Source organism: Coregonus lavaretus (genome assembly GCF_964263955.1).
Source record: "Coregonus lavaretus genome assembly, chromosome: 23".
In the NCBI taxonomy this organism is placed as follows: domain Eukaryota; kingdom Metazoa; phylum Chordata; class Actinopteri; order Salmoniformes; family Salmonidae; genus Coregonus; species Coregonus lavaretus.
This window is the reverse complement of record NC_140010.1, coordinates 10,368,150-10,591,605: the sequence shown is the minus strand read 5'-3', so window position 1 is coordinate 10,591,605 and position 223,456 is coordinate 10,368,150. Positions and strand designations below refer to the sequence as shown.

Here is a 223,456-nt window from a genome sequence, read left to right as displayed (position 1 = left end):
ACACACAACTAATCTTCTCCTTTCCCCCTTCTGATAACCAGGTGGCGAATCGCATCTCTGCATGTCTGGCAGACATATCAGTATGGATGACGGATCACCACCTCAAGCTGAACCTTGGCAAGACGGAGCTGCTCTTCCTCCCGGGGAAGGACTGCCTGTTCCATGATCTCGCCATCACGGTTGACAACTCCGTTGTGTCCTCCTCCCAGAGTGCGAAGAGCCTTGGCGTGACCCTGGACAACACCCTGTCGTTCTCCGCTAACATCAAGGCGGTGACCCGATCCTGTAGGTTCATGCTCTACAACATTCTGAGAGTACAACCCTGCCTTACACAGGAAGCGGCACAGGTCCTACTCCAGGCACTTGTCATCTCCCGTCTGGATTACTGCAACTCGCTGTTGGCTGGGCTCCCTGCCTGTGCCATTAAACCCCTACAACTCATCCAGAATGCCGCAGCCCGTCTGGTGTTCAACCTTCCCAAGTTCTCTCACGTCACCCCACTCCTCCGCACACCCCACTGGCTTCCAGTTGAAGCTCGCATCTGCTACAAGACCATGGTGCTTGCCTACGGAGCTGTGAGGGGAACGGCACCTCCGTACCTTCAGGCTCTGATCAGTCCCTACACCCAAACGAGGGCATTGCGTTCATCCAACTCTGGCCTGCTGGCTCCCCTACCTCTGCGGAAGCATAGTTCCCGCTCAGCCCAGTCAAAACTGTTCGCTGCTCTGGCACCCCAATGGTGGAACAAGCTCCCTCACGACGCCAGGACAGCGGAGTCACTCACCACCTTCCGGAGACATTTGAAACCCCACCTCTTTAAGGAATACCTGGGATAGGATAAAGTCATCCTTCTACCCCCCCCCCCCCTTACCCCCAAAAAAATATACATTGTAAAGTGGTTATCCCACTGGCTATAAGGTGAATGCACCTATTTGTAAGTCGCTCTGGATAAGAGCGTCTGCTAAATGACGTAAATGTAAATGTAAATGTATAAATAACTGTAGTCATCAAAAGTAGCACAGATCTCGAACATATCACTCACTCTACTACATCATCCATCTTGAACTATAAATTGTACCTTCCTGTATTATACTTATGCTAAAATGTTTATTCTATTCTTCTGAGCCATTTACTTTATGTTCGTATTCTTATATTTTCTTGTTTCTTATTGTTGTTGCATTATCGACAAGGAACCTGCTAGTAAGCATTTTGTTGGACAGTGTTTACCATGTGTATCCCGTACATAGGACTAATAAAGCTTGAAACTAGAATCATCCTCCCTCTCCAAGTTAATTTATTAAAGGTAGACTAAGCGAAATGACGTTGCCACGGGCAGCACCGCAGAAATTGAGATGAGCGAGATGCAAGACATCGCTCTCACACAGTCACACACAGTATCTGCGCATGTACACGGGTTTGCTTTACACTGTTCACAGCGTGGTAGCCACAGGACCAAAACAGCGGAAATGTACCCACTATGCTGTTTACTTTCTGCATCTATGTCATATCGCTGAGTGTACCGTTAACAGAAGATATGGTATATTACCTATAAAAAATATATAAGGGAACATTTATATGACCGCCTTTCAAATATGAGCCCCTTATTTACCACTTTCTTGCATACATATCAGTGGATAACTAGCAAACTGGGAGGGGTGGGGGCAGAGGGATGTTGTTAAACCATGGGGGCTGTTTGCATTTCAAATTAGGGAGGTGTTAAACAATGGAAATGTTAATGAATTTCATTCACACAGACACCTGTATTTTAGATACCGGGTCTGTGGAAATGCAGGAATCATGACTAGGTCTTTAGGTGGGGTTTAATATACCATGTTGTTGTTTTTTACCCCCTATCCTTTTCAGATATACAAAGAAACAGACAACAAGAAGCAGGCTGGTAAAGTAGTGGGATTTTGAATTGCTTTGTGGAGCTGGCGAAAGGTACATTGCATTTACATTATACTACAGCATGTACATGGTCATGCACCATTGGTCATACACTCAGTGGCCAGTTTATTGACGAAAATGGTTCGCTCCTACAGACAGTGTGGCCATGGCTTGCTATATAAATCAGGCAGACAAGCATCTAGGCATTCAGTTACTGTTCGATTGAACATTAGAATGGGCAAAACGAGTGACCTGAGCAACTTTGACCGTGGTATGATCATCGGGCCAGGGGCGCTGGTCCCAGCATCTGAGAAAGGCTGGCCTCCTGGGATTTTCACGCGCGACAGTGTCTAGGGTTTACTGAGAATGGTGCGACAAACCAAAAACATCCAATCAGCAGCAGTCCTGTGGGTGAAAACGGCTAGTTGATGAGAGGTCGAATGAGAATGTCAATATGCAAGCTAACAGGCGGGCCACAGACGGGCAAATAACGGCACAGTACAACAGTGGTGTGCAGAACGGTATCTCGGAACGCCCAACTCGTCAGTCCTTGTCACGGATGGGCTATTGCAGCAGACGACCACACCGGGTTCCACTCCTATCAGCTAAAAACTTAAAGAAGTGGCTCCAGTGGGCATGCGATCACCAACACTGGACAATCTAGGAGTGGAAAAACGTTGCCTGGTCCGACGAATCCTGGTTCCTGTTGCGTTATGCTGATGGGAGAGTTAGGGTTTGACCCCATCTTGCCTGTTGTCAACGGTACAGGTTGGTGGCGGGGGTGTAATGGTGTGGAGAATGTTTTCCTGGCACACATTATGTCCCTTGATACCAATTGAGCAATGTTTCCATGCCCCGAAGAATTCAGGCTGTTCTGGAGGCAAAGGGGGGGTCTGACCCGGTACTAGATGTACCTAATAAGCTGGCCACTGAGTGTATTTCTGCAGTTAATTATAAAGCCTTATTTAACAACAAAACAGGCTGAATATCCTTTTGAAGATTTGTTTGTTTTAGATCTGGGCTCTCACCTTAACTGTTTTGATTTGCAGATGTTTTTCAAAGTTGTCCTCCTGAGTGGTGCAGTGGTCTAAGGCACTGCTAGCTGTGCCACTAGAGATCCTGGTTCAAATCCAGGCTCTGTCGTAGCCGGCCGCGACCGGGAGACCCATGGGGTGGTGCACAATTGGCCCAGGGTAGGGGAGGGAATGGCCGGCAGGGATGTAGCTCAGTTGGTAGAGCATGGCATTTGTAATGCCAGGGTTGTGGGTTCGATTCCAGTATAAAAATATTAAAATGTATGCACTCACTAACTGTAAGTCGCTCTGGATAAGAGCGTCTGCTAAATGACTAAAATGTAAATGAATATGTGTTTGCATTCTGTTTCTGATTTGAAGATAACCTGATGTTGCTGTCAGGAAAAGTGTTGATGACCTGTGACCTGGCTACGGGATACAAGATGTTGAGACGGTAAGGAGATAATCTATTTGCACGCTGAACTGAAATGTACAGTTGAAGTCGGAAGTTTACATACACTTAGGTTGGAGTCATTAAAACTCGTTTTTCAACCACTCCACACATTTCTTGTTAACAAACTATCGTTTTGACAAGTCGGTTAGGACATCTACTTTGTGCATGACACAAGTAATTTTTCCAACAATTGTTTACAGACAGATTATTTCACTTATAATTCACTGTATCACAATTCCAGTGGGTCAGAAGTTTACATACACTAAGTTGACTGTGCCTTTTAAACAGCTTGGAAAATTCCAGAAAATGATGTCATAGCTTTAGAAGCTTCTGATAGGCTCATTTACATAATTTGAATCAATTGGAGGTGTACCTGTGAATGTATTTCAAGGCCTACCTTCAAACTCAGTGCCTCTTTGCTTGACATCATGGGAAAATCAAAAGAAATCAGACTCAGAAAAAAAATTGTAGACCTCCACAAGTCTGGTTCATCTTTGGGAGCAATGTCCAAACGCCTGAAGGTACCACGTTCATCTGTACAAACAATAGTACGCAAGTATAAACACCATGGGAACACGCAGCCGTCATACCGCTCAGGAAGGAGACACGTTCTGTCTCCTAGAGATGAACGTACTTTGGTCTGAAAAGTGTAAATCAATCACAGAACAACAGCAAAGGACCTTGTGAAGATGCTGGAGGAAACAGTTACAAAAGTATCTATATCCACAGTAAAATGAGTCCTGTATCGACATAACCTGAAAGGCCGCTCAGCAAGGAAGAAGCCACTGCTCCAAAACAGCCATACATTTAGGAGAAATGTCCTCTGGTCTGATGAAACAAAAATAGAACTGTTTGGCCAAAATGACCGTTGTTATGTTTGGAGGAAAAAGGGGGTTGCTTGCAAGCCGAAGAACACCATCCCAACCGTGAAGCACGGGGGTGGCAGCATCATGCTGTGGGGGTGCTTTGCTGCAGGAGGGACTGGTGCACTTCACAAAATAGATGGCATCATGAGGAAGGAAATTATGTGGATATATTGAAGCAACATCTCAAGACACCAGTCAGGAAGTTAAAGCTTGGTCGCTAATGGGTCTTTCAAATGGATAATGACCCCAAGCATACTTCCAAAGTTGTGGCAAAATGGCTTAAGGACAACAAAGTCAAGGTATTGGAGTGGCCATCACAAAGCCCTGACCTCAATCCTATAGAAAATGTGTGGGCAGAACTGAAAAAGCGTGTGCGAGCAAAGAGGTCTACAGACCTGACTCAGTTAAACCAACTCTGTCAGAAGGATTGGGCCAAAATTATTGTGGGAAGCTTGTGGAAGGCTACCCGAAACGTTTGACACAAGTTAGACAATTTAAAGGCAATGCTACCAAATACTAATTGAGTGTATGTAAACTTCTGACCCACTGGGAATGTGATGAAAGAAATAAAAGCTGAAATAAATAAATCCCAGACATTTCACATTCTTAAAATAAAGTGGTGATCCTAACTGACCTAAGACAGGGAATTCTTTACTAGGATTAAATGTCAGGAATTGTGAATGTATTTGGCTAAGGTGTATGTAAACTTCCGACTTCAACTGTACATAGGCCTATACACCAACGTCTCTAACTTACTCTCTCTTTATTTTCAGGTTGCAGTGTGACAGACCACACCTCCTTCATATTCCTCCTGACCCAGGTCCCATATCTTTCCTGGCTTTCCTCGATGGTACCATCATTTTTCCGGGTTCCTCGGTTTGTTCTTACCCTCACCAACGGACGCTTCAAAACTCCTCAAACTCCTCAGTGACACATGGATTACTGCAGTGGCAGTAATGTACATTACATGGTATTCCTATACATTATAATTCTGTGTTTATATGCCTATGGAGGATCTGCACCATTGTTCTTTATTGAGGATTATGAGTTTTACCAATTATAAGCTTGCATATGATTAACCTTGCCAAACTACTGCCTCAGATTTACAAAAGTTGGGAGATGCTACCACGTCTAAACACAAAATGACTGATAAGGTAAACTGAATTCAAAGGAGCATTGTATGAAGAGACATGCCAGCTGTGATTTTTAGCTGCATGTAAAAACCTTAACCAAATGTGAATGTATTTTGTAATACTGATAAATTCTCTACATTCCTATACCATTTAGCACTAATTTGTGTGTAGCAGGGTAATTTGTATTGCATGAGTTTACTTTAGGCTCTTGTTGTGCACTGTTGACTCATCCAACACACAGTTTTTCTTTTTTATTAATAGCCTAATCAGAGAAAAAGAGGAGAAGCAAGAGGTTTTACTCAGCCCAAAATCTGTCCATGAAAATAAGGCTGGGGACTTTAATGGAGGGAAACTTAAATCTGTTTTACCTCATTTCTATCAGCATGTTAAATGTGCAACCAGAGGGGAAAAAAACTCTAGACCACCTTTACTCCACACACAAAGACGCGTACAAAGCTCTCCCTCGCACTCCATTTGGAAAATCTGACCATAATTCTATCCTCCTGATTCCTGCTTACAAGCAAAAACTAAAGCAGGAAGCACTAGTGACTCGGTCAATAAAAAAGTGGTCAGATGAAGCAGATGCTAAGCTACAGGACTGTTTTGCTAGCACAGACTGGAATATGTTCCGGGATACTTCCGATGGCATTAAGGAGTACACATCAGTCAATGGCTTCATCAATACGTGCATCGATGACGTCATCCCCACAGTGACTGTACGTACATGCCCCAACCAGAAGCCATGGATTACAGGCAACATCCGCACTGAGCTAAAGGGTAGAGCTGCCGCTTTCAAGGAGCGGGACTCTAACCCAGAAGCTTATGAGAAATCCTGCTATGCCCTCCGATGAACCAGCAAACAGGCAAAGCGTCAATACAGGACTAAGATCGAATCGTACTATACTGGCTCCGATGCTCGTCGGATGTGGCAGGGTTTGCAAACTATTACAGACTACAAAGGGAAGCACAGCCGCGAGCTGCCCAGTGACACGAGCCTACCAGACGAGCTAAATTACTTCTATGCTCGCTTCGAGGTAAGTAACACTGAAACATGCATGAGAGCATCAGCTGTTCCAGACGACTGTTTGATCACGCTCTCCTTTGCCAATGTGAGTAAGACCTTTAAACAGGTCAACGTTCACAAGGCCGCAGGGCCAGACGGATTACCAGGACGTGTACTCCGAGCATGCGCTGACCAACTGGCAAGTGTCTTCACTGACATTTTCAAACTCTCCCTGTCTGAGTCTGTAATACCAACATGTTTCAAGCAGACCACCATAGTCCCTGTGCCCAAGAACACTAAGGTAACCTGCCTAAATGACTACCAACCTATAGCACTCACGTCTGTAGCCATGAAGTGCTTTGAAAGGCTGGTCATGGCTCACATCAACACCATTATCCCAGAAACCCTAGACCCACTCCAATTTGAATATCGCCCCAACAGATCCACAGATGACGCAATCTCTATTGCACTCCACACTGCCCTTTCACACCTGGACAAAAGAAATACACTGCTCAAAAAAATTAAGGGAACACTAAAATAACATATCCTAGATCTGAATGAATGAAATAATCTTATTAAATACTTTTTTCTTTACATAGTTGAATGTGCTGACAACAAAATCACACAAAAATTATCAATGGAAATCAAATTTATCAACCCATGGAGGTCTGGATTTGGAGTCACCCTCAAAATTAAAGTGGAAAACCACACTCCAGGCTGATCCAACTTTGATGTCATGTCCTTAAAACAAGTCAAAATGAGGCTCAGTAGTGTGTGTGACCTCCACGTGCCTGTATGACCTCCCTACAACGCCTGGGCATGCTCCTGATGAGGTGGCGGATGGTCTCCTGAGGGATCTCCTCCCAGACCTGGACTAAAGTATCCGCCAACTCCTGGACAGTCTGTGGTGCAACGTGGCGTTGGTGGATGGAGCGAGACATGATGTCCCAGATGTACTCAATTGGATTCAGGTCTGGGGAACGGGCAGGCCAGTCCATAGCATCAATGCCTTCCTCTTGCAGGAACTGCTGACACACTCCAGCCACATGAGGTCTAGCATTGTCTTGCATTAGGAGGAACCCAGGGCCAACCGCACCAGCATATGGTCTCACAAGGGGTCTGAGGATCTCATCTCGGTACCTAATGGCAGTCAGGCTACCTCTGGCGAGCACATGGAGGGCAGTGCGGCCCCCCAAATAAATGCCACCCCACACCATGACTGACCCACCGCCATACCGGTCATGCTGGAGGATGTTGCAGGCAGCAGAACGTTCTCCACGGCGTCTCCAGACTCTGTCACGTCTGTCACGTGCTCAGTGTGAACCTGCTTTCATCTGTGAAGAGCACAGGGCGCCAGTGGCGAATTTTCCAATCTTGGTGTTCTCTGGCAAATGCCAAACGTCCTGCACAGTGTTGGGCTGTAAGCACAACCCCCACCTGTGGACGTCGGGCCCTCATACCACCCTCATGGAGTCTGTTTCTGACGTTTGAGCAGACACATGCACATTTGTGGCCTGCTGGAGGTCATTTTGCAGGGCTCTGGCAGTGCTCCTCCTGCTCCTCCTTGCACAAAGGCGGAGGTAGCAGTCCTGCTGCTGGGTTGTTTAGCCCTTCTACGGCCTCCTCCACGTCTCCTGATGTACTGGCCTGTCTCCTGGTAGCGCCTCCATCCTCTCGACACTACGCTGACAGACACAGCAAACCTTCTTGCCACAGCTCGCATCGATGTGCCATCCTGGATGAGCTGCACTTCCTGAGCCACTTGTGTGGGTTGTAGACTCCGTCTCATGCTACCACTAGAGTGAAAGCACCGCCAGCATTCAAAAGTGACCAAAACATCAGCCAGGAAGCATAGGAACTGAGAAGTGGTCTGTGGTCACCACCTGCAAAACAAGTCCTTTATTGGGGGTGTCTTGCTAATTGCCTATAATTTCCACCTGTTGTCTATTCCATTTGCGCAACAGCATGTGAAATTTATTGTCAATCAGTGTTGCTTCCTAAGTGGACAGTTTGATTTCACAGAAGTGTAATTGACTTGGAGTTACATTGTGTTGTTTAAGTGTTCCCTTTATTTTTTTGAGCAGTGTACTTATGTGAGAATGCTATTCATTGACTACAGCTCAGCGTTCAACACCATAGTGCCCTCAAAGCTCATCACTAAGCTAAGGACTGTTAAGTTAAGTTGTGTCAATTCAAATCTGGTATTAGGAACAAAAGAGGTCAATACACGTCTTCTAAAATAGACTAGTATTTTAATTAATGCAAACCACTTCAATGGTAAATATGATGTTCGTATATACGGGTCCACTGAAATACCACGCAGGGCACTCAGAGAACTAAGCCATTGTTATGAGTTCTTCTTAAAATACTCTGACAGAGATAGTTCCCGCTCCCTGCTGGCCAATCAGAGTAGAGACTGAGCGTGGTTTAGACTTACTCAGCCAATCCGTTGGCGCACAGGCTGGTCCCAGCCCCTTGGCGCTCCACTGTTGCACACTGTTGCCAGGCATCTAGTTGTTTTGCAACTTATCCAGAAAGTCAGCACTTTTTTGCAGTACCCATGTCCTTGGATGGTTCACAGATCACAATAGAGGCAGTGTTCGGGTATTGTGAGACACAAGTTCTTATCTCCCCCTACTCCTTAAAACAGCTCCTCACATTAATCACAGCTTGCTATGTGAAATAATTCATATCAGTACAGTACAAACCTAATCATTAATGCATTCTTTCTAAGCTAGTCATCACATGTAGTTAAAAGAAAATAGATCCCCACAATCCCCCTTTTCACACCCACTGGGTGTGAACCCAAAATAAGAAAACACAGGGTGTCACTCATTAAAATACAATACAAACAAAAAGAATCACACTTTTATTAATAGGCAATAATGATAATAAAAAATAAAAACCCTCAGTCCTTCCATCTACACCCAACTGTTACTAGGTTGGCTACCAGCCACCCAGGAACTTCAAACCTTCACATAAGGAAAGACAAACATTCGCAATGGTTAACTTGATTAATAAAGCATAAAACACAGGATTAATAGAACACAAAACACAAGATTATTAAAACATAAAACACAAACAGGGAAGTACATTTTGGCCCCCTTTAGACACCCTCTAGGGTGTCACTCCACCAAGCCTGGTAGGTCATATCCTTCATTCCTTAGGTCGGAGTCCGGGATTGGGCCGTATCTCACCATCTGTTGGGAAACCGCCTTCTCCATCTCCTTTCTCACCAACCCTCAGACACAGGGAATAAGACAACATCCACAAAGAACAAGTATACCAATAGAAGCTATAACTTCACCCAGAATAGTTATAACAATAGTTTTCCATTTACCAAATATGTTATCAAACCAACCGTTTAGGGAACTATCAATACCATAGTTCTCAGCCAGTTCGTTCGCTAGCGTGGTGAGTCCCTGAAGCGCTTTGGTCACGGACCCGTCCGGTGCTGTATTGTTTGGGGATGAAAGTACAGCACATAGATCCAAACAGAACACAAACTCCGCCCCGCTCAGCCAAAAGCATATCTAAAGCTATTCTATTCTGCCATGTCATTAAGCTAGTTGCCGCTGTCTGCTCAGCTAATCCCTTTATTGCATCACGAGTGTGGTTTATAAATCTTTGCTGGTTATAGTAAATATAATTTATCCAATCTACGTTTTTATTAATTGTTGACCACCAGAAAATACTTGATTCAAACCCAGCTGCGATCTGACATTCATTCTCATAAGAAATCATATATACCCCAAACTCAGCCAAAACCTAAAAAACTCCATAAAATTCACTGTCTGTATTCAAGACCTATCACCCTTGACCTGCTGAAACCCCCCCAAAATTGAAACAACAAGGCTTTATAAACATCATACTAGGTGTGTTGTTTTTTGTTTTTGTTTGTTTGATTACCCTAACTCTGCTACATGTGATCTCATCTCAAATGATCCATTATCAATTATTTGATCAACCCCCTAGGAAAATCTGTCTCCCCTTCTATTGTTCCTGTCCCCCCTGTAAATGTAATATTTCAGTTTGTAGCCAATACAATCACGGTTACATCAAATGTTCCCTCAGTTAATGGTATTTTCTCCCTAATATATATTCATACTCTTCTGCTTGCCTTTCCTCTACTATCCTTCTATCATTACTGGATCAATGATAATAACTGTAATAACTATCAATAATAATTGTAATAACCATTTCACATTAAATTGTACCTTTTTCTGATAATGTTATAATTGTAGCCTATTCCATGACTTTAGTTTAAAATATAAGTTTGTTTATAACAAATCCAGAACCCACCACAGGCTGGCGCTATTCCCCCAGCACAACAGCCAATGCCACTTGCATCCCCTGTTCCCCGTAACGAAAATAAATTATAGTTCTAAAATTTACCAACTATTTGTATTTTCCCGCTAACCCATTTCAGTTCGCTATTCAATTTATTTAAACTGTTCTCTCTGATTAGGCCCTAATTAATAAAACAAATACTTGCTATCGTTGATAAGCATACATTTAATGATGTTCCTAACATTTGAACTATCTCTCACCCCTCCCCTTGCTCCTTTCTATCCAACGGGGAAGGGGCGGGGACCTAGTAACATATTTTCATAGACCTTTCTAGAATACTTCTACTTAAGGACCTGTTGGACCTTCCCAACAGGCCTGCTTCCAGTTTTTCTTCTTTAGGGACTGGATGCTCACCAGTCACCTGGTCAGATAGAGTGGGTCACCTTCTCCTTTAGTTCACCTGTGGGGCACAAAACCTCTGACATACGGGTGTGGTTAATAAACTATCTTCACACATACATGTTCAGCTCTCAATTTCTATTGTTGTTGTTTTTTTTTTGTTTTTTTTTTAAAGTATTTTGTCCTCTCCTTCGTATATATTTATTATTTAATCCTACCATCCCCCTTTTGACACATGATTTGCCCATGTGTCAATATTACCACCTACCTAAACAATCACTTAGGTAATATTGGTAAATCATTATCCAATTGCCATCCCTCCACTCTCTCTTCTGTTATTTGATGGTTCAAATCATATATATTATTACCAAATTATAATCTTCTTCACACTTTTCACAGTATTATAAATTACCCTCAACTTAGTAAAATAAACTATCTTAAAGTCCTCCTCTCATGCCTTTAGAATGTACTAGTGTGGATGATTAATTAACACCAGAAAGTTAAAACAGAGTTCAGAGGCCATTGAAATCACTCAACGAACTGTTCCATCCCATAGTATACTAAACATTACCATTATTCTAAATATTTCATAAATGTTAGTTATCCCAAGTGTTCATTAAGTCCTCATGACATTCATTCTCATAAGAAATCATATATACCCCAAACTCAGCCAAAACCTAAAAAACTCCATAAAATTCACTGTCTGTATTCAAGACCTATCACCCTTGACCTGCTGAAACCCCCCCAAAATTGAAACAACAAGGCTTTATAAACATCATACTAGGTGTGTTGTTTTTTGTTTTTGTTTGTTTGATTACCCTAACTCTGCTACATGTGATCTCATCTCAAATGATCCATTATCAATTATTTGATCAACCCCCTAGGAAAATCTGTCTCCCCTTCTATTGTTCCTGTCCCCCCTGTAAATGTAATATTTCAGTTTGTAGCCAATACAATCACGGTTACATCAAATGTTCCCTCAGTTAATGGTATTTTCTCCCTAATATATATTCATACTCTTCTGCTTTCCCTAAATGAGATGTAATCCCTTGCCTTTCCTCTACTATCCTTCTATCATTACTGGATCAATGATAATAACTGTAATAACTATCAATAATAATTGTAATAACCATTTCACATTAAATTGTACCTTTTTCTGATAATGTTATAATTGTAGCCTATTCCATGACTTTAGTTTAAAATATAAATGTGTTTATAACAAATCCAGAACCCACCACAGGCTGGCGCTATTCCCCCAGCACAACAGCCAATGCCACTTGCATCCCCTGTTCCCCGTAACGAAAATAAATTATAGTTCTAAAATTTACCAACTATTTGTATTTTCCCGCTAACCCATTTCAGTTGTCGCACAACCAGCCACGTCATCACTCTCCGTCTAGCCAGCCCTCTAATCTCAACCCCAATCGCTCCCATAAATCGCTCTGGACAAGAGCGTCTGCCAAATTACCAAAAATGCAAATGTAAATATTCTCTACTTTCTCACCCATGATGTACGTCTACGTTCGGGTGAGCAAGTTCATACGTATATATCGTCAGAAACCCACAGGCACCTCTCAAACAATCGCTTCGTGGTGTTTTTAGCCAATTCTCAATCGACACAAATCACCCCCCTTTTCTCTCCTGACTCTTCAAACGCCACACTCTCGCTGTCTCCAGCCCCTCCCCTCCTGTGTCCAGACGGAACAGGCTTGGTCTGTTTTTCGTTTTAGCGTTTCCAATATTCTGCCGTTATTTAAAGTACTTTAGTCTATTTATTTAAATCAAATTATTCCCACCTAATTAGTTAAAGTCGGTGCATATTTATATTTCAACGATAAACCAAATTATTTCAGTCTAATTATTTAACCAATATTTTGCAGGGTCAAACATCAACCGTTACAGTTCAATTATATCAGTTCAAACGTTTCAGTTTAGTCATACTAATTATTCATTATTTTACCTTTACATTATCAAATTCAACCTCGCCTACTATTTTTCTCCCTATCTAAAAATAAAAATACTCAGCTGAACCTAGCCGCACCCCTAAGTTACGGACCTTGCCAGTCGCCAGTATTTTCTAAAATTTCCCGAACCCAGCCGTACCGTCGAATTTACAGACCTTTCTTCGAACCTAGTCGTACTGACGTAGTTACGAACCTTGCCGATAGCAATTACTTAAGTCAATTATTCCCTGTATCTTCGAACCTAGCCGTATTCTCGCAGTTACGGACCTTGCCGATAGATGTCAGTATTGTCTCCGAACCTAGCCGTACTCCACAGTTACGGACCTTGCCGGTAGAACAAATACTCTCTGGTACCATGGTTTAACATCACATTCACCAAAGGTTTGCATGTCACAATATTGTGCTTATCTACTCATAATAGTTTCATAATTTAGTTCACTTACATCAGACAGGTGTTTCACAAAATTAATTTGGATAAAGCCAATGTGCAGAACTTTAGTTATATAACAATAGGTGTCTGCTTACCTTTTTTTTAGTAGTCCGGACTCTTTGTGAAACACACCGTTCAATGACAGAGATGTCCAATGGGCCGGACAATACCCAGCGAAGTCCCTTCTACCAGATCACAGTCGGTGGTCACCAATTGTTAAGTTCCGTCAATTCAAATCTGGTATTAGGAACAAAAGAGGTCAATACACGTCTTTTAAAATAGACTAGTATTTTAATTAATGCAAACCACTTCAATGGTAAATATGATGTTCGTATATACGGGTCCACTGAAATACCACGCAGGGCACTCAGAGAACTAAGCCATTGTTATGAGTTCTTTTTAAAATACTCTGACAGAGATAGTTCCCGCTCCCTGCTGGCCAATCAGAGTAGAGACTGAGCGTGGTTTAGACTTACTCAGCCAATCCGTTGGCGCACAGGCTGGGACTAAACACCTCCCCCTGCAACTGGATTCTGGACTTCCTGACGGGCCGCCCCCAGGTGGTAAGGGTAGGTAACAACACATCCGCCACGCTGATCCTCAACACGGGGGCCCCTCAGGGTTGCATGCTCAGTCCCCTCATGTACTCCCTGTTCACTCATGACTGCATGGTCAGGCACGACTCCAACACCATCATTAAGTTTGCAGATGACACAACAGTGGTTGGCCTGATCACCGACAACGACGAGACAGCCTATTGGGAGGAGGTCAGAGACCTGGCCGTGTGGTGCCAGGACAACAACCTCTCCCTCAATGTGATCAAGACAAAGGAGATGATTGTGGACTACAGGAAAAAGAAGAGGACCGAGCACGCCCCCATTCTCATCGACGGGGCTGTAGTGGAGCAGGTTGAGAACTTCAAGTTCCTTGGTGTCCACATCACCAACAAACTAACATTGTCCCAGCACACCAAGACAGTCGTGAAGAGGGCACGACAAAACCTATTCCCCCTAAGGAGACTGAAAAGATTTGGCATAGGTCCTCAGATCCTCAAAAGGTTCTACAGCTGCACCATCGAGAGCATCCTGGCTGGTTGCATCACTGCCTGGTATGGCAACTGCTCGGCCTCCGACCGCAAGGCACTACAGAGGGTAGTGTGTACGGCCCAGTACATCACTGGGGCCAAGCTTCCTGCCATCCAGGACCTCTATACCAGGTGGTGTCAGAGGAAGGCCTTAAAAATTGACAGACTCCAGCCACCCTAGTCATAGACTGTTCTCTCTGCTACCACACGGCAAGTCTAGGTCCAAGAGGCTTCTAAACAGCTTCTACCCCCAAGCCATAAGACTCCTGAACATCTAATCAAATGGCTACCCAGACTATTTGCATTGTCCCCCCACCCCTCTTTTATGCTGCTGCTACTCTGTTTATTATATATGCATAGTCACTTTAATAACTCTACCTACATATACATATTACCTCGACTAACCAATGCCCCCGCACATTGACTCGGTACCGGTACCCCCTGTATATAGCCTCGCTATTGTTATTTTTACTGCTGCTCTTTAATTATTTGTTACTTTATTTCATATTATTTTATATAGAATTTTTTTGTTTTGGTATTCTTTCTTAAAACTGCATTGTTGGTTAAGGGCTTGTAAGTAAGCCTTTCACTGTAAGGTCTACATCTGTTGTATTCGGCGCATGTGACAAATAAAATTTGATTTGATGAGGTGAGGAATTTTTGTATGGATATCAATGAGTGTTGAATTTGGTCAACCAAAAATGGAATTGCTAATTTACTATGTCAGGCTTATTTGATCAAATAGAAGTTTGGAAATGGTTAGGTTGTTATTAATGTACTGATGTAAGTGGACGCACATGACAACTTAGAAAAAAACAAATATATATCAGAGTTGTGCCTGTTGTCATGGAGATAGGGGAGTCATCATGGATATAGCCAGATGTTTACGTTGCGGAACGGTTTGTACTGAACGACGTGATTCCCCAATACGTTCTTGAACAGGCTTTGAGGTATGTTTGGTGGGTGTGGTGAGGTGTGGCTTGAAGTAACATATTTAAAGGGAAGTGGCCATTCTGACAGCATTTCACAACCCAACCCAACCCCTCCCCGTTTTTCAACTGGTTCAGTACAGCACCGTTTCCGTTCAATTGAATGTTCCAGAGCGTAAAAACTTACTGAACGCAGCCCCGCTTTAGCATGGACATTGCCGTCGAGGGCGTACACAATTTTAATGTAGTAAACTAGGTGGGGATTACTATGAGTTGGGAGCAATCAGCAAATGAAGACAATTGACTAATCCTCAATTGCACTGCCCATGCGGTCACAGGCTATAATGGCACAGATATAAAGATGAGTCAACGATCTCTATGGCCTGTTGTTCACACGCATATCTGCCCTCTCATTGGCTAGAATGGTCCCACCTGATCTCGCCTCCTCCCGCCTGCTTTCGAGGACATGTACTTCCATTGTTAGAGCGGTCACTTGACTATCTTGTTAATATAATAGACCCTCTTTGGCCTAATGCGCTCACTGGAGTCTGAACGTCCTCTTTAAAAAATATATAATAAATTAACAACCTTACAAACATGGCGATTGTGGTTCTTATAAGTGTGGCTTGGAGGAGTTATTTTGCCAACAAAGTCCCTATTACTGGCACCTCCTTCCTCCAATCCATGTCTTGCTTTGCATTGAATGACACACCCTCTCTACCGTCACTCATGAGATGGGGGGGTGCTGTGAGTTCCTGGTCCTCCTAGCCTCGATTTGGCCGGACACGACACACTTTCGGATTTACAGAACAAAAGCAACAACGGACCGAGGGGGGTAGGTACAGTAAGGAAACAATTTCAAACAATGAACAAATCGATTATTCAATTATAAAGGCTTATCATATCAAGTATCAGTTTGGGTCTCAACTTGAGACATCAACAAAGTTCTAGAATTGTTTCAAATGTTATCCGAAACGAGAACCCGTTTGAGGATCGACGGATAAATAAAGCGACAGGGTCAGACAAACGGTATTGTTCCCCCGTGTTGTTCTCTCCAACTTCAGCCATTAACAAAAGAGAAGATTGGGATATTTTGTTTTCACTTTATCCAACCCCAGAGAAGAAGGGGTGAAATACATGATTCCGGTAAGTTTTTATATTTGTTATTACTGAAGCGTGTCCGTGTGAGTGCGCTTGTGCAGTCTGACCATTTTCGCTAGTACGCCACAAAGGATCAAGACATCGGAAGGGTAGGCCTATTGTCATGGCACTGCTCCAACCTATGAGTTGTTAAATATTGTATGCTGTCTTGATGTTACATTTGTAACAATGTCAATATATGAGGCCTGGTTATTGTTAGCAAAGCGCCGGATATCTTTCTGTCGTCGGCAATATAAAATGTTTTGACGGGCTACTAGTTTGTTCGCTCCCTGGTTGGCCCAATATTTTTTTTGGAAATGAACAAATTACTTCCGAGAACCAAAGAGTGCCAACAGAACGCAGCAGGATACATTTAGTTAGCTAATCACTTGAGTTCTGAGACTAGATATCCCAGCCCCTGACCGTCAGGCTCGTAAATTGGATCTAATTTATCATACTCGACTGCCAGTTTCTTTTCGTGTTAGTTTCGGTTTAGTACGCTATCACAGGGTTTCCCAAACGCGGACCTGGGGCCTCCCAGGGGTGTACTGATTTGTTTTTTGCCTTAACACTACACAGCTGATTCAAATGATCACCTCATCAAGCTTTGATTATTTAAATCAGCTGTGTAGTGTTAGGGCAAAAACTAAAACGTGCAACCTTGGGAGGCCCCAGGACTGAGTTTGAGAAACCCTGTGCTGTGGTAATCATCATGTGAACTCCTAGCTGGAAGGCCGCAGCGTGTGCATGATTTGGCCCTGCACACTTATTCATTTGTCATCATACACACCTAATTCAGCTAACGAAGGTTCGGTATTGGTCATCGAAGTAAGTTTAATCGGGTGTTACAGTACCAGTCTGGGACATGCACACTGCGGCCCACCAGGACCAGGGTAAAAAGACCACTTGAATATGGGCACTTGGATTAAATCCCATTTTTGTGTATTTGTCAGGGGGATATTACTTTAAATATACACCTGTTGCATGTCATAATTTGCTCTGTGAATTGACAATGAACTTGTTATGATTTTGGTCAGATAAGGACAGAGGTTGCACATAAATTCCTTCAAAAAGCCGGTCTCAAGTTGGCCTTTGACTTTATATAAATGTCTCTGCCATAGCAGTTTAAAAATAATAATAATGCAGGTTATTATAAAACACTTTCCTATATAAATATGACCATGTTTTATTTATGTATATATTTTATCACGTATGAATCGCCTACACATTGAATATGTCAATTGCTCAATCTCTTTCCATAGGTGATTCTGCTGTGCCTCACTGCCTCTGTCAGCAGGGGTCAAACTTGATTCTGAGGACAGACGACTTGAAGTGAAACAAGGACGACGGAACAAAGCCAGTGCTGGAAACTGGTAAGAGAAGCGCCTGTGGCGGATTTCTCACAGCCCCCCTTTCCCTGAGACCCCCTGACACCACACCCTCACAAAACAAAAGTCAATCACCACACTTTGGTTCCAAGGGGGAGGGGCACACAATCTGGACAGAGGGTATACGACCAGTTTCATGGTGAGACTTTGAGAAGGGAGTGTGACTTAGAAGGGGGAGGGGAAACAGCTGTCAGATCTTTGACTTTGGGAATAGAAAGTCCTCGTCTAGATACTTTCATCCACTGACTGTGTGACTCATATACCACTCCTTTGACACATTTTGCCCTAAAGCACATGACACCATTATAGTGACTAGACATTGGCAACCTCCAGTGCGATTTCTTAAATTTATTTTATACTGGTATAGTACATTTAAGCACACACTGTATTTGATATCTTAAATCTTATCTCTACCAGACTGGAGTGACGGGCGGTGACATCACTGATGGCAACACACGTTGACTGTAACACAAGAATAGGACTGGAGGTAAACATGAAGGAGTCATCCCTGTGTGATGTCACAAGGACAGAGCGCGAAGGAAAGCATGCCTCCCCGCATTCCTCCAAGACTTCACACCACCAGATCACCAATGGAAAGAGCAAGCTATCCTCTGACCCCAGTGCAACAGACAGTGATGTAAGCGAGGGCAGAGATGGGGGTGTTAGTTTCAGCACCAACCATAACTCTGTGGTGTGCCTGCCTTTGGTCTCTGAGGGACTGAAGCTAGTATGGACACAGTCAGATCAGACACGTGAGCTTGACACCATCTCAGAGCTGGTCCAGGCATTCAATGTGTTCCCATACCCAACATCTCGTGAGGTGAATGCCTTGGCACGGCTCTGTGCCCTGCCTCTGGACAAAGTCAAGGTCTGGTTCATGGTGCAGAGAATCAAATACGGCATCAGCTGGGCCTCAGAGGAGATTGAGGAGACGCGTCGCAAGCTGGCCGGACCTGAGCGGACTAACGACAATGCAAATGAGAAGGAGATAAAAATGAGGAATACGAGGAATGGGTGTGGGGCAATATCTGTGGAGGCAGAGGATGATGATCCAATGAATAATGGTCTTCACTCCTCCCTGCTTCACCCAAGAAAACGAGCCAGACGTGAGAGCCCAGAACCCTGCAAACCAGCCGCCACCGTCCAACATTTCAGTTCCTCTCTCCCACCCCCTCAGGATTCATACTACTACCGCCCTCCTGTGGACATGCCAGCAACTACCGCAACTGATGCTTCCTTGAGCCTCTCTGAGACCTCACTTGGCTCTCCACAGCAACGCGGACGCTACAAAAAGACCAAAGCCCAACTTGCAGTCCTTCGCAGCAGCTTCCTGCGGGAAAACTGGCCCGCAGAGACGGAGCTCCGACGCCTGCAGGAGGAAACCGGCCTGAGCCGCAATGACATCCGCAAGTGGTTCAGCGACAGCCGGTACCAGCTTAGAAATGGGCGTGGACTGCTTGGAACATCCATGGTCTATCCTCAGTTGACCACAGGAGACTCAAAGAACGAGTCTCAGCAACTTCGACCTCTTCCACTCGTAGCTCACAGGCCTCGGGATCAAGAAAATGGTGTTGAAGTGCAGGGAGGGGCTCAAGGGAAGGGAGCTCGCAGCAACGGGGTGAAAGATTCACACTTCTTCCAGAACTTCCTGTCAAACAGCCTGGAGGCCTTTGGGGAGGGAGCAGTGGGAGTGGAGGCGGAGGAGGACGAGGTTGCGGAGGAAGCCTCTGTTCACACTGAGACTGTTAAGGAAGAGAACGAGGCGGTGGTGAAACATGAAGAAAAGCCCCTACACTTGATTAGGGGCAGTAAGGACCCAGAGATTAAACAACCACCATCAGCCGTTACCATCTCTGCTTCCTCCTCCCCCTCGCATTCTACCACCCCTCCACCTTCGACTGCTAATAAGCGTAGTTCTACTAGCACCAGCACGGTGCAGAGGTCTGCTCGCTCAGCCAAAGCCTCACTGACAGCCCTGTCTCTCTCCAGTCCTCCCTCATCCTCGTCTCCTCTTCTTACACCCGCTGGCCGACCACGGAAGACCAAGGAACAACTGGACATACTAAAGGAGCACTTCTTGCGGTGCCAGTGGCCTAAGAGTGAGGACTACACCCAGCTGGTAGAGCTCACAGGCTTGCCACGTGCAGACGTCAGCCAGTGGTTTGGGGATACGCGCTATGCTGTTAAAAATGGTCAGCTACGCTGGGTGCAGGGGGTCCGTGAGCAATTCCGTGAGCAATTCCTGGCTGAACTAGCCACACAGCAAAATGGCAGTGGTGGAAACGGTTCCAGTGGGACCACTCGGGTTACGGGTAGCCGCAAACGAAAGTCTCAAGTGAATGGCGCAACAGCACCAACGTCCACTGCAGATTCCCCGGACATCAATCCGCTGGAGGTTTACCATCGCTTGACAGGGGTTCTTCATGAGAAAGACCTTGATGCCCTTTGCAAAAAGTCACGAATGAGCTACCAGAAGGTGCGGGACTGGTTTGCATCTCAGGAGAGCAAGGTAATTGACCCAGAGCCCAATGTTACTGATTGAGATGAGGAACTTGTGGGCTGGTAAGGGTTGTAAATTAGCAGTATGTCTTTCTCTTTTACAGAGGACAAGGCTGATCATGTCTTACCCAGAATTTCTCATCAATTTGACAAACTTTTCATATTGAATTACTTTGCTTTAATGTGAGCAGGTGTGACTCTTAAATGCTTAGTCTTCCTAGTATCAGCACAGATTTTGCGACTGTGCTGAATTATTGCTGCATTCTGTCTTTAAAAAAAAATATGTTTGGACTTTAAATCCTGATGGTGCTGCCTACTGTAGACAGGGCAGTACCTATTACACTGGTTCAACCCCCCCCCCCCCCCCCCCCCCCTGTTTCCTTGTTTTGTTTGTGTTATATAATTTGTAGTCCAGTATTGTAGCAACATATATTATTAACTGGATAAAAAGTATGTATTGGTTGGAGCTCCTTAGGTACTGTAGTGTAGTTCTGTATTTTTCAGAAGTGAAACTGCACTGGGAAAACATTTATGAATCTTAGGGTAAAGACACTGATTAATCACTTAAAGTAGTACTCTTTCCTTTACAACCTCCAATTCCTTTTCACGAGAAGCAAACTGGCCATTCACTTGTAATCCTTCTGAATAGACATGTTGCACTTGCATTTTTGAGCACTGACATTTTAGCTGTGATAATGTTCATTAAATGCATTCCTTTTCAGAAAAATTGAATTCCTATTAAAATTATGTTATGCAGTTTGAACTGACCTGCAATGTTTTAAAGTGAAGTTCAATGGCCACGAAGACCAAGTTCAAACCATATTTTGGATAAACTGAAGTACTCTCTTTGGTCCTGTATAATGCTCACATCTCTCAATTTATTCTGTTTAGCTGTGAAGGGCTGCAATGTAGGCTTATTTTATCTTTGAGTTTTCCGTTTATTTCACCTAGGCCATGCCCCAGATTGGTGGGGACCGTATTCTTCCTATAGCAAGCATTTGTGTGAGGGGATGGTTAGGGTGACAGAAGTCACTGGAATTGTGTAATCAAACCAAATTCAGTTCAGCAGAGAAGGGACTGAGGCATAGAAGTAATAGATTCTTAGTCCACTTTAATCCAAAGCAATAAGTAGTGTTTCGTGCAGGCCATTTTCTATGCCTTCCGAGAGGAAAACAACACGTATTAAATTAATCCAGGTATACCAGTAAAAGTATTTAAGCAACATTTTCTACAGTGTAATTTTTTTTCTATTAGCTATGATAACATTACAAAGGAAGTACAAGAATACTGTAGAGGCCTGAAGGAGAAATGTTTGTCTTAACACTATTCTCAGTTGCAGATCCCTTTAATTGCAGTTGTAAACAGTTTTTCAATTTTCTACTTAACTGGACACATGGCACTCATTTCATAAATTAAAGAGATTCTCCGGTACTTTTGTATACTTTTTATCTAGGAGTTGCGAAAGTAGCACTCACAAGCCAAAAGTGGTCCCTGAAAATTGCGTACTACATCACATATGTGCAGATATGTGCACCACCTCATTGCGCTCTCTGCTTTGTCCACTGAGTCGTTGGGCCCGCCTTGCAACCTCATTGGATAATGCTGGGCAGGCCTCTTGCTAGCTTCCACTCAATGCAAGGGCTAGAACTCAAATTGCTAAGGGGCTGGCCCATGTGGGGTGAAATGTAGGGAAAATGGCACTGCACAGCTTCAAGAAAAGCATCTTTCAAACTAGGGATTTCGTGGCTAATTGAGTTAAAGACCGTAATTCTGCTCATAGATTATGCATGTGTGAACTACACTTTTGACACATCAGCCCAAAGTGGGAGGTTTACATTTGTTTTAAAAAAATACTTTAGTTGCCAATGTACCGGAGCATGTCTTTAATGTTGTATTATATGTTCAATTTAACATTTGCACAACTGCATCACTGGAAACTAGTAAAAACAAAACAAAAACGTTGCGTGTGTATCCCATTGTTTTCTTGTTTGTGTTAACTGCTTCCCCACACTTTCTGAGATCTGGGTCAGCTGTTCATCTCAGATTCTGCAGAAAAAATGGGGTCTTTGCCATTTAATCTCCAGTCACTTTAGGAGCTACTTAATTAAAAACCTACATTCAACTGGATCTCAATTTTGTCACTGGAATTAAGTCAGTGTGAGACATAGCATGAAAAAGTAACCTACCGGTTTACTGGCCATTTCTGAAAGTCCTTGGCGAGTGCAGTGATGACCCAGTCAAGAACTGGAAAATGTTAGGAGTCAGATTCTCAGACCTGAGATTTGGAGAGAGAGGTCTGCTCATTTAGCTTTGGGCCTCTTTACACTAAACTACTTTGACGACACATATTAGTCCCAGGAACGATACTTTTGTAGTGTAAAGAGACAGATCTAGATTCAGATCTCTGTTTGGTTGGCTCAACTCCTCTGTCCTCTAGTAAACAATAAATTTAGCTAGGCATATTTATAGATAAAAGGATAAGTAGCATATCGTTTTCAAATGCTTTTTTTCCGAGTAAACGTCAGCTGATTCAAAGGGGGTGTGGTGAATCTCAACTCTTCCGCCAAGGATTCAGGTAGGGTATTCGTGCTTCCTAGATCTGAGGAGGCGAGGACACTCCTCCATTCGCTTACTAATTATACTGAACAAAAATATAAATGCAACATGCAACAATTTCAAATATTTTACTGAGTTACAGTTCATATAAGGAAATCAGTCAATTTAAATAAATCAGGCCCTAATCTATGGTTTTCACATGACTGGGAATACTGATAAGCATCTGTTGGTCACAGATCACTTTTTTTTTAAGTAGGGGCGCGGATCAGAAAACCAGTCAGTATCTAGTGTGACCACCATTTGCCTCATACAGCGCGACATCTCCTGTGCATAGAGTTGATAAGGCTGTTGATTGGGCCCTTTTGAATTTTCTCCCACTCTTCAATAGCCGTGCGAAGTTGCTGAAACTGGAACACGCTGTCGTATGCGTCGATCCAGAGCATCCCAAACATGCTCAATGGGTGACATGTCTAGTGAGTATGCAGGCCATGGAAGAACTGGGACATTTTCAGCACCCAGGAATTGTGTACATATCCTTGCAACATGGGGCAGTGCATTATCATGCTGAAACATGAGGTGATGGCGGCAGATGAATGGCACGACAATGGGCCTCAGGATCTTGTCACGGTACAGTTGAAACTGGGATTAATCCGCAAAGAGCACATTTCTCCAGCGTGCCAGTGTCCATCGAAGGTGAGCATTTGCCCACTGAAGTCGGTTTCGACGCCGAACTGCAGTCAGGTCGAGACCCTGGTGAGGACGACGAGCACGCAGATGAGCTTCCCGAGACGTTTCTGACAGTTTGTGCAGAAGCTCTTCTGTTGCGCAAACCCACAGTTTCATCAGCTGCCCGGGTGGCTGGTCTCAGACGATCACGCAGGTGAAGAAGCCGGATATGGAGGTCCTGGGCTGGCGTAGTTACACGTGGTCTGCGGTTGTGATGCTGGTTGGACGTACTGCCAAATTCTCTAAAACGACAACGGAGGCGGCTTATGGTAGAGAAATTACCATTCAATTCTCTGGCACCAGCTCTGGTGGACATTCCTGCAGTCAGCATGGCAATGGCACGCTCCATCAACTTCAGACATCTGTGGCATTGTGTGACAAAACTGCATATTTTAGAATGGCCTTTTTTTGTTCCCGGCACTGTGTAATGATCATGCTGTTTAATCAGCTTCTTGATATGCCACACCTGTCCGGTGGATGGATTATCTTGGCAAAGTAGAAATGCTCATTAACAGGGATGTAAACAAATTTGTGCACAACATTTGAGAGAAATAAGCTTTTTGCAGCTCAGGAAACATGGGACCAACACTTTTTACATGTTGATTTTATATTTTTGTTCAGTGTAATTGACACTCAACCAATTATCAGTTTCCGGGTCATGGAGGAGCGAGGACGGAGGATCGAGGAGAGGACTGTCTGTCCAAATGGGAATCTCCCACTCTACATGTCCCTGCAAGAATTACCTTAATACCAGTAGACAGCATTTTTCCTCTGTTAACCACATTGAAAATTAAAGGCTTAAAATATTAACACATTTGTGATTCATTGCATTAACCAAGAGTGCAACATACTGGTTTAGATGAGAAGCTCCTGTATAGTTTGATGTGCGTTCCTTATTGTTTGTCTATATACTATGGTATTTACGGTATGCTAATAGGTGCACACACATGCATGAAGCAGGAAATCTGATGTTGAAGAGAGATCTTAATACACATTTTACTAATGTAAATCTACCCTTACTACTACTTTCAATGATGCACCATGGAAATCAACTGATATTCATCAATTCTTACCGGGTGGGAGTGCTAATAATGGTGGGAGTCCCTATGACAGGAGAGAAAAAAACAAAAAACATTTCAGTTTGATGTTCAAAGTGATTTACAGAAAAATAGTTGTGTTGCTTGAATGAACTACCATTGTATGCTAAGACAATTCTATGCCAATCTTTTACCATCTGTTTGTGGATTGTTGATATATTTGTGACGTCTTTCAAAAATGTTTGGCATGAAAATACGCCAATCATTTTTTTCATTAGATCAAGTGAATCTGTTGTGTGCCACTCACTGAAGCCACCACGCTCGTGCAGAGAGCTCAGGCTGGAGATTGATGTGGCAGAACCAGGCGGAGTCTGAGAGTGGGAGCAGGAGAGAAACAGAGACCATAAGAAAATACACTTACTGGAGGAAAGAGTTACTCAGTCTGCTACAGTTAAGACAGAGAAGGGATATGAAACATGCTATAGCAAAGAAGGAACGCAAACTCACTGCGAGGGTGAGCCTAGGGTTTCTATCTCTGAACCTCTCCTGGGTTTCAGCAAAGCCTTGGTGGCTGAAACACAATTATTGACAGGTGAAAATATCTCTGAATTGAATACATTTAGACAATATAGGACATTGTGTTTGAAAGACTGTTGTGAAAGACAGTCAGTATGATGTGTGTACGCATACATGCCTGTCTGTGCAACCACATTCATAAATCTCCTACCTAACAGGACGTGAGCGAGGGGTGACTGTAAGGACAGATAAGGAAAGTTACACACCATTGCTCATCTGAGGTTTAAAATGGAATGGAATTTCTCCTATTGCGGATACATTTAAATGGTATTGTCATGTTAATAAATAAAAAATGCACCAATTTGTAAGTCGCTCTGGATAAGAGCGTCTGCTAAATGACGAAAATGTTAATGTAAATGTTAAGATCTCTGAAATGCCTCTGACCACAAACCATCAGCGTTCATCTTTACCTGGGGAGGTAACAGCCACTGGGAGAGACATCCTTTGGGCACTGCTACGGAAACATCAGTTGTCAGTAAACACTTTCAGCTTATGAGATAAGGACAGCATTTGAAAATATTTTTCTCAGATGTGATAAATAGTAGAGACTTATACCCATTTGTTTGAAAGTGTCCAGGTGATGCCTGTGAAAAGAGAGGAAAGTCTAAAATGACTATTGTGACAGCAATAGCGTACTTGATTAATCAAATTCAAAAGACAGTTTTTGCCAATGCTCAAAGACATTCGGTGCTAGACACACTGAAAATCTTACCCTCCTCTGAGAGAGAGGTTTCTTCAACTCAGCATTCTCTCTTTTCAGCTCTAAAACTTGCCTGCATAAAGGTTATGTGAGAGAAAGAAATGTCACTGTAATAGATTGAAGTAAGACAGAAGAAGAATAATAGTAACATACTATCAGTTGTTGTTACTGAACCTGTAACACTGATCTGTGACATCCTTCAGTCTCCTCTCCAGCTCCATAGATTTGTTTTTAAAGTAGACAATGACCCTTTCCTTCTGCCTTCGCTGGAATAGAGTAATCTGACAGGCAGAGATATAATTGTACAAATAGGTGCTGAGCTAGTAGGCACGTAATAAACATTTGCGTGAAACTTTCACACTGCTTTTGCCCTTTTATATCAAATACACCTAACACAAAATGCAAAACAGAGTTGAACCTGTGCTATGTGCTCCAGACGAGACTGAATGAGCTTCACAGGGTCTTTGAAGAACACCTGCTCCTGAGGCTTCATCTGCCAATACAGGAAGAGTGAGGTAGGGAGAAGAAAATGTTATAAGTATACGCTTGATTTAACAGGTAGGCTACATGTTGCTGTTGATGAATCAGTGACAGTCATTGAATTGAAATAATTAATAACACACCAACCTGATCTGAGATGGCCAGGTAATTGCAGCTGGCTCCACACACAGTGCATTGTTCTGAGGGAAAAGAAAGGGCAACATTTCGAGACAACAACACAACAGTATGAAATAGTAAGCACAGATCCGGGACCATAGGATGGGTGTGGGCGGGAGACAGGGAAATGAGAACTGTCATACTTTTACTAGGGTTGATGCACCCTTCACAGCAGATGTGACCACAGCTGGAGACAGCAAAGTTCTGGCCCTCTCTTCGGAAGCAGCTGTTACAGTGAAACCAGTCCATCCCAATGCCTTGTTCTTGACTAGCTCTTGAATCTAGGCACAAAAGCGTGGAGAGCAAGGTTAGAATTCAGGATGGCTGGATTCCATCATTATAATTAGTTATGTTCAAGCATTTTAACCCGGTTTATTGTCTCAAGTGTGCGTCTCAAGTGGACTTTTGTGTCGCTAGCAAATTAGCTAGATATGATCAATAACCGGTTTGAGCCATAGTGTGAGTCTGACTTTCCAGTAATGCTAGCTTGGCTAGATAGCAAACCAGCTAGCTAGCGTAAGGTTGTAAAGTGATGCAGGGAATAGAAAAACACGTCAGACACACTCAAATATGAAATATGATTTATTCCAATGTTGCAAAAAACGTTGTTGGCTACCTTAGTTTCGAAATGTAGGCCTTAGTTGACCATCGACGTGAAGATGAGGTGCTGAAAAGTCTGCTTATTTCTTTTTTTTTACTAGCTCCTAGTCCTGCACTGAAGCGTACCTGGTACGGTTGAATGTGCGCGCGACGTTGATTGGCCGAGTCCTCCATAGCGCGCTAAATTAGTAGGTGTATGGTTGGTTGCCCCAATTTCTTCCCTTCACCTAATACGGTAACGGTGCGGAGAGAATTTCCAGTGAATAAAATGTCCTGGTCTCCTGCTAAGATATGTCTATGATGATAACTATATGGTTTATAAAATATTAAAGGTGTATTCCATTGTCAATATTGTATGACAAGGCAGCAAAAACAGGTGCGCAACAGGTGCACTTGTCACAACATTATCAATACCCTGGACATTGTTTGCTCAATTTCACCTCGGATTTCCAAAATATCCAAGCCTAAGCAGGAAACATCACTAAACTAAGAACAGTGACTAATCATTAATCCTGTTGATATTTTACTAGATCCTTTCTTACTTTCACATTTGTGTAGGCCTGCAGTGCATTGGTAAAGTATTCAGACCCTGTCACTTTTTCCACATTACAGCCTTATTCTAAAATTGATTAAATAGTTTTTCCCCCTCATCAATCTACACACAATACCCCAATGACAAAGCAAAAACAGGTTTTTAGAAAATTTTGCAAACGTATACAAAAATAAAATAACATAAATACATTCAATCTTGTTTTCTCATGGTTTGAGAGTCCTTTAGTTGCCTTTTGGCAAACTCCAAGCACGCTGTCGTGTGCCTTTTACTGAGGAGTGGCTTTCGTCTGGCCACTCTACCGCAAAGGCCTGATTGGTGGAGTTATCCCATCTCCACAGAGGAACTCTGGAGCTCTGTCAGAGTGACTATGGGTTCTTGGTCATCTCCCTGACCAAGGCCCTTCTCCTCCGATTGCTCAGTTTGGCCGGGCGGCCAGCTCTAGGAAGAGTTTTGGTGGTTCCAAACTTCTTCCATTTAACCCTCCCGTTGTCCTAGGGTCAAAATGACCCGCCACTGTGTTGAACCAACTTTATTTAATTTTTATATTTTTTGGATCATTTGTGAGAAATAGGCAGTGATACTTTCTTTAAAGTCTCACTGCCTCCTTCTCACAAATGATCCCAAAAATATAAAAATTAAATAAAGTTGGTTCAACACAGTGGCGGGTCATTTTGACCCTAGGACAACGGGAGGGTTAAGAATGATGGAGACCACTGTGTTCTTGGGGACCTTCAATGCTGCAAAAATGATAAACACCTGTTTTCGCTTTGTCATGGGGTATTGTGTGTTAAATCCATTTTAGAATAAGGCTGTAACAAAATGTGGAAAAGTGAAGGGGTCTGAATACTTTCTGAATGCACTGTATAAAAGGAGTGCCATCACTCAAAAAGTTAAGTGGGGAGGTTATATATAGGCCTACTATAGTATGGAGACCACCGTAGCTCTGCTGGTACTGTGCTGCTGTCTGTCAGTGGCAGACAAAGTGAATGATATCACCTAGCAGCAGCCTGTGCCTGACATATGGAATGAGCTGAGATGAGACATGTTGGTAGAACAAAACGTAACTGAAATACACCAAAATGGAACTTGCTGAAGTGGAAGCCAGCCTGAAACCAGGTGGCAGACCTGATCAGACAGAATGAATGTAGGGGATCTCACAGCTGCTGAGCTACATGCCTGCACACTGCATTACGACTAAAGACTGTGAGATTGGTTTTGCTTGCGCGTTTAAGCACAAGCTGTTGAACTGAAAGCCATTGCGGCCAGACTGCAGGCAAGTGAACACCTAGTGGAAGAACTGGAGAGATAATAGGCAGAATCTCCAGCACACCCAAAACCGATTAGTGAAGGCGCAGGAGGCAAAATGCCTCACACTTCCAGTAAGATGCAAATGTATTTTAATAGTAACTGAACTTTCATGTAGTAGACCATCAGAACAATAGCGGGACAGAAGGCATAAGTTTGTTCCATTTTTGCTTCTCGTCTCTATTGCGCGAGAGCATGGGTTCCTTATACTAACGCCTAATTATTTTCTGTTGTAGTGGAAATACAGCTAGTATGTAATTCTGTCAGATCGTATGACATCTTGTGGCCTTTTTGGGTACCACAGGCATCCAATTATCACTGGCTCTTGCCTTCGGTCCCACTATGTGGAGATATGCTCTGATGGTCAACAGCTCAGCTACTGTTAAATATGTTCATCTGACTGGAAGTGAAACCTAGCCGGTTCAAAATAACTTCTGAAAGTAAGGCGTGAACACATGTTGGCAACACTTGCAACCATTAGGCCTGCACTGATCAGAAACGTTTGGTTTTTACACATTGGCTATTGTAATAACCACATCTAAATACAGGCAGTGACGAGTCTAATTCAGAGTCGCTAGCATTGGTTATGAAGCACCCATCTTGGCTGTCTTAGAAACAGCCAAAATGTAGCATCTAGGAATGAATACCAAAATGTTGGAGACCAAAGAATACTTATCCAATGCAGTGGTGCTACAACTGGAAGTAGATTTAGTGTCCATGCGTCTTGAAGCAATCCATCAGGTCAGAGATCATGTAGACAATCGTAACATTCAGTGGATTTCTGCGCTCCTAGTAAGCATAGTTGAACCATCTAGACAAACTATGAGCACTTACACAATTGTGTAATAAAAGGCATCAAACCATTTACTTGCATCACATCCTTCCAATCACCTTAGCACAATGACCTGCTTGCGAAGAGAAGTTAAACCTGACTGTAGCATGTGAGATTGAATGCGCTTGACCTTATGTTCTTGTGAGATACAATTTAGATGACTAGTGAGAATAAATCCAAGAGGAAGTCAGGACACGCCATAGTAAAGTAATATCTATTTTTATTATTTCAAATCAAGTGGACAGCAGCCATTCCAGAGTCAGGGCATGCATGGCTGCCCATCTTCCAGGAATCCCAGCTGGACTCAGGCTAACCCTGAAACAAAAAGTAAAGTTAAGCTAACAGGTCAATGAAACAGAACTTTGAAATGCTCATTTGGGGGTGTAAAAAAACCAAACCTGGTTAACATTCAGGCCGGTGAATTATCAGTGGTTGTAAGTGGTCCAAGGACTGCATTTTGAGTTTGCCCAAGTTTACCTAAAAGATAGTTTAAACATTGAAACTGGTGGATGGACACGTCAAAAGAAATAAAGCATCCCATTCTAGTGCCCTGGGAAAATAAGTAAATTCAACTGGAGTGGTGTGCAAAAAGGGTGTAATACCTGATGGTATTCCCCTTCTCTTCTGGGACTTGCAGCTGGAGTCACAGCAGCTACAGAGGTTACTATGGGAGGGGTCATCAAGGAGCTCCCAACTGAAGAAAAAAGTAGTCAAAACATGAATTTCTCATGGCACTGTTCCCTCCAAATGAGATACTTTTGGCAAGTTCAAGTAGTACCTCCTTCCAGAAAAAGTAGTTTAATTGAATAGGTGTAAACAATATTTTGTACCCATGCCCTTTCACATAGTGGCAGGCCTTCCTGCTGGTGTCAAGGCCACTGGGGTCCCAGGCCAAAAGCTTGCAATGTATATAGACCTGAGAAGAGATTAGGTATATTAGCTCTCATATTTCAGCAGTGCCAAAATGTAAATCACAGATAAGTACACCCACTTCCTCGCCAACGGTGAACTTGAAGGCTTTCAGAGACAGACGGATTTCAGAGGTTTCTCGTCTTGGTTCAAACTTTGCGTTTGAAGTCATGCTATCCACAAGACATCTGATGGCAACAAAAAAATTGACAGTCAGGAATGGTTCACCAAATGAATCCACACCTACTTGGAGCAAAAGCCCTAATAGCATCCAGTTGTATAACCCAGTGGTACATACCCCTTGGTGATGATGGGGTACACTGGGCCTGCTGGCTGCAGCTCTGGCATTGTGGTCGCAACACACTCCTCTAAGAGAAGCAGCAAAGGCTGATGGTCCTTCTGCTCCACTGCTGCCAAGATATGGATGGAGGAGCCAAGGGGGTATTCCCTAGACAGATGTGGTCCAGAGAAGTCATCTGCAGGATACACATATGGGCAGTCTTAAATCTGTAGGAGTTCAATTGTTTACTTCAAGGTTACAAGTAGTCTCAAACCTACCCGTCATAAGTCCCATGTGGTAGACCAGATCTCCTTGACCATATGTATGAAACAGTACTACATCAAATATGGGAGGCGCCCAGTCTGCGGGCCTACAGTACAGACAAAAGGAAATAATTTAGACATGTAGCCGAGGGTCAATGTTCAGGGTTGGACTGGTTCTTGTCCAGCATTAGCACATGATGCAACAGAAAGGGTATTATTTAGGGGGTATAAAACAGCCACATCTCACCTTTCATAGGCACAAACCACTGGGTAAGACTGAAAGACAGACTTCAGGTGAGCTTTGGGAGCAGACATAGAGGTCAGCTCATTCATGTACATCAGTGTGTCCCCAGTCACCTGTAGTGAGAAAGGAGGGGGTTCAACAACCCTACATCTGACAACCAAATACACGTCGGTACAACCTTTGCTAAAGCCTACCATTCTCCTGAAGTTACAGTCACTGAGTTCCACTTGGAACATGGCCTCCCCAGCAGAAACACTGGAGGGATAACAGTCTCCCAGACGGAGGAGTGAGGCATCCATTTGTGACCTGGCTGCCCTCCATCTCAAGGTCACTGAATCAGGGCCACAGTCTACCTCCATATCTGCCAGGAGATAAAAATTTAAATTTAAAAAAAGTATAAAATACAAAAGAACATCTTCTGCTGCTTTGCCATCAAAGTTTTTGTGCTAGTACTGGTCACGTTCCAAACACAATAGGCCTACATGAAAGACAGTGATAATACAAGTTACCTTCTTGTGCCACATTGGCAGCAACAGCCATGCATAGGAGAACCGCACTGTGCCAAAAGGAAGCCATCATGATTGAATACCAATGTTCAGTTGGTGATGCCTATAAAACCTGTCAGCAAGCAATCAAGTTAACCACTGCCATACGTGTGTTTTCCTATGTTAACAACCTCCAGCTGCAGGCGATCAATCACTGATCTGGAAATCATTAGTATGAACTCATTCCAGTCTTGCAATTAATTATCAGATACTTATGCTGCGTTCGTAACCAAGTGGGAGGTGGGAATTTACCAGTTGTGAAGTCGTAAATACTAGTTGGATGTATTCACGTGCTTTAAACTCGTTAAGAAATGCCGATTGGCTAATGGCCAACAAGCTGTGTAAAGAATATACTAAAAGTACAGCTACCACGCTTGTAAACAAACTATAGTGTTCAAAAACCATATTAATAGATTGCTTTTTATAAATAATGTTTTGTTGTTGCATTTCACTGAAGAAAAGGCCCGTCATCAAGGTAATTTTCTTAGTAGATGACATCAGAGGTCAGCAAGTGGGAGCTCAGGATGATAGACAAGTTTCCCACTAGTAATTACCAGTTGTAGTGACGTTCAAGTGGATTTTTCCCAGTCATATATGGTAGATTTCCACTTGGTTAGGAACACAGCATTACGTCACCATCCCCTGCTCAGACATTACATGCATCAACCAATGAGTGCGTCAGGCACCAAATTGCTATAACATGTGGTTAGCTGATACTTAAAATACACTGCTCAAAAACATAAAGGGAACACTTAAACAACACAATGTAACTCCAAGTCAATCACACTTCTGTGAAATCAAACTGTCCACTTAGGAAGCAACACTGATTGACAATACATTTCACATGCTGTTGTGCAAATGGAATAGACAACAGGTGGAAATTATAGGCAATTAGCAAGACACCCCCCAATAAAGGACTGGTTTTGCAGGTGGTGACCACAGACCACTTCTCAGTTCCTATGCTTCCTGGCTGATGTTTTGGTCACTTTTGAATGCTGGCGGTGCTTTCACTCTAGTGGTAGCATGAGACGGAGTCTACAACCCACACAAGTGGCTCAGGTAGTGCAGCTCATCCAGGATGGCACATCAATGCGAGCTGTGGCAAGAAGGTTTGCTGTGTCTGTCTGCGTAGTGTCCAGAGCATGGAGGCGCTACCAGGAGACAGGCCAGTACATCAGGCGACGTGGAGGAGGCCGTAGGAGGGCAACAACCCAGCAGCAGGACCGCTACCTCCGCCTTTGTGCAAGGAGGAGCAGGAGGAGCACTGCCAGAGCCCTGGAAAATGACCTCCAGCAGGCCACAAATGTGCATGTGTCTGCTCAAACGGTCAGAAACAGACTCCATGAGGGCGCGACGTCCACAGGTGGGGGTTGTGCTTACAGCCCAACACCGTGCAGGACGTTTGGCATTTGCCAGAGAACACCAAGATTGGCAAATTCGCCACTGGCGCCCTGTGCTCTTCACAGGTGAAAGCAGGTTCACACTGAGCACATGTGACAGAGTCTGGAGACGCCGTGGAGAACGTTCTGCTGCCTGCAACATCCTCCAGCATGACCGGTTTGGCGGTGGGTCAGTCATGGTGTGGGGTGGCATTTCTTTGGGGGGCCGCACAGCCCTCCATGTGCTCGCCAGAGGTAGCCTGACTGCCATTAGGTACCGAGATGAGATCCTCAGACCCCTTGTGAGACCATATGCTGGTGCGGTTGGCCCTGTGTTCCTCCTAATGCAAGACAATGCTAGACCTCATGTGGCTGGAGTGTGTCAGCAGTTCCTGCAAGAGGAAGGCATTGATGCTATGGACTGGCCCGCCTGTTCCCCAGACCTGAATCCAATTGAGCACATCTGGGACATCATGTCTCGTTCCATCCACCAACGCCACGTTGCACCACAGACTGTCCAGGAGTTGGCGGATGCTTTAGTCCAGGTCTGGGAGGAGATCCCTCAGGAGACCATCCGCCACCTCATCAGGAGCATTCCCAGGCGTTGTAGGGAGGTCATACAGGCACGTGGAGGCCACACACACTACTGAGCCTCATTTTGACTTGTTTTAAGGACATTACATCAAAGTTGGTTCAGCCTGTAGTGTGGTTTTCCACTTTAATATTGAGGGTGACTCCAAATCCAGACCTCCATGGGTTGATAAATTTGATTTCCATTGATAATTTTTGTGTGATTTTGTCAGCACATTCAACTATGTAAAGAAAAAAGTATTTAATAAGATTATTTCATTCAGATCTAGGATGTGTTGTTTAAGTGTTCCCTTTATTTTTTTGAGCAGTGTACTTATCCAGGCTTTGTAAAATCTGACATGCATCACCAAAGCCTGGTCAGAGGAATACACCGTTAATTTTGAGCCAATAAAAGTGATTGCGGTTTCTACGGCTGCGTTTACACAAGCGTCCCAATTCTGATATTTGCTCAATTATTGGCAAAATAGCTGATCTGATTGGTCAAAAGACCAGAATTGGGCTGCCTACAACTGTAGAAATGGCAGATATAGCATACATTTTCTGAAGATTGAAATTTTTATCCGTTCGACATGGGTCGATTTTTATTTTGTCAAACTTTCTTGCATGATGGAAACTTTTTCGAATAAACAATTGCCAAATAATTTTGAAGGTAGAATGTCTTCACGTAACTATAAAGTTCCACTCCACATTTAATTGTAAATGCCTACTTGCAGAATAATTTCTCAACTATAAAAATGTTTTCTTTGCCGGACAAGGATTGTCCAGACTTCGCCTTGCTTTTCTGGTTGGCTGGATGCAAGTTTCACCAGCCAGTTATTTCAGATCTACAGAAGCGCTATTATAATATGGCATGAGTCAATTATTGCATTCTGTCCATGCTGGCTTTCGCGGCCTACCTGAGACATGAAATAGGTGATAGTGCATACAGGCTGTCGCAAATTTATGAATGCGCATTTTTCTTAAATGGGTAAGAAACACTTCAACCACATTTTTGACACTAGGTTTTAGCGATTTTGTTGTGACGTTATATACACGACACAATATTTAAGTGAAAATGCACGGTAGCAGGCAATTCAATTGTCGGGTCAATTTTTGCCAACTTTCTAAATGTCGACAAAAAAACATCACTGGACAAGTAATGGCATGGAAGGAAGAAAGCAATACTATATTTCCAGAGTATTTGAGCAGGTACAGAAAGAGTAAAAGGGGACTTCGAGTATTTGATGTAAGCCTATTTGGAATTGGAACATTCCCATTTCTTATTAAAATTTGTGTTGCAAATTCAACATCAAATCAACTGGGATATAGGGTACTATCACAGGCACTTGTCATCTCCCGTCTGGATTACTGCAACTCGCTGTTGGCTGGGCTCCCTGCCTGTGCCATTAAACTCCTACAAAATTGTAAAGTGGTTATCCCACTGGCTATAGGGTGAATGCACCAATTTGTAAGTCGCTCTGGATAAGAGCGTCTGCTAAATGACGTAAATGTAAAATGGGGGGAGACGCCCCCTGGGGTAAGATGTGCCCTCCCTGTAATTCCCACAAAAAACACGGTCACAATAAAAAGTTCCTCTGGCTGCCACTAGTCTTGAACTACAAATCCTGTGTCAACATTTTAGAAGTCACTCCATCAAAACAGAGTTAGTGATCTAATTGTCATTTAGTAAAAATTGTAAATATAATCCAATGATCAACTGCAGCCATGTCTGTATTGTTACCTAAGCAAGGCCATCATCCACCTACAATCTCTAAACGTTGCTTGTGTGTAAATTTGATCTTGGGGTCTTAACCCCGTCGGCCTACTGCTGAAAAATTATAGCCCCCCCAAAATAAATCAGATTCACTTACGACAATCTTTTGAATAGCTTTACCATTGCATGAACACCTGTTGTGACTATCAATATTAGCAAACTATTTATGCCAAGAGAAGAAAGCGTTACAGTTCAAGTGTAAACAGGACACTGGGTAGGCCAGAACATGAAGTAGTCACAAAACACTGAGCGCTCACATGCCATAACTTACATTGTTCATCATAAGAGACATGGTGATACAGTAAGAATCAAACAGCTTCTTACAACCAGATGGTCACCTCTTGGCTAGTTTGTGTGGATACCTGCGCTGCACTCCTGGATTTACGGTACAGCTCATCAGGAGCATAGCATTTTTGACAACCACCAGAGACAAAAACCATTGTGAAGTACTCCATTTATTGAAAAACGCTGAAGTCAAAGGACTTCATATCCATATGGGGTTGTAGTTTCTACCACTTCTCCAAATGTACTGGAAAGGGCTGCACCCTTCCGGCCTCCTACAACAGGCAGATGGCAGTGAGACAGAAACCCCTGTAACAGGTTGAAGAATTGTTAGTCACATGCAGCTCATTGCCATTGGGGATGTTACAGTAAAATACCTCCCAATAACCAGAACACACCTGACAAGCGAAGTGTTCCAGACCATTACACCATCCAGTCAACTGTGGATACAGAACACAATGAGGACAGATTAGTAGGTTACAGGTTCAAGTTAATTTGGCATCAAAGCTGATACACTTTGCTTTTAAATTGTAAACTATAGTCTTGAAGGCCAAAAAAATAAAAATCACCAACCTTGGTCTACAGTAGGATACTTTATGGATTCACTGGAGATCTGGGTTTCAGAGTGTCCCACTATTGTGAGCGGTCCAAGGACAGCGTTTTGAACCAAGCCCTGGGGTTCTGAAGAGAAAAGTTACTTCAAGCTGCATTCCCATAAGAAACTCAAGAATGATCAGCTCAAATTAATATGGAACTTGACAGTTTATTCAGGCTTGAAATGAAGTGCCTCAAAATACCTGAATGCAAGCCCCTCTTCAACCGAGGCTTGCAACTGGATTCACAGCACTTGCAGAGGACACTTTGAGACGGGTCATCCAGCAGCTCCCATCTACAAATAAAAAGAACAAGGTTACAGAGCTGTTGCACTGGCACTACCGTCATTATGGCCCAATGTTAAAGAATGTGACCAATAAACTGTAATACTAACCCTCCAGTCTCTTTAATGTAGTGGCAAGCCTTCTTTTCTTTATCAAGAACCTCAGGGTCCCATGCAACAAGCTTGCAATGGATATATACCTGGGGTGAAGTAAGAGAACAGTCAAGACCTACAGTATGAACAACCCAGTCATACCGAGAACTTGTGGGCCACTCACTTCCTCGCCGAGGGCAAACTTGAAGGACTGCAGGTAAAGCAGGATAGCAGACGAGTGGTACCTAGGCAGGAACCTGGAGTTCCCAGTCTTCCCATCTGCAAGGCAACTGAAAATGCATTGTGAAATGAGCAGACAAACAGAACTTCAATCCAGCAAATAATCACACCAGACAAGCCAACATTCTCAATATGTTGTTGGGATGAATCTGTCCCCTACATCAGCGTTTTCCCAACTCAGTCGCCCCTCCCTCCCCTGGGTGCAAGTTTTGGTTTTTGCCCTAGCACTACACAGCAGCTTAAAATAAGCAACACTTGATGAGTTGGTTATTTGAGTCAGCTGTGTAGTGCTAGGCGGTCAAAAACCGAAACATGCACATTACCAGGTCTGGTACATACCCCTTGTTGGTGATTATTGGGTACACCAGACTCTCAGACTGCAGTTCTGGTGTAGTGGCCGCCACACACTCCTCCATGAGCAGCAGCAAGGGCTGATGGTCCTTCTGGTCCACTGCTGCCCAGATGGGGATGAAAGAGCCCAGGGGGAACAGGCTGGTCTTGGCCAGACCAGTAAGGTCTTCTACATGCAACAGAGAGGGGGCGCAATACATATGTACCATACATCCACAGGTTTCAACTCACGTCAGGCAGTGTCCTCTGCTAGGCATTTATTTACCAGGTAAGTTGATTGAACATATTCTCTAACAATGATATTGTAGGAGTCACTCACCATTGAGGAGTGCCATGTGGAAAACCAATCCTCCATGACCCTCAGCACTACCAGAGGCAGGGATAAGGAATTGGGGAATCCATCCCTCAGGTCTACATACAGGGGGAATGTATGGTTTAATCATTACAGTTAAGGTGACAAAGGCTTAGGAAGATTTGATTCCAACACCATTGCTACGCTGCACCCAATAGAGCCCTCAACTCAGTTCCACTACATTTTATTATTGTGCCCCTCTAGTCAGGGACTGATTTAGACCTGGGACACCAGGTGTATGCAATTAATGATCAAGTAGAACAGAACCAGCAGGCGCCAGACCACTTAGGGTATGAGTTGAGTACCCCTGGCATAGATGGTTACCTTGTGTAAACACACTTAATGTGGTGACTAATAGCAGCAGGTTTGGGCTTTCGGTCAGGTCTGTAAGTCAGGTTGGTTGAGTAGATGTGTTTTTTGCCAGTCACCTGGGGAATGGAAGGAGACTCATTAGTCTTCGCAGGATCCAAAATAGTATACATTGGGTCAAGAGTTAGACATTACCCGTTTCTTGATTGCACAGCCATTGAGGTTGTAGTGGAATGTCGCTTCCCCTTCTCCAGTGGGAAGAACAGAAAATTTGGATGGAACGCAGTGTCCAAGGAAGAGACGGGCAGCATTCTCAACCAACTCTGGACTGACCTTCCATGTCACTTTAATGGAGCGTTTCTCACAATCCACACTAAAATCTAAAAATTTAATTTGACAATATCATCACTCCCATCTCAATAGCCAACATCAACACAACTTGGTTAGTCTGTTAGGTTGTCAGCATGAGATAAGTAGCCAATTGAAGTTTACATGGTCTCAGCGCTATATAATGTGTTCATTATTAGACTTACCGTCGTTGGCAGCCCTTGCTGCTACAACAGCCAAAACGATTGCACATTGCCACAGGAGAGACATGACTGAATGATCTAGGAGTGGCTGAAACTAGAAATATTTATGGACCAATTGATTCTAATTATCTTAATGCTGAACATCTGTGAGAGTTCAAGAAGTGATAATTATAGACCTAAAAACTTAACAACATCATCAGTTTTTGTATTTCTTGGTCAAAAAACATCCTTGAATTTTTACGGTTTTAAAAGTTACATTTGTAATAGTCACATCTTTTCCCCAGAAAGTAATTATTTGCGAAGCGGAACCAATGTCTCACAAAACACGATGGACGGACGGAATAGTGACTTACACAGGAAGTAAAGTTGAATCAAATGGTTGAAGAATCTTTGGTTTGCTCAATTTGGCAACAATACCACACTAAATGTGGATGAGTTTTTTTTTTTATCGATTTAAAACGTATTTTATGCGACAGTCAAAATGCTGATCAAGGTTAAGGTAAGACCAGCCATTTAATCGGTGGCCAAGCCCGCTAGTTTACAGACTGAATGATCATCTCATCGCCGATCTAGCTATCTGCCGTAGCTAAATATATTAATTGATTTAAAAAGCGCTATATAGTGGACATCGCTGCAGGCCATTGGCATTGAAACAGTCATCCCCATATAGAATGTAGAGTTCGCTAACGTGAACTATACGGAACAAAAAATATAAACGCCACATGCAATAATTAACGATTTTTATGAGTTACAGTTCATATAAGGAAATCAGTCAATTTATTTAATTTCATTAGGCCCCAATCTATGGATTCACATGACTGGGCAGGGGCGTAGCCATGGGTGGACATAGGCAGGCCCACCCACTGGGGAACCATGTCCATCCACTTGGGAGCCAGGCCCAGCCAATCAGAATGAGTTTTCCCCCACAAAAGGGCTTTATTACAGACAGAAATACTCCTCAGTTTCATCAGCTGTCATGGTGGCTGGTTTCAGACGATCCCTCAGGTGAAGAAGCCGGATGTGGAGGTCCTGGGCTGGCGTGGTTACACGTGGTCTGCGGTTGTGAGGCCGGTTGGACATACTAACAAATTCTCTAAAACGACAGCTCTGGTGGACATTCCTGCAGTCAGCATGGCAATTGCGCGCTCCCTAAAAACTTGACACATCTGTGGCATTGTGTTGTGTGACAAAACTGTACATTTTAGAGCTACATTTTATTGTCCACAGCACAAGGTGTCAAGTGGATGGATTGTCTTGGAAAAGGAGAAATGCTCACTAACGGATGTAAACAGATTTGTGCAAGTAATTTGAGAGAAATAAGCTTTTTGTGCATATGGAACATTTCGGGGATCTGTTATATCAGCTCATAAAACATGAGACCAACAATTTACATGTTGCGTTTTATATATTTTTGTTCAGTATAACTAATTAACGTTAGGTAGCTAACTAACTATATGCTAGCTAGGTGTTACTACCTAACTAAATTAAATTATATGGCCATCGTCCTATGGTTGAGCTGCTTTGCTCACCCCAGTCTACATCAAAATCTAGACAGGATACAAGGCCTCACTCAGTACAATAAACAGGTGCTGTAGAACCATAGCCATTATCCACTAACATAGACCTAACCTTATAAGATGTTGCTGTTTATTGCAATATGGTATTTTATGCTCTAAAATGAACAATTATTTTACTGTTACAGACTCTCACTGGCAAAGAAATAGAGATCGACATTGAGCCCACAGACAAGGTATGAAACATCTACATTACTCTGAAGGTTGATATTAATCTCATGCGTTTGCTTTCCATGTGTAATATTTTGATTACTCATGTCAGCATACATTGCTGGGGAGTCATGTCTAGATGTTCTATACCATTTGGCCATCAGATTTGCCACCAATGCTCCTTATAGGACACATCACTGCACTCTATACTCCTCTGTAAACTGGTCATCTCTGTATACCTGTCGCAAGACCCACTGGTTGATGCTTATTTATAAAACCCTCTTAGGCCTCACTCCCCCCTATCTGAGATACCTACTGCAGCCCTCATCCTCCACATACAACACCCATTCTGCCAGTCACATTCTGTTAAAGGTCCCCAAAACACACACATCCCTGTGTCGCTCCTCTTTTCAGTTCACTGCAGCTAGTGACTGGAACGAGCTGCAAAAAACACTCAAACTGGACAGATTTATCTCCATCTCTTCATTCAAAGACACTCTTACTGACAGTTGTGGCTGCTTCGCGTGATGTATTGTTGTCTCTACCTTCTTGCCCTTTGTGCTATTGTCTGTGCCCAATAATGTTTGTACCATGTTGTGCTGCTGCCATGTTGTGTTGCTACAATGTTGTTGTTATGTCATGTTGCTACCATGCTGTGTTGTTGTCTTAGGTCTCTCTTTATGTAGTGTTGTGGTGTCTCTCTTGTCGTGATGTGTGTTTTGGCCTATATTTCGTAATTGTTTTATCCCCCGTCCCCGCAGGAGGCCTTTTGCCTTTTGGTAGGCCGTCATTGTAAATAAGAATTTGTTCTTAACTGACTTGCCTAGTTAAATAAAGGTTACATAAAAATAAAATAAATAAATATCCCAGTAATGACATTTAGCTTATGTGCTCTCTTGTACACATATGAAGGTGGAGAGAATTAAAGAAAGAGGGGATTCCACCTCAACAAAGACTAATCTACAGTGGAAAACAGATGTAAGTAATCAACCCTTCCGTCACAATCTTGTCATGAAACATCTGCTCCATTTAATCAAGTGGCGGCATTAAATCTTGGATGTAACACTTGTTTTATCTGCTCCCATCCCTCTCAGGAACGATGAGAAGACCGCTGCAGACTACAAGATCCAGGGAGGCTCAGTTCTGAATCTGGTCCTAGCGCTAAGAGGAGGGCTAGTCTGCCACTGTCCCAGCATATACCTCATCTTCTAGTGGGCAGTGGGGCCGGCCTTGTGCCAACCCACAAGTTTCTGTCATCGTCACTCACACCATGTTGCAACACAGAGCAGCAAATTGCCAGAATGGTGTGACACTAAAATCCTTATGTCTCCTGGGCCTAAGCAAACAAAGGACTTTCTGCTATGTAATTCTTCTGTGTAGATTGTTTTTGTAACCACCTCTGCTTTATGTTCCAACAGTGTAAGTGGGACACACAGTGCGAGAGTGAGTTTGGACACTGGTATTTTGCTTGTGATTAAAAGATCAAGTTGACTGTTTTTGTTTTGAAGTACATGGCTGCTATTGTATGAGTGTGTGATTTAGCAGTGCATTGTAAAACTACTTTCCATATATAGGCAGTTATAGGAATTCTAAACTCATTGAGGTTTGATAACCTTTAATTGGAAATAACACATGCAAATTCGCCACTGGCGCCCTGTGCTTGAGCACATCTGGGACATCATGTCTCGCTCCATCCACCAACGCCACGTTGCACCACAGACTGTCCAGGAGTTGGCGGATGCTTTAGTCCAGGTCTGGGAGGAGATCCCTCAGGAGACCATCCGCCACCTCATCAGGAGCATTCCCAGGCGTTGTAGGGAGGTCATACAGGCACGTGGAGGCCACACACTACTGAGCCTCATTTTGACTTGTTTTAAGGACATTACATCAAAGTTGGATCAGCCTGTAGTGTGGTTTTCCACTTTAATTTTGAGGGTGACTCCAAATCCAGACCTCCATGGGTTGATAAATTTGATTTCCATTGATAATTTTTGTGTGATTTTGTTGTCAGCACATTCAACTATGTAAAGAAAAAAGTATTTAATAAGATTATTTCATTCATTCAGATCTAGGATGTGTTGTTTAAGTGTTCCCTTTATTTTTTTGAGCAGTGTACTTATCCAGGCTTTGTAAAATCTGGCATGCATCACCAAAGCCTGGTCAGAGGAATACACCGTTAATCTTGAGCCAATAAAAGTGATTGCGGTTTCTACGGCTGCGTTTACACAAGCGTCCCAATTCTGATATTTGCTCAATTATTGGCAAAAGAGCTGATCTGATTGGTCAAAAGACCAGAATTGGGCTGCCTACAACTGTAGAAATGGCAGATATAGCATACATTTTCTGTTGATCGAAATTTTTATCCGTTCGACATGGGTCGATTTTTATTTTGTCAAACTTTCTTGCATGATGGAAACTGTTTTTCGAATAAACGATTGCCAAATAATTTTGAAGGTAGAATGTCTTCACGTAACTATAAAGTTCCACTCCACATTTAATTGTAAATGCCTACTTGCAAAATAATTTCTCAACTATAAAAATGTTTTCTTTGCCGGACAAGGATTGTCCAGACTTCGCCTTGCTTTTCTGGTTGGCTGGATGCAAGTTTCACCAGCCAGTTATTTCAGATCTACAGAAGCGCTATTATAATATGGCATGAGTCAATTATTGCATTCTGTCCATGCTGGCTTTCGCGGCCTACCTGAGACATGAAATAGGTGATAGTGCATACAGGCTGTCGCAAATTTATGAATGCGCATTTTTCTTAAATGGGTAAGAAACACTTCAACCACATTTTTGACACTAGGTTTTAGCGATTTTGTTGTGACGTTATACACACGACACAATATTTAAGTGAAAATGCATGGTAGCAGGCAATTCAATTGTCGGGTCAATTTTTGCCAACTTTCTAAATGTCGACAAAAAAACATCACTGGACAAGTAATGGCATGGAAGGAAGAAAGCAATACTGCATTTCCAGAGTATTTGAGCAGGTACAGAAAGAGTAAAGGGGACTTCGAGTATTTGAGGTAAGCCTATTTGGAATTGGAACATTCCCATTTCTTATTAAAATTTGTGTTGCAAATTCAACATCAAATCAACTGGGATATAGGCTACTATCACTAGGTCAGCATCCCAGATTCGCCTCTTCACTGTTGATGTTGAGACTGGTGAGACTATATTTTACCTGACAATTATCTCGGGTGCTATCCCTAGGGTCTGGAAGGCTGCCCATGTTCTTCCTCTCTACAAAGGTGGTGACCACTCTGACATGAATAATTATCACCCTATCGCTAAACTGTCTAGCCTAGCAAACTTTTTTTAATCTTGAAGCAATACTCAGCTTAGATTTTTTCTAGCTTCAAAATGTATTCTAAGTGTCCATCAGTCTGGTTTCAGGCCAGGTCATAGCACTATATCTGCTGCTTTGGTGATAAAATACATTTTAAATTGCATGGACAAAAGGTGGCATTGTGCTGCCCTTTTTTTAGACCTGTTGAAGGCTTTCAACACTGTTGACCATTCAATATTAATTCGTAGACTGTCTGAAATTGGCCTGGGTCAGGCAGCCTTCATCTGGTAGGAAAACTACCTGACAGACCGGAGACAATGTGTTTCTTCTGATAGTGTGAAGTCAGACTTCCTTGATATTACTAAGGTTGTCCCACAGGGGTTGATTTTGGGCCCTGTAGTTTTTACTGTCTATATAAACAACATTGGTTTGTTCGTAGGAAATTGTAACCTCCACTTGTATGCAGATGATACTGTTTTGTATTGTGTTGCCCCTTCTGTTGACAAGGCTCTCTCGGCGCTACAATCTGAATTTGTTTTGCTTTGATGAAAGCCCTTGTTGAACTAAAATTGGTACTTAATGCAGGTAAAACTAAGTATATGTTTAAAAAGCTTTCAAATGTATCTGATGATTTATGCATTTGTACATTGGATTGGTTGTGTCCCCAATTATACATGTCTGGGTATCTGGATTGCCGAGAAGCTGTCTTTCAGAAAGCATGTTGATGAATTAGTTAAGAATTGAAATGGGCTTCCTTTATAAGAATACGGCATGCCTTTCATTAAATAGCAGAAAGAAAATAATTCACTAGACATTCATACTGGTTATAAATTATAGTGATATTGTTTATATGAATGCAGCTGCCACTGTATTGAAGCCTTTGGACGCAGTTTATCATATAACACTACGCTTTATTACGGGCGACAGGTTCAGTACACATCATTGCTTTCTGTATCAGAAAGTAGGCTGGCCCTCTTTGAAGTCTCCTAGATCAATACATTGCACTCTTTTTGTTTATAAAGCCCTCTTGCATAAACTTCTGCTCTACCTTGCTTCATTGTTAACACTACAGACGCACGAGTTAACAGACCCGGTCTCAGGGATGGCTAACTCTGGAGATCCCTTCGATCTCCACTGAATTAGGTAAATCAGATTTTAGTTTTATGGCACCTTGTGGAATAATCTTCAAAGCAATCTAAAATGGGAAGGCTTGATGCCTCTAGGGAAATTCAGATGGCTTATTGAGGATTTTTTTACTGAAGAATGTGTTTGTTTGATATGATTGTGTTTTGCTTTTTGTGTATTCATGTATATTATTATTATGCATATATATATATATATATATATATATATATTGTGTATATTGATGTGTATAGTGTATATTGATGTGTATGTTTGATTCAAGGCTCATCTGTAAAAGAGACCTTGGGTCTCAGCATGACGCCCTGTCAAAATAAAGGTTAAATAAAAATATTACAAATATTGTATTGAAGGGCATCATCTCAGCTCATATCCATCTTAGCCAACATTTACAGCATGGGGTTTTTGCCTCGGCTTCACACCGGAGAGAGAGTGAAAGTGAAATGGAGCCAGAGACCAAGCATAGACGGGGTATTTGGAGTATTCTCAGTATCCCGCACTGCAGACATGGGGGCAGGGCATAGTGCGCGGTGCAAGAGAGAAAGAAGAGTCATCCTTAGGAAATGGCACCGGTCCAAAGATGGAGCCTGTCACTTGGCGTCCACCTCCTTCTTTTCTCCTTTTCTCTCTCTCTCCTCGCTTTGCTTCCTGTGACCCTATCGGATTTGTTTTGTGATGTCAGCGATTTATCGACCTTGGTGTTGTCATGCCCTTGTCCACGAGGGAGAGGGAGCAGAATGATACAGCAGATTTACATTCTGTCTGTGTGAAGAATACAATGGTTAGGAAAGGGCAAAAGGGGCCACGTTTTTCACAAAATGCTCTGACATGCTGAGAGACTGAACTGCCTCACCAAAAAGGATAGTCACTGTCCTGCTGTGGGCCTTACCACAATATACAGGCATAGGGTCATAGAGATCACATTACACTAAACAAAAATAAACGCAACATGCAACAATTTAAAAAAATGTACTGAGTTACAACTCATATAAGGAAATCAGTCAATAGAAATTAATTATTTCTTCAGCCATGGATAGGCCTGGGAGGGCATAGGCCCACCCACTGGGGAGCCAGGCCCAGCCAATTAGTTTTTCCCCACAAAAGGGCTTTATTAGACAGAAATACTCCTCAGCACCCCCGCCTCAGACAATCCTGCAGGTGAAGAAGCCGGATGTGGAGATCCTGGGGTGGCGTGGTTACACGTGGTCTGCGGTTGTTCTCTAAAACTACGTTGGAGGCGACTTATGTAGAGAAATTAACATTCAATTCTCTGGCAACAGCTCTGGTGGACATTCCTGCAGTCAGAATGACAATTGCACGCCCCCTCAAAACTTGAGACATCTGTGGCATTGTGTTGTGTGACAAAACTGCACATTTTAGATTGGCCTTTTAGTGTCCCCTGCACAAGGTGCACCTGTGTAATGATCATGCTGTTTAATCAGCTTCTTGATATGCCATACCTGTCAGGTGGATGGATTATCTTGGCAAAGGAAAAATGCTCACTAACAGGGATGTAAACAAATGTGTGCTCAAAATTTGAGAGAAATAAGCTTTTTGTGGGTATGGAAGATTTCTGGGATCTTTTATTTCAGCTCATGAAACATGGGACCAACACTTTACATGTTGTGTTTATATTTTTGTTCAGTATAAATTACTAGAAGCTATTCTAATACCTAATTCTATGCATAGGGTAATATTAGGGTAATAGTACAGCATGAATACGTACACTGAGTATGCCAAACATTAGGAACACCTGAGTTGCACCCCCACCCATTCTTGATACACACGGGAAACTGTTGAGCGTGAAAAAGCTGTCATGGAAAGAGCATGTGTTCTTAATATTTGGTATACTCTGTGTATTTCAGTTCAGAGCTGTAGTCTTCTGAAATAATTTTATGATGAGTTTATATATACAGTGTTGATACTGTATTCACTCACCTGCATACTTTTCACACAAAAAAAAAATCAATAAAGACCCCTGCGGGCGAACAACGTCACACAACGTTGAATGTACATTTGATTGGTCCCCTGTAGCTCAGTTGGTAGAGCATGGCGCTTGCAACGCCAGGGTTGTGGGTTCGTTTCCCACGGGGGGGCCAGTATGAAAATGTAAGCACTCACTAACTGTAAGTCGCTCTGGATAAGAGCGTCTGCTAAATGACTAAAATGTAAAATGTAAATATCATAGGCACTTGTCATCTCCCGTCTGGATTACTGCAACTCGCTGTTGGCTGGGCTCCCTGCCTGTGCCATTAAACCCCTACAACTCATCCAGAATGCTGCAGCCCGTCTGGTGTTCAACCTTCCCAAGTTCTCTCACGTCACCCCGCTCCTCCGCACACTCCACTGGCTTCCAGTTGAAGCTCGCATCTGTTACAAGACCATGGTGCTTGCCTATGGAGCTGTGAGGGGAACGGCACCTCCGTACCTTCAGGCTCTGATCAGTCCCTACACCCAAACGAGGGCATTGCGTTCATCCACCTCTGGCCTGCTGGCTCCCCTTCCTCTGCGGAAGCATAGTTCCCGCTCAGTCCAGTCAAAACTGTTCGCTGCTCTGGCACCCCAATGGTGGAACAAGCTCCCTCACGACGCCAGGACAGCGGAGTCACTCACCACCTTCCGGAGACATTTGAAACCCCACCTCTTTAAGGAATACCTGGGATAGGATAAAGTAATCCTTCTACCCCCCCAAAAAAAAAAAAAAAAAATTGTAAAGTGGTTATCCCACTGGCTATAGGGTGAATGCACCAATTTGTAAGTCGCTCTGGATAAGAGCGTCTGCTAAATGACGTAAATGTAAAATGGGGCGAGACGCCCCCTGGGGTAAGATGTGCCCTCCCTGTAATTCCCACAAAAAACACGGTCACAATAAAAAGTTCCTCTGGCTGCCACTAGCCTTGAACTACAAATCCTGTGTCAACATTTTAGAAGTCACTCCATCAAAACAGAGTTAGTGATCTAATTGTCATTTAGTAAAAATTGTAAATATAATCCAATGATCAACTGCAGCCATGTCTGTATTGTTACCTAAGCAAGGCCATCATCCACCTACAATCTCTAAACGTTGCTTGTGTGTAAATTTGATCTTGGGGTCTTAACCCCGTCGGCCTACTGCTGAAAAATTATAGCCCCCCCAAAATAAATCAGATTCACTTACGACAATCTTTTGAATAGCTTTACCATTGCATGAACACCTGTTGTGACTATCAATATTAGCAAACTATTTATGCCAAGAGAAGAAAGCGTTACAGTTCAAGTGTAAACAGGACACTGGGTAGTCCAGAACATGAAGTAGTCACAAAACACTGAGCGCTCACATGCCATAACTTACATTGTTCATCATAAGAGACATGGTGATACAGTAAGAATCAAACAGCTTCTTACAACCAGATGGTCACCTCTTGGCTAGTTTGTGTGGATACCTGCGCTGCACTCCTGGATTTACGGTACAGCTCATCAGGAGCATAGCATTTTTGACAACCACCAGAGACAAAAACCATTGTGAAGTACTCCATTTATTGAAAAACGCTGAAGTCAAAGGACTTCATATCCATATGGGGGTTGTAGTTTCTACCACTTCTCCAAATGTACTGGAAAGGGCTGCACCCTTCCGGCCTCCTACAACAGGCAGATGGCAGTGAGACAGAAACCCCTGTAACAGGTTGAAGAATTGTTAGTCACATGCAGCTCATTGCCATTGGGGATGTTACAGTAAAATGCCTCCCAATAACCAGAACACACCTGACAAGCGAAGTGTTCCAGACCATTACACCATCCAGTCAACTGTGGATACAGAACACAATGAGGACAGATTAGTAGGTTACAGGTTCAAGTTAATTTGGCATCAAAGCTGATACACTTTGCTTTTAAATTGTAAACTATAGTCTTGAAGGCCAAAAAAATAAAAATCACCAACCTTGGTCTACAGTAGGATACTTTATGGATTCACTGGGGATCTGGGTTTCAGAGTGTCCCACTATTGTGAGCGGTCCAAGGACAGCGTTTTGAACCAAGCCCTGGGGTTCTGAAGAGAAAAGTTACTTCAAGCTGCATTCCCATAAGAAACTCAAGAATGATCAGCTCAAATTAATATGGAACTTGACAGTTTATTCAGGCTTGAAATGAAGTGCCTCAAAATACCTGAATGCAAGCCCCTCTTCAACCGAGGCTTGCAACTGGATTCACAGCACTTGCAGAGGACACTTTGAGACGGGTCATCCAGCAGCTCCCATCTACAAATAAAAAGAACAAGGTTACAGAGCTGTTGCACTGGCACTACCGTCATTATGGCCCAATGTTAAAGAATGTGACCAAAACTGTAATACTAACCCTCCAGTCTCTTTAATGTAGTGGCAAGCCTTCTTTTCTTTATCAAGAACCTCAGGGTCCCATGCAACAAGCTTGCAATGGATATATACCTGGGGTGAAGTAAGAGAACAGTCAAGACCTACAGTATGAACAACCCAGTCATACCGAGAACTTGTGGGCCACTCACTTCCTCGCCGAGGGCAAACTTGAAGGACTGCAGGTAAAGCAGGATAGCAGACGAGTGGTACCTAGGCAGGAACCTGGAGTTCCCAGTCTTCCCATCTGCAAGGCAACTGAAAATGCATTGTGCAATGAGCAGACAAACAGAACTTCAATCCAGCAAATAATCACACCAGACAAGCCAACATTCTCAATATGTTGTTGGGATGAATCTGTCCCCTACATCAGCGTTTTCCCAACTCAGTCGCCCCTCCCTCCCCTGGGTGCAAGTTTTGGTTTTTGCCCTAGCACTACACAGCAGCTTAAAATAAGCAACACTTGATGAGTTGGTTATTTGAGTCAGCTGTGTAGTGCTAGGCGGTCAAAAACCGAAACATGCACATTACCAGGTCTGGTACATACCCCTTGTTGGTGATTATTGGGTACACCAGACTCTCAGACTGCAGTTCTGGTGTAGTGGCCGCCACACACTCCTCCATGAGCAGCAGCAAGGGCTGATGGTCCTTCTGGTCCACTGCTGCCCAGATGGGGATGAAAGAGCCCAGGGGGAACAGGCTGGTCTTGGCCAGACCAGTAAGGTCTTCTACATGCAACAGAGAGGGGGTGCAATACATATGTACCATACATCCACAGGTTTCAACTCACGTCAGGCAGTGTCCTCTGCTAGGCATTTATTTACCAGGTAAGTTGATTGAACATATTCTCTAACAATGATATTGTAGGAGTCACTCACCATTGAGGAGTGCCATATGGAAAACCAATCCTCCATGACCCTCAGCACTACCAGAGGCAGGGATAAGGAATTGGGGAATCCATCCCTCAGGTCTACATACAGGGGGAATGTATGGTTTAATCATTACAGTTAAGGTGACAAAGGCTTAGGAAGATTTGATTCCAACACCATTGCTACGCTGCGCCACACCAACACTGCACCCAATAGAGCCCTCAACTCAGTTCCACTACATTTTATTATTGTGCCCCTCTAGTCAGGGACTGATTTAGACCTGGGACACCAGGTGTATGCAATTAATGATCAAGTAGAACAGAACCAGCAGGCGCCAGACCACTTAGGGTATGAGTTGAGTACCCCTGGCATAGATGGTTACCTTGTGTAAACACACTTAATGTGGTGACTAATAGCAGCAGGTTTGGGCTTTCGGTCAGGTCTGTAAGTCAGGTTGGTTGAGTAGATGTGTTTTTTGCCAGTCACCTGGGGAATGGAAGGAGACTCATTAGTCTTCGCAGGATCCAAAATAGTATACATTGGGTCAAGAGTTAGACATTACCCGTTTCTTGATTGCACAGCCATTGAGGTTGTAGTGGAATGTCGCTTCCCCTTCTCCAGTGGGAAGAACAGAAAATTTGGATGGAACGCAGTGTCCAAGGAAGAGACGGGCAGCATTCTCAACCAACTCTGGACTGACCTTCCATGTCACTTTAATGGAGCGTTTCTCACAATCCACACTAAAATCTAAAAATTTAATTTGACAATATCATCACTCCCATCTCAATAGCCAACATCAACACAACTTGGTTAGTCTGTTAGGTTGTCAGCATGAGATAAGTAGCCAATTGAAGTTTACATGGTCTCAGCGCTATATAATGTGTTCATTATTAGACTTACCGTCGTTGGCAGCCCTTGCTGCTACAACAGCCAAAACGATTGCACATTGCCACAGGAGAGACATGACTGAATGATCTAGGAGTGGCTGAAACTAGAAATATTTATGGACCAATTGATTCTAATTATCTTAATGCTGAACATCTGTGAGAGTTCAAGAAGTGATAATTATAGACCTAAAAACTTAACAACATCATCAGTTTTTGTATTTCTTGGTCAAAAAACATCCTTGAATTTTTACGGTTTTAAAAGTTACATTTGTAATAGTCACATCTTTTCCCCAGAAAGTAATTATTTGCGAAGCGGAACCAATGTCTCACAAAACACGATGGACGGACGGAATAGTGACTTACACAGGAAGTAAAGTTGAATCAAATGGTTGAAGAATCTTTGGTTTGCTCAATTTGGCAACAATACCACACTAAATGTGGATGAGTTTTTTTTTTTATCGATTTAAAACGTATTTTATGCGACAGTCAAAATGCTGATCAAGGTTAAGGTAAGACCAGCCATTTAATCGGTGGCCAAGCCCGCTAGTTTACAGACTGAATGATCATCTCATCGCCGATCTAGCTATCTGCCGTAGCTAAATATATTAATTGATTTAAAAAGCGCTATATAGTGGACATCGCTGCAGGCCATTGGCATTGAAACAGTCATCCCCATATAGAATGTAGAGTTCGCTAACGTGAACTATACGGAACAAAAAATATAAACGCCACATGCAATAATTAACGATTTTTATGAGTTACAGTTCATATAAGGAAATCAGTCAATTTATTTAATTTCATTAGGCCCCAATCTATGGATTCACATGACTGGGCAGGGGCGTAGCCATGGGTGGACATAGGCAGGCCCACCCACTGGGGAACCATGTCCATCCACTTGGGAGCCAGGCCCAGCCAATCAGAATGAGTTTTCCCCCACAAAAGGGCTTTATTACAGACAGAAATACTCCTCAGTTTCATCAGCTGTCATGGTGGCTGGTTTCAGACGATCCCTCAGGTGAAGAAGCCGGATGTGGAGGTCCTGGGCTGGCGTGGTTACACGTGGTCTGCGGTTGTGAGGCCGGTTGGACATACTAACAAATTCTCTAAAACGACAGCTCTGGTGGACATTCCTGCAGTCAGCATGGCAATTGCGCGCTCCCTAAAAACTTGACACATCTGTGGCATTGTGTTGTGTGACAAAACTGTACATTTTAGAGCTACATTTTATTGTCCACAGCACAAGGTGTCAAGTGGATGGATTGTCTTGGAAAAGGAGAAATGCTCACTAACGGATGTAAACAGATTTGTGCAAGTAATTTGAGAGAAATAAGCTTTTTGTGCATATGGAACATTTCGGGGATCTGTTATATCAGCTCATAAAACATGAGACCAACAATTTACATGTTGCGTTTTATATATTTTTGTTCAGTATAACTAATTAACGTTAGGTAGCTAACTAACTATATGCTAGCTAGGTGTTACTACCTAACTAAATTAAATTATATGGCCATCGTCCTATGGTTGAGCTGCTTTGCTCACCCCAGTCTACATCAAAATCTAGACAGGATACAAGGCCTCACTCAGTACAATAAACAGGTGCTGTAGAACCATAGCCATTATCCACTAACATAGACCTAACCTTATAAGATGTTGCTGTTTATTGCAATATGGTATTTTATGCTCTAAAATGAACAATTATTTTACTGTTACAGACTCTCACTGGCAAAGAAATAGAGATCGACATTGAGCCCACAGACAAGGTATGAAACATCTACATTACTCTGAAGGTTGATATTAATCTCATGCGTTTGCTTTCCATGTGTAATATTTTGATTACTCATGTCAGCATACATTGCTGGGGAGTGGGGAGTCATGTCTAGATGTTCTATACCATTTGGCCATCAGATTTGCCACCAATGCTCCTTATAGGACACATCACTGCACTCTATACTCCTCTGTAAACTGGTCATCTCTGTATACCTGTTGCAAGACCCACTGGTTGATGCTTTTTATAAAACCCTCTTAGGCCTCACTCCCCCCTATCTGAGATACAGTGGGGGAAAAAAGTATTTAGTCAGCCACCAATTGTGCAAGTTCTCCCACTTAAAAAGATGAGAGAGGCCTGTAATTTTCATCATAGGTACACGTCAACTATGACAGACAAATTGAGGAAAAAAAATCCAGAAAATCCCATTGTAGGGTTTTTTATGAATTTATTTGCAAATTATGGTGGAAAATAAGTATTTGGTCACCTACAAACAAGCAAGATTTCTGGCTCTCACAGACCTGTAACTTCTTCTTTCAGAGGCTCCTCTGTCCTCCACTCGTTACCTGTATTAATGGCACCTGTTTGAACTTGTTATCAGTATAAAATACACCTGTCCACAACCTCAAACAGTCACACTCCAAACTTCACAATGGCCAAGACCAAAGAGCTGTCAAAGGACACCAAAAACAAAATTGTAGACCTGCACCAGGCTGGGAAGACTGAATCTGCAATAGGTAAGCAGCTTGGTTTGAAGAAATCAACTGTGGGAGCAATTATTAGGAAATGGAAGACATACAAGACCACTGATAATCTCCCTCGATCTGGGGCTCCACGCAAGATCTCACCCCGTGGGGTCAAAATGATCACAAGAACGGTGAGCAAAAATCCCATAACCACACGGGGGGACCTAGTGAATGACCTGCAGAGAGCTGGGACCAAAGTAACAAAGCCAACCATCAGTAACACACTACGCCGCCAGGGACTCAAATCCTAGTTGCATCCAAAGAACACCATACCTACTGTGAAGCATGGGGTTGGAAACATCATGCTTTGGGGCTGTTTTTCTGCAAAGGGACCAGGACGACTGATCCGTGTAAAGGAAAGAATGAATGGGGCCATGTATTGTGAGATTTTGAGTGAAACCCTCCTTCCATCAGCAAGGGCATTGAAGATGAAACGTGGCTGGGTCTTTCAGCATGACAATGATCCCAAACACACCGCCCGGGCAACGAAGGAGTGGCTTCGTAAGAAGCATTTCAAGGTCCTGGAGTGGCCTAGCCAGTCTCCAGATCTCAACCCCATAGAAAATCTTTGGAGGGAGTTGAAAGTCTGTGTTGCCCAGCGACAGCCCCAAAACATCACTGCTCTAGAGGAGATCTGCATGGATGAATGGGCCAAAATACCAGCAACAGTGTGTGAAAACCTTGTGAAGACTTACAGAAAACGTTTGACCTGTGTCATTGCCAACAAAGGGTATATAACAAAGTATTGAGAAACTTTTGTTATTGACCAAATACTTATTTTCCACCATCATATGCCAATAAATTCATAAAAAATCCTACAATGTGATTTTCTGGAAAAAAAATGTCTCATTTTGTCTGTCATAGTTGACTTGTACCTATGATGAAAATTACAGGCCTCTCTCATCTTTTTAAGTGGGAGAACTTGCACAATTGGTGGCTGACTAAATACTTTTTTTCCCCACTGTACCTACTGCAGCCCTCATCCTCCACATACAACACCCATTCTGCCAGTCACATTCTGTTAAAGGTCCCCAAAACACACACATCCCTGTGTCGCTCCTCTTTTCAGTTCACTGCAGCTAGTGACTGGAACGAGCTGCAAAAAACACTCAAACTGGACAGATTTATCTCCATCTCTTCATTCAAAGACACTCTTACTGACAGTTGTGGCTGCTTCGCGTGATGTATTGTTGTCTCTACCTTCTTGCCCTTTGTGCTATTGTCTGTGCCCAATAATGTTTGTACCATGTTGTGCTGCTGCCATGTTGTGTTGCTACCATGTTGTTGTTATGTCGTGTTGCTACCATGCTGTGTTGTTGTCTTAGGTCTCTCTTTATGTAGTGTTGTGGTGTCTCTCTTGTCGTGATGTGTGTTTTGGCCTATATTTCGTAATTGTTTTATCCCCCGTCCCCGCAGGAGGCCTTTTGCCTTTTGGTAGGCCGTCATTGTAAATAAGAATTTGTTCTTAACTGACTTGCCTAGTTAAATAAAGGTTACATAAAAATAAAATAAATAAATATCCCAGTAATGACATTTAGCTTATGTGCTCTCTTGTACACATATGAAGGTGGAGAGAATTAAAGAAAGAGTGGAGGAGAAAGAGGGGATTCCACCTCAACAACAAAGACTAATCTACAGTGGAAAACAGATGTAAGTAATCAACCCTTCCGTCACAATCTTGTCATGAAACATCTGCTCCATTTAATCAAGTGGCGGCATTACATCTTGGATGTAACACTTGTTTTATCTGCTCCCATCCTTCTCAGGAACGATGAGAAGACCGCTGCAGACTACAAGATCCAGGGAGGCTCAGTTCTGCATCTGGTCCTAGCGCTAAGAGGAGGGCTAGTCTGCCACTGTCCCAGCATATACCTCATCTTCTAGTGGGCAGTGGGGCCGGCCTTGTGCCAACACACAAGTTTCTGTCATCGTCACTCACACCATGTTGCAACACAGAGCAGCAAATTGCCAGAATGGTGTGGCACTAAAATCCTTATGCCTCCTGGGCCTAAGCAAACAAAGGACTTTCTGCTATGTAATTCTTCTGTGTAGATTGTTTTTGTAACCACCTCTGCTTTATGTTCCAACAGTGTAAGTGGGACACACAGTGCGAGAGTGAGTTTGGACACTGGTATTTTGCTTGTGATTAAAAGATCAAGTTGACTGTTTTTGTTTTGAAGTACGTGGCTGTATGGCTGCTATTGTATGAGTGTGTGATTTAGCAGTGCATTGTAAAACTACTTTCCATATATAGGCAGTTATAGGAATTCTAAACTCATTGAGGTTTGATAACCTTTAATTGGAAATAACACATGGGAGTCGAAGACAATGCACACAACAAACCAAATTCTCTTTCCTGGTCTCCATTTCTCCCTCTGGTTCCTTGAGTAGTGGTCTGAAGGATGGATGTTTTGCTCTAATTGCACTGAATCCCATTTTCAAGAGTACCATTGTTAATATACACAAACCAGTCAATGTTCTATCAATGCAAGTTATTTTAAAATACAATTGAGTGGGCAGCCAGTAATATGGCCCAGATGTTTGGAATATTGGAAAGTTACCACATTTATTTTCTATTACTACTTTTGTAATCTTGTGGAGGCACTTCTCAAATATGCATCAGCACATGTGTGTATCAATTATTTGGTATTGCAACAAGATTTGCAATCTCATACAACCCAAGACTATCTAGTGTTAAGATCATGAGTCACCCATTGTTTGTTTTTTTAGCTGAAAGAGTTTGGGTGTTTCCCCTAGATTTACTTTCCCTGGGCATAATAACTCAATAAGCTAAAGCTAGGGGAAACACTGGTCAGGACTACCTACTGGCACTGATGCTTCACAAAGACACAGCGATCTGGGGGAGTTACATACCATTCACAGACAAAACAGCAACTCTCACCTCAACATAAAGTCAATATACACATACACCATAATACCTCAGCTCTAACAGGGGGTTCTGAGTGACAGGCACAGGGGAAGAGAGAAGCAGATGGTAAAGAGAGGTAGGGAGAAGCGCACACCAATGGAAGGCATGGAAGTATAGATAAGGCGTAGTGTTAGGGGATGCTGATCATGTGGCTCAGATAGACCAGAGAGAATTGTAACAGTGAGCCACACCAGTAGGTAGGTCAGTGGTCCTGGAGTGAAAGAAAAATTGTCAAGCTTTTACTAGTTTACAAGGTTGCATGAGCCAAGACTTCAAGCTACTCTCTTAAAATGTATCACGACAGACCCCTTTCATGTGGACAGTCATGATCTTCTGATTGGAGTCCCATTGGCTCAGGCAGACAACTGCATATTACTGTTGTTGATTGGGACACAGATGATGACCTGTAACTCTGGAAATATACACCGAAGCTAGTACCATGTTCAGTAGTGTCATTAATACCGCTACTTATCCTATGGGAAATCTAATACCAGTAGTCCGAACAGGAGCTGAAAAGGTAGAATGGTGACAATGGCTTTTAGGGTGACGTCTCTTGAGAGTTCATCTACATGAATCCCTGTCAAACTGTAGGGGGACAGTTTCCACAGTTCACGAGGGTCATTTAGAAAAATAACAGAATTAAGTGTCATTTGAAAAACATCAGCTTGGATTGACAGAGCATCAGGTTGTAGTGTAGAATAGTTGATTGACAGAGAGGATCCCCTCTGTATGATTGACAGGCAGCTGTTAGGTAGAATGGATCCCCACTCCTGGGCCTGGTCGGCTGTCGATCCTTCCATGTACATTGTCTGTGTTGATGAACAGGTTGATTGCAGCGGTCATTACCAGGCGGGGCTGGGGAAGGAGTCGATCTGCACCATGTCCTGGCAGACAGAGCCCTGGCTGGTGTAGCACACACGAACCCTAATCTTCAGACTCACCTGGGGGGGGGAAGTGAATGTTTAGTCCATTGTGGGTGTGCCTATGAGTGTGTGGTGACCATGAACTGACTGAATGAAGACCCACCTTGTTTGGGTTGTTGAGGAGCACAGTCTGGGTCACCTGACCTAAGCCATGTGCAGGGATGACGTCACCACTCGGAGCCTTCATCTGTAACTGGACGCTCTGAGGTGGATGGGAGTGCGAGACAAAGATCATGAACAGCCTATAACTAGGGCCCAGAGTTCTTCCTGGTCCGGTTACATGGTCTAAAGGACCCTACTCATGACATACAAGCTTGGAATACCAAATACAAAGGTAGTCTGACAAAGAGAGGGGGAAGCAGACCTTGGGTACTGCTGCTTGCAGGGTGAGGCCAGTGATGTCCCCATCAGTGGAGTTGGTGGCAGTGAGGGTAACGGTCATCCCTGTGTCTGTCTGTCTGTCAGTCTGTAGTTTCAGAGTCACACCGTTCTTCTCATACACTGTAACACTAGGTGGTGCTATGGAAACACAAATAAAAAATCTGTCACTGGGAATCATGGAATTCAACATCAAAAACAGATTATCATTTAATTACATTATGAAGATGTACTGTATATTTTGTATAAAGCTACAGATGTGTTCATTCCAAAACAGTTGATATTTGACTCCATCTCGCCCTCCATCTATCTCTTTGCGACCCCCTGCTCTGCCCATTGCCCTCTTTCACTCTCCCGCTCTCCCTTTCTCAGCTGTTGTGTGTCTCACCAGGTGTGACATCCAGGCCTCCCAGCAGGTCCAGTAGGTCTCCCCCAGCCGTGCTGCTAGCAGGGCCGGGTGCTGTGCTGGACAGGGACGGGCTGGGCTGGAGAGGCTCCCCAGAACCACCCAGCAGGTCCAACAGATCACACACCTTGACAAGGGGAAATGATGGTAAAGATTCCACAATGTGTAACATTCGAGAAGTTTAGCTTGAGAAAGTGCACACACAGTATACAATATTAGGTCAGTTCTATTCTTCATATCCAGATAGCTGAAATACCAAAGTGTATTGCAGTCATTTTCATCACTTACCTGATTAGAAGGTTCCTGGGACAATACTATTTCCTGTGTCAGTTTGGTTGGCTCCAACTCTTTGATAGTTGTTGATTCTCCATTGGTATGTCCCGGGGAGCTTTTGTCAATCACCGGCATTCTCTCCAGCACTGCAGCCCTGCGAGCACAGAGAGCTCTCTTAGCAGTGTATTGGGGTGGGATATCGTGGCTACCATGATAAAAAGCACCACTCACTGGCACTGTACTCATACATAAATATAATACTAAACTCAGCAAAAAAACAAACGTCCTCTGACTGTCAACTGCGTTTATTTTCAGCAAACTTAACATGTGTAAATATTTGTTTGAACATAACACGATTCAACAACTGAGACATAAACTGAACAAGTTCCACAGACATGTGACTAACAGAAATTGAATAATGTGTCCCTGATTAAAGGGGGGGTCAAAATCAAAAGTAACAGTCAGTATCTGGTGTGGCCACCAGCTGCATTAAGTACTGCAGTGCATCTCCTCCTCATGGACTGCACCAGATTTGCCAGTTCTTGCTGTGAGATGTTACCCCACTCTTCCACCAAGGCACCTGCAAGTTCCCTGACATTTCTAGGGGGAATGGTCCTAGCCCTCACCCTCCGATCCAACAGGTCCCAGACGTGCTCAATGGGATTGAGATCCGGGCTCTTCGCTTGCCATGGCAGAACACTGACATTCCTGTCTTGCAGGAAATCAATCACAGAACGAGCAGAATGGCTGGTGGCATTGTCATGCTGGAGGGTCATGTCAGGATGAGCCTGCAGGAAGGGTACCACATGAGGGTGGAGGATGTCTTCCCTGTAACGCACAGCGTTCAGATTGCCTGCAATAACAAGCTCAGTCCGATGACGCTGTGACACACCGCCCCAGACCATGACGGACCCTCCACCTCCAAATCGATCCCGCTCCAGAGTACAGGCCTAGGTGTAACGCTCATTCCTTCGACGATAAACGTGAATCTGACCATCACCCCCGGTGAGACAAAACCGTGACTCGTCAGTGAAGAGCACTTTTTGCCAGCAACGGTGGGTTTGTGCCCATAGGCGATGTTGTTGCCGGTGATGTCTGGTGAGGACCTGCCTTACAACAGGCCTACAAGCCCTCAGTCCAGCCTCTCTCAGCCTATTGCGGACAGTCTGAGCACTGATGGAGGGATTGTGCATTCCTGGTGTAACCTGGGCAGTTGTTGTTGCCATCCTGTATCTGTACCGCAGGTGTCCGTCCTGTCTCCCTGTAGTGCTGTCTTAGGCGTCTCACAGTACGGACATTGCAATTTATTGCCCTGGCCACATCTGCAGTCCTCATGCCTCCTTGCAGCATGCCTAAGGCACGTTCACGCAGATGAGCAGGGACCCTGGGCATCTTTCTTTTGGTGTTTTTCAGAGTCAGTAGAAAGGCCTCTTTAGTGTCCTAAGTTTTCATAAATGTGACCTTAATTGCCTTCTGTCGGTAAGCTGTTAGTGTCTTAACGACCGTTCCACAGGTGCAAGTTCATTAATTGTTTATGGTTCATTGAATAAGCATGGGAAACAGTGTTTAAACCCTTTACAATGAAGATCTGTGAAGATATTTGGATTTCTACTAATTATCTTTGAAAGACAGGGTCCTGAAAAAGGGACGTTTCTTTTTTTGCTGAGTTTATATGTATGATTGGCTAACATTGGAAATAGTATACGTATATTATTGGTTGTACCTCATGTGGTCGTATTTCTTGAATAGAGCGTTATATTCCACTGCCCTCTGCTGGAGTTCCACGTCGATGCAGCTGCCGTAGATGCTGACGATGCTCCTAATACGACTGCCAGAGAGGTACAGGGGAGAGAAAAACAGCAGGAAGCAAGAGCTATTTTAGTATTCTCTGGATCAGCAATGTAGAGAGTCAAGTCAAGTCCCAAGGCCCCATGCAGTGGGCAAAACTGACACAGCAGTTTTCAGTAGTTGCTGTATAGTGGTTCTAGCAGTGTACCGAGGAGTGTGTGCGAAAACTATGCTTACTCCACGTTATGTGTTATGCGTGTGCTGAGTTTCATGGTTGCCGTGAGAGCGAAGCCCCTGGTTGCCGGTGACGACATATGTGACTGTAGAACTGTTTCCAAGGCGTCCAGGACATCATCCTCTGTCACCTAAGTGCAGGACAGAAAACAACAACTACTGCCTCGGTTTTATGACAATTACTACTGTATTGTCAATTGGTATTAACCATGACTGTGTTACAACAACCAAAGCATGTACCTGAACAGGTTCTGTCTCCTCACACTCTCCTCTCAGAAGCAGGTCTCCATACTCCCCAATACACCAGCATGCCACCTGTACCAGGGATTGCTGAACACACACAAACAAACGTTGCACAGTTCCACAGCTGATAATCGAGTATAACCAGGGCCTTGAGGATTTCCTGACCAATAACACAAACACATTCATCCTAAAGCCATACCACTGAGATGTCTGTAATCAGGGCTCTGTACAGCTTGTGGACCGTGTAGCAGTGTAGTTCTGTTGCTGTTGTAATGAGCTGGATCAGGTTGGGCACCGTCTCATCCCTCACGTCACCCCCTGCCTGAAAGAGATGGTACTACAGTCAAACACAGGACTGCCTAGTAGAGGGCTTCACGGATCCACCTGTACCCGAATACCTGAGACCCGATCCGGGACCTGAGCGGGTCCGTATCCAGAATTCTAAATAATGTCACGGGTCTGGGTTGGATCTGACTGTCACGGGTCTCGGGTATGTGTAATTTTAACTGACTTGTCCGGAAGGACCCGTACAGATCCGAACGCGACTGCTGCAGTAGAGAGAGAAATTCTATAATTTATGCTGCTGCTCTTGCTTTTTACAGAGGCGCGTGTAGCTTGTTGTTGGCCAATCATAAGTCATCAAAGCGCCAACAGGCTTCAGTCATAGAGCCTCCATGTGTGGCAAAAGTGAGGAGATATCTAATCAATGGAAGATGGAAATAAATGACAGAATTGAAAGTTAAAGGAGAAGGACAGGCTACAAAGAGCCAACAGGTAGGCTGCTACTTAATATTCTGAATGGAGTTGTTGTTATTTGTAGCCAACTGTGTAGGGTGAGAAAGCACATGCAGACTCAATTACTCTAGCTAGCTTGCTTAACTAGCTTCTCCCGGTTTGATGCAGTCAAGACAGGTACGACGTAATCATACTGGATGATAAATAACCTAGCTATGGCAGCTATCTACTATAGCACGAGTCGACTTGATTGGTTGCCATCTCTCCCTCCTTCGACTTGGTTGGTTGCAGTCTCTCATCTCTCCCTAACTCCACCTCCTCCCAGTGTCACTCGCTCACACTCAGATTACAAACACTGCACAGTCCCTGCTAGAGCAGCACCTCTCTCTCCCTCTATCAGCTCTGGTTAATAAAGTATCTTATAATGTTCACTCACTCGGATCGGTCTGGATCCGACCAAATTAACTAGTTGTCCTCGGGTCCGTTCGGAACGGGTCTCTATATTTTAAAATTGTATTTATGTATATCAGGTCCGTGTGGGAAAGCCCCAGGTCCATTTCGAAACGGGTCCTACTTTCTTGACCCCTGAAGAACTCTACTGTCTAGACTAGAGTCAAACAGTGGCAATGTGGGGCGGCCTAGTTTCTACCCAGACGGCTTGAGGTATAGGCTAGTGGGGTGGTAAAAGTGTGATACATCATGGGGGTATTTACAATAGCTAGTCATAGTTAAAACAAGTTGTAGAGTAGCGGCTCTGAACCCAGGTGATTGTGGTGCAGTACAGTGTCAGTATTTACCGTGGTGAGGACATGCAGGATGGTGTCAATGTGCCAGCGCTGAGAGGGAGCATACCTGACAGAGACACAGAGACAGACTTAGTGGTCAGTGTTGCGGCTCAGACACAGATACAGACAGACAGTCACAGAGACTGACACACAGGGAGGGCAGGCTACTGGCTAGGCCTGTGTGTGTTTTGTGGTAGAACAGCCAGATAGCTGAGAGACATACAGACACTAAGAGCAAGACAGAAACACAGTAGCACATCACACAAAGAGACAGGGAAACATTCATATAGACAAAGACACAAAATGAGACATCCCAGCACACAGAAACCACAAAAAGAGACTTGGTGGCATAGAGATTTTTAAAGCCCATAGGCAGGCGAGGTCCAGCCCAGTACCTCTCTGCAGCGTTGAAGATGCCTGAGGTGGTGTGTGCTCGGAGCTCTGGGGGACAGCTGGAGAGGAAGAGGAGAAGCTCCTTCATCAGAGAGCGGATGTTGACAGCTGAAACCAGGGCCAGAGAAAGCTCCAACGCCCGGCTGAGGGATAAACATCAATAATATAACTACATACTGTTTGTTGTTCTCTGCATTACCAGACCTCCTTCCATCCTAGCTCATGAATAGGAGGCACATGGCTAGCTGGTAAGACAGGTTCAGAAATCACAACAGTACCGTTTGACAGAAGCATCCTGGTCCTTCAGGCAGTCCACTATGGTCCCCCTGTGACGCTGCACTGCATTGTGGTCCGTCTGAACAATCTTCTGAAGGGAAGTCATGGAGATGTACCTGTGCATGAATAAAAAGAAACAGACATTCAGACAAGTTATATTTGTGTGAGGGCTGTGAATTTATCAACACAATTGGTGCACGCATACATTTAATGGAACATATACTCTGCTCAACCAAGCAACATACGTTATTTTCTTCTACAACTATCATTTCCAAGATCTCCCATCTCATGTACAGTTGAAGTCGGAAGTTTACATACACCTTAGCCAAATACATTTAAACTCAGTTTTTCACAATCCCTGACATTTAATCCTAGTAAAAATGCCCTGTCTTAGTCAGTTAGGATCACCACTTTATTTTAAGAATGTGAAATGTCAGAATAATAGTAGAGAGAATGATTTATTTCAGCTTTTATTTCTTTCATCACATTACCAGTGGGTCAGAAGTTTACATACACTCAATTAGTATTTGGTAGCATTGCCTTTAAATTGTTTAACTTATGTCAAACGTGTCGGGTAGCCTTCCACAAGCTTCCCACAATAAGTTGGGTGAATTTTGGCCCATTCCTCCTGACAGAGCTGGTGTAACTGAGTCAGGTTTGTAGGCCTCCTTGCTCACACACGCTTTTTCAGTTCTGGCCACACATTTTCTATAGGATTGAGGTCAGGGCTTTGTGATGGCCATTCCAATACCTTGACTTTGTTGTCCTTAAGCCATTTCGCCACAACTTTGGAAGTATGCTTGTCCATTTGGAAGACCCATTTGCAACCAAGCTTTAAGTTCCTGATTGATGTCTTGAGATGTTGCTTCAATATATCCACATAATTTTCCTTCCTCATGATGCCATCTATTTTGTGAAGTGCACCAGTCCCTCCTGCAGCAAAGCACCCCCACAGCATGATGCTGCCACCCCCGTGCTTCACGGTTGGGATGATGTTCTTCGGCTTGCAAGCGTTCCCCTTTTTCCTCCAAACATAACGATGGTCATTATGGCCAAACAGTTCTATTCTTGTTTCATTAGACCAGAGGACATTTCTCAAAAACAGTACGATCTTTGTCCCCATGTGCAGTTGCAAACCGTAGTCTGGCTTTTTTATGGCGGTTTTGGAGCAGTGGCTTCTTCCTTGCTGAGCGGCCTTTCAGGTTATGGAAGGATGAACCAGACTTGGAGGTCTACAATTTTTTTTCTGAGGTCTTGGCTGATTTCTTTTGATTTTCCCATGATGTCAAGCAAAGAGGCACTGAGTTTGAAGGTAGGCCTTGAAATACATCCACAGGTACACCTCCAGTTGACTCAAATGATGTCAATTAGCCTATCAGAAGCTTCTAAAGCCATGACATCATTTTCTGGAATTTTCCAAGCTGTTTAAAAGGCACTGTCAACTTAGTGACCCACTGGAATTGTATACAGTGAATTATAAGTGAAATAATCTGTCTGTAAACAATTGTTGGAAAATTTACTTGTGTCATGCACAAAGTAGATGTCCTAACCGACTTGCCAAAACTATAGTTTGTTAACAAGACATTTGTGGAGTGGTTGAAAAACAAGTTTTAATGACTACAACCTAAGTGTACATCTCATTCCAAAATCATGGGCATTAATATGGAGTCGGTCCCCCCTTTGCTGCTATAACAGCCTCCACTCTTCTGGGAAGGCTTTCCACTAGATGTTGGAACATTGCTGCGGGGACTTGCTTCCATTCAGCCACAAGAGCATTAGTGCAGTCGGGCATTGATGTTGGGCGATTAGGCCTGGCTCGCAGTCAGCATTCCAATTCATCCCAAAGGTGTTCGATGGGGTTGAGGTCAGGGCTCTGTGTAGGCTAGTCAAGTTCTTCCACACCGATCTCGACAAACCATTTCTGTATGGACTTCACTTTGTGCACGGGGGCATTGTCATGCTGAAACAGGAAAGGGCCTTCCCCAAACTGTTGCCACAAAGTTGGAAGCACAGAATCATCTAGGAATGTCATTGTATGCTGTAGAGTTAAGATTTCCCTTCACTGGAACTAAGGGTCCTAGCCCGAACCACGGAAAACAGCCCCAGACAATTATTCCTCCTCCACCAAACTTTACAGTTGACACTTTGCATTGGGGCAGGTAGCGTTCTCCTGGCATCCGCCAAACCCAGATTTGTCCGTCGGCCTGCCAGATGGTGAAGCATGATTAATCACTCCAGAGAACGCGTTTCCACTGCTCCAGAGTCCAATGGCGGCAAGCTTTACACCACTCCAGCCGACGCTTGGCATTGCGCATGGTGATCTTAGGCTTGTATGCGGCTGCTCGGCCATGGAAACCCATTTCATGAAGCTCCTGCCAAACAGTTCTTGTGCTGACGTTGCTTCCAGAGGCAGTTTGGAAATCGGTAGTGAGTGTTGCAACCGAGGACAGACGATTTTTACGTGCTACGCACTTCAGCACTCGGCGGTCCCATTCTGTGAGCTTGTGTGGCCTACCACGTCGTGGCTGAGCCATTATTGCTCCTAGACATTTCCACTTCACAATAACAGCACTTACAGTTGACCGGGGAAGCTCTAGCAGGGCAGAAATTTTACGAACTGACTTGTTGGAAAGGTGGCATCCTATGATGGTGCCACGTTGAAAGCCACTGAGCTCTTCAGTACGGCCATTCTACTGCCAATGTTTGTCTATGGAGATTGCATCGCTGTGTGCTCGATTTTATACACCTGTCAGCAACAGTGTGGCTGAAATAGCCGAATCCACAAATTTGAACGGGTGTCCACATACTTTTGTATATAAAGTGTATCTGGTGAAATTATATGACTGCATTCTGAGAGAATGATCCTATCTGCTCTGAGCCAGTCTAGCAGCTCTTCAGCAGCCGTCACACTACCACAGGGACAGGAGGTTAACCCTGGGACCAGAACAAAATAGCCTGCTGGGCCAGACAGACCCTACTGGGACAATCCCAACAGAAAGTATGCCTCAGAACAAACAGATAAAAAGGAAACTGATACGTGAACGTAGCCCACGACGTACAGAGAGCCCACAACCCGGTCTGTCATTGTAAGGCCTCTAGCTAAATAATCACAGGAATAGACATTGCTGACCGTGTTTAGACTGATCAGAATCCAGACATTTGTCTGCCTCAGGCAACAATAAGCTTCTAGGCAATGGGCTAGAAACCATGAAAAAGAACCAGATGAGATCAAAGGAAGAGAGAGAGGGAAGGAGGGAGAGTGAGGGGAGACTAACCGGATGTTCCTATCATTGTTCAGAAGAAATCTCCCCAGGATGTTCACAGCCAGGACCTGTCACACACAAAAAACACATATTAGATACTGTTGTACAGAAATGTTAGCTACATTAGCCTCTATCACTTGTAGCACATTCAATAGATGTAAAATGTACAAAAACAAGAAATTACTTGACGCTATCATACGTGGCACTAACCCTCAAGCCACTTTCTGATTTGATGTCCATGACAGTGAGAACAGTTTCATACAAAACAGCACTGCCTGCAGTCTTGCTGCTGTCTGTGTTCGTAGCCACCTGAAGGTCAATAATACATAAGCTGTGATCAAAATCTAAATAGTTCATACAACAACAACCCTGCATGACTATTTACTGATTCAAATACTGTACCTGGGCCAGCAGGTCATTCATGGCATCACTGGCTGTATCATTATTGCGCCCCAAGATCCTCAGTAACCTAAGAATGCGCACCTAATGATGGAGAAAGAAGGAAGAGAGAGTAACATGTAGGTTCCTCCCCAATTTCAATCTTGTCTTATCGCCTCCCCAACAGGCTCGGGAGGCGGAGATCGGGTCATGTGTCCTCCGAAACATGACCCGCCAAATCGCGCTTCTTAACACCCGCCAGCTTAACCCGGAAGCCAACCGCACCAATGTGTCGGAGGAAACACTGTTCAACTGACGACCGAGGTCAGCCTGCAGGCGCCCTGCTCGCCACAAGGAGTCGCTAGAGCGCGATGAGCCAAGTAAAGACCCCCGGCCAAACCCTCCCCTAACCCGGACGACGCTGGGCCAATTGTGCACCACCCTATGAGACTCCCGATCACGGCTGGTTGTGGTACAGCCCGGGATCGAACCGGGGTCTGTAGTGACGCCTCTAGCACTGCGATGCAGTGCCTTAGACCGCTGCGCCACTCAGGAGGCCCCACAAATTGCTTGTTTTTACCCCGACTCCAATTCACCTGGTAAAATAAATCATTCAAAACACTGACCTGCAGGAATGGGTCACTGATCCCAGCCACGTTGTGTTCTGGAGAGTAACCCGACATCACCAGGCCTTTCATCATCTGGACCAGCTCCGGCACCGCCTGGACCAAACACACACAGGGCAGGAGTCAGGCTCACAGACCATCTAGGGTTGTGGGAGAATGTGTTCTGTTTTTGGCATTGGATGTTACAGTGTTAAACTAAATATATACATTTCAAGGGACTGAAATGTAATGTATCATGTTAGTGGATGTACTGGAATGGAGTGGGATGAGGTGGGTGTGTGTCTTACCTTACGAAACTGCTCTAGAGTGTCTGGGTTGCGCTCACACAGCTCAGTGATCAGAACCACAGCTCCATGTAACACCCCTGCAATCGGACCAAACCATTAGGACAGGGGAATAATTGCCACACTGACACCATTTACTATACTATAACATGCATAATAACAGCTCACAGTCAAAATGTATGACTACGTACTGTCCTCAAATGTAAGACTGTGAAACAGGTAGAGACGGACAGCTTGGCACAAAGGAGCAGACAGTGAACAGCTGTTTTGATTTTGTTTTTTTAAACAGATAGCTGGTAATAAAATACAAAAATGGATAGATGAAAGTGACTCACCATGGTTCTTTTCAGAGAGCAGGGATCGAGCTGCAGGGGTGAACAGCTCTCCTAGCTCTGGTACTTTTCTCACGATGTGTACTGCACAAAGAGCAGCCTGAAATGTCAATGTCATCACGATCAGCTTCATAACAAAAATAACCTTCAACATCAGTGCACATGATTGTTTACGTCAGTCTGTTGCAATGCAGTGTTTGACAGTAGTGATCAAGATGGATTGGTTTGTGTTTCTGCATTACCAAGCTCAGCCATGATGGAAGGAGTGGTGGTGTGTGTGTGTGTGGGGGGCTACACACAGTGCTCACCTTCTTCTTGATGTAGGAGTTCGAGGCTCTGAGGAGACGGTCGATCTCTGGGGCTAGGTCTCGACACATCTCAGCTGAGCCCATACAGGCCAGAGTACACAGAGCCAGAGACTGGACATATTGACTGCTGTGGGACAGGTCACTGAAACACACACAGGGAGAGAAGGATGGGGGTTTAATGTCAATTTCTCAATTGCTTTGTGCTCAAGTAGAGGCTACTAGACCACTAGTTCAATGTTTAACTAATGACTACATTGATCGTACACAGCCTAGACATGATTATGGAACTCTAGACAGATCCAGTTCCAGATGATTATCAGAGTTCCGTTTGTCTGACTGCGTCAGAGTTCTGTCTGTCTTATATTTCCAATTTCATTGTAAAATGTCAGATAAAAATTGTCCTTACTTCTTGATGGAGTTAGTGATGAGCAGGCTGGCATCCTGTTTCTCGTCTAGAAGCATCATGGCACCCAGGTACCCAACACGTTTCTCATTGTACCGAGGGCTTGCAATCAGACGCACACACTCCATCTGAGACCAGATAGGGGGTCGGAGAATTGATAGGATACAAATATACCAACTCTACAGAGTCATCCCCTGACATCTGTTATGTATACTGAACAAAAATATAAACGCAACATGTAAAGTGTTGGTCCCATGTTTCATGAGCTTAAATAAAAGATCCCCGACATTTTCCATATGCACAAAAAGCTTTTCTCTCAAATGTTGTGCAGAAATGTGGTTACATCCCTGTTAGTGAGCATGTATCCTTTGCCAATATCATCCATCCACCTGACAGGTGTGGCATATCAAGAAGCTGATTAAACAGCATGTTCATTACACAGGTGCACCTTGTGCTGGGGAAAATAAAAGGACACTTTAAAATGTGCAGTTGTGTCACACAATATAATGCCACAGATGTCGCAAGATTTGAGGGAGCGTGCAATTGGCATGTTGAATGCAGGAATGTCAACCAGAGCTGTTGCCACAGAATGTAATGTTCATTTATCTACTATAAGTCGCCTCCAATTTCGTTTTAGAGAATTTGGCAGTATGTCCAACTGGCCTCACAACCACAGACTACGTGTAACCACGCTAGCCCAGGACCTACACATCCGGCTTCTTCAACTGCGGGATCATCTGAGACCAGCCACCTGGACAGCTGATAAAACTGTGGGTTTGCATAACCAAAGAATTTCTGCACAAACTGTCAGAAATTATCTCATCTACGTGCTCGTCGTCTTCACCAGGGTCTTGACCTGACTGCATTTCGGCCTCATAACCGACTTCAGTGGGCAAATGCTCACGTTCGATGGCCACTGGCACGCTGGAGAAATGTGCTCTTCACGGGTGAATCCCGGTTTCAACTGTTCCGGGCAGATGGCAGACAGCGTGTATGGCGTAGTGTGGGCGAGCGGTTTGCTGATGTCAACGTTGTGAACAGAGTGCCCCATGGTGACGGTGGGGTTAAGGTATGAGCAGGCATAAGCAACAGACAATGAACACAATTGCATTTTATCGATGGCAATTTGAAAGCACAGAGATACCGTGACGAGATCCTACGGCTCATTATCGTGCCACTCATCCGCCATCATCACCTCATGTTTCAGCATGATAATGCACGGCCCCATGTCACGTCAAGGATCTGTACACAATTCCTGGAAGCTGAAAATGTCCCAGTTCTTCCATGGCCTGCATACTCACTAGACATGTCACCCATTGAGTATGTTGGAATGCTCTGTATCGACATGTACGACAGCGTGTTCCAGTTCCCGCCAATATCCATCAACTTCGCACAGCCATTGAAGAGGAGTGGGACAACATTCCACAGGCCAGTACCAACAGCCTGATCAAATCTAGGCAAAGTAGATGTGTTGCGCTGCATGAGGCAAATGGTGGTCACACCAGATACGGACTGGTTCTTTGATACACACCCTTACCTTTTTTTTAAAGGTATCTGTGACCAACAGATGCATATCTGTATTCCCAGTCATGTGAAATCCATAGATTAGGGCCTAATGAAATTATTTCAGTTGATTGATTTCCTTATTTATTTGTTAAAAAATGTAACCTTTATTTAACTAGGCAAGTCAGTTAAGAACAAATTCTTATTTACAATGACGGCCTACACCGGCCAAACCCGGACGACGCTGGGCCAATTGTGCGCAGCCCTATGGGACTTCCATCTGTAACTCATTAAACATTTTTGAAATTGTTGCATGTTGCGTTTATATTTTTGTTCAGTGTAGCTACATACTGTATATATTTTATATGATGCTTGTTTATTTTTTATTTAAAAATGCTTTGAGATTCTGTAATGGAAAGCGCTATAGAAGCTAAATAAATTATTCTTATTATTATTATTGTCTTAAGAGCACTGTTCACTACCTGACCGAAGTGGGCGGGGTAGCCCAGCATGTGCACATACAGCAGCTTTGCCAGGTTGTGAGAGCGAGTCCCATTGTCAGCCTGTCTAAACTGCGCCCGGATGGCAGCACACTCCCTCTGGATCACACCACGTTCCTCTCCCTGTGTACGGGCTCCTCTGATCACCCTGATCATCTCCTGCAGACGCACCGAGGGAGACATGGCTCTGCGTGTATGTGTTTGTGTGGGACAGAGAGAGAGAGAGGGAGGGTCAGGATGAGCGATGTTCAACAGTTCCAACAACATCAACAAAAGTCCTTATTACCTGCCTGGTTCACCGACACGTATGGCAAATGACATAGACATACAAGAAGACTGTAATCTGAACGGGAAAATGTATTTGAGTGTCGGTCCATGCAAGACTAATAAGAACTAATAAGATTTTCATGAGCGCCTGTAAAAGCACTCGCATTTCCTGTACAGTCATGAAGCACAACATTATTACTTCCGAGGTGCAGGTGCGGTTAATGATACACCTGAGAAGGTCTCTAATTCGTTTTTAAATAGAGCAGCCGTTCAGTCATTAATTACAGTGAAAAGTAAAATACGAAACAACAAGCCTTACATGATACAGGCTGCTGTGAAATATAAGACAGTGACGTCAATTTAATATTGATACAGTCAATGTAGCTATCGAATTCATTCACCTAACTAGCACTGCTAGACACAACACACGATGTTTTAATGCTGTGTTGCAAGCGAGGAACCACAGCTCTTGCATATAAATTCAGTTCGTTAGGCGATCTACGTTTAGAACATCTTTAATAGAGAAGAGATGTCAACCATGCATTTATTTAGCCAGCTAACTAATGCTCGAGGATAACCTCCGATTACATGGGAGCTTGATGCTAGTCGCTTACCTTCAGAAAGTGAAAACGCCCCTATAAAAATACCAAGCCGGTTTCTTTACTCAATAAACGGAGATGTGTCAACATTCATTAAACTCTTGCCTCACAAATGAATGGGCAACTAAAACTACTCAGCGGCTATCTTGGCTGGACGCCTAATGTACGACAGTACCTAAACCCATAAACTTCATCTGAAAAACATAATGGCAGCATCACTTCCGAAATCGGATCTCTGACAAGGCTTGAACTCCGCCCCTTAGGCAAGGAAGGAATTATTTTTATATATACATACACTAGATGACTGGTATGGGGCGCTGTGTTGAAGCCCCTTGCCTCCATCTTGGCATTCCCTCACCGGTGTAAAAAGAATAGCTATAGAAATGCATTTATTAATATTTACATTCATTTTAGCCAAATTTGTTCTATTACAGACACCTTGATGAATACTTCTGAATTACATTATGTGAGCTAAACACATAAAAAAAACTATATATTAAAACATCTTCCTTAAAGTATATATTTTTTTTATTACTAATATTACTGTCCCCACTACAACAAAAACATACCTAAATACATGTAATTTTGTTTTACACATTTAATTGAAATACTGTAGAATTCCATTCATTCCTATGGAGGACTGCTCCTATTGGGGGTTGCCAATATGGCCGACCGGTGGCTTCAAAGCCTCTCAATGGCCAATACATAGCATTAGCAATCCAGGGTTTATATACATCATTGCTTGGAACACTGTATATTTTTTATAACTAAACCAAGATAGACCACAGCCTGTCGTTTCCAATGGGAACAGATGAGTCATAGTGGGCAGAACAAGCAAGGGGGTGGGCAGAGCCAAGCACGAGCTACCGAGATCCTATTGGTCCGTTCTAGCATGCATCTGCATATTTCAGTGAGGGAACGTCTACTCTGGGAAATGCGCGTGTGCAATAACTCAATTCGCCTTTGCGCTCCTTCTAAACAACGCGATTTTTTACAACTTTGGCAAAGGCTAAAGTCTACAACACGTAGTCCACTCTGTTCATAACAGATTATAGTGTTGGGAACAGAAAACTGTATTGAGATCAAATGTTTCATCGATGATAACATTTGCAGAATGTAGACCAAAATCCATCTCCTTCCATCTTCTCCCACTGCCAGCCGCTGGGCTTCCTCTCACTACCATATTTGACAGTGAGTGTAAACGCCAAGCAGATGCTTCATATTTAGACATCCAGTGAAATATCTGTCTCATTGTTATATCTGTGACTGTAGGCTACGTAGAGGTCGGTGTCATTGACAACAGTATTCAAACAGTTTATCGTTTATTCTAGGAACCAAACAGAACTGAATTTGTCCAATAGAAACTCGTTTTTGTTGCAAAACGTTTTGCAACAGACGAAATGCTTTGCAACAGAAAATGACTAATGAATACACCCCAGGTGGATAAACGCTTGATGAGGCATCTACTACAAGACCATGGTGCTTGCCTACGGAGCTGTGAGGGGAACGGCACCTCCTTACCTTCAGGCTCTGATCAGACCCTACACCCAAACGAGGGCACTACGTTCATCCACCTCTGGCCTGCTAGCTCCCCTACCTCTACGGAAGCACAGTTCCCGCTCAGCCCAGTCAAAGCTATTCGCTGCTCTGGCACCCCAATGGTGGAACAAGCTCCCCCACGACGCCAGGACAGCAGAGTCACTGACCACCTTCCGGAGACACTTGAAACCCTACCTCTTTAAGGAATACCTGGAATAGTATAAAGGAATCCTTCTCCCCCCCCCCCCCCCTTCTAAATTGAATGCACCAATTTGTAAATCGCTCTGGATAAGAGCGTCTGCTAAATGATGTAAATGTAAATGTGGGGGTGCAGAGTAAACTGATGGTGCATGGCCAGATAGAGAAGCGATCACCTGAACAATTACATTGATGGTGATGGTCAGTCATAGTTTTCCATATTATAGCTACATTCCTCTCATCATCCCCATAAATGTAATTTTATAATTTTCATACATATAACATTGTGTGTGTTAAAAAGTGTGTAAGCATGCACTTTTCCCTTTCTGCCACTGCAGACACACATAATACTCAATAAACACATGTATGTGGTGTTGATGAAGAGCTGTATTACATGTTATTACAAAACAGTGGTGGCACATATATTGCATACATCTTCAAGGCGGCATTGAATATCACATGGAAAGTGAAGTAATGTCCTCTGAAGCGTACATCTGACCACATAAATGGAGCAGAGAGGTAATTGTGTTTGTGGGAGGATTTTAATGTGACAAACTAAACCACCAGCAAGGGGCTTCCCAGCACCACAAGGAGACAGTGGGAGCGTGCATGTTAATTTTCACTTCGAGAGGTAATATTGTCATGGCGCGAGCTGCCTGTTGTTGCTTTACAAACAGGGTAACAAAGCATGTAAGAAAGATGGTGGCAGTTCACAGTGAGAGGGATTGCATACATTTCAAGTGACTAGTAGTGTGTTTCATTGCTTGTTTGTATTGATATTGTAGAATATAAAATGGTAATGAAACTTGAAAGTGTAAGGAATAGAGCACTTCCGTGCTGAGCAGCACAGTAATACCAAACATTTCAATCATTGCTAAAAAGACCTGTGACTGGCATTATAGGAGTGCAGTGCATTATTATTGACAACTATACACAGCTGAGGTGTGCCCCTTTGAGCAAAACGTCATGTAAATTATATATTTTCTGTGCAGCATTTCTATATTAATCAGTTGTTTACATTATTATTACTTTCAGTGTATGGGTCATGCTAGTTCTTTTGCAAGAATTTAAAATAATATGCATTGATGTTCAAGATTTTAACAAGTTATGTGAGAGTGAGATAAGGTGACTTTAAAGTGGCTATATCACATAAAACGATCTGATCGTTCAGGAGTATGCCATACACCTGCCGCTACAGTACAGTATGTTAAAGAGCAGACTGCAGAAAACATTACACTCATGTATAACAACATAAGCCAATAAAAAAGGGGTGATAAATGAAATGCAGTAAATCAAAAACATTTAGGGAATTACACTTTTTTTAGTGTTATGTGGGAGACTATACATTAAGATCACTATTAAACAACTGCCACAACCAAAACAGAAATAAAACAGTTACCAAAATAAAAGACAATACAGTACAACATTTACCAAAAACAGATCCTACAAGAAATGATATTTACATCTGAACCTCAAAATGACTTATCTATCCACTATATTGTTATTGCAGCTCAGACTCCTGGGAATGGGCAGTAGTATTGCACTGAGGCAGATGTGTAAAGTCTTAAGGCCAGTCAACATTTAAGAGAGAAAACCCAGTGCTGTAGCATTTTTCCTTGAGTGCATCTGTCCATCTTTTGAAGTCTCCCAGTCTCTCTTGACACCCTTTAAGAGTGTGACAATGTGTTCATCCGTGTTTCTGCCTGTGCCAATGTTCATTCAGATGGGTTCAATGCATTCCCCTGTTCTTCTTTCTGTCCCTGTTCTGATCCCTGGTTTCCTACATTTTTGCTTTCACCCATGTCTGGGTACACCACCACACAGAACTTTTGGCACACGAGGGTCATCTTACCTGGGTGGGAGAAGGAAGTGAGTAACCAAGAGTGAAAGAAGAAAATAAGAGATTTCATATCAATATAATCCCAAAGGTAAAGCATTTTGCACTACAATGAATGGTACAGGTACCGTTTTTTACCACTTAACTAGAACCCAGTGTTTCCTGACCACATGACCTGACCAGGAAGAACTAGGGGTCGTAGTAATGAGCACCATCACTAGTGAATATGGTTTCCATACCGATGAAGGTGTTGAAGCATTGGGGCTTGTTGTCCCAGTAGACCCCCAGGAAGTAGACAGGGACTCCAGTCAGCATGATAGCCATGCCGAGGCCACACACCACGGGCTCAGAGTACAGCGAGAAGATGAGCAGGAAGGCCCAGAACAACAGGTAGATCACTGGCCACACCAGGCTCACCTGAAGACAGGACAGCCAACAATCTATACACAAGCAAACTACACAATCCCATACATGATCAACTTTACACAAACAATGTAATACAAACAAAGTACAGAGTAAACAAAATTGAACAATGCACAGGGGGAACACAACGCATGCTTTGAAAATGATGGCATTGTGCATGTGTCAGCTTGTAACTTGTCATAAACAAGAGTAGACTCATTACTCAATACTGTCCTGATTGCAGTCTAGCATTCTTATCAAAATCATGCTCCTCCCAAAATGTGCAAGAAAGCAATAACCTTGTCCAATAGGATCGAGTGATGGAAGGACAGACATGGAGGGTTTACCTTGATAGGCCGATACAGGTCAGGCTGTTTGATGCGCAGCACAATCTGCCCAGCAACAGTGACCCCATAGAAGAGGTAGTTTATGAAGCCCACATAGTTGATGAGGGTATACATGTCACTGGTGCACAGCATCAGTAGGGTGGATATACACTGTAAAGAAGCGGGGAGGTGGGGCAAAAATCATCCATTCATTTAAAAGTCAAATTAGGCATTAAAGTCTCCAGAGAGATCAGACTACATAGAAAGAGAGTGAACTGGGATGATATGTTTGTAGGAGTGAGAGAGGAAGAGAGATGATGATGTCGGGTAAAGTTAGGACTCACAGTGAATAGCAGGGCTGGGATTGGGGTGCAGCGTTTCACATGAATCATGGCCAGTACCCGGGGGAGATGGCCTTCCCTCGCTCCAGCAAAAAACAGCCTGAATGAGAGAGACCGTGAAGAACAACATTAACACAAAGTCAGCACTGAGATACTGGAAAAACAGTCCTCCCTGTTTTGTTGCTTTTGGACTCACAAAGAATGAGGGAAAAAAACAGTCCATTGAGGTGTAGAAAAACACAGAAACACAGGTGATAACAAATGGGACACAAAGAAATGACAAACCAAGGCAGTGATGGGTAGAGGCACACAGAGGTACAACATATGGAATAAGAAAGGGGAAGAGATGGTGCAGAAAGAACAGGCATCAGAGTGACTAGATGTGATCATTCTGTGGTCTGATATTTCCCCATGTATGAAGGACGCACTACAGACAGGAAACAGGTATGGGGAATGTAAATGACAGACAGTGTGTGTGTGTGTGAGTGTGAGAGAAAGAGAGAGAGATGGGGTGCATAAACTAACCGCGACGAGGTGAAGAGGGAGCCATTGACCCCCCCGAAGGTAGACAGAGCCACAGAGATGGGCATGATCCATGACATCACTCCAAGTAACTTCTCACCAAATGTCTGGGAGAGAGTTTGGAGTGGACAAGGGAGAGAGGAGAGAGGTTCAACAACACACACAAAATATCTACTAACAGACATTTCTGGATGACTTTGAAACTCAAGACCGGTGACTAAAAGCATTTTCTACTGATAACCAGGCTTTAGACCAAGCTGCATGATTCCCAACAACAGCTACTACACAAGGGCAGTGGAATGGGGAGAGCATCTCACCACAGCGACGGCGTTGGAGGCCAGCAGCTCCTGAGGACTCATGGCGGTGACATAGGCGATGTTGGCGAACACGTAAACAAAAGTCACCAGAGGGATGGAGATGAAGATGGCCCGAGGAAGGTTCCTGTTATACAGAAAGAACAGGGTTGAAGAGCTGGGGTTCTGGTGAGGGTGTATTTATGGTGTGAATTACCATCAGATTTGATAACACATGCCTAACAGGCACAGTCTCATCTGTAATACAGAGTTATAGGTATAGATCATGGTTGACTAGGATAACCAGTGCTTGACTTGGACTGAAATAGGTACCGGTACTCATTTTGGGTGCCGGTACAGTATATTTAGGTGCAGGAGCTCCACAATACTTTTGAGCTACTATTCTATAAGCGGTGCAGGAGCTCAAGCAGTATAACAGTTTAGGTGCCGGAACTCCACTCCGGTGAGCTCCTTCTCAAGTCGAGCACTAATGATAACCAGACATGAGACTGGCTAGATTGGGTGTGTACGTAATGCTACCCTGTTGAGACCGTATGCAACTTGTGATTTCGGTCAAGTTGGGGATCTAGCTCACTTGTAGGGGTCGACAAGCTCCTCTGTGACATAGTTGAGGAAGTTCCACCCCCCGTAGGCAAAGGAGCCTTGCAGGAAGGACAGGGCTATCTGGCCAATGTCGTAGGGCTGGAACGTCTCGAATGCATGCGCTGGCTCCAGCCAGTAATATTCCCCTGGGTACACACACACACACACACACAACACAGAGTGGGTGGTGGAATCGTGTGTGTGTGTGTGTGTGTGTGTGTGTGTGTGTGTATGTATGTATGTATGTATGTATGTGTGTGGTCCATGGACATTAAAACCAGTAGATAGTGATAGCGCTGACGTCATCCACGTATTCATATGGAAAACTCCCGATGGCGCATGAAGCCGGAAGTATTTGAATTTGAAGCGTCATATTGCTGAATGGCACCCCAAAAACAAATCACTGAGGATCATGGTGAAAGTGGCCGATACTGCAGCAAAGGATTATGGTCGATGTAGTCGTTTTCATCTGAGAGTCAACCTTAAATGCCTATGGCCTGAGGGAGCGAGCCTCCTCGTAGCCTGTTGGCCCGTGATTTGTCTGTGTCAGCACGTGGTCCTGCGTCACGACAAATGTAGTAGTCAGAATGGATAACTACACTGAACAAAAATATAAAACGCAACATGTAAGGTGTTGGTCCCATGTTTCATGAGCTGAAATAAATCCCAGAAATGTTCTATATGCACAAAAAGCTTATTTAGCTCAAATTTTGTTTACATCTCTGTTAGTGAGCAATTCTCCTTTGCCAAGCTAAACCATCCACCTGACAGGTGTGGCATATCAAGAAGCTGATCAAACAGCATGATCAGTACACAGGTGCACCTTGTGCTTGGGACAATGAAAGGACACTTTAAAATGTGCAGTTTTGTCACACAATGCCACAGTTGTCTCAAGTTGAGGGAGCATGCAATTGGCATGCTGACTGCAGGAATGTCCACCAGAGCAGTTGCCAGATAATTGAATGTTAATTTCTCTACCATAAGCTGCCTCCAACGTCGTTTTAGAGAATTACATCCAACCGGCCTCACAACCGCAGACCCAGTGTAAACACGCCAGCCCAGGACCTCCACATCCGGCTTCTACACCTGCGGGATTGTCTGAGACCAGCCACCCGGACAGCCGATGAAACTGTGGGTATGCACAACCGAAGAATTTCAGCAAAAACAGTCTCGGAAAGCTTGCCGTCCTCACCAGGGTCTCGACCTGATTGCAGTTCGGAGTCGTAACTGACTTCAGTGGGCAAATGCTCACCTTCGATGGCCACTGGCCGCTGGAGAAGTGTGCTCTTCGCGGATGAATCCCGGTTTCAACTGTACCGGGCAGAGGGCAGACAGCGTCTGGGGGGGGGGTGCCTTTAGTGGGGAAAAACGTATTCTGATTGGCTGGGCCTGGCTCCCTAGTGGGTGGGCCTGGCTGCCAAGTGAGTGGGCCTACGCCCTCCAAGGCCCACCCATGGCTGCACCCCTGCCAAGTCATGTGAAATCCATAGATTAGGGCCTAATGAGTTTATTTCAATTGACAGATTTCCTTATATGAAATGTAACTCTGTCAAATCTTTGAAAATTGTTGCATGTTGCGTTTATATTTCTGTTCAGTATAGTTAATTAAATATCCCGATTTGTAGCGAACTTTAAAATGATTACCCGTGGGGGTCGCACTTGATCATAATAAACACATTTTAGAGGCTAAAACAGCAGTCTAAAGAAGTTTTGTTTGGCCATTCTGGCGATTGTTATTTACATAGGCTTTCTAGGGCAGACCAGGGCTTTTGGAACCGCTAGGTTGCTACGCAGTAGCCGACCAGCAGAGCTCGTGACTTCACGCTCCAGACAGGACACTGGGGGCCTGGTTTGGTCAGGGATTATGAGTGGGATGAAGAGGTATGGGGACTTTAATCCCCTCTCTCACATAGGGGCAATGCAAATCCTGCGGGAAGCACAAGATAACAGTATTGTGGTGTTCTGGCACTATATGTTTATAAAGCCATAATTCCCCCTCTCACATCTTGGGGATTATTCCTGAGTGTATCAAAGGTTCTGGGTGAATAACAGAGATTAGACAAGTTTCTCAATCTTCTAGTGGCCTCAGACACTTTGTCCAGCAGGGGGAGACAGAGATTAAGACCGTAAAGTATGTGTCAGTGGGACCGATAGCAGAGTTTGTAAACCCCGAGGCGCAACATTGCAAGACTTCCGGGAACGACACGTTTTAATTTTTGTGAAAAACAACTTTGTCGAAGGAGTGCCTTTGATTTGACGGCCTGTACATGGGCAGTTCGGCACGAGACGACCGTTAGACCCGATGCCGTGTTTCTACGCATGAGTTTAGCTAGCCAAAGTCGCCATGACTTCTCCTACAAGTGTGATCAAGGATTTATATTGGAGAAGCAGTTTTAGCCTATCTCCATACTGTACTGTCTTTGCCGATAGTCTACGTACAGTAGGCCTATCCTGTAGCCATCCCTGTGACTTTGTAATGAATGATGAAACAAATCAACAGTTACAGATCAGAATCAAAATCGGAGAGACCGAGTCTACCTTTGCAGATCTGCACAAAGCCCATGATGATGATAAGACCCAGGGCCAGCAGCTTCCCAGTAGTGAAGACATCCTGAACACGAGTGGCCCAGCGCACACTGGAGCAGTTCACCCACGTCAGCAACACTGGGACAAAAGGAGGAATAGTCACATCACACATCATAGCATACAGCAACATATCACACATGGAATACAGTAACACTGTACTAGATTGGGTAATATGTAAGTGAGTAAGTGAGAACAGAAGAAAACAAAATAGACCTACAAATATACCTCAAGTCGCAAACTCAGCGAAGAGAGACAGGAGGGCCAGTAATCAGGCTGAAGTAAACAAAGCACTCCAAAAAAACTAAGTAAGGCGGCATGCATGTTCTCTGAGGCTCTCACATAGACAGACAGCAGCCAGGAAGCGGAGGCCACTCTCTGGGGGGAAGCAGGAGGGGAATAGGGGCTGCAGGACGTAGTTGGAGAAGGTGAGGGCGATGACTGCCTGGTTGGTGGGGTAGATCACCAACACCGCGATCCACAGACGCAGGAACCTGGGAGAGGTAGGTAGGGAGGGGAAGAGTCGGAGAGTCACACATCAAACACCTCACTCACGGCTATCAATGTCTACATTTCTGATGTAGCGCAAAAACCTGTCAGAATGCTTGAGATACTGTATGTGAGGAAAATAAACACCAGTGCTCATTAGAGGACAGTGGGAACACAAAGAACCAATTAGCAGACATGCCAAGCATGACAGTAGACTATTCAATAATATGGGCTGGTGAATTATGTGTACAATAAAGGGCAGACATTAACAAAACTAGGTTAATGACATGAAGAAATGGTGGGGGACAAAAGGATGGTACTGTACTGCTTTCCCTCACCCGGCAAGTCCTCCAAATATGTCCTTGACATACGAGTAGTCTCCTCCAGACTTGGGGATGGTAACGCCCAGCTCGGCATAGCAGAGTGCACCAATGGCTGTGATCACTCCGGTGACAATCCACACGATGAGAGCCAGCCCCACAGAGCTGGCATTCTCCAGAACGCCCTTTGGGCTCACAAAGATCCCTGAGCCGATGATGTTACCTGAGACCCAGACAAAGAGACGGGGAGGGTAAAGAGGAGAGTGGAAAATGCTGCATCAATCTTTCAAAAGTGGAGGGTAATATTACACAACATTGACTAGGGCCGACATGTTCTCTTTGGCTGACAAACAAGTGGAGTGCGGACTGGAACGGAAAGTGAGAGTTTCCTGTCACTTAGTCCACAGCTTCCTGTTTAGTGGCCAAGTAAGAACAACATCATGGGGCCAACTTCTCATACTGTATAACTCACTTTCCTCTACCTCTTCTCATTTACATCAGTCTCAACACACAGCAACGACATCTTCAGACTACTTGTTGTGACTCAGAAACATAAGATCAGGATGATCATTTTGGGGTCTGGGATAATACAGTAGCACAAACAGGGCAGCAGGGGAAAACAACCAACTGCTGAATGTAATCAGGCTCAGGAACAGACCGCTGACCGTCAAGTTTTCCCCCAGGCTTATCTGACCTACCCCTTCACCACAAAGTCCCCCCAGGAAGTAAGCTCCCAGTTAGACTCAGACTGCAAAAGTAATTCTAAAAAGATTAGCTCTATGTGCAGAGAAAATGTTGTTGTTTAGAAGTATCTGATTCTACAGCTATTCAGCACTGGTCTGGCTCTCGAACCCTGTTCCTGGAGAGCTATACCGTCCTGTAGGTTTTCACGTCAACCCTAATCTAGCGCACCTGATTCTAATATTAGCTGGTTGATAAGCTGAATCAGGTTAATAACAACGGAGGTTGGAGCGAAAGCCTACAGGAGGCTAGCTCAACAGGAACAGGATTGAAGAGCCCTGGGCCCGGTTACATAAAACATCTTAAGTATTTCCTTAAAGGGTGCAATGTGGATTTACCTCACTATATCACTATTGGATTAGCTAGCTGACTCTCCCTCTGAAGGCCTCTCCTTAGCTCCTCTTTGACTTTGGTCATGTAGTGTTCTGTGGGTTCCTGCCTATGCTAGACTAATTGTTCTCTGGCTTACTTCTTAGCTATGTAGACCGTGGTGGTTGGCTAGCTAGGCTAATTAGCTGGTTAGGGTAGCTAGCAGGCTAAAATAACTAACTTTAGCTGGCTGGATAAGATAACTGGATATACCGGTAACACTACAGTGGGGAAAAAAAGTATTTAGTCTGCCAACAATTGTGCAAGTTCTCCCACTTAAAAAGATGAGAGAGGCCTGTAATTTTCATCATAGGTACACGTCAACTATGACAGACAAAATGAGGGAAAAAAATTAAGAAAATCACATTGTAGGATTTTTAATGATTTTATTTGCAAATTATGGTGGAAAATAAGTATTTGGTCACCTACAAACAAGCAAGATTTCTGGCTCTCACAGACCTGTAACTTCTTCTTTAAGAGGCTCCTCTGTCCTCCACTCGTTACCTGTATTAATGGCACCTGTTTGAACTTGTTATCAGTATAAAAGACACCTGTCCACAACCTCAAACAGTCACACTCCAAACTCCACTATGGCCAAGACCAAAGAGCTGTCAAAGGACACCAGAAACAAAATTGTAGACCTGCACCAGGCTGGGAAGACTGAATCTGCAATAGGTAAGCAGCTTGGTTTGAAGAAATCAACTGTGGGAGCAATTATTAGGAAATGGAAGACCACTGATAATCTCCCTCGATCTGGGTCAATAACAAAAGTTTCTCAATACTTTGTTATATACCCTTTGTTGGCAATGACACAGGTCAAACGTTTTCTGTAAGTCTTCACAAGGTTTTCACACACTGTTGCTGGTATTTTGGCCCATTCCTCCATGCAGATCTCCTCTAGAGCAGTGATGTTTTGGGGCTGTCGCTGGGCAACACGGCCTTTCAACTCCCTCCAAAGATGTTCTATGGGGTTGAGATCTGGAGACTGGCTAGGCCACTCCAGGACCTTGAAATGCTTCTTACGAAGCCACTCCTTTGTTGCCAGGGTGGTGTGTTTGGGATCATTGTCATGCTGAAAGACCCAGCCATGTTTCATCTTCAATGCCCTTGCTGATGGAAGGAGGTTTTCACTCAAAATCTCACGATACATGGCCCCATTCATTCTTTCCTTTACACGGATCAGTCGTCCTGGTCCCTTTGCAGAAAAACAGCCCCAAAGCATGATGTTTCCACCCCCATGCTTCACAGTAGGTATGGTGTTCTTTGGATGCAACTCAGCATTCTTTGTCCTCCAAACACGACGAGATGAGTTTTTACCAAAAAGTTCTATTTTGGTTTCATCTGACCATATGACATTCTCCCAATCCTCTTCTGGATCATCCAAATGCACTCTAGCAAACTTCAGACGGGCCTGGACATGTACTGGCTTAAGCAGGGGGACACGTCTGGCACTGCAGGATTTGAGTCCCTGGCGGCGTAGTGTGTTACTGATGGTAGGCTTTGTTACTTTGGTCCCAGCTCTCTGCAGGTCATTCACTAGGTCCCCCCGTGTGGTTCTGGGATTTTTGCTCACCGTTCTTGTGATCATTTTGACCCCACGGGGTGAGATCTTGCGTGGAGCCACAGATCGAGGGAGAATATCAGTGGTCTTGTATGTCTTCCATTTCCTAATAATTGCTCCCACAGTTGATTTCTTCAAACCAAGCTGCTTACCTATTGCAGATTCAGTCTTCCCAGCCTGGTGCAGGACTACAATTTTGTTTCTGGTGTCCTTTGACAGCTCTTTGGCCTTGGCCATAGTGGAGTTTGGAGTGTGACTGTTTGAGGTTGTGGACAGGTGTCTTTTATACTGATAACAAGTTCAAACAGGTGCCATTAATACAGGTAACGAGTGGAGGACAGAGGAGCCTCTTAAAGAAGAAGTTACAGGTCTGTGAGAGCCAGAAATCTTGCTTGTTTGTAGGTGACCAAATACTTATTTTCCACCATAATTTGCAAATAAATTCATAAAAAATCCTACAATGTGATTTTCTGGAGAAAAAAAATCTAAATTTGTCTGTCATAGTTGACGTGTACCTATGATGAAATTACAGGCCTCTCTCATCTTTTTAAGTGGGAGAACTTGCTAAATTGGTGGCTGACTAAATACTTTTTTTCCACCACTGTACTTGATAACTGGTTAGACGGCATTATGCATTTCCAAAACGTTGGTTTACTTTAATGTAGCTGGAAGCTAGGTTCTGATAGTATCTGGCTGACTCACGCAGTGCTAACGTAACGTTAGCAGCTTGTAGGGCTAACATTAGCAGGCTAGTTGGCTAGCAAATTTGTAACAAAAAAATCCTAAAGTATTTGCTTGTAAGTTGGCTGAAAATTAAATTGAAACCAATAGTCATGAGTGAAATTGATTTGGTTTAATTTTTAGTTATGTTATTACTGTTGGAGTTTACATTATAGAGAATAGGCTGCCTTGCCGCATCCTCCATATTAAGTCACCCCACAAATGTTTTTTTCCGGCATGACTTCGGCATTCTTTGGAATGCTGATCAGTTTTATTTAATAACTCCAAAAATGTAAAAGGTGAGGTGTAACTTTGCATTGGGACGTTTGATGCGTATTCTAATGCAAATCCATGTTACATGTGGTTACGTTTATGCTACATACCCTTTAAGGGTTTACCTTAAAGCTGCAATATGCACGTTTTTGGGTGACCCTACCAAATTCACATAGAAATATGAGTTATAGATATGTCACTCGTTGAAAGCAAGTCTAAGAAGCAGTAGGTCTGTTCTATGTGCGCAATTTCTGCATAGTACACCTTTAAAGATGCACTACTATGCAGAAATCGCGCCTCCATTTCCAGGTTGCAGAAATTTGAATAGTTCGCCTAATATCAGTTTGTGACAAAATAAGCAAGTACAGTGCATTCAGACCCCTTGACTTTCTCCACATTTTGTTACGTTAGCCTTATTCTAAAATGGATTACATTCATTTTTTTCCTCAATCTACACACAATACCCCTTAATGACAAAGCGAAAACAGGTTTTTAGAAATGTTTGCAAATGTATTAAAAATAAAAACCAGAAATACCTTATTTACATAAGTATTCAGACCCTTTGCTATGAGACTCAAAATTGAACTCCAGTGCATCCCGTTTCCAATGAGCATCCTTGAGATGTTTCTACAACTTGGCGTCCATCTGTGGTAAATTCAATTGATTGGACATGATTTGGAAAGGTACACACCTGTCTATATAAAAAGTCCCACAGTTGACAGTGCATGTCAGAGCAAAAACCAAGCCATGAGCTCGAAGGAATTGTCTGTAGAGCTCCGAGACAGGATTGTGTCGAGGCACAGAACTGAGGAAGGGTACCAAACAGCATTGAAGGTCCCCAAGAACACAGTGGCCTCCATCATTCTTAAATGGGATAAGTTTGGAACCACCAAGACTCTTCCTAGAGTTGGCCGCCCGGCCAAACTGAGCAATCGGGGAAGAAGGGCCTTGGTCAGGGAGGTGACGAAGAACCCGATGATGGTCACTCTGACAGAGGTCTAGAGTTCCTCTGTGGAGATGGTAGAACCTTCCAGAAGGACAACCATCTCTGCAGCACTCCACCAATCAGGCCTTTATGGTAGAGTGGCCAGACGGAAGCCACTCCTCAGTAAAAGGCACATGTCAGCCTGCTTGGAGTTTGCCAAAAGGCACCTAAAGGATTCTGACCATGAGAAACAAGATTCTCTGGTCTGATGAAACCAAGATTGAACTCTTTGGCTTGAATGCCAAGCATCATGTCGGGAGGAAACCTGGCACCATTCCTACGGTGAAGCATGGTGGTGGCAGCATCATGCTGTGGGGATGTTTTTCAGCGGCAGGGACTGGGAGACTAGTCAGGATCGAGGGAAAGATGAACGGAGCAAAGTACAGAGAGATTCCTGATGAAAACCTGCTCCAGAGCGCTCAGGACCTCAGACTGGGGCGAAGGTTCACCTTCCAACAGGACAACGACCCTAAGCACACAGCCAAGACAATGCAGGAGTGGCTTCGGGATAAGTCTCTGAATGTCCTTGAGTGGCCCAGCCAGAGCCCGGACTTGAACCTGATCGAACATCTCTGGAGAGACCTGAAAATAGCTGTGCAGTGACGCTCCCCATCCAACCTGACAGAGCTTGAGAGGATCTGCAGAGAAGAAAGGGAGAAACTCCCCAAATACAGGTGTGCCAAGCTTGAAGCATCATACCTAAGTCTGAAAAATTGACTGTGCCCATAAAATGTATATAGTATGTATAAGCTGGAAGTAAAAGCCTAAGCCTTGTTGTTCACTAGTTTACTCAAATTAGGGGAGGGGTGGTTGGGTTTGAAAGTAATAAAGGATTTTTTAAAATCACATTCCCAGTGGGTCAGTAGTTTACATACCATCAATTAGTATTTGGTAGCATTGCCTTTAAATTGTTTAACTTGGGTCAAACGTGTCGGGTAGCCTTCCACAAGCTTCCCACAATAAGTTGGGTGAATTTTGGCCCAATCCTTCTGACAGAGTTGGTTTAACTGAGTCAGGTCTGTAGACCTCTTTGCTCGCACACGCTTTTTCAGTTCTGCACACACATTTTCTATAGGATTGAGGTCAGGGCTTTGTGATGGCCACTCCAATACCTTGACTTTGTTGTCCTTAAGCCATTTTGCCACAACTTTGGAAGTATGCTTGGGGTCATTGTCCATTTGTAAGACCCATTTGCGACCAAGCTTTAACTTCCTGACTGATGTCTTGACATGTTGCTTCAATATATCCACATAACTTTTCTTTCCTCATGATGCCATCTATTTTGTGAAGTGCACCAGTCCCTCCTGCAGCAAAACACCCCCACAGCATGATGCTGCCACCCCCGTTCTTCACGGTTGGGATGGTGTTCTTCGGCTTGCAAGCAGCCCCCTTTTTCCTCCAAACATAACGATGGTCATTATGGCCAAACAGTTATATTTTTGTTTCATCAGACCAGAGGACATTTCTTCAAAAAGTACGATCTTTGTCCCCATGTGCAGTTGCAAACCGTAGTCTGGCTTTTTTATGGCGGTTTTGGAGCAGTGGCTTCTTCCTTGCTGAGCGGCCTTTCAGGTTATGTCGATATAGGACTCGTTTTACTGGGGATATAGATACTTTTGTACCTGTTTCCTCCAGCATCTTCACAAGGACCTTTGCTGTTGTTCTGGGATTGATTTGCATTTTTCGCACCAAAGTACGTTAATCTCTAGGGGACACGTCTCCTTCCTGAGCGGTATGATGGCTGCGTGGTCCCATGGTGTTTATACTTGCGTACTATTGTTTGTACAGATGAACGTGGTACCTTCTGGCGTTTGGAAATTGCTCCCAAGGAGGAACCAGACTTGTGGAGGTCTAAAAAAAATGTCTGAGGTCTTGGCTGATTTCTTTTGATTTTCCCATGCTGTCACTTTTGTTGCCAGCGGTTTTTGGCTGTGTGTTGATTTATTTTGAGGGGACAGCAAATTTACACTGTTATACAAGCTGTACACTCACTACTTTACATTGTAGCAAAGTTGTCAAATGAAAAGATATACTCAAATATTTACAAAAATGTGAGGGGTGTACTCACTTTTGTGAGATACTGTATATACAGTGGGGAGAACAAGTTTTTGATACACTGCCGATTTTGCATGTTTTCCTACTTACAAAGCATGTAGAGGTCTGTAATTTTTTATCATAGGTACACTTCAACTGTGAGAGACTGAATCTAAAAACAAAAATCCTGAAAATCACATTGTATGATTTTTTAAGTAATTAATTTGCATTTTATTGCATGACATAAGTATTTGATACATCAGAAAAGCAGAACTTAATATTTGGCACAGAAACCTATGTTTGCAATTACAGAGATCATATGTTTCCTGTAGGTCTTGACCAGGTTTGCACACACTGCAGCAGGGATTTTGGCCCACTCCTCCATACAGACCTTCTCCAGGTCCTTCAGGTGTCGGGACTGTCGCTGGGCAATACAGACTTTCAGCTCCCTCCAAAGATGTTCTATTGGGTTCAGGTCTGGAGACTGGCTAGGCCACTCCAGGACCTTGAGATGCTTCTTACGGTGCCACTCCTTAGTTGCCCTGGCTGTGTGTTTCGGGTCGTTGTCATGCTGGAAGACCCAGCCACGACCCATCTTCAATGCTCTTACTGAGGGAAGGAGGTTGTTGGCCAAGATCTCGCGATACATGGCCCCATTTATCCTCCCCTCAATACGGTGCAGTCGTCCTGTGCCCTTTGCAGAAAAGCATCCCCAAAGAATGATGTTTCCACCTCCATGCTTCACGGTTGGGATGGTGTTCTTGGGGTTGTCATCCTTCTTCTTCCTCCAAACACGGCGAGTGGAGTTTAGACCAAAAAGCTCTATTTTTGTCTCATCAGACCACATGACCTTCTCCCATTCCTCCTCTGGATCATCCAGATGGTCATTGGCAAACTTCAGACAGGCCTGGACATGCGCTGGCTTGAGCAGGGGGACCTTGCGTGCGCTGCAGGATTTTAATCCATGACGGCGTAGTGTGTTACTAATGGTTTTCTTTGAGAATGTGGTCCCAGCTCTCTTCAGGTCATTGACCAGGTCCTGCCGTGTAGTTCTGGGCTGATCCCTCACCTTCCTCATGATCATTGATGCCCCACGAGGTGAGATCTTGCATGGAGCCCCAGACCGAGGGTGATTGACCGTCATCTTGAACTTCTTCCATTTTCTAATAATTGCGCCAACAGTTGTTGCCTTCTCACCAAGCTGCTTGCCTATTGTCCTGTAGCCCATCCCAGCCTTGTGTAGGTCTACAATTTTATCCCTGATGTCCTTACACAGCTCTCTGGTCTTGGCCATTGTGGAGAGGTTGGAGTCTGTTTGATTGAGTGTGTGGACAGGTGTCTTTTATACAGGTAACGAGTTCAAACAGGTGCAGTTAATACAGGTAATGAGTGGAGAACAGGAGGGCTTCTTAAAGAAAAACTAACAGGTCTGTGAGAGCCGGAATTCTTACTGGTTGGTAGGTGATCAAATACTTATGTCATGCAATAAAATGCAAATTAATTACTTAAAAATCATACAAATGTGATTTTCTGGATTTTTGTTTTAGATTCCGTCTCTCACAGTTGAAGTGTACCTATGATAAAAATTACAGACCTCTACATGCTTTGTAAGTAGGAAAACCTGCAAAATCGGCAGTGTATCAAATACTTGTTCTCCCCACTGATAGATATTAATATTTTATAGATGTTATTAGCAACTTCTGGGGTAACTAGCTAGCTTTACCTTGGTAATGTTACCTAGCTAGCACCAATGCCACTAAAATTAGCCTGAAACAAATTACCAATAGAAACTGCAGTCATTTTCAATATTCTTAGCAATGATTTAGGAATCCATGTGAGTAAGTATTAGCTAGGTAGCCACTTGAACTTCAGTTCATGAAAATAACTAGCTAGCCAGCTACTTAACCCGGTTGCCCAAAGCTAACGTTATAAGCAGCCAGTAAACTTCATCTGGCTGGTGAGGCTTGACCAGACCGGGTTATGTGTTGTGAAAATAGCTACAATAAGGATTAGCCACAATAGTGGAATTCACGGTTTGCCTTCAAAATAAAAGTATTTGATCCCCTGCTGATTTTGTACTTTTGACCACAGACAAAGACATGATCAGTCTATAATTTTAATGGTAGGTTTATTTGAACAGTGAGAGACAGAATAATAACAAAACAAATCCAGAAAAACACATGTCAAAAATGTTATAAATGTATTTGTATTTTAATGAGGGAAATAAGTAGTTGACCCCTCTGCAAAACATGACTTAGTACTTGGTGGCAATCAGAGGTCAGACGTTGGCCACCAGGTTTGCACACATCTCAGGAGGGATTTTGTCCCACTCCTCTTCTCCAAGTCATTAAGGTTGAGGCTGACGTTTGGCAACTCGGACCTTCAGCTCCCTCCACAGATTTTCTATGGGATTAAGGTCTGGAGAACTGGCTAGGCCACTCCAGGACCTTAATGTGCTTCTTCTTGAGCCACTCCTTTGTTGCCTTGGCCGTGTGTTTTGGGTCATTGTCATGCTGGAATACCCATCCACGACCCATTTTCAATGCCCTGGCTGAGGGAAGGAGGTTCTCACCCAAGATTTGACGGTACATGGCCCCGTCCATCGTCCCTTTGATGCGGTGAAGTTGTCCTGTCCCCTTAGCAGAAAAACACCCCCAAAGCATAATGTTTCCACCTCCATGTTTGACGGTGGGGATGGTGTTCTTGGGGTCATAAGCAGCATTCCTCCTCCTCCAAACACGGCGAGTTGAGTTGATGCCAAAGAGCTCGAATTTGGTCTCATCTGACCACAACACTTTCACCCAGTTCTCCTCTGAATCATTCAGATGTTCATTGGCAATCTTCAGACGGGCCAGTATATGTGCTTTCTTGAGCAGGGGGACCTTGCGGGCGCTGCAGGATTTCAGTCCTTCACGGCGTAGTGTGTTACCAATTGTTTTCTTGGTGACGATGGTCCCAGCTGCCTTGAGATCATTGACAAGATCCTCCCGTGTAGTTCTGGGCTGATTCCTCACCGTTCTCATGATCATTGCAACTCCACGAGGTGAGATCTTGCATGGAGCCCCAGGCTGAGGGAGATTGACAGTTATTTTGTGTTTCTTCCATTTGCAAATAATCGCACCAACTGTTGTCACCTTCTCACTAAGCTGCTTGGCGATGGTCTTGTAGCCCATTCCAGCCTTGTGTAGGTCTACAATCTTGTCCCTGACATCCTTGGAGAGCTCTTTGGTCTTGGCCATGGTGGAGAGTTTGGAATCTGATTGATTGATTGCTTCTGTGGACAGCTGTCTTTTATACAGGTAACAAACTGAGATTAGGAGCACTCCCTTTAAGAGTGTGCTCCTAATCTCAGCACGTTACCTGTATAAAAGACACCTGGGAGCCAGAAATCGTTCTGATTTAGAGGGTTCAAATACTTATTTCCCTCATTAAAATGCAAATCAATTTATAACATTTTTTACATGCGTTTTTCTGGATTTTTTTTTTGTTATTCTGTCTCTCACTGTTCAAATAAACCTACCATTAAAATTATAGACTGATCATTATTTTGTCAGTGGGCAAACGTACAAAATCAGGGGATCTAATACTTTTTTCCCCTCACTGTAAATGGGGTGTCAGTCTACTCAGTACCAAGAGCTTTTTTCCCCAACATCCTCCTCAGAGTTCAGACTCCAAAACTTCCAGGTTGTATTGTTTTTCCTCTGGAATTGTGTTCAATACACATAGTAGCGTGACTGGTACAATAAATGTGGCTCAATTTACAGTGGTTTCAGAGTCCCGCAATAAGAGCTACGACACTAATGTTATATGGGTGTCACTGAGAAGACTGATATCCCATGTAAATTATCCATAATCCATAGGTAAGGGTGTACAGTGAAATAAATATGCCCCCAATGCAATTCTAAAGTCTAATACATCCAGTGTGATTTCAGATTTGTCAAATTAACAAATTATTTTATTTTACATGGGAAATTAATATTATAATGTGCACATAATTAATAACTTTTGCCATTAATGCAAACTTGTGTTATTTTGTTGAGAAAGTATTTATCAAATAAATGCATGATTATTGATTTTTTTTTTATCACACAATTTAGCTCTGTCCCTCAGTCTACCCTCAACCCCGTCACACCAACCAAACTCCGCCAATAAAAATGGTCAGTCCACCCTTATGTGCCATCATTAACAGGAAGTGACATCATTCAACAATTTTGAACTGCATGGTACAGTAACAGGCAAGTAATCACATTATTTTATATCTGTATTTTGTTGTTTTTTAAAGTCAGGTGGGGATCGTCGAGCTGACCAACTCAACCCCATTACATGAAATAAAGATGGAAAACTAGTACTTATAAAATTATACTTGAACCCATAAAAATATACAATCTATTAATGTAATGCACACCATGTGGTCTCCTGTTCTTCACCACATGAGGAGCAGAGGCCATTTTGACCAAAAAAAACTCAACCCCGTCACAGGTTTCATTGTAAGGGGGTTGTAAACCTGTGACCAGGGTTGAGTTATTTACATGATTTATGAATATTGCATCTAAACAAATGAATTATTCAATATATTATACATTATATTGTTTATATTCACTTACGAAACAAGCTGTAATGTGTTCCGTGTGAACAAAAAATATATTTTAAGGCTGGTAGCCTACTGTTAGGAGAGTTGAGCAAGGCTCATAATTTCAGTTGTTCCTTTAAGTCGCTCTAGGTCCTAAATTACTCAAGGATTATAGTGTATACATGTATATATTCTAAGAATCTTTGATTTAATGTTATCCAATGAAACATCTAGGGAATGATGGCACCCACATCAGCAGCAGAAAGACAAAGGCAGTGTCGAGCACGTCAAAATGCTGACCCAGAAGAAAGGGAACAATACCTTGAGAGAGAGTGTCAGAGATGGAAAAGAAATGTTGAGGCAGGGAAAAATAAAAAGATCAGTGATTTAAGTGAGAGAGACCAGCGTCAGAAGCGTAAACAATGGAGAACAGCATACAAAAGAAGCAAGGAGAGGAAAGGAGCACTGAAGAACTTGACCACTCCTCCACAAAGTCCAGATCATGTTCCAGAGCAATCCCACAGCCAGGATTTGAGTCAAGCCATGGAAAAGGGGCTCCTGATGGTGTGGGAGAAACGTTGAAGAGAACGGCGGACAGGTTGGTGGCTAAGGGCCGTGATTTCAGTGATGCACAGGAGCTTTACAAAGCCCTCCATGAGACAAACACGTCAGTGAAGCTGTTCTTTGTAAAGAGTGGCGATGTTGAACGTGCGATGGAGATGATGCCAAGCCCGATAAAAGCGGTGCCCTCCACCTTGAGAATACACCAGGTCATCACCCTTGCTCCTGGTGAGCTGATGTCAGCTGCCTTTGTTCAACAAAGAGGGACCTAAACTGTATATGCTTTAACACACAGCACTTCAGTTTCAGGCAGAATGTCCTGGCTGCTCCAGAACAGCCAGCCAATGAGAAAAATCCACAACCTGTGGACGAAATCCAGTGGGGAAATCCAGGTCTTCTTGGGCAGTGGTGTGTAGTGGAATATGATGATGACCTTTATCCAGGCATCATCCTCGGCACGGATGAAATTAGTGTACAAGTTAAATGTATGCATCGTGTAGGACCAAACAGATTATTCTGGCCTTCGAGACGACATCCACTGGTATCAGTTTGATGAAGTCCTTGAGATGATTCCACCCCCACAGCGTGTGACATCCTGCCACGTTGAGGTTGAGAGAGATGTGTGGGCCAGACTCTCAGGAAGAAAACCATGAATGAATGAATATGGTGCTCCTGAGAAGATGATAGTCATGCTGACACTAGTGCTGTAGTTACAGCTGTTCTAGTATTCTAAATGCCCTTGGAAAATGTTCCTACAGTTTGATGACACATTGAACTTTTCTGATGAAATCTGTTAAACGTTATTTATTACCCTAATGCCTGATGTGTTTTTATTTGTTTCGATATTTACTGCAGTTTGGTTAATAAAACCCAGATTATTCTTGTCACCGTGATCTGTTTCACCTGTCTTTGTGATTGTCTCCACCCCCCTCCAGGTGTCACCCATCTTCCCCAGTGTATTTATATCTGTGTTCTCTGTTTGTCTGTTGCCAGTATGTTTTGTTTCGTCAAACCTACCAGCGGTTTTCTCCTTGCGCCTGTCTTTCTCAAGTACCTGTTTTCTAGTTTTCCCAGTTTTGACCATTCTGCCTGCTCTGAGCCTGCCTGCCTACCTTTTGGACTCTGATCTGGATTACTGACCTCTGCCTGCCCTTGACCTGTCGTTTGCCTGCCCCCTGTTTTTGTAATAAACGTTTGTTACTTCGACACTGTCTGCATCTTCTCCTGAAATGTGATAATTCTAAATATATCTAAATGTCCTTATTACATGGTTGCATGCAATGTTTTGGGGTAAGTCTTGGAGGGATTTTGATAGTATACTAAACTAATTTATATGGAAACCGATGTGTCTCTTCAACCCTGTAACCCTAGTCTCAACACCATCACATTACATGTACGTCATTTAGCAGACGCTCTTATCCAGAGCGACTTACAGTTAGTGAATAGATATATATTTTATTTTTTATACTGGCCCCCCGTGGGAATCGAACCCACAACCCTGGCGTTGCAAACGCCATGCTCTATCAACTGAGCTACATCCCTGCCGGCCATTCCCTCCCCTACCCTGGACGACGCTGGGCCAATTGTGCGCCGCCCATGAGTCTCCACATGACAATATTTGTTAAATAAAATGGCAAAAATGAATAAATATTTTTTCTGAGCTCAGTCTGAAATGTTAAGGACAATCCCAAGAAGATTAGATTTATTAAAATTCTGAATTAAAAGCATTTTTTTATTTAAATGATGAGCCCGCTGACACAATGTGTCTATTTCAGGGTTTAATATAGCAAATTTGAGATTTACATACATTTTATATGTATAATAATTGAATTGGTTTGGAGGACACATGAGCATTTGGTAAATGTTGATTTTATAACAAGTATCTTTTATAAACATCCATATTGTCTAACGAGGTTGAAGATAAATGGTGTCCATGTCAGACAAAAATTGACAATAATAAAGGGCTTTAATGCCTGAGGTGGGAAAATATGTTTTCTTGAAGGTTTAATATGTACTGGGTGTTCAGTATTGCGGGGTGTTCAGAAAATGCATGTATTCTAGTAAAAACAAAAAGGCTATTTAAAAAAATACATTACCGCAGCCCAATAATTAACTATTTACATTGATATCTGAATGAAGCAGTTAAGAGATATTATGGGCACCCTTAACTTTCACTTAATTAAGGGGGGAATTCACCTTAAATTTTGTGCAACCGATTTAAAGTTAAGGAAAATTAAGGGAAAAGATAAGGTGGAAATTAATTTAAGGTGTTTTATGCAACCGGACTCTGGTCTAGACTATCTTATAGAACTGAGTATGGGCGGCAGGTAGCTTAGTGGGTAAGAGCGTTGTGGCAGTAACCGAAAGGTCGCTGGTTCTAATCCCCGAGCCAACTAGGTGAAAAATCTGTCGATGTGCCCTTGAGCAAGGCACTTAACCCTAATTGCTCCTGTAAGTCGCTCTGGATAAGAGCGTCTGCTAAATGACGTAAATGTAACATGAGTGAGGTTATTATCTTGTCTTGTTGCAGGAGATTTGCAGCATGCTTATTGTGAATGGTGCGGCCCGGGCCACTATGCTGATGATTTTAAGTGCAGCTGGTGCACAGGCCAAGCATTATTGAGATTACTTTTTATTGACTTCCTCTGCATGTGGGTGGGATGTATGCTGCTCCGTGACAGCCATTTTTGAACAAATCCACATACCAGTTAAATAGACAACACACACAAGCACATAATGTGGATTTTCTTGCAATCACAGGAAACTTTCATAAGGAGGTAGTCTGGCCAGTAAAAAATAACGTACAGACTGAAAAACGTAAGTTTTTGAAGACTAGTTCAGATCAGCTGCAAAATTAGCACTGTTTGTGCAATCTGTTAAAGGTTATTTACTCTGCTAGGTTCTGCTAAAAAAATCCATGTGGACCATACATTTCATTTCAATCTATCAGGTTGGATTTTAGGTGGACACACCCATACCTACATTGAGGAAGACATTATACATAGCATGAACATAATAATGACTTACCCACAATAATTCCACATGCGCTGACAAGGCCAATGTCCTTCTTCAGGGTCACTCTTCCCGAGGCTTCTTTAGTGGATTCGGAGGAGGGCGTATCCCCATCTGCGGATGCATTGCCCCGCTGCCTAGGACCGTCGGTCATCTCGTCTCCAAGATTACTTTTGTTGGATGAAAAGCGCAGGTGCAGTGCAACCTAGCTCTGTTTGGTGTTACCTTTACTAACGGAGAACAAAAATAGTTAATCACAGCAAAACTATTAGTGTCAAAGTTATCTTCGATGCCGTAAAAAAAAGAAACATAGCCCGTGGCACAAAGAATGTGATCCGGGGTGGGCTCCTGGACTAGGCTAAACACACATTTCCAAAGAGTAATTGTGTGCGTGTCAGAATTTTCTCTAGTCAACTAATACAAAAATGTAAGCGCTCAGACTGATGAAGCGTGCAATATCCCGCCCAGTAGCGTTTCCCTGCCAGTCGAATAGTGTGCGGGCTACACTGAGATTACTGCTATTATTAGAAACAACTACATCGCTTCATAAATAATTCAAAGGAGCGCTGCGACCAGCCAGCCCCACCTGCGTAAAGGAGGCGCAAAATCACCAACTAGTAGTAATAGGCTTTGTAGAGGAAGTAGGCCACTGAAGATAATCTTGTAGGCCTACTATACACACCAGCTGGTCGAGCACATTGAAATAACAACGGCAAACTGGCAATGGCAAGCAATTTACAGTAGGCTATATCAGTAAACGACATATTTCCAAAAACGCATACTGTGTGACAGATTAATAAAATTCCTGTTGCCTATAACAATACTTGTTATTTTCATTTGCCCCGAAAGTTATGTCAAAAAAATGAATGCATGATATAGCCTAGCAGGGGCGGAACTTTGGTTTTAGAAGTGGGGGGGACATATTATTATTATTTTTTTTTTTATCCAGTAGGACAAACACTCCAAACAGCCTACCCCGACCGCTCTGAGGCGTCCGCATGGTCCTAAAGCACACCTTTTTTATTTTTATTTTTATTTTATTTTTTTATTTTATTTCACCTTTATTTAACCAGGTAAGCCAGTTGAGAACAAGTTCTCATTTACAACTGCGACCTGGCCAAGATAAAGCAAAGCAGTGCGATAAAAACAACACAGAGTTACATATGGGGTAAAAAATATAAAGTCAAAAATACAACAGAAAATATATATACAGTGGGGGAAAAAAGTATTTAGTCAGCCACCAATTGTGCAAGTCCTCCCACTTAAAAAGATGAGAGAGGCCTGTAATTGTCATCATAGGTACTCGTCAACTATGACAGACAAAATGAGAAAAAAAAATCCAGAATATCACATTGTAGGATTTTTAATGAATTTATTTGCAAATTATGGTGGAAAATAACTATTTGGTCAATAACAAAAGTTTCTCAATACTTTGTTATATACCCTTTGTTGGCAAAGACACAGGTCAAACGTTTTCTGTAAGTCTTCACAAGGTTTTCACACACTGTTGCTGGTATTTTTGGCCCATTCCTCCATGCAGATCTCCTCTAGAGCAGTGATGTTTTGGGGCTGTCGCTGGGCAACACAGACTTTCAACTCCCTCCAAAGATTTTCTATGGGGTTGAGATCTGGAGACTGGCTAGGCCACTCCAGGACCTTGAGATGCATCTTACGAAGCCACTCCTTTGTTGCCCGGGCGGTGTGTTTGGGATCATTGTCATGCTGAAAGACCCAGCCACGTTTCATCTTCAATGCCCTTGCTGATGGAAGGAGGTTTTCACTCAAAATCTCACGATACATGGCCCCATTCATTCTTTCCTTTACACGGATCAGTCGTCCTGGTCCCTTTGCAGAAAAACAGCCCCAAAGCATGATGTTTCCACCCCCATGCTTCACAGTAGGTATGGTGTTCTTTGGATGCAACTCAGCATTCTTTGTCCTCCAAACACGACGAGTTGAGTTTTTACCAAAAAGTTATATTTTGGTTTCATCTGACCATATGACATTCTCCCAATCCTCTTCTGGATCATCCAAATGCACTCTAGCAAACTTCAGACGGGCCTGGACATGTACTGGCTTAAGCAGGGGGACACATCTGCCACTGCAGGATTTGAGTCCCTGGCAGCGTAATGTGTTACTGATGGTAGGCTTTGTTACTTTGGTCCCAGCTCTCTGCAGGTCATTCACTAGGTCCCCCCGTGTGGTTCTGGGATTTTTGCTCACCGTTCTTGTGATCATTTTGACCCCACGGGGTGAGATCTTGCGTGGAGCCCCAGATCGAGGGAGATTATCAGTGGTCTTGCATGTCTTCCATTTCCTAATAATTGCTCCCACAGTTGATTTCTTCAAACCAAGCTGCTTACCTATTACAGATTCAGTCTTCCCAGCCTGGTGCAGGTCTACAATTTTGTTTCTGGTGTCCTTTGACAGCTCTTTGGTCTTGGCCATAGTGGAGTTTGGAGTATGACTGTTTGAGGTTGTGGACAGGTGTCTTTTATACTGATAACAAGTTCAAACAGGTGCCATTAATACAGGTAACGAGTGGAGGACAGAGGAGCCTCTTAAAGAAGAAGTTACAGGTCTGTGAGAGCCAGAAATCTTGCTTGTTTGTAGGTGACCAAATACTTATTTTCCACCATAATTTGCAAATAAATTCATTAAAAATCCTACAATGTGATTTTCTGGATTTTTTTTTCTCAATTTGTCTGTCATAGTTGACGTGTACCTATGATGAAAATTACAGGCCTCTCTCATCTTTTTAAGTGGGAGAACTTGCACAATTGGTGGCTGACTAAATACTTTTTTTCCCCACTGTACAGTGTGTGCAAATGTAGCAAGTTATGGAGGTAAGGCAATAAATAGGCTATAGTGCAAAATAATTACAATAGTATTAACACTGGAATGCTAGATGTGCAAGAGATTATGTGCAAATAGAGATACTGGGGTGCAAAAGAGCAAAATAAATAACAATATAGGGATGAGGTAGTTGGGTGGGCTAATTTCAGATGGGCTGTGTACAGGTGCAGTGATCGGTAAGGTGCTCTGACAACTGATGCTTAAAGTTAGTGAGGGAGATAAGAGTCTCCAGCTTCAGAGATTTTTGCAATTCGTTCCAGTCATTGGCAGCAGAGAACTGGAAGGAATGGCGGCCAAAGGAGGTGTTGGCTTTGGGAATGACCAGTGAGATATACCTGCTGGAGCGCAGACTACGGGTGGGTGCTGCTATGGTGACCAATGAGCTAAGATAAGGCGGGGATTTGCCTAGCAGTGATTTATAGATGGCCTGGAGCCAGTGGGTTTGACGACGAACATGTAGTGAGGACCAGCCAACAAGAGCGTACAGGTCACAGTGGTGGGTAGCGTATGGGGCTTTGGAGACAAAACGGATGGCACTGTGATAGACTACATCCAATTTGCTGAGTAGAGTGTTGGAGGCTATTTTGTAAATGACATCGCCGAAGTCAAGGATCGGTAGGATAGTCAGTTTTACGAGGGCATGTTTGGCAGCATGAGTGAAGGAGGCTTTGTTGCGAAATAGGAAGCCGATTCTAGATTTAACTTTGGATTGGAGATTCTTTATGTGAGTCTGGAAGGAGAGTTTACAGTCTAACCAGACACCTAGGTATTTGTAGTTGTCCACATACTCTAGGTCAGACCCGTCAAGAGTGGTGATTCTAGTCGGGTGGGCGGGTGCCAGCAGCGTTCGATTGAAAAGCATGCATTTAGTTTTACTAGTGTTTAAGAGCAGTTGGAGGCTACTGAAGGAGTGTTGTATGGCATTGAAGCTCGTTTGGAGGTTTGTTAACACAGTGTCCAATGAAGGGCCAGATGTATACAAAATGGTGTCGTCTGCGTAGAGGTGGATCTGAGAGTCACCAGCAGCAAGAGCGACATCATTGATATACACGGAGAAAAGTGTCGGCCCAAGAATTGAACCCTGTGGCACCCCCATAGAGACTGCCATAGGTCCAGACAACAGGCCCTCCGATTTGACACACTGAACTCTATCTGAGAAGTAGTTGGTGAACCAGGCGAGGCAGTCATTTGAGAAACCAAGGCTATTTAGTCTGCCAATAAGAATGCGGTGGTTGACAGAGTCGAAAGCCTTGGCCAGGTCGATGAAGACGGCTGCACAGTACTGTCTATTATCAATCGCGGTTATAATATCGTTTAGGACCTTGAGCGTGGCTGAAGTGCACCCATGACCAGCTCGGAAACCGGATTGCATAGCGGAGAAGGTACGGTGGTATTCGAAATGGTCGGTGATCTGTTTGTTAACTTGGCTTTCAAATACTTTCGAAAGGCAGGGCAGGATGGATATAGGTCTGTAGCAGTTTGGATCTAGAGTGTCACCCCCTTTGAAGAGGGGGATGACCGCGGCAGCTTTCCAATCTCTGGGGATCTCAGATCTTTGCCTCGTTTTGTATCACATTCCAATGATAAAAATGGGGGGGGGGGGGGACAAAAATGAAATTTCAGAATACCCCCATCCCCAGTTAAAGTTGTGCCCCTGTAGCCTAGTGTTGAGTGCGATTCAGCTTGGATGGATACAATATAGCCTATGCCATTGTAATCCTTGACACTGTTTTACAGCCTCAAATTCAAGCAATGGACAGAATGATCGACCCACCTCTTTCTCAGTAGTTGCCTTGACTTTTCAAATGAAGAATCACCAGCATCCTGTTGTCAGCACACCCGACATCAGCAAGTGAACAACATCTCTGCCTTACTGGAAAATGTAACACCATTTGCTTGAAATGCTCAACCAAGCAACATGGCCTAAATAGTGAATACAGGGTAAGCCCCTCCCCTCACCACGTTTCAGCAGGGTTGGTAATTTATTATTTGACTGTCATAATGCTTTGGTAAACTCAAATTCAATTTAAGAATGTTAGTTTGAATTAGTTTGTGAAAGGTCAAGAGGAAGTAGAATGATAGAAAGTATTCAAATACATGAAATAGGAAGGGAGTGAGTAGCCATCATATTATATATAGCATTGGTGGTCCTCTGTAGCTCAATTGGTAGAGCATGGCGCTTGTAACGCCAGGGTAGTGGGTTCGATCCCCGGGACCACCCATACGTAAAAATGTATGCGCACATGACTGTAAGTCGCTTTGGATAAAAGCGTCTGCTAAATGGCATATTATATTATTATTAACACTCTGATTTCAGTGTTATCTGTGAGTTGTCTGGAAACTAGACTGATCTGAGAGACAAAACCAGTTCCTCTAAAACAGACCACATGGGGTCAACCATGTCTTCGGGGTGGAGGCTACAAGATGTTACTCAACTTGCACTCCTTCACACCTGTGTTTACAGATAGCTATTTGTTTTCTCTTAACATGAGCCACTCAGTCATCACAAGAACTCTGGCAAAACACCTTATTAGGGTCACACAGACGGACAGACAGACATAAACACTGATTTTGAGTTGGTCAAATTCCAAGCTATACCTCAGTGAATTAGTGTTTCATTGGGGAAAAATCATCTTATACTTGTGTCACCTACTGCCATAATGACAGTTATCATGTGTGCACACATTACGTACACACACCGTACACTGCATGGGGCTTGTTGATAAGACAGCAGCCAGTGAGTGAGTGAGATAGCGTTGCTGCTGGTGTTCTCATGGTAAAATAGCATGGGACAGACAGCAACACACTCAGTGTTTTGAGAGAATGAAAACATCCATTGTAGTTAGTTAGCAGTTTGGTTTGTGATGTGGATTAAGGCCAACATTTGAGAATATTTATGTACTTGTTTTGCATTATAGTGTTTGTCCCACCCTAAAATAGCAGGGTAGCTAGATCTAGAGCAGACACTATTTACAGGAATATGAGAGGGCCTAAGTGTTCTGGTCAAGAAAGGTCACTTGGTGCCAGAGCTGGGTTGAAATACATGTATTTAATTATTTACTTAAATGCTTATTTTCTGTGTATTTGGAGTATTTTCAAACAATTTCCAATAAATAGCCTACTATTTGAAAAATATTTTCAAATACTTATTTCCAAATACATTATTACAAATACTCCTAGGACATGGGTTCAACTGCATGGGAGTATTTATTTGTATTTGAAAATATCCCTTGCATTTTTATATTTTCAAATACATACCAATACTTTCCAAGTACTTGTAATTTCCAATAAAAAAATATTTGAATATTTGCTTCGAAATGTATGTCAAAGTAATTGAAATAGTATTTGAACCCAGGTTTTCTTGGTGCCATGTTGTGGGAGTGGGTGAAAGTATTCCCCGGAAGTCTGCACTGCAGCAATAACACTCCTACCTTGTTGAAGTGGAGACCAGTTTAAGAGGAGTCTTCTTTTCCTGAAGGAAACTTGAGGTGTGTTAGAGCCGATTTGGGCATATTTTGTATAAAAGACTGAACATACTGAGCTCCATGTACATTTGTGTAAATATATTAAATATTAATGTATATGATGAAATATTAGGTACGTACCTTTATGATTTATTTACCGGATTGAGATATATTCATTTGTTATTAGTGTAACTCAGTTTTTGGCCCCCCCTCTTGCCCATTCATTGTACTGTGTTAATTGTGTTAGTATAAAGGCAGGAAGTTGGGCCTTCGGGGGGAGGAGTCCTTGCTAGATGCGGGAGCGGTATAGTTTTTTGACCATATAGACATATAGACATACAGAAATACAGACAGACAGGTCATATTATATTATGTATTTGCATTTCAAGTAATCTCTGCTTTAAGTTGATTGGAGAATACCTTTTTGTTAGATAAGAAGAATAAACATTTTTTGTTGCACTATATCCCTGGATCTCATTGAATGTTTGGCCGTTTGGAAACGTTGAGTGTGGACTGTATGCGTCAGAAACAACCCCGCTTCAGGCTAGGGCAGTGGCTATGGTAAAGAGGAAAGGAAGCCACTACAAGGTGTTTACCACAAATTCCAAGAATCTGTCTGTGATAAACTTTCCTCTCTGTTGGTATAGCTCAGTGTTCCTTCTCCATTTCTCTTGGACCTGATCCCTAAATGACAGCATGTGTGGTTTAGCTACCTACATATTGCGGGGCGGCAGGTAGCTTAGTGGTTAAGAGCGTTGTGCCAGTAACCGAAAGGTCGCTGGTTCTAATCCCCGAGCCAACTAGGTGAAAAATCTGTCGATGTGCCCTTGAGCAAGGCACTTAACCCTAATTGCTCCTGTAAGTCGCTCTGGATAAGAGCGTCTGCTAAATAATGTAAATGTAATATTGGGTGTTCTTTTGATAGGTTTGCCTCTAATGCAAATACATTTAATGCCAATATGAGATCCTATGGTGACACCTACTGGACACAATACATCACAGCAGTACATGCAATTGTACAGTCAGACATTAAAACCAGGGTGCAGTCTGTTGATCAGACACAAAAAGGAATACATATTTTATATACAATTATTTTTCTTTGGGTACAAGCTTGCATTTAAGTTTGCCATTCCAAATAGCTTTTGATATATGCATAGATTGAATTCGAAATAATTCAGTGGAATAATGACCTTAACACAGCCTGCCATTTAACCCATGAGGGGACATGCTAAATAAGTAGATGCAAGAGGCACATACACAAACAGCGCAGAGAGCAGCAAGTAGCTAGTAGTTGTCTTTATTGACAATATGGTTCAGACAAAAACAGTAAGAAAACAAAGAAATGAACAGCTGAAAAATGTACGACCTGAACAGCCCGTCTCCTACACACTGCTGTATCGGAGTTGTAACCGGGTAAGAGTGTGTTGAGTTACAATTTAGAGCCATTTCATCTGCTTATAGTATGGAATAGGTCTTTTGACCAATTACATCAGATATTTTTCATAGATCTGATTGGTCAAAAGAACAATTAGTGAAAAAAAGTCAACGCTGCCATTGAGGGTCTCTTGACTGCTGGCTAAATAAGTAACTTCAACTCAATAGGTATGTGGATGTATGTATGTGGATGATAGTCCATTCCTGAAACTGACTCCTTTACCTATACTGTAAAATAAGTATCAAATCAGTCCCATCTAAACCATTGATTGGGTTCTCATTCCCAGCTCTAAAGCCTCACTGTGACCCTGGTCTGTAGGTTTCATGGTATGAGCAGGCTCGTGATTACAGGCGAATTGGTAAAATGCTAGATCTTTTGTGAGCAAGACTACCTCAACTTCATTTGCAACTAAGTGCCTGTTTAATTGTGTCTGTATGCATGTGTGTGTGTATGTTAGTATGCATGTATGCGAGTGTGAGGTCTTCAAAGGCCAATGGTGTAGGATCGTCCTGCTGGGTTGTGGATAGCGGAGCATGAGGGCTCTGTCACGGCCCATTCGTACCACACCTTCTTCCCATTGTTACACCTCCAGAACCTCACCACGACATCATCATCCTTCGTCACGGGGATCGGTTGCTGCAGGTGGGAGAGGGGAGGAAAAGGGTAAATACACTACATTCTTCTGGGTAATACAATTTGCTAAATGTAAAGTATACATTTTACATGAACGTATGACAGTCAACTTACTTTGAGAGGGAAGAGGATGGGGAACCAGGAGAACATTCCAGGAGAGTGGGTCTCTGGCTTGATACCTTGACCAAACAGACGCACACATTGATGTTAATGATATCCAACATCTTAAAACCTCACCATCATCATCATCATCCCCACTCTTACTACTTACTGAGTGTGACATCTCCGTAGAGTGTGGTCTCGAAGTATCCAGCAAAGCCGTGCAGCACTGTGTTACACCCCACAGAGAATCTGAGGCACTGATACCGGTTGTTGTTCATATCTGAAGGAAAGGAGAGATAAGTGCATTTATTACATATCTTATGTGTGATCATTACCTGTGTTAGCTAGGGTGTGTGAGTGTTGGTGTGTAAGCATTAGCCATATAAGGGTTTGTGTTACCTGTGGTAGGGTGAATGAAGGTGAAGCAGGCCTTGGGCTCAGCCAGCTGGTGGAAGTTGTGGAGCCTGACTACATAGGGGGTCTCAAAGTGGCACTCAGGATCTTTGTCCCGCTCCCTGCACCCCCGGACCTCGTTATACAGCTTGGAGGAAGAGATGGGGGCCAGGAAGGAGGTGTAGGAACAGGGGATGCTCACCCCACCATCTGAGAGAGAGGAACAAGAGAACGGGAACACGTTTAACATGAGAAAGGGTAGAGGTGCTTGAGGCAAAATAAATGGGCATTGAAGGAACGTTACCATGTATAGTTCTAGCACATAATAAAGATTTCAATCAATCAGTGATGTGCAAAATTTCAATATCAACAAGTTGCAAATGACTGGAATTAAGAGTGACTTCCCCCCCCTACCTTTGAGGAAGTTCTGTGCTCCATCTAAACACTCTGGGGACAGCTCGTTGTCCCCGAAGGACCCGAGCAGCTCGCTGACGATGATGTCTGCCTTCTCAGGTGCCGCCCACTCCCTCATGTCACATGACACTACGGTCACCTGATCACCCCACTCCTCAAACTTCCAGTTCTCAAGCCTGGGAGAGTGTGACAGGATCAGTACAGGAGGGTGGAGGGAATTTTTAGGAGCTCAGTGGAGATTAACGTTGCCAACCTCCCATTTTCATCTGGATTTATTTACCTGCGAGAGAGTATTAAAGCTATCCGGGGAAATTACTTCTAATGCCTGAATTTAAATAATACATTTCAAAAAATGTTAGAGGACTTTAATAATCTCCTGGAATGAGTTTGATCCGTGATGGCAACTCTATTAGAGGTCAGGGTTCAAAATGAGAAAAGGTTCCACTCACGTGACGACAGCGTTGGGGTTCTTCTCCACGGCGTAGATACGGAGCTTTCTGTCAGCCTGCTTGGCAGCCCGCAGGGAGGCGTTGACCAAAGGACCTCTCCCAGCCCCCAGCACCATCAACACCCTGGGGTTACAGAGAATACATACTATTAACCACCAGATACAGAGGGGGAAGCTGATTGTCAGGAGAATAGATACGCATGAACAGAGAGGACAGACAGTTAGGTGTTGGAGCTACTCACTGTGTATTGGACTCCTTCTGCTCCTCCGGGACTCTGTCCATCAGACACTTATACACAGCCTGCAGAAAGATCAGGAGAACCCAATCAGTACTTAATGATATTACTGTGTTAAACCCTACCTTCCACATCACTAATGCTATCTGTTACAGTGTATTATACTGCGAGAACATGCATGTCAAAGGCTCCTTACCTGCTGGTACTGGGAGTATTTGATGGGATCCTTCTCAAACACTTCATATGTCTGAGACTCCAGATTGTCCATGAGGGGCTAATGGGAAGAGAACAGTTAGAGACAAAACAAAGAATCCAATGCATACAGACAATATAGGTATGCCTATTTACAAACTTAACACACACACACCTGAAGAGGAGACTGTAGGTAATCCTCATAACCCTTGGCAAACAGTTCATAGGCATTGGGGGCAGGGCGGTTCTGGTTGAGGTATTCAAGGTACTGCAAGTAGGAGCGGAAGTCCTTCTCACTGTGACGACTGGTGCCAGTGAAGATGAACTGGGCCTCAAGCTGGGAGAACAAGAGGAAATGTTTTGTAAAATACATATATTCAAGAACAGAAGACAGACAAGATAAAACGGTTGTAGTTGCTATAACAATTGACATATAGCCTCACATTTACAGTACCTTGAATAGACGGAAGATGATTTGCTGGTGGGCTTTTGAAAGGACTGGGAACCCTTTCTTATTGGTCAGAAAGATCCTGGTGGGAAGAATGGCTGCTTTAATTGGCTCTCCAAGCCACTTGTCGATCACAGCGTTGGTAGGCATGTCTGCTCCAACCTCAATGGCTTGAGGGAAAGGAAGGGAAGACAGGTCAGTATCAATTGTGACCAAAATAATTCCTTATCAGTTTGTCAACACCCCTCCAACCATGTTTCCCTGTCCTGCTTCCTTACCTAAACAGATCCTCTTGTTGTAGTCACAAAGAGTTCTGAATGAATGCCACCTGAAAAAGGAAAAGCAGAAGGTACATTTTTACAAAAAGCAAAAGACAACAAGGCTGAAAACCTTCATGCCTTAGCCATGGGGTCCTAGCCGTGACGGCAGACCCACCAGGCCCAGGTCTTCTCGTCATTACTGCCATCATCTGTGTGTTTCGTTGGCTCATTCTCGATGATGTCATCACGCATGTCATCAGAGGAAATCAGGGGGACCCGGATCCAGAACTGATATGAAACAATCCACAATTTCTTAGTTGTAGGTTTTATATAACCTCAATTTTAAGTTCACTGAATTACCATGAAATTGCCAGTCACAATACAAGCCAAGGATGAAGAATGAGTTATAGTTCTTAAATGCTACAGCTAGATAACGCTTGACTGCTGTAGCTACCACGCAGGAGTGGTGTCCAGTCTGGATGTGGTTGAGCAGCACGCGGGCCAGGTTGGCACAGTGAGGGCCCTTCAGAGGGATCATGAAGGCTGGCAGACCCAGATACGCTGAGAAGTTCAGCTCCTGGACCAGGGCCTGAGACAGGACAGAGGGATGAAAGGAGAGAGCAACAATTCAACCTGTGGCAAATATGTTTCAAAAGGTCTGCTTGAGCAGACAAAGGAGGCCAGGGTGTATTCACTAGAATTCAAACAGAACAAAATGGGCAGGGACCTACCTGAATTTGTACAATAGAAATTGTCATTTTCATAGCGAAACGTCTTCCATTGCAAAGCATTTTGCAACTGTTTTTTTACGGTGTGACTTAATGAATACACCAAGTATTTTCATGATTTCCAACTCACCGCTTCTGAATTCCTGCGCTCCGTTTCCACCTCTGAGTCTGTCTCGATCCATGGAGAAAGCTTTCCAACAACCAGAGTGTTCCAGTCTGGGTAAGGAAGAATTGAAATTCAATATCCTGATACTTAATTTTTTTTTAAATACATACTGTAGAGTCATTAGATAGTCCTGTAAGTTGATGCTCCTGTGCTCAGTGGAACTTGGGCATGAGAATGAACTGTCTAGTTTCTACCATTGAGGCCAGTATAAATACAGGTTGCCTCTGACCTCACCTCGTCCACAGAGCAGCAGGTCAGAGCGTGTATGTGCTCCAGATCGGACTTTGGCGGGGTCCAACTCAAACTCCCTCTTGAACCTCGGGTGGAAGAGGGGCATGCACAAGAAGTCAAACCTGAAAGGGAAGGGACAGATGGGACACTTTAGTTGAGTTGTCGATGATCTCAAGTTGTCTGATGTTCTTGCACAAAGTTTAATGTACGAAAATTACTTTAAACGTAGCTAACCGTTATTTAATAGGATAATAAATTCAAGTAACGTCATGGATCCAGTCAAATGTATTCAACAGATATTGAGGTCGTGGCCAGAAGGAACATTTCTTAGCCATTGTGATAGTGCACGTGCTAATATTTCACCGGCAAATTAACCTAGCTAGCTAGCTGTTCCTGCGGCGCTAAAATAGATAGCTAGTTAGCTAGCTACATCACGTGTAGAAATGAAGCCGAAGGGTAGATAGCGATAGCCTACTCCTCTCCAGTATTTGACTGCTTGGGCAAAGCAGTTTACTTACCCAAGTTTAGCGACCGCCGCAAGAGTGTCAGCAACCTCGGGCACACAATTCAAATCTCTCCCGCAGGACACCCTACCCCCTGTACTGTGGGACGCCATCATTAACGGAGTGAATTGGAAAGAAGGGAGTTGCAATTAGTATTGGGAAACTGACGCCATTTTGGCTCTGGTCAAGCGTATGCAGTCATTGCATGGCTATGGAGCTCAGAGTCAAAATGACTTCCCCCGGAATGCAGTTTCACACGTTTCAACAACTGTCGCGACACTTGCACGGCCAGTGAGATTATGGTATTTTGGGGCCACGTCATAGAGACATTTGTCAGGGACGTTTGAAAAACCTTAGGGCTCATGTTTGGTCACACTCAGACAATGTAAGTAAGTAGCTAGGTGCATATTTTTTTGGGTGCTTGTTAATTAGATTCGTCCCGCCGTTCTTGATTTATTGTTTCTTTTTATTTATATATAAAAAATATTGGCTATATATCACATTTTAATTATTTGCGTACTTGTTGGACATTTTAATGCATTGTTAGGAGCTAGTAACATGAGCATTTCGCAGCACCAGCTATAACACCTGAAAAACTGTGTACACAATCAATAAACTTTTTGTTTAACTGGCCACTAGTTCAAATGCTAACTTTTTTGCATTTGTGTCACAAATCCAATGAAGTCAATGGTACCTATATTAGCATTTTCACTCTTCATATCTAAATCAACTATAGGTAATATCATTAAGTTACACAATCCATTTTTAGATACTTTAGGATGATTTGGACATGAAAATGCTAATATAGGTACCATTTGACTTCCATTAGATTTGTGACACAAATGCTAAAAAGGTTTGCATTTGAAACAGTGGCCAGGTAAATAAAACCAAAGCATAAGTTGCTGTCATATGAGGGGCGTATTCATTACGCCGATTCTGTTGCAAAACGGAAGCAAACAAAATTGGGCGGGACCTACCTGAATTTGTCCAATAGAAACTCTCATTTTGCTCTGTTCGCTTCCGTTTGGTTCTCAAACGGTAAAAGATTGCTGTAATGAATATGCCCCTGGTCCATAGACTGCTTACAGGGTAAGAAAACCAATATGTAATTTGAGTGAACTATCCCTTAAAAAAATAATAATAATAATAGCAGGAACAGCACCATCTAGTGGTCAGAACCTGGTAATATCAGGATGTAGGATGGGGCATTAACCCAACAACTTCAATGACAAATTTCTCTCTAAAAATAATAATAATCACTGAGAATACATTACATGTGATGAAGAAACCTCTGAGCCGCAGCTCCATACTATTCGTCAAACATAGAGATCTGATACTATATACTCGTTGTTGGGGTGGGATTGGCGTGGATTGTCGGGGGTCCGTGGGTGGCTTTTACCATTTCTTTGGATTCCTCCTGTCTAACTCATTAGCTAGGTTTCCATCCAATTGGCGACAGATTTTTGTGCGAATATTCTAAAATCCGCATAAAAGCAATATATGCACTTTACCACCAGAGATGAGTTTCCATCAAATGGACTTGTTGCGGATAAAAGGCTGTGTGTGATGACATGGTGCACATAAAACACTTTTGCAGTTAAATTCCCATGAACCAAATACAAAAAAACATGTTAAATGGGTTTCCATCACATTTTCAACTCTACTGACAGTTTTGTCACAAAATGTTTTGCCTTATAGCAAATGTGCCCACTCTGGTATTGGCACGTGCGCTCTAGCTAACAGATCGCAGATACAGTGCGGGTATAGCGTACATGATGAGATTATTATGGACAGAGCAAGATTATTTTTATTTGTCAAATGGCAGCCAAGTATCGATCATCATGTCACAAAAATAAGACCCTCGATACTGTGAAGTATTCACACCCCTTGACTTTTTCACATTTTGTTGTGTTACAGTCTGAATTGAAAATGAATTACATTGAGATTTCTTTGTCACTGGCCTACACACAATACCCCATAATGTCAAAGTGGAATAATTGTTTTACAAATTAATAAAAAATGAAAAACTGAAATGTCTTGAGTCAATAAGTATTCAACCCCTGTGTTATGTCAAGCCTAAATAAGTTCAGGTGTAAAAATGAGCTTAACAAGTCACATTGACCCATAGACCCACTCTGTGTGCAATAATAGTGTTCAACATGATTTTTGAATGACTATCTAATCTCTGTACCCCACACATACAATTATCTGTAAAGTCCCTCAGTCGAGCAGTGAATTTCAAACACAGATTCAACCACAAAGATCAGGGAAGTTTTCCAGTGCCTCACAAAGAAGGGTACCTTTTGGTAGATTGGTACAAATAAAAAACGCAGACATTGAATATCCCTTTGAGCATGGTGAAGTTATTAATTACACTTTGGATGGTGTATCAATACACACAATCACTACAAAGATACTCACTTGCCAGAGAGGAAGGAAATCGCTCAGGGATTTCACCATGAGGCCAATGGTGACTTCAAATTAAATCAAATCAAATTGTATTCGTCACATGCGCCGAATACAACAGGTGTAGACCTTACCGTGAAATGCTTACTTACAAGCCCTTAACCAACAATGCAGTTCAAGAAATAGAGTTAAGAAAATATTTACTAAATAAACTAAAGTAAAGAATAAAATAAAAAGTTACACAATAAAATAACAATAACGAGGCTACAGTGGGGAAAAAAAGTATTTAGTCAGCCACCAATTGTGCAAGTTCTCCCACTTAAAAAGATGAGAGAGGCCTGTAATTTTCATCATAGGTACACGTCAACTATGACAGACAAATTGAGAAAACAAATTCCAGAAAATCACATTGTAGGATTTTTAATGAATTTATTTGCAAATTATGGTGGAAAATAAGTATTTGGTCACCTACAAACAAGCAAGATTTCTGGCTCTCACAGACCTGTAACTTCTTCTTTAAGAGGCTCTTCTGTCCTCCACTTGTTACCTGTATTAATGGCACCTGTTTGAACTTGTTATCAGTATAAAAGACACCTGTACACAACCTCAAACAGTCACACTCCAAACTCCACTATGGCCAAGACCAAAGAGCTGTCAAAGGACACCAGAAACAAAATTGTAGACCTGCACCAGGCTGGGAAGACTGAATATGCAATAGGTAAACAGCTTGGTTTGAAGAAATCAACTGTGGGAGCAAATATTAGGAAATGGAAGACATACAAGACCACTGATAATCTCCCTCGATCTGGGGCTCCACGCAAGATCTCACCCCGTGGGGTCAAAATGATCACAAGAACGGTGAGCAAAAATCCCAGAACCAAACGGGGGGACCTAGTGAATGACCTGCAGAGAGCTGGGACCAAAGTAACAAAGCCTACCATCAGTAACACACTACGCCGCCAGGGACTCAAATCATGCAGTGCCAGACGTGTCCCCCTGCTTAAGCCAGTACATGTCCAGGCCCGTCTGAAGTTTGCTAGAGTGCATTTGGATGATCCAGAAGAGGATTTGGAGAATGTCATATGAAACCAAAATAGAACTTTTTGGTAAAAACTCAACTCGTCGTGTTTGGAGGACAAAGAATGCTGAGTTGCATCCAAAGAACACCATACCTACTGTGAAGCATGGGGGTGGAAACATCATGCTTTGGGGCTGTTTTTCTGCAAAGGGACCAGGACGACTGATTCGTGTAAAGGAAAGAATGAATGGGGCCATGTATCGTGAGATTTTGAGTGAAAACCTCCTTCCATCAGCAAGGGCATTGAAGATGAAACGTGGCTGGGTCTTTCAGCATGACAATGATCCCAAACACACCGCCCGGGCAACGAAGGAGTGGCTTCGTAAGAAGCATTTCAAGGTCCTGGAGTGGCCTAGCCAGTCTCCAGATCTCAACCCCATAGAAAATCTTTGGAGGGAGTTGAAAGTCCGTGTTGCCCAGCGACAGCCCCAAAACATCACTGCTCTAGAGGAGATCTGCATGGAGGAATGGGCCAAAATACCAGCAACAGTGTATGAAAACCTTGTGAAGACTTACAGAAAACATTTGACCTGTGTCATTGCCAACAAAGGGTATATAACAAAGTATTGAGAAACTTTTGTTATTGACCAAATACTTATTTTCCACCATAATTTGCAAATAAATTCATAAAAAATCCTACAATGTGATTTTCTGGATTTTTTTTTCTTCATTTTGTCTGTCATAGTTGACGTGTACCTATGATGAAATTTACAGGCCTCTCTCATCTTTTTAAGTGGGAGAACTTGCACAATTGGTGGCTGACTAAATACTTTTTTCCCCCACTGTATATACAGGGGGTATCGGTACCGAGTCAATGTGCGGGGGTACAGGTTATTCAAGGTAATTTGTACATGTAGGTAAGGGTAAAGTGACTATGCATAGATAATAAACAGCGAGTAGCAGCAGTGTAGAAACAAAGGGGGGGGTCGTCAATGTAAATAGTCCGGGTAGCCATTTGATTAATTGTTCAGCAGTCTTATGGCTTGGGGGTAGAAGCTGTTAAGGAGCCTTTTGGACCTAGACTTGCCGCTCCGTGACCGCTTGCCGTGCGGTAGCAGAGAGAACAGTCTATGACTTGGGTGACTGGAGTCTTTGACTTTGACTATTTTTTGGGCCTTCCTCTGACACCGCCTAGTATATAGGTCCTGGATGGCAAGAGACTTGGCCCCAGTGATGTACTGGGCCGTACGCACTACCCTCTGTAGCGCCTTACGGTCGGATGCCGAGCAGTTGCCATACCAGGCGGTGATGCAACCGGTCAGGATCTGGGGACCCATGCCAAATCTTTTCATTCTCCTGAGGGGGAAAAGGTGTTGTCGTGCCCTCTTCACTGCTGTCTTGGTGTGTTTGGACCATGATAGTTTGTTGGTGATGTGGACACCAAGGAACTTGAAACTCTCAACCCACTCCACTACAGCCCCGTCGATGTTAATGGGGGCCTGTTCGGCCCTCCTTTTCCTGTGGTCCACGATCAGCTCCTTTGTCTTGCTCACATTGCGGGAGAGGTTGTTGTCCTGGCACCACACTGCCAGTGTTGAGGATTGCTCCTCCCTATAGGCTGTCTCATCGTTGTCGGTGATCAGGCCGACCACTCTTATGTCATCAGCAAACTTAATGATGGTGTTGGAGTCGTGCTTGGCCACGCAGTCGTGGGTGAACAGGGAGTACAGGAGGGGACTAAGCACGCACCTTTTAAACAGTTACAGAGTTTAATGGCTGTGAAGGATGGATCAACATTTGAGTTACTCCACAATACTAACCTAATTGACAGAATACAAATATTCCAAAACATGCATCCTGTTATGTGTCATGTTTGGGGCAAATCCAATACAACACATTACTGAGTACCCCTCTCCATATTTTCAAGCATAGTGGTGGCTGCATCATGTTATGGGTATGCTTGTAATCGTTAACGACTGGGGAGTTTTTCAGGATAAAAAAGAAATGGAATGGAGCTAAGCACAGGCAAAATCCTAGAAGAAAACCTGGTTCAGTCTGCTTACCACCAGACACTGGGAGTTGAATTCACCTTTCAGCAGGACAATAACCTAAAACACAAGGACAAATCTACACTGGAGTTGCTTACCAAGAAGACAGTGAATGTTTCTGAGTGGCCGAGTTACAGTTTTGACATAAAGCTTCTTGAAAATCTATGGCAAGACTTGAAAATGGTTGTCTAGCAATGATCAACAACCAATTTGACAGAGCTTGAAGAATTAATTACATTTGACATTTGAGTCATTTAGCAGACACTCTTTTCTAGAGCAACTTACAGTTAGTGAGTGCATACATTTTTTCATACTGGCCCCACGTGGGAATCGAACCCACAACCCTGGCGTTGCAAGCGCCATGCTCTACCAACTGAGCTACACGGGGCCACATAATGGGCAACTATTGTACAATCCAGGTGAACAAAGCTCTAAGAGACTTACCCCAAAACACTCACAGCTGTAATCGCTGCCAAAGTTGACTCGTGTGAATACTTATGTAAATGAGATATTTCTGTATTTTATTTAAAATAGATTTGTCTAAATGTCTAAAAACATGTTTTCACTGTCATTATGGGATATTGTGTGTATTTGCGTAATTAGAAAAAAACATATTTAATCCATTTTGAATTCAAGTTGTAACACAACAAAATGTGGAAAAAGTCAAGGGGTATGAATACTTTCTGAAGGCACTGTATTTATTGGAAAGGAGCATCAAGCTCATCACCGTGCACTTTCACCACCCTGTGAAGTTCATCATAATTTATTTAATCTGTAGCCTAATAACCTGCATGCTTTACCGAGCCGTAGTGGGAGGACCACACAACTAGTCATCGCGTGACTCCAAGTTTACTTCGATATGATGGTTAATATATCGATATTTGAGCATTAAAGCGTTTCCACCGCTATTTCTCACATAATGAATTGTGTAGCGTATTTTGTTTTGTCGACATTTGGAATGTTTACTGACAAGGCCTGTCGTGACGTTTTTAATGCGACGTACTTTACTCGCATAAAAAGGTTGGATGGTAAACTGGTTGGAGTTAGAAAAAAGTTTGGTCCAAATCGGATGTTAGGTACTATATTTATTTAATATTATATGAGTCCTATAAATTAAAATGGCCAATTTGGGTGCATTAAATTAGTTTAATTTCTCAGAGATTAAATTATATTTCGACAAAAGAATGTTGCAGGAATGCTAATGTTATCTGTTTCTAACAACATAAATGATTCCAGAACAATCTATTTTTCTTGTTCTTTTTGAGGTGGAACAACCCTTGTGTGACAAATAAAAATGTATTGGATTTACCTTCAAATATAACTCACAGATATAAAATGACATTAAATGTGAAACAAAAAATTTAACAAGAGGACATGTTTATGCAAGTACAAGTGTCGCTTCACTAATGTGGTCTATTGACAAGCTGCCTCAGCAGAATTTACCCTGTAGTGTTTGTAGAGTCGTTTCTCTACATCGTATCACTTACCATCACAACAGAAGCACTATCATATATCGCTAAGTCAAGCTAAATGCTTGTAAGAAACATGAGTGTGTGTGTGTGTGTGTCAGACTGCTATATAAAAACACTTCAAGTTCAGTTTCATTGTATTTGAGGAGAGAGTTGATACCAAGCAGGACTGTCATATACAAGGTCGTAAAAATGGATTCCACTGGGATAAAAATTGAACAAGCCTAAGGACAGTTTCTCTGGATTATGGATTACCCTGAGCTGTTAAATTTTACAGCCTCTCCTTATTGAGAGATTGCACTGAGCATCAACCTTTTACTCAAACTCAAGGGACAGTGAATCTGTTTTGTAGGGACATTGAGTCTGTTTTGCGATCAATGTTTATTGCATTGATATCTACCACAATCCGTCAGCCATAGACAATCACAATGGCTTTACAAGACGTCAGTGGCTTTCAGGACACCCTTATGTCTCACAGGTGGAACACTCCTGCCTCACTCTCTGGGCCTATGGGAGATACCACTCCTCTCCTGGACATGGCTGATGAAAGGAACCTTGGTTGGGGAAGGTTTAAATCATCTGAGAGAGATGGAGGGGTCCCTCTGCGCTTTTTCATACCTACCCCTCAGAGCTCTGTTCCTTTCCGCTGTGAAAATAGACACGCGTCCCTTTCTTCCCTGTCCACCTCCTCATCACCGCCCACCCGCCGCCCATTCCCTTTGTCTCATGGAACCACTACCCTGGCCTTTGTGTTCCAAGGAGGTGTTATAGCAGCGGCAGACACACGTGCCAGCTGCTCAGGGCTTGTCGCCTGTCCCTCTGCCCAGAAGATCCTGCCCATCCACTCCCATTTACTGGTCACCACTTCAGGCAGTGGTGCAGACTGCATGCTATGGGAGAGAATACTGGCCAGAGAGATCCGCCTTTACCAGCTACGCCACGGCCGCCGCTTGTCAATCACTGGCTCTGCCAAGCTCCTCTCTCATATGCTGCACCCATTTAAGGGGACTGATGTGTGTGTGGCAGCCACTCTTTGTGGCTGGGATGTAGAGGAGGTTAGGGTGGAGGAATTCAGGGGACAAAGAGTTGATAGGATGGGATCAGGGGGATCAGGCAGAGACGACAGCATCTCTCCAGCAAAACGGCCCCTTGAAGAGAAAGGAATGTCTGCAAGTGATGCTTGTAGTCAAGATGACTTGACTGACAGTGCCAGTGAGAGAACAAGACATGCAGTAACTGACGTGGCCCTGACAAGATCCCCTGCCAGTGATCGTTGTGGCCCAAAGCTGTTCTATGTGTGCAGTGACGGCACCCGGCTGCAGGGAGAGCTATTCTCGGTGGGCTCAGGTTCGCCCTATGCTTACGGAGTTCTGGATGGAGAGGTGCAGTGGAGCCTGAATGAGGAGGAGGCTATCTCATTGGCCAGAGAAGCTGTGTACAGGGCCACACACAGGGATGCATATTCAGGGAACTGTGTGGACCTTTTCCACATCACTGCCCAAGGATATTGCCGAAGAGACAGGGAGGATCTGAGAGAGGAGTACCACAGAGAGAGGGAGAGGGTGCTGAAGAGGGGAAAAGAAAGAGAGCGAGAGAAAGAGAGCGAGGAAGATAAGAAATAGGAATAGGGATTGATAAATAGGGAAGGGGGAGGGTTGGGGTTAGAGGGTACAGTGAGGGAAAAAAGTACACTGCTTAAAAAATAAAGGGAACACTTAAACAACACAATGTAACTCCAAGTCAATCACACTTCTGTGAAATCAAACTGTCCACTTAGGAAGCAACACTGATTGACAATAAATTTCACATGCTGTTGTGCAAATGGAATAGACAACAGGTGGAAATTATAGGCAATTAGCAAGACACCCCCAATAAAGGACTGGTTTTGCAGGTGGTGACCACAGACCACTTCTCAGTTCCTATGCTTCCTGGCTGATGTTTTGGTCACTTTTTAATGCTGGCGGTGCTTTCACTCTAGTGGTAGCATGAGACGGAGTCTACAACCCACACAAGTGGCTCAGGTAGTGCAGCTCATCCAGGATGGCACATCAATGCGAGCTGTGGGAAGAAGGTTTGCTGTGTCTGTCAGCGTAGTGTCCAGAGCATGGAGGCGCTACCAGGAGACAGGCCAGTACATCAGGAGACGTGGAGGAGGCCGTAGGAGGGCAACAACCCAGCAGCAGCACTGCTACCTCCACCTTTGTGCAAGGAGGAGCAGGAGGAGCACTGCCAGAGCCCTGCAAAATGACCTCCAGCAGGCCACAAATGTGCATGTGTCTGCTCAAACGGTCAGAAACAGACTCCATGAGGGTGGTATGAGGGCCCGACGTCCACAGGTGGGGGTTGTGCTTACAGCCCAATACCGTGCAGGACGTTTGGGATTTGCCAGAGAACACCAAGATTGGCAAATTCGCCACTAGCGCCCTGTGCTCTTCACAGATGAAAGCAAGTTCACAATGAGCACATGTGACAGACGTGACAGAGTCTGGAGACGCCGTGGAGAATGTTCTGCTGCCTGCAACATCCTCCAGCATGACCGGTTTGGTGGTGGGTCAGTCATGGTGTGGGGTGGCATTTCTTTGGGGGCTCGCCAGAGGTAGCCTGACTGCCATTAGGTACCGAGATGAGATCCTCAGACCCCTTGTGAGACCATATGCTGGTGCGGTTGGCCCTGGGTTCCTCCTAATGCAAGACAATGCTAGACCTCATGTGGCTGGAGTGTGTCAGCAGTTCCTGCAAGAGGAAGGCATTGATGCTATGGACTGGCCCGCCCGTTCCCCAGACCTGAATCCAATTGAGCACATCTGGGACATCATGTCTCGCTCCATCCACCAACGCCACGTTGCACCACAGACTGTCCAGGAGTTGGCGGATGCTTTAGTCCAGGTCTGGGAGGAGATCCCTCAGGAGACCATCCGCCACCTCATCAGGAGCATGCCCAGGCATTGTAGGGAGGTCATACAGGCACGTGGAGGCCACACACACTACTGAGCCTCATTTTGACTTGTTTTAAGGACATTACATCAAAGTTGGATCAGCCTGTAGTGTGGTTTTCCACTTTAATTTTGAGGGTGACTCCAAATCCAGACCTCCATGGCTTGATACATTTGATTTCCATTGATAATTTTTGTGTGATTTTGTTGTCAGCACATTCAACTATGTAAAGAAAAAAGTATTTAATAAGATTATTTCATTCATTCAGATCTAGGATGTGTTATTTTAGTGTTCCCTTTATTTTTTTGAGCAGTGTATTTGACCCCCTGCTGATTTTGTATGTTTGCCCACTGACAAAGACATAATCAGTCTATAAAAAATCCAGAAAAACGCATGTCAAAAATATTATAAATTGATTAGCATTTTAATGAGGGAAATAAGTATTTGACCCCTCTGCAAAACATGACTTAGTACTTGGTGGCAAAACCCTTGTTGGCAATCACAGAGGTCAGACGTTTCTTACATTTACATTACATTTTACATTTTAGTCATTTAGCAGACGCTCTTATCCAGAGCGACTTACAGGAGCAACTAGGGTTAAGTGCCTTGCTTAAGGGCACATCGACAGATTTTTCACCTAGTCGGCTCGGGGATTAGAACCAGCGACCTTTCGGTTACTGGCACAACACTCTTACCCACTAAGCTACCTGCCGCCAGGTTTGCACACATCTCAGGAGGGATTTTGTCCCACTCCTCTTTGCAGATCTTCTCCAAGTCATTAAGGTTTCGAGCCTGACGTTTGGCAACTCCAACCTTCAGCTCCCTCCACAGATTTTCTATGGGATTAAGGTCTGGAGACTGGCTAGGCCACTCCAGGACCTTAATGTGATTCTTCTTGAGCCACTCCTTTGTTGCCTTGGCTGTGTGTTTTGGGTCATTGTCATGCTGGAATACCCATCCACGACCCATTTTCAATGCCCTGGCTGAGGGAAGGAGGTTCTCACCCAAGATTTGATGGTACATGGCCCCGTCCATCGTCCCTTTGATGCAGTGTAGTTGTCCTGTCCCCTTAGCAGAAAAACACCCCCAAAGCATAATGTTTCCACCTCCATGTTTGATGGTGGGGATGGTGTTCTTGGGGTCATAGGCAGCATTCCTCCTCCTCCAAACACGGCGAGTTGAGTTGATGCCAAAGAGCTTGATTTTGGTCTCATCTGACTAAAACACTTTCACCCAGTTCTCCTCTGAATCATTCAGATGTTCATTGGCAAACTTCAGACGGCCCTGTATATGTGCTTTCTTGAGCAGGGGGACCTTGCGGGCGCTGCCGGATTTCAGTCCTTCACGGCGTAGTGTGTTACCAATTGTTTTCTTGGTGACTATGGTCCCAGCTGCCTTGAGATCATTGACAAGATCCTCCCGTGTAGTTCTGGGCCGATTCCTCACCGTTCTTATGATTATTGCAACTCCACGAGGTGAGATCTTGCATGGAGCCCCAGGCCGAGGGAGATTGACAGTTATTTTGTGTTTCTTCCATTTGCGAATAATCGCACCAACTGTTGTCACCTTCTCACCAAGCTGCTTGGCGATGGCCTTGTAGCCCATTTCAGCCTTGTGTAGGTCTACAATCTTGTCCCTGACATCATTGGAGAGCTCTTTGGTCTTGGCCATGGTGGAGAGTTTGGAATCTGATTGATTGATTGCTTCTGTGGACAGGTGTCTTTTATACAGGTAACAAGCTGAGATTAGGAGCACTCCCTTTAAGAGTGTGCTCCTAATCTCAGCTCGTTACCTGTATAAAAGACACCTGGGAGCCAGAAATCTTTCTGATTGAGAGGGGGTCAAATACTTATTTCCCTCATTAAAATGCAAATCAATTTATTACATTTTTGACATGCGTTTTTCTGGATTTTGTTGTTGTTATTCTGTCTCTCACTGTTCAAATAAACCTACCATTAGAATTATAGACTGATCATTTCTTTGTCAGTGGGCAAATGTACAAAATCAGCAGGGGATCAAATACTTTTTTCCCTCACTGTAGGTGTTAGAGGGTTGGGGTTAGAGGGTAGGGGTCAGAGGGTTAGAGGGTAGGGGTTAGAGGGTTAGAAGGTTAGTAGGGGTTAGAGGGTAGGGGTTAGAGGGTAGGGGTTAAAGGGTAGGGGTTAGAGGGTAGGGGTTAGAGGGTAGGGGTTAGAGGGTAGGGGTTAGAGGGTATGGGTTAGAGGGTAGGGGTTAGAGGGTAGGGGTTAGAGGGTAGGGGTTAGAGGGTAGGGGTTAAAGGGTAGGGGTTAGAGGGTAGGGGTTAGAGGTTAGGGGTTAGAGGGTAGGGGTTAGAGGGTAGGGGTTAAAGGGTAGGGGTTAGAGGGTAGGGGTTAGAGGGTAGGGGTTAGAGGGTAGGGGTTAAAGGGTAGGGGTTAGAGGGTAGGGGTTAGAGGGTAGGGGTTAAAGGGTAGGGGTTAAAGGGTAGGGGTTAGAGGGTATGGGGTAGATTTAGCCCATTCATAGACGCTAATTACAGTTATTGTCTATTCATGAAGGTATCTTTTGGCTGGGGAGTTTTGTTAAGAGCCCCGACGCTCGTGCTGAACGTTAACATTCATTGCTTGCAGTATGGTTTTGGAAACATAAGGAACGTATCTTTCATATTAGCCATATTTCCATGTTACATCGCTTGTTTACGGAAAACAGACGGAAGACAGAGGCGACTACCTGTGCTAATTAGCTATCTGTGTCTCCGAACACCTGTGTGTAAACGGAAGACTGACACCACAATCGTGTTGTCACTGAAAAATACTGTCGGTGGCAACTCTGTTAAAACTGGTTAAATCAGTGTCTTGACGTGACTTACTTTAATGTATTGACTGTTATTTGTCGAATCACCTAACTTTGTTTAATTGTCACTCGATTCAATTAATCATGTAAAAATTAACTCATATGGAATTTGGGGCACTACGGAAGAAGCTGTTTAACGAGTTACCATCTCCCGAATTAAACTCTTAGAAGATATATGTTATATATCGATAACAGTCACTTATTAAATAATTACCTCTTATCAGTCTCATTCTGAACGTCGCATAATCCTTGAACCTGCAAGAACCCTAACCTTATTGATGAATCAGCAATACACAAATTGGCTTAATTATTTATTTACTAACTAACTAGGCCCCTTACACTTCAGTGTTGTGATGCAAAAATTATAGCAAAATGTATAGCGCATAGAATTAAAAAGGTATTGTCTGACATTATTCATTCTAATCAGACAGGTTTTTTACATGGACGATACATTGGAGATAATATAAGGCAAGTACTGGAAACAATAGAACACTATGAAACATCTAGGCATCTATTCATAGCAGACTTTGAAAAGGCATTTGATAAAGTACGACTGGAGTTTATATATAATACCTGGAGCATTTCAATTTTGGAGAATCTCTTATGAAATGGGTTAAAATCATGTATAGTAACCCTAGGTGTAAAATAGTAAATAATACCAATTTCTCAGAAAGTTTTAAACTGTCAAGAGGAGTAAAACAAGGTTGTCCACTATCGGCATATCTATTTATTAGGGCCATCGAAATGTTATCTATTAAAATCAGATCCAACATTTGTGGAAAAATCACCCTGATTAACTCTTTAGTATTATCCCAGTTTACCTATTTGCTTAAGGTCTTGCCTACGCCTAGCGAACAGTTTTTTAAATTATATGAGAAAAGAATATTCAATTTTATTTGAAACAGCAAGCCAGACAAAATTAAACGGGCCTATTTATATAATTCATATGAATTCGGAGGACATAAATTATTAAATATTAAAGCATTAGACCTATCACTAAAAGCTTCAGTCATACAAAAGTTATACTTAAATCCGAACTGGTTCTCTAGCAAATTAGTAAGATTGTCTCACCCCATAGAAAGGTAAAGACCTGTCTATTTGTGGAAAAATCACCCTGATTAACTCTTTAGTATTATCCCAGTTTACCTATTTGCTTATGGTCTTGCCTACACCTAGCGAACAGCTTTTTAAATTATATGAGAAAATAATATTCCATTTTATTTGGAACGGCAAGCCAGACAAAATTAAACTGGCCTATTTATATAATTAATATGAATTCGGAGGACAGAAATTCTAAAATATTAAAGCATTAGACCTATCACTAAAAGCTTCAGTCATACAAAAGTTATACATCAATCCGAAGTGGTTCTCTAGCAAATTAGTAAGATTGTCTCACCCCATGTTCAAGAATGGCCTTTTCCCCTTTATTCAGATTACAACCTCTCATTTTCAGTTATTTGAAAAGGAAATAATCTCCCAAATATCACTATTTCTAAAACAAGATATAGAAAGTTGGTTGCAATTTCAATGTAATCCTCCAGAAACGACAGAACAAATAATGCAACAAATATTGTGGTTAAACTCAAATATACTAATTGATAAAAAAAACTTTTTTTTTTATTCTTTTGGATTTTCTTCGTAAATTATATCAGAGGTAGGACTGGTGGAGTTATGTTGCACATGCAGCTAACAAAAACATTTGGAAATGTCTGCTCTACCCAAAATTACAACCAAATAATTGCAGCATTACCGCAAAAATGGAAGAGGAAGAGGAAAGTGGAAGGGGGGAAAAGTAAGGAACTTGTCTGTCGGCCCTGCATTAAAGAACATAATTGGTTAAAGAAAATTGTGATAAATAAAAAAGTATACCAGTTTCATTTAAGGACCAAAGGATTGACAGCCATTCCATATAGTTGGGAAGAGATTTTTGACGTACCGATTCCATGGCATGTTTATGAACTGATATGCAAAATGATGCCGGATTCAAAACTTAGAATTTTTCAATTTAAATTATTATACAAAATTCTTGCTACCAATAGAATGTTATTTATATGGGGGATACAATCTTCCCAGCTCTGCAGATTTTGCTGCGAAGAGACAGAATCATTAGATCATTTGTTTTGGTACTGTCCATTTGTAGCTTGTTTTTTGTCACAGGTCCAGGAATGACTGAAGGATTGCAATATTTACCTGGAGCGAACCCTGCAGATAGCACTACTGGGTGATCTGAAAAGTCATAGTCAATCAAGCAATAATATAATGATACTTTTAGCAAAAATGTTTATTTTCTATTTATAATCTGTAGAAACAATGAGAATAGAAGGGTTCAGAACTTTTGTGAAACATCACAGTACAGTTGAAAAATATATGGCAAATAGAAATCCAATATGGATGGTGTTAAGATATAGATGGGAGGTGTTGAATGGAGCTGAAGGATTGTACTAATAACAACTAATAACAACAAGATAACTAATGTAAAGCATACTCTGTCCATAATAAGTATATAGGTTATAGGTTGAGAGCTTTTGTGAAAGAGCACAGTTAGAAAGATATGGCATATAGAAGCAAACCGGATGGACATCATGAAAATGATCGGAGAGGTTGAGGGTAGAGGAAGTTCAGGAGTAAAAACAAACGAAATAGAATTATTGTAAAATTGACTGTGTCCATAAAATGTATATAGTATGTATAAGCTGGAAGTAGAGGCCTAAGCGTTGTTGTTCACTAGTTTACTCCTATTAGGGAAGAATGGTGGGGTTGGAAAGTAATAAAGGGAAATATTTTTTTTTTAAAGGATATGTGTATATATATATATATATATATATATATATATATATATATATATATATATATATATATATATATATATATATATGTATATGTATGTATATGTATTTATATGTTTGTATGTATGTGTATATGTATGTGTATGTATGTATGTATATATATATATATATATATATATATATATATATATATATATTTGCGAGAAAAAAACACATATGGGTGATTGGAAGTGATGCAGACAGGTTGATGGAAGTTACAATCTGTCTGCAATATTTAAGCTGATCGACCCCACCCCCCAAAATAAATAAAATAAAAATAAAAACGAACTAAATAATAACACAATACAAACACACGCACACATAGGTTATTGATTACTAATGTAATGAAAACAGGTCCCTAGTGGACTGGACTAACAATAGCACGAATGCTTGGGTAGAAGGAGGGTTGGCTGATTCAGAGAGAGTGGGGGGAAGGAAGAGACAAAGGAATTCACCTATCGGACATTTGTAAACTACGCTCACTGAAAAACAAATGCTTAGCACCCGCTCATTCGGATTAGAAATGCAACATGTATTTACGTGTAGCTGTCCTCGATAGTTGAGTCAAAGATGTAGGACTCTGGTTTGCCCACCAGAGATCCCAATGTCCTTGGTAGAGTTTCTGGTCGTAGTGGTGGTTAGGATGGGTACTTCAGTGTGCCCTGTAGTTCGTAGAGTTGATCTGTTTGGATAGGTACTTCAGATGTACCACCGGTTGTCGGAGAGGGATTGTCCTTCCCAGCTCGTGTCTTTAGTGAAAGTTCTCTAGACGACTATACATGCCAGCTGCAGACTGAGATGATAAGGTCTAGTGCATTGTCTTCTTCGTCACCTCGTGTAGAGGTTGAGAGTTTCAGAGTTTCTCCATTTCAAACGTGTGGACTAACAGCTTCACGCTTCCTGGTCTGGTAGAAATTCAACCATTTGCAACATCCATCTTATACCGTAATCTGCTTGGTCTTCCTTTGGTAATTGAGTTCTAGTTTTAAACCATTTTGTAACGTTTAGCTCACGCTTCACGTCTGAGGTGAATTTCATCACGAGGGGTTTTATACTTGAGTAGAAAAGGGGGCGTTTCATCATGTTTGTGCTCATCTGGGCGTGGCCACTGACTGAGAACAAATCAATATGGAAACAACCATCTCATCTAGAATGCTAAAATCCCATTGTTATCTTCACAGAAGTATTATTATACTTAATCATTCATTTTATACAACAATTAGATGCAAACCTCATAACTGGGAAGTGTACACTCCCAGAGATACAGTTATGTTGTTCCACCTTCTTTAATGACATCACAACATAGTAAAGAATTTGACATGATTGTTCTTTAAGTCACCACAGACCATTTCCCACATTCTTTTAAGTAGGAATATTGTTTAATTTTCCACTTTTGGATGTTGGAGTCTTGGCTGGAAGACTTCCTTTGTCTCAATACTGCATGGCACGGAAAATATAGTTTCTGCAAGGAATTTACAGTAAGTGTAGCCTATATTATTTTGATGTGATATGTAAGTAGAGGGCTTTATGTTTCTAGAACCGTACCGCAATTGAGAATTGATTTACGTTTAGATGGAGTATCTGGCTGTTTGGACTACTAGAGCCAATTCGCCTAGAAACAGAACATGTAAGTTCCTTGGACTATAAGGAGTAATGTTATGCTCCTTTAGTTCATTCTTGGGCTAGGGTAGATTAGGGAAAACATAAAGTAAATAGAATCAGAGGGTTGAAAAGAAGGATGAAGACTGGCCACTTTTTACAGAATTAAGGGAAATGCATGCAGAGATGGTGGGGCAGAAACAGGGTGTGGTTGGAAAGGGAGAGAATGAAGAGGAAAGGTTGGCAACAAGTAAGGTAGAAATTAGATGAGGGCTGCCACAGTCTGCCAGTGAGATACTACTTCTTCTTAGATTAGGTTTAATGGCGGTTGGCATTCTGCCAGTGCGAGAGTGGGTGCTCTAAGCATTTGGTGTCTTCCATTCAAAGAAGACAGAAAATAAAGATGCTGGGAGTCATCCACCATCTTTGGTCTGGAGTCTAGGTGTGGGGGAGAGGAGAGCGGTAGAGCGAGAGAAAAAAGCAGAGAGGTGTAAAATGGCAGAAGTGGATCTGCTGAGGCTGCTAAGGGGAGGACGGCTCATAATAATGTCTGGAATGGAGTAAATGGAAGGGTATCAAAAACATGGTTTTCATCTGTTTGATACCATTCCATTCACTCCATTCCATCCATTGAACTCCATTCCAGCCATTATCATGAGCTGTCCTCCCCTCAGCAGCCTCCACTGAAGTGGAAGCTGAGTTCGAATCAAGCAGAGCATCAATCAAAGTTGGTGAAGATGAAAGTCCTGAATGGACAACAGTAGTGTCAAAAACTGGAACAAAAAGGAAATTGTCTAATCTTTGGAGTGAGGGATACATCCATGAATGATAATGATTCACTTCTTGTTGGGATGCGTTTGTTGAGTGACCAGGAGTGGTCTTATTTTGATTGATTGTATTTCTGAAGAACAGAGGAAGATTGCAGTGGGCCTCAAAAGAATCCGGACAACAGAAGTTTCCTGCTTTGAACTTTGGAGTAGAGCACCCGTCAAAGGAGTCATCTCAGGGGTGACGACGGATGTTCAGGTTGAATACCTAAAGAGAATTCCTGGTGTGGTTGGTGCCCGGCTTCTGACTCGCTGGGTGAACGAAAAAAAAAAAAAGAATGTCTGTTGGTCCTGTTGTTTTTTGACAAAGAGCATCTACCTATGCATGTGATGCTTGGTTATGTAAGATACACTGTTAGAGCTTTTGTTCCCAAACCACTGCAGTGTAAGAACTGTAAAAGATTGTTGTTTCAAGTGTGTGCAGACGGACGGAGTATACTGAAGAACGGTGTGTAGAAGGACGACGGTGTTGCAATTGTGGTGGGGATCATGATCCCGAGTTCCTGGAGTGAAGGAGATTGAGGTGGCAAAAGTTAGAGCGACCAATCGAATCTCCTATGCGGAGGCGATTAAAAGAATTGACAAAACAAGTGATGCTAGTGATTTTATGGTAGTGGATGCACCACAGCCTGTATTAAAGTTTGCTGCCAGTCAAACAATACCATGTGTGTTAAAAATGTGGATTTTGTGGCGTTCATTGCCACAGCTATAAACTGTACGACTCAAGTCTCAAAGAAGTCTATGATACTGGACATTGTGGCTGCGGCAGAACGGTTTTTGGGACATAAGGATTTTACATCTGAAGACTTGCAAGGGGTACTGGCGCCAGAAGAAGGCCTGCCCTCAGAGGTTCCCGTTGAGCCTGTGTAAGGATCAGATCTGTTTATTTTTTAACAGTAAAGTTGTTTGATTTATTTTATTTTAGGTATTATTATTATTTTTAAGATGTTTGTTCCATTTTTGGGGGGGAATCCTGTTTCCATCCTGCACGGTAGGTGGCGGGATTCACATTCAATTGTGCAATCGCCAATATACCATAGAAGAAGAAGAATCCGGGTGTCGGTTGATCTCCAAAACACTTTCAAAGATGGCGCTGTCTAGTGGCTTGCAGAGTGAGTCTGCGGATTTTTCATTTAATAATGACCGGTCTTTTTCATTTGGTTGTGGACTTGGTCAGACCGACTTGGGCTTTGGGGCTGCACCGGGTGACAGACTTAATTTCTCCATAAAAGCTTCGCTCGGCCCCGACGACGAGGACGGCCCGGAGAGGAAAATAGAATTTCTCCATGGGACCACCACCTTGGCTTTCAAAGTAAATTGAGATTGCTAGTTAAAGCCTCTGTTTTAATGTAAAATAAGTCACACATTAACTCAAATTATATCCTTGAGATTTTATTTGATATTAGCTATAGCTAGCTATATTGGTGAAGTGGTCTTGAGTTCCATGCTGTGTCTGTTTTAGTTTTCTTGATGGCTAACTAGCTAGCTTATGTTAGCCAGCCAGTTATCTAGCGGGCTAATTGTGCTTGCTCATTGCTAACGTTAGCCAAGCTTGCTAGCTAGTTATCTAAATAACTACCTACAGTAGTTTGACAACACTGACAGTTCATCAGCTAGTTTACAAGTTTGTTTTATCTAAATGTGTCACATACTAGCTAGTAGCCACAGTAGCTTGTTTGCTTGGCATTTGGCAGTAATTCCAATTGCACATAGCTAGTTACATAGTCCTATCCAGGGCTAAAGTTACTAGTTAAGTATACATTACATACTGGCCTAAACTTTGTTAATGAGAATTAGTATTCTTCTAAAAGTGTTGGATCAAACTCTCTGTAGCAGAAACAAACCATCAGCTGACAGCCAGTAAGGCCACCAATCTCTCAAGTCAAGTGCAGCTGGCCCTCCCTAACTAACCTCAAATCCCATTTGTCATCATTCCACAGTTCCAACATGGCGTCATCGTGGCGGTGGACTCTCGGGCCACAGCTGGTGCCTACATCGCCTCCCAGACTGTAAAGAAGGTGATAGAGATAAACCCGTACCTGCTGGGCACCATGGCTGGAGGTGCAGCTGACTGCAGCTTCTGGGAGCGCCTGCTGGCCCGCCAGTGTCGCGTCTATGAGCTCCGCAACAAGGAGCGCATCTCTGTGGCAGCTGCCTCCAAGCTTCTGGCCAATATGGTGTACCAGTACAAGGGCATGGGCCTCAGCATGGGCACCATGGTGTGTGGCTGGGACAAGAGGGGGCCAGGTAAATAGCACTCCTACACTCTGAGCACACGTGTTACCCCAATTGACGTATCTATGTTACAGTGGAACCCCAGTCATACATGTATTTGTTTACCCCATGATCTGGTGAACTTGCTAACTATGTAAACACTGTTTTCCCGCTAGCTAGTATGCTGCTACTCTCTGTTTATTATCTATGCAGTCACTTTAACTATACCACATTTGCATATTACCTCAATTATCTCGACTAACCGGTGCCCCCGCACATTGACTCTATACCGGTACCCCCTGTATATAGCCTCGCTGCTGTTATTTTACTGCTTTTATTTTCTACTTATCTATTGTTTACTTAACACTTATTTTTCTGCATTGTTGGTTAAGGCCTTGTAAGTAAGCATTTCACTATAAGGTCTACATCTGTTGTATTCAGTGCGTGTGACAAATAAGATTTAGTAGCTGCTAAGAGTATGGGATGTATTATTTATTAAATTATTTTTTATTTTTTTACATTGGTTCATAATAGCAATAGTTAGCAGGGATTGAGTGAACCTCTCCTGTCTCTGCTGCTTGTGAAAATGTTTACAACACATCAGCTGTCAACAGTTACCAACACAGTTCAGAAAGTAGGCTAAGTACCGGGTTGAGTGAATTTTGGTTGTCTGCAACTAGATGGCATTGCTGTCACACTCTTTCTTACTATTGTGGATTTTACTTGTGCTTTTGGATGCTGTGCAGTAAGAGGCAGTAGCCTACATTACATGAGGTGTGCTTAAAGAGGACTGCACCGTGACGCTCTAATGGGAGATTGATAGGGCTGGGACTGTGGGCCAGGGAGAGCCGGCGTGGTGATGGACGCAAGGTCTCGGCCCGGACAATTGGGTCGCGTGCATAATGTGGTTCTGCTTGATCGATGAGCTTTGTTCACAGAGTGGGGAGAATGTGTGGACAATAACAGGCTTCCAGACTGCCTGGGACCTAGGTGACTTGTGTTAAATCCTGCAATCAATCGGGATAATAATGATCCCAGTATAAGTGCAATAGGAATGGTGGCAGCTACAATGCCAGTGATTGAATGGAGAGGAAAATGTCATGTAAATTAAATCAATCTCGATTAAGAGAAAGCTCATTAGCGGCTACAATGATGTCAAGCACTGTTATTCTGTTGATTAAGTGTCTTAAGTGGCACAAGAAATATATCTAATAAAGTATGTTTAAGAACACTTCAAAAACAAAAGGCAAGAATATTTTTTATGACACATTCTGTTGTTGGGGTACTCCCACACCATTCCAACACATTAACATTTACAATTTTGGGGGGAAGGACAGTTACTTTTAATGGGTGAACATCATAAAATGGAGAGAGACTAGATAGTACATTGACGGCCAAATTACTGCACTGTAATACCAAACCACATAGGATCCAGAAGTGAGTGAGTCAGTGAATTTGCACAGGTAGCAGACGCTGCACAGTATAGGTAAGCTGCTGTTCCCTTGTGTGTGTGAGGCTGAGCATCTGTTTTTGAAGCCCCTGGCCTCCTTTAGCTCAGAGCGGAGCCAGTGATTTGTTTTAGTGAGATCGACAGATGTGACAGACCCATTCAGACAGACAGACGCTGCTCGTCCGTCTGATGCCAGCCCCTGCTCTTCTGAAGGCTGTCACTCTGACGTTCCTCAGCGCTGACATGAAAAAGAGTTAGAGCTTAACCGCCTGTCACCTAGCTGGTGGAGTGGAAGGCGAGGCGCTATGCCGGAACGTTCCGCCGTTCGCAGCTCGCCGCCTTCCTGCAGGTTTATGTGGGCTCATGAATTTAAGCCCTTTTGTTCTGCCACGATGAGCGTCACCCTCCTCTCCCCTCCTTATCTTCTGTGCCGCTTCTCAGTGACGCACTCTCCCTCCCCCTCCGCCCCCCCATCCTACATTCCTGTGTTCTCTATATAGATCCCAGGTGTGTTATGGATGTGGAGGTGTTGGTGCTTTTATCCCTGCCTGGCCCCGAAGAGCCACCCTCCTCCTTCCTCCCTGCCTCTGCATGAGTGGCTGCCTTTAGAAAAGTCTCCTCTATTACATTTTTAACCAGTCCTCCTCAGTCTTCAGAGTCGCTGCTCCAAAATTGCAAATTATCCTGGCGCATAGGCAGGAGCTTAGTGATTATCAGAGGGAGCTAACGACGCGTATAGAAGGTGCAATTTGCCAGTTGAAAGCAATTGTGACTTCTTAGCGACCAATTTCTTAAAGAAGGCTGTCCTTAACTGGCCTGGGAGCTGTGGCCTATCATTGGGAGGATTTGTGTGAGCTATACAGTTGAAGTCGGACCTTAGCCAAATACATTTAAACTCAGTTTTTCACAATTCCTGACATTTAATCCTAGTAAAAATTCCCTGTCTTAGGTCAGTTAGGATCACCACTTTATTTTAAGAATGTGAAATGTCAGAATAATAGTAGAGTGATTTATTTCAGCTTTTATTTCTTTTTTCACATTACCAGTGGGTCAGAAGTTTACATACACTCAATTAGTATTTGGTAGCATTGCCTTTAAATTGTTTAACTTGGGTCAAACGTTTCAGGTAGCCTTCCACAAGCTTCCCACAATAACCGGGAGACTCATGGGTGGCGCACAATTGGCCCAGCGTCGTCCAGGGTAGGGGAGGGAATGGCCGGCAGGGATGTAGCTCAGTTGATAGAGCATGGCGTTTGCAACGCCAGGGTTGTGGGTTCGATTCCCACGGGGGGCCAGAATAAAAAAAAAAAATGTATTCACTAACTGTAAGTCGCTCTGGATAAGAGCGTCTGCTAAATGACTAAAATGTAAATGTAATGTAAAATAAGTTGGGTGAATTTTGGCCCATTCCTCCTGACAGAGCTGGTGTAACTGAGTCAGGTTTGTAGGCCTCCTTGCTCGCACACGCTTTTTCAGTTCTGCCCACACATTTTCTATAGGATTGAGGTCAGGGCTTTGTGATGGCCACTGCAATACCTTGACTTTGTTGTCCTTAAGCCATTTTGCCACAACTTCGGAAGTATGCTTGGGGTCATTGTCCATTTGGAAGACCAATTTGTGACCAAGCTTTAACTTCCTGACTGATGTCTTGAGATGTTGCTTCAATATATCCACATAATTATCCTTCCTCATGATGCCATCTATTTTGTGAAGTGCACCAGTCCCTGCTGCAGCAAAGCACCCCCACAGCATGATGCTGCCACCCCCGTGCTTCACAGTTGGGATGGTGTTCTTCGGCTTGCAAGGTACCACCTTTTTCCTCCAAACATAACGATGGTCATTATGGCCAAACAGTTCTATTTTTGTTTCATCAGACCAGAGGACATTTCTCCAAAAAGTAAGATCTTTGTCCCCATGTGCAGTTGCAAACCGTAGTCTGGCTTTTTTATGGCGGTTTTGGAGCAGTGGCTTCTTCCTTGCTGAGCAGCCTTTCAGGTTATGTTGATATAGGACTTGTTTTACTGTGGATATATATACTTTTGTACCTGTTTCCTCCAACATCTTCACAAGGTCCTTTGTTGTTGTTCTGGGATTGATTTGCAGTTTCCGCACCAAAGTACGTTCATCTCTAGGAGACAGAACGCATCTCCTTCCTGAGCGGTATGACGGTGCGTGGTCCCATGGTGTTTATACTTGCGTACTATTGTTTGTACAGATGAACCTGGTGCCTTCAGGCGTTTGGAAATTGCTCCCAAGGATGAACCAGACTTGTGGAGGTCTACCATTTTTTTTTCTGAGGTCTTGGCTGATTTCTTTTGATTTTCCTATGACGTCAAGCAAAGAGGCACTGAGTCTGAAGGTAGGCCTTGAAATACATCCACAGGTACACCTCAAATTAACTCAAATGATGTCAATTAGCCTATCAGAAGCTTCTAACGCCATGACATAATTTTCTGGAATTTTCCAAGCTGTTTAAAGGCACAGTCAACTTAGTGTATGTAAACCTCTGACCCACTGGAATTGTGATACAGTGAATTATAAGTGAAATAATCTGTCTGTAAACAATTGTTGTCATGCACAAAGTAAATGTCCTAACTGACTAGCCAAAACTATAGTTTGTTAACAAGAATTTTGTGGAGTGGTTGAAAAACAAGTTTTAATGACTCCAACCTAAGTTTATGTGAACTTCCGACTTCAACTGTAGGTATATAAGGTTGTTCTTTGAGATGTGTGTGTGATTCACAATTATCACAGGTTCACGCTTTGATGGTGTTGAGAGAAACAGGCTTTTTCCCTCCCTGATTCACCATCTGTAGGTTGGCTCTCTGGTGGAACAGCACAGGCTGGTGGTGCTAGTCACTGCCGCTGCGTCACTGTGATCAAGCCCTCTGCCTGTGTCACGTTGGGGAACAAACTGTCTCACAAGTCATCCTTGCAAATACACCAGCCTGCATTTTGTGTGTGTGCTTGCATTATCAAGTGTAGCTTGTGCGTGTGTACATGAATATGGTTGTTATTTTGTGGATTTTGTTCTTTCGTTTTTCCATCTTTTCTCTGAGTTCGGGTCACCTGCTTGGCCCAGTATGGGTCGATAGTTAATTTGGGTGTGTTGGAAGGGATCAATAAGGCCTAGAGCAGCGCCCCGGGGAGGACAGACAGGCAGGCAGTGTGTCAGGATGTGCCTCGTCAGCAGGTTCTGCTGGGCTTGGTTTACTCTGAGAGGATGTAGCTGTTCACATTCCCTCTGGAGGGCACCACACGGTGTGTGTAGTTGGATCTATTACGTGTTTGTGTGTGTTAGAGAAGTGTGTGGGTGGTAGGGCTGTCCCCGACAAAAAAAATATCTTGTTATTTCGACCAATCGATTGGTATAATTATTTTTACGTGTTTTTCCATATGTGTGTTAAGGCTGAACGATTTTGGAAAATAATCTAATTGCGATTTTTTGCCCCCAATATTGCGATTGCGATTTAATATGCGATTTAATTTATTTATCCTTTTTCCCCTACAAAACATAATGAATGATTTAAATATGACCAACACAATAGTATATACATTTAGTGTGAAATGTTCTTTCCCATAGGCTGGGTCTATTTGTTAGAATTAAATTCAAACATGTATGACTTGAAATAAATGACATTTTTATTGAACTGCTCATTACAGAAACATCTGTGGCTTTGCCACTGTGCATTTAAATAATTTAAACAAAGGCATGAACTTTGTAAACACTGTGTGCAAAAGGTACAGTCTTAAGAAAAAAATAATTTTAAATTGTATGTATCTTACTGCTCCCAAGTCAGTAACATTTCACACAACTGAAACAAGGAATTTGCTTTGAAAATATTTTGTAAAATCAAAGTAAATAAAGTTATAAATAAAAAATGAGAAATGCACTTTTAATTTAGACAAACTATTTTTTATAAACGATTTGAATATTATAATATAAAATAGATGAGCCTCACTTATCTCAAGTACACAACAATAACACACCACACAGACTAAAGTTCACTACGAGTATGGCACTGCCAGCCATACTTATCCAACAGTTCTGTTCTCAGTGGCTCACAGGTTTTTTGCTAAGAAAACCAGAATATTGACTTTTTCTGGCTTCAAGGCTGAGCGAGTGCAAGTCACAATATTCCCTCCTGTGCTAAAAAGACGCTCTGAGGGAGCGCTTGTAGCAGGTACACAAAGATACTTGCGTGCCATGGTGCACAACTGTGGGTAGCTGATCTTGTGCACCCTCCACCAAGCCAATGGATCATCTTCTCCATCAATGGTAGGAGTCATCAGGTAATTGTTTATCTCTGCCTCTGCGACATCTTCAAGATTTACAGGCAAAGAAGGAGAGGCTGAACTGGTCTTGAAAAAACTGCCAAGAGACCTCTTCGTCTTTTCCCCCAAGGACTGTGCACTTTGAGGCATCTGAACAGTTTCAGTACGAGACCTCTTCTCCTATTAGATGAAAACAACAGCCATTAGTTTTCCAGTTAGATTTTACAGAAAATTTTTGTTTTTGTGAAATACATAATTATTTACCCAATGATATGTACGTTGTGCCAAGTCTACTATCTCTGTCTTCAGACGAGTCTTGATAGCAGGGATGTTGTCTGTACTGATGTACTGTATTTTGAACCTAGGGTCCAGGAAACAGGCAACATCCAAAAGCTCCTGGATGTTTGGGTCTCCATATTTGTTATTGAGGTATGCTAGGACTTTGGTTTTTATTGATTTAGTCAGGTCAGTGTCCTCAGCATCTTCAGCCAGGACTGATGTGGCAAAAAGGTGGAGAACTGGCTTGAGGTAGGAGATGCTTACATACTCCTCTCCAGAAAGAGCATCAGTAAACTCCAGTAGAGGATGCAGTGCCTTGTGAATCGACTCCAACACGTCAATATCCTGCCAGGTTGGGATAAGGGAGCGTGCATATCGATCTCCAGACAATACCTGAGAAATGGCTTTGGCCTGTTCAAGCACTCTGGCAATCATCATTTCTTTAGAACCCCATCTTGTTGGGCACTCCGTTATGAGGTTGTGCTCAGGGAGTTTGAGCTCTCTCTGTGCCTCCGTCAGGGCTGCTTTCTTCTTCCAACTGTGGGAAAAGTGCCCCACCAGCTTCCTGCACAGTGCTGTTGCCCTTGACACTCTGTCATCTTTGAGTGCATTTTCTAAAAGAAATAAAAAGTAGTGTATTACACACAATTTGAGTTTTGATACAAGGCTCTCACTATTACACACTCAAATTAGCTGTAATTCTGAAATACACACATCCACAACACATCCTCTCTCTCTCTCTCAATTCAAAGGGTCTTTATTTGCATGTCAATTCTCTCTCTCTTTCTCTCTCTCTCTCTCTCATAAACACTAAAAAAACATGTAAAAAACAAAAACAAGAAAAGAAAAAAAATGCAGGTGGGCATTCCACCACAGACAGACATATGATATAAGCAAGTAAAATGAATTTACATATTAGAAAAGGAGTGGAAGTATGAATTTATTTAATCCCATCCGATTTATATAATATCATTTATATATATTTGTATATTCAGCTTTACTAATCGACGCATCTCTCTCTCTCGCACTCGCGCACACACACACACACACACACACACAAACACACACACACACACACACACACACACACACACACGATAACTTACCAATGGCAAGATGTAATCTGTGGCCAAAACATTGGAGCCTCGTCCATTCATTAAGCCGCGCAGCAAGCACCATATTCGACGCGTTGTCCGTCGTGATGCAGACGTGATTCTCCTCGTGGAGATCCCAGCTGACAAGCCCTTCTCTCAGGCCGGCTGCAATATTTTCCCCTGTGTGATCGTCTGGGAAGTAGGTAGTTTGTAGGCAGCGAGCTCGGAGGTTGAAATCTTCATCAATAAAATGGACTGTAAGACTCTGGTACGGCTCAGCTGTGCGGCTTGACCACATATCAGTAGTGCTAGCAAAAAACTCCACCGTTTTAAGTTCCGCGGCGACTTTCTCTTTGCACTTTTTGTACAGCTCCGGTATGGCAGTCTGACTGAAGTATGTGCGGGAGGGTATACTGTAACGTTTATCAAGCGTATGTATTAATGCCATGAACCCAGGCTTGGTCACCGTGCTGAGAGGCATCATATCTTTGGCTATGAACTCGGTTATTGTCCGAGTGATTTCTCCGTGCCGTTTTGAATTACGTTCATACGGAGTGACACTTTCGAACATTTCTGTCAGTGATCCCTGTCTTGAGGTATTTGGCTTGTCTCGCGCACTGATGCTCGGCATTTTGGTCATACAACTGTCATGCATTGATTTGTGGTATTTTTTTAAGTGCTGAAACAGGTTTGTAGTGTTACCCCGTGAAGTAGCAATCGGAGCACGGCATGCTCTGCACAACACCTGACGCTGCTCAGCATCTTCTTTTTTAAAACCAAAATAGTTCCACACCACCGACGTGCTGTTCCTCTTCGATATTAAAGTATCAGCTGTGTCAGTTTCTGACTGTTCCGTCGAGCAAGAGGCCATTGCGCTGGACAGCATGAAAAGTCGCGTCACGTGACCACCTCAAATCGCGCACGTTGCGATTAGAAAATCGCAACGTGCCCCCTTTCATGCTGAGTGGTTATCGAAAGGGAGAGAGCTTGAAATATTTTTCAAATAGGCTAAATTGAGGAACTATTGTCATTCTCAATGGATGTAAAAACAGACTTTGTTTACTTGCTGTATGAGGTGAATCATTTTTTTAATTTAGAAGCTCCACAGTGATGGTGAGTTAATACAATCAGAAATAGTATCAGATCCCCAAATGGGCACATTTATAGGCCTACATTTGCACGCAGGCCAGGTAGCCTAGGCCTACTTCTATGCGTGATCAGGTGTGTGTCCTTACTCAAGAAACAAAAGACAATTAATAAATTGACAACTCGTAAATGGAATGAAATTAAGTAAAACTTGTTTCTCACAAGTGTAGCCTAGGTTGTGTGCTCTGCAAACAACCTGTCCACTCCTACAATGAGAATGGTAAGACTGTAATAATAATATATTGAATGCATTAACAAAAATTACCATAACCAAACAAAGATTGTAGATTAGAAATTATGGGAATTACGGGTAGATGTACTACTGGTGATACTGGTGTGCTTCTACAATGGATTAGTCCACTCAGACAGGTGTCTTGTGTGCCATTAAAAATTATAATTATATAGTGCATTCGGAAAGTATTCAGACCCCTTGACTTTTTCAACATTTTGTTACGTTACAGCCTTATTCTTAAATGGATTAAATCGTTTTTCCCCCTCATCAATCTACACACTACCCCATAATGACAAAGCAAAAACAGGTTTTTATATCACATTTACATAAGTATTCAGACCCTTTACTCAGTACTTTGTTGAAGCACCATTGGCAGCGATTACAGCCTCGAGCCTTCTTGGGTATGACGCTCCAAGCTTGGCACACCTGTATTTGGGGAGTTTCTCCCATTCTTCTCTGCAGATCCTCTCAAGCTCTGTCAGGTTGGATGGGGAGCGTCGCTGCACAGCTATTTTCAGGTCTCTCCAGAGATGCTTGATTAGGTTCAAGTCCGGGCTCTGGCTGGGCCACTCAAGGATGTTCTGAGACTTGTCCCGAAGCCGCTCCTGCGTTGTCTTGTCTGTGTGCTTAGGTTCATTGTCCTGTTGGAAGGTGAACCTTCGCCCCAGTCTGAGGTCCTGAGCGCTCTGGAGCAGGTTTTCATCAAGGATCTCTCTGCGCTTTGCGCTGTTAGTTTTTCCCTTGATCCTGACAAGTCTCCCAGTCCCTGCCGCTGAAAAACATCCCCACAGCATGATGCTGCCACCACCATGCTTCTCCATAGGGATGGTGCCAGGTTTCCTCCGGACATAACGCTTGGCATTCAGGCCAAAGAGTTCAATCTTGGTTTCATCAGACCAGATAATCTTGTTTCTCATGGTCTGAGTCCTTTAGGTGCCTTTTGGTAAACTCCAAGCGGGCTGTCATGTGCCTTTTACTGAGGAGTGGCTTCCGTCTGGCCACTCTACCAAAAAGGCCTGATTGGTGGAGTGCTGCAGAGATGGTTGTCCTTCTGGAAGGTTCTCCCTTCTCCACAGAGGAACTCTGGAGCTCTGTCAGAGTAGATCAAGGCCCTTCTCCCCCAATTGCTCAGTTTGGCCGGGCGGCCAGCTCTAGGAAGTGTCTTGGTGGTTCCAAACTTCTTCCATTTAAGAATGATGGAGGCCACTGTGTTTTTGGGGACCTTCGATGCAGCAGAAATGTTTTGGTACCCTTCCCCAGTTCTGTGCCTCGACACAATCCTGTCACGGAGCTCTACGGACAATTCCTTCGACCTCATGGCTTGGTTTTTGCTCTGACATGCACTGTCAACTGTGGGAGTTTATATAGACAGGTGTGTGACATTTTAGAATAAGGCTGTAACGTAACAAAATGTGGAAAAAGTAAAGGGGTCTGAATACTTTCCGAATGCACTGTGTGTGTGTGTGTGTATGTATGTATGTATATACAGTTGAAGTCGGAAGTTTACATACACTTAGGTTAGAGTCATTAAAACTCGTTTTTCAACCACTCCACAAATTTCTTGTTAAGAAATTAGAGTTTTGGCAAGTCGGTTAGGACATCTACTTTGTTCATGACACAAGTAATTTTTCCAACAATTGTTTACAGACAGATTATTTCACTTATAATTCACTGTATCACAATTCCAGTGGGTCAGAAGTTTACATACACTAAGTTGACTGTAACTTTAAACAGCTTGGACATTTTCAAAAAATTATGTCATGCTTTAGAAGCTTCTAATAGGCTAATTGACATCATTTGAGTTAACTGGAGGTGTACCTGTGGATGTATTTCAAGGCCTACCTTCAAACTCAGTGCCTCTTTGCTTGACATCATGGGAAAATCAAAAGAAATCAGCCAAGACCTCAGAAAAAATCTGTAGACCTCCACAAGTCTGGTTCATCCTTGGGAGCAATTTCCAAACGCCTGAAGGTACCACGTTCATCTGTACAAACAGTAGTACGCAAGTATAAACACCATGGGACCACGCAGCCGTCATACCGCTCAGGAAGGAGACGTGTTCTTTCTCCTAGAGAATAACGTACTTTGGTGTGGAAAGTGCAAATCAATCCCAGAACAACAGCAAAGGACCTTGTGAAGATGCTGGAGGAAACGGGTACAAAAGTATCTACAGTGGGGAAAAAAAGTTTTTAGGCAGCCACCAATTGTGCAAGTTCTCCCACTTAAAAAGATGAGAGAGGCCTGTAATTTTCATCATAGGTACACGTCAACTATGACAGACAAATTGAGGAGAAAAAATCCAGAAAATCACATTGTAGGATTTTTAATGAATTTTTTTGCAAATTATGGTGGAAAATAAGTATTTGGTCACCTACAAACAAGCAATATTTCTGGCTCTCACAGACCTGTAACTTCTTCTTTAAGAGGCTCCTCTGTCCTCCACTTGTTACCTGTATTAATGGCACCTATTTGAACTTGTTATCAGTATAAAAGACACCTGTACACAACCTCAAACAGTCACACTCCAAACTCCACTATGGCCAAGACCAAAGAGCTGTCAAAGGACACCAGAAACAAAATTGTAGACCTGCACCAGGCTGGGAAGACTGAATCTGCAATAGGTAAGCAGCTTGGTTTGAAGAAATCAACTGTGGGAGCAATTATTAGGAAATGGAAGACATACAAGACCATTGATAATCTCCCTCGATCTGGGGCTCCACGCAAGGTCTCACCCCGTGGGGTCAAAATGATCACAAGAACGGTGAGCAAAAATCCCAGAACCACACGGGGGGACCTAGTGAATGACCTGCAGAGAGCTGGGACCAAAGTAACAAAGCCTACCATCAGTAACACACTACGCCGCCAGGGACTCAAATCCTGCAGTGCCAGACATGTCCCCCTGCTTAAGCCAGTACATGTCCAGGCCCGTCTGAAAAACAGCCCCAAAGCATGATGTTTCCACCCCCATGCTTCACAGTAGGTATGGTGTTCTTTGGATGCAACACAGCATTCTTTGTCCTCCAAACACGACGAGTTGAGTTTTTACCAAAAAGTTATATTTTGGTTTCATCTGACCATATGACATTCTCCCAATCCTCTTCTGGATCATCCAAATGCACTCTAGCAAACTTCAGACGGGCCTGGACATCCAAAGTTGACCCACTGGGAATGTGATGAAATAAATAAAAGCTGAAATAAATCATTCTCTCTACTATTATTCTGACATTTCACATTCTTAAAATAAAGTGGTGATCCTAACTGACCTAAGACAGGGAATTTTTACTAGGATTAAATGTCTGGAATTGTGAAAAACTGAGTTTAAATGTATTTGGCTAAGGTGTATGTACACTTCCGACTTCAACTGTGTGTGTGTGTATATATATATATATATATATGCCACTGCTCGACTAAAAAATTATCGGTCGACTAAATGGGGGCAGCCCTAGTCTGTAGCCTACACCTCAATTTCCCTGACACAGTTCCACACCTGTGAAATGAACCCACTTTACCTTGCTCTCCTCCTACCCCTCCCTGAATGTCAGATGGTACAGACTGACTCCTGTCTCTCTGCCTCCTCAGGGTTATACTACGTGGACTCGGAGGGGAACCGTGTGTGCGGGGACCTGTTTGCAGTGGGCTCTGGGTCCATGTATGCGTACGGTGTGGTGGACAGCGGGCTGAGACAGGATCTGTCTGTGGAGGAGGCCTGTGAGCTTGGCCGCAGGGCTATCTACCAGGCCACGTATCGAGACGCCTACAGCGGAGGACAGGTCAACCTGTACCACGTCCACAGTGAGGGCTGGACCAGAGTGTCCCAGGAAGATGTATTGAAGCTGCACCACCAGTACCAAGAACAGAAGAAATAGAGAGGGGTAGGAGGAATGGTCGAAGGAGGGAGGCGATGGAGGGAGGGCGTTTTAGTTTCTCTGTCAAGAGCTTTTTAGAATGGTCAAAATTAGGGATGGTTGATAAGGATATAGCAATCATTTTCTTCTGTTTGGATTCATTTCACTTACACGTCCGTTATGGTTTACTTTCAGATATGCTCCTAGCTAATTGAAATGTTTGAACATTTTTACCAAACAATGGGCTGCACTTCCCCAACGTAGTGTTTGATATGACACAGTGCGCGCTGTGTCCTAGTGAAGAGGCTGGTAAGTCAAATACGGCTCACTCAGTCTTGGAGTAGTCTCTCTCTTACACCGTTATAGATCTACCTTGTAACCACAACTGGGAAAGCAATAAACCCTGAGATGTTTTTTCAGCTTGAAATGTGTGTTTCTTTTTATTTATGTCCTCTTGTGTTTGCTCTGGTGTTTACTGTAGATGTGTCTGTTATTCATGTACACAACACATTCTCACCTGTCATTTCATGTTTTTCCTTTCTTCTCCATTCCTTGATATTGCTCCTTTCCCCAGAATTTTCATTTTCTGTTAATATTTTGTCATCTGCATCTGAGATCCTGATGTATTCTGTTCCTCTACCTACAAGCGACCCCTCGAACCCTGCTCTGTGATCATTGGGGAGTAGCTGCAGTGTTTACCTTTAAACCATAGGAGTTGCTAATTACATATCTATCACTAATTGTGCTTCCTGTGTGGAAAACAGAGTATTTTCCCCTCACGTGTAACTTCCCCTCATCCACTGTTTTAGCAACAGTTTATTTATTTAATTGGAAGGGAAATGTATTGTTTAATTTCTCTCCGACACACTTAGCTTCTCAATGCTAATGTTATGTGCAACTCTGTCACTGTGCTTTACAATGTAATGATCTGCGTTGGGCTGTGAGGCCCTTCAGCGGTTTTACGGGCGGGAAATAAACACTAATAAAGGCGATGGGTAGACGTCTATGCCCCTGCACCTTCCAGCCATGGTTTGAATCTAGTTTCACAGGTGGATAGTTGGCAGATGCAATAATAAATACATGGGATTTCAATAAATGTAAACGAGCCTTCCTTTCCAGCGCTCTGCTCTGAGTAAAATGAAGAGATGAGTATTACACACTCATGGTGGACCCTCACAATGGCACTGTGTGTCGAGCTGGAATCATACAGAGCATTTGACTTACTGGTTAGAAAACCACTTTAATGAGATGACAGCAAGTTAATGTAAGTGAGCAAAGACTATTTTAAGGATGAGCGCAATAATTATAATTAAAATATTCAACTAATCTTGGTCTTCTCTTTCAAGCATGATGAACTTGAGTGTGTGGAAGAACTGGAATGGAACAAAAGCTGGTACAACCTGAGGGCCTGCGGCCAGTCATGACCAGTGGTCTCCACCAGTGGAGGCTCCTCAGAGGAGGAAGGGGAGGACCATCCTCAGTGAATTTCATTTCATTATTGAAATTGTTATGCTTTTAAGATAAAACTATACTAAATATATTAATGTCACCAAATAATTCATTAAAACATACTGTTTTGCAAGGAAGGTCTACAGTAGCCTCAACAGCACTTTTGTTGGGCAGCACGGAGGACAGTTAGTTTCCGTCCTCCTCTGGGTGCATTGACTTCAATACAAAACCTAGGAGGCTCATGGTTCTCACCCCTTTCTGTAGACTTACACAGTAATTATGACAACTTCCAGAGGAAGTCCTCCAACCTATCAGAGCTCTTGCAGCATGAACTGACATGTTGTCCACCCAATCAAAGGATCAGAGAATGAATCTGGTACTGAAAGCATAAGCTACAGCTAGCTAGCACTGCAGTGCATAAAATGTGGTGAGTAGTTGACTCAAAGAGAGAGAAATATAATTGTTGAATAGTTTTGAACAAATTCATTATTTCAAAAATGAAGGACCAAGCGAGAACCACTTTCACGTAGCTAGCGAATGCAGCTAGCTAGTTTAGCCTCTCAAACATCCGGATTAAACAGAGGCATGCAATGTTAGCTACCTGGCTATGGCTATCCAACACTGGAACTCTTCCAAGTCAAGGTAAGCTTTTGATTTTATGAATGTATTGCCACCGGGGTCCAACGGTGTAACTGCTAACCTGCTTGCTGACTGTACACTGTACTGCATGATTGTAGCGGGTTTATTAATGTGTTAGCAACTAAAACTATGTTGACTATGACGTTAGCTAATATGGTGACAACGATGCAGGCTGTGCGTAGCGGTTAGCAGTTATGATATGAAGGTTTGGCTTGGAAAGGTTTTTTCACCTGGTCACAGCTAATATGTTGTGCGCTGAAGTCCACAAGTGAGGGGAAAAGGTGAGAGGAGGAGAGCTCGTAGATGCTAGAAGGAATTATACAATGAACAAATGACCATGCTTTTTGTATGTGGCTGCTATGAAAATGAACTGTGTTTGTGTGTGATCAGGGATGTATTAATTCCTCCGATTCTTTTGAAAAACGTTTCTTAAATGGAACGAAATGGGAATAAACATACTACCTGAATTTGAAACTCTTGTTTGCAGCTGTTGGACTAATGATTACACCCTAGATCAGCTAGATGCAGGCAATGTGCAAGGCAGTATTGAATGTCACTGTCACCTTGATTACTCAAATTTCTCTTGACCTACGTTATAAACTTTCATTCATAGGCTAGGTTGTTGCAACCTCATGATGGGTATAGGGAACATTTGAGTGTCATGTAGTAGCCTAAACCTATTGATGTTACATTGAGCTGGGTGAATGAAATATGAATGACAGTCATCCAATATATTGTAATAGAAATAAGGCCATGCTCATGAAAAATGTATCGTCTTACCTCATCTTAAACGGCACAGACTGCCACTGGTCTCCACCGGTGGTATAGGGCCATTTAGCTGTCAATGTGAGGGACATTTTTCAGTTTCACCATCTCATGATTTGCTCTCTCCGCTCTCATAATACTTTAAAATCAACTACTGGATGGTGACACGGGGACGGTGTGACAAATGGTGAAAATAACATTGTGTTTGAACCTAAATAAGAGAGCATTTAGAAAAAGACCAGCTGGTGAATGGCGATATTGGAAGGTGCCAGCACAATGATTTTCAGTGTCAGAAAATAACCTCTATGCCCACGTTATGCCATCTGTCAGGTGGTCCTATGTAATTTTGGTCTCAGCTACCAGATCTGATTAGGGGCGAGGCTCCTGGGGGAGGCCAGTCTGTTAGATGAACACAGATCCACTTCAAACTGGATAGCTCTTGTGGATGGTCCTGGATGGTCCTGTGTAGCTCAGTCGGTAGAGCATGGCACTTGCATTGCCAAGGATTGTGGGTTGGATTTCCACTGGGGCCACCCATATGTAAAATGTATGCACGCATGACTGTAAGTCATTTTGGATAAAAGTGCTAATTGTGTTACAGCCTGAATTTGTAGATTACATTAAGATTTAGTGTCACACAATACCCCATAATGTCAAAGTGGAATTATATTTTTAGAAGTATTTACACATTTTTAGAAGTATTTACAAATTAATTAAAAATGAAAAGCTGAAATGTCTTGAGTCAATCAGTATTCAACCCCTTTGTTATGGCAAGCCTAAATAAGTTTGTGAGTAAAAATTACCTTAAGTCACATAATAAGTTGCATACACTTTGGATGGTGTATCAATAAAGGCGTCCTTCCTAACTCAGTTGCCGGAGAGGAAAGGAACCTTGCAGGGGTTTCACCATGAGGCCAATGGTGACTTTAAAACAGTTACAGTTTAATGGCTGTGATAGGAGAAAACTGAGGATGGATCAACAACATTGTAGTTACTCCATAATTCTAACCTAAATTACATAGTGAAAAGAAGGAAGCTTGTACAGAACAAAACATATTCCAAACCATGCATTCTGTTCGTAATAAGGCACTAAAGTAAAACTGCAAAAAATGTGCCAAAGAAATTAACTTTATGTCCTGAATACAAAGCGTTATGTTTGGGCCAAATCCAACACATCACTGAGTACCACTCTTCATATTTTCAAGCATGGTGGTAGCTGCATCATGTTATGGGTATGCTTGTCATCAATGAGGACTAGGGAGTTTTGTAGGATAAGAAGAAATGGAATAGAGCTAAGCACAGGCAAAATCCTAGAGGAAAACGTGGTTCAGTCTGCTTTCCAACAGACACTCAGAGACAAATTCACCTTTCAGCATGACAATAACTGAAAACACAAGGCCAAATATACACTGGAGTTGCTTACCAAGACGACATTGATTGTTGCTGAGTGGCTTATTTACAGTTTTGACTTAAAACGGCTTGAAGATCTATGGCAAGACTTGAAAATGGCTGTCTAGCAATGATCAACAACCAACTTGACAGAACGTAAAGAATAAAAAAAGAAATAATGTGCAAATATTGTACAATCCAGGTGTACAAAGCTCTTATAGACTTACCCAGAAAGACTCACAGCTGTAATCGCTGCCAAAGGTGATTCTAACATGTATTGACTCAGGGGTGTGAATACTTATGTAAATGAGATATTTCTGTATTTCATTTTCAATAGATTAGCAAAAATGTATAAAAACATGGTTTCACTTTGTCATTATGGGGTATTGTGTGTAGATAGGTGAGGGGGGAAAAAACAATTTAATCAGTTTTGTATTCAGGCTGTAACACAACAAAATGTGGAATAAGTCAAGCGGTATGAATACTTTCTGAAGGCACTGTATTATTATTATTATTGTTACATAACTGTAGGTTGATCTAAAACACTTATCCATGTGAAGGTAGGAGCTCAGAGATCAAAGAGAAAAACACACAGATAAGCATGTGTGCCTTTGGTAATGATTGAGTGTACCAGAGTAAAAACGTGTTATTATTTATTTCTCTCTCATCCTGGATGCTGAACCAGGATCGACAAAAGAAATGAGAAGTCTATTTGGCTGACGTAATGACTCTGGGCGCGCTGTCTTGTGTCCACCCTGAAGGCTCTTGGGGCATCGGGTAAGCCTAATCAGCATGCTCAGGTCCTTAAACGCGCGCCAGTTTCTGACAAACAGCAGAGCTGGCACGAGGGATAATTGTGTTTGTGCTTCTTGCGCATCCCTATACTCGGTCGTGCAACAGGCTGCTGCTCCCTCGCCTCATTTGAGAGGTGCCATTTTTCATTTCTCTGCGGCTCTGAGGCAGCGCTCTTGTCATTCCTGTCACGTGCTGCCGGTCTCCTCGAGCCTGTTTTTCCTCTCCACAACATTGTTTTTGACAATGGCTTTTCTGTCAAATAATTCAGCAGCAGGAATGAATAACTCCTCACTGAGAAAACATTGCCAGCCTTTAAGTGTGGTCTAACAGGTCTGGTCCATTCCGAGTCAGTCCTTGTCATTTTCAGAGGCAGGTTTGTAGGCACTTTTAGTGTGCTGCTGCCCCACTGCTGTGTGTGTTGTTCTGATGATGGTGATGGTGACAATGATAGCCCCACTAATAGCACAGTGTGTCCCAGAGGACACCTGACTGCATAAATGTGGCATGTCTGTTTGTTTCATCGTCAGCAGCAGAGGTTCCTGGCCTCCCAGGCAAACAGACACGGGGTCAAGAAAAGTGCTAAAGACATGGCAGTAAGAGCGATGGTCTCTGCCATGTTCAGTCCACTTACTCCTGTGTGGCGCTTGTTTTTATTGCTGCGTCCTTTATGGGTGGTCACTAGTTACCACAGTCACAAAGTCATAATTATGGCTAAACCCCGCCTATTTCTACTATTTCTCTTCGTAAAATCTGATTTTAAACCTTATGCCTAACCCTAACCTTAAATTAAGACCAAAAATAAAAAGTTTGTTTTCATGATTTTTTAACAATATAGGCTATTTGGAATTTGAGGCTGTGGTAACTAGTGACAACCTTTATTATGCGGTGACCATCATGCCCTGTAGGACTGGGAGTGGATTGCTCTTCGTTGATGCTTGTTTTTTCAGGGTATCAAAATGATTTTGAGAGCCTGCATGGGTTTAGTTCATACAAACAATACCAAGCACTAACATTTGTCAGGATGACACACCATTTAAGTTGTTGTGTGTTTGACCTTGTGTGTGTGTGGGGGTGTGCACCAAATGCAAAACTATTTTTGTAATCTTTACATGGCAGTGTGGTGGAGGGAGCAAACGCTGATAATATTAATGTATCCAACATCAAATGACCAGTTTAGATTCATCACATTATCGGCTGTACTTATGGAAATAGGCTAGCTCTCTGCCTGCCTGTCTGCCTGCCTGTGGGAAGGGGGAAGTAAAGTACAGTGTTTTTGGAGGTTTGAAGTGTCTCGGAGGACTGCAGGGTTTTTGACATTCATCGGCAGGCCTCTGCAGGCCCATCTCAGCCAGGGCCAGACTCTGCAGCGAGGCGTGAAGTTGTCTTTCTTCTCCTGGATTTCCACTGAATCTCCCCCGGGGCGACCTCAGCCCATCATCTACCTTCCCCTTCACCTCCCCAGGCCCATCCAGGCCCGGTCCGATCAATGCCATCTATCCCCTGGCCGGAACGCCCACCCGGTACGCCAGGGGAAGGGGAGGCATTAATTAAACATCCCAGAGCTCGTTACTCAGGCCCAGCCCCTCGGCTTCCTGCCTCTTTTTACTGAGTCTGCAATTGTAATTCAGGCTGGAAGTGGACGTGAGGGTAATGAGAGAGGATACGGAGACGAGGGGAGGACGCCATTGACAGATTATCCGGAGGGATGGACATGACAGTGGCACTGACACGGGCTCTAGTGGCTCGGACGACCTGATTGACAGAGGTTCTAGTGCAGGGGTCGGCAACAGGTGGCCCATGGGCGAAAACCGTCCCGAAAATCCCCAGGAATTCAGCAAAAAATGTGTTTCATATAGGAAATCTGTTCACCAAGTATTCCCATGACTAAAGAGACGTCGCATATGTCTCAATGTAATCAAGATATGAAATGATTGTTATTTTCAAATATAATCTATTTTTGGGCAAATTATTATAATTATGTTCTGGCCCCCCGACCATCAGCTCCGACAAAAATCGTCCCGCGGCTGAATCTAGTTACCTTCCCCTGTTCTTGTGGTTTTTGTTTAATTCCCCTCTCACACAGAAAGTCATGTATGGTGATGTATGGCACCCTATTCCCTATATAGTGCACTACTTCTGGTCAAAAGTAGTGCACTATATAGGAATGTGGTGCCATTTGAGACACAGTCTATGACTGTTCTCCGACACGGACAGGAGTTAACTTATAGAAGGACCAGGTCAGCAGATCATGGGAGCTTAGATTGCAGTATGAGTCACATCGACTCTGTGTCTGGACACTGTAATGGTAGGAATAGTGACACTTACTGCAAAGACTATTATGGAAATTATTGAAGAGGGTGATATAGATTGTGAGACTGCGTTGGTATTGAATGGATTGTATAATGAATATCATAATTACAATGTGTGATTGTAAAAACCTGAGAATAAAGTATCAATTACAATGTAATAATAAGTTCAGAAGGTAATCAGGGTTTCAGTGGTATGAGTGAACAGTGTTATGGAGAGGTATTTCTGTTGTTTATAACAGACAGGTGTAATAAAAGTGTAGTGGTGTATACATTTTTTCAGCATCCTTTTCTGATCTAACTGTCTTTGCCTTCCACAGCTCTCTGCCCTTCTTGCTTTCTCGCTGTCACAACAGCAGCACCTCTCTTTCAGCCTCCCCTCTCCTAGCCGCTTTATAGCTGACATAAGTCACTGAGTCAATGTGTCTTGTCTATCCACAAATGGCTACCCTTCCTCTCTCTCTCTCTCTCTCTCTCTCTCTCTCTCTCTCTCTCTCTCTCTCTCTCTCTCTCTCTCTCTCTCTCTCTCTCTCTCTCTCTCTCTCTCTCTCTCTCTCTCTCTCTCTCTCTCTCTCTCTCCCTCCCCTCCCTCTCCTCTCTCTCTCTCTCTCTCTCTCTCTCTCTCTCTCTCTCTCTCTCTCTCTCTCTCTCTCTCTCTCTCTCTCTCTCTCTCTCTCTCTCTCTCTCTCTCTCTCTCTCTCTCTCTCTCTCTCTCTCTCTCCCTCTCTCTTCTTGCCCTTTTCTGGCCCTTGCTCTCTGTCCTCTAATTCTCAGTCTTTATCTCTCTCGCAATCTCTCTCTTCTTGCCCTTTCCTGGGCCTTTGCTCTCTCTTCTTGTCTCGTCTCTTCCTTTTGACAGCTGGAGTGCCACAACCTCAAACACCCAGCAGTCTGGCCCTTCAATGGTATTCAGCCTCTGATCTTAAGCTCCCTCGTCAGCATTGCAGCAGAAAGCAGAACAAATATTTATCCGCTGTCTCCCCCCTCTCTCACTTTTCATTTCTGTCACAGTACCCAAATCCATCTTATTCTCTATCCCTCTCTCAGCTCTTTCTCTCTTTTTTTCTCTCTCATGCCCTCTCAGAATCCCAATCTCCCTTTTCCTTCCCTCTCTCAATCCCTCCGCCCTCCTGTTCTCTCTGCCCCTGTGTCCCTCCCTCCCCCTCTCTCTCTTTCCCCTGTCTCTCCCCCCCTCCCCCCTCCTCTCTATCTCCTCTCTCAGGACAGATCTCCTCTCATTACGTTGATGGTGGTGATGATTCAGTTCACTGGCTCTCTGCTCTCTTCTCTTCCCAGCGCCTCTCCAAGGCCTTTTTCAGAAGTCTGCTCATGCAGCCCTTTTCTCTTCAAGGGCACAGTGGCAGCATGGTGCCTGGTCCTCTGCCCTTCTGCCCTGTGGATCTAATGTTGGCACCACATATCACTTGACCATTAACCCTAGTAAGCATTGCTACCTATCCACCTACAACCGCATTCAATAATTTTAACTATGTGAACTATAACACATGCAATACATTAGCATGGGATCCTTCTTGTTCCTCCATGATAATGTTGTTTGAGTCTGTTTAATCTCTACGTGTATTTCCCTCTTATTGTCATGACATACATTTCTCTGTGTGAGGGATTAATGTTGCCAATATCTGCTGTGTCTTACCTGTGATCCTCATGGTTGCTCATTACCGATGTTACCTTGATCTAACGGCTCGTATGGCTGATCCTTATGAGAGCCTTATTATGGTCCCTAATGAGTAGAGTACTGCCTCTCTGCCTGGCTGGCTGCTGTCCCTCTCTCTCTATTGTTCTAAAGCACTGCCTTGTAAAGCTGCTCTGCTCGGGTGTTTTTACTGCGGCTCCGTGTTGTCAGTCCTTCACCAGCGTCGTCCCCTAACATGAAACATTAAAGGCTTTTTCTCACCTCCTCCTGTTCTTTTTGTCTCGTTTGCTGCTTTCATCTGTTTATCGGTTTACTGCAATCAGTTCCAGGACCTCTCGTATTACTCCCACAAAGACCCTTAGACACAGACACAATGTACACACACACACACACACGCTTCATCTGTTCTCGATCTCTCTCCCTTTTCACACACATACACATGTGTCTGGTTGATTGGTGGGATTAATTAATTAATTAATTAATTGGTTTGTTTGTTTCACCTGAGTTTTGAAATGTCTAGCTCTGATCCGGCTGATGTAGCCTTGGCTTTCATCACACTAATTGGCATATCTGAGCTCAGCTGGGATCCCACCAGAGGGCTGTGTGATTTTGCGAGGCAGGCAGGGCTCAGCCAGCGAGGAGTTAAATGCTGAGTGTGTTTAATGAAGGGTTAAAGCAGCAGATGAGAGGACAGGGCAGGAGGTCCTCGTCTCTACACTTCTCCTCGTCCGTCTGCTCCGAGACAGCTAGGGAGAGCTGGGCCATCCAGGTGGTGGTGGGGGGGGGGAATTGGTGATGTGGTGTGTGTGTTTAGTGGCAAGACTGCTCTTGGTTGCAAGGATGTTATCCTTGTATCTCTTTTGTAATGTTTTATTTGGTTAGGTCACAGTTACACAGGGTTTTAAATGGTTTTGTTCATTCCACACGAATACAGCCGACCCTGTACCCACGTTGACCCCTGACCCCTCCATCTTTCTCCAAACCTCTATCCCGCCATCTCTCCGTACTTCCTCTGGAAATAGGTCTGCTGTAGCCACACCTGAGGTCTCAGGTCCCACGCTGCTCTGTCCAGGTGTGTCCCTGGTAGCAGCTGTGACACACACACACACACACACACACACACACACACACACACACACACCACATCAGAGTATGTTCTTTTTCTACACATACAGTACACCCACTTTCTGTTCTTTGTTCAATATTTCAACAACAACTATAGCATCAGAAAAGCATTTCTGTCAGATTTTTTTCAATTTCTCCACCTCCTTGTTATTCTCTTGTTAAGAGTAGGCTGCACTTTAGTAAAACTACTCAATCCCTTAAAATCTCTCTCTCTCTCTCTCTCTCTCAAGATGGCGCAGATGGCATGTTATTACTTACATTATTAGCCCAGAACGTTTTTTGTGTTACATTACATTTACATTTTAGTCATTTAGCAGACGCTCTTATCCAGAGCGACTTACAGTTAGTTAGTGAGTGCATACATACAATATATATAGATATTTTTTCATACTGGCTCCCCGTGGGAAACGAACCCACAACCCTGGCGTTGCAAACGCCATGCTCTACCAACTGAGCTACATCCCTGCCGGCCATTCCCTCCCCTACCCTGGATGACACTGAACCAGGATCTCTAGTGGCACAGCTAGCACTGCGATGCAGTGCCTTAGACCACTGCGCCACTTGGGAGTTACATTACATACAGACGGAAATAACTTTTGGATATCAGAGCGGCGGTAATTCACCAGCATTCTGACCATAAATACGACTTTCCTGAATTTGATCCTTTGTTCGTACCCCCCAAGGCAATTGAACGTATTCCAGAGGCTTCTCCAAGGTGACGCCGGCGGAGAAAAGGTATTCGGAGTGGACTTCTAGTCCGACTCAGGAGGCGTGCACATCATCCACCGCTTCCGAGTATATTTACTCGCTAATGTTTACTCTCTGGACAATAAAATAGACAAGCTCAGGACGAGGATCTCCTTCCAGAGAGACATCAGTGACTGTAACATACTCTGTTTCACGGAATCATGGCTCTCTCCAGATATACTGTCCCCGTCCATACAGCCAGCTGGGTTCTCAGTACATTGAACAGACAGGAATAAAAAACTGTTTGTTTCATTATTAACTACTCATGGTGTGATTGTGATAAAGTACAGGAACTCAAGTCCTTTTGTTCACCCAACCTAGAATACCTCACAATCAAATGCCAGCCGTATTACCTCCCAATAGAATTCTCTTTGGTTATAGTCACAGACGTGTATATTCCCCCTCAACCCGATACCACGACGGCCCTCAAGGAACTACACTGGACTTTGTGCAAACTGGAAACCACATATCCTTAGGCCGCATTTATTGTAGCTCGGGACTTTAACAAAGCAAATATGAGGAAAACGCTACCAAAGTTCTGTCAACACATGCCTGTAGTACTTGCACCTCAAAAACTCTCGACCATTGTTACTCTCCCTCCCGGGATGGCTACAAGGCCCTCCTCAGCCCTCCCTTCAGCAAATCAGATCACGACTCCATTCTGCTCCTCCCTTCCTATAGGCAGAAACTCAAACAGGAAGTACCCATGCTAAGGTCTATTCAACGCTGGTTTGACCAATTGGAATCCATGCTTCAAGATTGTTTTGATCACGCGGACTGGGATATGTTTCTGGTTGGCTCTGAGAATAACATTGACGTATACACTGACACAATAACTGAGCTCATCAGGAAGTGGATACAGTGAGGGAAAAAAACATTTGATCCCCTGCTGATTTTGTACGTTTGCCCACTGACAAAGAAATGATCAGTCTATAATTTTAATGGTAGGTTTATTTGAACAGTGAGAGACAGAATAACAACAAAAAAATCCAGAAAAATGCATGACAAAAATGTTATGAATTGATTTGCATTTTAATGAGGGAAATAAGTATTTGACCCCCTCTCAATCAGAAAGATTTCCAGGCTCCCAGGTGTCTTTTATACAGGTAACGAGCTGAGATTAGGAGCACACTCTTAAAGGGAGTGCTCCTAATCTCAGATTGTTGCCTGTATAAAAGACACCTGTCCACAGAAGCAATCAATCAATCAGATTCCAAACTCTCCACCATGGCCAAGACCAAAGAGCTCTCCAAGGATGTCAGGGACAAGATTATAGACCTACACAAGGCTGGAATGGGCTACAAGACCATCGCCAAGCAGCTTGGTGAGAAGGTGACAACAGTGTGTGTGATTATTCGCAAATGGAAGAAACACAAAATAACTGTCAATCTCCCTCGGCCTGGGGCTCCATGCAAGAACTCACCTCGTGGAGTTGCAATGATCATGAGAACGGTGAGGAATCAGCCCAGAACTACACGGGAGGATCTTGTCAATGATCTCAAGGCAGCTGGGACCGTAGTCACCAAGAAAACAATTGGTAACACACTACGCCGTGAAGGACTGAAATCCTGCAGCGCCTGCAAGGTCCCCCTGCTCAAGAAAGCACATATACAGGCCCGTCTGAAGTTTGCCAATGAACATCTGAATGATTCAGAGGAGAACTGGGTGAAAGTGTTGTGGTCAGATGAGACCAAAATCGAGCTCTTTGGCATCAACTCAACTCGCCGTGTTTGGAGGAGGAGGAATGCTGCCTATGATCCCAAGAACACCATCCCCACCGTCAAACATGGAGTTGGAAACATTATGCTTTGGGGGTGTTTTTCTGCTAAGAGGACAGGACAACTTCACCCCATCAAAGGGACGATGGACGGGGCCATGTACCGTCAAATCTTGGGTGAGAACCTTCTTCCCTCAGCCAGGGCATTGAAAATGGGTCGTGGATGGGTATTCCAGCATGACAATGACCCAAAACACACGGCCAAGGCAACAAAGGAGTGGCTCAAGAAGAAGCACATTAAGGTCCTGGAGTGGCCTAGCCAATCTCAAGACCTTAATCCCATAGAAAATCTGTGGAGGCAGCTGAAGGTTTGAGTTGCCAAACGTCAGCCTCGAAACCTTAATGACTTGGAGAAGATCTGCAAAGAGGAGTGGGACAAAATCCCTCCTGAGATGTGTGCAAACCTGGTGGCCAACTATAAGAAACGTCTGACCTCTGTGATTGCCAACAAGGGGTTTGCCACCAAGTACTAAGTCATGTTTTGCAGAGGGGTCAAATACTTATTTCCCTCATTAAAATGCAAATCAATTTATAACATTTTTGACGTGCGTTTTTCTGGATTTGTTTTGTTATTTTTCTGTCTCTCACTGTTCAAATAAACCTACCATTAAAATTATAGACTGATCATATCTTTGTCAGTGGGCAAATGTACAAAATCAGCAGGGGATCAAATACTTTTTTCCCTCACTGTAGGGCAGGGGTGTCAAACTCATTCCATGGAGGGCCTAGTGTCTGCAGGTTTTTGGTTTTTCCTTTCAATTAAGACCTAGACAACCAGGTGTGGGGAGTTCCTTACTAATTAGTGACCTTAATTCATCAATCAAGGACAAGGGAGGAGTGAAAACCCGCAGCCACTAGGCCCTCCGTGGAATGAGTTTGACACATGTGCTGTAGGGGATGTTGTTCCCACTGTGACTATTAAAACTACCAACACCAAAAACCATGGATAGATGGCAGCATTCGCGCAAAACTGAAAGTGCAAACCACTGCATTTAACCACAGCAAGGTGACTGGGAATATGTCAGTACAGAGACAAAGTGGAGTTGCAATTCAACAACTCAGACACGAGATGTATGTAGGGACTCAAAACAATCACAGATTACAAAGGGAAAACCAGCCATGTCGCGGACACTGATGTCTTGCTCCTGGACAAGCTAAACACCTTCTTCGCCCGCTTTGAGGATAACACAGTGCCACCAACGCGGGCCGCTCCCGAGAACTGTTGGTTCTCCGTGGCCAAAGTGAGTAAGACGTTTAAGCGTGTTAACCCTCGCAAGGCTGCCGCCGGCCCAGACGGCATCCCTAGCCGCGTCCTCAGAGCATGCACAGACCAGCTGGCTGGAGTGTTTACGGACATATTCAATCTCTCCCTATCCCAGTCTGCTGTCCCCACTTGCTTCAAGATGTCCACCATTGTTCCTGTACCCAAGCAAGCAAAGGTAACTGAACTAAATGAATATCGCCCCATAGCACTCACTTCTGTCATCATGAAGTGCTTTGATAGGCTAGTTAAGGATCATATCACCGCCACCTTACCTGACACCCTAGACCCACTTCAATTTGCATACCGCCCCAATAGTTCCACAGACGATGCAATCGCCATCGCACTGCACACTGCTCTATCCCATCTGGACAAGAGGAATACCTATGTAAGAATGCTGTTCATTGACTACAGCTCAGCCTTCAACTCCATAGTACCCTCCAAGCTCATCATTAGCTTGGGGCCCTGGGTCTATACCCCGCCCTGGGCAACTGGGTCCTGGACTTCCTGACGGGCCGCCCCCCAGGTGGTGAAGATAGGAAACAACACCTCCACTACGCTGATTCTCAACACAGGGGCCCCACAAAGGTGCGTGCTCAGCCCCCTCATGTACACCCTGTTCACCTATGACTGCATGGCCATGCACGCCTCCAACTCAATCATCAAGTTTGCAGACGACACAACAGTAGTAGGCCTGATTACCAACAATGACGAGACAGCCTACAGGGAGGAGGTGAGGGACCTGGCGGAGTGGTGCCAGGAAAATAACCTCTCCCTCAACATCAACAAAACGAAGGAGCTGATCATGGACTTCAGGAAACAGCAGAAGGAGCACGCCCCCATCCACATCGACGGGGCCGCAGTGGAAAAGGTGAAAAGCTTAAAGTTCCTCAGTGTACACATCACTGACAATCTGAAATAGTCCACCCACACAGACAGTGTGGTGAAGAAGGCGCAACAGCGCCTCTTCAACCTTAGGAGGCTGAAGAAATTTGGCTTGGCCACTAGACCCTCACAAACTTTTACAGATGCACCATTGAGAGCATCCTGTCTGGCTGTATCACGGCTTGGTACGGCAACTGCACCGCCCGCAACCGCAGGGATCTCCAGAGGGTGGTGTGGTCTGCCCAACGCATCACCGGGGGGACGCTGCTTGCCCTCCAGGACACCTACAGCACCCGATGTCTCAGGAAGGCCAAAAGGATCATCAAGGACATCAACCACCTGAGCCACGGCCTGTTCACCCCACTATCATCCAGAAGACGAGGTCAGTAAAGGCGCATCAAAGCTGGGACCGAGAGACAGCTTCTATCTCAAGGCCATCAGACTGTTAATTAGCCATCACGTGCCGGCCTCCACCCAGTACTCTGCCCTGAACTTAGTCACTGTCACTAGCCGGCTACCACCTGGTTACTTAACCCTGCACCTTAGAGGCTGCTGCCCTATGTACAGTTGAAGTCGGAAGTTTACATACACCTAGGTTGGAGTCATTAAAACTTGTTTTTCAACCACTCCACAAATTTCTTGTTAACAAACTATAGTTTTGGCAAGTCGGTTAGGACATCTACTTTGTGCATGACACAAGTAATTTTCCAACAATTGTTTACAGACAGATTATTTCACTTATAATTCACTATATCACAATTCCAGTGGGTCAGAAGTTTACATACACTAAGTTGACTGTGCCTTTAAACTTCCAGAAAATGATGTCATGGCTTTAGAAGCTTCTGATAGGCTAATTGACATCATTTGAGTCAATTTGAGGTGTACCTGTGGATGTATTTCAAGGCCTACCTTCAAATTCAGTGCCTCTTTGCTTGACATCATGGGAAAATCAAAAGAAATCAGCCAAGACCTCAGAAAAAATGTTGTCGACCTCCACAAGTCTGGTTCATCCTTGGGAGCAATTTCCAAATGCCTGAAGGTACCACATTCATCTGTACAAACAATAGTACGCAAGTATAAACACCATGGAACCATGTCATACCGCTCAGGAAGGAGACGCGTTCTGTCTCCTAAAGATGAACGTACTTTGGTGCGAAAAGTGCAAATCAATCCCAGAACAACAGCAAAGGACCTTGTGAAGATGCTGGAGGAAACAGGAACAAAAGTATCCATATCTACAGTAAAACGAGTCCTATGTTGACATAACCTGAAAGGCCGCTCAGCAAGGAAGAAGCCACTGCTCCAAAACCGCCATAAAAAAGCCAGACTATGGTTTGCAACTGCACATGGGGACAAAGATCGTACTTTTTGGAGAAATGTCCACTGGTCTGATTAAACAAAAAAATAACTGTTTGGCCATAATGACCATCGTTAAGTTTGGAGGAAAAAGGGGGGTAAATACAAGCCGAAGAATACCATCCCAAACCGTGAAGCACGGGGGTGGCAGCATCATGCTGTGGTGGTGCTTTGCTGCAGGAGGGACTGGTGCACTTCACAAAATAGATGGCATCATGAGGAAGGAAAATTATGTGGATATATTGAAGCAACACCTCAAGACATCAGTCAGGAAGTTAAAGCTTGGTCGCAAATGGGTCTTCCAAATCAACAATGACCCCAAGCATACTTCCAGAGTTGTGGCAAAATGGCTTAAGGACAACAAAGTCAAGGCTGGCCATCACAAAGCCCAGGTCTCAATCCTATAGAACATTTGTGGGCTGAACTGAAAACGTGTGTGCCTACAAACCTGACTCAGTTACACCAGCTCTGTCAGGAGGAATGGGCCAAAATTCACCCAACTTATTGTGGAAGGCTACCCGAAACGTTTGACCTAAGTTAAACAATTTAAAGGCAATGCTACCAAATACTAATTGAGTGCATGTAAACTTCTGACCCACTGGGAATGTGATGAAATAAATAAAAGCTGAAATAAATCATTCTCTCTACTATTATTCTGACATTTCACATTCTTAAAATAAAGTGGTGATCCTAACTGACTAAGACAGGGAATTCTTACTAGGATTAAATGTCTGGAATTGTGAAAAACTGAGTTTAAATGTATTTGGCTAAGGTGTATGTAAACTTCCGACTTCAACTGTACATAGACATGGAATCACTGGTCACTTTAATAATGGAACACTGTTCACTTTAAAAATGTATTCAGACCCCTTTACTTTTTCCAAATGTTGTTACGTTACAGCCTTATTCTAAAATGGATTAAATATACACACAATACCCCATAATGACAGAGCAAAAACAGGTAAAAAACCCCGGAAATATCACATTTACTTAAGTACTTTATTAAAGCACCTTTGGCAGTTATTACAGCCTCGAGTCTTCTTGGGTATGACGCTCCAAGCTTGGCACACCTGTATTTGGGGAGTTTCTCCCATTCTTCTTTGCAGATCCTCTCAAGCTCTGTCAGGTTGGATGGGGAGCGTCGCTGCACAGCTATTTTCAGGTCTCTCCAGAGATGTTCGATCCGGTTCAAGTCTGGGCTCTGGCTGGGCCACTCAAGGACATTCAAAGACTTGTCTCGAAATCACTCCTGCGTTGTCTTGGCTGTGTGCTTAGGGTCGTTGTCCTGTTGGAAGGTGAACCTTCGCCCCAGTCTGAGGTCCTGAGCACTCTGGAGCAGGTTTGCATCAAGGATCTCTCTGGACTTTGCTCCGTTCATCTTTCCCTCGATCCTGACTAGTCTCCCAGTCCCTGCCGCTGAAAAACATCCCCACAACATGATGCTGCCACCACCATGCTTCACCATAGGGATGGTGCCAGGTTTCCTCCAGACGTGATGCTTGGCATTCAGGCCAAAGAGTTCAAACTTGGTTTCATCAGACCAGAGAATCTTGTTTCTCATGGTCTGAGAGTCCTTTAGGTGCCTTTTGGCAAACTCCAAGCGGGCTATCATGTGCCTTTTACTGAGGAGTGGCTTCCGCCTGGCGACTCTACCATAAAGGCCTGATTGATGAAAAATATATATATATTTAATACATTTTAGAATAAGGCTGTAATGTAACAAAATGTGGAAAAAGTCAAGGGGTCCGAATACTTAATGAATGCACTGTATATATATTTACACTACCGTTCAAAAGTTTGGGGTCACTTAGAAATGTCCTTGTTTTCTAAAGAAAAGCAACTGGCAGCTTCATTAAATAGTACCCGCAAAACACCAGTCTCAACGTCAATAGTGAAGAGGCGACTCTGGGATGCTGACCTTCTAGGCAGAGTTGCAAAGAAAAAGCCATATCTCATACTGGCCAATAAAAAGAAAAGATTAAGATGGGCAGTCCGTATATCTCATACTGGCCAATAAAAAGAAAAGATTAAGATGGGCAGTCTGAGATATGGCGTTTTCTTTGCAACTCTGCCTAGAAGGTCAGCATCCCGGAGTCGCCTCTTCACTGTTGACGTTGAGACTGGTGTTTTGTGGGTACTATTTAATGAAGCTGCCAGTTGAGGACCTGTGAGGCGTCTGTTTCTCAAACTAGACACTCTAATGTATTTGTCCTCTTGCTCAGTTGTGCACCGGGGCCTCCCATTCCTCTTTCTATTCTGGTTAGAGACAGTTTGCGCTGTTCTGTGAAGGGAGTAGTACACAGCGTTGTACGAGATCTTCAGTTTCTTGGTAATTTCTCGCATGGAATGGCCTTCATTTCTCAGAACAAGAATAAACTGACGAGTTTCATAAGAAAGTTCTTTGTTTCTGGCTATTTTGAGCCTGTAATCGAACCCACAATTGCTGATGCTCCAGATACTCTAGTAGTCTCAAGAAGGCCAGTTTTATTGCTTCTTTAATCAGCACAACAGTTTTCAGCTGTGCTAACATAATTGCAAAAGGGTTTTCCAATGATCAATTAGCCTTTAAAAATTATAAACTTGGATTTGCAAACACAACGTGCCATTGGAACACAGGACTGATGGTTGCTGATATTGGGCCTCTGTACACCTGTGTAGATACAGTGAGGGAATTAAGTATTTGATCCCCTGCTGATTTTGTATGTTTGCCCACTGACAAAGACATGATCAGTCTATAATTTTAATGGTAGGTTTATTTGAACCGTGAGAGACAGAATAACAACAAAAAAATCCAGAAAAACACATGTCAAAAATGTTATAAATTGATTTGCATTTTAATGAGGGAATAAGTATTTGACCCCTCTGCAAAACATGATTTAGTACTTTGTGGCAAAACCCTTGTTGGCAATCGCAGAGGTCAGATGTTTCTTGTAGTTGGCCACCAGGTTTACACACATCTCAGGAGGGATTCTGTCCCACTCCTCTTTGCAGATCTTCTCCAAGTCATTAAGGTTTCGAGGCTGACGTTTGGCAACTCGAACCTTCAGCTCCCTCCAGAAGATTTTCTATGGGATTAAGTTCTGGAGACTGGCTAGGCCTCTCCAGGACCTTAATGTGCTTCTTCTTGAGCCACTCCTTTGTTGCCTTGGCTGTGTGTTTTGGGTCATTGTCATGCTGGAATACCCATCCACGACCCATTTTCAATGCCCTGGCTGAGGGAAGGAGGTTTTCACCCAAGATTTGACGGTACATGGCCCTGTCCATCGTCCCTTTGATGCGGTGAAGTTGTCCTGTCCCCTTAACAGAAAAACACCCCCAAAGCATAATCTTTCCACCTCCATGTTTGACGGTGGGTATGATGTTCTTGCGGTCATAGGCAGCATTCCTCCTCCTCCAAACACGGCGAGTTGAGTTGATGCCAAAGAGCTCAATTTTGGTCTCATCTGACCACAACACTTTCACCCAGTTCTCCTCTGAATCATTCAGATGTTCATTGGCAAACTTCAGACGGCCCTGTATATGTGCTTTCTTGAGTAGGGGGACCTTGCAGGCGCTGCAGGATTTCAGTCCTTCACGGCATAGTGTGTTACCAATTGTTTTCTTGGTGACTATAGTCCCAGCTGCCTTGAGATCATTGACAAGATCCTCCGTGTAGTTCTGGGCTGATTCCTCACCGTTCTCATGATCATTGCAACTCCACGAGGTGAGATCTTGCATGGAGCCCCAGGCCGAGGGAGATTGACAGTTCTTTTGTGTTTCTTCCATTTGCGAATAATCGCAACAACTGTTGTCACCTTCTCACCAAGCTGCATGGCGATGGTCTTGTAGCCCATTACAGCCTTGTGTAGGTCTACAATCTTGTCCCTGACATCCTTGGAGAGCTCTTTGGTCTTGGCCATGGTGGAGAGTTTGGAATCTGATTGATTGATTGCTTCTGTGGACAGGTGTCTTTTATACAGGTAACAATCTGAGATTAGGAGCATTCCCTTTAATAGTGTGCTCCTAATCTCAGCTCGTTACCTGTATAAAAGACACCTGGGAGCCAGAAATCTTTCTGATTGAGAGGGGGTCAAATACTTATTTCCCTCATTAAAATGCTAATCAATTTATAACATTTTTGACATGCGTTTTTCTGGATTTTTTTGTTGTTATTCTGTCTCTCACTGTTCTAATAAACCTACCATTAAAATTATAGACTGATCATGTCTTTGTCAGTGGGCAAACGTACAAAATCAGCAGGGGTTCAAATACTTTTTTCCCTCACTGTATGTTTGTGACCAGATCGTATAAGCAAAGGTATAGAGTAAATATTTGTTCAAGTGCTATACTGTCTCTGGCTGCGTGGATAGTAATCCACGGAGACTCTGTGCCACAAAATGAGTGACAAAACGTAACAAAACCTGGCCAGATAATTTCAAGTCATCAGTCTCAAGTCAAAGTCGAGTCCCGAGTCTTGAGGCTCCAAATCAAGTCTCAAGTTATTTTATTTTATATCAAGTTAAGTCTCAAGTAATCAAATTTGTGACTCGAGTCCACACCTCAAAACAAATAAAATAAAATACAATTGTAGACCTTACCGTGAAATGCTTACTTACGAGCCCTTAACCAACAATGCAGAGTTTTAAAAAAGTAAATAAGAAACATTTGCTAAATAAACTAAACGAAAAATTGTATCACAATAAAATAACAATAGCGAGGCTATATACAAGCGGTACCGGTACCGAGTCAATGTGCAGGGGTACAGGTTAGTCAAGGTAATAGATAACAAACGTATGTGAAGAGTGTGAAGGAATGTGAATATATGTGTGTGTGTGTGTGTGTTTTGTTTGTGTGTGTCCTTGTGTGTGTGTGTATGTGGTTAGAGTCCAGTGAGTTTGAGCTTGTGCAAGAGAGTTAGTGCAAAAAATAAGAATAAATAACAATAAAATAAGGCGGTCAATGCAAATAGTCCAGGTAGCCATTTGATTATCTGTTCAACAGTCTTATGGCTTGGGGGTAGAAGCTGTTAAGGATCCTTTTGGTCCCAGACTTGGTGCTCCAGTATCGCTTGCAGTGCGGTAGCAGAGAGAACAGTCTATGAATTGGGGGGCTGGAGTCTTTGACAATTTGGTATAGAGGTCCTGGTATAGAGGTCCTGGAGGCAGGAAGCTCGGCCACAGTGATGTACTGGGCCGTACGCACTACCCTCTGTAGCACCTTGCGGTCGAATGCCGAGCAGTTGCTATACCAAGCAGTGCTATTTACTGGTGTGAGAGTGTGTGGGTGTGTGTGATGAGTGGTTTTATAATTATGTGTCTGTCTGTGTTTTGTATGTCTGTGTTGGTGCTCGGCTTGTGTATTGATGTATGTGTATTGATGTATGTATATTGATGTATGTGTATTGTTTTATGTTTATTGATGTCTGTTTATTGATGTCTTTGAATGGGAGTATTTGTATGTTCTCTCCATGCCTGTCTGTCTGTCTCTCTCTGTCCTCCTGTCTGTCTGTGTTCCTGTCCGTCTCTCTGTCTAAATGGCATATTATTATTATATTATTATTCATGTCTGTCTGTCTGTCTGTCTGTCTGTCTGTCTGTCTGTCTGTCTGTCTGTCTGTCTGTCTGTCTGTCTGTCTGTCTGTCTGTCTGTCTGTCTGTCTGTCTGTCTGTCTGTCTGTCTGTCTGTCTGTCTGTCTGTCTGTCTGTCTGTCTGTCTGTCTGTCTGTCTGTCTGTCTCTCTTCTTGTCTGCCTCTCTCTAGCTGTCTGTCTGTCTCTCTCTCTCTCTCTCTCTCTCTCTCTCTCGCTTGCTCTCGCTCTCTCTCTCTCGCTCTCTCGCGCTCTCTCTCTTGCGCTCTCTCTCTTGCGCTCTCTCTCTTGCACTCTCTCTCTTGCGCTCTCTCTCTCGCGCTCGCGCTCTCTCTCTCGTATCCTGTACCTCCCTTCACCTCGGGCTAATTGTGTGTGTATTTCTGTATCTGAGTGTGTGTGTGTATGGCTGTATCCGAATGTGTGTGTGTCTGTATCCGTGTGAGTGTCTATGTGTGTGTCTGCATTCGTGTGTGTGTGTCTGTATCCGTGTGTGTGTGTCTGCATTTGTGTGTGTGTGTGTACTTGTGGGTATCTGGTGCCTTTTGCTCACCTGTCAGTCAGAAACCTCTCAGTAGGCCTTTAGCTATGTATAAAAGGAAGGTGACAGAGCCTCAAAGACAGAGATGAGCTAGGACTCCACTGCCTTATGATTACAGCACAATAGCCCTGAGGTGAATAGCCCAAGATAAGCCAACCCCACTGGTCCAAGATAAGCCAAGTTGGAGCAAGTAAATGACTCCAGACAGTGATGGAGGATCCTGTGTACAGGAGAGCTTGGATCTCTATCATATGAAACATGGAGTTATGGGAAAAAGAGATGGAGGTGGAGAGAGAGGGAAAGAGAGAGGGAGCAGATGGGTCAGCCATCTGGTGGATGGTGGAAAAGAGAGGGAGATGAAAAGAAGAGGGAGGGAGCGCTGGAGACGGGGGAGATAAGGGAGAGATGCATGGGAATTATCCATGTGTACAAGTGTGAGTGTGTCAGTGTTTGCATAGTCAGAGGAGACTCAGGCGTGAGCATTCAGCCAAGTTCATAACACACACTGTTGAGTGCACTAACATACCACACCCAACAACATGCTTGAGGCAGGAGCACCCACCCCACACACGTGTGCACACACAGCTCCACACTAAAACAGACATGGGCAAACCACACATAAATAAACCCTACATGCACAGCAACAAGGGCAGCCATGCTTTATGAACTGTCTACACGAGAGAGAGAGAGAGAGAGAGAGAGAGAGAGAGAGAGAGAGAGAGAGAGAGAGAGAGAGCGAGAGAGAGAGAGAGAGAGAGAGAGAGAGAGAGAGAGAGAGAGAGAGAGAGAGAGAGAGAGAGAGAGAGAGAGAGAGAGAGAGAGAGAGAGAGAGAGAGAGAGAGAGAGAGAGAGAGAGAGAGAGAGAGAGAGAGAGAGAGAGAGAGAGAGAGAGAGAGAGAGAGAGAGAGAGAGAGAGAGAGAGAGAGAGAGAGAAAATAAGATACTGGTAGATAAAAAATGGGACAGGCAGAGAAAGACAGATGATGATGAAAGAGTAAGAAAGGGGGACAAAAAAAAGAAACAAAAAGAAAGGGGGACAGACAGGGAAGAAAACAGGGAGATGGACGAGAGAGAGAGGGGGGAGAGAAAGGGGGAGAGGAAGACAGATGAGGATGGATGAGCAGACAGACTAACATAACTAACTAGTGGTAAAGCTAAAAAATATCAAATAAATTATCTTTGTAAAAGGCCAGATGTCAAGGAAATAGAGACCAATTTATTTGCAGTAGCAGGACTCAGGAGCCTTGAATACCCCTTAAATTGCACCGTCCCTGTGGTGATGTGAGAGAGCATTAGTGAACTGATGCAACTGACAGGGAGATGCAGCTCTGGGGGAGGACTACAAATCACTAACATGGTGGCGCAATAAAGGGATGGTAAAAGGAAGGTTAGAAATGTATTTTCACACAACACTTACTGTAGATACCAGACCTGGTTTCAAATACTATTTCAGGTATTTCAATTACTTATCAAACATTTCAAAACAAGTATTCAGATAACCTTTATTTGAAAAAAATAAATGTAGTTGAATAGTGGAATGTATTTGGAAATACACTTGGAAAGTATTTGAAAATACTAAAATACACTTACTCAAGTACACTCCCATGTGTTTAACCCAGGTATTTGAAAATAGTATTTGAAATAAGTATTTGAACTTTCAAATACAATTTGGTCGACTATTTGTTTAAAAAAAATAACCATTCAAATACTCAAATAAAAGTACTTGTTTTGGGTTGTGGATTTTAATATACTCAAATACACAGAAAAAATTATTGAAATAAAAAATACTCAAATACATATGTATTTGAACGCAGGTCTGGTACAGTGCCTTGAAATAGTATTCATACCCCTTGACCTATTCCACATGTTGTTGTGTTACAGACTAAATTCAAAATTGATTAAATCTATTTTTTCTCTCACCCATCTACACACAATACCCCATAATGATGAAATAAAAACAGATTTTAAGAAATGTTTCTAAAAATCTCATTTACACACAGTGCCTTCAGAAAGTATTCACACCCCTTGGCTTTTTCCACATTTTGTTGTGTTACAGCCTGCATTTAAAATGGCTTCAATTGAGATTGTTTGTCACTGGCCTACACACAAAACCCCTTTATGTCAAAGTGGAATTATGTTTTTTGAAATGTTTACAAATTAATTACAAATTAAAAGGGGAAATGTCTTGAGTCAGTAAGTATTCAACACCTTTGTTATGGTAAGCCTAAATAAGTTCAGGAGTAAAAAAAAATGTAACATGATTTTTGAATGATTACCTCATCAATTATCTGTAAGGTCCCTCAGTCGAGCAGTTATTTTCAAACACAGATTTAACCACAAAGACCAGGGAGGTTTTCCAATGCCTCGCAAAGAAGGACACCTTTTGGTAAAAAAAAAGCAGTCATTGAATCTCTTTGAGCATGGTAAAGTTCTTAATTACACTTTGGATGGTGTATCAATACACCCAGTGGTGTAAAGTACTTAAGTAAAAACCGTTTTTTTGGGTATCTGTGCTATACAGTACTATTTATACACTGCTCAAAAAAATAAAGGGAACACTTAAACAACACCCTAGATCTGAATGAATGAAATAATGTTATTAAATACTTTTTTCTTTACATAGTTGAATGTGCTGACAACAAAATCACACAAAAATTATCAATGGAAATCAAATTTATCAACCCATGGAGGTCTGGATTTGGAGTCACCCTCAAAATTAAAGTGGAAAACCACACTACAGGCTGATCCAACTTTGATGTAATGTCCTTAAAACAAGTCAAAATGAGGCTCAGTAGTGTGTGTGGCCTCCACGTGCCTGTATGACCTCCCTACAATGCCTGGGCATGCTCCTGATGAGGTGGTGGATGGTCTCCTGAGGGATCTCCTCCCAGACCTGGACTAAAGCATCCGCCAACTCCTGGACAGTCTGTGGTGCAACGTGGCGTTGGTGGATGGAGCGAGACATGATGTCCCAGATGTGCTCAATTGGATTCAGGTCTGGGGAACGGGCGAGCCAGTCCATAGCATCAATGCCTTCCTCTTGCAGGAACTGCTGACACACTCCAGCCACATGAGGTCTAGCATTGTCTTGCATTAGGAGGAACCCAGGGCCAACCGCACCAGCATATGGTCTCACAAGGGGTCTGAGGATCTCATCTCGGTACCTAATGGCAGTCAGGCTACCTCTGGCGAGCACATGGAGGGCTGTGCGGCCCCCCAAAGAAATGCCACCCCACACCATGACTGACCCACCGCCAAACCAGTCATGCTGGAGGATGTTGCAGGCTGCAGAACGTTCTCCACGGCGTCTCCAGACTCTGTCACATCTGTCACGTGCTCAGTGTGAACCTGCTTTCATCTGTGAAGAGCACATGGCGCCAGTGGCGAATTTGCCAATCTTGGTGTTCTCTGGCAAATGCCAAACGTCCTGCACGGTGTTGGGCTGTAAGCACAACCCCCACCTGTGGACGTCGGGCCCTCATACCACCCTCATGGAGTCTGTTTCTGACCGTTTGAGCAGACACATGCACATTTGTGGCCTGCTGGAGGTCATTTTGCAGGGCTCTGGCAGTGCTCCTCCTGCTCCTCCTTGCACAAAGGCGGAGGTAGCGGTCCTGCTGCTGGGTTGTTGCCCTCCTATGGCCTCCTCCACGTCTCCTGATGTACTGGCCTGTGTCCTGGTAGCGCCTCCATGCTCTGGACACTACGCTGACAGACACAGCAAACCTTCTTCCCACAGCTCGCATTGATGTGCCATCCTGGATGAGCTGCACTACCTGAGCCACTTGTGTGGGTTGTAGACTCCGTCTCATGCTACCACTAGAGTGAAAGCACCACCAGCATTCAAAAGTGACCAAAACATCAGCCAGGAAGCATAGGAACTGAGAAGTGGTCTGTGGTCACCCCCTGCAGAACCACTTCTTTATTGGGGGTGTCTTGCTAATTGCCTATAATTTCCACCTGTTGTCTATTCCATTTGCACAACAGCATGTGACATTTATTGTCAATCAGTGTTGCTTCCTAAGTGGACAGTTTGATTTCACAGAAGTGTGATTGACTTGGAGTTACATTGTGTTGTTTAAGTGTTCCCTTTATTTTTTTTGAGCAGTGTATTTTTGACAACTTTTACTTCACTACATTCCAAAAGAAAATATTAAGAAAGTACTTGTTGCATTTTTAATGCTTAGCAGGACAGGAAAATAGTCAAATTCACGCACTTTTCAAAATAATATCCTTGGTCATCCCCTACTGCCTCTGATCTGGCAGACTTACTAAACAGACATGCTTCATTTGTAAATGATGTCTCACTGTTGGAGTGTACCCCTGGCTATCCGTAAATAAAAAGAAAAAAAAGAAAATGGTGCTGTCTGGTTTGCTTAATATAAGGACCTTATAATGATTTCTACTTTTACTTTTGATACTTAAGTATATTTTAGCAATTACATATACTTTTGATACTTAAGTATATTTAAAACCAAATACTTTCAGACTTTTACTGAAGTAGTATTTTACTGTGTGACTTTCGCTTTCTATTAAGGTATCTATACTTTTACTCAAGTATGACAATTGGGTACTTTTTCCACCACTGAATACACCATCACTACAGAGATACAAGCATCCTTCCTAACTCAGTTGCCGGAGAGGAAGGAAACCACTCAGGGATTTCACCATGAGGCCAATTGGGACTTTAAAACAGTTACAGAGTTTAATGGCTGTGATAGGAGACAACTGAGGGTGGATCAATAACATTGTAGTTACTCCACAATACTAACCTAATTGAGAAGAGTGAAACGAAGGAACCCTGTACAGAATAAAGATACTCCAAAACATGCATTCTAAAGTAATACTGAAAAAAATGTGGCAAAGCAATTCACTTTTTTGTCTTGAATACAAAGTGTTATGTTTGGAGCAAATCCAATAAAACACATTACTGAGTTCCACTCTCCATATTTTCAAGCATAGTGGTGGCTACTTTATGTTATGGGTATGCTTGTAATCGTTAAGGACTGGGGAGTTTTTCAGGATTAAAAAATAAACGGAATGGAGCTAAGCACAGGCAAAATCCTAGAGGAAAACCTGGTTCAGTCTGCGTTCCACCAGACACTGGGAGATGAATTCACCTTTCACCAGGACAATAACCTAAAACACCAGGCCAAATCTACGCTGGAGTGTCTTACCAAGAAGATGGTGAATGTTCCAGAGTGGCCGAGTTACAGTTTTGACTTAAATCTGCTTGAAAATCTATGGCAAGCAGTGGCGATTTTAGCATGTAAACTTGGAGGGGCAAAATGTTTTATGTATGTTTTAGATGTATGCCAGCAAAGCCACTACACAACACAACACTAAACAATACATTAATTGCACTATAACGGTGACAAACAGTGCCCACAAACTGTTAGGGTCTACATAAAGCTGTCCCAACAGCAGAGTCCCAAAAGCAGTCCCAACACCTTACCACTGCTACACCTGGCTATCAGCGGAGACTTGTCTGGCAGCGAAACAGTTCATTCAGCCTCATTTACTGCCTTTAAAAAAAACATAGCTGATGTGGCTGACTTACTTAAACAAATGTGGTTTCTACTGACAATTGAGATGTACAAACTACGGCATAAGGGGACGATGAGTGGATAAGAGGCAATCCGTAATTTCGATGAAGACATTAATGAGCGAGCTAGGACGGACGTAGTCAATATAGCTATTTGTTCAGCACTTTTGACATGTACAGCGAATTTAGAAAATGGGCCGTTCTTACAGTATTCTCCCTGTACACCAAGTCAGAACTGTAGGATAAATAAAGGGGGCATAAAAGCAGACAGAGAAAGCTCTTACAATATTTGATTATTACATTCCTCTAAAACAGGCTATAGTGCACCACCAAATCAGAACAGTAGGTGAAATTATGAGGGGAAAATAGACCAAATTATTAGGGTGAGGCACATGGGCTACGAACAGCTTACTACACAACATACACTTAGTATTACTTTCTTAGCTACAGTATACATATCTCCCTGGCATATTACATAATTTATGTAGCAGCATACAATACATTTTTGGACTCACCTTGTTGTGCTGTGGTCACTTGAACAGGAAGGTGGCACGGCGGTCCTTCGTGGGCATATTTTGTCATCAAACTTTGTCATCAAAGTCTTACATTCTCTGGATTTATGGTGCTTTCAAGACAACTGGGAACTCTGAAAAAAAAACAAGGTCGAATCATGATGACATCAGTGATCTTCAGGTCGGAGCTGTAGAAAGAGGCCCGAGTTCCCGACTTCCAATTCCGAGTTGGATGACCGTTCAAAATGTATTTTTTCAGAGTTCCCAGTTGTCTTGAACTCACTGAAGTCAGATTTCCTAGTTACGAGTTTCCAGTTGTTTTGAGCGCGGCAGAAGTCATGCTGGATTGACAGCATGGCCAATGTTGAATGTTTATCATTTTAAGCTTGGAAAAGAGACCCTTAAACCCAGACTTGGGATCACACACCACTGAATAGCCGGCTAGTGATTGAGCCTTCTTGGATGGGCACTTCTAATGTAACTCTAAGGCAGCACCCAAGGGGCTTGAATTTTCGAGCTCTACCCTTAGATTTTGCGGTGACGTAGTGTCCCCATGAGTGACAGAACACTGAGCCAATCACAGCGCAACTAGAGAACATTACCAACCCCTACGCTCCGTATTTTCCGCTGGCTGCCCCACCACCACAGAAAGCACTGGGTTAGGCTGAAACACTTGCATTTTGGAGCTGCCTTACTCAAGAAAGCAAAAAAGAGACCAAGTTTGTATGCAGCTTTATAAACTCAATGATTTGTTTTTTTTTTTAACATTGTTTACAAACTGATATGTGACACATATTAATGCCAATCTAACATGCAAAAAAGGCAAAGAAAAAAAGGATATATTTTTTGCTAAACAGGTGGGGCTCTGCCACTGATGGCAAGACCTGAAAATGGTTTTCTAAAAATGATCAACAACAAATTAGACAGAGCTTGAAGAATTTTGAAAAGAATAATGGGCAAATGTTGTACAGTCCAGGTGTGGAAAACTGTTAGCAACTTATTCAGAAAGGCTCACAGCTGTAATCGCTGCTAAAGGTGGTTCTAACACCTATTGACTCGTGGGGTTGAATACTTATGTAATTAAGATATATTAGTGTTTAAATTTTTATGTTTTACAAATGTTCGAATTTTTCTTCCACTTTGATATTACAGAGTATTTTGTGTAGATCGTTGACTAAATATTGCATGTGCATGTCAGAGCAAAAACCAAGCCGTGAGGTCGAAGGAAATGTCCATAGAGCTCCGAGACAGGATTGTTTCAAGGCACAGATCTGGGGAAGGGTACCAAAAAATGTCTGCAGCGTTGAAGGTCCCCAAGAACACAGTGGCCTCCATCATTCTTAAATGGAAGAAGTTTGTCCCTACCAAGACTCTTCCTAGAGCTGGCCGCCGGGCCAAACTGAACAATCGGCGGAGAAGGGCCTTGGTCAGGGAGGTGACCAAGAACCCAATGGTCACTCTGACAGAGCTCCAGAGTTCCTCTGTGGAGATGGGAGAACCTTCCAGAAGGACAACCATCCCTGCAGCACTCCACCAATCAAGCCTTTATGGTAGTGGCCAGACGGAAGCCAATCCTCAGTAAAAGGCACATGACAGCCCGCTTGGAGTTTGCCAAAAGACACCTAAAGGACTCTAAAGATCCCCAAAAACTGCCCAAATACAGGTGTGCCTGTCGGGGGTGCTGAAGGTGGGTGTGGTGCCGAAACCTGCCCGAACAAGGAGGAGGAGCAGCCTCGGCCGAAACCGTGACAGTGCCAAGCTTGTAGCATCATACCCAAGAAGACTCGAGGCTGTAATCGCTGCTAAAGGTGCTTCAACAAAGTACTGAGTAAAGGGTCTGAATACTTATGTAAATGTGATATTTCCATTATTTATTTTTGATACGTTTGCAAAAGAGGGGTCATATTAGTGTCTAGTCCAAACTGTTGTGTTTGTGAGCGTCTAATCTTTCCATAGAGGGGTCATAATAATTCGGACGCTACAGACGATTTTGTGAGAAGACTGATCTTTGGGATGTCTCATGGTCTGACAAACACCGCTCTAGCTCTGTCACCTTTCACCGCAGATGCGGAAGTGTTACATAGGCGGATGCAGTGGATTGAGACCCATCCAATGCAAAAAAAAAAAGATTTCTCTAGTTGAAATGTATGGATTTGTAAGTATTTGTTATGCTAATTAGATTTCCGTGTGCGGGCACGGACATCGACCTTAGGGGTTTTAACAGGGTAAAATGATGAGATGGCAAAATGTTAGTAATGTTCAGTAGTAGGCATTCTCCAAGATTTATAAAAATATTGTTCTTTTGTTAATTTTTTTCTATCTTTTCGATGTCAAAATCAATTACACATTACAATTGCATTGTAGTATTGCTTCTTCACATTCCATATTTCAGAATCGAAAATAAATGTCACAAGTTCAAAAACTATTGCCATACATCTACACATTCAAACACATTCACATACTACCTTTCACTAATGGTCAAATCAATAGTGCATATAATCTGAGGCTATTCAATCAGTAGTATTTAGCATCTAGCAACAAAACCTATTTGGCATGTAAAACCATCACATTGTACCATAACAGGCTACATTACATTATACATAACTCACTTATTGTGTATTTCATATTTCCTATTCTTATTTCTCATGTTTTTTTCAAGTAATACATTGTTATTGATTATTGTTTTGTTGGGTTTTGTCAGGATAAACGTGTATGCGGTGAACGAAGTCAAGCGCAGGACACCGAGAGACTGGCAGATGTACTTTACTAATAAACGTAATGAAAAGTACAAAACAACAAAACCTCCAAAACAGGGAGGAACAATAATCGCAATACACAGTCCTGCCGAAAACAAACGGAGAACAATCACACACAACAAACGAATGACAGACAGGGGTTATAAAGGGAAACCATCAACACTAATGGGAAACAGGTGTACACAAAGCAGACCAATCTAGATGATTGCTGAAACCTAGATCGGTGGCAGCTAGTACTCCGGGGCCGACGAACGCCGAAGCCTGCCCGAGCAAGGAGGAGGAGCAGCCTCGGCTAAATCCGTGACAGGTTTTCAGTTTGCAAGAAAGGCATTTCACTGTACTTGTGCATGTGACATTCAAACTTGAAACTTGAAACTGTGCTAGTAGTGTCAATTTCCAAATGCTACAAATGACTGGAGGCCTGTGCTAAAAAATGCTACAACCATTACCTTCTAAACCATTAACAAGTAAGCTAACAATAGCTGAAACCCACTAACTTAGAGCTAGCTTGCAAAGCTAGAGTGCTTAGCAAAGCTACATTTGGACAGCATAAAGCTAGCAAACTGTAAAATGCTATTTTCTTACAATTATTAACACAACACATTTTATCATGACATCACATATTTACATTTTAGTCATTTAGCAGACGCTCTGGAGCGACTTACAGGAGCAATTAGAGTTAAGTGCCTTGCTCAAGGGCACATCGACAGATTTTTCACCTAGTCGGCTCGGGGATTAGAACCAGTGACCTTTCGGTTACTGGCACAATGCTCTTAACCACTAAGCTACCTGCCGCCCTATATATTTACATATATTACCTGGACTAAACTGAGCCTTTGTTCATAGAAAATTTAACAAATAGGATCTAAAACATTGTTGAAAAAAAGTACAAAAGGTTTGGACGCCATCTTAATCCCTTCTCTTTCATGTAAACCTTTAGCAACCTAGCAAACCTCCATTACTTACAATGGAGAAAATACCAACCAGTTTTTCACTCGGTTAGAACTCACTTCAATTGCCTTCAAACATCACCAAACTCATGGACTATGCAGTTAACCATGTTATCTCAATATTTCGTGAATCATATTGCGCTTTTGCACATTACATACCTGAATTAACAGGGTGAAATGATGAGACAGAGAAAAGTTAGGACCATTCAGTAGTAGGCATTCTCCAAGATTGAAGAAGCAACATCCAAGACCTCACGATCCCACTAATGCTCCCCATTGACGTCACAAGTCCCCCTAGCGGCAGTAATCATATATATTACTTTAAATGCAAATACTTGGGAGGCCTAGAAAATGATTCAAGGGATGGCTCCATAAAATAACAAACGAAGTAAAACATCAAAAATATGACCATACATATTTGTGTACGTCACATAAGTATTTGTATTTGTATTTATTATGAATCCCTATTAGCTTCTGCCAAGGCAGCAGCTACTCTTCCTGGGGTCCAGCAAAATTAAGGCAGTTATACATTTGTAAAAACATTCCAATACATTCACAACAGATTTCATAACATATTAAGTGTGTTCCCTCAGGCCCCTACTCTACTACCACATATCTACAACACAAAATCCATGTGTACGTGTGTGTATAGTGCGTATGTTATCGTGTCTTTGTATGCATGTGTCTGTGCCTATGTTTGTGTTGCTTCACAGTCCCCGCTGTTCCAGAAGGTGTATTTTTTATCTGTTTTTTAAATCTAATTTTATTGCTTGCATGAGTTACTTGATGTGGAATAGAGTTCCATGTAGTCATGGCTCTATGTAGTACTGTGCGCCATCCATAGTCTGTTCTGGACTTGGGGACTGTGAAGAGACCTCTGGTGGCATGTCTTGTGGGGTATGCATGGGTATCCGAGCTGTGTGCCAGTAGTTCAAACAGACAGCTTGGTGCATTCAACATGTCAATACCTCTCACAAATACAAGTAGTGATGAAGTCAATCTCTCCTCCACTTTGAGCCAGGAGAGATTGACATGCATATTATTAATGTTAGCTCTCTGTGTACATCCAAGGGCCAGCCGTGCTGCCCTGTTCTGAGCCAATTGCAATTTTCCTAAGTACCTCTTTGTGGCACCTGACCACACGACTGAACAATAGTCCAGGTGCGACAAAACTAGGGCCTGTAGGACCTGCCTTGTTGATAGTGCTGTTAAGAAGGCAGAGCAGCGCTTTATTATAGACAGACTTCTCCCCGTCCTAGCTACTGTTGTATCAATATGTTTTGACCATGACAGTTTACAATCCAGGGTTACTCCAAGCAGTTTAGTCTCCTCAACTTGCTCAATTGCCACATTATTCATTACAAGATTTAGTTGAGGTTTAGGGTTTAGTGAATGATTTGTCCCAAATACAATGCTTTTAGTTTTTGAAATATTTAGGACTAACTTATTCCTTGCCACCCATTCTGAAACTAACTGCAGCTCTTTGTTAAGTGTTGCAGTCATTTCAGTCGCTGTGGTAGCTGACGTGTATAGTGTTGAGTCATCCGCATACATAGACACACTGGCTTTACTTAAAGCCAGTGGCATATCATTAGTAAAGATCGAAAAAAGTAAGGGGCCTAGACAGCTGCCCTGGGGAATTCCTGATTCTTCCTGGATTTGTTTTGGAGAGGCTTCCATTAAAGAACACCCTCTGTGTTCTGTTAGACAGGTAACTCTTTATCCACAATATAGCAGCGGGTGTAAACAAGTTTTTCCAGCAACAGACTATGATCGATAATGTCAAAAGCCGCACTGAAGTCTAACAAAACAGCCCCCACAATCTTTTTTAATTTCTGTCAGCCAATCATCAGTAATTTGTGTAAGTGCTGTGCTTGTTGAATGTCCTTCCCTATAAGCGTGCTTAAAGTCTGTTGTCAATTTGTTTACTGTAAAATAGCACTGTATCCGGTCAAAAGTCATTTTTCATCCAAGTTGTCAGACCCCAGTGGCTTGTCATTGTTGAAAGACAACAATCATTTTTTCACCTCTTCCACACTTACTTTACGGAATTCAAAAGTACAATGCTTGTCTTTCATAATTTGGTCAGATATACTTTGATGTGTAGTGTCAGTGTTTGTTGCTGGCATGTCATGCCTAAGTTTACTAATCTTGCCAATGACAAAATCATTAAAGTAGTTGGCAATATCTGCAGCATTAGTTTCTGCAGCATTAGTAAAGATGTGATCAATACATGTTGATGATTTTCATTCCTGTGCTGTTTGTAACTACCCTGGTAGGTTGATTGATAACCTGAACGAGGTTGCTGGCACTAGTTACAATTTGAAGCTTTCTCTTGAGTGGGCAGCCTGATGAAAGCCAGTCAATATTTAAATCACCCAGAAAGTATAGCTCTCTATTGATACCACATATATTATCCAGATACTGACTGTTAGCACTTGGTGGTCTATAGCATCTTCCCACCAGAATGGGCTTTAGGTGAGGCAGATGAACCTGTAGCCATATTACTTCAACAGTATTTAACATGAGACCCTCTCTAAGCTTTACAGGAATGTGGTTCTGAATATAAACAGCCACACCTCCACCTTTGGCATTTTCTGTATTTTCTGTAGATCTTATAACCATGTATTGCTTCCACTGTATCATCAATGGTATTATCTAATTGAGTTTCAGAGATTGTCAGAATATGAATGTCATCTGTTACTAGCAAATTATTGATTTCATGAACCTTGTTTCTTATGCTACATATGTTAACGTGGGCTATTTTTAACACTTTTCTGGGATGCTTGATTGTTTTTCTTGCTTTAATGGAAAGCTTAGCAGAGGTAGACATGCTCGAGTTATTTATGTTAGTGCAGGGTGAGCTGCACACAGTGGACTTCCTGCTAGGGCACACCACCTCAGTGCTAATAGTATAACTCTGTTTCATAGGCATATGATTACTGCATACAATAGCTGTAGGATCAGCAGAGGCATTCAGGGCAGTAAGAGGGACATCAATTAGATTACTTACATTGTGTCTTCCAACGCCCCTGGGATGATGTACATTTGCTGAAGCATTATGACAACTCAGCAACACAATGGTAGGGATTAAATGAGCTGGACTTGGGTCATTGATAAGTCATTGTCTCAACGCAGCCTTATAATGCTGTGAAAGGATCCAGGAATCCAAATTATTTCCAGAAGGTATCAAAATTGTCAATAAATGTTACACCCACAGAGCTGCAATAGTCTCGTAGCCAGTTATGGAGGGCTAAAAGTCTGCTGAACCGTTCAATGTCACGATTTAGGGAGGGCAGAGGCCAGATATTATGGGGCGTTTGTTGGTGTCAAGTAGTGACCCAATCAGTTCTTTAAAATCCATCTTCAGCTGTTCTGAGCTGCCCTTCATAATGTCATTCGACCCCACATGAACAATGACAGTATCAGCCCCTGGTGACTGACGCACAGCCTCGGGAAGCAACTGGTGATATCCTGAACTTTTGCCCCAGGAAAACACAAAGTCTTTGCCCCAGGTACAGATATATGCCTCACCATCGAACTCCCTATCACAATAGCTGGAATGATGCGGCCTCTGCCGTGTCTCGAAGCTGATTGCGAGGCCAGAGCCACAGAGCTCACCTGAGAAGAGAGAATGGCCCAGCGGAGGGGGGCTGCAGTGATCCAGGCTGTGCCCAGGCAGTTAAGTATTCACACCCCTGAGTCAATACATGTTAGAATCATCTTTGGCAGCGATTACATCTGTGGGTCTTTCTGAGTAAGTCTTTAAGAGCTTTGCACACCTGGATTATACAATATTTGCCCATTATTCTTTTCAAAATTCTTCAAGCTCTGTCAAATTGTTGTTGATCATTGCTAGACAACCATTTTCAAGTCTTGCCATAGATTTTCAAGTAGATATAAGTCAAAACTGTAACTCGGCAACTCAGGAACATTCACTGTCTTCTTGGTAAGACACTCCAGTGCAGATTTGGCCTGGTGTTTTATGTTATTGTCCCGCTGAAAGGTGAATTAATCTCCCAGTGTCTGCTGGAAAGCAGACTGAACCAGGTTTTCTGCTCGAATTTTGCCTGTGCTTAGCTCCATTCTGTTTCTTTTTTAATCCTGAAAAACTCCCCAGTCCTGAACGATTACAAGCATACCCATAACATGATGCAGCCACCACTATGCTTGAAAATATGGAGAGTGGTACTCAGTAATGTTTTGTATTGGATTTGCCCCAAACATAGCACTTTGTATTCAGGACACAAAGTGAATTGCTAACTACAATGTTGTTGATCCATCCTTAGTTTTCTCCTATCACAGCCATTAATCTCTGTAACTGTTTTAAAGTCCCCATTGGCCTCATGGTGAAATCCTTGAGCGATTTCCTTCCTCTCCGGCAACTGAGTTAGGAAGGATGCCTGTATCTTTGTAGTGATTGGGTGTATTGATACACCATCCAAAGTGTAATTAATAACTTACTTCACCATGCTCAAAGGGATATTCAATGACTGCTTTTTACCCATCTACCAATAGGTGCCCTTCTTTGCAAGGCATTGGAAAACCTCCCTGGTCTTTGTGGTATAATCTGTGTTTGAAATTAACTGCTCGACTGAGGGACCTTACAGATATGTGTGGGTAACAGAGATGAGGTAGTGATTCAAAAATAATGTTAAACACTATCATTGCACACAGAGTGAGTCCATGCAACTTATTATTTGACTTGTTAAGGACATTTTTACTATTGAACTTATTTTGGCTTGCCATAAAAAAAGGGGTTGAATACTTATTGAATCAAGACATTCCAGCTTTAAATTTGTAATTAATTTGTACAAATTTCGAAAAACATAATTCCACCTTGACATTATGGGGTATTTTGTGTAGGCCAATCTCAATTTAATCCCTTTTAAATTCAGGCTGTAACACAACAAATTGTGGAATAAGTCAAGGGGTGTGAATACTTTCTGAAGGCACTGTAGATACATAGTGACCCGCTACTGTAGATACATAATGACATTACTTAATGATCTATAATATTGTTATATAGTTATACAGTGAACTCCAACAGTGACAAGTTTGTTTTTGTTTTGGCTCCGTATGCCAGCACATTGGATTTGAAATGATACAATGACTATGAGGTTAAAGTGCAGACTGTCAGCTTTAATTTTAGGTTATTTTTTATCCATATCAGCTTAACCACACTTTTGGTCCCCTAAAATGGGGGATACTATGTACAAAAAGTGTGATAATTTCTAAGCGGTTCACCTGATATGGTTGAAAATACCATCAAATGAAAGCCGAGTCTGCACTTTAACCTGATAGTAATTGTATAATTTCAAATCCAAAATGCTGGAGTACAAAGCAAAAACAACAACAAAATTGTGACTGTCCCAATACCAGCCATGTTAGTCATAAAATGGTGAACGCCTATCATACAATTCACATTCACTTCACACATAATGATGCAATTATTTGTAATTCAGTTACAGGTGTAAATTAATTTATCGGTTTAAATACACGGCAGCGTCGCCAACTCGGTGCTCTGCATGTCGTGGACACAAAGTTGGCAAAGAAAGCCACCAAATAATTTGTTGAAACTTTGTTATTTTCTCTCTGCTTGGATGATAATGATGATTATCGTCATTAATAATCATTAATTTGGCTGTTGTTTTGATCGTTAGCGCTTCGTTCTTCACTCGACACACATCTGCTTCACAAGTGACCTACAGTGGGGAAAAAAGTATTTAGTCAGCCACCAATTGTGCAAGTTCTCCCACTTAAAAAGATGAGAGAGGCCTGTAATTTTCATCATAGGTACACGTCAACTATGACAGACAAAATGAGAAAAAAAAAATCCAGAAAATCACATTGTAGGATTTTTTATGAATTTATTTGCAGATTATGTTGGAAAATAAGTATTTGGTCAATAACAAAAGTTTCTCAATACTTTGTTATATACCCTTTGTTGGCAATGACACAGGTCAAATGTTTTCTGTAAGTCTTCACAAGGTTTTCACACACTGTTGCTGGTATTTTGGCCCATTCCTCCATGCAGATCTCCTCTAGAGCAGTGATGTTTTGGGGCTGTCGCTGGGCAACACAGACTTTCAACTCCCTCCATAGATTTTCTATGGGGTTGAGATCTGGAGACTGGCTAGGCCACTCCAGGACCTTGAAATGCTTCTTACGAAGCCACTCCTTCGTTGCCCGGGCGGTGTGTTTGGGATCATTGTCATGCTGAAAGACCCAGCCACGTTTCATCTTCAATGCCCTTGCTGATGGAAGGAGGTTTTCACTCAAAATCTCACGATACATGGCCCCATTCATTCTTTCCTTTACACGGATCAGTCGTCCTGGTCCCTTTGCAGAAAAACAGCCCCAAAGCATGATGTTTCCACCCCCATGCTTCACAGTAGGTATGGTGTTCTTTGGATGCAACTCAGCATTCTTTGTCCTCCAAACACGACGAGTTGAGTTTTTACCAAAAAGTTATATTTTGGTTTCATCTGACCATATGACATTCTCCCAATCCTCTTCTGGATCATCCAAATGCACTCTAGCAAACTTCAGACGGACCTGGACATGTACTGGCTTAAGCAGGGGGACACGTCTGGCACTGCAGGATTTGAGTCCCTGGCGGCGTAGTGTGTTACTGATGGTAGGCTTTGTTACTTTGGTCACAGCTCTCTGCAGGTCATTCACTAGGTCCCCCCGTATGGTTCTGGGATTTTTGCTCACCGTTCTTGTGATCATTTTGACCCCACGGGGTGAGATCTTGCGTGGAGCCCCAGATCGAGGGAGATTATCAGTGGTCTTGTATGTCTTCCATTTCCTAATAATTGCTCCCACAGTTGATTTCTTCAAACCAAGCTGCTTACCTTTTGCAGATTCAGTCTTCCCAGCCTGGTGCAGGTCTACAATTTTGTTTCTGGTGTCCTTTGACAGCTCTTTGGTATTGGCCATAGTGGAGTTTGGAGTGTGACTGTTTGAGGTTGTGGACAGGTGTCTTTTATACTGATAACAAGTTCAAACAGGTGCCATTAATACAGGTAACGAGTGGAGGACAGAGGAGCCTCTTAAAGAAGAAGTTACAGGTCTGTGAGAGCCAGAACTCTTGCTTGTTTGTAGGTGACCAAATACTTATTTTCCACCATAATTTGCAAATAAATAAATTTAAAATCCTACAATGTGATTTTCTGGATTTTTTTTCTCAATTTGTCTGTCATAATTGACGTGTACCTATGATGAAAATTACAGGCCTCTCTCATCTTTTTAAGTGGGAGAACTTGCACAATTGGTGGCTGACTAAATACTTTTTTCCCCCACTGTATATATTGTGAATGTTCCTGTACATATTATCTATTTGTGTAAAGGATAATGTGCCCAGGTATAGTATATATGTATCCTTTTTATGTCTAAGCAGATCTGCTGCGGTGGAGTACCTTTGGGGCAATGCAGCAAGGTCTCTTTACCTTTGGGAAGTGGGCTAGAAACCTTACACTTTAAAGCCACATAAGATCTGGTCTCAGGTGAGTGAGGAAAAACAGGTGAATCTGTGTTTTCTGATTGACTGGGTTAGGGGTGTTGAGTGTTTGAGGAGTCATGTCTAAAGAGACATTGAGGGCAGGTGGGTGCTCAGTACAGCTTAGCTGAGCTGTGCAGGAGGCGAGCAGCTTTCTCATCCTCCTCTCCATCCCTTTCTTTCACTGACCATGCAGGAGCAGGCTGAAAGAGATGAGTAAAATAAGCTATGACAGTGGGATGATTGTCAGAGTGAGGGATGCAGAAAAGGAACAGCAAAAGCAAGGACCCATACATGGATGTATACAAACCAGACACTTTTATTTAACCCCTATTTTACCAGGTAAGTGGACTGAGAACACATTCTCATTTACAGCAATAGTTACTGGAGTTGAACGAGACAATTGTAAGCTGGGGATGATTAGGTGGCCAGATTGGGAATTTAGCCAGGACACCGGGGTTAACACCCCTACGATAAGTGCCATTGGATCTTTAGTGACCACAAAGAGTCAGGACACCTGTTTAACATCCCATCTGAAAGACCATACCCTTTACAGGGCAATGTCCCCAAACACCACACTGGGATATAATTTTTTTTAGACTAGAGAAAATAGTGCCTACTGGCCCTCCAACACCACTTCCAGCAGCATCTGGTCTCCCATCCAGGAGCAACCCTGCTTAGCTTCAGAGGCAAGCCAGCAGTGGGATGCAAGGTGGTATGCTGCTGACACTCCATACACACATTCCTTGTCACATTTTCCCCACTTTCACTATCACACACACCACTCACCATCACACTCTCTGATTTACATTTTAGTCATTTAGCAGACACTCTTATCCAGAGAGACTTACAGTTAGTGAATGCATACATGTTTTTTTATTTTTTGTTTTTTTATACTGGCCCCCCGTGGGAAACGAACCCACATCCCTGCCGGCCAAACCCTCCCCTACCTTGGACGACGCTGGACCAATTGTGCGCCGCCCATGGGTCTCCCGGTCGCGGCCGGCTGCGACAGAGCCTGGACTCGAACCAGGATCTCTTGTGGCACAGCTAACACTGCGACGCAGTGCCTTAGACCACTGCGCCACTCGGGAGTCTCACACATACGCAGACACACGCAATCTCCCCTCTTCTCCCTCTCTCTCCCCCCTCTCCTCCCTCTCTCTCCCCTCTCTCCCCTCTCTCTCCCCCCTCTCCTCCCTCTCTCTCCCCCCACTCCTTCCTCTCTCTCCCCTCTCCTCCCTCTCTCTCCCCTCTCCTCCCTCTCTCTCCCCCCTCTACTTCCTCTCCCCCCTCTCCTCCCTCGACTACATGCACATATAACACACACCTACTCTCCTGACACACATCCCAGTATTTGTGCTGCTGTCTGCCATGTGAAGGAGAAGTCAGAACAGAACTTCAAATGGTAAATGTCATGAGGAGATGAAGGCAGAGGGCCTGGTGGGAGCAACCATCCTTTCTTCCTCTCTGACAGCTACGAGCAGACAGGTGGAGAGGGGGAGACGCACCCTGCAGGTGGAAGAGAGGACATCTGTCTGCATGTCTGTCTGTCTCTCTGTCTGTCTGTCTGTCTGTCTGTCTGTCTGTCTGTCTGTCTGTCTGTCTGTCTGTCTGTCTGTCTGTGTGTGTGTCTTTGTCTGTGTGTTTGTCTTTGTGCACCAGTAGCATACCACCTTGCATCCCACTGCTGGCTTGTCTCTGAAGCTAAGCAGGGTTGGTCCTGGTCAGTCCCTGGATGGGAGAAAAGATGCTGCTGGAAGTGGTGTTAGAGGGCCAGTAGGAGGCACTCTTTCCTTTGGTCGGAAAAAAAATCCCATGCCCCAGGGCGGTGATGGGGACATTGCCCTGTGCAGGGTGCCGTCTTTCTGCTGGGATGTTAAATGGGTGTCCTGACTCTCTGTGCTCACTAAAGATCCCATGGCACTTGTCGTAAGAGTAGGGGTGTTAACCCTGGTGTTCGAGCTAAATTCCCAATCTGGCCCATACCATCACGGCCACCTAATCATCCCCAGCTTCCAACTGGCTCATTCATCCCCCCTCCTCTCCCCTGTAACTATACCATTCAAATTGTAAATATCATGAGGAGATGAAGACAGAGGGCCTGGTGGGAGCAACCATCCTGTCTTCCTCTCTGACAGCTAGGAGCAGATAGGTGGAGGGGGGATGTCTGTCTGCCTGTGTAACCTATTACCTGTTTATGCCTGACTGTCGGTGTCTTGCTTTGTCTGCCCCTTGTAGCTCCTTGTACTTGCTATTAGGAGAGGTAAAGAGATATACGAGAGCCACACCCTCACTGGAGGAAATACTCCTCCTCCCACATCCATCTCACTTGCTGATGCTGTCCTTCAAACACACACACACACACACACACACACACAGTCTGGAAGGATTGAGATTAGCTAGTGGATAAATCATTTGAATGTGTTTCAGTGATAAGGATGTGTGTGTGTCTGTAGCATATATGTGTGTGTGTGTCCATGTATGCATATGCTTGTGTGTGTGTGTGTGGGTGGGTGTGGTTACACCTCATAGATCCTAGGGGGATAGAAGTGACCTGGGTCATTAGGGAGGAAGGAGGCTTTCCAAGACACCCATCAAGGCCTGAGGGACAAGCTCTCACAAAGGGAGCACCAGCAAACACAGCCTCACCCATAGAGAGAGAGAGAGAGCAGAGTAGAGTACACACACACAGAATCTCTCCCCAGTGGATAAATCAGTCCTTTCATGATCTGTGGTCTTGCTGGCCCTGTTCTGATTGTGTTTATGAAATGGAGGAGGAATAGTCTCTCTTACTTTTCTAATGGAAATGCAGGACCAGGGCTCTCTCTACCTTCAACAGGAACTGGGTGTTAGTTAAAAATAGAACAAAAAAACATGAAAATTACAATATGTTGATTATGTTTTTATTTATTTTACAGATGATGATGATGATGACGATGGTCAGTTAATGGACAGGCTACTGTAATGATGATGACCTGAAAAATAGTGGTGAATTGTTAGTCAGAGAGAGGAGACGGTCAGAGAAAGAAAGAGCAAGAGTGTACGTGATGAGAGATTTTAAGACAGCGGTGTTATTATTTGAGAGCGAGAGAGAGAGAGAGACAGAGCGAGAGAGAGATGCGCTAACAGCGTTTAGCCTGTTCACATTTGACTCAGTTCTTCTCATGAGAGACATGCAGATAGAACGACACGCAAGAAACTTCAGACAGTTCCTCAAAGACCGAACTCTGAAGGTAAATGAATCCTTAATTTCACACACGGTAATCACGCATGCCGCGCGCTGAGGCGAGGTAAGAATTTTTGAGCGGGATATAATAGCAGCACATGATGAAACCGATTTTTTTGAATGTTTGAGATTTCGAATGCATTATGTCTTTGTCAGTCTGAATGCATTATATTAGGCACTTGCAAATTATAGACGAAACGCTATTAACGCAACACATGTGATAATCAATGATGGCTTGCTTGAAAAAAATGTATTCGAGATAAATCACATGGTGGTTTTATAGTGAACCTTGTTTGTGCGTAATTGCGGGAATGAAGAGACGACTACTCCACTATATTTTGGGCCATTTTATGCAACAATAGCCAACGTCTCTTGAATGGTTTCAGACCTGACACACCTACATGTAATTTGGCTATGAGCTAGGTTACGAGTGCAGTGAATTTAGACATTGAAGCACATCTGTTTGGGTATTTTCTCATCTATTTCATATTTTACAATGGCATAACTCCGTTAAGTGAACAGTGCACGCGCACAAATCGGGGTCACTTGGGAGAGATGGACCGGTGCAGAATCAGATTTCCCATGACTGAGCGGAGTCCAAGCAGATGGTGCGCGCATTTCTGTCTGTCACAGTTAAAAGATCTACGGGGTAGCAGCAGACTTACCAAATACAGACGCTGTCAGACACCCTGGTGTGTGCGTGGCAACTATTTTACCTGCCGCATGCGCAATGTCTATGAGGATCACCGCGTCCCTAATGAAGGTGATCGGCTCAGTATCGCTTCATAAGACCGACTTAATTGCACTCATTTATTATTAGTACTAAATCGGTAATGACAAGTGTTTGGCTTGATATTGAGAGGTGTCGGACAGGTGAGAGTGCATGCTGACAAGACAGTGTTGCGTTTGCGGCTGTGTCTCTGACATGGTAATGTGATGAGTGTTCAATCAGCAATGTTGAGTGTGTGGGCTTCTATATATATATATTGTAGTGTCGAGAAAACGATGCTAATTATGCTGTGAGAACAAGGAAATCCGCTGACACTGTACTTTGATTATAAAGGTTTATTATATCAAAGGATTCCAGCGTCAATTTACAGATATCTGCCGATATCTGGAGAATAACCGGCTCCAATCTCTAATATGTTATTGTCCCAGTCCTTTGTCCCAAACCATAGTATATATCCTATGTAACCTGATATGGGTGTTTTCCCCTACAGACCAATCCCAGGACTCCACCTAACATACTTCCTCTGCTTTAGGGTGCCCCTATAGAACTACTCTCCAGATGCTCCCATAAGCTGAGTCAACATCCTCTAAAACCATTTGCAACCATTAGCAAAGTCATAAATTGTTCAGATACCACAATATCACAGGAGGCTCATCCCAAACCATCTCAATTGGGTTGAGGTCTGGTGATTGTGGAGGCCAGGCCATCTGATGCAGCTCTCCATCACTCTCCTTCTTGGTCAAATAGCCCTTACACAGTTGGGTCATTGTCCTGATAAAAAACAAATGATAGTCCCACTAAGCGTAAACCAGCTGGGATGGCGTATCGCTGCAGAATGCTGTGGTAGCCATGCTGGTTAAGTATGCCTTGAATTCTAAATAAATCACAGACAGTGTCACCAGCAAAGCAACCCCACACCATCACACCTCCTCCTCCATGCTTCATGGTGGGAACCACACATACAGAGACCATCTGTTCATTCCGTGGTCGGAACCAAAAATATCAAATTTGGATTCATCAGACCAAAGGACAGATGTCCACTGGTCTAATGTCCATTGCTCGTGTTTCTTGGTCCAAGCAAGTCTCGTCTTCTTATTGGTGTCCTTTATTAGTGGTTTCTTTGCAGTAATTCGAACATGAAGGCCTGATTCACGCAGTCTCCTCTGAACAGTTAATGTTGAGATGTGTCTGTTACTTGAACTCTGTTAAGCATTTATTTGGCTGCAATCTGAGGTGCAGTTAACTGTAATTAATTTATCCTCTGCAGCAGAGGTAACTCTGGGTCTTCCTTTCCTGTGGCGGTCCTCATGAGAGCCAGTTTCATCATAGCGCTTGATGGTTTTTGCGACTGCACTTGAAGAAACTTTCACATTTCTTGAAATGTTCCGTATTGACTGACCTTCATGTCTTAAAGTAATGATGGACTGTCGTTTCTCTTTGCTTATTTGAGCTGTTCTTGCCATAATATGGATTTGGTCTTTCACCAAATAGGGCTATCTTCTGTATACCACCCCTACCTTGTCACAACACAACTGATTGGCTCAAACGCATTAAGAAAGAAAGAAATTCCACAACTTAACTTTTAACAAGGCACACCTGTTAATTGAAATGCATTCCAGGTGACCACCTCATGAAGCTGGTTGAGAGAATGCCAAGAGTGTGCAAAGCTGTCATCAAGGCAAAGGGTGGCTACTTTGAAGAATCTCAAATTTAAAATATATTTGGATTTGTTTAACACTTTACTACATGATTCCATATGTGTTATTTCATAGTTTTGATGTCTTCACTATTATTCTACAATGTAGAAAATAGTAAAAATAAAGAAAAACACTTGAATGAGTAGGTGTGTCCAAACTTTTGACTGGTACTGTATATATATACACTGCTCAAAAAAATAAAGGGAACACTTAAACAACACAATGTAACTCCAAGTCAATCACACTTCTGTGAAATCAAACTGTCCACTTAGGAAGCAACACTGATTGACAATAAATTGCACATGCTGTTGTGCAAATGGAATAGACAACAGGTGGAAATTATAGGCAATTAGCAAGACACCCCCAATAAAGAAGTGGTTCTGCAGGTGGTGACCACAGACCACTTCTCAGTTCCTATGCTTCCTGGCTGATGTTTTGGTCACTTTTGAATGCTGGCGGTGCTTTCACTCTAGTGGTAGCATGAGACTGAGTCTACAACCCACACAAGTGGCTCAGGTAGTGCAGCTCATCCAGGATGGCACATCAATGCGAGCTGTGGCAAGAAGGTTTGCTGTGTCTGTCAGCGTAGTGTCCAGAGCATGGAGGCGCTACCAGGAGACAGGACAGTACATCAGGAGATGTGGAGGAGGCCGTTGGAGAGCTAAACAACCCAGCAGCATGACCGCTACCTCCGCCTTTGTGCAAGGAGGAGCAGGAGGCGCACGGCCAGAGCCCTGCAAAATAACCTCCAGCAGGCCACAAATGTGCATGTGTCTGCTCAAACGGTCAGAAACAGACTCCATGAGGGTGGTATGAGGGCCCGACGTCCACAGGTGGGGGTTGTGCTTACAGCCCAACACCGTGCAGGACGTTTGGCATTTGCCAGAGAACACCAAGATTGGCAAATTCGCCACTGGCGCCCTGTGCTCTTCACAGATGAAAGCAGGTTCACACTGAGCACATGTGACAGACGTGACAGAGTCTGGAGACGCAGTGGAGAACGTTCTGCTGCCTGCAACATCCTCCAGCATGACCGGTTTGGCGGTGGGTCAGTCATGGTGTGGGGTGGCATTTCTTTGGGGGGCCGCACAGCCCTCCATGTGCTCGCCAGAGGTAGCCTGACTGCCATTAGGTACTGAGATGAGATCCTCAGACCCCTTGTGAGACCATATGCTGGTGCGGTTGGCCCTGGGTTCCTCCTAATGCAAGACAATGCTAGACCTCATGTGGCTGGAGTGTGTCAGCAGTTCCTGCAAGCGGAAGGCATTGATGCTATGGACTGGCCAGCCCGTTCCCCAGACCTGAATCCAATTGAGCACATCTGGGACATCATGTCTCGCTCCATCCACCAACGCCATGTTGCACCACAGACTGTCCAGGAGTTGGCGGATGCTTTAGTCCAGGTCTGGGAGGAGATCCCTCAGGAGACCATCCGCCACCTCATCAGGAGCATGCCCAGGCGTTGTAGGGAGGTCATACAGGCACGTGGAGGCCACACACACTACTGAGCCTCATTTTGACTTGTTTTAAGGACTTTACATCAAAGTTGGATCAGCCTGTAGTGTGGTTTTCCACTTTAATTTTGAGGGTGACTACAAATCCAGACCTCCATGGGTTGTTACATTTGATTTCCATTGATCATTTTTGTGTGATTTTGTTGTCAGCACATTCAACTATGTAAAGAAAAAAGTATTTAATAAGATTATTTCATTCATTCAGATCTAGGATGTGTTGTTTAAGTGTTCCCTTATTTTTTTTTAGCAGTGTATATATGTGTGTGTGTGTGTGTGTGTGTGTGTGCGTGCGTTTCAGTGTCCTTCTGTGACAAACATTTTCTGAGATTTATGATTGCCCTCTAGCAGTAGGCTATCCACAATTTGTCATGTTTGAATGTTAATGTTTTTTATTTGCTGTGTTTCACGACTGTATTTGTAGTGTATGCGTACAGTAAAGTGGGCTGTGGGTTTAATAGTATGCTATGTATTTGATGTTGTAAAGCCTTGCCTGCTTTTAATATAAGCTTCTGTAGATGGCATAATTCTAATTCCATCAAAACTACATCAAAACTAACCCCCTATATTTTTCTCTCTCTCTCTCACGCACGCACGCACGCACGCACGCACGCACGCACGCACGCACGCACACACACACACACACACACACACACACACACACACACACACACACACACACACACACACACACACACACACACACACACACACACACACACACACACACACATTCACTTGTGTGTCACTGTGGCATTAACAAATACTTTATGTGTGTTATAGTACATTTTTATGAGGCTTTGGCTCGTCCATATAATCACTTAAATCACTGCAGTATGTAGCACACCATGTATTTGACTGATGTATCAGTGTGCTGTATATGGATAACATAGGTAGGCGATTTTAGAATATGTGCTTGTGATTTAATACCTGTAGATAAAGCATATGGGTTTGGGTGATGATCAATGACTATGCATGTGTGGATTTGTTTTGTTTATGTGTGTTTCTGTGTTTGGCTGTGCGCACAGTTTTTCCTGTGCTTACACATTCTGTTTCGACCCGGCTTTGCCCTGGCAATGAAAGGTCTTGTGGGAATACCTCAAGGGGACATCAGACATCAGACAAATGCTCTTTGCTAATTTGGTTAAAACAAAGCACAACAATCTGTGTCAGCATTAAGCTCGTAATTGTTTACACCAAAGAGCTCTTGTATGTACCCTGAGTGAGACACGAGAGAGAGAGGGGGAGAGCGAGAGAGAGAGAGGGGGAGAGCGAGTGAGAGAGAGGGAGGGGGAGAGCGAGAGAGAGAGAGAGAGAGAGCGAGAGAGAGGGGGAGAGCGAGAGAGAGAGAGAGAGAGAGAGAGAGAGAGGGAGAGAGAGAGAGGGGGAGAGAGAGAGGGGGGGAGAGATGGGGAGAGAGAGAGAGGGGGGGAGAGAGAGAGAGAGAGAGAGGAAGGGTAGCCATTTGTGGATAGACAAGACACATTGACTCAGTGACTTACGTTAGCTATTAAGCGGCTAGGAGAGGGGAGGCTGAAAGAAAGGTGCTGCTGTTGTGACAGCGAGGACTCACCACCTCCCATTACTGGACATTACTGTTTATTACAACAGATAGTGGAGGGAGGAGACAGATGAAGGGAGAGAGATGGAAGGACACCAAGGTGAGAGTGAGGGAATGAGATATAGAGAGAGGAAGTGTTCGAGAGTGGTGATGTCATGCAGACCCAGCCCTGCGAACCGGAAACCTCTCTTGCAGTGATTCCAGAGCATTGCTCTTATGTAACAACATTACAACCGTTATCTCAAGTGGGGCTAAAGTGTTTTGCTGTCCACATAAATGAAAAAGTTATTTTAGAGAGCCGCGTCGCTAGTGGCAGTCACTCATAGACAATGGAGGGGGACTCTCGAATGACGCATCCTCTCCTCAGGCTACTCTCTGTAGACGTTTAAGAGAGTGTTAAAGACACACAGCACCCCAAGGCTCTTATTCAACAAAATGACTGTTAAAGACTTGCATCCGAGCTGGGACTGCACTGTTAACGGGGGGAGGGGTGATGAATTTCTTGTATTCCCTTTCTTATACCAAACCAATGAGTATTGAAGACCTACAGTCTACCACCCTGGGGTTTGTAGTGCAGAGAGGGAAAGGGAAGTGACTGCTGTTATAGACGTCTACCAATTCATTAGCAATCAATTCAGCAAAACGAACTAGACGCCTAGCTCCTCTGTTGGAATAGCCCCTCTGTTGAAGACTTGCAGTGTTCACTGAAGTCATCTCAGAGAGAGATTATTTAATGCTCGTATTCCCACTCCCATTGTTGTGGGGGAAATGGGGCTTCTGAGTCCCATGTTGCCAGGGATACCCAGACTCACTCACTCATGCTGTTCAGTCAGAAAATGGAATTAACATTCTGCCTCCCTGGTGTCACCTTATAGAAGTCTAACTGTTAAAGCCAATAGCAGCCTTTGACTCTTCTGCAGTCACAGAGGTGTTTACACCTGACAGACAGACAGAGATCTTCCCCAATGTCTCTACATAAAGAAGTGACGGTTCAAGACATACATTATAACACTCTGCTGTGACTCTCCTCCCAGTCAAGCCTGTGAAGCAGAAACACATAGTAATTCTCTGGGGTCCCCTTTTATAGAAATGGCTGTGGAGGAGCCTGTTCTCCTCAGGGTTGGATGCTGCTGCTGCTGGAGCTTGTCACGGTCTGATTGTACACAGGCGACTGTGGCTGTTCTGTCTTCTCCTGAACACAGTGTGGGAGGATGCATCTGGCCCACTGTGCCAAGCCCAGGGAGGAGGTCTCTTTTGTGGCTGGAGCATGTAATGTTAGGGTTGTGGGGCTGGAGTGTAGCAGGCACCCAGCCCCTTCCTGCTTTCTGAGATGGATGTGAACCAGCTGTCCCGCTTGCCGCTCGGATTAAGGAGGATTTCCTCATGAAAATGTACAGTGGTCCGCTCTGCTGTAGACGTTATTGTAAAGGGAAAGAGGGAGCGTACGTCGCAGTGGGGGCTCACCCAGGAGTGTGTGTGTGTGATGGAAGTGTGCAAAGGTGGAACCAAGTCACTATTATTCGAGTCACAAGCAAGTCTCAAGTAACAAGGTCAAAGTCTCAAGTCGAGTCCCAAGTAGAATGGGTCAACTGACATTTACTCCTGAGGTACTGACCTGTTGTACCCTCTACAACCATTTGCACCCTCTACAATTATTTGAACCTGCTGGTCACCTATGAACATTTGAACATCTTGAAGAACAATCTGGCCTTAATGGCCATGTACTCTTTTAATCTCCACCCGGCACAGCCAGAAGAGGACTGGCCACCCCTCAGAACCTGGTTCCTCTCTAGGTTTCTTCCTAGGTTCCTGCCTTTCTAGGGAGTTTTTTCTAGCCACCGTGCTTCTACATCTGCAGAGGGCAGAATATTTTTTTTTGCAAGTGCGATACTGTCTCTGGCTGCGCACGCCTGCTACGTTACGGCCAAGATCCTTTTAATGCGCAAATTCGGATAGCCAAGCTTGCTTCGCCCTCATGTTGGTTCTAGGAAGCTAGCAAGCAGGCTAGGTAGTGCTAGGTATTAACAGCCAATCCAGTAGGGGCTGGAAGCTATAGTGATCGTTGATCGATCAATAGCAACGCGATGTCGCAGAGTATTTGCATAAAGTTTAGCTTTCCCCAACTTTGGTCCCGCCCTGTTCACGCTCCCTCGCCCATGCTCGCGTCGACCAATGGTCCTCCGCCCACTTCGCTTCCCTTCATTGAAAATTAATTGGGCTCTGTTGTTTAATCGCCCCAACATGCTAGGTGGATTTCCGGTGTTAGGTTACTCTACGTTAGGTTACTGGCTAGCAGGCTGGCTGCTTGAAGAGTAATCCATGGAGACTCTGTGACACAAAATGAGTGACAAAACGTTACAAAACCTGGCCAGATAATTTCAAGTTGTCAGGCTCAAGTCAAAGTTGAGTCCCGAGTCTTGAGGCTCCAAGGCCAAGTCAAGTCTCAAGTTATTTTATTTTATATCAAGTTGAGTCTCAAGTCATCAAATCTGTGACTCAAGTCAGACTCGAGTCCAAGTTATGTAACTCGAGTCCACACCTCTGGAAGTATGTGAGTGTGTGTATTTGTATTGGGCAGGAGTGTACCGGTGTGTGGCCATTAGAGAGCGACCTAGGTCTGTAAGCCCAACCACTAACATGGGAGTCCAGAAGGAGTTGGGGGAAATCCTATTGTCAGTTTGTCTACTCCACAAAGATAATTGGCTTATTCCTGTGTCAAACTGGTCTGTCCTACAGGACATTGAGTTGGCTTAACACACTTGGTTCAGACACTGTGTCTGCTCCTCTGCTTCGTCGGGGACTTAGACGGGTATTACACACTGAATTACTAATGATGAACCGATAGCTGCAGTGCACTCAGCAGTGCAGAGCCCTAGCCCATTAAAGTGTCGGTCGCACACACAGAGACTGGAAGGTTCGCTTACACATAGCTTCATTATAATGTAGACTAGTTAACTATCACTCATAAAATAAGAACCAAACAAATGCCCGTCAGACTTCTCTCTCAGAACTTCCTTGTTTAGACCTCCGAGCAGCAAACCTGAAGCTTGTAAAATGTATCAAACCCTCCAAATTTCGGATTTCCAACTCACAGCCCTAAATGACGGTTTCCAAGCCCATTCAGGTTGGTCTCTCGGTCTCTCTCTCTCTACAGTATACCTAAACCATTACCCTCACATCAAACGCCAGCCTGGCTTCACATTGCCACTTTTAAGATTTTTCTCATCAGTCCAGCACCTGAAGGAGATCAGATGAGTGAGTGTGTCTGTGTTTTCATGCTTATTTTAACCACTTAAATAACTCTTAAGTCATTTAGCAGATACTCTTATCAGCGTGACTTATAGGAGCAATTAGGGTTAAATGCCTTGCTCAAGGGCACATCAACATATTTTTCACCTAGTCAGCTCTGGGATTCAAACCATTGACCTTTCGGTCAATGGCCCAACGCTCTTAACCACTAGGCTACCTGCCTCTCCTAGTCCTGGCCCAAGGCAGCTGCTTAGAAGCTAACACAGCTGATCCGGAGGCCCGGGGTTCAGTGGAAACGCTAAAACAAGAAAATGAGAGCCCAGGAGACGGATGAATTGTCAGCAGATGCAGCCGCTCGTGTGGGAAAAATTTGACAGGCAGCACGCATAATTCTGGGGAAGTGACAGAGAACTGTCTTGTTAGAGTGCATGCATCAGTAAAATGGATGAAAGCAATAATTCCCAAAACGTGGGAGAGAAAAAAGCCTGGTAATGGAACCAAAGGGAACAAAATGAATGAACCAGTATAATTCCTGTTTAAAACCAGTGTTGTTCTTTCATGCTGTGCAGTGAATTGGCTGAAAACATCCTTAGAGGTAGTGCATTTAAAGCTTATATAAAATGGCTGGACTGAGATGGTGAGCTTTAGGATTTCTTGGTGCTACTAGACAGTATACAAATACTGTGTGTTTATTCATGGATAGATTTGATTACTACAGTACAGAATATTATGATGTATGGCATTGTACTGAATGATAAAGTACACTGTGCTTTATAATACAGTGAGCCTGCCTCCATTTGTTTGTATTTGACAGCATCATGTTCTTTTATGTGAGTGTCTCTGTAAAAACAAGTGTGTAGTATGAGAGTTTAACAGTGAGCCAGCAAGAGAGAGGGTGTGCGTGTGTGTGTGTGCGTGTGTGTGTGTGTGTGTGTGTGTGCGTGCGCACACGGCTCCTATGGGTATAGTGGTCAGTCCCTTTTCCAGCTCCGATGCACATGACTGCTTTTGTAATGCATTATATAACGGTGGCTTCTAAATCACATGTTTCTATCTGTACCTTAATCCACTCAATGCATCCCATACAATTTCAACATGTTTGGAATACGTGTGAGTGAATGTGTGTGTTTGTTTCTATTTGTGTCTGTGTTTGTGTGTATGGCTGTTCACTAAGGACATAGCTGACAGTATGTCTTTGAATGTGTGTGTGCATGTTTGTGTTTTGGTTTTTATGTGACAGTTCAGCTCTTATCACTGACAACTCAAAGTTTCAGTGACAAGAATTGAAAAACTTAGTTGTTTTCTTTCCTTTTTTAAATTCTATCGCATCATCTCTCATTTCTTTGTTTTATTTTTATTAAAGCGTGTCGTCTTGCACTTCAATTAGCGAGAAAAGCGTATCTTCCAAAAGCATGCTCGAATCATGTTGCTGTGTTTGTGATGCTTTAATCAGAAAGTCTCATTTTATACATAATTAATGATACAGCTAAAAAATGAAAAATATAAAAACACCCTAAATGTTCAAAGAAACAGACATTTGTTTTGCTTTCTTCCATATTTCCTGTTTCATGGGAGACGGCTGATGTGCTCACTGATTCTTAGAGGGGGAAATAAAAGACGACTTTGAACTGAAATGGTGGAACCAACACGGCATTAAACAACCAAACAAGCTGGTATCACCTTGAACTAAACCGCCCACCAGGAGACATGGACCTCCTGATGTGCATTCCTTAGTGAGTCCATGTGTCTCTCTCTCATGTGTCATGTGCTTAATGCCAGATAGCTAATGTCTCTAACTAAATGGAACATTTGGAATTAGATGATTAGTGCTTTCAAATGCCAATGGAATACCTGCTGTTTGGTTGAAAGAATGGTTGATGGCATTTTTAGAATTCCACAGTGACAGCCATAGAGCTTATCTAAGGGAGGTGGTTTGTTGAACTATACGCCAGTGTGATGAGTAACCTTTCTTGAGAACTGGGACTCGTGTTAGCTCCTGGAGATGGGTTACTGTGCTCTTGAGATGCTCCGAACGACCTGGCTTGGATTCTTGGTCTGTATAAATAAATACAGATGGCGCTGCAGTATCATGTGGGTTTTGACTTCATCTTCATGACCTTGAGGTTAGAGCTGATCAGTTATGACCTCAAATCTGTCAGGGGTCTTGTGTTGGAAGTACCACATCTCTCTGTGGCACTGGGCAAATCTGCCCGACTTTTCTGAATTTGTGTGTGTATATGGAAGTGTTTATGTCAGAGTGTTGGCCTGTGTGTGTATGTGTGTGACTGTGTGTGTCTCACTATTAGGGGCTTGCTGACTCGGTTATCTTATCAGCCTGCTAGAACAGTCAGCATCTTTTCTCAAATAAAGTTTCTCGACTGTGCCACTGCCGGATTTAAACTGTGTCGAACATTAGTGTAACGGCCCACGCGGTTAGAATACAGATCGGCTGTTGAATTCGGGCCAAATGGCCTATATGAGACTTTTCCCCCCACTCACTGCAGGCTAATTATCTCCGTCACACTTTACACAATGACTCATTTATTACGCCATCATGATGAGCCATTTGTATTGTCTTCATGGACATGACAATGGCTTGAGAGTACCATCAAGTAAATGTCATACTTAATAGACTGAAGGGGTGGACACTAAATATTCTATGGTATAGTAAATTATGTTCCTGAGCAGAAAGGTCATATATTTTAAAGCATGTGCGATAACCCTCATCATCACTAGCCTATAAACTGGTTTCTTCTAGAGCAGGGTTGGTAAAAAAATACTAAAATCACCAGTAATTCAGCTAAAACTTGTTTCATTTAGGAAATCTGTTCACCAAGTATTCCCACGAATAAAAAAAGAGGCGTATGTGATCGTTTCTCAATGTAGTAAAGCTATGAAATTATTGTTATTTTCAAATCTCTTTTTGGGCTTCGTTGTGTTTGCAGTGTATAAATGACAGATATGGGTAGACATAGAGCTGTTCCTGACAGATATGTGTAAAGAGAGAGCTGTTCCTGACAGATATGTGTAAAGAGAGAGCTGTTCCTGACAGATATGTGTAAAGAGAGAGCTGTTCCTGACAGATATGTGTAAAGAGAGAGCTGTTCCTGACAGATATGTGTAAAGAGAGAGCTGTTCCTGACAGATATGTGTAAAGAGAGAGCTTTTCCTGACATGTTCTAGCACTGTCAGGTTTTTCCACATGCCTGTTGCTACATTTGCAGCTGCACTGTTAAAAGCACTAGTGACACCAGGTCACGGCTGTCATCACCACGAGCCTCTGTTGAGAAAGAGAGAGAGAGGGAGATAAATGTAGAAAGAGAAGGCAAGAGAGCATATGGTGGGAATGCTGATAACAGTGTGTGGTTTGTGTGGTTTGAGGAGAAAGTGCAGTTCGTGTGTGTGTGTGTATTCTAGAATCTATGGGCATAACACTGAGTGACTGTATGCTCCTGGGCTTTGTGTTTATGTGTATATGCTGTTTATGACAGTGTGTGCGAGTGTATGAGGGATCCCTGTGGGGATTGTGTTTCGGTCGGTCAGGCACGTCTGATAACAGCCCACCGGCCTCGTCACATTTATTATTGAGGGACGGGAAATTGATCGGCACTAACAGTGCCTGTTGCCATGTCTCTCATACACCACTAACAGTGCCTGTTGCCATGTCTCTCATACGGCACTAACAGTGCCTGTTGCCATGTCTCTCATACAACACTAACAGTGCCTGTTGCCATGTCTCTCAAACACCACTAACAGTGCATGTTGCCATGTCTCTCATACACCACTAACAGTGCCTGTTGCCATGTCTCTCATACAGCACTAACAGTGCCTGTTGCCATGTGTCTCATACGGCACTAACAGTGCCTGTTGCCATGTCTCTCTTACACCACTAACAGTGCTTGTTGCAATGTCTCTCATGCACCACTAACAGTGCCTGTTGCCATGTCTCTCATACACCACTAACAGTGCCTGTTGCCAATTCTCTCATTCACCACTAACAGTCCCTGTTGCCATGTCTCTCATACACCACTAACAGTGCCTGTTTTCATGTCTCTCATACACCACTAACAGTGCCTGTTGCCATGTGTCTCATACACAACTAACAGTGCCTGTTTCCAAGTCTCTCATACACCAGTAACAGTGCCTGTTGCCATGTCTCTCATACACCACTAATAGTGCCTGTTGCCATGTGTCTCATACACCACTAACAGTGCCTGTTGCCATGTGTCTCATACACCACAAACAGTGCCTGTTGCCATGTCTCTCATACACCACTAATAGTGCCTGTTGCAATGTCTCTCATACACCACCAATAGTGCCTGTTGCCATGTCTCTCATACACCACTAAGTGAGCCTGTTGCCATGTGTCTCATACACCACTAACAGTGCCTGTTGCCATGCCTCTCATACACCACTAACAGTGCCTGTTGCCATGTGTCTCATGCACCACTAACAGTGCCTGTTGCCAAGTCTCTCATACACCACTAACAGTCCCTGTTGCCATGTCTCTTATATACAACTAACTGTGCCTGTTGCCATGTGTCTCATACACAACTAACAGTGCCTGTTGCCATATGTCTCATACACAACTAACAGTGCCTGTTGCCAAGTCTCTCATACACCACTAACAGTGCCTGTTGCCATGTCTCTCATACACCACTAACAGTGCCTGTTGCCATGTCACTCTTACACCACTAACAGTGCCTGTTGCCATGTGTCTCATACAACACTAACAGTGCCTGTTGCCATGTCTCTCATTCACAACTAACAGTGTCTGTTGCCATGTCTCTCATAAACCTCTAACAGTTCCTGTTGCCAAGTCTCTCATACACCACTAACAGTGCCTGTTGCCATGTCACTCTTACACCACTAACAGTGCCTGTTGCCATGTCTCTCATACACCACTAACAGTGCCTGTTGCAATGTCTCTCATACACCACTAACAGTGCCTGTTGCCAAGTCTCTCATTCACCACTAACAGTCCCTGTTGCCATGTCTCTCATACACCACTAACAGTGCCTGTTGCCATGTGTCTCATACACAACTAACAGTGCCTGTTGCCAAGTCTCTCATACACCAGTAACAGTGCCTGTTGCCATGTCTCTCATACACCACTAACAGTGCCTGTTGCCATATGTCTCATACCCCACTAACAGTGCCTGTTGCCATGTGTCTCATACACCACTAACAGTGCATGTTGCCATGTCTCTCATACACCACTAACAGTGCCTGTTGCAATGTCTCTCATACACCACTAACAGTGCCTGTTGCCAAGTCTCTCATTCACCACTAACAGTCCCTGTTGCCATGTCTCTCATACACCACTAACAGTGCCTGTTGCCATGTGTCTCATACACAACTAACAGTGCCTGTTGCCAAGTCTCTCATACACCAGTAACAGTGCCTGTTGCCATGTGTCTCATACACCACTAACAGTGCCTGTTGCCATGTGTCTCATACACCACTAACAGTGCCTTTTGCAATGTGTCTCATACACCACAAACAGTGCCTGTTGCCATGTCTCTCATACACCACTAACAGTGCCTGTTGCCATGTGTCTCATACACCACTAACAGTGCCTGTTGCCATGTCTCTCATACACCACTAATAGTGCCTGTTGCAATGTCTCTCATACACCACCAATAGTGCCTGTTGCCATGTCTCTCATACACCACTAACTGTGCCTGTTGCCATGTGTCTCATACACCACTAACCGTGCCTGTTGCCATGCCTCTCATACACCACTAACAGTGCCTGTTGCCATGTGTCTCATGCACCACTAACAGTGCCTGTTGCCAAGTCTCTCATACACCACTAACAGTCCCTGTTGCCATGTCTCTTATACACAACTAACAGTGCCTGTTGCCATATGTCTCATACACAACTAACAGTGCCTGTTGCCAAGTCTCTCATACAACACTAACAGTGCCTGTTGCCATGTCTCTCATACACCACTAACAGTGCCTGTTGCCATGTCTTTCATACACCACTAACAGTGCCTGTTGCCATGTCTCTCATACACCACTAACAGTGCCTGTTGCCATGTCTCTCATACAGCACTAACAGTGCCTGTTGCCATGTCTCTCATACACCACTAACAGTGCCTGTTGCCATGTCTCTCATACAGCACTAACAGTGCCTGTTGCCATGTCTCTCATACACCACTAACAGTGCCTGTTTTCATGTCTCTCATACACCACTAACAGTGCCTGTTGCCATGTGTCTCATACACAACTAACAGTGCCTGTTTCAAAGTCTCTCATACACCAGTAACAGTGCCTGTTGCCATGTCTCTCATACACCACTAACAGTGCCTGTTGCCATGTGTCTCATACACCACTAACAGTGCCTGTTGCCATTTCTCTCATACACCACTAACAGTGCCTGTTGCCATGTGTCTCATACACCACTAACAGTGCCTTTTGCAATGTGTCTCATACACCACAAACAGTGCCTGTTGCCATGTCTCTCATACACCACTAATAGTGCCTGTTGCAATGTCTCTCATACACCACCAATAGTGCCTGTTGCCATGTCTCTCATACACCACTAAGTGAGCCTGTTGCCATGTGTCTCATACACCACTAACAGTGCCTGTTGCCATGCCTCTCATACACCACTAACAGTGCCTGTTGCCATGTGTCTCATGCACCACTAACAGTGCCTGTTGCCAAGTCTCTCATACACCACTAACAGTCCCTGTTGCCATGTCTCTTATATACAACTAACTGTGCCTGTTGCCATGTGTCTCATACACAACTAACAGTGCCTGTTGCCATATGTCTCATACACAACTAACAGTGCCTGTTGCCAAGTCTCTCATACACCACTAACAGTGCCTGTTGCCATGTCTCTCATACACCACTAACAGTGCCTGTTGCCATGTCACTCTTACACCACTAACAGTGCCTGTTGCCCTGTCTCTCATACACCACTAACAGTGTCTGTTGCCATGTGTCTCATACACCACTAACAGTGCCTGTTGTCATGTGTCTCATACACCACTAACAGTGCCTGTTGCCATGTGTCTCATACAACACTAACAGTGCCTGTTGCCATGTCTCTCATTCACAACTAACAGTGTCTGTTGCCATGTCTCTCATACACCTCTAACAGTTCCTGTTGCCAAGTCTCTCATACACCACTAACAGTGCCTGTTGCCATGTCACTCTTACACCACTAACAGTGCCTGTTGCCATGTCTCTCATACACCACTAACAGTGCCTGTTGCCATGTCTCTCATACACCACTAACAGTGCCTGTTTTCATGTCTCTCATACACCACTAACAGTGCCTGTTGCCATATGTCTCATACCCCACTAATAGTGCCTGTTGCCATGTGTCTCATACATCACTAACAGTGCCTGTTGCCATGTCTCTCATACACCACTAACAGTGCCTGTTGCCATGTGTCTCATACACCACTAACCGTGCCTTTTGCAATGTGTCTCATACACCACAAACAGTGCCTGTTGCCATGTCTCTCATACACCACTAACAGTGCCTGTTGCCATGTATCTCATACACCACCAATAGTGCCTGTTGCCATGTGTCTCATACACCACTAACTGTGCCTGTTGCCATGTGTCTCATACACCACTAACAGTGCCTGTTGCCATGCCTCTCATACACCACTAACAGTGCCTGTTGCCATGTGTCTCATACACCACTAACAGTGCCTGTTGCCATGTCTCTCATACACAACTAACAGTGCCTGTTGCCAAGTCTCTCATACACCACTAACAGTGCCTGTTGCCATGTCTCTCATACACCACTAACAGTGCCTGTTGCCAAGTCTCTCATTCACCACTAACAGTCCCTGTTGCCATGTCTCTCATACACCACTAACAGTGCCTGTTTTCATGTCTCTCATACACCACTAACAGTGCCTGTTGCCATGTGTCTCATACACAACTAACAGTGCCTGTTGCCAAGTCTCTCATACACCAGTAACAGTGCCTGTTGCCATGTCTCTCATACACCACTAACAGTGCCTGTTGCCATATGTCTCATACCCCACTAACAGTGTCTGTTGCCATGTGTCTCATACACCACTAACAGTGCCTGTTGACATGTCTCTCATACACCACTAACAGTGCCTGTTGCCATGTGTCTCATACACCACTAACAGTGCCTTTTGCAATGTGTCTCATACACCACAAACAGTGCCTGTTGCCATGTCTCTCATACACCACTAATAGTGCCTGTTGCAATGTCTCTCATACACCACCAATAGTGCCTGTTGCCATGTCTCTCATACAACACTAACTGTGCCTGTTGCCATGTGTCTCATTCACCACTAACAGTGCCTGTTGCCAAGTCTCTCATACACCACTAACAGTCCCTGTTGCCATGTCTCTTATACACAACTTACAGTGCCTGTTGCCATGTGTCTCATACACAACTAACAGTGCCTGTTGCCATATGTCTCATACACAACTAACAGTGCCTGTTGCCAAGTCTCTCATACAAAACTAACAGTGCCTGTTGCCATGTCTCTCATACACCACTAACAGTGCCTGTTGCCATGTCACTCTTACACCACTAACAGTGCCTGTTGCCATGTCTCTCATACACCACTAACAGTGTCTGTTGCCATGTGTCTCATACACCACTAACAGTGCCTGTTGTCATGTGTCTCATACACCACTAACAGTGTATGTTGCCATGTGTCTCATACAACACTAACAGTGCCTGTTGCCATGTCGCTCATTCACAACTAACAGTGTCTGTTGCCATGTCTCTCATACACCTCTAACAGTTCCTGTTGCCATGTCTCTCATACACCACTAACAGTGCCTGTTGCCATGTGTCTCATACACCACTAACAGTGCCTTTTGCAATGTGTCTCATACACCACAAACAGTGCCTGTTGCCATGTCTCTCATACACCACTAACAGTGCCTGTTGCCATGCCTCTCATACACAACTAACAGTGCCTGTTGCCAAGTCTCTCATACACCAGTAACAGTGACTGTTGCCATGTCTCTCATACACCACTAACAGTGCCTGTTGCCATATGTCTCATACCCCACTAACAGTGCCTGTTGCCATGTGTCTCATACAACACTAACAGTGCCTGTTGCCATGTCTCTCATTCACAACTAACAGTGTCTGTTGCCATGTCTCTCATACACCTCTAACAGTTCCTGTTGCCATGTCTCTCATACACCACTAACAGTACCTGTTTTCATGTCTCTCATACACCACTAACAGTGCCTGTTGCCATGTCTCTCATACACCACTAACAGTGCCTGTTGCCATGTGTCTCATACACCACTAACAGTTTCTGTTGCCATGTCTCTCATACACCACTAACAGTGCCTGTTGCCATGTCTCTCATACACCACTAACAGTGCCTGTTGCAATGTCTCTCATGCACCACTAACAGTGCCTGTTGCCATGTCTCTCATTCACCACTAACAGTCCCTGTTGCCATGTCTCTCATACACCACAAACGTGCCTGTTTTCATGTGTCTCATACACCACTAACAGTGCCTGTTGCCATGCCTCTCATACACAACTAACAGTGCCTGTTGCCAAGTCTCTCATACACCAGTAACAGTGACTGTTGCCATGTCTCTCATACACCACTAACAGTGCCTGTTGCCATATGTCTCATACCCCACTAACAGTGCCTGTTGCCATGTGTCTCATACAACACTAACAGTGCCTGTTGCCATGTCTCTCATTCACAACTAACAGTGTCTGTTGCCATGTCTCTCATACACCTCTAACAGTTCCTGTTGCCATGTCTCTCATACACTACTAACAGTACCTGTTTTCATGTCTCTCATACACCACTAACAGTGCCTGTTGCCATGTCTCTCATACACCACTAACAGTGCCTGTTGCCATGTGTCTCATACACCACTAACAGTTTCTGTTGCCATGTCTCTCATACACCACTAACAGTGCCTGTTGCCATGTCTCTCATACACCACTAACAGTGCCTGTTGCAATGTCTCTCATGCACCACTAACAGTGCCTGTTTCCATGTCTCTCATTCACCACTAACAGTCCCTGTTGCCATGTCTCTCATACACCACAAACGTGCCTGTTTTCATGTGTCTCATACACCACTAACAGTGCCTGTTGCCATGTGTCTCATACACAACTAACAGTGCCTGTTGCCAAGTCTCTCATACACCAGTAAAAATGCCTGTTGCCAAGTCTCTCACACACCACTAACAGTGCATGTTGCCATGTGTCTCATACACCACTAACAGTGCCTGTTGCCATGTCTCTCATACACCAGTAACAGTGCCTGTTGCCACGTGTCTCATACCCCACTAACAGTGCCTGTTGCCATGTGTCTCATACACCACTAACAGTGCCTTTTGCAATGTGTCTCATACACCACAAACAGTGCCTGTTGCCATGTGTCTCATACACCACTAACAGTGCCTGTTGCCATGTCTCTCATACACCACTAACAGTGCCTGTTGCCATGTCTCTCATACACCACCAATAGTGCCTGTTGCCATGTGTCTCATACACCACTAACTGTGCCTGTTGCCATGTCTCTCATACACCACCAATAGTGCCTGTTGCCATGTGTCTCATACACCACTAACTGTGCCTGTTGCCATGTGTCTCATACACCACTAACAGTGCCTGTTGCCATGCCTCTCATACACAACTAACAGTGCCTGTTGCCAAGTCTCTCATACACCACTAACAGTGCCTGTTGCCATGTCTCTCATACACATCTAACAGTGCCTGTTGCCATGTCACTCTTACACCACTAACAGTGCCTGTTGCCATGTCTCTCATACACCACTATCAGTGCCTGTTGCCATGTCTCTCATACACCACTAACAGTACCTGTTGCCATGCCTCTCATACACAACTAACAGTGCCTGTTGCCAAGTCCATGTGTCTCATACACCACTAACAGTTTATGTTGCCATGTCTCTCATACACCACTAACAGTGCCTGTTGCCATGTCTCTCATACACCACTAACAGTGCCTGTTGCAATGTCTCTCATGCACCACTAACAGTGCCTGTTGCCAAGTCTCTCATTCACCACAAACAGTCCCTGTTGCCATGTCTCTCATACACCACTAACAGTGCCTGTTGCCATGTGTCTCATACACCACTAACAGTTTCTGTTGCCATGTCTCTCATACACCACTAACAGTGCCTGTTGCCATGTCTCTCATACACCACTAACAGTGCCTGTTGCAATGTCTCTTTAGCACCACTAACAGTGCCTGTTGCCATGTCTCTCATTCACCACTAACAGTCCCTGTTGCCATGTCTCTCATACACCACTAACAGTGCCTGTTTTCATGCGTCTCATACACCACTAACAGTGCCTGTTGCCATGTGTCTCATACACAACTAACAGTGCCTGTTGCCAAGTCTCTCATACACCTGTAAAAATGCCTGTTGCCATGTCTCTCATACACCACTAACAGTGCCTGTTGCCATATGTCTCATACCCCACTAACAGTGCCTGTTGCCATGTGTCTCATACACCACTAACAGTGCCTGTTGCCATGTCTCTCATACACCACTAACAGTGCCTGTTGCCATGTGTCTCATACACCACTAACAGTGCCTTTTGCAATGTGTCTCATACACCACAAACAGTGCCTGTTGCCATGTCTCTCATACACCACTAACAGTGCCTGTTGCCATGTCTCTCATACACCACCAATAGTGCCTGTTGCCATGTGTCTCATACACCACTAACTGTGCCTGTTGCCATGTGTCTCATACACCACTAACAGTGCCTGTTGCCATGCCTCTCATACACCACTAACAGTGCCTGTTGCCATGTGTCTCATACACCACTAACAGTGCCTGTTGCCAAGTCTCTCATACACAACTAACAGTGCCTGTTGCCATGTCTCTCATACACCACTAACAGTGCCTGTTGCCATGTCACTCTTACACCACTAACAGTGCCTGTTGCCATGTCTCTCATACACCACTAACAGTGCCTGTTGCCATGTCTCTCATACAACACTAACAGTGCCTGTTGCCATGTCTCTCATACACCACTAACAGTTTCTGTTGCCATGTCTCTCATACACCACTAACAGTGCCTGTTGCCATGTCTCTCATACACCACTAACAGTGCCTGTTGCAATGTCTCTCATGCACCACTAACAGTGCCTGTAGCCAAGTCTCTCATTCACCACTAACAGTCCATGTTGCCATGTCTCTCATACACCACTAACAGTGCCTGTTTTCATGTCTCTCATACACCACTAACAGTGCCTGTTGCCATGTGTCTCATACACAACTAACAGTCCCTGTTGCCAAGCCTCTCATACACCAGTAACAATGCCTGTTGTCATGTCTCTCATACACCACTAACAGTGCCTGTTGCCATATGTCTCATACCCAACTAACAGTGCCTGTTGCCATGTGTCTCATACACCACTAACAGTGCCTGTTGCCATGTCTCTCATACACCACTAACAGTGCCTGTTGCCATGTGTCTCATACACCACTAACAGTGCCTTTTGCAATGTGTCTCATACACCACAAACAGTGCCTGTTGCCATGTCTCTCATACACCACTAACAGTCCCTGTCGCCATGTCTCTCATACACCACTAACAGTGCCTGTTGCCATGTGTCTCATACACCACTAACAGTGCCTGTTGCCATGTGTCTCATACAACACTAACAGTGCCTGTTGCCATGTGTCTCATGCACCACTAACAGTGCCTGTTGCCAAGTCTCTCATACACCACTAACAGTCCCTGTTGCCATGTCTCTTATACACCACTAACAGTGCCTGTTGCCAAGTGTCTCATACACAACTAACAGTGCCTGTTGCCATATGTCTCATACACAACTAACAGTTCCTGCTGCCATGTCTATCATACACCACTAACAGTGCCTGTTGCCATGTCTCTCATACACCACTAACAGTGCCTGTTGCCATGTCACTCTTACACCACTAACAGTGCCTGTTGCCATGTCTCTCATACACCACTAACAGTGTCTGTTGCCATGTGTCTCATACACCACTAACAGTGCCTGTTGTCATGTGTCTCATACACCACTAACAGTGCCTGTTGCCATGTGTCTCATACACCACTAACAGTGCCTGTTGCCATGTCTCTCATTCACAACTAACAGTGTCTGTTGCCATGTCTCTCATACACCACTAACAGTGCCTGTTTTCATGTCTCTCATACGCCACTAACAGTGCCTGTTGCCATGTCTCTCATACACCACTAACAGTGCCTGTTGCCATGTCTCTCATACACCACTAACAGTGCCTGTTGCAATGTCTCTCATGCACCACTAACAGTGCCTGTTGCCATGTCTCTCATTCACCACTAACAGTCCCTGTTGCCATGACTCTCATACACCACTAACAGTGCCTGTTTTCATGTGTCTCATACACCAAAAACAGTGCCTGTTGCCATGTGTCTCATACACAACTAACAGTGCCTGTTGCCAAGTCTCTCATACACCACTAACAGTCCCTTTTGCCATGTCTCTCATACACCACTAACAGTGCCTGTTTTCATGTCTCTCATACACCACTAACAGTGCCTGTTGCCATGTGTCTCACACACAACTAACAGTGCCTGTTGCCAAGTCTCTCATACACCAGTAACAGTGCCTGTTGCCATGTCTCTCATACACCACTAACAGTGCCTGTTGCCATATGTCTCTTACCCCACTAACAGTGCCTGTTGCCATGTGTCTCATACACCACTAACAGTGCCTGTTGCCATGTCTCTCATACACCACTAACAGTGCCTGTTGCCATGTGTCTCATTCTCCACTAACAGTGCCTGTTGCCATGTCTCTCATACACCACTAACAGCGCCTGTTGCCATGCCTCTCATACACCACTAACAGTGCCTGTTGCCATGTCTCTCATACACCACTAACAGTGCCTGTTGCCATGTGTCTCATACACCACTAACAGTTATTGTTGCCTTGTGTCTCATACACCACTAACAGTGCCTCTTGCCATGTCTCTCATACACCACTAATAGTTTATGTTGCCATGTCTCTCATACACCACTAACAGTGCCTGTTGCCATGTCTCTCATACACCACTAACAGTGCCTGTTGCTATGTCTCTCATGCACCACTAACAGTGCATGTTGCCAAGTCTCTCATTCACCACTAACAGTCCCTGTTGCCATGTCTCTCATACACAACTAACAGTGCCTGTTTTCATGTCTCTCATACACCACTAACAGTGCCTGTTGCCATGTCTCTCATACACCACTAACAGTGCCTGTTGCCATGTCTCTCATACACCACTAACAGTTTATGTTGCCATTTCTCTCATACACCTCTAACAGTGCCTGTTGCCATGTCTCTCATATACCACTAACAGGGCCTGTTGCTATGTCTCTCATGCACCACTAACAGTGCCTGTTGCCAAGTCTCTCATTCACCACTAACAGTCCCTGTTGCCATGTCTCTGATACACCACTAACAGTGCCTGTTTTCATGTCTCTCATACACCACTAACAGTGCCTGTTGCCATGTGTCTCATACACAACTAACAGTGCCTGTTGCCAAGTCTCTCATACACCACTAACAGTGCCTGTTGCCATGTCGCTCATACACTACTAACAGTGCCTGTTGCCATGTGTCTCATACGCCACTAACAGTGTCTGTTGCCTTGTCTCTCATACACCTCAAACAGTTCCTGTTGCCATGTCATTCATACACCACTAACAGTGTCTGTTTTCATGTGTCTCAAACACAACTAACATTGCCTGTTGCCATGTGTCTCATACACCACTAACAGTGCCTGTTGCCATGTCTCTCATACACAACTAACAGTTATTGTTGCCTTGTCTCTCATACTCCACTAACAGTTATTGTTGCCATGTGTCTCATACACAACTAACAGTGCCTGTTGCCATGTCTCTCATGCACCACTAACAGTTCCTGTTGCCATGTCTCTCATACACCACTAACAGTGCCTGTTGCCATGTCTCTCATACACAACTAACAGTTCCTGTTGCCAAGTATGTCATCCACCACTAACAGTGCCTGTTGCCATGTCTCTCATACACCACTAACAGTTATTGTTGCCTTGTCTCTCATACACCACTAACAGTGCCTGTTGCCATGTCTCTCATACACCACTAACAGTGCCTGGTGCTATGTCTCTCATGCACCACTAACATTGCCTGTTGCCAAGTCTCTCATTCACCACTAACAGTCCTTGTTGCCATGTCTCTCATACACCACTAACAGTGCCTGTTTTCATGTCTCTCATACACCACTAACAGTGCCTGTTGCCATGTGTCTCATACACAACTAACAGTGCCTGTTGCCAAGTCTCTCATACACCACTAACAGTGCCTGTTGCCATGTCTCTCATAAACTACTAACAGTGTCTGTTGCCATGTCTCTCATACACCACCGACAGTGCCTGTTGCCATGTGTCTCATACACCACTAACAGTGCCTGTTGCCATGTCTCTCATACACCGCTAACAGTTTCTGTTGCCATGTCTCTCATACACCACTAATAGTGCCTGTTGCCATGTGTCTCATACACCACTAACAGTGCCTGTTGCCATGCCTCTCATACACCACTAACAGTGCCTGTTGCCATGTGTCTCATACACCACTAACAGTGCCTGTTGCCATGTCTCTCATACACCACTAACAGTGCCTGTTGTCATGTTTCTCATACACCAGTAACAGTGCCTGTTGCCATGTTTCTCATACACCACTAACAGTGCCTGTTGCCATGTCTCTCATACACAACTAACAGTGCCTGTTGCCATGTGTCTCATACACCACTAACAGTGCCTGTTGCCATGTGTCTCATACACCAGTCACAGTGCCTGTTGCCATGTCTCTCATACACTACTAACAATGCCTGTTGCCATGTCTCTCATACACCACTAATAGTGCCTGTTGCCTTGTCTCTCATGCACCACTAACAGTGACTGTTGCCATGTGTCTCATACACCAGTCACAGTGCCTGTTGCCATGTCTCTCATACACTACTAACAATGCCTGTTGCCATGTCTCTCATACACCACTAATAGTGCCTGTTGCCTTGTCTCTCATGCACCACTAACAGTGACTGTTGCCATGTCTCTCATACACCACTAACAGTTTATGTTGCCATGTCTCTCATAAATCACTAACGGTGCCTGTTGCCTTGTCTCTCATAAACCACTAACAGTGCCTGTTGCTATGTGTCTCATACCCCACTAACAGTGCCTGTTGCCATGTCTCTCATACACCACTAACAGTGCCTGTTGCCATGTCTCTCATACACCACTAATAGTGCCTGTTGCCATGTGTCTCATACACCACTAACAGTGCCTGTTGCCATGCCTCTCATACACCACTAACAGTGCCTGTTGCCATGTCTCTCATACACCACTAACAGTGCCTGTTGCCATGCCTCTCATACACCACTAACAGTGCCTGTTGCCATGTGTCTCATACACCACTAACAGTGCCTGTTGCCATGTCTCTCATACACCACTAACAATGCCTGTTGCCATGTGTCTCATACACCACTAACAGTGCCTGTTGTCATGTTTTTCATACACCAGTAACAGTGCCTGTTGCCATGTTTCTCAAACACTACTAACAGTGCCTGTTGCCATGTCTCTCATACACCACTAACAGTGCCTGTTGCCATTTGTCTCATACACCACTAACAGTGCCTGTTGCCATGTGTCTCATACACCAGTCACAGTGCCTGTTGCCATGTCTCTCATACACTACTAACAGTGCCTGTTGCCATGTCTCTCATACACCACTAATAGTGCCTGTTGCCTTGTCTCTCATGCACCACTAACAGTGACTGTTGCCATGTCTCTCATACACCACTAACAGTTTATGTTGCCATGTCTCTCATAAACCACTAACAGTGCCTGTTGCCATGTCTCTCATAAATCACTAACGGTGCCTGTTGCCATGTCTCTCATAAACCACTAACAGTGCCTGTTGCTATGTGTCTCATACCCCACTAACAGTGCCTGTTGCCATGTCTCTCATACACCACTAACAGTGCCTGTTGCCATGCCTCTCATACACCACTAACAGTGCCTGTTGCCATGTGTCTCATACACCATTAACAGTGCCTGTTGCCATGTCTCTCATACACCACTAACAGTGCCTGTTGTCATGTTTCTCATACACCAGTAACAGTGCCTGTTGCCATGTTTCTCATACACCACTAACAGTGCCTGTTGCCATGTCTCTCATACACAACTAACAGTGCCTGTTGCCATGTGTCTCATACACCACTAACAGTGCCTGTTGCCATGTGTCTCATACACCAGTCACAGTGCCTGTTGCCATGTCTCTCATACACTACTAACAATGCCTGTTGCCATGTCTCTCATACACCACTAATAGTGCCTGTTGCCTTGTCTCTCATGCACCACTAACAGTGACTGTTGCCATGTGTCTCATACACCAGTCACAGTGCCTGTTGCCATGTCTCTCATACACTACTAACAATGCCTGTTGCCATGTCTCTCATACACCACTAATAGTGCCTGTTGCCTTGTCTCTCATGCACCACTAACAGTGACTGTTGCCATGTCTCTCATACACCACTAACAGTTTATGTTGCCATGTCTCTCATAAATCACTAACGGTGCCTGTTGCCTTGTCTCTCATAAACCACTAACAGTGCCTGTTGCTATGTGTCTCATACCCCACTAACAGTGCCTGTTGCCATGTCTCTCATACACCACTAACAGTGCCTGTTGCCATGTCTCTCATACACCACTAATAGTGCCTGTTGCCATGTGTCTCATACACCACTAACAGTGCCTGTTGCCATGCCTCTCATACACCACTAACAGTGCCTGTTGCCATGTCTCTCATACACCACTAACAGTGCCTGTTGCCATGCCTCTCATACACCACTAACAGTGCCTGTTGCCATGTGTCTCATACACCACTAACAGTGCCTGTTGCCATGTCTCTCATACACCACTAACAATGCCTGTTGCCATGTGTCTCATACACCACTAACAGTGCCTGTTGTCATGTTTTTCATACACCAGTAACAGTGCCTGTTGCCATGTTTCTCATACACTACTAACAGTGCCTGTTGCCATGTCTCTCATACACCACTAACAGTGCCTGTTGCCATTTGTCTCATACACCACTAACAGTGCCTGTTGCCATGTGTCTCATACACCAGTCACAGTGCCTGTTGCCATGTCTCTCATACACTACTAACAGTGCCTGTTGCCATGTCTCTCATACACCACTAATAGTGCCTGTTGCCTTGTCTCTCATGCACCACTAACAGTGACTGTTGCCATGTCTCTCATACACCACTAACAGTTTATGTTGCCATGTCTCTCATAAACCACTAACAGTGCCTGTTGCCATGTCTCTCATAAATCACTAACGGTGCCTGTTGCCATGTCTCTCATAAACCACTAACAGTGCCTGTTGCTATGTGTCTCATACCCCACTAACAGTGCCTGTTGCCATGTCTCTCATACACCACTAACAGTGCCTGTTGCCATGTCTCTCATATACCACTAACAATGCCTGTTGCCATGTCTCTCATACACCACTAACAGTTATTGTTGCCTTGTCTCTCATACTCCACTAACAGTGCCTGTTGCCATGACTCTCATACACCACTAACAGTGCCTGTTGCCATGTCTCTCATACACCACTAACAGTTCCTGTTGCCAAGTCTCTCATACACCACTAACAGTGCCTGTTGCCATGTCTCTCATACACCAATAACAGTTTTTGTTGCCTTGTCTATCATACACCACTAACAGTGCCTGTTGCCATGTCTCTCTTACACCACTAACAGTGCCTGTTGCTATGTCTCTCATGCACCACTAACAGTGCATGTTGCCAAGTCTCTCATTCACCACTAACAGTCCCTGTTGCCATGTCTCTCATACACCACTAACACTTGTTATTGCCTTGTCTATCATACACCACTAACAGTGCCTGTTGCCATGTCTCTCATACACCACTAACAGTGCCTGTTGCTATGTCTCTCATGCACCACTAACAGTGCATGTTGCCAAGTCTCTCATTCACCACTAACAGTCCCTGTTGCCATGTCTCTCATACACCACTAACAGTGCCTGTTTTCATGTCTCTCATACACCACTAACAGTGCCTGTTGCCATGTCTCTCATACACCACTAACAGTGCCTGTTGCCATGTCTCTCGTACACCACCAACAGTGCCTGTTGCCATGTCTCTCATACACCACTAACATTGCCTGTTGCTATGTCTCTCATGCACCACTAACAGTGCCTGTTGCCAAGTCTCTCATTCACCACTAACAGTCCTTGTTGCCATGTCTCTCATAAACCACTAACAGTGCCTGTTGCCATGTCTCTCATAAACCACTAACAGTGCCTGTTGCTATGTGTCTCATACCCCACTAACAGTTATTTTTGCCATGTCTCTCATACACCACTAACAGTGCCTGTTGCTGTGTCTCTCATGCACCACTAACAGTGCATGTTGCCAAGTCTCTCATTCACCACTAACAGTCCCTTTTTTCATGTCTCTCATACATCACTAACAGTGCCTGTTGCCATGTCTCTCGTACACCACTAACAGTTTCTGTTGCCATGTCTCTCATACACCACTAACATTGCCTGTTGCTATGTCTCTCATGCACCACTAACAGTGCCTGTTGCCAAGTCTCTCATTCACCACTAACAGTCCTTGTTGCCATGTCTCTCATACACTACTAACAGTGCCTGTTGCCATGTCTCTCATACACCACTAACAGTGCCTGTTGCCATATCTCTCATACACCACTAACAGTACCTTTTGCAATGTGTCTCATACACCACAAACAGTGCATGTTGCTATGTCTCTCATGCACCACTAACAGTGCCTGTTGCCATGTCTCTCATACACCACTAACAGTGCCTGTTGCCATGTCTCTCATACACCACTAACAGTGCCTGTTGCCATGTGTCTCATACCCACTAACAGTGCCTGTTGCCATGTCTCTCATACACCACTAACAGTACCTGTTGCCATGTGTCTCATACACCGCTAACAGTGCCTGTTGCCATGTCTCTCATACACCACTAACAGTGCCTGTTGCCATGTCTCTCATACACCACTAACAGTGCCTGTTGCCATGTGTCTCATACCCACTAACAGTGCCTGTTGCCATGTCTCTCATACACCACTAACAGTGCCTGTTGCCATGTCTCTCATACACCACTAACAGTGCCTTTTGCCATGTGTCTCATACACCACTAACAGTGCCTGTTGCCATGTCTCTCATACACCACTAACAGTGCCTGTTGCCATGTCTCTCATATACCACTAACAGTGCCTGTTGCCATGTCTCTCATACACCACTAACAGTGCCTGTTGCCAAGTCTCTCATTCACCACTAACAGTCCCTGTTGCCATGTCTCTCATACACCACTAACACTTGTTATTGCCTTGTCTATCATACACCACTAACAGTGCCTGTTGCCATGTCTCTCATACACCACTAACAGTGCCTGTTGCTATGTCTCTCATGCACCACTAACAGTGCATGTTGCCAAGTCTCTCATTCACCACTAACAGTCCCTGTTGCCATGTCTCTCATACACCACTAACAGTGCCTGTTTTCATGTCTCTCATACACCACTAACAGTGCCTGTTGCCATGTCTCTCATACACCACTAACAGTGCCTGTTGCCATGTCTCTCGTACACCACCAACAGTGCCTGTTGCCATGTCTCTCATACACCACTAACATTGCCTGTTGCTATGTCTCTCATGCACCACTAACAGTGCCTGTTGCCATGCCTCTCATACACCACTAACAGTGCCTGTTGCCATGTCTCTCATACACCACTAACAGTGCCTGTTGCCATGCCTCTCATACACCACTAACAGTGCCTGTTGCCATGTGTCTCATACACCACTAACAGTGCCTGTTGCCATGTCTCTCATACACCACTAACAATGCCTGTTGCCATGTGTCTCATACACCACTAACAGTGCCTGTTGTCATGTTTTTCATACACCAGTAACAGTGCCTGTTGCCATGTTTCTCATACACTACTAACAGTGCCTGTTGCCATGTCTCTCATACACCACTAACAGTGCCTGTTGCCATTTGTCTCATACACCACTAACAGTGCCTGTTGCCATGTGTCTCATACACCAGTCACAGTGCCTGTTGCCATGTCTCTCATACACTACTAACAGTGCCTGTTGCCATGTCTCTCATACACCACTAATAGTGCCTGTTGCCTTGTCTCTCATGCACCACTAACAGTGACTGTTGCCATGTCTCTCATACACCACTAACAGTTTATGTTGCCATGTCTCTCATAAACCACTAACAGTGCCTGTTGCCATGTCTCTCATAAATCACTAACGGTGCCTGTTGCCATGTCTCTCATAAACCACTAACAGTGCCTGTTGCTATGTGTCTCATACCCCACTAACAGTGCCTGTTGCCATGTCTCTCATACACCACTAACAGTGCCTGTTGCCATGTCTCTCATATACCACTAACAATGCCTGTTGCCATGTCTCTCATACACCACTAACAGTTATTGTTGCCTTGTCTCTCATACTCCACTAACAGTGCCTGTTGCCATGACTCTCATACACCACTAACAGTGCCTGTTGCCATGTCTCTCATACACCACTAACAGTTCCTGTTGCCAAGTCTCTCATACACCACTAACAGTGCCTGTTGCCATGTCTCTCATACACCAATAACAGTTTTTGTTGCCTTGTCTATCATACACCACTAACAGTGCCTGTTGCCATGTCTCTCTTACACCACTAACAGTGCCTGTTGCTATGTCTCTCATGCACCACTAACAGTGCATGTTGCCAAGTCTCTCATTCACCACTAACAGTCCCTGTTGCCATGTCTCTCATACACCACTAACACTTGTTATTGCCTTGTCTATCATACACCACTAACAGTGCCTGTTGCCATGTCTCTCATACACCACTAACAGTGCCTGTTGCTATGTCTCTCATGCACCACTAACAGTGCATGTTGCCAAGTCTCTCATTCACCACTAACAGTCCCTGTTGCCATGTCTCTCATACACCACTAACAGTGCCTGTTTTCATGTCTCTCATACACCACTAACAGTGCCTGTTGCCATGTCTCTCATACACCACTAACAGTGCCTGTTGCCATGTCTCTCGTACACCACCAACAGTGCCTGTTGCCATGTCTCTCATACACCACTAACATTGCCTGTTGCTATGTCTCTCATGCACCACTAACAGTGCCTGTTGCCAAGTCTCTCATTCACCACTAACAGTCCTTGTTGCCATGTCTCTCATAAACCACTAACAGTGCCTGTTGCCATGTCTCTCATAAACCACTAACAGTGCCTGTTGCTATGTGTCTCATACCCCACTAACAGTTATTTTTGCCATGTCTCTCATACACCACTAACAGTGCCTGTTGCTGTGTCTCTCATGCACCACTAACAGTGCATGTTGCCAAGTCTCTCATTCACCACTAACAGTCCCTTTTTTCATGTCTCTCATACATCACTAACAGTGCCTGTTGCCATGTCTCTCGTACACCACTAACAGTTTCTGTTGCCATGTCTCTCATACACCACTAACATTGCCTGTTGCTATGTCTCTCATGCACCACTAACAGTGCCTGTTGCCAAGTCTCTCATTCACCACTAACAGTCCTTGTTGCCATGTCTCTCATACACTACTAACAGTGCCTGTTGCCATGTCTCTCATACACCACTAACAGTGCCTGTTGCCATATCTCTCATACACCACTAACAGTACCTTTTGCAATGTGTCTCATACACCACAAACAGTGCATGTTGCTATGTCTCTCATGCACCACTAACAGTGCCTGTTGCCATGTCTCTCATACACCACTAACAGTGCCTGTTGCCATGTCTCTCATACACCACTAACAGTGCCTGTTGCCATGTGTCTCATACCCACTAACAGTGCCTGTTGCCATGTCTCTCATACACCACTAACAGTACCTGTTGCCATGTGTCTCATACACCGCTAACAGTGCCTGTTGCCATGTCTCTCATACACCACTAACAGTGCCTGTTGCCATGTCTCTCATACACCACTAACAGTGCCTGTTGCCATGTGTCTCATACCCACTAACAGTGCCTGTTGCCATGTCTCTCATACACCACTAACAGTGCCTGTTGCCATGTCTCTCATACACCACTAACAGTGCCTTTTGCCATGTGTCTCATACACCACTAACAGTGCCTGTTGCCATGTCTCTCATACACCACTAACAGTGCCTGTTGCCATGTCTCTCATATACCACTAACAGTGCCTGTTGCCATGTCTCTCATACACCACTAACAGTGCCTGTTGCCAAGTCTCTCATTCACCACTAACAGTCCCTGTTGCCATGTCTCTCATACACCACTAACACTTGTTATTGCCTTGTCTATCATACACCACTAACAGTGCCTGTTGCCATGTCTCTCATACACCACTAACAGTGCCTGTTGCTATGTCTCTCATGCACCACTAACAGTGCATGTTGCCAAGTCTCTCATTCACCACTAACAGTCCCTGTTGCCATGTCTCTCATACACCACTAACAGTGCCTGTTTTCATGTCTCTCATACACCACTAACAGTGCCTGTTGCCATGTCTCTCATACACCACTAACAGTGCCTGTTGCCATGTCTCTCGTACACCACCAACAGTGCCTGTTGCCATGTCTCTCATACACCACTAACATTGCCTGTTGCTATGTCTCTCATGCACCACTAACAGTGCCTGTTGCCAAGTCTCTCATTCACCACTAACAGTCCTTGTTGCCATGTCTCTCATAAACCACTAACAGTGCCTGTTGCCATGTCTCTCATAAACCACTAACAGTGCCTGTTGCTATGTGTCTCATACCCCACTAACAGTTATTTTTGCCATGTCTCTCATACACCACTAACAGTGCCTGTTGCTGTGTCTCTCATGCACCACTAACAGTGCATGTTGCCAAGTCTCTCATTCACCACTAACAGTCCCTTTTTTCATGTCTCTCATACATCACTAACAGTGCCTGTTGCCATGTCTCTCGTACACCACTAACAGTTTCTGTTGCCATGTCTCTCATACACCACTAACATTGCCTGTTGCTATGTCTCTCATGCACCACTAACAGTGCCTGTTGCCAAGTCTCTCATTCACCACTAACAGTCCTTGTTGCCATGTCTCTCATACACTACTAACAGTGCCTGTTGCCATGTCTCTCATACACCACTAACAGTGCCTGTTGCCATATCTCTCATACACCACTAACAGTACCTTTTGCAATGTGTCTCATACACCACAAACAGTGCATGTTGCTATGTCTCTCATGCACCACTAACAGTGCCTGTTGCCATGTCTCTCATACACCACTAACAGTGCCTGTTGCCATGTCTCTCATACACCACTAACAGTGCCTGTTGCCATGTGTCTCATACCCACTAACAGTGCCTGTTGCCATGTCTCTCATACACCACTAACAGTACCTGTTGCCATGTGTCTCATACACCGCTAACAGTGCCTGTTGCCATGTCTCTCATACACCACTAACAGTGCCTGTTGCCATGTCTCTCATACACCACTAACAGTGCCTGTTGCCATGTGTCTCATACCCACTAACAGTGCCTGTTGCCATGTCTCTCATACACCACTAACAGTGCCTGTTGCCATGTCTCTCATACACCACTAACAGTGCCTTTTGCCATGTGTCTCATACACCACTAACAGTGCCTGTTGCCATGTCTCTCATACACCACTAACAGTGCCTGTTGCCATGTCTCTCATATACCACTAACAGTGCCTGTTGCCATGTCTCTCATACACCACTAACAGTGCCTGTTGCCATGTCTCTCATACACCACTAACAGTGCCTTTTGCCATGTCTCTCATACACCACTAACAGTCCCTGTTGCCATGTCTCTCATACACATTTACATTTACATTTTAGTCATTTAGGAGACGCTCTTATCCAGAGCGACTTACAGTTAGCACATACATTATTTTATCGAACCCACAACCCTGGCGTTGCAAACGCCATGCTCTACCAACTTATCTACATCCCCTGCCGGCCATTCCCTCCCCTACCCTGGACAACGCTGGGCCAATTGTGCGCCGCCCCATGGGTCACCACTAACAGTGCCTGTTGCCTTGTCTCTCACACCACTAACAGTGCCTGTTGACATGCCTCTCCACCGGCTCAGGCCTTCTATCATTTGTTCTCATTCCCTCCTCTTTTTCTTATGTTTCTATCTCTTCTTTTCACACATATAGCCTTACTCTCTAATCCTCCTCCCTCCAGCTGTAATTTACTCTCTATCACTTTCTCTGACTCTTTTCTTCTAACTTCTTCACCTAAGGGAGTTGATCATAATTGGGTTTGTTTTCAAATTCTTTGTGGATCGCTGTAATCTGAGGGAAATATGTGTCTCTAATATGGTCATACATTTGGCAGGAGGTTAGGAAGTGCAGCTCAGTTTCCACCTCATTTTGTGGGCAGTGTGCACATAGCCAGGTCTGCCTACGGCGGCCTTTCTCAAAATAGCAAGGCTATGCTCACTGAGTCTGTACATAGTCAAAGCTTTCCTTAAGTTTGGGTCAGTCACAGTGGTCAGGTATTCTGCCACTGTATACTCTCTGTTTAGGGCCAAATAGCATTCTAGTTTGCTCTGTTTTTGTTAATTCTTTCCAATGTGTCAAGTAATTCTCTTTTTTTTTCTCATGATTTGGTTGGGTCTAATTGTGTTGTTGTCCTGTGGCTCTGTGGGGTCTGTTTGTGTTTGTGTACAGAGCCCCAGGACCAGCTTACTTAGGTGACTCTTCTCCAAGTTCATCTCTCTGTAGGTGATGGCTTTGTTATGGAAGGTTTGGGAATCGCTTCCTTTTAAGAGGTTATAGAATTGAACGGCTCTTTTCTGGATTTTGACAATTAGCGGGTATCGGCCTAATTCTGCTCTGCATGCATTATTTGGTGTTTTTCGTTGTACACTGAGGATATTTTTGCGGAATTCTGCATGCAGAGCCTCAATTTGATGTTTGTCCCATTTTGTGAATTCTTGGTTGGTGAGCGGACCCCAGACCTCACAACCATAAAGGGCAATGGGTTCTATAACTGATTCAAGTATTTTTAGCCAGATCCTAATTGATATATCGAATTTTATGTTCCTTTTGATGGCATAGAATGCCCTTCTTGCCTTGTCTCTCAGATCGTTCACAGCTTTGTGGAAGTCACCTGTGGCGCTGATGTTTAGGCCGAGGTATGTATAGTTTTTTGTGTGCTCAAGGGCAACGGTGTCTAGATGGAATTTGTATTTGTGGTCCTGGCAACTGGACCTTTTTTGGAACACCATTATTTTCAGAAGATTTAGGTGCTGCTGTAGGCCCTCCTTGGTTGGTGACAGAAACACCAGATTATCAGTAAACAGTAGACATTTGACTTCAGATTCTAGTATGGTGAGGCCGGGTGCAGCAGACTGTTCTAGTGCCCTCGCCAATTCGTTGATCTATATGTTGAAGAGGGTGGGGCTTAAACTGCATCCCTGTCTCACCCCATGGCCCTGTGGAAAGAAATGTGTGTGTTTTTTTTGCCAATTTTAACCGCACACTTGTTGTTTGTGTACATGGATTTTATAATGTTGAATGTTTTTCCCCAAACCCAATTTCCATCAATTTGTATAGCAGACCCTCATGCCAAATTGAGTCAAAAGCTTTTTTTAAATCAACAAAGCATGAGAAGACTTTGCCTTTGTTTTGGTTTGTTTGTTTGTCTATTACGGTGTGCAGGTTGAATAAGTGGTCTGTTGTATGGTAATTTGGTAATAGGCCAATTTGACATTTGCTCAGTACATTGTTTTCACTGAGGAAATGAACTAGTCTGCTGTTAATTATAATGTAGAGGATTTTCCCAAGGTTGCTGTTGACGCATATCCCACAGTAGTTAGTGGGGTCAAATTTGTCTCCACTTTTTGTGGATTGGGGTGATCAGTCCTCTCTCTCGCTCTCTCTCTCTCTCTCTCTCTCGCTCTCTCTCTCTCTCTCTCTCTCTCTCTCTCTCTCTCGCCCATATGTTGCCGAGTCCTCTATCCTTGTAATCCTCCCTTTGTATCTCCCCTCACACCTCATTTCTCATCATAAAACAAATTCCATTTCCATACTGAAATCTTATTGTGCGTTGCCAGGTGTAGTTTAAAATGTTTCCATTTTCACATGTTCTAGTCCCCTCAACTCCCCCATTCCCCCCATATAATCATTCAGTCAGAGCTCCTCTCTCTCCCCCCATTCCCCCCATTCCCCCCATATAATCATTCAGTCAGAGCTCCTCTCTCCCCCCCCATTCCCCCCATATAATCATTCAGTCAGAGCTCCTCTCTCTCCCCCCATTCCCCCATATAATCATTCAGTCAGAGCTCCTCTCTCTCCCCCCATTCCCCCCATATAATCATTCAGTCAGAGCTCCTCTCTCTCCCCCCATTCCCCCCATATAATCATTCAGTCAGAGCTCCTCTCTCTCCCCCCATTCCCCCCATATAATCATTCAGTCAGAGCTCCTCTCTCTCCCCCCATTCCCCCCATATAATCATTCAGTCAGAGCTCCTCTCTCTCCCCCCATTCCCCCCATATAATCATTCAGTCAGAGCTCCTCTCTCTCCCCCCATTCCCCCCATATAATCATTCAGTCAGAGCTCCTCTCTCTCCCCCCATTCCCCCCATTCCCCCCATATAATCATTCAGTCAGAGCTCCTCTTTCTCCCCCCATTCCCCCCATATAATCATTCAGTCAGAGCTCCTCTCTCTCCCCCCATTCCCCCCATATAATCATTCAGTCAGAGCTCCTCTCTCTCCCCCCATTCCCCCCATATAATCATTCAGTCAGAGCTCCTCTCTCTCCCCCCATTCCCCCCATATAATCATTCAGTCAGAGATCCTCTCTCTCCCCCCTTTCCCCCCATATAATCATTCAGTCAGAGCTCCTCTCTCTCCCCCCATTCCCCCCATATAATCATTCAGTCAGAGCTCCTCTCTCTCCCCCCATTCCCCCCATATAATCATTCAGTCAGAGCTCCTCTCTCTCCCCCCATTCCCCCCATATAATCATTCAGTCAGAGCTCCTCTCTCTCCCCCCATTCCCCCCATATAATCATTCAGTCAGAGCTCCTCTCTCTCCCCCCATTCCCCCCATATAATCATTCAGTCAGAGCTCCTCTCTCTCCCCCCATTCCCCCCATATAATCATTCAGTCAGAGCTCCTCTCTCTCCCCCCATTCCCCCCATATAATCATTCAGTCAGAGCTCCTCTCTCTCCCCCCATTCCCCCCATATAATCATTCAGTCAGAGCTCCTTTCTCTCCCCCCATTCCCCCCATATAATCATTCAGTCAGAGCTCCTCTCTCTCCCCCCATTCCCCCCATTCCCCCCATATAATCATTCAGTCAGAGCTCCTCTCTCTCCCCCCATTCCCCCCATATAATCATTCAGTCAGAGCTCCTCTCTCTCCCCCCATTCCCCCCATATAATCATTCAGTCAGAGCTCCTCTCTCTCCCCCCATTCCCCCCATTCCCCCCATATAATCATTCAGTCAGAGCTCCTCTCTCTCCCCCCATTCCCCCCATATAATAATTCAGTTAGAGCTCCTCTCACTCACTCTATTCCCTGTGTCTCTCTTCACCAGTTTAATACTCTTCTCTCTCCTCATCAGTCATCAGTGTTCTGGCTCACCTTTGATCTCTCTTCAAGTTGCGAGCGTCTCATTTCATTGTGTTTTATTTTTGTTGCATGACGGCTCGACACGACAACTCACTCCAACGCTGTGCTGCAACATGGCTTTGGAAGGAGGAGAGAAGGAGAAGAAACGCTCATTTGAGCTTGATTCATCGTGCAAAGATTGCCCTGCATTTATTGATAATTGCTTTTTCCGTTTAAAGAGATGCTGTTAAAACGTCAATTGTGTAAACTCAGAGAAATGCAGCTGTCGTCGAAATTAACTTCTCGCTTTCACTAATGAAAGGATTAATCCACCAGCAAATCTCCTGGGTCTTTGCGCAGATCTATTCAATGCGCTATCAGTGGAATAAAAGCAACCCGGGTCGTGAAAAATAGGACTATCTATAACCAGAGCCAAAAGTCACATTCATCCGCGCCACTTGGTGTCTCATCAGCCGTGGCCTGCATCATTGTAATGAGAGACCCTTAACCAGCGCTGTTTGATCCTAGCTTCTTGGGAGATGCTGAGAGAAGAGCTCCTCTAACTAAGAGTGTTTTCACTTGGAAATCAACCCGCTTTCCAAAACATCCTTGTCTTTCCTTCCTGCTCATCCTTTTCTCCCTCATTGTGGTGCGCAAATCTCAAATTACACTCTTTTTTTCCCGTAATGCACAACTTTTGGCCAAAGCCACAGAGAGTCATGTTACGTGTTTTGGCCAAACGTAGTGCACTATATAGGGAATAGGGCATCAAAGCGTAGACAAATCCACTCTTTCTTATCCTTCAAAATGGCTGCTCAGTCAGACCACTGACAGACAGTTCTTCTCATGGTGAATGAATGTTTCGGCCTGTGTTTGGAGAGTGAACGGCTGCCTTCTGTCCAGAGTAAGATATGCTCTCTTAGCCTATCGTGAATGTCACACCATTGAGAGTTGAGGAGAGCTTACTCTAAATCACCAGTGCCATCGTATGCCAGTATTGATTGCCAGGTTTAACCACGAGGAGATGGGAGGAGAAAGACAGAGGTGGGATGACCAGATAGATTAGACAGTTGACAAATACCAATCACTCATGGTTTTCACTCTATCCATCGATCAGGAGTTTGGACTGACTGCACTTGGCCGTAAGACATACATGGTCTTGCTCTAGTTAAACTTGGCTTTAGTGTTGGGTAAGCTTTATGGGTCAGTCAAGACTGATACTGTAGAGGCTTTACCTTGATTAGGCTTGACTCTGTCACTCAGTATGACTCCCCATGCCATATGCCCGCTGGGCTTTCTTTTTGGAAGAAAGGCCGTGGGATGAGTCCGGAGGACATTTGACAGATGAGGGCCAAAATACCTTGGTTGGTTTTTAAAGAGTTTGTCCATCTTGACTTGGATAGGATTGCTATAGGCGTATGTTGAGATCTGTGTGTTCCTGACTCTATGAACGAGGATAGAGGATATGTTGTAAGTCCTGTTTCAGAGATACCCTTTTGTTCTAAGGTCTCCTCCTCCCAAATCATTATAACTCTCTTTATCTCACTGTCATCTTTCCTATCTCTCTGTCCATCCTCCAATCACACACCCAGGCCCTAACTCCCACCTCGGCAGTGACCATCTCATTTAGAGCCCAGATTATATACTGTAAATGTCCCTCTCTATATCTTCTTCTTCTTCTTCTTCTTCTTCTTCTTCTTCTTCTCTTCTTCTTCTTCTTCTTCTTCTTCTCTCTTCTTCTTCTTCTTCTTCTTCTTCTTCTTCTTCTTCTCTTCTCTTCTTCATCTCTCTCTCTCTCTCTCTCTCTCTCTCTCTCTCTCTCTCTCTCTCTCTCTCTCTCTCTCTCTCTCTCTCTCTCTCTCTCTCTCTCTCTCTCTCTCTCTCTCTCTCTCTCTCTCTCGCTCCCCGTAATCCCTACATCTCTTATCTTTCACCTTGACTGTCTCCCAACCGTCTACCAAATTCTCTCCCTCTTGATCTCTCTGCCTTTGCGACTCTGCTCACATTCAGATTTGTGTTAGATTGACTTTATTGGCATGACAGGAAATGATCAACGTTAGCTACAAAGCGTGACAGACACACACACACACACACACACACACACACACACGCACACAGAGTGAGAGAGAGTCAGTGCCTTTCTCACAGTTGAATGAACATTTTCCTTCTCCATGCTCTGTTCATTCTGTAGAAACCCAAGCCTCCTCTGCAACAGATATAAACTAATGACTGGCTGATTAATTCATTAGCCTGACACTCTCATCCTGGCAGAGTAATGGGTGTTTACTTTTTTATGTGGGAAAACCCACTTTCCCATTTCTGCTCTTATAATGGGAGTACTCTGGGAAGAATGTGTCTGGTGTTCTGAAGCATATTATAGCGAGGCGAGAAGTGTCCTGGACTGTTCTTTGCTCTTTTGTGCCGACTTA

At 43.8% G+C, this 223,456-nt stretch overlaps 11 protein-coding genes and 1 pseudogene across 12 annotated transcripts; 5 read left to right on the top strand and 7 right to left on the bottom strand.

Annotated features, from left to right (window-relative positions):
* Positions 1 to 16,224: 16,224 nt before the first annotated feature.
* On the top strand, positions 16,225 to 22,442 carry LOC311150710 (homeobox and leucine zipper protein Homez-like). Its single transcript, XM_084188227.1, has 3 exons — positions 16,225 to 16,598; positions 17,855 to 17,965; positions 18,398 to 22,442. Exon 3 carries the CDS (start codon positions 18,426 to 18,428, stop codon positions 20,520 to 20,522), a length of 2,097 nt encoding a protein of 698 aa, XP_084044353.1. The 5' UTR covers positions 16,225 to 16,598; positions 17,855 to 17,965; positions 18,398 to 18,425; the 3' UTR covers positions 20,523 to 22,442.
* LOC311150711 (E3 ubiquitin-protein ligase RNF212B-like) lies at positions 21,576 to 27,448 on the bottom strand. The gene is made up of 14 exons (XM_084188228.1): positions 27,348 to 27,448; positions 26,875 to 27,012; positions 26,702 to 26,754; positions 26,493 to 26,567; positions 26,249 to 26,355; positions 26,087 to 26,147; positions 25,930 to 25,958; positions 25,785 to 25,828; positions 25,526 to 25,550; positions 25,306 to 25,369; positions 25,106 to 25,169; positions 24,835 to 24,865; positions 22,666 to 22,754; positions 21,576 to 22,525 (listed from the first exon to the last, which is right to left on the bottom strand). Exons 2-13 carry the CDS (start codon positions 26,978 to 26,980, stop codon positions 22,670 to 22,672), a joined length of 744 nt encoding a protein of 247 aa, XP_084044354.1. The 5' UTR covers positions 26,981 to 27,012; positions 27,348 to 27,448; the 3' UTR covers positions 21,576 to 22,525; positions 22,666 to 22,669.
* A 2,982-nt stretch (positions 27,449 to 30,430) lies between these two features.
* LOC311150607 (zona pellucida sperm-binding protein 3-like) lies at positions 30,431 to 32,296 on the bottom strand (the record flags this gene model as incomplete). Its single annotated transcript, XM_084188093.1, has 9 exons — positions 30,431 to 30,498; positions 30,624 to 30,715; positions 30,852 to 30,937; positions 31,013 to 31,118; positions 31,229 to 31,406; positions 31,489 to 31,580; positions 31,721 to 31,830; positions 31,912 to 32,078; positions 32,227 to 32,296. The coding sequence occupies 9 exons, from the start codon at positions 32,294 to 32,296 to the stop codon at positions 30,431 to 30,433; spliced, it is 969 nt and encodes a 322-aa protein (XP_084044219.1).
* Positions 32,297 to 39,400: 7,104 nt separating this feature from the next.
* LOC311098663 (ubiquitin-like protein NEDD8) lies at positions 39,401 to 42,038 on the top strand (annotated as a pseudogene). The gene is made up of 4 exons (XR_014615689.1): positions 39,401 to 39,518; positions 40,722 to 40,769; positions 41,656 to 41,721; positions 41,838 to 42,038. The product of XR_014615689.1 is annotated as a ubiquitin-like protein NEDD8 (transcript).
* A 6,903-nt stretch (positions 42,039 to 48,941) lies between these two features.
* Positions 48,942 to 51,334, bottom strand: LOC311098867 (zona pellucida sperm-binding protein 3-like; the record flags this gene model as incomplete). Its single annotated transcript, XM_084139430.1, has 7 exons — positions 48,942 to 48,958; positions 49,316 to 49,407; positions 49,505 to 49,593; positions 49,671 to 49,776; positions 50,066 to 50,246; positions 50,397 to 50,488; positions 51,288 to 51,334. The coding sequence occupies 7 exons, from the start codon at positions 51,332 to 51,334 to the stop codon at positions 48,942 to 48,944; spliced, it is 624 nt and encodes a 207-aa protein (XP_083995556.1).
* A 296-nt stretch (positions 51,335 to 51,630) lies between these two features.
* LOC311098980 (ubiquitin-like protein NEDD8) lies at positions 51,631 to 55,953 on the top strand. Its single transcript, XM_084139552.1, has 4 exons — positions 51,631 to 51,783; positions 52,987 to 53,034; positions 55,353 to 55,435; positions 55,552 to 55,953. Exons 1-4 carry the CDS (start codon positions 51,766 to 51,768, stop codon positions 55,667 to 55,669), a joined length of 267 nt encoding a protein of 88 aa, XP_083995678.1. The 5' UTR covers positions 51,631 to 51,765; the 3' UTR covers positions 55,670 to 55,953.
* Positions 55,954 to 56,063: 110 nt separating this feature from the next.
* On the bottom strand, positions 56,064 to 71,848 carry LOC311098979 (AP-1 complex subunit gamma-1-like). Its single transcript, XM_084139551.1, has 22 exons — positions 71,627 to 71,848; positions 70,728 to 70,932; positions 68,746 to 68,870; positions 68,340 to 68,481; positions 68,035 to 68,131; positions 67,703 to 67,779; positions 67,416 to 67,511; positions 66,814 to 66,894; positions 66,622 to 66,720; positions 66,424 to 66,479; positions 63,151 to 63,264; positions 62,875 to 63,015; positions 62,492 to 62,546; positions 61,159 to 61,281; positions 60,957 to 61,046; positions 60,720 to 60,847; positions 60,418 to 60,522; positions 58,710 to 58,848; positions 58,404 to 58,548; positions 58,002 to 58,156; positions 57,741 to 57,839; positions 56,064 to 57,655 (listed from the first exon to the last, which is right to left on the bottom strand). Exons 2-22 carry the CDS (start codon positions 70,926 to 70,928, stop codon positions 57,557 to 57,559), a joined length of 2,367 nt encoding a protein of 788 aa, XP_083995677.1. The 5' UTR covers positions 70,929 to 70,932; positions 71,627 to 71,848; the 3' UTR covers positions 56,064 to 57,556.
* Positions 71,849 to 73,879: 2,031 nt separating this feature from the next.
* LOC311098768 (large neutral amino acids transporter small subunit 2-like) lies at positions 73,880 to 96,096 on the bottom strand. Its single transcript, XM_084139332.1, has 11 exons — positions 95,906 to 96,096; positions 81,083 to 81,287; positions 80,598 to 80,749; positions 80,211 to 80,336; positions 77,665 to 77,818; positions 77,094 to 77,217; positions 76,780 to 76,883; positions 76,258 to 76,354; positions 75,935 to 76,084; positions 75,425 to 75,602; positions 73,880 to 75,200 (listed from the first exon to the last, which is right to left on the bottom strand). The coding sequence occupies exons 1-11, from the start codon at positions 96,042 to 96,044 to the stop codon at positions 75,064 to 75,066; spliced, it is 1,566 nt and encodes a 521-aa protein (XP_083995458.1). The 5' UTR covers positions 96,045 to 96,096; the 3' UTR covers positions 73,880 to 75,063.
* A 7,395-nt stretch (positions 96,097 to 103,491) lies between these two features.
* On the bottom strand, positions 103,492 to 108,518 carry LOC311150735 (protein arginine N-methyltransferase 5-like). The gene is made up of 16 exons (XM_084188258.1): positions 108,415 to 108,518; positions 107,900 to 108,018; positions 107,630 to 107,715; positions 107,226 to 107,360; positions 106,947 to 107,059; positions 106,790 to 106,839; positions 106,518 to 106,681; positions 106,239 to 106,400; positions 106,068 to 106,145; positions 105,878 to 105,936; positions 105,637 to 105,759; positions 105,188 to 105,363; positions 104,780 to 104,983; positions 104,550 to 104,660; positions 104,393 to 104,457; positions 103,492 to 104,281 (listed from the first exon to the last, which is right to left on the bottom strand). The coding sequence occupies exons 1-16, from the start codon at positions 108,513 to 108,515 to the stop codon at positions 104,129 to 104,131; spliced, it is 1,899 nt and encodes a 632-aa protein (XP_084044384.1). The 5' UTR covers positions 108,516 to 108,518; the 3' UTR covers positions 103,492 to 104,128.
* Positions 108,519 to 115,768: 7,250 nt separating this feature from the next.
* LOC311098866 (proteasome subunit beta type-11-like) lies at positions 115,769 to 116,962 on the top strand (the record flags this gene model as incomplete). Its single annotated transcript, XM_084139429.1, has 2 exons — positions 115,769 to 116,386; positions 116,615 to 116,962. The coding sequence occupies 2 exons, from the start codon at positions 115,769 to 115,771 to the stop codon at positions 116,960 to 116,962; spliced, it is 966 nt and encodes a 321-aa protein (XP_083995555.1).
* Positions 116,963 to 127,404: 10,442 nt separating this feature from the next.
* Positions 127,405 to 141,311, top strand: psmb5 (proteasome 20S subunit beta 5). Its single transcript, XM_084139198.1, has 3 exons — positions 127,405 to 127,669; positions 128,298 to 128,604; positions 140,627 to 141,311. Exons 1-3 carry the CDS (start codon positions 127,445 to 127,447, stop codon positions 140,911 to 140,913), a joined length of 819 nt encoding a protein of 272 aa, XP_083995324.1. The 5' UTR covers positions 127,405 to 127,444; the 3' UTR covers positions 140,914 to 141,311.
* LOC311098660 (E3 SUMO-protein ligase ZBED1-like) lies at positions 133,641 to 136,251 on the bottom strand. The gene is made up of 3 exons (XM_084139196.1): positions 135,682 to 136,251; positions 134,561 to 135,189; positions 133,641 to 134,476 (listed from the first exon to the last, which is right to left on the bottom strand). Exons 1-3 carry the CDS (start codon positions 136,238 to 136,240, stop codon positions 134,084 to 134,086), a joined length of 1,581 nt encoding a protein of 526 aa, XP_083995322.1. The 5' UTR covers positions 136,241 to 136,251; the 3' UTR covers positions 133,641 to 134,083.
* Positions 141,312 to 223,456: the final 82,145 nt, after the last annotated feature.

Coding starts and splice junctions, on each gene's coding strand:
- LOC311098980 (XM_084139552.1), top strand. Junction 53,035..55,352: donor ACATTGAGCCCACAGACAAG/GTATGAAACATC, acceptor ACACATATGAAG/GTGGAGAGAATTAAAGAAAG. Junction 55,436..55,551: donor ATCTACAGTGGAAAACAGAT/GTAAGTAATCAA, acceptor CATCCTTCTCAG/GAACGATGAGAAGACCGCTG.
- LOC311150735 (XM_084188258.1), bottom strand. CDS start 108,515: ATGATGGCGTCCCACAGTACAGGGGGTAGGGTGTCCTGCGGGAGAGAT. Junction 106,682..106,789: donor CAACAAGAGGATCTGTTTAG/GTAAGGAAGCAG, acceptor CTTTCCCTCAAG/CCATTGAGGTTGGAGCAGAC. Junction 104,984..105,187: donor AGCACAGAACTTCCTCAAAG/GTAGGGGGGGGA, acceptor CCTCTCTCTCAG/ATGGTGGGGTGAGCATCCCC.
- LOC311150711 (XM_084188228.1), bottom strand. CDS start 26,980: ATGGACTGGTTTCACTGTAACAGCTGCTTCCGAAGAGAGGGCCAGAAC. Junction 26,755..26,874: donor GTGCATCAACCCTAGTAAAA/GTATGACAGTTC, acceptor CTTTTCCCTCAG/AACAATGCACTGTGTGTGGA. Junction 25,829..25,929: donor GGACACTTTCAAACAAATGG/GTATAAGTCTCT, acceptor ATGTTTCCGTAG/CAGTGCCCAAAGGATGTCTC.
- LOC311150710 (XM_084188227.1), top strand. CDS start 18,426: ATGGCAACACACGTTGACTGTAACACAAGAATAGGACTGGAGGTAAAC.
- LOC311098660 (XM_084139196.1), bottom strand. CDS start 136,240: ATGTTCGAAAGTGTCACTCCGTATGAACGTAATTCAAAACGGCACGGA. Junction 135,190..135,681: donor CAGATTACATCTTGCCATTG/GTAAGTTATCGT, acceptor TATTTCTTTTAG/AAAATGCACTCAAAGATGAC. Junction 134,477..134,560: donor CACAACGTACATATCATTGG/GTAAATAATTAT, acceptor TTCATCTAATAG/GAGAAGAGGTCTCGTACTGA.
- LOC311098768 (XM_084139332.1), bottom strand. CDS start 96,044: ATGACCGACGGTCCTAGGCAGCGGGGCAATGCATCCGCAGATGGGGAT. Junction 80,750..81,082: donor ATATTTGGAGGACTTGCCGG/GTGAGGGAAAGC, acceptor TACCTCTCCCAG/GTTCCTGCGTCTGTGGATCG. Junction 75,201..75,424: donor ATGCTTCAACACCTTCATCG/GTATGGAAACCA, acceptor TCTCCCACCCAG/GTAAGATGACCCTCGTGTGC.
- psmb5 (XM_084139198.1), top strand. CDS start 127,445: ATGGCGCTGTCTAGTGGCTTGCAGAGTGAGTCTGCGGATTTTTCATTT. Junction 127,670..128,297: donor CCACCACCTTGGCTTTCAAA/GTAAATTGAGAT, acceptor ATCATTCCACAG/TTCCAACATGGCGTCATCGT. Junction 128,605..140,626: donor CTGGGACAAGAGGGGGCCAG/GTAAATAGCACT, acceptor CTGCCTCCTCAG/GGTTATACTACGTGGACTCG.
- LOC311098979 (XM_084139551.1), bottom strand. CDS start 70,928: ATGTCTCCCTCGGTGCGTCTGCAGGAGATGATCAGGGTGATCAGAGGA. Junction 68,132..68,339: donor ACTCCTACATCAAGAAGAAG/GTGAGCACTGTG, acceptor TTGACATTTCAG/GCTGCTCTTTGTGCAGTACA. Junction 66,480..66,621: donor AATCAGAAAGTGGCTTGAGG/GTTAGTGCCACG, acceptor TGTGTGTGACAG/GTCCTGGCTGTGAACATCCT.